The sequence below is a fragment of the Muntiacus reevesi genome, chromosome 8 (assembly GCF_963930625.1).
Source record: "Muntiacus reevesi chromosome 8, mMunRee1.1, whole genome shotgun sequence".
Classification (NCBI taxonomy): domain Eukaryota; kingdom Metazoa; phylum Chordata; class Mammalia; order Artiodactyla; family Cervidae; genus Muntiacus; species Muntiacus reevesi.
In genome coordinates, this window is record NC_089256.1 from 43,678,655 (window position 1) to 43,892,060 (window position 213,406).

Here is a 213,406-nt window from a genome sequence, read left to right on the forward strand (position 1 = left end):
AAGGAGATCAAACTAGTCAGTCCTAAAGGAAATCAACCCTGAATATTCATTGCAAGCACTGATGCTCAAGCTGAAGCTCCAATAATTTAGCCACCTGATGGGAAAAGCCGACTCACTGGAAAAGACCCTGATGTTGGGAAAGATTGAGGGCAGGGGGAGAAGTGGGTAACAGAGGGATGAGGTGGTTGGATGGTATCACCGACTCAATGGATGTAAGTTTGAGCAAACTCCAGGAGATAGTGAACACAGGGAAGCCTGGCATGCTGCAGTCTGTGGGATCGCAAAGAGGTGGACATAGCAGTGTTTGAACAGAAACTGGGCTCATATCTCGTGTTCTGTGTGGACTTCTCTGACTCTCAGCCTAGTTGAATCAATCCTTTGAATTCCAATAGCAAAACCCATCCACCTTTCCAGTTCTTAATGGTGACATTAGGTTTCGAATTGTATCTCCATTTGTGACCACTAAGAACTAAAGCAGGAGATTGCAAACTTTAATTGAAACAATTAATTAATTGAAACAATTTTAAGGTTCTTTGCTACTTTAACACCACCCTCTATCACTTGAGTTCTGATGGACTTGCTAGATGCGGAGCCATCTCTGCAGCACTGGTGATTACATACAACCATACACAGAAACCTGTATACAGGTCAGGAAGCAACAGGTAGAACTGGACATGGAACAACAGACTGGTTCCAAATAGGAAAAGGAGTATGTCAAGGCTGTATATTGTCACCCTGCTTATTTAACTTAAATGCAGAGTACATCATGAGAAATGCTGAGCTGGAGGAAGCACAAGCTGGAATCAAGATTGCCGGGAGAAATATCAAAAACCTCAGATATGCAGATGACACCACCCTTATGGCAGAGAGTGAAGAAGAACTAAAGAGCGTTTTTATGAAAGTAAAAGAGGAGAGTGAAAAAGTTGGCTAAAAGCTCAACATTCAGAAAACTAAGATCATGGTATTCAGTCCTATCACTTCATGGCAAATAGATGGGAAAAGAATGGAAACAGTGGCTGACTTTATTTTGGGGGGCTCCAAAATCACTGCAGATGGTGATTGCAGCCATGAAATTAAAAGACACTTACTCGTTGGAAGGAAAGTTATGACCATCCTAGACAGCATATTAAAAAGCAGAGACATTACTTTGTCCACAAAGGTCCATCTAATCAAGGCTATGGTTTTTCCAGTAGCCATGTATGGATGTGAGAATTGGACTATAAAGAAAGCTGAGCGTCGAAGAATTGATGCTTTTGAACTGTGGTTCTGGAGAAGACTCTTGAGAATCCCTTGGACTGCAAGGAGATCCAACCAATCCATCCTAAAGCAGATCAATCCTGGGTGTTCATTGGAAGGACTGATGTTGAAGCTGAAACTCCAATACTTTGGCCACCTGATGCGGAGAGCTGACTCATTTGAAAAGACCCTGATGCTGGGAAAGATGGAGGGCAGGAAGAGAAGAGGATGACGGAGGATGAGATGGTTGGATGGCATCACCGACTCAACAGACACAGGTTTGGGTGGACTCCGGCAGTTGGTGATAGACAGGGAGGCCTGGCGTGTTGTGGTTCATGGGGTCGCAAACAGTTGGACACAACTGAGTGAGTGAACTAAAAACTAAAATATGGGTCTACCCAGGCACTGGAGAAGGGTATGGCAACCCAGTGCAATATTCTTGCCTGAAAACTCCCGTGAACAGAGGAGCCTCGTGGGCTCCAGTCCCCAGGGCCAAAAAGAGTCAGACACGACTAAAGCAATTTAGCACACATGCATGGTCATGGGTCTGCCCAGGAGTGTATCTCACTGTGTGATTCCAAGTGCAGCATCCCATCATTCACTCAGTCTGCCTTTTCATCCAGTCCTCAGGGATCATGGTGGAGACCCCAAGGCTTGTAAGACATTGAGAGCCTTGTACAAAGATAAAGGCTGGGGGTGGGGGCACAGCTATCTTTGGAGTGCGGATATTAGGGAAGAAGTTACAGTTTGAGAGGCATGCAGGAGGTAACACCAAAACGTTCAGAACAGGAAGGGAGAGAGGGATGATAGTAAAGATCGCTTTGTAACTGAAAAAACCTTCTTTGGGAAAACATAAGAGACCTCCCCCACCCCACCCTTGGTTAGGAACTCCCAGAAATAGGTGGGTGGAATTTGAGAGCGGTCAGATTTCCCAGAATTGAAGATGACAGCAGAGCCAGAGAAATGCCAGTTTTACCATTACTGTGACTCTATTTTATTTCAGACAGGTGTGGCCTTGGACAACATGGGTTCTATTCAGCTGTGTTTATTTGTCATTCTAAGGCACACAGGAATGACTGAGAAAAATGGTTTTATTTAGGTGAAGGGGTTATGGGTAATTTTTGTGGTTTTATAACAAATATAAAGTTTAAATGAAGTATAAAAAATTTAATAACTATATATAGTTATTATTAAGTTGTTACCACAAAATTAAGAAATATTTTTAAATGAAAATATTAAAGTTACCATAAAATTTTATATATAAAATATATATATTATATATATGAGGCTTGATGCTAGCGGTAAAGAACCCACCTGCCAATGCAGAAGACATAAGAGCCACAGGTTCAATCCCTGATTCGGGAAGATCACCTGGAGGAGGGCATGGCAACCCATTCCAGTGTTCTTGCCTAGAGAATCCCATGGACAGAGGACCCTGGTGGGCTACAGTTCATAGGGTTGCACAGAGTTGGACATCACTGGAGTGACTTAGCATGCACACAGCACACACACACATATATATGAAATGTATAGTTAAAGACACACATTGTTCACACTGGTCCGGGAACAGTTTCTGACTAGATACTTCATGGGTCAGTGACAGCTTCCATACCAGAGGCTGTTGGCAAATTGTTAGGAAAGCCATTGTGGTTGAAAATAGAGGAATAAAGGGTTCTATTAGGACCTGAGTGGGAGCAAAGGGGCAAGGAGTCACTTCCTGCATACCAAGAGAAAGGCAAAAAGAAGAAACTAAATGATACAAGCTTTCTACACTCAAGGTCAACTCAGGGTAAAACTTGGGTTGTAACAGAACAGGTCTTCAGTTTCAATTCCATCTTGCTTTTTACCTCCTTGGACCTCATTTTTTCTATTTCTACTTTGAATCTTTATTAAAATCTATGAAAGTATGCTTCCTTTCTTTGCCTCAGTTTGTTCTGTTTCTTGGAACTGTCTTAGCACAACAGTTGAGTCTCTGCCTGTCTCCTGAGCACCAGTTCTGGCTTTATTGTCAAGTCTGCACAATGCCTTGCAGATCCTCAAGAGATTCCTCACATTAAGCGAGCCATGCACACGGGCTGCCTCACCCACAGGCTGCCACCTGCTGTCTGCCCTGTGGATGTTTCTCTACCAGGGATGCACCCTGGCAATCTGCACACTTATGTGAGTGGCACGGCCTCCTTTCCCAGGTGGGCTCAATTCCTATCATCCCTGAGAACATGTTCGGCTCTGACCCTTAACTCATCTGACCTCAGGAAGTCCTGGGAACAGTGTCCTGCTCCAATTACAGAAACCAGAGTGTGGCTGAGGTCAGTCCCAGGCCATCCTTGCTGGGCCTACTGCCCTGCCGAGGATTCCTGGGGTTGACCACAGTTTAGTTCAGGGGCCTCTTCAGATTTTGCGAGTATCACTGAAGTAAGTCCAGGCTGCAACACTCCACAGGTCATGTGACTCCCTCACTCCCACCCCGAGTGGCTTGCTAATTCTTAGATTTGTCTGATGCAGTTACTAAGAAAACCTCATTGGACTGCAATGGTTCTCCAATGCTTGTCAGAGAACCTTCATTTTGTCTTTACCTTGTCTATACACTTCCCCTTGGTGACCACGGTATTATGGCCTGGTTAATGTTGAAGAATATTTTGAGAGTCTGGCAAGAGACTATGGTCTGGAGTACAGGTTGCCACCAGCTGGGGATTTATGGTTAACTCCCAGTAAACTAAAAATGTGCCAGGGCTGTTTAACGCCCAAACATTGCCAAATAACAGGCCCTCTTAAACACCTAAAGTGTGCCAAAATTGACTTATTCCACTGTGACCCTGACTTTTTGCAGTGAGATAGAGCACCCCAGAGTTTACAGAGATACCACACCCACTATGAAATACTGTGGCCTCAAGGTACGCTGTAGATCAGTTCTCTTACAATTTATTGTGCATATGAATCACCTGGGGATTTTTGTAGAAATGTAGATTCTGATCAAGCATATCCGGATGGGGCCTGAGATTCTGCATTTCTAGCAAGTTCCCAAGTGATATTCATACTGTTGTTCTGAGGACCACACTTTGAGTAGCAAGACTCTGAAGGAAGCAGAGCAGGTGGAAAATATTCCAGAACATAATTCCGAATTGTGTCCTTCTATGGACAATTTTCTTGCAGCTGGAAAGGAAGTCAGCTTTGAGACAGGCGGAAATGGCCTTCATCCAGTTGGCCACTTTTCCCAGACAGATGATAGTTCTTTGTGAGCAAGCAGATATAAGGGAGCAGATTAGTGTCCAAAAGGAACCCAACCATGTGTCAGGCACTTCCACACCACCACACATGTACCTCCTCAAATCCAACCTAAACACACCCCATTCCTCACCTACCCACCTAGTGATTCAGCTCTTTAGGCCCTAGGACAGGGCAGAAGAGATGATGTGAAATTGCTCAGTGACTGGATAATGGTTAGTTCTGACAGCTGGCATTTTCAGAGAGGTAACAGACTTCTTTTCGATCTCCACCTGCTCTCCAGGTGGTGGATGGCAGCTTGCTAGGCTGGGGATCAGAAATAAATTAAGACTATCCCTTGCTGTCTAGACACTTGCCGTCGAGTGAGGAAGACACATTTGGGCAAATAACAGTGGACTGATGTGTTAATGCTTGAGAAGTCTCATGACAAATATCTGTTTTGATCATATTTGGTGAGAGGGTGGGGCTAAAGTTTGGGAAAGGACTCAAAAAAGGCTTCACAGAAGAGTGGCCGGGGAGCTAGGACTTTTCCAGGTGCAGGAAGAGGCATGGGAGGGTAGTCTAACCAGACTATCCTAACAGCCCGCCTTGAAAGGAAGGCTAGCATGGGATTGCATCTCCAAAGAGGAACCCCCAGGACCCAGGTTTTCCAAATCACACAACATAATGAAGGCTCTTGCTTGATATCATAGAAATATTTGGTCAGACAGAATTCCTACTGAGGTATGAAGGTTTTCTCTTTTCATTTAAAGGTTTCTCTGAGTGATTTTACAAGTATTTCCAGTGAAGTTAAAAGCAGATAAGAAAGAGTCGGTTGCTACAATGAAAGGGTATTTATGAGCTTCTCAGAGATCTTTGCCCCAGAAAGATACGCAAGTTAGACCTCGGTGCTCCAGGGACAGGCCGGTTGTCCAGGGCCAGCTGCAACACTGAAGGGGGTGTAATTGTCACCTAGTGGCCCACACCCACAAGTGGGAGCTCCATTGAGGTATCTGGAGTTGCTTCAGGTGTGGAATCATGTCCTCTACAAGTCATTTAGCCTAACCTCCTCTATCCTCTTTCAGGTCCTGAACCTTAGTTTGGTTACTGGAGAATATTGATCCAACTCTGAAAATGTCAAATGGGCCATATACACAAAAATTAATTCATGGTAAAGTGTAAAGAATCACTGAAAAAATGTTGGTAACGGATGCTACACCTGTATCTAATTTGATGGAGGAGAGGAATTGATGGCTGAACTGTGGAGAGTAGGAAAAGCAGAGGTGGGGGTGGGGGAGTGGGTCGTCCCTGAGAGAAGAAACAAATACAGGAAGAGGTTGCTGGAGCAGCAGCTGCCTTTGATTTTACTTGTTTACCTTCTCCTGGGACGGGGCAAACAGGAGCTGCTCATGATATTATTTTTAGAGCTATTTTCAGTGTGGCTAGAAAGGGTTGCACTGCTGTTTGGGTATGAAGAATGTTTAGCATGCCTAATCTTCCTACAGAAGGACTTTGTTCCCAGGTACACCAGCATGCTAAATTAAACATCCTGAAGAAAGGATCCTATATCAGTGCTCCAAAATGATGTTTGGTGACTCCTCTAGCACCATGAGGGGCCCTGCCATGGTCTTATTCTGGGGCCAGCTGGGGGCAGTCTAACTTGCTGTTTCCCCCAGACTCTACTTCTTGAGGGTCCCTTACTATTTGCCAAATTCTTACATTACTCAGAGAGAGCCCAAGGGCTCCTTTTAGCCTGGGAAAAGGAGGATAAGGGGGCTGTAGCAAGACAGAGCCATTACACAGTAGGTAAGAGCAAGGCCAGGGAGGCTGCGACAAGGAAGCAGAAGGGGCAAGGACTGGGAATTTGACAGCCAGGCAGAACCCATTCTCATCCTGGCTTCTTGTGACCTGTGTGACCACTTGGGCAAATTAGCTCATCTCTCTGACCTTAGTTTCCTCTTCTACAGACCAGAGATGAAAAACAGTGAGTGTTATTGTGAAGATTTAAAAGAGAAGAATGTAAAGCCTAGAATCTAGCACCTAGAGTGTACTGCATCATTTCCCTTCAATGCCTACCTTCAAATCTCCCTTCTCATTGCCCCATTTCCTTTACTGTTTGTCTCCACTTCTTATTAGAAGGGTTCCTCAGTCTCCAGCATTGCACCAAGATCCCTGTCTTCTAGGAGTTCTCATTTGGTGTGAAACAAAAAGATATGTTACAGCTGAAACTTCTGAGTGCCTCCAGGTGGAGGCCTTCTCCTTTCAGAATGCTCGGCTCCTCTCCGGAATCACTTCCTCCCTCCCAGGCTCTGGGGCTTTCAGGGGCCCCTCACCAAAAAGGGTGGGTGGCTCAGGCTAAGAACCAGATGCTCTTTCTCGGGGCCCTGATTCTTTGGTGCCATTTCCAAAGAAGATCTTTTCACCTTCTCAGTGTTCAAACCTCAAAGGTCCAGGTTAAGCATCTTGACTTGAGGGAAAGGTCCCAGAGAGATCCTCAGCTACTTTTAGATTGAGCTGGAATTTCTCATATTTAAGGAAGGTATAGTGCCCCACCTCCCCCGCCCTTTCTTGTTGTTGTTCAGTTGCTAAATGTGTCTGACACTTTGTGGCCTCATGGACTACAGCACGCCAGTCTTCCCTGTCCTTCAGGATCTCTCAGAGTTTGCTCAAACTCCTGTCCATTGAGTCAGTGACTCCATCCAAGCATCTCATTCTCTGTCACCCTCTTCTCACCCTGCCCTTAATCTTTCCCAGCATCAGGGTCTTTTCTGGTGAGTTGGCTGTTTGCATCAATCAGGTAGCCAAAGTGTTGGACTTCAGCTTCAGCATCAGTCTTTCCAATGAATATTCAAGACTGATTTCCTTTAGGATTGACTGGTTTTATCTCCTTGCAATCCAAGGGATTCTCAAGTCTTCTCTAGCACCACAGTTTGAAAGCATCAATTCTTCGTTGCTCAGCCTTCTTTATGATCTAACTCTCACATCTGTACATGATTACTAGGAAAAGCAGAGCTTTGACTATATTGACCTATGCTGGCAAAGTGATGTCTCTGCTTTTTAATACACTCTCTATGTTTGCAATAGCTTTCTTTCCAAGGAGCAAGCATCTTTTAATCATGTCTGCAGTCACCATCTGCAGTGATTTTGGAGCAGAAGAAAATAAAATCTGTCACTGTTTTCACTTTTTCTCCATTTGCCATGAAGTGATGGGACCAGATGCCAGGATCTTACTTTTCTGAATGTTGAGTTTTAAGCCAGCTTTTCCACTCTCCTTTTTCACCTTCATTAAGAAATTCTTTATTCATCTTCACTTTCTGCCATTAGAGTGGTATCATCTGTATATCTGAGGTTGTTGACATTTCTCCCTGCAATCTTGATTCCAGCTTGTGATTCATCCTGCCCAGCGTTTCTCATGATGTGCTCTGCATAGCAGTTAAATAAGCAGGTGACAATATACAGCCTTGATGTGCTTCTTTCCCAATTTTGAACCAGTCTGTTCCATGTCCAGTTCTAACTGTTGCTTCTTGACCTGCACACAGATTTCTAAGGAGATGGGTAAGGGGATCTGATATTCCCATCTCTTTCAGAATTTTCGTTTCTTGTGATCCACACAGTCAAAGGCTTTAGCATAGTCAATGAAGAAGATGTTTTTGGAACTCCTTTGCTTTTTCCATAATCCAATGGATGTTGGCAATTGGATCTCTGGTTCTTCTGTCTTTTCTAAATCCAATTTATACATCTGGGAGTTCTCGGTTCATATACTATTGAAGCCTAGCTTGAAGGATTTTGAGCATTACCTTGCTAGCATGTGAAATAAGTGCAACTATATGATAGTTTGAACATTCTTTGGCATTGCCCTTTTGGGAATAGAATGAAACGTGACCTTTTCCAGTCCTGTGGCCACTGCTGACTTTTCCAAATTTGCTGGCATATTGAGTGTAGCACTTTAACAGCATTATTTTCTAGGATTTGAAATAGTTCAGGTGATGGAATTCCATCACCTCTACCAGCTTTGTTTGTAAGAATGCTTCCCAAGGCCTACTTGATTTCACCCTCTAGGATGTCTGGCTCTAAGTGAGTGACCACACCATCATGGTTATCTGGGTCATTAAGACCTTTTTTGTATAGTTCTTCTGTGTATTCTTGCCAGGTCTTCTTAATCTCTTCTGTCTCTGTTAGGTCCTCGCTGTTTCTGTCCTTATTGTGCCCCTCTTTGCATGAAATGTTCCCTTACTCTCTTACTGTCTTTAATTTGGTAAAATAGAAATAACATAAAATCTACCATTTTAACCATGTTAAGTCTTAAATTCAGTAGCAGTAAATGTATTTATATTTTTGTGCAACCATCATCACATTCCTCTTCAGAACTTTCTCATCACCTCAAACTGAAATTTCCTACCCATTAAATAGTAGCTCCCCATTCCTTTTCTTACAATCCCTGCTAACACTATTCTACTTTCTGTCTCTATAAATTGGATTATTCTAGGGACCTCACATAAGCATGAAAGCATTAGTCGCTCAGTCATGTCCAACACTTTATGATGCCATGGACTGTAGTCCACTAGGTTCTTCTGACCATGGGATTCTCCAGGCAACAATATTGGAGTGGATAGCCATCTCTTCTCCAGGGGATCTTCCTGATCCAGGAATTGAATCTGGGTCTCCTGCATTACAGATGGATTCTTTACTGTCTACCATCTAAGCCACCATAAGGAGAATTATAAAATATTTGTCCTTTTGTGTATGTACAGGCCTCTTTTAAGGAAAAATGATACATTACAGATTTACTCTGTTGCCTGTTCTGATGTTTCAAACACACACATGCACATGAACACGTACATATTTGTATGTGTAAAAGTAGGTATAGAATTGTATGTGTACAGCTCTATTTACAGGTTAGACAATTAGAAAACCAAATCTAAAAATCCACAAAATTCTATATAATTAAATTTAATATGAGAGATGATATTCTGCTAAAACGAAACCCCAAAGTTGTTTAAAAATAGAAAAATTTTGGTTTTAGTTCTGTTTAGTTTTTGTCTGCATTTTGACTTTATCTTAATACAGAGAATAACTGCCTAAGTATGTTAAAGGGAATGTCACTAGTAACATCAAAGCTTGGTTTGATAGTTCAGAATAATCAGATCACACACTTCACAATAATGATGCCAGCAATCAAGGCTTTAAGACCAATTTTAATGAAGTTTTTCTGATAATAATGTAAAATTATCTTTCCATTAAGATAAGATTAACATTGTGATGTTATTGAAATCTGAATTAAAGGAGTCATCTAATCTAACTCTTAGAGTTGGGAACCAAAAAAAGGTCTTTATTGTAATTACCTACTATACTTGAAGCTAAAGAACAGTTGCAACTTGGTACATACAAAGATAAGCTCTGAGCAGTAGAATCTGAATATGAAATCATCTGCTCTGGCAAGGACCTCTTGAATCTAGTATGCTTTTAAAATTGTTTCAATCATCTATTGCTACAAAATAAGCTGCTTCCCTGGTGGCTCAGTGGTAAAGAATCTGTCTGCAAATGTAGGAGATACAGGTTCAGTCCCTGGCTTGGGAAGATCCCCTGCAGAAGGGAGTGGTAACCCACTCTAGTATTCTTGCCTGGAAAATTCCATGGACAGAGGAGCCTGGTGGGCTACAGTCCATGGGGTTGCAAAGAGTTGGACGTGACTGGGCACGTGTATAAGTCATCCTCAAATTAGTGACTTAAGACAGCAGCATTTATTTTGCTTAGACATCTTTGATTTGGGTTGAGGCTTGGGGAGAGCTTGTGTCTACACCCTATGACTTACCTGGATTGGCTCGAAGACCAGGGGCTGGAATCATCTAATGAAGAGAATGATAAACCTTTTCTGTAAAAGATCAGATAGTAAATTATTTTTACCTTTGCAGACCATAGAATTTCTGTTATAACTACTAAAGTCTGTTGCAGAGAAAGAAATAAGACATAGAAAGAAACCATTGACAAATAAGTGAGCGTGGTTGTGTTTCAATAAAATATAAAAACAGTAAGTCAGATTTGGCCTACAGGTCAAAAATCTGCCAATCCCTGATCTGAAAACTTGTTTACTCACATGCCTGGAACTTGACGCTGGCTTCTGACTCTTATCTGAGTCTTTCAGCCAGAATGCCAACATGTGGCCTCCCCATGGGGCCTGAACTGTGTTCCAAAGGCAAGTGTTCAGAGAGCAAGAGCCAGGAAGAATTTCTATTTTTTTTATGACCTAGCCTGGGAAGCCATGCAACATCACTTTGACCACATTCTATTTGTTGAAGTGGTCACAAAGGCCCACTGAGGTTAAAGGGGAGGAAATACAGACTCCACCTGAAGAGGGGAGAGAGACGAGATTCTGAAGGAGCATATGGGATCAGCATGTGGGATCTGCCATGTGATGATTCAATTCTCCCACTAGTTTTCTAGTGTTGTTTTTTTTTTTTTTACATTCAAACCATTTCAAAATCCTCACTTATACAATAAACCCTGATGTCATTTGGGCTTCATTTGTTATGAAAACATTCACTAGCACAACCTGTGGTACTGAAATTTCATGGAGCTTTCCAAAAGTCATCCAGATGATTCAGAACAAGTTAAAATTTATATTATCACTATAATAAAGAGCCAAATTAAAAAAAAAATCTCAAAGAGATCTTGTGGTTCTCTGAGAATATCTTCTCCATTTGAGAAACACTAATCCAAGACTCAGGCCACAGGGGAAAACAAATTCCTCCCAGCCTTTACAGGATCCAGTCCAACTTCCCGGAATGAAGGTTGAAAGTCCTGTAATCATAAGCTCTGTGCCTTTGCTGCAAAAGTCCTCTCCCGAGAACTCCCGGGGGAGGCTGCAGTCCAAGGATTTGGTGTTGTCCCCTCAGAGACACTGCTAACAAGCCCCTCATTGTTTTTAACCATTTTCACTAGTGCTGTGGCGTTTCAGCAGCCTCTTCACAGCAGCGTGGGGAAAAGGTTCTCTCCTTTAATATAAGTTGGAATCTGGATAGATATGCCTCAACTTTCTGGATCATCTTCCAGAAGTCTTTCTTCAGGTTTGTTTGGTGTCCAACCTGGAGGACTAGACACCTGCTGAGGGTAGAAGAGAAAGCATGGGAACTCTTTCCTGCTTAACCATCTGACTTCTCTTTCTTGAGGATCTGAACAAACAGATCTTAATAACACTGCCCATTCTGACAAAGACTTGCTGAGATCTTCATTCAACAATTTCAGTGGTGGAAGAAGACTTGGGAAGCATGTCTTCAGGTCTGGAAAACCCCCATTCAGGGAATCTGAGGTGGTTGGACTGAGATGCCATAGCTGAAGTCCATAATAGACCTCAGTGAGCATCAGGCAAGATGGCGGTAACAGCTCATACCTCTCCATGTATCTTCATTCTGGGTTGTTGGATGTTGAGCTTTTCACAGTTGGTCCAGGGACTGAGGATGAGAGGCCCAGTTGGTGTGGGGCTTTGGAGACCTTTACCAAGCAGTTGGAAGGGAAGTAGCAGCATATCCTGAAGGTGAGGAGATACTTGCTGCTGCTGCTAAGTCAACCTCAGTTGGGTTTGACTCTTTATGACCCTATGAACCATAGCCCACCAGGCTCCTCTGACCTTGGAATTCTCCAGGCAAGAATACTGGAGTGGGTTGCCATGTCCTCCTCCAGGGGATCTTTCTGACCCAGGGATCAAACTTGGATCTCTTAGGTCTCCTTCATTGGCAGGTGTGTTCTTTACCACTAGTGCCGCCTGGGAAGCCTGGGGAGACACTGGTTAAAACTAATTTGCTGTTTCTATTGCATTTGGTACCTGGGAGGCTTAGCTGTGGGCCCTCCCTTTCTCCTGTATGTCTCAGTAAGGGGTCTCTATCTGAAGACGCTTTCCCTCTATCCTGCTGCTCAATCCCCTACTGAGAGTCAGACCCTCTTTCTGTGACTCATGTAGTTGCTGTAGAGATAATTCTGATGTCAGAAGCAGAGGCCATTGATTTGAGAGGAGGAAAGCAAAGACTATTCAGAAACAAGTCTCCTCTCATCATGCAAATACCCCTAATTAAGAAAGCCAGACAGATTCTGTGTCATGGAAACATAATTTCCTTTGACTCAGTAAGTTCCAGGAATTGCTGCAGGCTATCAACCTTTCATGATTTTGGGGGCTAAATGTCCTCATCTTCATTTTGAGTTTTCTTGAACAAAAGTGAATTCAATCTGACATTTGTGAAATATCTCATATGTGCCAGGAGTGGTCCTAGTGACTTTAGAAGTAGGTATGAATAACAGAGTTCCTACTCTCAAGAAATTTACAATGGAACAAATTAATCTTTAAGTGGTAAACCCTGGATGCTCTGTGGATCCTGGTAGAAAGCTGAAAACTGTGGATGCTTTTATGGGTTGAGGCACTAGTGGTAAAGAACCCTCCTGCCAATGCAGGAGCCATTCTATGAATGTCTTTATGTTCTGAGACATAAGAGACATGAGTTTGATCCCTGGGTAGGGAAGATCCCCTGGAGGAGGACATGGCAACCCACTCCAGTATTCTTGCTGGAGAATCCCATGGACAGAGGAGCCTAGTCGGCTGCAGTTCATAGGGTCACAAAAAGTCAGACATGACTCCAGTGACTCAGCATGCACACATGCATATGTTGAACTGTGTTACTCCAAAATTTATATCTTGAAGTCCTAAACCCCCGGTACCTCATATGTGACCTCATCTCGAGATAGAATCTTTACAGAGGGAATTAAGTTACAGGGAGGTCATTGGGGTATACACCAGGAAGAGAGGCCTGGAATAGATCCATCACAACTCTCAGAAGGAATCAATCCTGCTGACATCCTGATTTTAGACTTCTAGTCTCCAGAACTGAGACAATAAATTTCTGTTTTTTAAGTCACCCAATCTGTGATACTTTGTTGTCACAGCCCTAGCAAAATAATATAGATACTCGGTGGCCCCCTTCTGCTTTTGTACAAGCTGGTGAGGAAAACCCTGGGTGGATGTGAATTAGATGTTTATAGAGATTGCATTTAATAGACATTTGATAAATTCATTCATTCATTTATTTATGCATCCATTTCTTATCTCTTTACCCCCCAGTGTATTTATTTTTTTATTGTATTTACCACTATATGAGAAATTTTACCTTTTGTTGACTTGTTTACTGTTTCTCCATCTGCTTCATGATAGAGGTGCAGAAAACATTTGTTGAATAAGAACTTGCCCTCTCTTGTTCCCTTTCCTTTTTCTTTCCATTAATACTAAAGCACCTCTTACATCTACTGGGTACACAGCATTCCATGCTCATCCCTGTCAAAACATAAAGACATTCAGAGAATGGCTCTTGTCTTTGAGGAGTTTGTGATTTCAGATTCTTCAGAGGTGAAGAATATCCACATGAGGGGCTGCACTCCTCACGTGGGTGAGTGTAAGCTGGGCGACTGTGAGATCACTGCTGGAGCAGAGAGCAGGTGCCATGAGCTGAGATGTACGGGAAAGGCTCCCAGAGGAGGGGGGACCCACCCACAGGAGATGAAGGGATAGAAAAGGAGAGAGTAGGGGAGAAGAGAATATCTATAATCTGTCTATCTTCCCTAACGCATATACTTATGAAGGAGTCGGATTACTCCAGGACAGGAGTTGGGCAGATCATAAGGATGCTTAGCTGGTAAAGAACCTGCCTGCAGTGCGGGAGACCTGGGTTAGATTCCTGGGTTGGGAAGATCCCCTGGAGAAGGGAAAGGCTACTCACTCCTGTATTCTGGCCTGGAGAATTCCACGGACTGTACACTCCATGGGGTCACACAGAGTCAGACATGACTGAGTGACTTTCACTTTCACTTTCTTTCAAAGATAGAGATGGTGGCAGGACCCAGAAGCTTCTTTCTGGTATGGAGATCAGAGTCAAAGCCCAGGTGCTCTCAACTCTGGCTGCACAAGAAAATCACTTTGGGAACTTAAATACTAGTGTCAGACCCTCCCTTGCTATGGGATATCCTGGAAGTTACAGGCAGGGCTTCAGAGGAAAGAAATCCTTTTAGAATGTAGATCGACAGCAGTGGCTTCTGCATGCAAGACCCAGGTCACTAGGCCCAGTCATGATACTCCTGTAGTCCCACAGTGACAGGGATAGCTGCTGGAAATACAACATCTGGCTGCATTCTCTGGTAGGGCCTCTTTTCCTGAGTGTAAAAGTACTTGCTTGTGACATCAGAAGACTGTTGATAGACCTGCATTCTGTTTCCAGTTCTCCACTATATTTTATGGTGGTAACAGTAGCAACAAGAGAAACATCTGACTTCCCTCTTTTTTTAGGACCCTCCAGATTTCTGTAGGTGTTCATAGATGGGAACTATCCAGAGGAGAGGTTTTTGCTGTTGCTGATTTTTGTTTGTTTGTTTTGAGGATGCTGGGGAAATTGCAACCAGAGTTTTCAGGGATCTTATTACTTGGGTCCTATTAGCTTAATTTCTTTCAGCATTATCTTCAAGGCTCTATCATAATGCTTGGAATATAGTGGACTCTCAACTAATGAGACAGCAGAGATCTTCTGAAATGCTAAACTTTCAAGTACAGTCTGAGGAAAAAAAAGCTGCCAAATTTCTTTTTGTTTGCTCAAGATCCACTTGATACAAACAGAAAGGTGAGAACAAACAGTGACTTGATCAGTCTTCAAAATAAACCTAAAAATGCTGATTGAGATCTCTGAGGCATTGGGCACTGTGCAAGATGTTGTGGGCATGCGATGATAAATCAGACATGGCTTTGATGTCTGATAATCTAGTTGGAGAGGCAAGAAATGAACATGTGAGAAGTTAACATGAAGGACTTATAGAACTGCCCAAGATAATAAATTCTGAGACCAGCTGGAACTGGTAAGGGGAACAAGAGGTCACTTCAGGCTGGGATGTGTAGAAGGAGGGAGAGAGGGGCTGGTATGACCAAAAGTGAGTGTTGAGGAGGGTGCTGGCAAGCTCTGCTTACCATATAGTAAACCCATTTGATGGGAGACAGGAGGAGAGATTTAGGCAAGTTGAGAATGGGGGAAGGTAGAACTCCATAAGGAAGGGCCTTGAATCCCAAACCAAGGTGAGAGCTCATCTTGCAGGAAGTGGGAGCAATGCAAGTTTTTCAGCAAAGTGGAGGCTGGGGTTGAAGAGATTCCGTGGCCCATTCCCAGTCTCCCCAGAAGCCCTGTGGTCTCATGCCTTCTAGTCATCATGGGGTTTTCTGCAACCCTTGTCCAGCATCATCTTTTTGTGTCACTTAGAGTGCGCAACTCTTAAGAAAAAACTTTCAGTCTGGAGGACTGGGTTTGGTCTTTTTAAACAAGGGACTTGCTTATTTTCAGTATCACGTGTGTTTGGCACTGAACTTCCTGAAGCGGGCAAAAGTGGCCGGGTAGCTTTAGAAAGTTCCCTTCCAGCCTTCAAGACCCTGTTCAATGACTCAGCAATGGAGGGTTTTGCAATAGGCTTACAGAACCAGACAAGCTTGCTTTCCCTAAGGAAACCTTGGTGTCCTAAGAAAGCCTCAGCCTAGGTCCCTGCCCTGCTGGGTTGAAATTCCTTCTGTCTTCTGGTAGCATACATGGAGCACATGCTCTGGGGCATCCAAAAAGGGCTCTGGAATCAAATCAGATTTCAGTTAAACTTTGGCTCCATCTCTAATCAGCTAAGTTACTTTGGGTAAGTTACCTAACCTCTCCCAGTTAGAGTTTTCTCACCTGTAAAACAGAAATCATTAACTATTCTGTGGGCTGCGGTATATGGGGTCACACAGAGTCAGACACGACTGAAGCGACTTAGCAGCAGCAGCAGCAGGGCTGTTTTAAGTCTTAATGAGAGAAGTGTTAGTGACACAAAGTTTTGTTGTTATTGTTCAGTCACCAAGTTGTGCGTGACTCTTTGCGACCCCGCAGACTGCAGCACATCAGCTTTCCCTGTCACATAGTAGCTCCCTTGACACATACTAGGCTCCCTACATATTTTTTTATATTATAAAGGACATACTATTCTGTAAACGAAAGTAGCTGTCTTTTGGCTCCACCCTAAAAAAAAATCAGACTTCCTGACTTTCAACTGAATCTTTCCCTAGGCCTGCTCTAATATTTGAGTCCTGCAGGTGAATGCGTTCCCCACACACAGTGAGTCTGACCTGGAAGGGGTTCAGGGAGAACTTTCTGTTGTCCTAGAAGTAGGCTGAACCAAAGGGCCATCCTTATGTTACCAGATCTTTTTAGAAGACCCTTCCATCAGGAACAAGCTGAACACAGGAATGGGGATTTTAGTATAAAGCAAGAAAACAATATAGAGGCTTTTAAAATATAAAGCTGTATTTCCCAAACAACATTCTAAGACAAACATTTATATAATGTTTACTAGGTTCCAGGCATAGTTCAAATAAATAATTAATATTAATTTATTTAACCCTCATATTTATGTGAGGTAGGTGTTTATCCTCACCTACCCAGGTTTTATCTAGGTATTTATAAACCTACCCAGGTATTATCCCAGTTTACAGTTGGGGAAACTGAGCCACAAAGAAGTTAACCAACTTGCTGAAAGTCACACAGTCCCACGGATGACTCTAAGCCCCAGTAGACCATGGGGAAATTTATTGTACCAAAATTAGTGGAGAGCACATTTAAAGGACTTCTTTTGAGAAAGGGTCCAGGCATCATCACAAAGCATTTAAACAGTGAATCAACAGCACTTTCGTTTACTCCAAGTGAAATATCTAAACCCTGCTTCCCAGGTGACCTCGGTTCTTATGCATGGCCTCCCTGGGGTCCCCCTTGAGACAGTTCTGGCGAGGCCACTCTTGTCTTGATTTCTTTTGACAAACGCCTGCTGAGCATCAACGCATGCAGCACAGTGCTGGGTGCTGGGGACGCCAAGATAGTTATAAGAAGTGGCAAGCAGGTGGCTCTCAATCTAGCACATAAATGAACCCACGGTTATGTATCCACTGAGGAAAGGGCTCTGCAAGGATTTCCTGGCCTTCTTCATAGAAGTGGGCCCCACTCTTGCTCAGTTCAGACCAGAGCAGCCCGTTCATCTACAAGGGAGGCAATGCCTACGGACAAACCTAAGCAGGTGCCTTTTGTTCTTTACTTTCTTCCCTCCTTCACCCACTCCAGTATTCTTCTCTGGAGAATCCCATGGATAGAAGAGCCTGGAAGTCACAGGCTGCCAGGGGTCAGTCACAAAGACTCAGACCTGACTGAAGTGACTTAGCACACACGCTTCTTCGCCGTATCGCCCTCATCTCTCTGTTTTCTGGACTTCTTGTCCTCCTACTCTCCTGCTCTTCTCTTAGTCAACAGCAGACCTTCTCAGGGCCTTTCCCAAGTACTTATTCTCTGAGCTTACATGTCTTGCTAGTATATTTGGACATCCAAAGGTAAGTCAAAGAATAAAAAGAATTGGAAAGTATTGACCCAGATCTTGTCAAGTGCATAACAGATTATTCTGAATCATGACACTGGCATTTCTTATCTCTTCATGACCTCCATGGTGAACTGAACATCCCAAGATGTTCCCTTAATCAAATGCAGTTTGGCGAGGGGATGCTAACATCAGAAATAATTCAAGGAGAAAGACAGAAGAGTGGGTATTGAAGGTGAAGAAGAGCCAAGTTTGAGGGCAATGAGTAACATCTCTCCTGCTTTCAGTCCCCAAGTTGTCACCTCTGCATTAGACTTTCCTTAACAAAGCCCAGATGGTGTTCCTGGGAAGAGTGCAGCAGCCAGAGAGAACAGAGACACTGTTTTGTTTGCGGCTCTGAGAAAGGGGGAGATGATGCTGAGAAAGATGAGCAGACTGTCTTCCTGCTAATACTGTGTGTAACTTAGTTACAAGCATGGAAGGAAAGCATCTTTAAGAGAACACCTTTATTACAACAACCTTGTTTCTCTGCCATTAACTCTTGTCACTTTACCTCCCCTACCCCTAAGAGACTTAAAAGTACTGTCATTTTCAGAATTCAGTCATCTCTGTGTCTTTCAGTGATGTTTCTTGCTCTTACCTCATTGAAAAGCAGTGAAGCCAGATGGCCCTGCTTCCCTTTCTGCTGCACTGCAAGATCCATTACAGGTTCTTTGCCTTCCTTTGTTTTCTTGCTTTCCTTTGTTTCATCCATTTATCTGCCCAGAAATCCATCCATCAAACATTTATCGGGTTCATAATTTGTGCAAAGCTCTCTAATGGTTCCTCTAGAGGATATGAAGATGCAGAAGACACACTTAGAGCTTTTAGGAACTTGTAGCCTGTGAAGGAGACACATCTAAATATAATAAATACAGACATAGAAGAGATTTTTGTGCAACCTGTGTTGACTTTTCTCTTTACCATTTTACAAGTGATACAGTTTGGTAAAAACATGTCTGACGTCTGATGCCACTGTTTTCCCATCTATTTGCCATGAAGTGATGGTACCAGATGCCATTATCTTAGTTTTCTGAATGTTGAGTTTAAGCCAACTTTTTCACTCTCCTCTTTCACTTTCATCAAAAGGTTCTTTAGTTCTTCTTCACTTTCTGCCGTAAGGGTGGTGTCATCTGCAATACTTTGGCCACCTGATGCAATGAGCTGACTCATTTGAAAAGACCCTGATGCTGGGAAAGATTGAGGGCAGGAGGAGAAGGGGATGACAGAGGATGAGTTGGTTGGATGGCATCACCGACTCAGTGGACATGAGTTTGGGTAAACTCTGGGAGTTGGTGATGGACAGGGAGCCCTGGCATGCTGTGGTCCATGGGGTCACAAAGAGTTGGACACGACTGAGCGACTGAACTGACATCTGATGCTCTATTTTCCTGAGCTCTGGGGAGGCCACACTGATCCTTTAAGGAAAGAGAGTTTGACCCGGGCTGGAGAAAGGGGCAGACTTTGGGACTGGGATGGACACATCCAGTCCCAAGATTTCAATCAGCAAAGCAATTGGGTAAAAAAGAGGCTGGCTCCATGCCAGACCTTGAGACCAATAGAGACAGGCATAGTCTCAAAGAGCAGCAGAGGCAAAGTTTCCTTCCCCAGGATTTCTCTGCACCAAGTTTCTGCCCTTTCTTCAGAACTGCAACAATCAAGAGTTGACCCAAAGTCATGGCACACACATCCCTTTAAGACCTTCATTGGGTTAGCTGGTCTTGAGTAAAAGATCCAGGGGAGGAGCTGGTGAGGAGTGGGGGCAGAGGAGGCACACAGAGGAAACAACAGATGTGCAGAGTATTTTGGGGCAGGCAGTTGTGGTGCTTGGCACACAGTTTTCCAGCCAAATGATAAATAAGGAAATTAAGATAGATTCTCCATCTTTTCAACAAAGTCTAGCAAGCGTTACAAAGTCAGTCTAGGTAAAATGTATGATAGAACCTTCTTTTCAACTAAGTTTGAAACATGGGCCCCAAAACACCTTTCTTCATTTAACTAGGGAATGTTGTTTTTACCTGAGGATGCTCAGGAAAGGCTGAGGAGAGAGTGAATGTTCTACCTGAGTCTTGAGGGATGAGTAATTCACAGGGTGCACAAAAAAAGGGAGAAATTCTAGACAGAAGAGGCATGGCGATATAGACGGGCTGGGATGGGGGAACTGAGGGTGTAGGAATGGAGCAAGTGAGAGGACTGCCGTATCACACACTCCTGAATAGTAGGCTGCTAATGGTGACTCGCTGGGGGGAAAGGAGCTGAAGGAGGTGAAGCCCAAGCACAGGACCCCCAGTGGGTGGGAAGAGTCAAGGGTCTCAAGTCTCCTCCATTCACAGGTGTTCCTTGGATAGGAAGCTGCAAATGGAGATGTCAGAGGAGTCTTACCAGTGGAAGTGTGGCGGGAAATGCACTTGGATCCCATGGTAAGCCAACAGCAACTCTAAATGCTGCTTTGTTTCCACTCCTTCGAGTGCTTCAGTCTTGCCTGTACCTCTCCTCCCCAGTCCCAAACTACAATTTCTGAAGAGACTTGCCTTGAGAGTCATTTCTTTTATTAAGGCATCACTTGGACAGCATACAAACAGCACAAGCAGAAACTTCAAGCCCAAACGCAGAATAAATTATGATATTTGTATTTAAAAGTGGACAACAGAAGAAGCTGTATTGCCAGGAGGGCCTCCTGGTCCAGTGTCTGGAGATTCACAAGGTGTCAGCAGCCAACAAGAGTCCATGATAACATCTTCTGCAAGACATTTAGAGCCAAATGCTCCCCTCCAGATGTATCTAATGAGGCCCATGCTCCTGCACACAAGCATGTATACACATGCAGATACACACACAGGTTAGGGGCAGGGAATAGCCTGTAAACAACTAGCTCAGCAACAAGTGAAGTGGACCCAGCTGTGTTTTCTCTGTGGCTCTGGCAGCTGACAAGACCCTGGTACTTATCTCTCACCAGCTCCCTGGTGCTGTGGGAGGTGTGGGTGGGCTCCCAAGGCAGTGAGGCAGTGGCGGGCTGCTTACTTAGGTGAGGAGCCCAGTTTTGTCATCCTGAACTGCAGGTTGAGCACACTGCAGTTTCCCACGCTACCTTTGCTGTCCAGCCTGCCACACTCTGACTGCCACTCCCAGAGGAACAAGTGAAGAGATGTGCCCCAGGGAAGTGTATGCACTTGCAATCCTGTGAGCTGTGGCCAACTCCCAGATGGGCCCCTCTCCAGCAGTGTGATGCTACGGAAGCCACCTCCATCCTCTCAAGCCTCATAATCCCCACCTGTAAAATGGGGATGAGAGTACCTACTTCACAGGGTTATCATAAGCAGTTACTGATATTTGATATTTCCAAGTACCATGCTAGTCTCAAGGTAAATCTGCAAAATCTGTTTTGTCTTTTTTTCTTATCTTCTCCCCCATTTCTTCCTTTCTATTTTCATGATTTCTATTTCCAGGTCAATGTAGCCATCAGTGGTCATGTTGGCCCAGCTGGCACCCTCTTGACCAACAGGGCCTCTCTAACCTCAACAGGGATTGCCAATGCACACTTCCCACTACTGCAAAACTGCACCACCGGCAGGGTCAAAGAAGAGGGGTGCCTCAGGTGCCACCTGAACCCAGGAGAGAGATCCAGGCTGCCTGACTGTCTCATCAACAATGGTGAGGTGCCACAATGGTATGAAGACATGAACGCAAAACAGAGATGTAGAGGTGGCTCTGAGACGAGTCTTACTGGAAGCTGGAACTGAGAGGTGGTGTTGTTCACAAACTTGAGCAGAAACAAACCACCCCCTGCCGAGAGTGGACCACCCAGTCCAGAGGAGATATTTTCCTAGCAGGTTGGCCACCAAAAAGCCAATTTGATGAATCACAGTTCACAACTCTGGTTCTGCAGAAATTTTCTTTCCACTTCTCCATCTGTCTGTCCATCCAGCCATCCCTCTGGTATATATGGAGTTTTATACATTGCAGGCTGACCAGAACTGAAGACCCTTTGTGCTCATTTAGCACCTTTTTATCTAAAGGGTATCTTTTATGGGCACTCAGCTGGAGTCTCTTACAGGAATGCTGTGAGGTAGTAACAAAACAGGCAATATCCCTCTTTGTGTAGATCAGGAAGTGCTCAAGGAACCATGGTGCTCAAATGAGCACACGAACGCGGTAAGGGCACGGGTCTGTTCCCTGAAGGCCACAGCGGACCATGCTATGGCTTATCCCGACAGAGCCCTAGGTCCAGACTTCCTCTGCTGTTCACACCAGTGTGGGTTTCAAGTCATCTTTGAAGTTCACAATAGGCTTAGAGTGAGCCCACAGCTTTTCCCAGGAAGCCAGCGCTCCCGCAGGCTCAGGGTCGGTATCTGACGAGCCACTGTCACTGGAGTCAGAGGAGCTCTGGAAGCAGATCTCGCAGTAGGGCCGGTGGCAGCGGCAGAAGAGCTCGTCTGAGCTGCTGGATTCGGTGTCAAGGTAGCTACTGGGAGAAGACAGGGAGGGGCAGCCTGGGGACCCTGGGGGCTGCCGCTGCCCAGGCAGGTCGGGGGAGGCCCTGGATGGGCGTGGGGCAGCGGGACACAGCTTCCGGCCAGAACCAGAAGACTTTTGGGGAAAGGATGCGAGGTTCTGTTCAGCTCGCCGGGGCTCTGCCTGGAGCTGTGTGCGGCCCTCTAGGGCACCTGGCTTGCCTCGAGGAGCAGGGAGTACTAAAGGATTCCCAGAAGAGGGTCTTGCTATCCTGGGATCAGCAGTTTGGGGGTCCAGGCAGGGGCTGTCCTTGTCCTGTACATTTTGCCCAGAAATGGCCCTGTTTACCCGATGCCCGACATAGGAGGGTACAGCGCCTAGAAAGTGTGAGCGAGCCCGCTGTGCCGCCCTCCTTCTCCTCACCATGGAGGGGCTGAAGCCTGGCTCCTTGGAGAGGGGGACCTTCTGGGGGCTGTGGGCAGTGTTGCTCTTCCAGGGCTGCTGGGGACAAGACAAGGAAGAGGGGAGGGGAGCCCCAGGGCCCAGGCCCAGATCTTGGAGGACTTCCTGAAGTTTCTCCCTAATCACTGAATTGACTCTTGACATTTGCTCTGGGGGCCCCTCTGAGTTCTCTACCTGCCCCTGTCTCTGGGGAACAGAGCCTTCTTCACTTTGCATGAGACACTGGTGGAGGGCCATGGGTACCTGGTCTCTTCTTTCTGCAGTCTGGCTTTGCTCAGCCCATGGCTTCTGGCTGCAGCCCAAATGTAAAGGATTAGAAAGGTCTTTCAAGTCAGAAATTTTCTGCTTCTGCCCTGTGGAGGGGCTGGTGTCCTTCACAGGCCCCCTGAGGCCTTGTACATTTGAGGCCAGCACTGAGGTGCCCTGGGAGTCCTGGGTGGCCGCACTGGTATCATTCAGAGAGTCAGAGAGACATTCTGAAGGCCCTTGAGGTGCCAGGCTATGGGCAGAGGCTGCGGCTAGGATGTCCTTGTGGTGGGAAGAGGCAGGTGGTACAGCCTCCTCTGGGAGGTCAGAGGAGCACCCTGCTGACATCAGTCTCACCAACTTCTCTCTGGCATTGTTTACTTGTTCTTGCAGGCTTTCAATCACAGCATTTTTCTATAAAACAAAAGCAAAACTATCAACAAAAGATGCTGCTGAGGGTTTTCATAGTGTCTCCCATGATGGAGAGATCTCAGTTTAAATTCATTTCTCCACATACTAACTGGTGATCTTAGGTCCTGAGGAGGCACCTTCTTGAAGTGAAATGAGATGATGCATATAAAGGGTTTAGCACAATAAACTGACATATGTGCTCAGTAAAGAGTAACTATCATTTACTGTTGTATGATCTTAATCCCCCCATATGTCCCCAAACTGTAGCACTGTCTGCAAGAAGAGAGATTGGGGGGGGGGGGGGCGGAGCACAGTCTAGCTGCCTGCTGCCTGCTGCAGATCCTCTCAGAACTGAGGAGAGGGTCAGGTCGCTCTGTAGAACTGCAGTCTGAACAGTGTTTGGGATGGCCCATCTCTGGGTATATCAATCAAACTTTTGCAAAATACAGATGACTTTGAGGCGCCTGTGAAGGGGATGAAGGACTGGGGAAACGAGCATCCTACCTCTTGCTAAATAGCCTGGAAAATGGGGAGAACATGGAAATGATAGATTCCTGGCCAGTGTGACAAGACTGGAGCCAGGGGTGGGGGTGGGGTTTAGGGTGGAGTGAGAATATCAGGTTGGTGTTATCACCTCCCTCTGCTGACACATGGGGGTGGGAGGCCAACACTATCATGTGACACTATCAGCTGTTGGTATCTCCCAAAGAAGTGCAGGCATCAGAATTACTGGAGAAGTGAGCTGCCTACCTGCTGCATGGCTGTTAGTTGATAAAACAGGCTGTGCCTAGGATGCTGGCAGGTGACAGCTACAGAGACATGCCCATTCTAACTGCAGGACCATGGGGCACGAAGTAGGAGGAAGAGTAACAGCAGTGTGTGTTCCCTGAGAACCCTCTGGTGCTACAGCAGCTGATTGCCTAGTTCAGATCTGATGTCTACCTTCTGAAATTTGTTTGAAGGCAGTGGAGCAGGAAAGAGATCATCATTGGGAACTGATGGTCTTGGGGCAGACGACATGGCTGAGGGTTTGGGGAAGGTAATAAGGAAATGCTCATCCAAATGCCGAAATGCTGCCCTCTGTTGCCATCCCCTTTAGTAGTTCAGGGTGAGTATTTAGATGTCCATTTGTGGCAAGCATGGGTTTCCCTGGTGGCTCAGCTGGTTAAGAATCTGCCTGCAATGCGGGAAACCTGGGGTTCAATCCCTGGGTTGGGAAGATCCTCTGGAGAAGGGAATGGCTACTCACTCCAGTATTGTGGCCGGGAGAACTCCATGGACCGTATAGTCCGTGGGGTTGGACACGACTGAGCAACTTTCACTCTATTGCAAGCATCTTCAGTTGCTCAGTCAAATCTGACTCTTTGCGACTCCATGGACTGTAGCCCACCATGCTCCTCTGTCCATGGGATTCTCAATGCAAGAATACTGGAATGGGTTACCATGCCCTTCTCCAGGGGATCTTCCCAACCCAGGGATCAAACCTGTGATTCCTGTGACTCCTGCATTGCAAGCAGATTCTCTACCCACTGAGCCACCTGGAAAGCCCATTCATTTATTATGCCCTTTGATGAAAGTGAAAGAGGAGAGTGAAAAAGTTGGCTTAAAGCTTAACATTCAGAAAACTAAGATCATGGCATCTGGTTCCATCACCTCATGGGAAATAGATGGGGAAACAGTGGAAACAGTGTCAGACTTTATTTTTTTGGGCTGCAAAATCACTGCAGATGGTGAATGCAGCCATGAAATTAAAAGATGCTTACTCCTTGGAAGGAAAGTTATGACCAACCTAGATAGCATGTTAAAAAGCAGAGACATTACTTTACCAACAAAGGTCCGTCTAGTCAAGGCTATGGTTTTTGCAGTGGTCATGTGTGGATGTGAGATTTGGACTGTGAGGAAAGTTGAGCGCCGAAAAATTGATGCTTTTGAACTGTGGTGTTGGAGAAGACTCTTGAGAGTCCCTTGGACTCCAAGGAGATCCAATCAGTCCATCCTGAAGGAGGTAAGTCCTGGGTGTTCACTGGAAGGACTGATGCTGAAGCTAAAACTCCAATACTTTGGCCACCTCATGTGAAGAGTTGAGTCGTTGGAAAAGACCCTGATGCTGGGAGGGATTGGGGGCAGGAGAAGGGGATGACAGAGGATGAGATGACTGGATGGCATCACCGACTCGATGGGCATGAGCTTGAGTAAATGCCAGGAGTTTGTAATGGACAGGGAGGCCTGGTGTGTTGCGATTCATGGGGTCGCAAAGAGTTGGACACGACTGAGTGACTGAACTGAACTGAACTGAACTGAGAAATAAAAGGGTGTTTCCCTTCTTTAGGATTCCGGACACAAGTCACCTATGGACAAACCTGTGGCTTCTTCTCGAGTAGATATAGAAGAGTTAACTACCATATAGCACAGGGAATGCTACTCAGTGCTCTGTAGTGACCTAAATGGGAAGGAAATCTAAAAAAGCAGGGATATATGTATATGTAGAGCAGATTCACTTTGCTGTATGGAAGGAACTAACACAACATTATATAGAAACTGTACTCCAAAAAAATTAATTAAGAAAGATATGGAAGAGTTGCCCAGAAGTGACTCTTTGAGGGAACGGTAAATTTAGTGAACTAGTCTGACAGTAGTCTTCTGGCAGCAACTCCAAGGTTGCTTGGACTTATAAGCCTGGAGGTGATTTTTCTGACTATGGTACTCCCAGTTTCATCCTGATTCAGTCTGCTTCTCTTATCCTTGGGAGACAGTCCCAGACCAGTGAGCAACTAGTGAATAAGCGGAAGGACTTGTAGCAGAGCGCCTGACTGCCTGTTCACCCTTCTCAGGCGCAGAGCAGTGAGGGCTGGGTGTTGTCGGGGAAACATAGGTGATTCAAGGACTTGCCAGGAGAAGAGTGAGTGAGTCATAGGAAGACATTCACTCAGGCTCTTCGTGATAACTGGGTGGTGCCAGGTATCTCTCTGAGGGGGTGGCTGTGCTGGTTGCACTGGAGGTACCCCAATTCTCTTTCTTTTCACCAGCCCTGACTTGTGAAGCCCACCTCCCACATTCTCAGGCTGGTTTCAGGAGGCCTCCGCCGCCTCTCAGAGTTGGGAGGAAGCCATCAGCTGATGACCACCGCCCCAGCAAGCAAACTGTGCTGCCTTCCTGTGCCTTATTTACAAATTCCTCAGTGTATGGAGTGGCATGTGCATGCTCAGTTGTGTCCGACTATTTGTGACCCCATGGATTATAGCCCACCAGGCTCCTCTGTCCACGGGATTTTCCAGGCAAGAAATACTGGAGTGGGTTGTCATTTCCTTCTCCAGAGGATCTTCCCACCTCAGAGATCGAACCCATGTCTGTTGTGTCTCCTGCACTGGCAGACGGATTCTTTACCACTTGTGCCACCTGGGAAGCCTGTCACAGTATAAGAAAACAGTATAAACATTTGATCGGGAGGAATACTCTTCTCCAGCAAACCAAACATCTGAAGCTGGCTGGTGACAGATTTAGAAACAGTCAAACTAATCAGTAAATCTCCCTTCTTACAGAAAAGGAAGTGGAACTTTGTTTTCACCGTGGCTGCATACTAATCAGAGGCGTGGTTTGCCATTGTGAGACCAAAATCTGACAGACCATGGCAGCTGCATTGAAATGAGCTTATTAACAATTACTTTTGGCACACCCAGGGAAGCAAAACATCTGTGGGGATGTTTCATAGGCTGCAGGCCACAGGGAGAAATGGAATCTCTTGTTTCTGTGCTTCAAGGAAGAAAAGTAATAGGTGAATTTCCTCTGCTGCAGAATGTAGAGGGAAGTCCCTCTGGCTCTGGGAGGGTTTTACCTGCTGGCCTCCACACAACCTGGGAACTGAGGGTGGATGCTGCCCCAAACAGCCTCTGGGGACCCCAGCCACAGGGAAGAGGGGGAAGAATGAGAAGATGAGCCACTCAGACCATGGGAAAGTAGGAGGACACCAGGGTGGCAGAGGGGCTGCAGAGGAGGGAAGTGCAGCCAAGAAACTGGAGTCAAGGAGGCAAGAGAGACTCCTGTGTTTATGTCCTGGGCAGTACTGAAGCTGGGGATGCAGATGCTGGAGCCTCTCGTGGCCTGCCACAGGGCCCTGGGATGCGCTGCTGGTTCTCAGGCCTGTTCTGGAAACATGTTCCAGGTGTGGAAAGTCAGGGGCAGGAGGCCAGCATTTTACTGCCTAAGCATCTGCTCCCTATTATGGCTCTTCCCCTGCAGACTCAAGGCATCTTTCTGGATACAGCAGATTCAGTCACTGCGTGGGAAACAGGGTAGGATGGCAGGAGTACAAAAAGCACGTCACAAATTACCATAAGGCTAAAGAGTCAGGCCACTTGGCTGTTCCAACATGAGCTGATTGTGAATGAAAACCATGCTGGGTGTTCTCGCCAAGTTTCTGGCCTTCTGTTTAGCTGGGGGAAAAAAAAAGCTTCTTTGAAGACTTCAGAGTATCAATGGCAATGCTACTCCTTGCCAGGTGGGAAGCAATCTGGCTTTGAAAAAAGGTCCTAACTGCTTCATAAATAGTAAAGACATGAAGTATACTCTGATGGATAAAAATGGTCCAGAACAGAGGGAATGGTGTGAAAGACTGAAAGGATCTGGGGAGTTGAATTCTTTCACAGGCTGCATTTTGTAGGTCCCATCACACCATTCTTTTGCACAGGGACTACTGATACCCAAGTGTCAGTCTAATACCAAAAAGTGTAGTTTCCCAAGTAGCATTACCCAGGTATGTTCTGTACTAAAAAAATTATATAGAATATAATTTAGTTAGTGTGAAAAAAACTACAAATTCCTCTGGGCCCCATGCCTCCTCTCTGAGGCACTGAAGCCTCAAGTTTTCCCATGTGCTTTCTTCAAGCCCACACCACTCTGCCCAGTTCTGGGAGAGGTGCCAACTTTGGCTCAAGAACAGAAGAAAGAAGGACTAGGGGCTGCCTTATTCCCCACTTAGCGCTACTACGATAGTCAAAGGCTCTATTCATTCTCTTCCCCATATTTAGATACTTCTTAATTTTCTGGGTTGGTGGGATGACAGAGATTTCTAGTTGGCACCTGGAAAAGATAGTAAAGGACCCCAGAGGATCTTGGAAACAAGGGCACCATACTATGTAAAGAAAGAATGTATCATACAGAAGAAGCCAGCACCCACTACTACTCAGGGACTTTACAGTGCTGTTCCCCACACTTGGAATGCTTTCCCCTGCACTCTTTGCCTGGCCAATCTATAGTTAACTTCAGCTCTCAGCTCAGTGAGTCTTTTCTGACCACTCTAAATTAGATTTTTCTATCCTCACCACTCACTACTCCTTCTTCTCACTCTGTTTCTTGCCTTCATAATTCTTATCACTATTTATAACTGTATGGCTACTTGATCAGTCTCTATTTCCTCCACTACACCGTGAGCTTCATGAAGGTAGGGACTGTTTTGTTCCTCAGCATTCAGCACAATGCCTGGCATACATCTGTCCAATGAATGAATGAAGTGGGTGAGGGTCAGCAACAGGAGCAGTGGCTGGGGAAATGCTGAGGTTTTGCTTGCTGCTAAGGGAAACCTTATTAAAAAGCAGAGACATTACTTTGCCAACAAAGATCCATCTAATCAAGGCCATGGTTTTTCCAGTAGTCATGTATGGATGTGAGGGTTGGACTATAAAGAAAGCTGAGTGCCAAAGAATTCATGCTTTTGAATTGTGCTGGAGAAGACTCTTGAGAGTCCCTTAGACTGCAAGGAGATCCAACCAGTCCATCCTAAAGGAAATCAGTCCTGAATGTTCATTGGAAGGACTGACGTTGAAGCTGAAACTCCAATACTTTGGCCATGTGATGTGAAGAGCTGACCCATTTGAAAAGACCCTGATGCTGAGAAAGATTGAGGGCAGGAGAATGGGATGACAGAGGATGAAATGGTTGGATGGCATCACCAACTCTATGGACATGAATTTAAGTAAATTCTAGGAGTTGGTGATGGACAGGGAGGCCTGGTGTGCTGTAGTCCATGGGGTCGCAAAGAGCTGGACATGACTGAATGATTGAACTGAACTGAAGGGAAAGCTTGTGTGCACCAGGAACCAGGAGAAAGGAGCAGTGACCCCACAAGAGACTAACCCAGACTTGCCTGTGAGTGTCCAGGAGTCTCTGGCAGAGGCATGGGTTGGCGGTGGTGGCCTGCTGCAGGGTCAGGAGCACTGAGTGAGGCAATGCATGCACAGGACCTTTTGAAGGAGGTCGCCATTATCATCATTACCTCCACCACAGTTTGGCCTCAGGTCAAACAACAGGGAGGGAACACAGCCCCACCATCAACAGAAAATTGGATTAAATTTTAGAGAGCATGGCCCTGCCCATCAGAACAAGACTCAGTTTCCCCCTCAGTCAGTCTCTCCCATCAGGAAGCTTCCATAAGCCTCTTATCCTAATGCATCAGAGGGCAGACAGAATGAAAACCACAATCACAGAAAACTAATCAAACTGACCACATAGACCACAGCCTTGTCTAACTCAATGAAACTATGAGCCATGCCTTGTAGGGCCATTTGAGATGGACGGGTCATGGTAAAGAGTTCTGACAAAATGTGGTCCACTGGAAAAGGAAATGGCAAACCACTTCAGTATTCTTGCCTTGCGAACCCCATGAAGAGTATAAAAAGGCAAAAAGATAGGACACTGAAAGATAAACTCCCCACGTCAGTAGATGCCCAATATGCTACTGGAGAACAGTGGAGAAATAACTCCAGAAAGAATGAAGAGACGGAGCCAAAGCAAAAACAATACCAAGTTGTGGATGTGACTGGTGATAGAAGTAAAATCCAATGCTGTAAAGAAAAATATGGCATAGGAACCTGGAATGTTAGGTCCATGAATCAAGGTAAATTGGAAGTGGTCAAACAAGAGATGGCAAGAGTGAACATCACATTTTAGGAATAAGTGAACTAAAGTGGACTGGAATTGGTGAATTTAACTGAGATGACCATTATATCTATTACTGTAGGCAAGAATCCCTTAGAAGAAATGGAGTAGCCTTCATAGTCAACAAAAGAGTTTGAAATACAGTACTTGGTTGCAATTTCAAAAATGACAGAATGATCTCTGTTCGTTTCCAAGGCAAATGATTCAGTATCACAGTAATCCAAGTCTATGCCCCAACCAGTAATGCAGAAGAAGTGAAGTGTGAAGTGAAGTCGCTCAGTCGTGTCCAACTCTTTGCGACTCCATGGACCGTAGCCTACCAGGTTCGTTGGTCCATGGGATTTTCCAGGCAAGAGTACTGGAGTGGGTTGCCATTTCCTTCTCCAGGGGATCTTGAATGCAGAAGAAGCTGAGTACAAAACGAAGCAGGTCAAAGGCTAACAGAGTTTTGCAAGAGAATGCACTGGTCATAGCAAACACCCTCTTCCAACAACACAAGAGAAGACTCTACATGTGGACATCACCAGATGGTCAATACCGAAATCAGATTGATTATATTCTTTGCAGCCAAAGATGGAGGAGCTCTATACAGTCAGCAAAAATAAGACTGGGAGCTGACTGTGGCTCAGATCATGAACTCCTTATTGCCAAATTCAGACTGAAACTGAAGAAAGTAGGGAAAACCACTAGACCATTTAGGCATGACCTAAATCAAATCTCTTATGATTATACAGTGGAAGTGACAAATAGATTCAAGGGATTAGATCTAATAGACAGAGTGCCTGAAGAACTATGGACAGAGGCTCGTGACATTATACAGGAGGCAGGGATCAAGACCATCCCCAAGAAAAAGAAATGCAAAAAGGCAAAATGGTTGTCTGACGAGGCCTTTTAAATAGCTGAGAAAAGAAGAGAAGCTAAAGGCAAAGGAGAAAAGGAAAGATACCCATTTGAATACAGAGTTCCAAAGGACAGCAAGGAGAGATAAGAAAGTCTTCCTCAGTAATCAATGCAAAGAAATAGAGGAGAATAATAGAATGAGAAAGACTAGAGATCTCTTCAAGAAAATCAGAGATACCAAGAGAATATTTCATGCAAAGATGGGCTCAATAAAGGACAGAAACGGTATGGACCTAACAGAAGCAGAAGAAATTAAGAAGAGGTGGCAAGAATACACAGAAGAACTATACAAAAAAGGTCCTCATGACCCAGATAACCACAATGGTGTGATCACTCACCTTGAGCCAGATATCCTGGAATGTGATGTCAACTGCATTAGGAAGTGGGCCTTAGGAAGCATCACTATGAACAAAGCTAGTGGAGGTGATGGAATTCCAGTTGAGCTATTTCAAATCCTAAAAGATGACGCTGTTAAAGTGTTGCACTCAATATGTCAGCAAGTTTGGCCACGGGACTGGAAAAGGTCAGCTTTTATTCCAATCCTAAAGAAAGGCAATGCCAAAGAATGTTCAAACTACCATGCAATTGCACTCATCTCACACGTTAGCAAAATAATGCTCGAAATTCTCCAAGCCAGGCTTCAACAGTAAGTAAACCGTGAACTTCCAGAAAGTTCAAGCTGGATTTAGAAAAGGCAGAGGAACCAGAGATCAAATTGCCAACATCCATTGGATCATAGAAAAAGGAAGAGAATTCCAGAAAAAATATACTTCTGCTTTATTGACTATGTTAAAGCCTTTGACTGTGTGGATCACAACAAACTGTGGAAAATTCTGAAAGAGATGGGAATACCAGACCACCTGACCTGCCTCCTTAGAAATCTGTATGCAGGTCAAGAAGCAACAGTTAGAACTAGACATGGAACAACAGATGATTCCAAATCAGGAAAGGAATACCTCAAGGCTGTACATTGTCACCCTGATTATTTAATTTATATGCAGTGTACATCATGTGAAATGCCAGGCTGGATGAAGCACAAACTGGAATCAAGACTGCCAGGAGAAATATTAACCTCAGATATGCCAGATATATAACCTCAGATGACACCACCCTTATGGCAGAAAGTAAAGAAGAACTAAAGAGCCTCTTGATGAAAATGAAAGAGAAGAGTGAAAAAGTTGGCTGAAAAGTCAACATTCAGAAAACTAAGATCATGGCATTTGGTCCCATCACTTCATGGCAAATAGATAGGGAAACAATGGAAACAGTGACAGACTTTATTTTGGGGGGCTCCAAAATCACTGCAGATGGTGACTGCAGCCACGAAATTAAAAGACACCTGCTCCTTGGAAGAAAAGCTATGACCAACCTAGACAGCATATTAAAAAGCAGAGACATTCCTTTGCCAACAAAGGTCCGTCTAGTCAAAGCTATGGTTTTTCCAGTAGTCATGTATGGTTATGAGAGTTGGACTATAAAGAAAGCTGAGCACCGAAGAATTGATGTTTTTGAATTGAAGTGTTGGAGAAGACTCTTGAGAGTCCTTTGGACCATAAGGAGATCTAACCAGTCCATCCGAAAGGAAATCAGTCCTGAATATTCATTGGAAGGACTGATGCTGAAGCTGAAACCCTAATACTTTGGCCACCTGATGTGAAGAACTGACTCATTTGAAAAGATGCTGATGCTGGGAAAGATTGGAGGTGGGAGGAGAAGGGGACAACAGAGGATGAGATGGTGGATAGCATCACCGATTCGATCGACATGAGTTTGAATAAGCTCTGGGATTTGGTGATGGACAGGGAAGCCTCGCGTGCTGCAGTCCATGGGGTCACAAAGACTGAGCAACTGAATTGATCTGAAGGGAGACCAGGATGGCCAGGAATTGGAGAAATGGAAAGACAAGGAATGTTAGCAATGAGGCAACTAGGGCCCACCAATGCATGACTGGAGTTCTTTCTAGAGAAGCCAGCAGGCAGGGGTCTGGCTTACTTCTGTGAGGAGTCTCTCCATGGAGTTTTTCTCTCCTTTAATGTGGCAATTCTGCTCCTCACCATACTGGGTGTGCAAGCTTTTGCTGGGAGTGCTGAAATATTTGGCCATGTGTCTGATTGTTTGGTTTTCCTCTTCAAATGCCTTCCATTGCTTCAGCTGTTAGAGAAAAGAACACATGTTATTTATTTAATTACACACCCAGAAACACATTCTCTCACTCTTTCTCAAAAACACCAAGGAATGACAGCGTCACAGACACACAAATGGACAAATTATTCTCTCCTGAGTGTACTTTACTCTGGCAAGTTCACAAACAGCAATAACAGAAGGTTTAGAGAATGTTAAGGTTATAGTGTTTAAAAAATGCCAAAGGAAGATGATGACAGGTTGATGAAAAAGAACAATCTCTGCTGCACCCATCAACTAACTGACCCACTGCTGGACTGTCAGAGAAAACCAGGGCTGAGGCATAGTTCTAGGGCCACATTCTTTTTTTTTTTTTTTTTTCATTTATTCACATTCTTAACCCAAAGTTCAGGAGCTATAACAGGATTAAGCAAGCTAAACACCATAGGTTTCAAATGAAGCTGGTTTTAGTTGTATGTAGCTGTTCTTCATTATTCTTATTTGTTGAGTGACTGTGCTTACTGCCACTGAAAGCCCAGTTCCATCTTGAGGACTTCTAACCCAAATCAGTATCAAAGCTCAGACAAAGAGAAAACCACAAATGTCAGCAAAAATCAATAAAAATGACAGAATATTAGGTCTGTGATCTGACCATCTTTTTTCCTTGACAAATGAAGAAAGACCCAGAAGGAGTTTGACTTGTTTAGGTCCCCATGACTACACTTAGTAGCAGAGTCACGGCTGTAACCAGGTTGCTGTGCCACATTGCACATTCTCAACGCAGCTGATGAAGACAGATGGTCAACTGTGAGGGTCCTGGGGAATGTTTTTCAGATCTGGTCTATGGATGCATAGGTTGGTTTAGTTTAACAGGCATGGGGCTGAACAGAGGACATTAGCTAAGAGGGCTATGCTTCTGAGCCTCTGAGACACTCCTGGTGAATGCCAGTGACTTGTTACCAGGGGAGCCCACAGGGCTGGAGGTATCTCCTTTTCCCCTAGGAATTCTCATAATGAAGGGCCCCAGTGACGGGCTCTGGACACTCTGGTACGTTAGCTCTAGAAATGATGCTGAGGGGTCTGCAGGGAGCCTCCCAGGGATCCTGGGATGTCTTTGCTTGCTCATCATTTACTGAGCTCTGACTGTGGAAGGTAAGTAAGTTTCATAAGTCTCAGATAGGATTCTAAATCCCACCATCAATTTCAATACCATGTTCTCCCTAAGTCCTCTTGGGTCCCCTGTTAACTCAGCATGAGTCCTTCATGGTATCAGGAGTCTATGTGACCTGTGCTGGGTCAGTCCAGGAACCTGCTCTGTCAGATGCCCTTCTTGAAGGCCCCATTCCTAGGGCACTGTCATCTCACCACTCAGCTCAGGAGTTACTGGAGCCCAGCACTGCAGGGTCACTCTATGGCTGTGGGCGGGTGGCACTGACCTTCAGCGCTGCTCTACTAGCACTGGCCCTGGCATTGTCACAGTATCTCTGTGGTCCCTCAGGGCCCCTCATCTGCCTAGCTTTTCCTTTCTCTCCCCCCAGCACTTCCAGCCCAAGCCTTCCCTGCAGAGCTGCTAGAGGAGCTGCTCAACATTTGTGTAAGGATACTTCCAAGACTTTTGATATGTCTCACCCTAAGCTGGCTGGGTGAAGTCAGGGTGCCCCTGACTAAAGGCCCCTGCCCCTCCAATCTCATCCCCCTTAATCCCCCATTTGTGAAGGTCCTAGTCCTTAAAACCTGAGGATTTCTGAAGTATGGCTATAAATGACCCTTAGGTCACAATTTCAGGATCTCTCCATGGCCCTTCCTTCAGGACAGGCAGTCTTGTTTTCTCAGCATCTGGGCTCTGTGGGTGTGGCAGGAAGAAAATGTCTCCTTAAAGATGTTTCCCTTCCATTCCCAGGCACTTGAGAATATGTTATCTTATACGGCAAAAGGAATTTTGCAAGTGTTATTGAGTTTAAAATTGTGAGATGGGGAGATTCCGGATCATCCAGGTGGGTCCAATGTAATTTAAAAAGTCCTTACAAGAGGGAGGCAGGAGGGGAGATGTGACAGAGAGATCCGAATTTGTTGTGCTGTGGCTCTGAAGATGGAGGGAGGAGCCGTGAGTTGAAGAACGCAGGAAAAGGCCTGGAAACAGATTCTCTCCCAAAGCCTCTAGAAGCAGACCCACTAGCACTTTGATTTCAGCCAAATAAGACCCATGTCAGAACTCTGACCACCAGAACTATCAGATATTAAATCTGTATTGCTTAAGGCCCTCAGTTTGTAGGAGTTTGTTATAACAGCAATAGGAAACCAAAACAGTAGGATTAAGCCTCAGGTCTTTAACTGGGTGCACCCAGGCCTTTGGACATTCACCCCATTTGCCTCTCTCACTTCCTGCCACTTTACCCTTGTTTGAATTTGTGCTTTGAAAAGAGCAAAGACTTGTGGTGTTCCAAACGCCTCTTCTCTCTTACACCTTGCTGCCTCTGTCACAGGGTTTCCCCCTTGGAAGTGCCACCCACTACCCTTCCCCAGTCTGCTCTGTGAACTCTGACTCCTCCTTCAAGAGAGGCCCAAGCACATCATCTTCTGAGGCAGTGTCACCAAATTCTCAAGACAGGCTGGGGCACCCCTTCCTTGGCATTGAGTAACATCCTTAAACACTTAACTCATGTGTTATTAATCATTTCACATCTGCTCCCAACTAGGCCTAGACTGAGGCCATGTTTAACTGCATGTTCCCAACAGTTAATACATGGATGGACAGATACGTGAACAAATGAAGGAGCTCTCCTTTAAAAAGCTCATCTGTCTGCTAAGGGTGCTGAGACATTTACAGAAGAATATAAGGCAGAGTAGAAAGTTGTAAGTAACTTCCTGGAGGAGCAGATGAAACACTTTGTGGGTCTAGAAGATAAAATAATGTCCTATCTCAGGACCCACTTGCCTCTCAAAAGGTGGAGGGAGGGGACAGCGGTGGTTGGAAGGATGGGTCACATTTAAGTCACAAAAGTAGAGGCTGGCTCACTGCTGGTGATGACCTCAGTGTTTGGCATAAACACTCAGGCATTTCCTGAGGGCCTGTGGAGAATGCTACTTGGTCCACTTGCCTCCTCAGTCACGTCATCCAGCTTTCTAGCACCACCTATCTGCCCTTGAGGAGTCTATGCCTCTGTCCTCATAAATCCTGATCTAGGGTGGCCTCGGCCTGCAATGGCTTGGAACAGAGCTTGGGCTCCCAGCCAGAGATTGAGGCTGGGCTGCAGCAGTGAAGCACCAGATCCTAGCCACTAGATCAGTGGTCAATGACAAGGGCCCTGGCCCTTCAGCTTTGCAGAAAAGAATTTCCACAAAGACAGAAAGTAGTGATGTAAGTAAAGTATTTATTAAGAGAAAAAGAGTATAGTATGTGTGGATAGAGACACAGGCAGACTCCGAGGGAGAGTCCCTGAGTGGCACCCTCATGACAGTTTGAGTTAGTTTTATGGGGTATTTCTTCCAGGTTCCCTCTGGCCAATCATTTTGATTTGCCTGGTTCACAGTCTACATCTGGTTTATCTCCCATCACAGTCCAGGCTCAAGGCTCAGGAGCAAGGAGGACACTTTCCTACTCCCTCCCTCTGCCTCCCATGTGGCTCTCCTTGAACACTTCTCCAAATTTGCTCAGCCGTCCTACAGTCCTGGGAATATCCAGTCTCAGGTCTCACAGGGAGAATCTTCAACCAAAGGCCACTAAGTCAGAAGTGAAGTGAAGTGAAAGTCACTCAGTTGTGTCCAACTCTTTGCGACCCTATGGACTATACAGTTCATGGACTATACAATTCTCCAGGCCAGAATACTGGAATGAGTAGCTTTTCCCCTCTCCAGGGGATCTTCCCAACACAGGGGTCAAACCCAGGTCTCCCTCATTGCAGGCGGATTCTTCAGCAGCTGAGCCACCAGGGAAGCCCAAGAATACTGGAGTGGGTAGCCCAAGAACACTGGAGTTGGAAGCCACCCTTCTCCAGTGAATCTTCCCAACCCAGGAATTGAACTGGGGTCTCCTGCATTGCAGGCAGATTCTTTACCAACTGAGCTGTAAGGAAGCCCCCACCAAGTCAGAGGGGAAGATCAATTCAGGGGCACACAAAAATCCTGAAAAACCTCATTACTTTTACATTTTGAGAAACAATTTACATCCTAAACCTAAAATACAATAGACTATAAAACGTACTTTTTAGTTTCAGACCATGCTCAGTTCAAGAGGAGGAAAAAGCATGAGAGAGAAAGTAGAAAAGATAGAGTATGAGAAAGGAAGCTCAAGACAGTGAGAAGGACTGAGATAGAGAAGGAAAGAGAAAGGCCAACATAGTCTATCTGCCAAATTCTGGTTCACCTGCCCCAATAATTCCATTTCCACTCCCACTTCAACAAATTAAGCGCTTGTTCTTAGTTTAAACCTGGAAGTCTGATTCCAAGCTGAACTTCATCCCGCATTTTTATGTCTGTGTATGAGATTGAAGTGCAGCTCTATTCCACTATGTTCCTAGGGGTTGAGGATTTAAACACATTATTGAAGGTGGAAATCTTATGTCTGAGGGTTAGGAAGCAAGAGGAGCAGAGGCTAGCGTGGAGAGAGAAACCTACATAGGGCCTCATCAGGGAGGTTACTGATTCACTCAGTTTTCAGATAGAGGTTTTGTTTTAGAACAGGAAGGCTTTTTTCTAATAGTTCCCTGGTGATTACTTCTGCTCTAAATTATCTTGTTCTCTTTCAGAGACTCCTGTTAGCTCTAAATCATATTTCTAGATCATCTCATAATCATATCATCAAATCATATCTGCTCTCCATATTTTCTTATCTACTCTCTCATTTTTTTCCTGTGTCCTTGTTTTCTGTTTCCTTAAGTTAAGCCACTAATTCATTATTTTGCCATGTCCTATTGCCTATTCAGTGCTTTTACACACAATCCTTTTCATCCTTATTCAATATTTCATGATCTGAGATTATGTCCTTTCCTGATGGTTTGCTTTAGTCAAAGACAGGCAATAACCTTTGAATCTTACTGACAAGACTAATCAGATACCCTCTGAAAACTTTCTATTTTACTTTGGAGGAAGGGAGCTTCTCTAAATCTTCAGAAATTTGTGGTCCTCTTTTTGTGAGCTGCAGAATCTCTTCATAGATTCTTTCCCCCTGAGTTTACAGTCTTACATGGGGAAAGCTATTATTTTCTGGTATACTAATACATTCTCTTGGCTTTTCCCTCATTATCACCAGATGGTTGCCATAGCACCAAGCATCACAAACATTCAAGGTTGGGAGAAGGCAGAAGAGAGGTGATGCTAACAACACCCATAGCTTTTTTAGGAAAGCAAAATCTTTCTCAGAAGCCTTCCAGGAAAACTTTAGTGTTCAAAACTGTGTTACATGGGCACACCTAGCTATAAGCGAGGCTGGCAAAGTAAGTGTTTAGCTCTTTCAGCCTATTGAGTAGAGGTGATCTAGGAAGAAAGGGTTTGGCAATGGATGGGTTACCCATCAACAATGTTGACCTGAGGGCCTAAGGGATAAGCTTTCCAAAAGTCTCCCCACTCTTTTACCCATGGCCCAAGGAAGAACAGACCTGACTTTTCATAGCCCTTTTCTGCTACATCCCAGACAAATAACACCCAGATCTCAATGGGTTCCTTTAGTCTAGTTCTGATAACATTAAGATTCAGCAAAAATTCCTCCAGTGTTTTGCTCAGAAGCAATGCCCATCCTTGATTTTTAGTGCTACGCCTACAGATTTTTCTGTATTTGTTTATTCTCTTGAGTATTTTAAGGAGAATTTATGAAAGGGAAGAAGAGCAAAGGGTCTCTGCCTGTTTCACACTATCATGTCTCAAAGTGCATGCTTCCCTTTTATAAATACACCGTAACCCTGCATCAGCCAACACTTTCATTACCGGTTAGCTCCCTCATGGAAAAGTCATTCATGGACAACTGGAAGCTGCAAAGGGTATCAGGATGGGATCCTGAGGGAATTGTGGGATGAGGGAGGCCTCAGGAGGAAGATAAAGAGAACCAGAAGGGAAAGAGGAAAAGTGCCTAATGCCAAGTTCATTAACGTGGATGACCATGGCTCAGTGGTACCCTGGGGCATAGCGTGAGTAATTTAACATCACTTTCCTTTCACAGTCTATGGATTCCTTCATTTGTCTCTCTCTGACTCCTTTTCTTTCTCTTTGCCCTCTGGATATTTCTCCTTCTATCTTCCTCCCTTGTTTGATTTTTTTCTTAATCCTCATAATAAGAAACACATTTTTAATTTAGTTTTTATTTTTCCTTACTGTAAAAAGGAATGTTCTGTATTTTCCTCTAATAAAAAGAAAGAAAAAGCATTTTAAATTGCATAAAGATCCAAACGTGCTTTTCTTGGTGAATGTGCAATTGCAAACAGAAAAGAAGGAAAGGTTCCTCATTTCCAGGCTAGTAAAAGAAATGACATCATCAAGATGAAGGGAGGGTGTCATTACCTTGGCTCAGTGGTAAAGATGAAAGGAGGACTGGGGCTGCATGAAGTGGCCTGGAGGGTGGGTAGAAAAGCAAGTCTGTGCGGCAACCCCTCACATGAAAATGGTGCCACTGCTTGGCTACCCTGGTCCGCCCTCCTTGCCTACTGGGGAGAGAAGAACAGAGGGAGCCAGCTCACTAGGATTCCCACCTTCCCTCTGACTCTCTAATCAAAAGCACCTAAAAACTCTCACTAGGAAACAAAGTGAACAATCTATCATGCCCAGAGAAGTCTCTGGAATGATGGGGTGAATTGGTCCTCCAAATTCTCTCTAAAGCATACCTGGGGAATGAAGATGAAGCAGTTGATTGTAGTTGTGCAAACAAAGATACCTCCAGACGTGAGTCCGAAGACCAGGTTGGGCCAGGAGTACAAGTATCTGGTGACCACAAAAAGCAGCCCAGCAGCCAGTACCACAAGGTTGACCCCAACCATGATGGTTAAAGACTGATTTACAGGAGGAGAGCTGACGTGGTCAGTCAGGCCAGCCAGGTAGGCCCCATATAGCAGCAGCAGGCCCTGGAGATGGACAGAAGAACCAGAGGTTCAGAGAAGTGAAATACCAGGCGTGGGGCCAAAGAGCAATAGAATTGGGACCTATTTCTCACCTGTAAAAAAGGAAATAATAATAACTACCTTAAAGCATTGCTATGAGGAGAACTGACTAAGATAGCACAAGGGACTACTCTCAGAGTGTCCCCCTTTCACCTCTTGGTGCTTAGTAAATTTCATTTTCCTCTCCTTCTCTGAGAATTAGTTTATTGGAGGTCAGCAAGTCAACTATCAGACAGGACTCTTCCAGGATGAGGTATAAGACAGGGTGGTACAGGTGGGTAGGAGCCCCACAGAGCCATCTGCCAGGCACTGGGCGGGCAGTGGGTGCACCATGCTGGATCCACTGCATGATTCTGCACTGCATGGAGCAGAGAGGCGTGCAGAGGCTGAACTAGCCCTGTGGTCCACTTGTCAAGCATGTGCCATGGCAGGGGCAGCGCCAAAGGAAGGGGCTCTTTTTTCTAATTTTCCCAAAGGCACCATCTGCTTGCCAAGCCCTGCACCTGCAAGACTGCATCTGCCCAGAGGGATGCCGTTTTCTGATTTACACAAAGGATCTCTATAGGCTACTAGCAGCTCTGTGCCAGTGGGTATTTATGGGAGATGGAGAGTGAAAAAAGAAGAGAACAAAGGCTGGCTGGGACCTGGACAGGACCGGGAGACAGGCACAGGCAGCAACAGCCTCATCTATACGCTTCACCCTCTTTGTGACGTTCCCTGCCCCGCCCCCAGGAGCCCAGGGCCCTACTCTTTCTTCTTTGTCATAAATGTAAACCTGCTCTCAGATTTCTCATTTGTACTACACAGAAAATGGCTCACATCTTCTTAAAGTGCTGCTTCTCCTATAAGGAGCTACATTTAAATAGAAATCAAAGCTTCAATCAATAATAAATGACATAAAGATTCAATAATATGTAATATATAGATTCAATATATAGATCTGCTTGATTAGGGGCAAAGCTCCATGCTAGGGGTAGCCGTAGGGAGGGAAATGGTGTTGCCAAGTGGAAGTCATGGTTCTAGCTTTTGAGAAGTTCAGTGTGGTTGGGAGATTTAAGGCAAGCATATAAATACCCATGTTTTTCTTGTCGTTGTATTATTTTTGTTTTTTGGCCATGCCATGAGGCATGCAGAATCTTACTTCCCTGACCAGGGATTGAATTCGTGCCCCCTACATTGGGAGCTGAGTCTTAACCACTGACTGTCAGGGAAGTTCCCAAATATCCATGTTTTATGATATATAATGTGAAGATGCCATGGGGGAGGAAGTGGGTGGGGATGATGGGGATTCAGAGGGAGAACTAATAATAAAAGTAAGGTCAGGTATCAGCAGGCTACCTGCTAGGGATCCTGAAATCACACAACCTGACCACCTCCATCTGTAAGGATGGCCCTAAGACAACTGCTTGCCTGCTGTGAAGGAGTCAGCTCAGTAGATATGTCATCTGGATGCCCAAAATGCTCAGTGTCCAAAGGGGGCCAAAGGCCCAATTGTGGCCACCCTGAGATCTTCAATGACTAGAGGACATACCAATCAGCTGGCCGGTAAGGCCTGACTTCTGGATAACTGACACGATCAGGTGACATTCGGCAGAGTTATATCATTAGCAATTTAATCAAAGGTGAGTAAAATTAACTCTATGGTTTTGAAATGTTCAAATCTGATTTTATTAAAATGTTTTAACTCTATTAAAATCCTTGACAAAAAATAATGAGGTATGAATAAAGCATCTATATGTGCGGGACTCATGTTTGAGTGACTCACATTCGCTCTCATTGCTGAGAAGTGTGGGATAGAGGGCAGTTGGCAGGCTTGGGTGGGGAGCTGGGGGACTTAATGTGCAGATTTGAGGTCCTCCACAGGAACTGCTTGTCGACCAGGGAGCCCATGGGGTCCTGGCTTAGTCAGCTTCCTGATGCTCAGCACTCTTTCTCCTTTCTTTCTTTGTCATATAGAAATATATTGCAGTAAAATAAAATGGAAATGGGATTACATAAAAGACACTGGAGAAATAAATCAAGTTGAGTTGCAGAGGGAGTTGCTATGGGGGAAGTGCTGAGTTTCTGTGCCAGGGAGGATGTGCTCTTCCACAGGGGCTTGAAGAACCAGAGAGGCACTGTGCTTTCAGAACTGTTGGGGGTTGCGGGGGGGGGGGGAGGGGAGGGCAGTGGAAGACTAATAATAAAACATCTACTCATTTATTAAGCTCTTACTATGGGCCAGGAGTGGTTGAAAACTCAACATGCATCAACCCTTTCAAAACTCACAACTGTTCTGAGATGATGGTACATCATCTTCGTTTTACATATGAGGGAACCGAGGTTCAAAGAGGTTAAATGAGGTTCAGGGTCAGCTAGGAAGGGACTGAGTCAGACTCTGCATGAATCCCCTCATTAACTCCTGTAATTCCTCTTCATATCCATTTATTGGTAACAGAGAGATAGCATCCCAAGGAGATAAGGTTACCAACCTTGCATCCCAAAATGAGAACAATCCAGATGTCGGAGTACCGGGAAGCACAGAAGTGTGTGCTGGTCAGAGAGCAGGACACGTCTCTCCCTGTCACCTAGGAGGGACATAGGGTCAGGACTGAGGGCACCCACAGTTACATAGCCGATCTTTGTACACATTCTGGAACACATATACACAGCTGATCTTTGTACACATTCTAGATTGTGAACTCCTCTACAGCTCCTTTAATATGTAAAAACTAACTTAGGTGACTCCATTAGAATCTAAATGAGAGTAACTGAATTAGAGGAAAAGAAAACCAAGTTGGGCTGACATGTGGATACTTGGGGCCAGGAGGGCTTACTCCTCTTATGTGCTTTACTACCACAGTGATTCAAATCAGTGCAGAAAAATCACAAATTATTTCATGTCCTGCTCCTGCTATTTGTTAATAGTTGAAACTTCAGTATTGAATCTGCACATCAGGATCCCACTATTCCTCAGCTCCTTTGTGAGGCTGGAGACATAATGCTTCCTATTAATTAAACACTATGTTCTGAGCACAGCTGAATTCTTTACCTGTACTGTTTCACTTAATCTTCATCACAGCCCTATGAAATAGGTAGTATTAGTATTATTATCTCCATTTTACTTATGAGGAAAGTAAGCAAATTCTTATGAATTACTTTACTTATGAAAAGTAAATTCTTTACTTATGAGACTTAGAGAGGTTAAATAACTTTCCCAAGGTCACATGGCTGGTAAGTGGTAAAGCTGGGATTTGAACCAGGGTTGACTGACTCCAAAGAACACTTCAGAATCGTTTACCTTTCAACAATTGGGTAAGGAAACTCTGTAAGTCTCATTATTGATAATGTGGAAGTGGAGTTAACTGCCAGGCAGATTCCTGTGTGCTGACATCTCAGCAGATGCCGCAGAACACTTGGGGTGGGAGGAGTAGTGGGAGTAGCAGCAGACCCTGCAGACAAGGGGCAGGTGTTCAGGGCAGCCACAGCTCCTGACTCGCCATCCTCTTGGGGTCATTTGTCTTCTTGTTGGGAGGATGTCCACACAGTAAATGATCCTGGGAGAATGACCTCTGTGTACTCACAGAAGCCAGTCCCTCCAGCTCAGGAACTAGATTCTCCAGGGGTTGGGTCTCTCACCGTCATACTGACACTGAGAATCTGGAGACACTGGATGGGATCAGTCAGCACCCAAGTCATGAGCAGGATCACATCAGCTATCACCAGGGCTGCCACCAACCCCAGAAGCTGCAGGTCTTTGATTATCTGCAAAAGAGTCAAGGTCATAACTTTCCTTTGCTCACTGGCTATACAACAAATGGAGTCTAGAGTGTTCTATGCACTCTGAGCTAAAGGCTATTGGGTTAATCTTCCAAATGGACTTCAAAGCCAGCCATCAAAAAAAAAAAAAAAGAAAGATGATACAGACATGAAACGTACTCAGTGATTCTATGTTCATATCATCGTTTTCATTTGTTTGCCCTTTGCATATACTGACTTTCCAGCGAAGGATTCAAGCAATATTATAAAAATAAATACACTATTATTTCTAAATATGTTTATACAAGCACATACAGAGATGTGGAAACTTTCATATAAAACTATGAACAACCATTAATCTGGAGGGTCAGACTGAAAGATGATGGTGGTGGAGGAGAGACTACTAGCATTTTCTTCAAACATATCTGAATCATTTGATTTAATACAAAGAGACTGTGTTATTTTTGTGGTTAGAAAAATAAAAATTTTAAAATGTATATAGCAATAGGATGAAAAACATTAGGGAAAATAGATAATAAGGAGAATTATGATGAATGCTCTGGTGAGGAGAGCACATAGCCTTCAAGAACTGGGGCAGAAATGCAATTCTGCACTTTTGACAACCAATGAAAAGAAGGAAGCACAACTAGTTACATGATTCATGGTGTTTATAAGAAAAACAAATCAGTTGCTGAATTAAAATGCTCCAAACTAGTGATAAGGAGAAAATTTTCAAATCAACCAGCAAAAAATGACACAGCAAGTATAGAAGAAAAAAAATAAGGAAGACATCAGATGTCTCCTCAGACACAAGGTCAAGTGAGAAAACAGTGGAAATCTTCAAAAGTACTCAAGGGAAAAAAAAAAAATTCAACCTAGAATCTTATACTCAGAAAAAGTATCTTTCAAAAACAAAGGTGAAATAAAGACTTTTTCAGATAAAAGCTGAAAGAATTCAGCATTAGCACACCTGCATGAGAATGCGAGATAAATTTGAAGCAAAAGGAAAAAATATCAGATGAATATAGGTGAATATACAAGGAAATCAAGAGCTCTGGAAATGTTAACTTCATAGAAAAATATATGACTGATATTTACTATTTAGATATCCTTAATATGTAACAGATTGTTTAAACAAAAATTAATAACAATTGTATGGGGCTTGTAACATATGTAAAAGCAACACAAAGATTGGAAGATGGGGAAATGGAAGCATACCACTGTAAAATACTTATGCTATAAGTAAATGCCAATTATATAATTATACACAAACTCTTCCAGAAATTGAATTGGAGGGAATACTTCCCAACTTATTCTACGAATACTCTGTTACCAAAACCAGGTGAAGATTTTATAAGAAAAGAAAGCTACAGAGCAACATACCTTAAGAAATGAATATAAATATTATGAACAGAATTTTATGAAACTGAATCTAACAATGTAAGAGGATAATACACAAAGACCAAGTGGAGCTTGTTTCAGGGATGCAAGATTGGTTTGAGATTCTAAAATTATTTAATATAATTCACCATATGAGCAAAGAAAAAACCATATGGTTAACAGATACAGAAAACACATTTGACAAAATCTAACATTAATTCTTTATAGAAACTCAATAAAATAGGAATTGAGGAGAACTTCCCCAATTAGATAAAGGGCATTACAATAAAACTACAGCTAACATCTAACATAAAGCTAACATTATGATAAAACAAAATTAACATTAGTTTTGACTAAGATGAATGTTTCCCTCATATGATCAAGAACAACTCAAGGAACTTCTATTAAACATTGTACTAGTGTTTCTAGTCAGTGCCATCATAGAGATTGGAAAGTAAATGTCTTTTATAGAAGGTATGGTCATCTATGCAGAAAATCTGATAGAATCTACACAAAAGCTACTAGAACTAATAAGTAATTTAGCAAGACTGCAGCAGGTAAGATCAGCTTAAAAAATCAATTGTATTAATATTATATATATATTAGCAACAAAAATTGTAAAGTGAAATAAAAAACAGTAACATGTATAATATCAGAAAAATATAAAATACTTAGACATAAATTTGATAAAAGATATGGAAGACCTTCACTGAAAGCTGCAAAAAAATTGCTGAGAGAAATTAGAAAAGACTTAAATAAATGAAGCAATATGCTGTGTTTATAGGTTAAAAGATACAACATTGTTAAGAAGTCAATTCTCCACAATTTTATCTACAAATTCAATACAATCTCAATCAAAATCTCTGCTGAAATTTGCAGAAATTGGCAAAGTGATTCAAAAATTTATATGGAAATTCAAAGAACCCAGATTAGCCAAGACAACATTGAGGGAGAACTAATACTCCCTAACTCAAGATTTAATATAAAGCTACAATAATATGGTATTGGTGTCAAACAATGACATCAATGAGATAGAGTCTAGTAGTAGTTATACACATCTATGGACAAATAGTTTTCAACAAAGGTGCAAAGGTAATTTGGTGAAGAAAGGAGTCTTTTCAACAAATGGTGCCAGAACAATTGGATATCCAAACATAAAAAATGGACTCCAATCTATATATCACATCATATTTCAAAATTAACTCAAAATGAATCATAGACCTGCATTTAAAAAAAAAAAACTCTTAAAACTTCTAGAAGTAAACATAAAAGAAAAACTTTTGAGGCCTTGGGTTAGGCAAGTTTCTTAAGTCTGATACCCAAAACACGATCCATGAAAGAATAAAGTAGGAAACCGAACTTCATCAAAATTAGAAATTTCTTCTGTTTAAGACATTCGTAAGTGAATGAAAAGCCATAAACTAGAAGCAAATGTTTGCAAATCATATATTTGATAAAAGACTATATCCAGAATGTAAAAAGAACCCTCAAAGCTTAATAATAAGAAAAAAAATCAACTAAATTAAAAAACAGGTGATTGATTTGAGCAGATACTTCACCAAAGAAGATATATGGATGGCAAATAAGCATATAAAAAGACACTCAACATTGCATCAGGGAAATGAAATTAAAATACAGTGAGATTCCACTGCACATACTTAATAGAATGACTGACACAAATACCAACCAAGTCTAATGTTGGGAAGGAAGTGGAGGAAAGGGACTCATATACTATTGGTGGGAACGTAAAATCATACAGCCACTTTGTAAAACAGTCATGCAATTTCTTTAAAAGTTAAACATATACTTACCATATGATCTAATCACTCTATGCTTGGTTTTTTTTAAAACCTTTTTATTTTATATTGGAGTACAGTTGATTAACAATATTGTGACAGCTTCAAGTGGACAGCAAAGGGACTCAGTCATACATGTATGTGCATCCGTTCTCCACCAAATTCCCCTCCCATCCAGGCTGCCACATTATGCTTAGGTTTTTAACGAAGAGAAATGAAAGTATGATATGTGTGCACAAAGATTCATACACAAATGTTCACAGAAGTTTTATTTTTAATAGCCCCAAACTGGAAACAAATCCAAACACCTACCAATAGGTAAATGGATAAACCAACTGCAGTTATATCTACACACTGAAAAATTACTCAACAATAATAAGGAAAGAACCACTGATGCAAGTAACAACACAGATGAATCTCAAAATAATTAGGCCAAGTAGAAGAAAGATAAAAATACACACTGTATAATTCCACTTATATAAAATTCTGGAAAATTCAAACTAATCTACAGTGACAGAAAGCAGGTCAATGGTTGCCTGGGTACAGGAATGGGGGATATAAGAATTCGACAATAGAGGAAGATGACAAGGGTGTATGAGGAGACTTGCGGATTATAACCCACATTTCATAGTGTATACACATGTCAAAATATATCAAATCATACACTTTAAATAATGCGGTTCATTGCATGTCAATTATCTCTAAATAGAGTTATTTATCACCTGATGCGAAGACCTGACTCATTGGAAAAGACCTTGATGCTGGGAAAGATTGAAGGCAGGAGGAGAAAGTGGTGATAGAGGATGAGATGGTTGGATGATATCGCCATCCAATGGACATGAGTTTAAGCAAACTCCAGGAGACAGTGGAGGACAGGGAAGCCTGGATACTATAGTCCATGATGTTGTAAAGAGTCGGATACGACTTAGCGACTGAATAAAAACAAAGCAATTTTTTAAAAAAAGGAATTAGTGTTCTAGAGGCATGGATGAGCTTACTGTCCTTTAGGCAATGTTTCTCATATGTATGGTTATTCACAGAGGAGTTTTTGATAAATATTCACCACAATTTAATAACATTTGCTAAAAGAAAACCTTGTCAGTCTAGAGAAGTAAACTCCAACTGTTGGAGTTTATGTTGGATTTGGAGTTAATATGTTGGATTTGGACAGGATCGATATAGAATAAGGGGTTTGATGATCAGCCTTTGAGGTTTGGGCAGCTCCATCAGGAAACATGATAAAATGAGGGAACGTGGTTAAGATGACACCTGATGTCAGAGACACATAGGTAATCTGGCTGCTGCATAGCTGCTAGGGTTGATTCTGTCTGAATGGATATGTTCTTCCTTGCTCACTGTTTCCGGCCCATCCTTCTTAGTACAGAGCATGGCCTTCTTGTATGGAAAAGAACTGGGCTCCAAAGAGAGGAATAATTGCTTACTTGCTATAGCTTCTCTGTAATCACTATCCCTCTGCCAACTTTTCAGCTCACACCTGTGCCAAGAAATAGCCCCTCTGTGCATCTTGCTCTCCCTCAGGCTGGTGCCAGATAAGGGTCAGTTCACACATCCTCCAGAGTAGTACCAGGGCCTGGGATGCATATGAAGCAGGACTTCTATTTAAAGACCTGTCTCCCAATAGCACTGACAAACAACTTTCCGGTCTTGGAATTTATGAGGCCACATGACTCCAAGATTTGAAGTAAGGGGCAGGAACTTCAGATCATCATAAAAGGGCCAGACCCAGTAATTTGGCACAAGTTTCTCTAGCTTTTAATCAATAATGCAGCTACTATCTATGATCAAGCATGTGTACTTGCTACCTACTTACCACTCTCTTGTCAGGAACCCTCTGGGTAAACACCTTGTAGAGTCGCCAGCTCTTCCCAAGAATGGGGCCAAACACCAGGGACGTTCCAATGCACAACATGGAGAGTCTTATCTACAGATGGAAAGGGACAGAAGAAAGAGGCATGAGAGAAACCTTTGTGGTTCTCCATACATTCCGATCTGCAAAGCTTCAGTCCACAGAGATCCTGGGGCAGAAAGTGGACCTCACTGACTTAGGGTTCCAGGGTTCGCCTCTGAAAGAGCCCACACCAGGGATAAAGGTAACCAACACCCACAGGAGCAGATGATTTCAAAAATTATCAAAACTTGCATGATATTCAAAATAAAATTGAAGATTTCACCTACCTGAATGAGAGTTTCCATTGAACTTCCCACTAAAGCACCTTGAGTGTGAATCCCAAAGAGGTAAGCACTACCGTAAGTCAGACAGCTGCCCAGTAAGGTCACAATGTTCAGATTGGGGCTGGACATCTTCACAATCCTATGGGGAACCAGGAAGAAAGACACCTACAGTCATGACATTTGTCCTGGGAGCGGACAAAGTTTCCCTGCCAGCAAAATCTCCAGTGCAGTCTCAGAGTAAAAGGTCATAGTGAAGACTACTTTACAATCCTGTGAAAAATTGCTATGATTCATTTAAATTTATTTTCAGAAAGAACTACATTCTGGCATTTCTTGCTTATACAACTCCAAGTCTTAAAAGAGGGCCAACTTCCCCCAAACAGGTGGTATCATAGAAGAGTTAGAATTTTTCCCTAAAGTTTATGGTTGCTAAGAGACTGCTCTATGCAGCCTAGTGAATAAATAACTAGCAGGTAGATACCTAAGGAGATAGAGTTTGGAACCTTTAAAAGTTAGCTGTAAGGTAAACTATTAGAAAAAAACAGGCAAAGATACCACAAAAAAGAGAAAATTACAGGCCAATATCACTGATAAACATAGGTGCAAAAATCCTTAACAAAATACTAGCAAATCAAATCCAACAATAAAAGGATCATACACCATGATCAAGTGGGACTTATCCCAGGGGTGCGAGGATTTTTCAATATCTGCAAATCCATACACATTAACAAACTGAAGAATAAAAACCATACGATCATCTTAATAGCTGCAGAAAAAGCTTTTGACAAAATTCAACATCCATTTATGAAAAAACGCTCCAAAAAGTGGGCATTGAGGGAACCTACCTCAACAAAATAAAGGTATGTATGACAAATCTACAGCTAACATTATACTCAGTGGTGAAAAGCTGAAAGCATTTTCTCTAAGATCAGACAAGGATGGCCACTCTTACTATTTTTATTCAACATTGCTTTGGCAGTCCTAGCCACAGCAATCAGAGAAGAAAAAGAAATAAATCCAAGCTGGAAAAGAAGTAAAACTGTCACTATTTGTACATGACATTATACTTTACACAGAAAATCCTAAAGATGCTACCAGAAAACTAGAGCTCATCAATGAATTTGGTAAAGTTACAGGATACAAAATTAATACAAAATTAATTAATACGTTTCTTTTTAAAAATTTGTATATATTTATTTTGTCTGTGCTGGGTCTTTGTTGCTTTGCATGGGTTTCCTCTAGTTGCAGTGAGCAGGGCTTACTCTTAGTTGCCCTGCTTGGGCTTCTCATTATGGTGGCTTCTCTTGTTGCAGAGCACAAGCTCAAAGGAAGCAAGAATATACAACAGAAAAAACACAGTCTCTTCAAAGTGTGGTACTGGGAAAATTGAACCGCTACATGCAAAAGGATGAAATTAGAACATTCTCTAACACCATACACAATATTAAACTCAAAATGAATTAAAGACTTAAATGTAAAACCAGATACCATAAAATTCCTAGAGGAAAACAGTCAGAATACTCTGATATAAATTGTAGCAATATCTTATGGGATTCATCTTCTAGAGTGATGAAAAGAAAAAGAAACAAATAGGATCTAATTAAACTAAAAAGATTTTTCACAACAAAGGAAACCATAAACAAAACAAAAAAGACAATCTACAGAATGGGAGAAAATATTTGCAAATGGTATAACTAACAAGAGATTAATCTCCAAAATATATAACAGTTCATAAAGCTCAATAACAAAAAAAAAAACACCCACTCAGAAAATGGGCAGAAGACCGAAATAGACATTTTTTCCAGAGAAGACATAGGGATGATCAAAAGGCACATGAAAAGATGCTCAACACTGCTAATTACTAGAGAGATGCAAATCAAAACTACAATGAATTATCACCTCAAACTAGTCAGAGTGTCCATCATCAAAAAGTCTACAAATAGTAAATTCTGGACAGGAAATGGGAGAAAAAGGAACCCTCCTACACTGTTGGTGGGAATGTAAACTGATGCAGAAATATGGAGAATAGTATTGAAGTTCCTTAAGGAACAAAAAAATAGAATTGTCATATGAGTCAGCAATCCAACTCCTGGGCATATACCTGGAGAAAACCATAATTTTAAAGGATACATACATCCTAATGCTCACTGCAGCACTGTTTATAATAGCCAAGACATGGAAACAACCTAAATGTCCATTGAGAGCTGAATGGATAAATAAGATGTGGTATGTATACACAGTGGAATATTAATCAGTCATAAAAAATGAAATAATGCCATTTGCAGCGACATGGCTGGACCTAGATTATCTCACTAAGTCGAATAAACCAGACAGAGAAAGACAAATATCAGAAGACATCACTTATATGTGGAATCTAATTAAAAATGATGCAAATGCACTTATAAAACAGAAATAGACCCATAGAAATATAAAACAATCTTATGGTTACCAAAAGGGAAAGGAGGGAGGGATAAATTAGGAGTTTGAGATTAATATATATACACCATTATATATAAAATGGGTTTCCTAGGTGGCTCAGTGGTAAAGAATTCACCTGCAATGAAGGAGACGCAGGAGACGAGGGATCAATCCCTGGATCGGGAAGATCCCCTGGAGGAGGGCATGGAAACCCACTCCAGCATTTTTGTCTGAGAATCCCATGGAGGGAGGAGCCTAGCAGGCTACAGTCCATAGGATTGCAAAGAGCTGGACAGGACTGAAGCGATTTGAGCACACACGCACGGATATATAAAATAAATAACCAACAAGGACCTACTGTATAGCATAGAGAACTACACTCAATATTTTACAATAACCTATAAGGGAAAAGAATTTGAGAACAAATATGTGTAATACATATATATGTGTATATGTGTGTGTGTGTATGTATATATATATATATATTTCAGTTCAGTTCAGTTCAGTCACTCAGTCATGTCCGATTCTTTGCAACCCCATGAACTGCAGTATGCCAGCCCTCCTTGTCCACCACCAACTGCTGGAGTCTACCCAAACCCATGTCCATTGAGTCAGTGATGCCATCCAACCATCTCATCCTCTGTTGTCCCCTTCTCCTCCTGCTCTCAATCTTTCCCAGCATCAGGGTCTTTTCAAATGAGTCAGCTCTTCGCATCATGTGGCCGAAGTACTGGAGTTTCAGCTTCAACATCAGTCTTCTCAATGAACACCCAGGACTGATCTCCTTTGGGATGGACTGGTTGGATCTCCTTGCAATTCAAGGGACTCTCAAGAGTCTTCTCTAATATCACAGTTCAAAAGCATCAATTTCTTTGGTGCTCAGATTTCTTTATAGTCCAACTCTCACATCCATACATGACCACTGGAAAAACCATAGCCTTGGCTAGATGGACCTTTGTGGACAAAGTAATGTCTCTGCTTTTTATTTATTTAGTTTTTCATTTATTTTTATTAGTTGAAAGCTAATTACTTTACAATATTGTAGTGGTTTTTGCCATACATTGACATGAATCAGCCATGAATTTACATGTGTTCCCCATCCAGATCCCCCCTCCCGCCTCCCTCCCCATCCCATCCCTCTGGGTCTTCCCAGTGCACCAGCCCTGAGCACTTGTCTCATGCATCCAACCTGGGCTGGTGATCTGTTTCACCCTTGATCGTATACCTGTTTCAATGCTGTTCTCTCAGAACATCCCACCCTCGCCTTCTCCCACAGAGTCCAAAAGTCTGTTCTGTACATCTGTGTCTCTTTTTCTGTTTTGCATATAGGGTTATCGTTACCATCTTTTTAAATTCCATATATATGCATTAGTAAACTGTATTGGTCTTTATCTTTCTGGCTTACTTCACTCTGTATAATGGGCTCCAGTTTCATCCATCTCATTAGAACTGATTCAAATGAATTCTTTATAATGGCTGAGTAATATTCCATTGTGTATATGTACCATAGCTTCCTTATCCATTCGTCCGCTGATGGGCATCTAGGTTGCTTCCATGTCCTGGCAATTATAAACAGTGCTGCGATGAACACTAGGGTGCACATGTCTCTTTCAGATCTAGTTTCCTCGGTGTGTATGCCCAGGAGTGGTATTGCTGGGTCATATGGCAGTTCTATTTCCAGTTTTTTAAGGAATCTCCACACTGTTCTCCATAGCGGCTGTACTAGTTTGCATTCCCACCAGCAGTGTAAGAGGATTCCCTTTTCTCCACACCCTCTCCAGCATTTATTGCTTGTAGACTTTTGGATAGCAGCCATCCTGACTGGCGTGTAATGGTACCTCATTGTGGTTTTAATTTGCATTTCTCTGATAATGAGTGATGTTGAGCATCTTTTCATGTGTTTGTTAGCCATCTGTATGTCTTCTTTGGAGAAATGTCTGTTTAGCTCTTTGGCGCATTTTTTGATTGGGTCATTTACTTTTCTGGAATTAAGCTGCAGGAGTTGCTTGTATATTTAAACAAATGGGACCTAATTAAACTTAAAAGCTTTTGCACAACAAAGGAAACTATAAGCCAGGTGAAAAGACAGCCCTCAGAATGGGAGAAAATAATAGCAAATGAAGCAACAGACAAAGGATTAATGTCTCTGCTTTTTAATATGCTGTCTAGGTTGGTCATAACTTTCCTTCCAAGGAGTAAGCGTCTTTTAATTTCATGGCTGCAATCACCATCTGCAGTGATTTTAGAACCCTCCAAAATAAAGCCAGCAACTGTTTCCACTGTTTCCCCATCTATTTGCCATGAAGTGATGGGACAAGATGCCATGATCTTAGTTTTCTGAATGTTGAGCTTTAAACCAAATTTTTCACTCTCATCAAGAGGCTCTTTAGTTCTTCACTTTCTGCCATAAGGATGGTGCATATCTGCATCTGCATATCTGAGGTTATTGATATTTCTCCCGGCAATCTTGATTCCAGCTTGGGATTCATCCAGCCCAGCGTTTCTCGTGATGTACTTTGCATATAAGATAAATAAGCAGGGTGACAATATACAGCCTTGACGTACTCCTTTTCCTGTTTGGAACCAGTCTGTTGTCCACATATATGTTTACATGTACGTATAACTGAATTACTTTGCTGTACACCTGAAACTAACACAACACTGTAAATCAATTATGAAAGTGAAGTGAAAGTGAAAGTTGCTCAGTCGTGTCTGACTCTTTGCAAGCCCATGGACTATTGCCTGCCAGGCTCCTCTCTCCATGGAATTCTCCAGGCCTGGATACTGAAGTGGGTAGCTATTCCCTTCTCCAGGGCATCTTCCTGACCCAGATATCAAACCCCAGGTCTCCCGCCTTGCAGGTGGATTCTTTACCGTCTGAGCCACCAAGGAAGCTCAATCAACTATACTTCAATAAAAAATTAAGTTAAAAATAAAATGAGCTTTACAGTAAAATATTATTTGAAAAAAGTCTGGAGAGTTTTTCATGCACTATTTACTTTATTTGACATGTAAACTGTTTTTCTCTCTCTGTCTGACCAAGAAGAGAAAGAAAAGAGAAAGAAAGACAAAGAAAGCAGGGACTGAAAGCAGGAAATTTGGGAAGGACTACTTCTCAAGTGATTTTTTAAAAAATAACCTTATTTATTTATTTATTTTTGGCTGTGTTGGATCTTAGTTACTGCAGGGCTTCCTCTAGTTGTGGAGTGGGGGTTTCTCTTCATTGCAATGTGCAGGCTTCTCACTGTGGTGACTTCTCTTGTCATGGTGTAGGGGTGCTAGGCTGCTCAGGCTTTAGGAGTTGCAGCATGTAAGCTCAGCAGTTAGGGCTCCCAGGCTCTAGAGCATAGGCTCAAAAATAGTGGCACATGGGCTTAGTTGCCCCATGGTACGTGGGATCTTCCCAGATCAGGGATTGAACCCTTGTCTCCTGTATTGGCAGGTGTATTCTTTACCACTGAGCCACTAGGGAAGACCCTTTAGAGATATTTGAGGTTTCAGAGCATTTTGAAGATTGTAGGGAAAGGTAGACAGAGTCTGAGACATACTCTCAGCACCAACAGAGGTTGTAGACAAGGTACAAATGAGTGAACTGGTTAACCTAAGGGAAAAACCAGACTTAAACTGGACTGTGATTGATAACAATTATGAAATAAAAATAACTAGTAACAAATTAAGAAGTAATGTAATACTTAAGGGTTTTAGCCTAAATAGTGTATTCCATTGTTCAGCTGTTCAGTTGTGTCTGACTCTTTGTGACTCCATGGACTGCAGCACGCCAAGCTTCCTGTCCTTGACCATCTTCCGGAGTTTGCTCAAACTCATTCCATTGAGTTGGTGATGCCATCAACCATCTCATCCTCTGCTGATTCCTTCTACTTGTGCCTTCAATCTTTTCCAGCATCAAGGTCTTTTCCAATGAGTCAGCTCTTCACATCAAGTGGCCAAAGTACTGGAGCTTCAGCTTCAGCATCAATCCTTCCAGTGAATATTGAGGGTTGATTTCCTTTAGGACTGACTGATTGAATCTCCTTGCAATCCAAAGGGACTCTCAAGAGTCTTCTCCAACATTATAGTCTGGAAGCATCAATTCTTCAGTGCTCAACCTTCTTTATGGCCCAACTCTCACACCCATACATGACTACTGGGAAAACCATAGCTTTGACTATATGGACCTTTGTTGGCAAAGTAATGTCTCTGTTTTTTAAAAATGGTGTCTATGTTTGTCATAGCTTTTCATAGTACATTCTCCATAAACACAATATTTATACTACTAGTCATTTGGTAATTATACTTATTATGTTCAGTTGTGTCCAATTCTTTGGGACCCCATGGACTGTAGCCTGCCAGGCTCTTCTATCCATAGAATTCTCCAGGCAAGAATACTGGAGGGGGTAGCCATTCCCTTCTTCAGGGGATCTTCCTGACAAAGGGATTGAACCTGGGTCTCCTGCATTGCAGGCAGATTCTTTACTGTCTGAGTACTTATACCTTTATTTCAAAATAATTACTGAGGGGGAAAGCATTCTTCTTTATGTACCTGGATTCCCTGACTGACCACCTTGAAGGCCAGAGCCAAGGCAAAACCAGCTACATACTATTTTAAAGACAGGCAAAGTATTTATCTGGGAGGCATTAAACAAACGGTTTGGCAGTGCAGGACTTAAAACCATCACAACTACCACCAGCCCAGCTTGATTATTTCATAGTCAGCAACATAATTACGTGCACACACACAAGAATACCAAACCTCTGCCTGTGACTCAAGCCCCAAGCATAGTCACCATAGGCCAATGACTCTAGTTGAGCTTTACCTAGTCTTAGAGTAAAAACCTTTTTTTTCTTTCCTCTAAAAGTGAAAACAACCTTCATGTATTCCCCTTGTAAATAGGGGATAATAATAATATACACTCTCCTCCTCCCAAACCAAAAAGTTGTGAGGGCTGAGGATTCAATGAGGCAATACAGCCAAGTGTGTGGTAGCATGCATAGGCCCCAGCAAGTAGCAAGCATGTTACAAATACAGCTGATGATGTTATTAATCTCATCATCTTTCAGGCTTTAGAAACCTGGGGATCACCTTTTGCTTCTTCCTTTTCCTTCTCCACTTCTTTCTTTATCACCTCTACTTAATCATGGCGTTTCTTTCAATTGTTATTTCAAAATCTCTCTGAGCCGTCCCTCACATTCTATTCCTACTGCTGTCACATTTATCCAGGTTACAGTCATGTTAGGAGAAATGGAACTTGAGTCAGGTGTGAGATGGGAATCCTGGCTCAGTCAGTCACAGTTGTGTGACTTTCATTGAGTCATTTAACTAGTCTAGGTTCCTGTTTCCTCATTTGTGAAATGAAGATAATATCTTCTTTCTTATGTACCTACAGCATATTGTGAGGATCAAATGAGGTTTGTGTTAAAACTCCTTGAATACTCTAAGGCAATGCAAAAACATTAATTTTTAGGTTTTTTGGTATAAGCTTCAGCTCTCTGTAACACCAGTTTTTCCCTGTCCTAATATATCTTGTACATTATTTTCACATTTACCTTCTTAAAATATCACCTTCATCACTTAGCAAGAGAGCTACATGTATAAAGAACAATTTTCTATTGTTCACCTTAAGTCTCCTGTATCCCCATTTAAGATTAAGCCTTATTCTACCTATCCTCGTACTAATAGGTCTACATCCTCAGTCGTCATGTCTTTAAACTGTGGGCTAAAAGACAGTAATTGTCCCTAGTTTCTTTGTCTTTTCCCAAAAGAAGGGGGAATATGTAGTGAATGTGCATGTGTGCTAAAGTTGCTTTAGTTGTGTCCGACTCTTTGCGACCCAATGAACTGTAGCCCTTCAGGCTCCTCTGGCCATGGGATTCTCTAGGCCAGAATACTGGAGTGGGCTGCCATACTCTCCTCCAGCAGACCTTATCCACCCAGGGACTGAACCCATGTCTCTTATGTTTCCTGCATTGGCAGCTGGGTTCTTTACCACCAGCGCCACCCAGGAAGCCCATGTGATGAATACTGACTACCAAAGTAACACTGATTATCAGCAGCTTCACAAAGCATTTGTTAAGAAAAGTAATATATCAGAGAGACCAGTTCTGACACTGACTTAGAAAACAGGGCACTGTTGGCTAGGACTGGCCACTCAGTGCAGCCAGTAGCTTGGGCAGTGGTACAACCAGTGGGTGGTCTCCTGAAAGACCAAGAAATGAGGCTGCTCTCCATAACCTCTCACAAGCTCCTAGGCATCAGCCATGAATATCTGATGAGGAGATTTTCACCAAGCAAGTATCCCGCTTTCACAGCCACGCTGTGTTTTCTAGATCACTGATTGGTAGGTTTCTTTCTTAACTCCCCTCTGGACCATTTTATGTGAACACCACTGTACAATCAGGTCTCTTTTGTGTAGTTCAGTACTGCAAGAATCCTGATTTAGAATTCCTCCCCCTCTTGATTTAGTTAGGAGGAACTCATTTTAGTGTTGTTTTTTTTTAATAAAAAAACCCAACAAAATATACATTATATAGTCTTCACATCTCAAAAGTTGATGCAAACTGATTTCCAAATGGACATGTTATGACTTGTATATTTATGTTTTGATAATTTTCCTAAATATTTTTACTGAAAACTTACCTCAGGAAAAAAAAAATGAATGGAAGACAATTTATCTGTTTTGTCTGGCCAAGTTAACACCTGTGAAGTCACTGAAAGGTGAATCATCTCCAATTCAGCAGGTGAATTATGTAAGTCTGGAGAATGTCTTTGATACTTTAATAGGAATTCAACCAATAATGTCATTTATATTTTTCTATTGAACTAAAAGATGAAGCCTGCATATGCTTAATATTTTAATCAACCACAAACATTAATTTCTACATGGCAAGAAGATTTAAATAATATCTACTTATAAAGTCTTTTATCTTTTTAAAGAGATAAAAAGCCCAGATGGGGTTACTGACAAACAATGTGGGAATTTTTATTTTGTAACTATCTCATTATCTTTTTTTCATTTATTAGTTGGCAGTACAAGGCAAGAGTTTTCTCAGTTCTCAAGTAAGGTCTCAGTACATAGAGGTAAATATCCATCTATATCTGTAGAACCTGTATAAACCTGGGTTACCATTTCAATAATCTTTAATGAATTTAGATGTATAAATAGCATCCACCAGCTCAGAGTATGATGTCTTAAAAATCCTAATCAAATATCAGTGTCTGACCTTGGAGTTTCATTATACTTGAATTTATGGAGACTGATTGGTCATCCTGAGGTTTCTTCTTACTGATGCTAAGGACAGAGTTTGGAAACATGGCCTGTGAAAGGAGCTTAGGTTACTTCTGAGCTTGCTGTGACAATCAGAAAACCTTCCTATAATGTCACAGGGCCATGCTTTCTAAAATGCTGCATGAATTTACATAAGTGGTATTGAGCTTTAAATATATCTAAAACTAAATATGGGTATCTTTCCAAAAAGCTTTTTAACAAAACAATTAAGATTAAATTGTGAAATTTATTGAATTTTTTTTAATCCACTGTTTTTGATCCATGCTACAATGGGATTATAAATCTAACTCATCTGGGTATGTTCCAAGTGACTTTATCATAATTTTATCTGTTGTGTTTCAGCAAATGTGATTGTTTATCTCTAATGTATTAGGCTTAAAATCTGAACCCAATTCTGGACATGTCAAACTAATATTTGTGTGACTTGTAGCTATTTGTAGTCAAACTGTATCATAAGGGTGAGAGCAGCCCGGCTCTTCTTCTTTCTCTCCTGCCTGGGCCACCATCCTAGGAGACCATTCTAAGAGATTTCATTAACCTTTCAATTTTAAGAATTTAAATTCTTTAATTATAACAACTGCACTTTATTCTACTTTCAGATACCCATCCCCAAGGGTCACACCCTGAGTCTTATGATCATTCAAAATGGTTCCATTTCAGAAAATTTAAACACTGATACTCCACTCTCTGATCTCAATGAGTCCAAAATTTAACTCCTAGTTTTCCTCTCAACCTGTTCTTACATTCTTCCCCATCCCATTCAGATAATGGCAACTTCTTCTTTATATCTGCTTAGACTAAAAATTCTGGAGTCATACTTAACTCTAGCTCACCTCCCACATCCAATCTGTCATGAAATCCTATTGGCTGTATCCCTAAAACATATCCAGAATCCAACTACTTCTCACCACCTCTGTTGCCATCACCCTGATCAAACTCTGATTTTGCAATTTGGATTACTGCACCAACCTCCTAACTGGACTCCCACTGCTTCTACTCTGGATCCTCCCAAAGTCTATTTTCAACACAGCAGCTATACCGATCATGTCACTTCTCTCCTCAAAACCCTGCAATGGCTTTCTATCTCACTCAGAGAAAAAGCCAAACTCGTTTCCAGTGTCTACAGTGCCTTCACATTTGGTCCCTACTCTCTCTCTACCTCATTTTCTACTTCTTCCCCTTTCCCATCCAATGCCACATACCTCCTTGATATTCTATGAAAACACCAGGCATTCTCACAGTTTAAGGCTTCAAAGTGATTGTTCTCCCTGCCTGGAATATTTTAATTAATGTATGTGTGTAGTTCATTCCCATTCTCCTTTCATGTCTTCATTTAAATGTCACCCTCTCAACCTGGGCTATGATGATAATCCCACTTAAAATCACACTCTTCCACTAGACTCCAAATCCTTCTTGTCCTACTCCATTCTCTCCAACCCCATCCCACCATAGTCCTTATCACCTTCTAACATGTTATGTAATATACATATTATAACTCTTCTTATTTAACGTCTTCTCTTGCCAATTAGGTCTTCCCTGTAGCTCAAACGGTAAAGAATCCATCTGCAATGCAGGAGACTCGGGTTCGATCTCTGGGTTGGGAAGATCTTCTGGAGAAGGGAATGGCAATCCACTCCAGTATTCTTGACTGGAGAATTCTATGGACAGAGGAGTCTGGAGGGCTACAGTTCATGGGGTCAGAAAGAGACACGACTGAGGGACTAACACTACCACTTGCCAATTAGAACAGCTTATGATGTACTCCCAGCACTGTAACACTACCTCACATATTGAAATTACTCAATAAATACTTGACAAATGAATGAATGAGTCTCTTGTCCCCGACCTTCTACTCTCATAAGCTTACATCTAATACATTTGCCCACTGAAGCCTCTGGGTTGCCAGTTCCTTGGTTCCTTAGCTTCCTCACAGTCTCTCTTCCTTTCTCTACTCAATTTCAGACCTCTGGTTAGCTATCTGAACTGACTCTCAACAACACTCAATTCTCTTTCCAAATAGGACCTTTTGGTGCAACCTGCTCAACAAAACTCGCATCAAGAGTACAATCCACTGATGTTACTCAGCCATAAAAAGAATGAAATACTGCCACTTGCAGCAACATGAGTTGACCAAGAGATTATCATACTAAGTGAAGTAAGTCATACAGAGAAAGACAAATACCATATATCGTGTATACGTGGAATCTAAAATATGATACAAATGAACCTATCAATGAAACAGAAACAGACTCACAGACATAGAAAACAAATATATGGTTACTAAACGGGAAAGTGGGGGAGGGATAAATTAGGAGTATGGGATTAACAGATACACACCACTATATACAAATCAAGATTTAACAAGGATTCAACAAGGATTTACTGTATAGCATAAGGAACTGTATTCAATGTCTTATAATGCAGAAGAAACTGAAGCTGTATGCTGGAAACTAACACAAATTGTAAATCAACTCTAGTTACATTAAAAAATTACAATCCATTGTTTTATATCTAGGCAGCTGACTGCTGGGGGAGAATATTGTATAACCTTGTAGACTGTTGGCAACAAAATCAATCAGCCAAGCTTATTGTACTACCAGTCAATCCTTTTATTTGTTCTGTGAGGTATTTCTTCATATTTCCTTTGTGAGTGACTCACTTCACTGGACTCAAAGAAATAAGAGCATGTGCCTGTCTGGATGATGCCCTTGGTCTAGGCTTGGTCCCCTCCTCTTTGTCCTTATATTACCCCAGGCTATACGTACACCAATACAACTGTCATGTGATATTACAACATTTTTGTTTGTTCCACTAGACAATTTCTACTCCTCAAAAGCCAGGCTGTTTCTTATTTGTCTGTATCTCAGTCCCTAGTACAGGTTTTGGAAAACAGCAAGTATTCCATAACCATTTGTTAGACAAATGAATGAATTCACTGATGGACATGGAAAGCCCATTGTTCTCTTCCTTCATCTTATTTTTCCCTGGCATTTCTCTCCTCTATTAGGTGGATGGATGAGGCTCTCATCTGTCTGAAAGTTAGTCAAATGGCCATAAAGCAGCAGAGATCCCTGATAGTCTGAGGGAGAGTCTAGAGCTGGTTCAATGTTTGTATGCTAAGAGGAGTACATTCTGGGTAAAGGCAGGAGTTTTAGGAGGATCCCCTTAGTCCCTCCTAGAATGGCTGAAAACTCTCTGGCATTACTGAACACAAAAGGGACAAGATATTTTAGGTGCTATGGACTTCCATAGACACAGGATTTTAACCACTTGGCAAATTCCAGATACCAAACCCTCACTGAAAAGCCTTGTCATCTGGGTAAGCCCCTCCTCAGTTTTGCCTCTCAGTATGATGCTGAGGGAGTCTAAAAATACATGAGAGAAAGGATCCTAACGGGGTGCTTGCTCTCCCATTCTTTGTTTCTAGGAAAGTGCGGCATCTTGGAGGTGTGTATACTCACACAGGCACACACATGTGTATTCACCTGTCTCCATTGAAATCAGGCCACCTGAAAGATTCCTTTCCATTGGTTGAATTCCCCCAGGAAATGCTATATCTTTTACATCATGTGTTGAGAGCCATGTAGGCCCAGTGATATAGTGACAGCCCTTGTCGAGAAATTGATGGATAAGACCTCATCTTCATGACCACACAGACTACAGGATCTCAGCTGACATCTGCTCAGAGGTTAACAACACGCATCCCATTCTGACTTCAGAAAATCTGCTGATCTTGATTTGCTGCTGCTTCTAGCTAGACTGCAATGCATGCCTTCTCTTTACATCCTCGCAAGCAGTCAAGGGTGTTTTGTCAAGAACTGAAACACTCAGCCCTGTTGTTTGTCCTGAGTAAGCCTGGCTTCCCTAAATCTGCCTGCTTTCCTGTAGCCGTTAAGTGCTTCCAAGCCTTGTTTCACACAGAGAGCAAACTCCCTTCCAACGAGTCTGTCAATTCAGGCCTGTATTCAGCACTGAAGCTAGAGAGGAACTGGATAAATAAGGACATCCTGCCTGCAGAAGAGCTAAATGGTTAGCAGTGCTTCGACTTGATGAAATCTAAGACCCTTTCCAGCTCTTCCTTCTCAACTTATTCCAGAAGCAAATTTCTTTTCCCTGCTTCTGGCTTATTAATATATCCAGTCATACTTTGCATTTCTGCTTCTCTACCTTAAGTAGGAACAATAGACTGACCTAGTTACCAAAGATGCATTAGAATTTACATCTCAATCAATCAATCAAAATATTTAGCTATTAAGTGCAAAAGAAAACAGTAAATATCCTGCCCCCAAATTTCCCTTTAACAGATGACCTTAGTGTCTCCATGTTTTATTCATTATTATCTTCTTAATGAACTTTCTGCATCAGACACTAATTCAACAATTCTTAAATATCTACTTGTCAAGGTATGAAGAAGAACTGGAGACAAGAAAGCAAATGAGATGTAATTTCTGTCCTCTGGCTCATTAGGACTCCACCTCCCTGGTTTCTAATGCCTTCACTGCAAAGATAATTTTCTTATTCTGTCATCTTTTAAAATAGAATAAGAACTTAACAGTACCAGTTATTTTCTCAGTATAGACTGGGACATTTACAAAATCTATGTATATGAATACATGCTTGTTATGGATATTTTTATGTACTATGAATATAAATTTCTAGAATACAAATTTCAGAATGCATAGCTCTCTGGGACTATAAACAGGCCTAAAGATTAATTTTAAAATGCAACCTTACAGACATTTTTAAAGCTGAAATGTGGATATTAGATATAAGACTCAATGTCTGTTAAGTACTTCATTATACCAGCTCAAGTTTAGGACAGTGGTGAAAATGCATACTGATAAATTCAAGATAAGTTGGTGATGAGAGGGAAAAAGGGTACCAAAAAGTATCCTTACTAGAAGGGAGCTTGAGTGGCTTTAATCAGGAGTATTATGGCCACATCCACATAGGTTTAAAAAAAATTAGTTTCCATGTCTTATGTAGTTATATTTTAAATGTATTTTTAAATGCCATGGAGGCAGGGAACACTAGAAACACAAAAAATTCTCTTCTGTCAAATACCTCAGACCTGAGAGGGTAGGCATGTGTTATAATTTATGAAGCAGGGATTTCAGCTTCCTATCTCCCCTTAGCTGTGGGAAAGGCCTTGAGCAATTCCTAGCAGGAGACTTGTAGCACTTCCCAAAGGACAGAGCAGATGCCCTGATTTTAAGTAGAGCAAAAAGCACAAGCACAGTTGGCCACATGAAACACCAATCAAAGGGCGTCTGCTGTCAACCAGAGTATTATCATTTACCAGGTGACATGTAAATTGATCTCTCTGAGGCACTCGCCTGCAGTGCTAGGGAGGTTTCCCTTCCCTCCTCCCCTTCTTTCTAATCCTCAGGTTTGTGGTATGAGAACTTTGGGCCTTAGTCAATCTGAGCAAAATCCCCACTACAACTGCTGAAATCAACCCTGCTGGGCCAAAATCTGGGAATTCATGATGCTGGGCTGGGGTTTTACTCAGCTTTGCCTCTAGCACTGTCTATAGAGCTCTGAACCTAGTAGAAACCTACTAAATGTCTGTACCCTGGATAAATCATGAGTCTTGTAAGGGTACTCCAAAAAGAAAAAAGGAGACTTCTAGAGGCAAGACTTACTGCTCCCCACCACTGCCCCCACCCCAAATTGCTTAGGACAGGTTTTGAGTCTTAGGGTTCTAAGGAACATGGCTTAAATTAGTGAGTGAACCCAACTCCTTCATTTTAAGATGAAGGGATCTATATGCAATTTTACAGCCAGATAGGGACCACACAGAGATGGCTAATCCAGAAGTCCTGATTCTTGGTTCCTTTCAGTGATCTTTCACTTACCCTCAGTCTATCCCAGCCACCTGGGCCCTGAGTCCCTCCTACTGATCAACAAACTTCTCCTAGGGCCTTCTTGACTCTGATTTCTAAGGTCATGCAGGAGCTCTGACTGGCCCAGGGTTTTCATCTGTCTTCTCACCTTCAGCTGGAATTTACCATACAGAGGAGACATAGTGGAAGTCTGAGCCCCCTAGAGTGCCTTCTGCTGGGGCACTGCCTGCATCTTCCAATTCTGATTGCTGGCTTGGACCTTGAACCTTGGCAGGGTTCCCTTATGACTCCTGGCTCGACCTACTGGCTGGAACCCCAGACTGAATTCTTGTGACAGCTGGCTTTGGACTCTTGGTTTCCATCATTGTCTAGTGTCTCCAAGTCTTGGCCCCAGCAATAGCCTGGAAGTGTTTGCCCTCGGCTGTGACAGGAGTTGCATTTTCTGTCCTGTAATCTGATGTGAAAGGAACGACTGTTAGGTAGGCTGTGTGTGTGTTTAAGCAGCTTTCATGGATTAACACTGAGGTTAATACCAAGGTAACATAATGTTGTGGAAAAGGCTTGGAAATCAGACTGAATAGATGGACTAGTTATGTGTGATGGGTGATCTGTTAACCAAGGTGGGGTGGCTTCTTCATGTCACCTGGGGAAAATAATGTTTATCCTTCTGAGTGCTATAAGGGTTAGAGATAATGTATCTAAAGTAAAAAGCAGATAAGAAACCAGTGATAGAAAGTAAAAAGTATTATTTTTATGTTAAATTATCTGACTAAATGCTGATTTCATGATGTTTGAAGTACTAAAGGATCATGAAGCACCTCTGAATCATCAAAAATTACATTATGGTCAGAATCATCTGAATACTTATTTTCTCTACTTCTTAGAACATTGATAATTATACAGAATAATATTAAAAAAGAGTAGGCAATATCAATTACATATTTAATATATGCTAGGCTGTGCTCTATCAGAGAAGGCAATGGCACCCCACTCCAGTATTCTTGCCTGGAAAATCCCATGGACAGAGGAGCCTGGTGGGCTGCAGTCCATGTGTCGGACACAGTCGCCATGAGTCAGACATGGTCGCTAAGAGTCGGACATGACTGAGCGACTTCACTTTCACTTTTCACTTTCATGCATTGGAGAAAGAAATGGCAACCCACTCCAGTGTTCTTGCCTGGAGAATCCCAGGGACGGCAGAGCCTGGTGGGCTGCTGTCTATGGGGTCATACAGAGTCAGACACGACTGAAGTGACTTAGCAGCAGCAGCAGCAGCAGCAGCAGGTTGTGCTCTATGCTACCTAATGTAATCTTCACAGCATTCTGAGATACATAGTATCATTACCCTATTTAAAATATTTTTAAAAACCTACTTTCATTTTTTGTCCATGTCACCCAACATGAGGGATCTTAGTTCCCTGACCAGGAATCAAACCTTCACCCCCTGCAGTGGAAGTGCATAATCTTAACCACTGGGCCACCAGGGAAGTTCTAGAGGTCAACATATCCTAATCCCACCCTCCATTTCCCCACCTAGGCCTATTGAGGAAAGGTTTTCCTCCCACTCTCCTTGGGTCGGAAACTGCTGAGGAATAAGCTTTCACCTCCCTCTCCACCCCAGTACTCACTCTTCCCCGAGCATGCAGGAGTCCATAGTCAGGCTGGAGAGAAGCGAACAGGCCCAGGCCATGTTCTATCAAATGGTCTGGAAGGCAATTTCCACTCCACATCCCTCCTTACCCATCTCTACTGGGCAGTGAACTTTCCTCCCTCCCTGGGTCACACTTTAGTGTTGTGTCAAGCAGTGCTTTCTCATTTAGCTTTCATGAGAAATCCCTGAATTTCTTTTTCTCAAAAGACTTTTTCTCATGAAATTATTTGACTCACAGGGAATTGCAAAACAGAACAGAATTTCTGTGTACTCTTCACCCAGCCTTCTCCAAAGATAACATACTATATTCAGCTCAGTTCAGTTCAGTCGCTCAGTTGTGTCCGACTCTTTGCGACCCCATGAATCGCAGCACACCAGGCCTCCCTGTCCATCACCAACTCCCGGAGTTTACACAAACTCATGTCCATCGAGTCGGTGATGCCATCCAGCCATCTCATCCTCTGTCGTCCCCTTCTCCTCCTGCCCCCAATCCCTCCCAGCATCAGGGTCTTTCCAAATGAGTCAACTCTTCACATGAAGTGGCCAAAGTATTGGAGTTTTAGCTTCAGCATCAGTCCTTCCAATGAACACCCAGGACTGATCTCCATTAGGATGGACTGGTTGGATCTCCTTGCAGTCCAAGGGACTCTCAAGAGTCTTCTCCAACACCACAGTTCAAAAGCATCACTTTTTCGGTGCTCAGCTTTCTTCACAGTCCAATTGTCACATCAATACATGACCACTGGAAAAACCATAGCCTTGACTAGACGGATCTTTGTTGGCAAAGTAATGTCTCTGCTTTTTAATATGCTATCTAGGTTGGTCATAACTTTCCTTCCAAGGAGTAAGTGTCTTTTAATTTCATGGCTGCACTCACCATCTGCAGCGATTTTGGAGCCCAAAAAATAAAGTCTGACACTGTTTCCCTATCTATTTCCCATGAGGTGATGGGACCAGATCTTAGTTTTCTGAATGTTAAGCTTTAAGTCAACTTTTTCACTCTCTTTCACTTTCATTAAGAGGCTTTTTAGTTCCTCTTGACTTTCTGCCATAAGGGTGGTGTCATCTGCATATCTGAGGTCATTGATATTTCTCCTGGCAATCTTGATTCCAGCTTGTGCTTCCTCCAGCCCAGCATTTCTCATGATGCACCCTGCATATAAGTTAAATAAGCAGGGTGACAATATACAGCCTTGACGTACTCCTTTTCCTATTTGGAACCAGTCTGTTGTTCCATGTCCAGTTCTAACTGCTGCTTCCTGATCTGCATATAGGTTTCTCAATAGGCAGGTCAGGTGGTCTGGTATGCCCATCTCTTTCAGAATTTTCCACAGTTTATTGTGATCCACACAGCCAAAGGCTTTGGCATAGTCAATAAAGCAGAAATAGATGTTTTTCTGGAACTCTCTTGCTTTTTCGATGATCCAGCAGATATTGGCAATTTGATCTCTGGTTCCTCTGCCTTTCCTAAAACCATCTTGAACATCTTGAAGTTCATGGTTCACATATTGATTAAGCCTGACTTGGAGAATTTTGAGCATTACTTTACTAGCGTGTGAGATGAGTGCAATTGTGTGGTAGTTTGAGTATTCTTTGGGATTGGAATGAAAATTGACCTTTTCCAGTCCTGTGGCCACTGCCGAGTTTTCCAAATTTGCTGGCATATTGAGTGCAGCACTTTCACAGCATTATATTACTAGAGTATATTATAAAAATTAGGAGATTGACACCAGTGCAATACCATCAACTAAACTATAGACCTTATTTGAATTTCACTAGTGTTTACATGCACTCTTTGTGTGTGTGTGTTTGTATCTATGAAATTGATAACATGTATAGATTAATGCAATTACCACCATAATTAGGATACTAAATTGTTCCATTATGCAAACAAAACCAAACCTCCTTCTAACTACCCTGTTTAGAGTCACACCCTTCCTCCAACCAGAACCCATGGCAACTTCTAATCTGTTCTTCACTACTATAAATTCATCTCTTGAGAATACAATATAAATAGATTCTTACAGTATGTAACATCTTGAGATTGGCTTTTTTTCTTTTGGCATAATGCCCTTGGGGTCCATCAACACAGTTGTTGCATATGTTAACAGCTTGTTCCCTTTTATTGTTGGGTAGTGATCTAGTATATGGGTGTATCACAGTTTGTTTATCCATTCACCTGTTGAAGGATGTCTGGGTTGTTTCAGGTTTTGATTATTACAAATAAAGGTGCTATAAACATCTGTGTACAGGTTTTTGTGTGAAGATAAGTTTTCATTACTCTAGTAAATACCCAGGAGTATGACTGCCGAATTACATAGTTAGTGTATGTTAGATTAAATAGTAGTGCCATTTTACCCACTAGCAATGTATGAGACATCCAGTGTCTTTGCATCCTTGCTGACTCTCGGTCTTGTCAGTATGTGTGCTTCTGGGTAGTGTGGCACATGTCAGCCTTTAGAGTAGAAACTTTGGACATCTTCTGAATATCAGTGCTGTGTGTCTGTAGGCACTCTTAACTGGGCTGAATCCTGGAGGGGAGTAGAATATATTTTAGGTTCTGAATTCTTATCAAGCATCTTCTGTATGCCAGACACTGTGGCAAGTTCTAGGAAATAAACAAAAATTTTGTATTTGAATTTGAGAACTCAGTATGAAGCAGAGGATACAGATAAATGAATAAGTAAATAAGATCATGAAACAATGTAGTTAAGTACTAAGAGTATAGGCAAAGTGCTGCAGGCACTGATAAAGGAATTGTGCCTTAGAACAGTGGTTCTGGAAATTTTAGAAATGATAAGAATCACTTAAAAGAGTGTTTAAAGTACAGTACCGGTCATCATCCTCCTGAGTGTCAGATTTAGTAGGGTCTACGGTAGGGCCCCAAGAATTTATATTTCTAACAAGTTCCCAGATGCTACTGATAATGCTGGTCCAGGCTCACATTTTGTTAGACTAGAGTTTGTCTTAAAGAATAAAAAGGAGTTTATTAGGTGAAAAATGAGAAGAGTCATGAAATAAGGAAGAGCATGAGCAAAGGCCAGGTGATGAAAATGCAACCTTATTTAAAAGGAATAAACAGAAATTGTAGATTAAAGCTGGATTACGAAAAAAATGCTTACGTTAGGAGTTAAGTAGGCAATAGAGTCTATGTTTGAAAAAAATGCTGGCAAGAGAGCAGAAGTTGAACTGGAAATGGACAAGACCAGTTAGAGGGCTACTGCAAGAATTTAGATAAAAAGTAGATCAGGACTACATGTGAGCAATGGAGATGGATAATAGGAGGTCAATTTGAGAAGACATTTCAGAGATTAAATGTCTAAGACCTGGAGACTAATTGGATGTGTAGGGAGACAAGGAAATCCAGAATGAGGAGTGGATGGATAGTAGTGCCATTAATTGAGATAAGACAGACATGGAGGTAGAGAAAGATTAGTGGTAAGGTGTGAATTTGGTTTTTGGTCACCGAATCTGAATTGACTGAGGAACATCCATCTGACAATATCAGCTATGAAGTTAGAATGAGGGTTTTGAAAAAAGCAAGGGTTAGGGATATGTCATAAGAGGGATTAAGGCCAAGTGAGGAGTAGAGCATAAGAAGTCAGACTGACACATAGGATGATGGGCTTCCCAGGTGGTGCAGTGGTAAATAAACTGCCCGCCAATGCAAGAGATGTGGGTTTGATCCCTGGGTTGGGAAGATCCCCTGGAATAGGAATTGGCAACCCATTCCAGGATTCTTGCCTGGAAAATTTCATGGACAGAGGAAACTGGCAGGCTACAGTCCATGGGATCGCAAAGAGTTGGACATGAATGAGTGCAGGCACACACACCCAGGATGATATCAATAGTGAATGGGTAGGTAGAATACAGGAGCCAGTGATAGCAACTGGTAAGAAGCAGAGAGGGAAAACCAGGACAGTTAGGTATGGTAAAGTTAAGAACAGAGAAAGTTTCAGAGGAACAGAGGAGATAGTTAAGTGTTATGTGGCTTGAGGCTAAACAGGATGGCGTCTAAAAAGAGACAAGTTGATATAACGAAATTGTCAAGGGTCATTTCAGTGGAATTAGGACATGGGTTGAAGAAAGAACTGGAGATGAGGAACTGGAAGCACCTACTGAAGACCACTCTTTTAAGAAGCTTGGTGGAAATAGGAGGGAGAGGGCTGGGGCAATAGCTTCAGAGAAAGGCATGACCAAGAGGAAAATTTCTTCTGGAGGCCTTTAAAAGTCTCAAAAGTTGTCAATTCCCTGTGGCTAATCAATATTTATTTGTCTGACTTGAAATACACAAAATACAAAAAACTATTTGATCAACTACTACTGGTCCATTTACAGGAGGCAATTTGAGTGTAGTAATAACTCTGGTATCTTATTCAATAAATTCAGAGGCACGTAATTAGTTTAGGCTTATTGTCTTTTGGTCTCTGAGCACTCTCTGTGCCCCATTAATAACAGCAAAAGATCTGACTGTTATTCAAGCTCTTTCCCTTTAATAGATTTAAATAATCCCTTTATGTGTTTTGGATTCTCTTCAAAGGTGCTTCTCAAAGTCTTTTTTCCTATTTTGTACCTAACCGGACACTCTGTGGGCTCCCTGATCTCCTCTGGGTAGCTTTTTACATTCTTTGAGAGATGTCTTTTTCCCTCCACAATAGCCACTATGACTGTCGCATTTTTTAAGTGCTTAGATTTTTTCTTCTTTTAATTCTCAGTTACTCTTTTCCTACACTTCTAATAAAATCTCTTAAAATAATTTCCAATCTTCTTACGACTTTTCAAAAGCCTACTTTTCAATTTTCTCCTAGCTAATACCTCAAATTTTGTCAGTTTCCCTTTGAACCCTGAATAATTGAGACTTTTTTTTGGCTTATGGATTGAATGTGTCATGATAACTCATAATAATTGGCTCACACATGATTACTTCCTAAAACCAACACCTAGTCACAAGACAAGAACCAGAGCCAGGACATTCTTCTAACTGTAGGTGGTTTGAAATCTTCTGTTATAGTAAAGTTCGTTCCAGCAAAAATCTTTGTTAAAAAGCTCTCTTGACCTGGTTAGGTTTTTATAATTCATATTTAGTTCAGTTTTTAATACCTGGCATAATTTCTAAGTTTCTAAATCTTTACCATTTCTATATTGGTATCAACGGCTTGGTTACCTAGTCCTAGGCACTGGTTTTCAAACACTGAAATCATCTGGAAAGTTGGAAAAAACTGCTGTTACTGTCCTACCCCCAGACATTCTCATTTAACTGGTCTAGGGTGAAGCCTGGGTATCAGGATTTTTAAAAGCTCCCTAGGAGATTCTAATATAATCCAAGTTTGACATATCACTGGTTTAAGTACATTCCTAAGACAAATAATCTAATTTTAAAAATAGTGAAAGGATTTGAATAGACCCCTCCCCAAAGAAGACGCACAGACGATCAATAAATACATGAAAGGATGCTCAACATTATTAGCCATCAGAGAAATGTAAACCAAAACCACTTTTTACACACTTGGATGGCTGGTGGTAAAGAAGACAGATAATAACAAGTGTCAGCAATGATGTGGAGGGAACTGGAACCCTCAAAAATTGCTAGTGAGACTGTAATAAGCTACTTTGGAAAACAGCTTAGCACTTAATGTAAACATGGAGCCACCATATGGCCCAGAAATTCTACTCCTAGATATACACCGAAGATAAAGGAAAACATAATTTCCACACAAAAACTTATCCATGAATGTTCATAGCAGCTTACTATTCATAATAGCCAAAAAGAGGAATAACCAAATATCTATCAACTGATGAATGGATAAACAAAATGTGGTATAGTCATACAACAGAACATTATTCAGCCATAGAAAGGAATGACGTGCTGCTTCATACTACAATATGGATGAACCTTGTAATCATTATGCTAAGATTATGCTAAGTGAAAGAAGCCAGATACAAAGTCTGGCTTCATGTTGTATGTTATCATGAAGTCATGACTTCATGAAGTCATGTTGTATGACTTCATGTATATGTATTGTTCAGATCAGGCAAAATTCATAGAGATAGAAGGTAGGCTAATAGTTGCTAGAGGCTGGGGCGGGGGGAAGAAATAAGGAAGAATTGCTAACAGGCATGAGGCTTCTTCTCAGGGTAATGAAATTATTCTGGAATTAGATAGTGATGATTACTCAACCTGTGAATGAACTACTGAACTGTACATTTTAAAAAGATGAATTTCATGGTATGTGAATTATATCTCAAAAGAATAAGTACAGTCTTATTGCTATGTGTTTGAGGAATTCTTACCCATGGAGATTTGAGGAAGCCTCTCCTTGCCGATAACATTTCCATATTACTATTGTTTGTTGTATATCTCACACCTTCCTTTCTGGTGAGAATCAAAAGCCAAGGTAAAGTCTCACAGGTTGCCAGAACAAAACATCTGGCATTGGTCACCATTACTAAAGAAGGATATGAGAAAAATAAAATCTGGGGAAGGAAAGCAAATGGCAGAGTCTCTACAGAATGAGGACAAGCCATTCTGCAGTCTGGAAAGGGGAAGACCAATGGTGATGTGATTGAAACCTATTTAACCACAAAGAGATCTTGTGTAAGGTGGAAAGAAATCCTGGAATACTTGAAAGACAGTACCATTTAAAGGTTCCGACCTGCAAAATTAGGACATGAAAATAAAGTGACAACTTCACAAAACAGGTAGTGATCTATGGAAGATACTTCTCATTATTCCCCTGAGAGATACTCTAGGCAATAAAATATAGTTTTAAAGAAACAGTCCCATAATAGCTTGTTTTATCACAATAAGTCACTACTAATAAGAGCTTTTACTTTTTGGCTTAAAATTTAGAAAGATTTTAATTATGTTAAAATGGAAATAAAATTACACACAATAAAACAACATAAAAGTTACCATCTTAACCATGTTTAAGTATTGACATTGTTGTATAAAAATCTCCAGAACTTTTTCATCTTGCAAAACTGAAACTCTATATCCATCAAACAATAATTTCCCATTTCTCCCTCCCTCCACTCAGCCCCTAGCAACAATCATTCTATTTTTTATTTCTATGAGTTTGATTACTCTCAATCTCTCGTATGAGTAGATGCACATAGCATGTGTCTTTTTTGAGTGGCTTGTTTCACTTAATGTCCTCAACATACATCTGTGTTGTAAATCAGGTCAATTTACTTCCTTTTTAAGCTGACTAATATTCGATTTACATGTATATCTCATGCTTTGTTTATCAATTCATCTGTCAATGGACACTTGGATGGCTTGTTTTTTTGGGTGAGGAGTTTGGGGTGTAAGATGGAGCCAAACACTAAAGTTGATATCCAGAGGATTAACCTGTCTTCTAATAAGGTGCTTAGTATCACTATCAGAGACAGAAAGATGGTCAGAACTGGGGCTCAAATGGTGGCCAAAAGTAAGACCAGAAGAATATGAATTCAGGAATCTAGGCAGACCTGTAAGCTTAAGACACATAAACCAGATACTGGGAACATGAAAGGAAAAACAAGCAATGAAAACTTAGGGGTTGAATATGCAAGAATGTCTAAAATCAGAACATTTTGAGGAAGATAAATACAGAAAAAGTCAACAAAACAGTGAGCTGATGTGAGACTCAAAGTCAGTCAAGCCAAGTCAGGAAGTTCAGAAAATTAGGAGAGGACCCAGTGAGTGAGGGGTGATACCAGAAAGGGAAGGTATACTGCAGGCTAGTGCAGGTACCTAAGGGAGAGGTCTGGGATTCTGGCTAGCAGTGCGCCACCAGAGAGGAATGAACAGATTAGGAACAGGAACAGGCTGCTCCCCCTTAGCCTCTGCCCTAGGGTATGCTGATTTGATAGATAGATGGGGAAAATGAAAATAGATAAGCCAGACCCAGGAAATTCTGGAACTGACTTCCAACATCCAAAATGGTGTGGCTACTTTGATTTCAATTCAGGCTAGTGCAAATATTGGGTTGGATTTGGTGAGGCTTTAGGGATATCTACACACTGGGGTTGCTTGGAGTTCAGATATCGTTAGCTATAATCTGAAAGCTATTAGTGAAAGCTGCTATAACACGAATTTGGTATTAATCTAGACCACTTATTTTCTTGTGCCTAGATCCAAAGATTGCCTAGATTCCAAGGGTAGGAACAAATTGAAAGTAAAGGGGAGGCGGGGGGGACAGTTACAAAAAGAAGGGTACAGAAGTTAGAAGACAATCAGTTCTTTGCAATCCTATGAGCTCTACGGTCATGTTACTGGTCCACTGTGAAATTTCTCAGGATGAGACATAATTGTTCAGATGTTACATAAACAATATTACTAGTTTGCTTTTCTTTTCTCTCTGTCTTCTTTTAAAGAGTTTAGTGAATATAAGTAAGATGTGCAGGAAAATACACGTTTCTATAAAATGATATTCAGAGATAAGCTTTTTAAATTTACCAGTTCTTCTCTGCTGAGGCATATTTTCCAGCAAACGAAATACATTAATAAATCTACCAGGGGCAGAGAAGCAGTGGGGGACAGCTGCAGCCGCAGCATCCAGGAGTGACAATGATTAATTCCTACATCTGCTCAGCCAGATAGAAACAAAGGTCACTGTGCATAGATTAGCATCCTGATCACCACCTCCTCCCAACACGTGCACACACACATGCGCGCTGGAGAGTGGCATCTTTTTTCATTGATCATGGCAAAATTCAAAATTCCTAAAAAATGCTTACTATCTGAAAACCTCCCTCCCCTCAGAAAGCAAGCTCTTTAGTAAGATAGAGTGGAATAGAATAGGATCAGCAACTGATTAACGTCAGATTACTGTCTAATCTTATTAACATTCAAATTAAGTGAAAATCTGATGCTCAGCTACATTTATGAAAGCAAAGGGAACAGGAAGTTTAAGAACAAATCCTGATGCAGTAATTTGATCAAAGTAAGAAAGGCTATTGTGGTGAAACAGTTGAACACATGTGGACATCTGGCCTTATGGAAGGAAGCTGACTCATTGTCCTCATGTTCAACATTCCCCTGAAGACACTGCTACTTCTTATTCGTGACTCCTAGACTTGTAGATCCCTGACAGGTTGATTTTTTTTAAAAAATAATCTTGGGCTAGGAAAGGTATTTTTTAAGTGCACATGTTATAAATGTTTAGCTTAGTGAATTATCACAAAAGACAACATCTATGTAACTAAAATCCAAGTCAAGAAGAACATTTTAATACCTCAAAACCTTCATTGATAATTATGACTCTTTCATTTCTCCCTAAAAGTAAACCACTATCCTGCCTTTTTTCTTCACTAGCTTGACTTTTAATACTATAGTTTTAAATACTATAGACTTTTTATAGACTTCTTAAATACTATAGACTTTTAGTACTATATATGCCTGCTTTTAAACTTTATTTAAGGGGAATCATAAAGGAATACATGTTCTTTTGTGGATGGCTTTGTTTGTGAGATTTGGCTATGTTTCTGGGTATTATTCATTTTGATTGCTGGATAGTATTTCACTGCAAGAAAATACCATAACTTATTTATTTCTTTTAATAGTAAAGGATGGTTAGGGTGACTATAAATAATGCTACTGTGAATTTCTTTATACAACCTTTTGCATAAATGTGCATACATTTCTCATGGGAATACTTTAGACTGGATTTTCTGGGTCACAAGGTATATGAATTGCTAATTTTAGAAGATATGCCATGTAAGAAAAGTTCTAGAGATATAATGTACAACATGATAAATATAATTAACACTGCTATGTTACATATGAAAGTTGTTAACAGAGTGACTCCTAGGAGTTCTCATCACAAGGAAAAAGTCTTTTTCTATTTCTTTAATTTTATATCTGTACAAGATGATGGAAAGTCACTAAACTTATTGTGATGATCATTTCACGATATACATAACACAAATCATAGTGCTATACAACTTATACAGTGCTGTATGTCAAATATATCTCAATAAAACTGGAAGAAAAAAACTTTTCATAGGAAAAAAAAAAGAAGACATGCCAAACTACTTTCCAAAGCGGTTGTACCAGTTTGCATTCTCATCATGATCAGGTAAGAATTTCATAGCTTCACATCTTTATCTTAACATTATCTTTAAAAATTTAAGGCATTTGATGTGTATCTCAATTTTAATTTTCTCTTCTCCATCCACAGGCAACCACTAATATACTTTCTGTCTCTATAGATTTGTCTGTTCTAAACATTTTATATAATGGAATCATAAAATTTATGTTCCTTTTCTCAAGAAGAGAAAGAAATCCAAACATAACATTAAAGGGAGTCTTCAAATCAAAAGGGAAGTGAACAAAAGAAAAAAGGAACAAACTGAACTAAAAACCCCCAAAACAGTTAACAAAATGGCAATAAGTGCATACCTATCAATAATTACTTTAAATGAAAATGGACAGATGATCCAATCAAAAGACAGACTGGCTGAATGGATACAGAAACAACACCTGTATATATACTGTCTGTAAGAGACTCACTTTAGATCTAAAGACATACACAACTGAAAATAGGGGTGGAGAAAAGGTATCCCATGCAAATATAAATCAAACAAAAGCTGGGACAGGAATACTTATATAAAAAAACAAAAACCAAAAAACAACAGACTTTAAAACAAAAACTGTAGCAAGAGACAAAGGAGGTCATTATATATTCAAGGGATTTATCTAAGAAGAAAGTATAACAATTATAAATACATATGTACCCAACATAGGAACACATATAAAAGATTATATATATATTTAATATATATACACAATAAGATATTATAAGATATATATATATATAATAAGACATTTCATTTCAAATCAGCACAATACATAATCTTTTCAAGTGCACATGGAATATCTCGAGGATAGATCACTTGCTAAGCCACAAAACAAGTCTCAGTAAACTTATTTGATAAGAAAACTGGTCATATCAAGCATATTTTCTGACCATAATACTATAAGAATAGGAATCAATTATAAGAAAATAACTGAAAAATACACAAACATGTAGACTCTACACAATATACTGCTAAACAACCAATGTATCACTGAAGAAATCAAAGAAGAAATTTTTAAAAACCTGAAAACAAAAGAAAATGAAAACATAACAATAAAAAAAAAACTATGGGTTGCAGAAAAAGCATTTCTAAGAGGAAAATTTATGGCAATGCAAGTTACTTTAGGAAACAAAAAAATCTTCAACAAACAATGTAACATTATACCTAAAAGAACTAGGAAAATGAAGAAGAAATAAAATCCATGTTAGTAGAAGGAAAGAAATCATAAAAGATCAGAGAAGAAATAAATGGAATAGAGATTGAAAAACAATAGATCAATGAAACTAACACCTCATTATTTGAAAAGATAAAATTGATAAACCTTCAGCTAGACTCATCAAGAAAAAAGGAGAGAGAGCCCAAATCAATAATATGAGAAATGAAAAATGAGAAATTCAGCTGACACCACAGAAATACAAAGGATAAGTGACTATTATAGGAAATTATTTTTATGCCAATAAACAGACAACCTAGAAGAAATGGACAAATTCTTAGAAATGTATACTCTCCCAACACTGAACCAGGAAGAAATAGAAAATAGGAACACAACAATTACCAGTTACCAGTAATAAAACTGAATCAGTAATTTTAAAACTCCCAACAAGCAAAAGTCCAGGACCAGATGGCTTCATAGGTGAATTCTTTGCATTCTGAGAAGAGTTGACACCCATCCTTCTGAAACTATTCCCCAAAATTGCAAAGGAAGAAACATGTCTGAACTCATCCTATGAGGCCAGCATCAGTCTGATACCAAAAACCAGACAGATACCACAAGAAAAGAAAATTACAGGCCAATATTAATGATGAACATAGATATAAAAATTCTCAACAAAATACTGTGCTTAGTTGTTCAGCCGTGTCCAACTCTTTGTGACCCCACGGACTGTAGCCTGTCAGACAAGAATATTGGAGTGGGTTGCCAAGTCCACTTCCAGGGGATCTTCCCAACCCAGGGATGGAACCCAGGTCTCTGGCACTACAGGTGGATTGAGCCACCAGGAAAGCCCCAACAAAATACTAGCACCAAATTCAATAGTACATTAAAACAAACATACATGATCAAATGGGATTTATAATACTTTTAAATGTAGTGAAATCCATAAAAATTTTGAGTCAGTATTTTGTACACCTGAAACTAATATTGTAAAAGAAAAGTGCATATAAGTATACAACTCAGAATTTGTGGAAACTTGACACACTTGTGTGAACAGTATCCAAGTCAAGAAATGAACACAACTAGTGTGCTAGAAGTCCTCTTGCTCCCTTCCTGTGACTATGCTCCCCTAACTCTCCCTTCAACCTCCAAAGCTATCACTATCCTGATTTCTAACATCATAAGGTTGTTTTTTTTAAAATAAAAAAGTAATATTTATATTCTATAACTAAGAGATTTTTTTTGTATTTAGCCATTTTTAATTGTGCTAATTACATTCACAATGTTATACAACCACTTCTACTATCTATTTCCAAAATGGTTTAACCCTTAAAATTTTTTTTATTGGAGGGGAGGCAGAAGGCAAAAAAAATTTTATTGGAGTATATTTCATTTACAATGTTGTGTTACTTTCTGCTGTAAAGCAAAGTATATCACTTAGACATGTATCTACTCTTTTTGAGATTTTTTTCTCATATAGGTCCAGAGATTGGTTTTGCCTGGTTTCATATTTCACATTAAGTGGAATCATATAGGTTATAATCTGAGTGCTTGGCTACTTTTGCTCAACATTATTTTTGTAAGAGTCATGCATATTGTTGCATGTAGCTATAGATTACTGATTCTCATGGTTGCTTATAGTCAAGCAGTGACTATACCTTTATGCATTTAGACAACTGTTGATGAACAGCTCAGTAGTTTGCAGTTTGGGCCTATTAGAAATAGTGCTGATAAGAACATTCTAGCATACGTATTTTGGTGAGTCAGTTTAGTTCAGTTCAGTCACTCATTTGTGTCTGACTCTTTGCGACTGCAAAGACTGCAGCACGCCAGGCTTCCCTGTCCATCACCAACTCATGGAGCTTGCTCAAACTCATGTCCATCGAGTCTGTAATGCCATTTAACCATCTCATCCTCTGTCATCCACTTCTCCTCCTGCCTTCAATCTTTCCCAGCATCAGGGTCTTTTCAAATGAGTCAGTTCTTTGTATCAGGTGGCCAAAGTATTGGAGTTTCAGCTTCAATATCAGTCCTTCCAATAAATATTCAGGACTGATCTCCTTTCGGATGGACTGGTTGGATCTCCTTGCAGTCCAAGGGACTCTCAAGAGTCTTCTCCTACACCATAATTCAAAAGCATCAATCCTTTGGTGCCCAGCTTTCTTTACAGTCCAACTCTCACATCCATACATGACTACTGGAAAAACCATAGCTTTGACTAGATGGACCTTTGTCGGCAAGTAATGTCTCTGCTTTTTAATATGCTATCTAGGTTGGTCATAACTTTGCTTCCAAGGAGCAAGTATCTTTTAATTTCATGTCTGCATTCACCATCTGCAGTGATTTTGGAGCCCAAAAAAGTAAAGTCTGTCACTGTTTCCATTGTTTTCCCATCTATCTGCCATGAAGTGATGGGACCAGATACCATGATCTTAGTTTTCTGAATGTTGAATTTTAAGCCAGCTTTTTCACTCTCCTCTTTCACTTTCATTAAGAGGCTCTTTAGTCTTCTTCACTTTCTGCCATAAGGGTGGTGTCATCTGCATATCTGAGGTTATTGATATTTCTCCCTGCAATCTTGATTCCAATTCGTACTTCATTCAGCCCAGCATTTTGCATGATGTACTCTGCATATAAGTTAAATAAACAGGGTGACAATATACAGTCTTGATGTACTCCTTTCCCCGTTTGAAACCAGTCCATTGTTGCATGTCTGGGTTCTAACTGTTGCTTCTCAACCTGCATACAGATTTCTCAGGAGGCAGATAAGGTGGTCTGGTATTCCCATCTCTTGAAGAATTCTTCACAGTTTGTTGTGATACACACAGTTAAAGGCTTTAGTGTAGTCAATGAAGCAGATGTTTTTCTGGAATATTCTTGCTTCATCTATGATCCAACAGATGTTGGCAATTTGATCTCTGGTTCCTCTGCCTTTTCTAAATCCAGCTTGAACATCTGGAACTTCTCGGTTCACGTACTGTTGAAGCCTAGTTTGGAGAATTTTGAGCATTACTTTGCTAGCATATGAGATAAGTGCAGTTATGCAGTAGTTTGAATATTCTTTGGCATTGCCTTTCTTTGGGATTGGAATGAAAACTGACCTTTTCCAGTCCTGTGGCCACTGCTGAGTTCTCCAAATTTGTTGGCATATTGAGTGCAGTACTTTAACAGCAACATCTTTTAGCATTTTGGTGAAAACATATATGTAATTTTTGCTGGAATTGATGTGACATAGGACATGATTATGTTCAGGTTTGGTAGATTCTGAAGAGCTTTCTAAAGTCATTATAACAATGTGCAAATTCTTACAACAATGCATGAGACTTACAGCTGCTCTCCACCCTTCCCAACACTCGGGTTTTCAGTCTTTTTAAAACTGTAGACATTCAAGTGAGTATACAGTGTTATCTCATTGTGCCTTTACTTTGCATTTCCCTAATGACTAAGGAGGTAGAGGACTTTTTCATTTGTACATTGGCTGCCTTGATATAAGCTATTTTGAAGTGACTATTTATATCTTTGCTCATTTAAAAGTTGTTTTCTCTGTGTTTTTCTTATTGATCATAGTTTTTTATTCTGGATAAAAATCTTCTGATGATATACACATTACGAATATATTCTCATTCTATGGCTTGCTTGTTTCCTTCTCAGGGGTGTCTCTTAGTGAATAGAAAATATTTTTGATACTTATATGAACCAATTTAATAGTCTTTCTTTTATGAGCAGTACATTTTGTGTTCTATTTAAGACATGTTTTCCTAAAAAAAAAAAAAAAAAAAAGACATGTTTTCCTGACCCAAGTTCATGAAAATATTCTCCTACATCATATTCCTGAAGCTTAGTTTATATTTATATCTATAGCCCGCCTGAAGATGATTTTGTTGAGGTAGGATTCAAGTTGCATATTTTCCCCATGTGGATAGCCAACTGACTTAGCATCATTTATTAAAAAGTGTCCATACATGCTTGGCTCTGTTTCTGAGTTCTCCCTGTTCTGTCCCACTGGTCTATCTGTCTACCCCTGCCCCCAAAGCAGACTGAGCCTGTTATTAATTTCTAGCTTTATAATAACCCTTAACATCCAAAAGAAGAAGTTTTCTCAAGTTTTTCTTGTTCATTATTTCCATGCTATTTTTGGCCTTTTGAATTTCCATATAAATTTCAGTTGATACGTTGAGTTTCACCAGAAAAGAAAAAAAGTTCAGAATTTTTATTGCAATTACATTGAAACCATGAACTAATCTGGAGGCAATTATATCTTGACAGTATTGGACCTTTTTATATCAAAGATAATATATCCTTTACTTATTTAGAACTTAAGTTCTCTCAAAATATTTTATGATTTTTCATGTAGAGATACTCCATATCTTTCCCTAGTGTATCAGTCAGGGTTCAGAGAAACAAAACTAGTAAGTGATATATGGATTTGTCAGACAGTTGGTTTATGCAATTTTGGGGGCTGATTCAGCTTAAACTCCATTTTTAGCTACTTCTGTTCCTAAATCAAGGTATCCCAAGGAGCATGCTTTTATTTATGGGAGTGCTATTGTTCAGTCGCCAAGTCATGTCAGACTCTTTGCGATCCCATGGACTGCAGCACACCAGGCCTCCCTGCCCCACACCATCTCCCAGAGTTTGCACAAGTTCACTCTATTGCATCAGTGATGCCATCCAACCATCTCATCCTCTGTTGCCCTCTTCTCCTTCTGCCTTCAATCTTTCCCAGCATCAGGGTCTTTTCCGATAAGTCAGTTGTTTGCCATCAGGTGGCCAAAGTACTGGAGCGTCAGCTTCAGCATCAGTCTTTACAATGAGTATTCAGGATCGATTTCCTTTAAGATTGACTGGTTTGATCTCCTTGCTGTCCAAGGGACTCTCAGGAGTCTTCTCCAGCACCACAGTTCAAAAGTATCAATTCTTTGGCACTTTGCCTTCTTTATGGTCCAACTCTCACAACCATATGTGACTACAGAAAAGACCATGACCTTGACTATACAGATCTTTGTCAGCAAAGTGATGTCTTTGATTTTTAACACACTGTCTAGGTTTGTCAAAGCTTTCCTGTCGAGAAGCAATCGTCTTCTAATTTCATGGCTGCAGTCACTATCCACAGTGATGTTAGAAACCAAGAAGAAGAAATCTGTCACTGCTTCCACCTTTCCCCCTTCTATTTGCCATGAAGTGATGCGGCCAGATGTCATGATCTTAGTTCTTTAATATTTAGTTTTAAGCCGGCTTTTTCACTCTCCTCCTTCACCCTCATCAAGAGGTTCTTTAGTTCCTCTTCGCTTTCTGCCACTAGAGAGGTATCATCTGCATATCTGAGGTTGTTGATAAGAGGATGCTATGGGTACTTTTAAATGTTAAAGGTCTATTCTCAATAGGGCTGCCAGTTTTCTTGTTAAATGTAAGTCAGGTCCTTTCACTCCTCAGTTCCAAACCCTACAATGACTCTCCATAACACTTGAAGTAAATGCCAAAGTCATTTGACCTACAAGACCCTACAGGATCTGGCCTCTACAACCTCTACAACCTCTCTGACTTCTCATTTACTCTGCTAGAGTCACACTGGCCTCCTTGCTTTCCTTGAACACTGGGTATGTTCCTATCTCAGGGCCCTTGCATATTCTGTTCCTTTTTCTTGGAAAAGTCTTTACCTTATAACTTGTTTTCTAAGTCTTTCAGCCCATATTTAAAGGGCTTCCCAGGTGGTACAGTGATAAAGAATCTGCCTGCCATTGCAGGAGAGTCAAGAGACATGGGTTCAATCTCTGGGTCAGGAAGATCCCCTGGAGGAGGAAATGGCAACCCACTCCAGAATTCTTGCCTGGAAATTTCCATGGACAGAAAAGAGCCTGGCAGGCTACAGTCCATGGAGTCTCTAAAGAGTCAGACATGATGTGGCGACTCAACCACAAAATAATTATGAGATGGCTTCTAAAAGTTCAGAACTCTGTGGCCAACAGGGCATCAAAAGCAGACAGATTTTAGTGGTAATGACAAGACAGAAAGAATAGTTCAGAATGAAGGGCCATGACCAGGAGAACTGGAAATCTGAGATTTTGGATGTTACTCCCTGGGCTCCTGGAGGGATCAACCACCAGGAGAGGGAGAGAACAATGGAAAGCACTTGCTTATCTATGGCACAATTTAATATAGATAATGTGCTGAAGTTAAAGAATGAAGATGTCTGTCTTCTAAGAAGTTAGCTTTATCATCATAGTCTATATCTAGGCCATTTAATTTGTTCATTAAGAAACATGGAGTATAATCCAGGCACAATGAAGATACAAAGATCAATAAGATATGGTCCTAAAGCCAAGTTCATTATCTGGTAGGAGAGACAAAGTCCCCTCCTTCATCCCAAACCAGTAAGTTGTGATGGGGTAACTGTGTACCTATCTATAATTATGGGTACACAAAGGAGGGTGTGTCTACTTCATCTGGAGATGATATTTTAGGTCTGACTGCGAGGAGGATAAACAGCATGAAAGGACTTTATAGAAACTGCTCCTATGCATTAATCTGGATTTTTCCTCATTATCTTCTGCTGACTCACCCATAGCTGGTACCCAAAGAAGATATCTCTGATCACAACCCTAGATTTTTTCACCTCATTTCAGCTTTGCACCTCTTTTCCAGCACTATTCCTGCAATCCAGCAGCTTCTTACATGATACACTACCTATTTTTGATTCTATGCTCAATCCTTTGGATGTGATGACTGACATAATATTTCCCAGCTACAAACTTTAACTCTCTTTTTGGTAAGGCTTCATAGGATCTGTCCCTGGTCACTCTGCCTCATTCATTCATGGCCCTGCCACACTATCCCCCAAATAAGCTATATGGATGGTATTTATTCTAGGCCTACCTGGCTCTCCTTCCTTCTTGGCCAATAACCATTAAATTGAGTATTATAGAGAAAATTCCAGAAATCGCTGTATGGCATAGTATGAAAGCAAACTTTGTTGAAGCCCACAAGATCAGTACAGGCTTCTTTTCTTGCCAGTCACTTCCCCTTCATCTCTAATTATTCAAACACTCAGAAAACAGACCTGAAACAATTGATATGAGAGGAGCACAGCTCCCATCTCTGCCACAAAGCATTACTTTTTGAAAAGCTATTTTTAAAAAACAGAATGTACTTTTTGGACTTGCTTGTGTTTTGCCACCCAGGTGATCCCTTTGATGTTCCCAGGAATCCTTAATCACATTTTACACAGTATCTTGAGCACAGTAGGTGTTCAGTAAACATTTACTATTGACGTTGATAGATAAAACTCACTAAGGTGATAATACAGAGAGCTCAGGGATGCAAAGGATAAAGAAAAGTTGAGGATGAGTCTAATCCTTCTCAAAAGTGTGGGGATACTGAGGCCTTTTCATGATAATGAAAAATAATGTGAAACCTGGGGAGTCAGAGAGATTCGTAGAAAGGTTCAGTAATAATATGCTTGAGAACCATGATTCATATGGTATACTGGACTTTCTGAAGGCAAAGAGAAAAAATAGAGCAGGGTACATGAAGTAACTCATGAATGAACTGCCTGAATTCATTGAATGTTGAATGTAATTCAACTCTGCCAGATTCTGCCAGAGGACCTGTATGAGGACACTACTCAGGGTGGAGATATGGTAGAGTGAGCAGGCCACAAGGATGAACATATTTCAGTCATTTACCAGCATCTGGGTTTCTGGCTGCCACTCCAGCCCGGGGTACAGGCAGAAGTAGCAGATGCCTCCATGCAGGGTTCCCAGTGTTGGGACAGGCAATCTGCCATGTGCATGAATAGCTCCACACATTCTTGCTGGGTATGCCCACAGGAAAGGCCCTGACTGGTCTTTACCCAGACGATTTTGCAGGGCTGTGTCTGCAGTGAGCAACCTTGAGGGATGAGTTAATATACCCTCCCTTCCAAAGAAAAGGCTTGTTATGACTCACTATAAAAGTGATGAATTCCCCAGGCTTAGGTTGCTTTCCTTTCATGGCAGCCCCCTGAGTGTGCAAGCCTCATCCATCATGGGCCCTGAATCATCCCCATGGGACCAGGGGCATGGGAACCAGCACGAAGTCAACATGAGGCTCTCCCTACTGCTTTTTACCATGAGTAATGAACTACTTTGTTTCTGACCCAAGAGTCTTGTGTCTTTTAACATAAAACAGTAACAGGTTAAGTTGTTAATTTATAAGTACAGAAAAATCTCACACGCATATTCATACTCAAAACCTCATACTCAATTCTCAAACTTCTTGATATCTCAGGAAGTCAAACTCCAGACACTAGGGATTATTATAGGAATGTTACTTTTGATTCGGAGGAGTAACAATATATAAATAACTGCCATCAACTATCATTATCACAAATGACAGTGAGGTAATGTTTTAGAATAAAAGATAGACTTGTAATTGAACAAGTTTAGCTTCATGCAGAATTTATGACATTGCCCTTATATTGTGCATTTCAGAAGAGGCACCAGGAGAGCCTTCCTTTGGAACTGAAAGATCTGTTTTGCTCCAAGAGTTAATTTGACCCTTATTAAACTACATGAGGAATCTAGAAAAAAAGAGTGAATTCTTCCATATCAGTCATTAATATCTAGCACAGTTATCAGCTGGGTTTTAGGTTACCTAGCAGGGCCCTTTGGAAAAGGACACCAAATATGGTATACTTTTCTCACTCATGAGAACCTTCCCAGATAAATAAGAATGCTTCTAAATAAGAGTTTTTAATAGCTTTATTGATCACAACAAATTGTGGAAAATTCTTTAAGAGATGGGAATACCAGACCACTTACCTGCCTCCTGAGAAATGTGTAGGCAGATCAAGAAACAACAGTTAAAACCAGACATGGAACAATGGACTGGTTCGAAATTGAGAAAGGAGTACGTCAAGGTTTTATATTGTCATCCTGCTTATTTAACTTATATGCAGAGTACATCATGCAAAATGCTGGGCTGGATAAAGTACAAGCTAAATCAAGATCGCAGGGAGAATTAACAATATCCTCAGATATGCATATGACACCACCCTTATGGCAGAAAGTAAAGAAGAACTAAAGAGTCTCTTGACGAAAGTGAAAGAGGAGAGTGAAAAAGTTGGCTGAAAACTCAACATTCAGAAAACTAAGATCATGGCGTATGGTCCCATCACTTCATGGGAAATAGATGGGGAGACGGTGGAAACAGTGACAGACTTTATTTTTTTGGGCTCCAAAATCACTGCAGATGATGAATGCAGACATGAAATTAAAAGATGCTTGCTCCTTAGAAGCAAAGTTATGACCAACCTAGACAGCTTATTAAAAAGCAGAGACATTACTTTGCCAACGAAGGTCTGTCTAGTCAAAGCTATGATTTTTCCAGTAGTCATGTATGAATGTGAGAGTTGGACTATAAAGAAAGCTGAGCACTGAAAAATTGATTTAGAACTGTAGTGTTGGAGAAGACTCTTTAGAGTCCCTTGGACTGCAAGGAGATCCAACCAGTCAATCCTAAAGAAAATCAGTCCTAAATATTCATTGGAAGGACTGATGTTGAAGCTGAAATTCCAATACTTTGGCCACCTGATGCAAAGAACTGACTCAATGGAAAAGACCCTGATGCTGGGAAAGATTGAAGGTGGGAGGAGAAGGGAATGACAGAGGATGAGATGGCTAAATGGTATCACTGACTTAATGGACATGAGTTTGAGTAAACTCCAGGAGTTGGTGATGGACAGGGAGGCTGGCATGCTGTAGTCCATGGGGTCGCAAAGAGTCGGATGTGACTGAGCGACTGAACTGAACTGAAATAGCTTTATTGAGTGTAACTGACATACAATAAACTATGATTTTTTTTAAAGTACATGACTTGTTAAGTTTTGATATATGCCTGTGAAACATTCACCACAATCAAAGTATGAAACATCACCCCAAAAGTTTCCACATGTCCACTGGTCATCCTTTCTACTCTTCTGTGCTACTCCCAACCTGCAAGGCAACCATTCACCTGATTTCTATCACTATAGATTAGGTAACAAGAGATTAGCTTTCTAGAATTTTGTATAACTGACTTTAAATACTATGTAAACTTTTTTGCCTTCTTTCACCCAGCATAATTATTCTGATACTCATCCATGCAGTTCCAAGTATTAATAATTGTTTTAAGGTTGAGTACTATTTCACTGTATGGATATACACACTTCGTTTATCCATTCACTTGTTGATGGATAATTGCATTAATTTGCATTACTTCCAGTTTGGGGCTATTACAAATAAAGTTGTTGTGAACACGGTACACAAGTCATTATACAGACATATAGTTTCATTTCTCTGGATAAAAACCCAAGAGCAGAATGACTGGATCATACAGTAGCCACATGATGAACTTTTAAAGAAACTTCCAGAGTGATTTTACCATACTACAGCCCCATCAGCAGTATTTCCAATATTTAATTTAGCTAGTCTTTTTTTTTTAATTTATTTTTTTATTGAAGGATAATTGCTTTATACAATTTTGTTGTTTTTTGTCAAACTTCAACATGAATCAGCAATTCAGTTCAGTTGCTCAGTTGTGACCGACTCTATGAGACGCCATGAATCACAGCATGCCAGGCATTCCTGTCCATCACAAACTCCCACCGATCGAGTCGGTGATGCCATCCAGCCATCTCATCCTCTGTCGTCCCCTTCTCCTCCTGCCCCCAATCCCTCCCAGAATCAGGGTCTTTTCCAACGAGTCAGCTCTTCACATGAGGTGGCCAAAGTATTGGAGTTTCAGCTTTAGCATCAGTCCTTCCAATGAACACCCAGGACTGATCTCCTTCAGGATGGACTGGCTGGATCTCCTTGCACTCCAAGGGACTCTCAAGAGTCTTCTCCAACACTACAGTTCAAAAGCATCAATTCTTTGGTGCTCAGCTTTCTTCACAGTCCAACTCTCACATCCATAATTGACCACTGGAAAAACCATAGCCTTGACTAGACGGACATTTGTTGGTAAAGTAATGTCTCTGCTTTTTAATATGCTATCTAGGTTGGTCATAACTTTCCTTCCAAGGAGTAAATGTGTTTAATTTCATGGCTGCAATCACCATCTGCAGTGATTCTGGAGCCCAAAAAAAGAAAGTCTGACACTGTTTCCACGGTCTCCCCATCTATTTCCCATGAAGTGATGGGACCAGATGCCATGATCTTAGTTTTCTGAATGTTAAGCTTTAAGTCAACTTTTTTACTCTCCTCTTTCACTTTCATCAAGAGGCTTTTTAGTTCCTCTTGACTTTCTGCCATAAGGGTGGTGTCATCTGCATATCTGAAGTCATTGATATTTCTCCTGGCAATCTTGATTCCCGCTTGTGCTTCTTCCAGCCCAGTGTTTCTCATGATGTACTCTGCATATAAGTTAAATAAGCAGGGTGACAATATACAGCCTTGACGTACTACTTTTCCTATTTGGAACCAGTCTGTTGTTCCATGTCCAGTTCTAACTGTTGCTTCCTGACCTGCATACAGGTTTCTCAAGAGGCAGGTCAGGTGATCTGGTATTCCCATCTCCTTCAGAATTTTCCACAGTTTATTGTGATCCACACAGTCGAAGGCTTTGGCGTAGTCAATAAAGCAGAATCAGCCATAGGTATACATATATCCCTCCCTTTTGAACCTCCCTCCCATCTCCCATCCCATCCCACCCCTCTAGATTGATACAGAACACCTGTTTGAGCTTCCTGAGCATACAGCAAATTCCCATTGGCTATCTATTTTACATATGGTAATGTAAGTTTCCATGTTACTCTTTCCATACATCTCACCCTCTCTTCCCTTCTCCCCATGTCCATAAGTCTATTCTCTATGTCTGTTTCTCCACTGCTGCCCTGTAAATAAGTTCTTCAGTACCACTTTTCTAGATTCCAGATATATGTTAGAATACAATATTTATCTTACTCATTCTGACTCACTTCACTCTGTAAAATAGGTACTAAGTTCATCCACCTCAACAGAACTGATTCAAATGCATTCCTTTTTATGGCTAATATTCCATTGTGTATATGTACCACAACTTCATTATCCATTCATCTGTTGATGGACATCTAGGTTGTTTTCATGTTCTAGCTATTGTAAATAGTGCTGCAGTGAACAATGGGATAATGTGTCTCTTTCAATTTTGGTTTCCTCAGGATATATGCCTAGGAGTGGAGTTGCTGGGTCATATAATGGTTTTATTCCTAGTTTTTCTTCTCACCTTGCTTATAGTTTCCTTTGCTGTGCAAAAGCTTCTAAGTTTAATCAGGTCCCACTTGTTTACTCTTGTTTTTATTTCCATTACTCTAGGAGGTGGGTCACAGAAGATCTTGTTTTGATTTATGTCATCTAGTGTTCTGCCTATAGTTTCCACTAAGAGTTTTATAGTTTCTGATCTTACATTTAGATTTTTAATCCATTTTGAGTTTATCTTTGTGTATGGTGTTAGGAAGTGTTCTAATTTCATTCTTTTACATGTAGCTGTCCAGTTCTCCCAGCACCATTTACTGAAGAGGCTGTCTTTGCCCCATTGTATATTCTTGCTCCTTTTTCAAAAATAAGGTACCCATAAGTGCATGGGTTTATTTCTGGGCTTTCTATCTTGTTCCATTGGTCTACATTTCTGTTTTTGTGCCAGTACCATACTGTCTTGACGAATGTAGCTTTGTAGTATAATCTGAATTCCTCCAGCTCCATTCTTCTTTGTCAAGACTGCTTTGGCTATTTGGGGCCTTTTGTGTTTCCATATGAACTGTGAAAGTTTTTGTTCTAGTTTTGTGAAAAATGCCATTGGTAATTTGATAGAGATCCAATTAAATCTGTAGATTGTGTTTGGTAGTATAGCCATTTTCACAATATTGATTCTCCCTACTCAGGAACATGAAATATCTCTCCATCTGTTTATGTTGTATTTGATTTCTTTCATTAGTGTCTTATGATTTTCTGTGTACAGTTCTTTTGTCTCCTTAGGTAAGTTTATTCCTAGATATTTAATTCTTTTTTTTTGCAATGGTGAATGGAACTGATTCCTTAATTTCTCTTTCTGACTTTTCATTGTTAGTATACAGAAATGCAAGTAATTTCTCTGTATTGATTTTGTATCCTGCAACTTTGCTAAATTCACTGATAAGCTTTAGTAATTTTCTGATACTATCTTTAGGGTTTTCTATGTACAGTATCATGTCATCTGCAAATAGTGAGAGCTTCACTTCTTTTCCGATATGGATTTATTTCTTTTTCTTCTCTAATTGCTGTAGCTAGGACTTCCAGAACTATGTTGTATAATAGTGGTGAAAGTGAACACCCTTGTCTTGTTCCTGATCTTAGGGTAAATTCTTTCAGTTTTTCACCATTGAGAATAATGCTTGCTATAAGCTTATCATATATGGCCTTTACTATGTTGAGATAGGTTCCTTCTAGGCCCATTTTTTTGAAGTTTTAATCATAAATGGGTGCTGAATTTTGTCAAAGGCTTTTTCTGCATCTGTTGAGATCATCATATGGTTTTTATCTTTCAGTTTGTTAATATGGTATATCACATTGATTGATTTGTATATATTGAAGAGTCCTTACATTCCTGGAATAAACCCAACTTGATCATGGTGTATGAGCTTTTTGATGTGATGCTGAATTCTCTTTACTAAAATTTTGTTGAGGATTTTTTGCATCTATGTTGATCAGTGATACTGGTCTGTAGTTTTCCTTTTTTGTGTTGTCTTTGTCTGGTTTTGGTATCAGGGTGATGGTGGCCTCATAGAGTGAATTTAGAAGTATTCCTTCCTCTGCAATTTTTTGAAAGAGTTTTAGAAGGACAGGCATTAGCTCTTCTCTAAATATTTGATAGAATTCTCCTGTGAAGCCATCTGGTCCTGGGGTTTTGTTTTTTGGGAGATTTTTGATCACAGCTTCAATTTCAGTGCTTGGAATTGGATTGTTCATAATTTCTAATTCTTCCTGGTTCAGTCTTGGAAGATTGAGCTTTTCTAAGAATCTGTCCATTTCTTCCAGGTAATCCATTTTATTGCCATATAGTTGTTCATAATAGTTTCTTATAATCCTTTGTATTTCTGCACTGCCTGTTGTAACCTCTCCTTTTTCATTTCTAATTTTGTTGATTTGATTCTTCTCTCTTTTTGTCTTGATGAGTCTGGCTAAAGGCTTGTCAATTTTGTTTATCTTCTCAAAGAAACAGTTTTTAGTTTTATTAATCTTTACTATTGTTTCTTTATTTTCTTTTTCATTTATTTCTGCTTGGATCTTTATGATTTCTTTCCTTCTACTAATTTTGGGGGGTTTTTGTTCATATTTTTCCAGTTGTTTTAGGTGTAAAGTTAGCTTGTCTATCCGATGTTTTTCTTGTTTCTTGAAGTAGGATTGTATTGGTATAAACTTCCCTCTTAGAACTGCTTTTGCTGCATCCCATAAGTTTTGAGTTGTCATGTTCTCATTGTCACTTGTTTCTAGAAATTTTATTTCCCTTTTGATTTCTTCAGTAACCCACTGGTTATTTAGAAATGTGTTGCCTAATCTCCATGTGTTTGTGTTTCTTATAGTTTTTTCTTGTAATTTACATCTAGTCTCATAGTGTTGTGGTTGGACAAGATGCTTTTACAGTTTCAATTTTCTTAAATTTACTGATGTTTGATTTGTGACCCAAGATGTGGTCTATCCTGGAGAATGTTCCATGAGCACTTAAGAAGGTATATTCTTCTGCATTTGGATGGAATGTCCTGAAGATATCAATGAGATACATCTCATCTAATGTATCATTTAAGACTTGTGTTTCCCTATTAATTTTCTGTCCATTGGATGATCTGTCCATTGGTGTGAGTGGGGTGTTAAAGTCTTCTACTATTATTGTGTTACTGTCAATTTCTCCTTTTATGTCTGTTAGTGTTTGTCTTATGTACTGAGGTGCTCCTGTGTTGGGTGCATAGATATTTACAATTGCTATGTCTTCCTCTTGGATTGATCCCTTGACCATTATGTAGTGTCCTTCCTTATCTCTTGTAATCTTCTTTATTTTAAGGCCTATTTTGTCTGATATGAGGATTGCTATTCCAGCTTTCTTTTGCTTCCCATTTGCATGGAATATATCTTTCCATCCTTTCACTTTCAGTCTATATGTGTCTTTAGGTCTGAAGTGGGTTTCTTGTATACAACATATATATGGATCTTGTTTTTGCATCCATTCAGCCAGTCTGTGGCTTTTGGTTGGGGCATTTAATCCACTTACATTTAAAGTAATTATTGATATATATGTTCCTATTGCCATTTTCTTAATTGTTTGGGGTTGATTTTGTAGATCTTTTTTCTTCTCTTGTATTTCTTGACTATATAAGTCCCTTTAACATTTGTTGTAAAGCTGGTTTGGTGGTACTGAATTCTCTTAACTTATGCTTGTCTGAAAAGCTTTTTATTTCGTCATTAATTCTGAATGAGATCCTTGCCTAATTTAGTTAGTCTTTTAAAATTTTAACCATTCAAATAGGTGTGTGACAGTATTTCATTTGGTTTTAATTTGCATTTCCCTTATGACTCTCTCTTCACATGTTTATTTGCTATCCATATATCTTCTTCAGTGAAGTGTCTATTCAAATCTTTCACTCATTTGTTGTTGTTGTATTTCTTTTATTATAAATTTTTGGCATTATTTTATATTCTGGATACAAGTTCTTTATCAGATACATGACTTGCAGGTATCTTCTTCCAGTATGTGGCATTCTTTTTAATTTTCTTAAGATTCTCTCTAGAACAGAAGATGCTTCTAATTTTGGTGAAGTCCAATTCATCAATGTTTTCTTTTATGGATTTTACCTTTATTGTTGTATCTAATAAATCTTTGATTATTCCAAGGTCACAAAATTATTTTCTTATGCTTTCTTTGAGAAGTTTTACAGTTTTAGATTTTATAGGTAGGTTTATGATCAATTTTGAGCTAATTTCTGAATAGGTGCAAGATGGAGATCAAAGTTCATTTCTGCATATGGGTATCCAATTGTTCCAGCACCATTTGTTGAAAAGATTGACTGTCCCTTTTCCACTGAATTTTCTTTACACCTTTGTTGAAAAGCAGTTTCCCATATATACCTAGGTTTATTTCTGGATTCTATCTGCTCTATTGATATATATATCTATCTTTCTGTAACAGTTAGTGATTCAGTAACTTACTGAATGCATGTGTGCATGGTCAGTGTTGTATGACTCTTTGCAATCCCTTGGACCCACCAGGCTCCACTGTCATGGGATTTCCCAGGCAAGAATACTGGAGTGAGTTGCCATTTCCTTCTCCAGGGGATCTTCTGAACCCAGGGATCAAATCATGTCTCCTTCATTGGCAGGTGGATTCTTCACCATTGAACCACCAGAGAAGCCCTCTTTTTTAAATTAGGTGGCTTTTATTTCTTTTTGCACCCCACCGTAGAAGAGAAGTGATGAGAGCAGACATTTTGTTTCTGGTCACAATGAAAAAGCATTCAGTCTTTTATCATTAAAAATGGTGTTAGCCAAACAGATGGAGAAATATACCGTGTTCACGAACTGGAAGAATCAATATTGTCAAAATGGCTATTCTACCCAAAGCAATCTATAGATTCAATGCAAACCCTATCAAGCTACCAAAGCTATTTTTCACAGAACTAGAACAAATAATTTCACAATTTGTATGGAAATACAAAAAACCTCGAATAGCCAAAGTAATCTTGAGAAGGAAGAATGGAACTGGAGGAATCAACCTGCCTGACTTCAGACTTTACTACAAAGCCACAGTATGGTACTGGCACAAAGACAGAAATAAAGATCAATGGAACAGAATAGAAAGCCCAGAGATAAATCCACGAACCTATGGACACCTTATCTTCGACAAAGGAGGTAAGGATATACAATGGAAAAAAGACAACCTCTTTAACAAGTGGTGCTGGGAAAACTGGTCAACCACTTGTAAAAGAATAAAACTAGAACACTTTCTAACACCATACACAAAAATAAGCTCAAAATGGATTAAAGATCTAAATGTAAGACCAGAAACTATAAAACTCCTAGAGGAGAACATAGGCAAAACACTCTCTGACATAAATCACAGCAGGATCCTCTATGACCCACCTCCCAGAATATTGGAAATAAAAGCAAAAATAAACAAATGGGACCTAATGAAACTTAAAAGCTTTTGCACAACAAAGGAAACTATAAGCAAGGTGAAAAGACAGCCCTCAGATTGGGAGAAAATAATAGCAAACAAAGCAACAGACAAAGAATTAATCTCAAAAATATACAAGCAACTCCTGCAGCTCAACTCCAGAAAAATAAATGACCCAATCAAAAAATGGGCCAAAGAACTAAACAGACATTTCTCCAAAGAAGACATACAGATGGCTAACAAACACGTGAAAAGATGCTCAACATCACTCATTATCAGAGAAATGCAAATCAAAACCACAATGAGGTACCATTACACGCCAGTCAGGATGGCTGCTATCCAAAAGTCTACAAGCAATAAATGCTGGAGAGGGTGTGGAGAAAAGGGAACCCTCTTACACTGTTGGTGGGAATGCAAACTAGTATAGCCGCTATGGAGAACAGTGTGGAGATTTCTTAAAAAACTGGAAATAGAACTGCCATATGACCCAGCAATCCCACTTCTGGGTATACACACTGAGGAAACCAGATCTGAAAGAGACACGTGCACCCCAATGTTCATCACAGCACTGTTTATAATAGCCAGGACATGGAAGCAACCTAGATGCCCATCAGCAGATGAATGGATAAGGAAGCTGTGGTACATATACACCATGGAATATTACTCAGCCATTAAAAAGAATTCATTTGAATCAGTTCTAATGAGATGGATGAAACTGGAGCCCATTATACAGAGTGAAGTAAGCCAGAAAGATAAAGACCATTACAGTATACTAACACATATATATGGAATTTAGAAAGATGGTAACGATAACCCTATATGCAAAACAGAAAAAGAGACACAGATGTACAGAACAGACTTTGGGACTCTGTTGGAGAAGGCGAGGGTGGGATGTTTCAAGAGAACAGCATCGAAACATGTATATTATCTAAGGTTAAACAGATCACCAGCCCAGGATGGATGCATGAGACAAGTGCTCGGGCCTAGTGCACTGGGAAGACCCAGAGGGATCGGGTAAAGAGGGAGGTGGGAGGGGGGATCAGGATGGGGAATACATGTAAATCCATGGCTAATTCAAGTCAATGTATGACAAAAACCACTACAATATTGTAAAGTAATTAGCCTCCAACTAATAAAAATAAATGAAAAAAAAAATTTTTTAATGATTTTAGCTATTGGTTTTCCATAGATTCATTAATTACGTTGAGGGCATCCTTTTCTATTTTAGATTGTTGAGACTTTATCAGGAATGTATGTTGAATCTTGTCAAATAATCTTTCTATGTCTATTGAGATGATCATATGGTTTTCTTTTTCAGTGGGTAAATATGGCGTATTATATTAGTTGTTCTTTGGATATTAAAACAACTTTGCATTCCTGGAATAAACTTCACTTTGTCATGATGAATTATTCTTTTGATATTGGTTGTACTCAATTTAGGCAGAGGAAAGAGAGATCAAATTGCCTTTTCTAAATCCAACTTGAATATCTGAAGTTCTTGGTTCAGTTTACTGTTGAAGACATGCTTGGAGAATTTCGAGCATTATTTTGCTAGTGTGTGAGATGAGTGCAACTGTGTGGTAGTCTGAACATTCTTTGGCATTCCTTTCTTTGGGATTGGAATGAAATGTGACCTCTTCCAGTCCTGTGGCCACTGCTGAGTTTTAGAAATTTGCTGGCATACTGAGTGCAGCACTTTAACAGCATCATCATTTAGGATTTGAAATAGTACACGTGGAATTGACTTACCTGGTGGTTCAGCTGGTAAAGAATCTGCCTGCAATGTGGGGTAGAGCCTCTGGAGAAGGGAACAGCTACCCACTCCAGTATTTTGGCCTGGAGAATTCCATGGACTGTATATGTATAGTCCATGGGGTTGTAAAGAGTCAGACATGATGGAGCAACTTTCACTTTCAACTGGAATTCCATCACCTCCACTAGCTTTGTTAGTAGTGATGCTTCCTAAGGCCCACATGACTTCACATTCCAGGAGGTCTGGCTCAAGGTGAGTGATCATACCATTGTGGTTATCTGGGTCATGAAGATCTTTTTTGTACAATTCTTCTGTGTATTCTTGTCACCTCTTCTTAATACCTTCTTCTCTTAGGTCCATAACATTTCTGTCCTTTATTGTGCCCACCTTTGCATAAAATATTCCCTTGGTATCTCTAATTTTCTTGAAGAGATCTCTAGCTGAATTTAGAAAAGGCAGAGGAACCAGAGATCAAATTGCCAACATCCACTGGATCATCAAAAAAGCAAGAGTTTCAGAAAAATATCCACTTCTGTTTTATTGATTACACCAAAGCCTCTGACTGTGTGAATCACAATAAACTGTGGAAAATTCTTCAGGAGATGGGAATACCAGATCACCTTACCTGCCTCCTGACAAATCTATAGGCAGGTCAAGAGGCAACAGTTAGAACTAGACATGGAACAACAGATAGCTTCCAAATTGGGAAGGAGTACGTCAAGGCTGTATATTGTCACCCTGTTTATTTAACTTATATGCAGAGTACGTCATGCAAAATGCCGGGCTGGATGAAGCACAAGCTGGAATCAAGATTGCAAGGAGAAATACCAATAACCTCATATATGCAGATGACACCACCGTTATGGCAGAAAGCAAAGAGGAACTAAAGAGCCTCTTGATGAAAGTGAAAGAGGAGAGTGAAAAAGTTGGCTTAAAGCTCAACATTCAGAAAACTAAGATCATGGTATCTGGTCCTATCACTTCATGGCAAATAGATGAGGAAACAGTGGAAACAGTGACAGACTTTACTTTTTTGGGCTCCAAAATCACTGCAGATGGTGACTGCAGCCATGAAATTAAAAGACCCTTGCTCCTTGGAAGAAAAGCTATGACAAATTTAGAGAGCATATTAAAAAGCAGAGACATTACTTTACCAACAACAGTCCACCTAGTTACATATGTAACTACACATACATATGTAGTCACATATGGATGTGAGAATTGGACTGTATAGAAGGCTGACCCGAAGAACTGATGCTTTTGACTGCGGTGCTGGAGAAGACTCTTGAAAGTCCCTTGGACTGCAAGGAGATTCAACCAGTCAATCTTAAAGGAAATCAGTCCTGAATATTCATTGGAAGGACTGATGTTGAAGCTGAAGCTCCAATACTTCGGCCACCTGGTGCAAAGAACTGACTCAATGGAAAAGACCCTGATGCTAGGAAAGAGTAAAGGCAGGAGGAAGAGAGGATGACAGAGGATGAGATGGTTGGATGGCATCATGGATTCGATGGACATGAGTCTGAGAAAGCTCTGCAAATTGGTGATGGACAGGGAAGTCTGGCGTGCTGCAGTCCATGGAGTCACAAAAGAGTCGGACAGGACTGAGCGACTGAATTGAACTGAACTGTACTCAGTTTGTTAAAATTGTGTTTAGAATTTTGGATCCGTGTTCATAAGCCTATGATATTTTCTCCTCTAATGTCTGTTAGATTTTGATATCAGGGTAATACTTTCTTCGTTAGAATGAATTAGGAAATGCTCCTTTATTTTCAGTTTCTTAGAAGAATTTTGCAGAACTGGTAATATTTTTGCAATACAGGCACAGTTTAGCGGGGTGCCTCTGGCTCAGAGTCTCTCACAAGTACCTCTTGGTGAGCCATGGTTATAGTCCTCCAAGGGGAAAATCTGCTCCCAAGCTTATTCACATTGTCCTTAGCAGACCTCAGATGATCTATTTTCAAGCTCACTGACATGCCTGTTAGTAATCCTCAAGTCCTTGCTGACTACAGACTAGAAACATTAGTTCCATTAGGCCATGTGGGCCTCTCCACAGGACAGCTCACAAAATGGAAGGTGTATTTCCTCAGAGTGTGTAAGAGAAAGAGTGAAAGGGATCCCATACCCTTTTTGTAACCTTATTCCACGTGATTAATAAGCAAATCAACAAGTCCAGTCCACACACAAGGAGAAGGGATTTCACAAGAGTATGACAACTAGGAGGTAGGTCATATCAGAGAACGTTTTAGAGTCTGCCTACCATAGTTGTTCACGACAGTAACTTATTATCCTTCTAATATGTATAGAATCTTTAGTGATGATAGCTCTCTCTTCCTTACTTAGGTAATTAATCTTTTTTTCCTGATCTAGAAGTTGGTCAATCTTATTGATCCTCATAAAGAGCTTTTGGTTTCACTGTTGTTTTCTTTGATCAATTTCCACTCTGATCTTTATTATTCCTTTCCTCTGCTTATTTTGGGACTCATTCGCCCTTTTTTTCTGTTCTGTAAGGTGGATCTTTCTTCTTATAACATGGAGTTTACTGCTCTAATTTCCCCTAAAGTATTGCTTTAATGGCATCCGACAAATTTTGACACGTTGTGTTTTCACTTTCATTCAGTTGAAAATACTTTCTAGTTTCCTTTCTGATTTTGTCTTTGATCATGGGGTATTTATTTATTTATTTTTTGATCATGGGTTATTTTAAAGTGCTAACAAAAGAGCTGGACATGACTTAGCATTTAAACAACAACATTTAGTTTCCAAATATTTCAGAATATTCCAGAGGTTTCTCTGTTATGGATTTCTAGTTTAATTCCATTGTGGGTCAGAGAACATACTCTTTGTGATCTGAATCTTTTTAAATTTAATAAGACCTTTTCTATGGCCCAGAAGATGATTTATCTTGGTAAATGTTCCATGCGTACTTGAAAAGAATGTGTATTCTGCTGCTGTTGGATGTAGGATTATACAAATGTCAATTAGGTCCAGTTGGTTAATGGGATTGTTCAAGTCTTCTATATCTTCACTGATTTTCTCTTGTAGACTACATTTAAAAATGTTATAAGAATGCAATATCAGTGACAGAATTTGAACATTACTAAACTATTTTTATTTTATTAAAATGTTTTTCTTAATCTGGCACACACAGAATCACAGGCAGAAATTTAGAGACCACAGAAATGGAATGAAATGAGACATCTAACTGTGATGCTGCACCTCTGAACAAATTTTGCTATTTAAGAAAGTGCTCTTGAAACTGGGTTATTTTATCTTTCCCTGTCTGACCTTGTAAGCTACTTAATTGCGAAATGTGTTTTTATTCACAGTGTCTCTTAATATTTTATTCTTTATGCCAAGTCATGCTCCCACTGCAAGCAAGACAGGCAACAAAACCTTCAACAGAATGAAAGAAATATAGGTGCTTCTAGCATAACACTGTTTATAAGTGTTCCTATTTTAACAGGACATATAAATGCTTCTAAAAAAAACCTTGCATTCCACAAAACTGTGTATAAAAACAATGGGTTATGGGAAAAATAGTATGGGACCATAACATTTGAAACACATTTAACTTTGTAACCAGAATACTAAAAAAATAATAATTATCTCAATTAAAATGTTAGTACTCAGTAGATGTCCACTACCACTTGTACCCAGGATCACAGTTGATTTTTATAGCCTTAAATCTGCAAGAGATAGGTTTTTAAGGGCATTTACCTCCAATAGATAACACTGTCATCAAAATCTATTTTGAATCTATGTTCTCTTCAACAGCACATTGTTTTAAAAACAAGAGAAATGTCTTTTCCATGTCTTATCTGCTCCCACGACTTCATCAGATAGGGTCACATTGTAAGGTAGAATACCACTTCTTGAATTCATTAAACCATCCACTTCTTGCACTGCCACAGTATTCTTAACTTAAGGCTTCCTTCTTTAACTTAAGAAAAATTGGCCCTCAATGCTTTAAACTATTGATTTTCTGGGGGAAAAATTACATATTGAACCAATGATGTTATTTTCTTATTTGCCAACTAGGCATTAATTTGCATTACAGAAATATGTTGCAGCTGAAAACAAAATACTCCATAGTTTTCTAACCTTGAAATGTGTGATTTTCCTAGTCATTTTCTTGGCAGCAGACACTGCTGGGATTTAAATCTCCTTCCTTCCAGGATGACTGAAAGCATATTTTGCTGTTGTTTAATCTCTCAGTTGTGTCTGACTCTTTTGCAACCCCATGAATTATATGCTGCTAGTTTCCTCTGTCCATGGAATATCCCAGGCAAGAAAACTGGAGTGGGTTGCCATTTCCTTCTTCAGGTGATCTTCTTGACCCAAGGATTGAACCCACGTCTCCTTTACTGGCAGACAGATTCTTAACCACTGAGCCATCAGGGAAGCAAAAGCATATATACTGAGCATTTCTTATGTTCGTGTCTGTTCTAAGTACTGGAGACAGTGGTGAACATGACAGAGAAGGTTCCTGTTTTCATAGATTTTACATTCTGGTGGGTGATACAGACAATAAACAGGTAAATCGACAAACATGGTAATGTCAGAGAGTGAGACTCGCTGTGAAGAAAATAAATGAGTGATAGGATATGGCATGAGGTGTAGAGGCTGGGTGACCAGCTCTCTGTAAAGAGGTAACCTTAGAAAGGATGATCAGGAAGTCTTCTCTGAAGAGATGATGTTTGAGCCAAGACCTATCAGATGAGAAGGAACTAGTCATGGGAAGATCTGGAGAAGACTCTTGGGCAGTGGGAACAGTAAAGGGACAGTAAGTCAAAGGCCTTAAGATGAGAGCAGGCTTAGTGTATCTAAGGAATAGAGTGAAAAGTGGCTGGGGAAATTTCAGGGGTATCCCCAGGGCTGAGTGCCATGCCTCATGGCCATGCTGAGGTTGACCCAGCAGATCAAGCCACTGCTGCCTAACAGTTTCACATCCTCCATGCCTCAGATAGCCAGAGGCACCCCAAATGCCTACAGACAAATCCGACTAAATGACCCTCATCTGAGTGCCAAGCTCAGGCAATGGAGCAAAACACACTGATTACCACAAAATGTCAGGCTGGTATGGAGCCAGATGAGTTTGGCATCTCTGAGGGAGTTGCTGAAATCTGACAACAGGATCCAACCAGAAATGGCCTGTGGGCCAGGGGGACAGGGCTGGAGCAAGGCTTCTCAGGAGGCAGCCTGGGACAGCTGGAGCAGAATGACGGTACAGAACAGGAGAGATGGGGTGGGTCCTGAGGGAACGACTGGATGGCAATGAAGGAAAGACTCTTCAAGTCCCTTTTGTCAGTCCTGGGTGCCATACACACTTACCTGGAGTAACCAGTGACTTCCCAACTAGTCACATTGTCTAGCAGAATAGCCAGGAGTAGGGCTTCACTATTTTTGCAGAATCTTAGCTTACCCAGACTGGTTCCAATTCTGCTGCCATAAACTTTAATGTTGCTTTGGAATACTTCTTTACATGATCTCTGTTTTTAACACAAATACATCTTTTCAGAAGGATCTCACCTTCCTTCATGAAGAGAAACCCTTCATTCGCTTTTTTGGATGTTGTTGTAGTTAGCACAATACTGGGAAGATCTTTCACCTTCTCAAGACGGATCTGTACTGCAAGGCTAGGGCTCTGTCAGGTGGAGAGCCTCACATAGCTTAATGCCGCAGTAGGACAGAAGATTTTCTGACACCACCCAGCAGTTCATGGTGCCAAAATGACACCAACACTCTGGGTTTTATGTTTCAGGTGATGAGAGATGAGAAACTAGGCATAGGCTGCTTACCTGTTCTTCCTGCAGCGAATTGTGAAGCCAAGAAAGAAGGCTATGAGGAGAAGTCCACAGCTTAGGAAAGTCCAAACAATACCCAAGAGGGCAGGAGATAATGAAGAAATGGTCTTACTGCTGTGGTGGGAAGAGGTCTGAGAACAGAATGAAGAGAAGCTGTTAGAAATGAAGCTCTTCTATAGATCAAACATGAACTACCCCCATCACCACCAGCGTAGGGACACAGGTGTCCTGCATAAACATTTACCCCTCCCCCCTCCACCACCATTATCATTAACAACAATAACAACAACAACACGTATATCTAAGCAGCAGCCCTGACACCCCATGGCTGCTCACTTACAATTGTAGTTCTGCAGAGATCATGAAGGGGTCTGCGTTCCAGCTCCTGACCAGGAAAACCGTCACACAATTCAGAGCAGTTTATTTCAGGCTCCATGTCATCGTACGCCCCTCTTGGTAGGTGCCTATTCACAGTCTCGGTCACCCACTGGTAGGTAACCAGCAGATCTTTGACTAAAACACAACAGCAACTCAGATCTTTTCTTCAGAGGCGCCATTTTGGAGCTGGATCCTGGCTCAGAATCTGGGATGAACAATCCACTCAGGTGGAAGCGGAGAGTTATTTCACTAGGCTCCTATATCAGACACCTTCCAGGCTCTCCTGGTCCCCTGCTGCCAGTGCAGACCACATGAGTCAAGAGTGGACATCTTAGTAACCATTAGGTCACACAAAGCGATGATTCTAGCTTGCCACCAGATGGCAGTCACTGCTCCAAGTACGCTCACACAGGTCCTGAAGGAAAGGAAAGCAATTAAACCTGTTAATAAATAAATGTTTTATTTATATACATATAATTTACTCAAACACAAAAACATACATATATGTAAATGGATTATTACAGAGGTTATAAAGTATTTTATACATTTAACTATAATAGCTATATTTTTATTAGATATAGTTATACATAATACATTCTTATATATAACAAAGGTTTAGGCGAGTGAGCGAGTGAAAGTCGCTCAGCTGTGTCCGACTCTACAACCCCATGGACTGTAGCCTACCAGGCTCCTCTGTCCATGGAATTTCCCAGGCAAGAATACTGGAGTGGGTGGCCATCCCCTTTTCCAGGGAATCTTTCTTATCCAGGGATTGAACCTGGGTCTCCTGCATTGCAGGCAGATTCTTTGCTCAGATCCCATCTGAGCCACCAGGGAAGCATATTTTTATTATACATAATTATACACAATACATTCTTATATATAATGAAAGTTTAAAATACAATATATATTTAAATGAATATATTTCAAAACCTCTTTAATAAACAATACTTTAAAAATAAAGATAAAGCACATCTAACGATTTATAGATATAAAGCTCTACAGTTCCTCTTCAGATCTTTTCATGGTCCAGCACTACAAAAATTTTAGTTTACATATGTGAGCACATCTTCCTTTTTTTCCTTACTAGGAACGCCCCCTGGCCTTCCAAGATCTTTCTATGCACCTCAGGGATTAAGCTCTGTCTGGTCCTGGCTGACAGTGGGCTCAGGTGCCCCATAGTGTCTGCACACATTGTCTGTTGGTTGGTCCTGTGATCTCCTATTCACTCAGCAAATGGAGGAACATTCTATGTCTAGTCAGATGAAATCTCAGAAGGATATGCAAACACTTTATCAAGAGTTTTTTACTCATTTGTTTTTAAAACTGTCAGACTACTAGAAAGGCTACTCGGGTAGTAGGCAGAGAAACTGAGGGTTCTAAAAATTCCCACAGAGTGAGAGAGTAACCATCTTTTCTCAGAAGATGACTACAATATGAACACTGTGATCTAAAAACAAGCTCTACTTTGCAGAACAAAAGTAGAAATGCAGAGAGGCTCAAATTAATCCCAGCAGAAAAGGCAGACATGTCCCCAATTCTTTAAAGCACTTATCTCTTAAGAAAAACAGATTTGAAACTTTACCAGTGGAAATTTTAAAGAGGATGCCACTTCTGGTTTGTGTTTCTGGGACAGCTTAGCACATTTTTCTTTTACTATGGAGGAAAATTGAAAGAGGAAAAAATCAATTATTTCAATAGCCACTGAATATAGGACTTGTGTTTAAGACAGAATAATAGTGACAGGTGTAGAATGCCATCTTTGGATTCTGCATACTTAGACATGAACAATATAGCACCAGGTGCTGCCCATATATTGGCCTCTCATATATTCCTGAATTATTTACCAGGCTCATTACAATGAAATCCCAAGAGAACTAAAAGCCACTACCGTCTGTCAAGACATTTAAATTCTTGTGCAGACTGGTCAGATTACTGAATGGAAAATTAAGAAGTATATATAAAAACATGACTATTTGCATGTTAATTTATATTTTAAATTGAAATATTATTTCAATTTATTTTAAATTTAAATATATTAAAGTATATTTTAATTGAAATTTTAACCACTAAAAAGACAATTTTCTTCTTTTTCTTAAAAGCTAGACATCCCCTACTATGTCTTCTAGCATAGAACAATATTAGAAGCCACAGGAAAGACTATACTGCATGATGGATTGAAAGAGACATTTCTCCTATATCACCCTTTTAATCATACTTGCAAATAAGTACACTTATATTTGAACCATTATTAAGTCCTTTTTTGTGTATCCTTATATTATATAGATGTGTGTTTATACATAAAACCTCATTTTGCTCTCACAACTGTGTCATGTGAAGTAAACAAGACCTTTCCTCATTTTCACAAAAGGAAACTTAAGAGCAGAAAAGTAGAGAAACTTACTCCAAATCTGCAGAGATAGGACTCAAATCCTGGTGTTTACATTGCAAGGTCAGTGTCTTCCTGGTATGCACCCTGGATGGGGCAGACACCCTGGACTGAGCTCACCCAAGAGGACACCAATGTCCTATTAAGTTTCTTCATGTTTAGTTCTTAGAGTTTCATATCTATGGGTTCTCTGGAGTGTGGCGCACGATAGCATGTGTATACCAGTGACTCTCAACTAGGGCAATTTTGCACCTCCAGAGGACATCTGGCAGATGTGGTTGTCAAAACAGAGGAGAGTGCTAGTGACATCTAGTAGGTAGAAGCCAAGGATGCTGCCAAACATCCTACAATTCACAGAATGGTCCAAATAACAAAAACTTATCTACTCCTAAATGTCAATAATGCTAAGATAGAGAAACCATGGTCAACACTGTGGATCTCAGGAGGAATAACAACCTTAAGCCCAAATCATCCTTGGGAGACTTTGTGAACATGATGGAACTGTCCATTTGAACAGATTTTTGAGTACATTCTAAAAGCGGACAGACTAACACAATGGAAATTTGAGTGCTAGGCCCCCTACAGTCAATGGCTATCCAGTGTAGGAGCTTTATAAACCATGATACTAGGCTCCGCCATGAGGCAGGCTTTCAATTTCAACATTAGCACACATTCACAAAGATTCACACATGAGGAGCTGGTGAAACAGTGAATGGCTTAGTCACTGAAAGAAGAGAGTTGAATGATTTCAAAAACGTATTGAGTGATTGGGAAAGTGGGTGGGAAGTAGTGTGTCAGAGGCGATAATAGTAAGGCATCTGACTACAAAACAGATAAAGAATCCAAGGCACAAACAGAAATGTGTGCCAGGCTCCTCCAAGAACAACCCCCTCTCCTGCCTCTCCCACTAAGTCTATTGAGGTAAACTGTCTCGTTCACAGATGGTAGCAGATATAAGACCATGGCAGGACTTTCAATTTATTTGACAGAATGTGGAATCCCGCCCAGTCATTAGGAAAATAGGCACTGCATCAGCTATGCTGCTCCCAAGAGCAAGACAGTCCTTTATAGGTTTACAACTCTCAACAGCCCCCACATGTGTGTGTATATTAGTCACTCAGTTGTGCCCAACTCTTTGAGACCCCATGGAGTGTAGCCCACCAGGTTCCTCTGTCCATGGGATTCTCCAGGCAGGAATACTGAAGTGGGTTGGCATTTCCTTCTCCACAACAGCCCCCATATCTTTCCACAAAAATCTGCCCTATCCTTTTACACATTATTTCTGGCTATTAAAAAACAGTCCTACAATTACTGTCCTTTAAAAAGTTGTTTTGCAATTGGTAGAACTTCTGCTTCTGTTCATGAAGAAGTAACTGCTATTGGAATTGCCTTCCTGCTACAACCAACTCAAAAACCAGACAAAATATCCAAAAGGCTCTTTTCAGATATTAGATAACAGATTTCACAGGACTTTGAAAAACAAATGAGGTGAACCTACAACTGACTGACAGAAAATGAAATATAAATAAACATTATCCCAATGATTATAACTGACCCCAAGTTACTGTCTAGAGGAAGTTTCCAGGCCATGGCACAAGAAGGGAAACTCAAAGAGAGCCTAGAAGTCTTGCTAAGGTAAGAAGAATAGACTGGAGTTAGGGACATCAAGGGAAACAAATTTATGAGGCAGAGTAATAAAGAAGAGGGAGATACCAAGAAAGAGAGTGCTTTGGAAATCTGCTGGGGACCCTCTCAGTCTTTTCTGAGTATTGATCTAGGCAAAAGTCAGAGGAAACTATTTGAAGTGAAAGAAAGAACCACTGATAGACAGTAGCTGAACAATTCCTGGAGTTCACACATGGCTGAAAATACTTTGTGTTCCCACCAACCAGAGTGGACAGATCTCATGATATACAGGATATTAGATACAATTCCCAGAAAAAAATGGAGTGAATAAACCCTAGACTAGAAACTACCTTAGACCTTCCCTCATAATGTTTAAAAGTAAGTATTAAAAAGAATCAAATTTACCTGCAAAACACTTAACTGCAATCTAGAACAAAACCCAATGCTCATTAAAGGACTACAACAAGATCCAGCACTCAATAGCATAAAATTCAAAATGTCCATCATCAGTAAAAAATTACCAGGCAAGCAAAGAAGCAAAAAAAAAAAAAAAGACACTACAACAATACATTTTAAAAAGTTTAATAAAAACATACAGGAATAATAGAAATGATATAATTGGCACACAAGGACCTTAAAGAAACTATTATAAATATGCTCAAAGACACAAAACAGAACATAAACAAAATGAAAAGAGAAATGGAGAATATTAAAAATAGCCAAATAGGATTCTAGAGATTAAAACACAGTTGTAAAATTGAAAATACAGTAGATTAAACACTGCAAAAATAAAATACTGGTTAGCTTAAAAACAAAAGAAATTATCCAAATGAAGTATATAATAGATAAATATGGATATAGCCTCAGTGACATAGTCAACAACAGCAAGTGGTCTAACATACATATAATTGGAGCTCTGGGGAAAAAAGAGGGGAAATATTTGAAAGTAATAATTACCACATTTTTAAACATTTAATGAAAAGAGTAAACCTACAGATTCAAGAAGCTCAACCAACCTCAGTCAGAAGAAACACTGAAACACCCAAACACACATACACCAAGATACATTACAATGAAATTACTGAAAACCAATGATAAAGATAAAAATCTTTGATGCAGACAGATTTTGTATAGAGGAACAATAGTAATGCTTACAACAGATTTCTAATTTGAAATTATGTAAACCAGAAGAGAATGGAATGACATCTTAAAAGTCAATCCAGAATATAATACCCAGTGAAAATGTCTTCAGGAAAAGAAGGTAAAATAAAGATAATTTCAGAAAAAGAAAATCTGAGTGACATGCACTACAAGAAGTGTTAGAGGAAGTCCTTAAGGCTGAAGGAAAATGATACCACATGCAAATTTGGAATAAAGGGTGCTGGAAATGGTGAGTGTGTGGGCAAATGAAAAAGAATTGCGTTTCTTAATTTTTTAAGTTATGCTAATAAGAATGTGCCTGTTAGAAAAACACACACATACTGAATTCTTTACATTTGTATCAATCACCTATATCCTTTCATTTTTCAAAAACAACTATCTTGGTTCATATTCTCATTGACAGTTCAGTTGATATCTGCATTACCAACAATGAAGCTGAACTATAAAGGTGTCCAGTGCCATATTAATGTATAAGGGGATGATGAATACATAAATGCTGAACTTCATGTTTACACATTCCCTTTTTCTCCAAAACTCCACTGCTTCCAATATCCATTCACTTAATAAATCTTTTAAGAGTACTAAGAACATGACTGGTACCATTCTAGGCTCCTGAATACACTGGTGAACAAAAAAAAAAAAAAAAGGATTCCTATCTTTAAAGAATTTATATTACAATAGAGGAATCAAACAGTAATCAGTGGACATGATACATATATACATAGAATTTAGAAGATATTAAAGACAATGGAGGAAAAGGCAGATCAGGGCAAGAGTTTGGGAATGCCAGAGGAGGAGTTAAGCAATTTTAAATGAGAATGTCAGGTTTGGCTACATAAACCTAAAAAAATTAAAGTCTAATTCTATTGTGAAAATTATGAGAACTTTCCACGTTAACCTCCCTCTTGTTATTGCAGGGGATGAGTGGTTTTGATGATAATAGAATGGCTCTATGCAGAGTCATCAATAATGATCAGTTAGGCAAACTAAATTTGGGGAGGATATGCATCTTCCATTCTCTTTTGCAATTTCTCATACTTTAGGTAACTGTCATAGAGTACTGAGAGTTCTCTGTTTAGGCCCATTTCTATCATCTATTTTTTTGAACATTGAATTTTAAGCCAGCTTTTTCGCTCTCCTCTTTCTGCCATTAGAGTGGTATCATCTACATAACAGGGGTTGTTGATATTTCTTTCCATAATCTTGATTCCAGCCTGTGATTCCTTGAAAGGAAAGCTATGATAAACCTAGACAGTGGATTAAAAAGCAGAGACGTCACTTTGCTAACAAAGGTCCATCTAGTCGAAACTATGGCTTTTCGAGTAGTTGTGTACAGATGTAAGAGTCCGACCATATAGAAGGCTGAGCACTAAACAATCAATGCTTTTGAATTGTGGTGTTGGAGAAGACTCTTCAGAATCCCTTGGACTGCAAGGAGATCAAAGCAGTCAATTCTAAAAGAATTTAACTCTAAATGTTCATTGGAAGGACTGATGCAGACTTGAAACTCCAGTACTTTTTGGCAACCTGATGCAAAGAGATGACTCATTGCAAAAGACCCTAATGCTCTGAAAGATTGAGGGCAGGAGGAAAAGGGGACAACAGTGAATGAGATGGTTGGATGGCATCACCAACTCAGCGGACAGGAGTTTTTGAGCAAACTCTGGGAAATAGTAAAGGACAGAGAAGCAAAGACTCAGACATGACTTAGTGACTCAACAAAAACAACAACTACCACCTATAGAAGCTTCCCATGTACATGCTCACCTAAACCTTCCCTCTTTGATCTAATTCCATTAAATGTTTATAGCTCAGTGATTCCTGAGTATTTTCCTTTGTTGCTCTGGTGTGAAGTTGCATTTAAAATTATTCTTTAATTGACAGTTTTGAAATTCAGAAAAGTACATGGAAGAAAATAACAAGCATCCAAAATTATGCATTAATACCTTGGCATATTCATTCCAATCTACCTGTCTCATTCTAGTACCCCCTCGCCTGAGAAAATCATCCTACTGCTTTTCTACAAATAATACTTGGTTTATAAAAATCAATAATAGCTCAATTCTTTATAAAAAGAATGAGTAAATTTCTATATACTATGATTTCCAAACCACATTGTTTTTAAAAAAAGAAGATGCAACAAAATGTATATAGTATACTGCTTTTTATGTAAGAAAGGAAATGAAACTCATTTAGGTCATTGGCTCATTTTCAAAAAGAAACAACGGAAAAAATAAAAGCATTACCAGCATTACCTATAAGAGAAGGAAAAGAACAAGAAGGAGGAGACAGAGGGGCAAAATAGATCTCCCAATATTTATAGCTTTGACTCTGAAACCATATAAATAGTTTACTTAATTTAAAAACAAAATTAAAAAAAGAAAATCGATGTCTAAACTTAGGAAACAAACTGAAACAAATTAACCTAACTATCAATAAGTTGATGATATAACCACATAAAGAAGAGTTAATTTGAAAGTGTTAAGTTGCTCAATCATGTCCTAACTCTTTGTGACATCATGGACTGTAGCTGCCATGCTCCTCTGTCCGTGGAATTCTTCAGGCAAGAATACTGTAGTGGGTAGACATTTCCTTCTGCAGAAGATCTTCCCAACCCAGCTATCGAACATAGGTCTCCTGTAGGCAGATTCTTTACCATCTGAGCCACCAGGGGAGCCCAGAATTAATTTAAAGAAGAGTATTTTGATTATATATCAAAGGACAAAAAATAACCACAAAGAAATCTTAAACAACATGAAGTGGGTATTGGATATTGTTCCTATTTTATAGAGATGGATATACATACATATACATACAGACACATCTATCTACTAGATAAAGCAAATAAGTAATTATGTTCATGTCACTGGAAACTAAGATTTTCAAAGTAAGAGAAAAAAGATAAGCACATAAAAAAAGTAAAATCTTTCCATCTATTATTTAAATGGGAAATATCACTGTGGAATCAAATTGTTCTTTTCCTAAAATATTCATATTTCCCAGTTTGCCAACCAAAGTTCAGAAATAAGTACAATCTGTAACAATAAGCCCTCCAAGTGCCCTGAGTGCAGTCTCTCAGAACACTTTCAGTAAAAAGGAATCGGTTTTCTTTAGTGAAATTGCTAGTTTAAAATACAGAATTGGAAATACCCAAGATGAAACTGGGATATTTTGTCATGCTAGAAAATAAAAAATTATCAGACTACAGAGACTACAGAATCATGTCAAATGGATGCAGGAGTCAACAGGCTTCCTGTTAATGACAAGATAATTTAAGTATCAAAAAGAAAAATCCATTGGATCTTTGGAAAAAAGAATTCCAGGAAAACATTTACTTCTGCTTTGTTGACTACACTAAAGCCTTTGACTGTGTGAATCACAACAAACTGTGGAAAATTCTTAAAGAGATGGGAATACCAGATCACCTTACCTGCCTCCTGACAAATCTGTCTGCAGGTCAAGAAGCAAGTTAGAATCGAACATGGAACAACAAACTGGTTCCAAATTGGGAAAGGAGTACGTCAAGGCTGCATGTTGTCACCCTGTTTATTTAATTTATATGCAGAGTACATCATGTGAAATGCAGGGCTGGATAAATCACAAGCTGGAATCAAGACTGCCAGGAGAATCACCAATAACATCAGATATGCAAACGACATCACCCTTATGGCAGAAAGCAAAGAGGAACTAAAGAGCCTCTTGATGAAGGTGAAAGAGAAGAGTGAAAAAGCTGGTTTAAAACAACATTCAAAAAAGTAAGATCATGGTATCTGGTCCCATCACTTCATGACATATAGATGGGGAAACAATGAAACCATGACAGACTATTTTCTTGGGCTGCAAAATCACTGCAGATGGTGACTGCAACCATGAAATTAAAAGACCCTTGCTCTTTGGGGGAAAAAAGCTATGACAAACCTAGACAGTGTATAAAAAAGCACAGACATTACCTTGCTAACAAAGGTCCATCTAGTCAAAGCTATGGTTTGTCCAGTGTCAGAGTTGGACCATAAAGAAGGCTGAGAGCCAAAGAATTGATGCTTTTAAACTGTTGTGTTGGAGAAGACTCTTGAGAGTCCCTTGGTCTGCAAGGAAATCAACCAGTCAATCCTAAAGGAAATCATCCCTGAATATTCATTGGAAGGACTGATGCTGCAGCTCTAATACGTTGGCCACCTGATGCGAAGAGCCGACTCATTTGAAAAGACCCTGATGCTGGGAAAGATTGAAGGCAGGAGAAGGTGATGACAGAGGACGAGATGGTTGGATGGTATCACTGACTCAATGGACATGAATTTGAGCAAGCTCCGGGAGATGGTGAAGGACAGGGGAGCCTGGCGTGCTGCAGTCCACGGGGTTGCAAAGAGCCAGACACGACTAAGCGACTGAACAGTAACAAAAAAATAACTGTAATACAGTAAAACATATATGGCACATAGAAGGCACACAATAAATGATTGTTGCATAAACAAATTTAGCATTATAGGTATTAGCAAAATATTATTAAAGGTGTGGTCAATGACATTGACTTGGTGGCTCCTCCATGAGGACAGATGGTTTAAATTTCTCTTTCTTTCAAATACCAGGAAAAGTTATCTTTTTCTGGAACATTTTAATGTCATGAATAGTATGTTTCTTTCTCTTTTGGCTGCCGGGATGCTTGGAATCAAATATGTGGTTCACTGACAGCAACTGTGCAATGTTAGGCATTTCTGGCTCATTTTTATTATCCTATGACTAATTTCCTTTTGTCCAGATTTCATTACCTCTTCATTTTCAACCCATTACATGCTTTATATTAAAAACAGGAGAAGGGACAACTGAAGTAATGATGCTTCCACCCAATGTGAACAATAGATATATTGTTTGAAGTACCTCAGCCTCAGATTACTCACTAAGAAGTAAGTCAGAATCACATGCAAATTAATAAAAAATGTATCTATTCAAATCACCACCAAGAGCACTGTTGTTGTTTAGTCATTATGTGGTTTACTCCCTAAGCAGTGACCTACTCTTTTGCAACTCCATGGACTATATAGCCCCGCTGGGCTCCTCTGTCCATGGGATTTCCCAGGCAAGAATACTGGGGTGGGTTGCCATTTCCTACTCCAGGGGATCTTCCTGAACCAGGAATCAAACCCGTGAACATGCACTGGCAGGTGGATCCTTTACCACTGAGCCTCCAAAGAAGCCCTAATAGTATTGTACTAGATATTTACTAACGTTCCTTCTGATACTAACCTTCTGACGCTAATATTGTCTGAAGTACCTCCCCATTAACTATGTTAATATAGGCAGCAGATACATGGATAACTATAAATGCAAAATGCATTTTAACTGCTTTTTATTGCACTGTATTGCGTTCTTCTAGCAGATTTACAAACATGCTGAATACAGGTCACTTACATTAACAGTAAAATTCATTTCTATTTCCTGAACATACACTGCTCTTCATGAGGACAATAGGCAGGTACAAGCAGGGCAGAAGTGATTAAAGCTCTCCTAAAGATCACACGCCACACAGATCTACAACATGGAAGATGGCTCACAGTTGTAAATTCTAAGAGAGCATGAACATGAGATCACCATGGGAAAATATTCCATGTATGTGAACAGATGGTTCAGTCAGGGAAAGAAGGCTGGAGCTGAAAGCAATCTTAGACATAATAAAGTCCAATCTTTTCATTTTATGGGCCAGAAAAGTGCTTCACAGAGGTTGGGAGGTTCAGGATCACCTTGTGAGTGTAGGAACAGAGCTCTGGTCTCCCAACTTCAGCGCTTTTTCTATATTACTTTGAAAGTGAAAGTGAAAGTTGCTCAGTCATGTCTGACTCTCTGAGACCCCATGGACTATACAGCCCACGGAATTCTCTAGACCAGAATACTGGAGTGGGTAGCCTTTCCATTCTCCAGGGGATCTTCCAAACCGCAGGCAGATTCTTTACCAACTGAGCCACAAGAGAAGCCCAAGAATACTGGGGTGGGTAGCCCATCCCTTTTCCAATGGATCTTCCCGACCTAGGAATCGAACCAGGGTCTCCTGCATTGCAGGCGGATTCTTTACCAACTGAGCTAAAGGACTTTAAAGGAAGGTACGGTTAGCCTTTCATGTATATGGAACATCTGAGCAAAGGCCTGGACTTGGGGAAGGGAAGATGGAAAGTGTGTGTGTATATGGGGAGTGCCAGATGGGAATGGTGACCAAAAGGAAGGCAGGTTTGATTTGAATACACAGAATGTGTGCAGGACCAGTGTAGGCAATTGGAGAGGCTGGGCCACAGGGATAACAGCTCTAGGACTGTAGACATTTGTGGAAGAAGTCTGAGAGAGAAAAGGAACAATGTGGAAGAGGAAAGACTATTCTCCTGGGACAGTATAAGTTTGGGAACATGCACATTTTCTCCCCCCAAATGTAAAATAACTGAATTAATCTGCTTCACAGATTTGCCTTATAAAAGAGGGTGAAATGATAAAAGTTCCCTTGTGAAGCCTTTGAAGTGTCTCCAATTAAGTTTTCCACATACTTGCATGGTTTCTGAGCAATCATCCCTAGGACCCTGAAGCAGGGCCGTGCAGGGAATCTTGATTCACCAGAGGGAAGAACAAAGGGAGAAGAGACGGCTGCTTCAAACACATCCCTCTTAGGGGGCTTTAGAAGCAGAAGGGAATCACTGGATGTCCTTGGCAGAGGTGGGAGGTAGACAGGATGGGAGGAAGAAGAGTGGACTTGATTCACCACTGTAATGTGAAACTTAGAGGAAACAAAGCTTTTGGATCATGGGGCTCTGTATGAATTCTTGGACTACACCACCATTCTTTCCTAATCCCTGTGTTCTAAAGCTTCTCCTCTCCAGGGCTTCCCAGCTCATAGTCAGTGATTTTTCCACAATCTGGAGAACATTTTTGCTCAGATTACAGAAGAACATATTCAACTTTTAAATTTGATATTAACTTGTAAATTTTCTTCTAGTAAACCTGATTTTTCCCTTTGCTTACAGTGTTTAAACATTTCTGGCTTCTTGGTAGAATTAAAATGAATCAGACTGGCTATTGGAGTAGGTCCCCCATAGGATCTGAAAAACACTGCTGTAAGTACCAGGTTTGCTGTAAACAGTAGGTCAACTGAATGCAGGGCACACCCCAGCGTCCCTGGGCCAACTGAGCCTCCATCTCAGTACATGGAGTTTGGCTTCATTTCACACATCCTTGGACTACTTGGTATAATGAGTGATACTGCAGTATCACTCATTAAATTCAGCCAAGGCTGAATTTAAATCTCAGCTCCATCATTTTCTATCTATGGTGCCTTAAGTTAGTCACTTCAATTCTTCAGCTGCCTCCTCGGTGGAATGAGGTAATATTATCTATACCTCATAGGTTTTGTTGATGATTAAGTCATATGATGTCCAAGATGTTTGTAAAGGTAACTAATATACTAGATTGTCAATAAGTACTGGCTTCTTTCATTTCCACAATAGAGAAAGGGTCATCTATACAGAAGACTTAGGTCACATAATCAAGGTTATTGATCTTTCTTGTTATAAAGTTTCTAACAGAATCTCGAGTTCTTAATCATTGTTTCTTCTAATAGGAAGAGTAACGATCTTTGCATTTTATGTAAAATCAGATTTTGTAAGATGAAATTATAGATCCCTGATAGTAGAGACATTATTATGATGTACTGAACATTACTGAACATTCTGAACATTACTGAACAGTACTGAACATTATTATGTTCAACAATTCAATAAATATTGACTGATCAACTATTGTGTCCTGGTCACTATGCTAAGAGCTAGGAATGCAACAGGGAACAAGACGAGGTTTTGCTCTAGCACCTAACACAGTGCCTAATACTTAGCAGGTGATCAGTACATATGCATTGATGTGAACCCAGAGATGTTTAGAAAAATCTAAACTCTATAGGAGTACTATACTCCTGGGAACAACCCTCAGGACATCTAGATACTACTATAACTATTCATATAGAAGGGCTGGAAAATCCCCCTGACTACTGTGGGAGCATCTCCTGCTTTCAGAGACCTGCCCTGATGTGGTTTGCTGACTCTTTTTGAACTCTTGGGTATAAACTGGCACAACCACATGAACTGGGCTGTGAGTCATTACTGTTTTACAGATGGATCTTAGAGACCTGTTAATATTCCACACTATTGCCAGGGACTGGAGCTGGGAATTAAAAAAAAAAAAAAAGCAACATACTAAAACCCTCACCAACTTCCCAGAGTTGCACTGTTACCTAGAAGCACTTAGGTACTATTATGCAAATTATACATGCATGATTTCCATAAAAACCAGTCACAAATGTCAATTAGTGCTCATTAATATGCAATAAAATTCTCATTTGAAAACTACTAAGAGCCAAGAATGAATTCCACTTGGCTGCCCTCCTTTAATGAGAAGTGCTGTGAAGTGCTCTGTGCTATTTCTCATCAGCGAAACAGTAAGGTGTCATACAAATCAAGCTTCAGGCAACAGAAGGACCAGACAGAATGATCATTTGAAGGTTTCAGAGGCTGGTTTTGGATGGCTCAAGTTTTATGCTGCTATAGCTGAAACCTCAGCCCTTTTGGGTATCCATAACATAAGTTGTGTGAATTCATAAATCTACCTTTCAAATAGAGCCATGATAATACTGAGCACTCCTTCAAAAGAAGTTTGTGAAGGTGCCACACAGCTGTGAAAAAAGTGAGGTTCAGTCTATTGAGAAAGCAATGTCCAACTCCTCAAAAGAAGCGGAGATCCAAGGCTCTTGGAATTAATGGGACTCATCCCTGAAAAGCCTTTTTGTTAGAATTTCTGAGTGAACATACATGCTGTGGGCTTCCCAGGTGGCTTAGCTGATAAAAAATCTGTCTGCAATGTAGGAGACGTGGGTTCAATCCCTGGGGAGGGAAGATCCCCTAGAAAAGGGAAAGGCTACCCACTCCAGTATTCTTATCTGGAGAATTCCGTGGACAGAGGAGTCAGGCAGGCAAAGGGGTCGCAAAGAGTCTGACAAAACTAAGCAACTAATACTTTCACTTTTCACTTTACATGCTGTGTCTCCAAATTCCACTTTCATCTGGACACTGGATTACTCTGAAATGTTGTTCAGTGTTGTTGTGCAACCCAAGACACTATGTGAGAGTGATACAGGCTCTCTGAGGATAAAAAGATGGAAAATACAAGCTATTAACAGTAGACTGTTCATTCTGCAGCCACTTCCTTATCAAAATGTCCTAAATTTGGCTTAGAAGCATGGGGTACAGAATAGACTTTTCTAAGGACAGTTTAACCCAGTGTTTATCAAACCTTAGTGCACATCAGAATCACCTAGAAAATGCCTTTAAAAACACTGATTGCAGGCCCTTACCACCAGAGTTTCTGATTCAGTAGGGCCTGAGAATCTGCATTTCTAGTGAGTTCCCAGGTGATGCTGCACCTGTTGATTTGGCATTCATATCATGAGAACCTGAGTCTACTTGAATTTGAATTATTCACTAAAAATTAATCTCAGAGACATACTACTGAGAAATTAGACACCTAGAATAGTACTCAATTTATTCATTCTTCAAACCATAATTCTTATGTAGTTTCTTGGACATAAAATAGTGAAGAAAACTATTGACTCTCTTCTGAAAAACATGTACAAATATATAATATTTTACATATAAAATCAGAAGGGGAAATCATAGCCCATATCAACCTCTCCTACAAACCCCATTCATGCCCAGTAAGGAGGCTCATTTCAAACCACAACTCAGGTGAAGCTAGGGATAAAACTTTTTTTTAATTAAGGTTTCTATTTATATTGTTCTCATAAATCAAATACTTGTGGCTACCCACAAGTAAAGCATGATGCATTAAAAGGATGAAGGCTATGAAAAACTCTGTCACCAATTAAAACATTTTAATAATCCTTTTTAATATGTCTACTCTTTATCTAGTACAATAATCTGTCTTTTAGTTGGAGTATTCTATTTACTCTTTGATAATTACTGACATAAATGAGTTAAAATCTATTATGTCACTATTTGTTTTATTTTCCCAATCTGTCCTATGTTCTTTTTTTGGTATTTTAAAATATTTTGCAATTGTATTTTATACCATTTTCCTGTTAGCTTTTAAACAGCTCTCTTGAGGTATTGTTGTTGTTGTTTAGTCACTAAGTCTTGTCTGACTCTTTTGCAGCCCCATCGACTATAGCCTGCCAGGCTCTTCTGTCCATGAGATTTCCCAGGCAAGAACACTGGAGTGGGCTGCCACTTCCTTCTCCACTACTGAGGTATACATTACATTAAACTGCAAATATTTAAAGTGTCAATTTGATAAATTTTTACACATCCATACACCTGTGAAAACACTCTTACATTCAAAAGAATAAACAAGGAGTGATAATCCTTCAACTTTGTTCCTTTTTTGAAAGTTGTTTTGGCTATTCTAGACACTGCACATTTTCCAGTGAATTTTAAAATGAGATTATCATTTCTTCAAGATGGTCATCTGGGATTCTGATTGAGATTATATTGAATCTATAGATCAATTAGAAGAGAATTAACATCTTAATAATAATGAATGTTCTAATCCATTGTCTTTCAGTTCACTTGCTATTTAAAAAATGCCATAGATTAAGTGGTTTATAAACAACAGAAATTTATTTCTCACAGTTCTGGAAGCTGGAAGTTCAAGATCATGGTGCCAGCATGACTGTGTTCTGGTAAGAGCCCCCTTCCAGTCTGCAGATAGCTGACTTCTTGTTATATCCTAACATGACGGAAAGAGAGCTATTCAGCTCTCGGGCCTCTTCTTATAAGGGCACTAATCATATTCATGAAGGTTTCCCCACCCTTCTGACCTAATCATCTCCCAAAGGCCCTGTCTCCAAATACATCACACTGGGGACCAGATTTCAACTATAAATTTTGGGGAGGACACAAACATTCAATCCATAGCACCTGTGAACAAGATATATCTCTCCGTCTATTTAGGTCTTCTTAAATTTCTCTCAATAAAGTTTTGTCACACATTGATGTGGGCCAACTGCTTTATTCAGTTCACTAATTCAACTGCTAATCTCTTCCAGAAACACTCTCACAGATATACCTCCAAAATAATGGGTGATACAAGTAGACACATAAAATTAACCATCAGTGTTTTTCAGCCCCTTCCACTTTGGTGGACCCAACACTCCCATTTTAATCTCCCCAGCACAGTAAGACTGCACTAGCTCTGATGAGTTTAGCTTTTTAGCACTGCTTTCTGTTTGGCTTTTTTTAATCCTTGGTCTGTGTTACTTGGGCTCCTCTGGTGGCTCAGAGGTAAAGAATTGGCCTGCCAATGCAGGAAATGTGGGTTCAATCCCTGGGTTGGGAAGGCCTCCTGGAGAAGGAAATGGCAACCCACTTCAGTATTCTTGCTTGGACAATCCCATGGACAGAGGAGCCTGGCAAGCTACATGGGATTAAAAAAAAAGTTGGTCATGACTTAGAGACTAAACAATAACAACTGGGCTACTTATACATTGGTGAATGACTTGTAAGGAAAATGGCTCAAATTTATTGCACTAATTCCTCTGAGTCTCTCTTCTTTCCATGATCATGACCTCTATGTCCCAGCTCATTTAGTATCCTTGATTTCCCCCTTTTTTCCCTCCCCAGCTCTATCAGGCTGCAGAATGTTCTGCTCAGCTTCTTTAACTCTCAGTAGCTTCTTTTTGCTTGGGTTCTTAGCTTTTCCTCACATGATACTTACCAAATGGCAAATGTCTCAAGGAAAAATGCAACCCAGAATGTGGGGCACTCAATGAATTTCTCTTCTTTCTGAGGTTTTAGATCTCAAGCACTGGCATTAGTAGGTCTTTTATGCCTTTAAACAGATTATGGAAATCCGGATTTTCTAGGTGTCCCCTCTGGGAGCAACAGTCTACTACCAGATGGTTCATTATGGCTAGAAGCAGGTGTTTAACGTCTTATAATATGTTTCACCTTAAGTTTTTTTGTTTGTTTTGTTTTTTACTGAGGAGACAAAACTGTTTAAAGATAATCTTTATAGACTCAAATCACAGTGACAACAGTATAAAATATAACTATCCTACTATTAACTATGAGACCAATTAAGATACATTATAGAATCCCTAAGTTATGAGACAAACCTATTATAGTGACTGACTATAACTAGTCAATTATTAACTATCATTTTTACTCCATCAGTACATATCTGAAAATTAAAAGTTGCTGAAAAAATATGTATTAATACAAAGAATAATGTTTATTCTTCAGGTTTATACATGTCCAAATGAAAGTTAAAATTTCTTCTTAGAAATTAATCACAATAGCTTCTATTCTGGTTTTCTTTCTTTAGTTTTCAATTAGGACATAAAAATCCATTTCAAAGCTATCAAGCAAAAATTGCAGCATGTACTATAGAAGCCAACAGCAAAATGTCTGTCACAGGGCTTCATAATTTTGAAGTCATCTAGGATGACTTTGCTAATGTTTGCATTCTGAACACAGAATCACAGTTGGGTTTCTAATACAAATTAGAGGATCACAGATCTCCATAGCATGTCCAAGAGCTCACAGGCCCACACAGCAGCCTGCAGCTGAGGATTAAAAAACCCCATATACTTCTTGCTACTTTGGCAGTTCATTGCTTACATTTCTCTTGTTCATACTCACCAGCTTCCCTTAATGCTTCTTTGATATTTTCTCTAGCCCTGGTGTGGTGAGGAATCCTGCTCCTCTCCAGTCTTGAGAGACAGACTGAATTTTTACATGCAAACAAGAGCAAGACTAAAAATGAAAACCACGTAGTCCTGGGAAGCTCACTACTTATACCAGGCTAAGTAAAATCACTTGTTTAAAAATGTTTACATCTGTTGAGTGGCATTGATCCTTAAGCTCTAAGACCCCTACCTTCTCAACTAATTATCATCATGTCAAGTAATCAGTTGTAGTTGATTGACTATATACTCATAAAAATCCCCAAATCCCTGAAAATAGAGGGAGAAGACCGGAATGGAATCAAAGAACTTTTCTCAATGCAACTACTAAGGAAAGGACATAAAAACATAGCAGATTTGGCATTGTGAGAAAGCATTGTAACGGCCTTTTCTCTCTGAAAGCGCCTCCCTCCCCACTGCTCCTGCCACAGATGAAGACCATGGATAATTCCTCAGCATGGAATAAATGAACAAGGGGAACTGTAAACAGTCTGGCCAACCAGAAGCAATAGACACACAATGCAACCAAGACACAGCAGACCCTGCTCCCCACCGAGCTGATATAATCCACACTTGGCAAGGATGAGTTCTCACTGCAGGGCTCTCCTGCCTACATACACAGGCTCCCCTGAAGAAAGGCGGTGGGAGGGTGGAGAGCAAGACAAAAGGAGGGAGGGAAACGGCTGCTGGAGGGGAGACCCACAGTGAGCAGGAAAATTGTGTGTGTTCCCTTTGACCCAGAAATGCCAATCTGGGGAATTTTCCTATGGAAATAAAAACCAAAGTGTAAGGATAAATGTAGAATATTTATTGTAGCATAATTTGTTTTGTTTAAAAGAAACAACACTGGAGGATAACCTAGAATATCTATCAATACAAAAATAATGGGAAAATTATGTCTGCAAAGGAATATATGTAGTTATTAAAAACTGGATCAATTATATGTATGTTCCTATAGTAATGTACTTAATATAATAAATAAAATGAAACATAGGAGTAACTGGTATTATATGACCCCATTTACATATGAAATAGAAAATAACTCTACTTAAGTTTGAATGCAGAAAAGGACAGAAGAAATGATTTTGTCAGGAAGACGGAGGGGAGAGTAGGTGGAGATTAGTAACGTTTTCTCTACTTACTATTATTTACTAGACTTGTTATAATGAGTATTACTTTTATAATTTAAAAATGCAGTAAATTTAAAATATAAAAATAATTTATTGAGACTATTATTTACAAGCAATGCTAGTGGATTGTATAGTTCTCCAGCATTTGCTTTAAATTGATCCTGGTACACAGAGGTAGACAGTAACTTCTGTTCCAGGAGAGAGGCCTTTCCACGTGTTCCTCAGAAGGAGCCAATTAAAGCACAGACTCAACAGTGCCTCTGGAAAAGGCCAGTGGTTGTGAAATGAAAACTACATCTACGTCTCCAGAAGCTCAGCCGCAGAGGTTCCCAGGAGGCTGGTCGAGTCAGTTAGCTCAATGAGAGTAGAACAGTGTTTTGTCTGGAAAAATCCCACTACTCCAGCTGCTGACAGCTTTTGTTGGCCCCAGTTCCATATTTCAGAGATGTGATCTATAAGGATGGCCTGGCAGCTTCAGGAATAAATATTAAACTCTGGGAAAGAAGCTGCTGTCCAGTTTCGAAGTGCTCTGTGTTAGCACCTTGGTGGACCACTGGAAGCCAATTATGGGACTTCCAGTTGTTGCCCAGAAAATGGCATTAAGGTCTTGGAGGTGTGACAGTTGGCTTAGTGTTGGCAATTTGGCTTCATGCTGATAAAAGCTTCCAGACGCTTGGCGGGGGTGGGGAAGGGGCAGCAAGAAATATATGATATTCAACAATGAACAAAAAATATGCAGAAGTTAGCAGCCTGAAAGTGACTATACACTCCACTGGCATTACTTGTAAATAATAGTCTAAATAAATTCTTTTTATATTTTAAATTTACTGCATTTTTAAATGATAAAAGTAATACACATTATAACAAGTCTAGTAAATAACAGTAAATAGAGAAAACATTACTAATCTCCACCTACTCTCCCTTCTGTCTTCTTGACAAAATCACTTCTGTGATTTTCATTCATCTTCCAACATCTTTTTTTCTATTCTGGTAAAATCCTACTGTCTTCCACGTATGCCTCTTCTTCTTTCTCCCTACTGAGCCCCTTGAAAGATTATTTTACTTAATGTTTTGCTGAGTATCATAGAAATCCATGCTTATAACAGCAATCATGGGAAATACAGATAAGTTAGAAAAAGAGAAAAATAATCACTCATAATCCCACTGCTCGTAATATTTTAGAATGCTTTCTTCTTTATGCTTACTTTTTAAAGTAGGTCTGCATTTGTATATCTTTACAAATATCTCACATACATAACTAATATTATAAACGAATATGAGAGAATATGATGGAAGTGCGAAGGGGTTTTGGACAGTATATTACTGCTGGGATCTGCATGGTTGTGGTGTGGCTATGTGTTCCGGCATGTCAACCCTGTATTAATATTCCTCTGACTGGCTGACAGCAGCCTCCTGTCTCAGCCCTTCTATTCTCTTCACAACTGACTTTGGCAGTCGGCAATATTTGCACATAAAGATTCCCGTGGGTGGTTATTTGATCTTCTTTCATCCCAGTCTTTCATTTGCAGACAATTGGGTACCTAGGACCCCAGCCAGTCACTACTCTCTTCCCTTTCCTGTCTCCTGCCATCATCTTTCCTGGTCCCTCTTTACTCCAGTCACCAAACAACATCCAAAAGCAGGCCAGGGAACAACATACAGTCACCGAAATGTCTATTAAGAAAAGGCACTCAATTAAGCATGAACCCTCTTCACCTGTTTGGAGGAAATATACAGCAAGCATGGCCCTTGGGAGATTTCACTTCATGCAGAAAACTAAGACTGTCCTAAACACTGAAGGACACTGTTAGTCTGAAGTCTTGTTATTTCCCTAGTTAAGACTTTCACTTCTGCCTCCTCTCTCAGGGTCTTCCCAGTTACCCCTGGAAAATCAGGATGGGAGCTGACAGTGCTGATTGAGAGGCTGACATTCCAGCCTAGGCAGATGGCAATGGGAAGGCCCAGTGCATTCTCTTCTGGGTGTTTCCAATGTCACTCTGGAACATGTACCCACCACTGCAAGAGAAAAGTTCCAAATAGCAAGGCCCTGGGCAGAATCATAATGTTTCTCTATGGGGTCCTCCATGCCTTTTTCTGTCCTCACACCAAGAAACCACTTTGCCCCATCAGAATTCCAGAGCTCTCCAGCTAATCTACACATATGCAAAGTTCCTCACTGCTGCACTGAGGACTGACTTCCCCAGGACCATCACTTCTACTTATCTCTTCCTTATCACAAACATCATAAAGTGGAGATGATGGAGAGATTTCACACCCCTTCCTCCCTCCCTATTTTTATTATGCATTAAAATAAACATCCTGAGGCACTTTTGAATAGGAATCTGAAGGGAAAACACATGTGGAAGGTGGCCGAGCAGTCCTATCCATGGGTTGTCAATCTGTATGGCCTCAATCCTCTATTGCCAGTTGCCTCTCCAGTCACTGCCTGGTAGCTGGGTCAAAGCAAGTCTGAATTCTGTAGCGATGGTCTGCCTGTCTCATCACTTGGTCCTCTGTTGCCTGGCAACCCAGCCTGAAGTATACTGACTCAGATTTAGGTTCAGGTGATAAAGGGGTACTTAGACCCTCCCAACTACCACCCACTGAGGCAAAGTGGCCACGAAAGAGGATGTATGCTGCCATCACAAGATGCAGCATACAGCCTATGAATTCAGTTTGACTTGGAGTATTTGTATGATGGATGAGACCTGTTTCTAGTTAATCCCAGGAGTATACTGAATGAATCTGACCTCCTCCTGTTTACATCCTTTAGAGTAGATTGTACAAAGGCTCTAGACTGGATTGGCCACAGCAGAATATTCTGAAAGTGTCTTGGACATAAGCAGACCTCAAGGCCTTGCTTGGGCTAGAGGCACCACCCAAGAATTGCTCAAAATCTGACCTAATCAAAAGTTACGTGATTCCCTACAACAAACAGATTAAAGTCCATGCTCCTGTGTCCTTTACAAGTTGGCCTTTAGCTCTCCTGCTTTATCTCTTACTGCAAACCTGCCCTAATCCTCCCTGACACCCCCTCTTCACCTTACTCAGGCCACACCAGCACTATAGCCCTGACTCGAATGTCTGCTCAAGTTACTCTGTCTGGAAATGCCCTTCCACACCACAACTGCCAGTCAGAGAGCCGTAACTCCTTCAGAACTCAATTCAAAAAGCACTTTTTCCTTGGAGAAGAAAATAACAATTTTCCTGAGATAGCTAGTTCTCTCCCCCAACCTGGAAACACTGGCTAGCCTCCATTCCTCCCATATTTTCATAGCAGTGATAACTTAATTATAGCACTCCGCATAGCTATCTTATACAGGCCTTTCTACATCAGTGTCAAAGGAACTGTGTCCTTTAAAGGCTTTTTCCTTTATTCTTCTATTGGGATGGATGCATTCCATCTTAAATAATCCCTCCTCATGCTGACAAGCTCTTTTCCACCATCCCCTCTGGACTCACACCCTCAGGGGTACTCCATTAACAGACTCTGCTTTTTCCAAGTCACAGATGTCAGCCTTTCTCCTGATCCAGATACTATTAATGTCCATTCTTCTGTATGCTCATTCTCCCCCACCCCTAGAAAGCAAGGAACTCTGCAAGGTGGGTTCAGTATTATTTCTCTGGCTGTATCATCTATCTCTGTCTGAGTAGCTCATGATTATGACAAGTGTCTCCGAAAAACACCTTGAGAAGCCTAGATGAAAACCAATGCCCTATGGAAACACATAAATATTTTATCAGGCTCTGAACAAGACTCTTACTCTTAAATATTTAAACCTCTTGAGAGCAGAATGCGCGGTGGCTGATTAGAGTCAATTTGTACTGGGATGGGGAGCTGAGAGGAGGAGAGGAATACAACAGCAATGGGCAGCAGCATTCTATAGTCTCTTTTAGGGACTGAGAAACACTGAAAGTATGCCTGAGGGCTCCCCTGGACACTCATTTTTCAAGTGCTCTCCCTCTGCAGTGGGAAAGAGATCAGCACCCAGTTGGGCTGTCTGGAGAAGGCACTTGCTGGGGTATAGGCAGGCTGCCATGTTGGTCATAGCCACCATAATCTTGCCCTATTTCTCTCAGCACTGGTGGCATGAAGATTTTCACATAAAGTACACAGGACTTAAAATGAGGTAGACTCTATAAAATGTTCATGGCAGCTTTGTTCAAAATAGCCCCAACCTGGAAACAACCCAAGTATCCATGAATAAGAGAATGGGTAAATAAAAAGTAGATATTCATACAGTTGAATACCATCTTGGAATTAAAAAGAAATGAACAATTAACTCTATGGCTGATTCATGTCAATGTATGACAAAACCCACTGAAATGTTGTGAAGTAATTAGCCTCCAACTAATAAAAAAAAATAAAATAAAATAAATAAAATAAAAAGAAATGAACAATTAATATACAACCACAAGTATGAATCTCAAGACACTGTGCTGAGAAAAAAGGCAGACATAAAAGTACATACTGCGTGAATGCATTTATATGATGTCCAGGAACCAGCAAAACTATGATAAAAGAAATTATAACAAAGGTTGCTTCTGGGGGTGGGTGGCGGGTAACTAGAAAGGGACATGAGGGAAATTTCTATGATTGAAACTTTTTATATCTTGTTTGGGATGAGGGTTTTTTAAAACTAGCCCAGCTTCTAACATAGGATTCAACTTCAAAGCACTGTGGGGATAAGAGTGGCTACTGATCTCCAGGATCATCATTTACCTATAAAATATTGATTAACCTGAATCACTTACAAGGACTTCTAGTATTTTACCAAGGGCTATGCCACCCTTATGGGAGACAATGTCTTATCTGTGTCATTTAATTATCTAATTAATTCAGCAATTATTTATTAATTGCTTACAATATGCTGTGAATAAGACAAAAAATTTCTTGTCCTTATGAAGCTTACATTTGAGGGGTGGAATATAGAGATGATTAATAAAGAAAGAGATATACTATTCAATGCCAGGTAATGGTAAATGCAGTGAAGAAAACTAAAGTAGGGCCAGAGGACAGGGAGTGACAAAGCATGCTTTTGGATTAGGTGGTCAAGGAAGACCTGATGGAGGAGGTCACATTTGAAAAGAGCCCTGAATGAACTGAGGAAAGAAACAGTTTAAGTATTTGAGGGAAGAGTGTTCAAGCAGAAAAGAGCAAGGAAGACAGTAAATTGAGGAGAAAGATATGAGGTCAAAGAGGCCAGATCACATAGAGCTTTGATAAGTACCGGTAGAGAGCTGGATTTTATTCCAAGTGTGAGGGATCTTATTTCACTGGAGAGTGTTAAGCAGGGGAGTGATATCATCCAACTTATGCTTCCCTGGTGGCTCAGATGGTAAAAAATCTGCCTGCAATAAGCGAGACCTGGGTTCAATCCCTGGATCGGGAAGATCCCCTGGAGGAGGGCATGGCAACCCACTCCAGTATTCTTGCCTGGAGAATCCCATGAACAGAGGAGCCTGGCAGGCTACAATCCATGGGGTCGCAAAGAGTCAGGCACAACTGAGCGACTAAGCACACACATGTTTTAAGAATGGGAAAAAGGAAGCAATGAAGAGATATGCCTAGAATTCTTAGGGAAAAGTCAGAAGAATAAGATCCTTTCCTCCCTCACTCAAAATGTTAATATCCTTCACACATCTATTTCTTGACCACTTTTCAATTTAAGTTCTGTATGTCTGAAGTTTTTCACAATAAAATGTTGGAAGGGAAAAAAAAGAGAAGTAGAATCCCTTGAATCCCTTATCAAGCAGAACTCATCAGTAAATGAGACTGTTATGGTTCTCAATGCCTTTCTGCAAAATAAAGGCTCTGATTTTTAACGAAACGTGGAACATTCTTTTCAACTTTCAAATCCAACTTCTGGGCCCAGTCAGTCCATGGTCCATTGTCTCTGTGGGAAGGCAGAGCCTCACTGCTTCTTTCTTCCCTATCCCCCTGCCCCCACTTACTCTCTAAAAACCTACAAGGGAGTAGAAAGAAATACAAATTTGGAAGAAGGAGGGACTTTTCAGAGAAGTTCTATACTCCCCCAACCCCATCTGGAAATGCCTTTTTGGTCAAACAACAAAAAAGGAAATATTAAAACTCTGAGCAGGAAACAAACTGTTAAGTACCTACTGTCCACCTGAGAAAATCTCTTTCCTTCTATCTTTATCACTCTGCCACTCTTTTGAGAATCTTCTAGGCTGGAAGTCTAGGCTGGAAGTTGCTTCACCCTACCCATCCCAAGTCTCCCCTGGGCCACAATTCTGCTTTCACTAGACTTGGAAGTTCTCTATCCCGAGGCCACCATAACTCGATGTCTGCCAGGCTCAACCCTAGACTTTACTGGGGAACAGGGAGAAGCTAAAATTCTGGAGTGAGAGAAGAGGAAACACAGGGAGTACTCTAGAGACAGTGATGTCCCTGAAGAGGAATTAGGTTGGCAAATTTGGGACCAGAGAACCACTTGCTTCCTAAAAGATCTCTAACTCAAGCAAAGCCTGCCAAGGCATTTTATTCTCCAGACTCAAACTGCCTTGCACTGTATACTACTACATCCTCAGCCATTTATCTCCATATCCATTCGCTCCAGCTGCAGCAAAGGAAGAAGCTACTTACTGTTCTGCAAGCCTGGCTGCTACCCAGCCTGCAGGGAGGCCTTCTATGCTGCATTTAGCCATTGGTAGAGAAAAATAAGTTTTCCTTTGCAGACCTCGCTGCCTCATACAATTACATCACAAATTTTCCAGCTTTTAATCCACACTTCATGTAGGGATGGAATAATTTGATATTACCCTCCATATCCTGGTTAAAGGACTACACCAGGAAAGATGTTTCATTATAGGCTAGGACATAATTTGTCTATTATTCATGCACGCACGTACCTAGGAAACCAACAAAGGGAAGAGTTAGAGCATGCCATGACGTCTCTCCCCACAGATTCCTATTCTAAAATGAAAACAACAAAACTCAATTTTAAAGAAAACTTCAAAGTTCATATTCCGCAGCGCCGCAAGTACACCAAGATATCCACCATTCAAATACCAATCTAACAAGTGGCCTCTAGTTTCAGATAGAGTTACAAGGATGCTGCAGCTCCCGGGCGACTCTGCCCAGAACAAGGCAGTTCGACAGAAAGCAGAGCAATAAAACGTTCTGTATTCGGGGCTTCACAGCCCTCGTAAGGGAGTCCACCCTACCCGCCACCTGGCACCCTTAGGGTGCATGTGCCCCCCCCCCCCACCAGGCAGGTTTGGGGACAAGCTCCGTAAGGAGCCTCTGGGGGGGTCTACAATGCTGTTCCCGGATCCCTCCGTTTCAGGAGGCTATCGCCTGTTTAACAAAACAGAACAGCCTCAGCCCCTCTTCCCGACAAATATCAGTACGCTGCTCTCCTCAGGAAACTGTCACCGGCATCCCTGGTCAGTGACCCCGGGCTCGCCTCCAGTTTCTAAGATAGTTTCTTCACCGTTTCCAAAGAAGCGACCCAGATTCTGCAAAGGAGAGAACGCCCTTCCCCCCTTTCCACCTTTTACTTCAGAATTTAAGTGTTTGACGTTCTGTGGACATATCTTGCCCACAGAGCGCTCCTACAAACTCCCGACTATGGGATCCTCCAGGGCGCGCTGCTCACCTCACCAGGTCCCGGACCGCCGAGGAGCGCCAGGCCCGCGGCTGGCGGCAGAAAGCCGGCGGTGCCCCGGCCTCTCGCGGGCTCGCGGGGCCGGAAGGGACGGGGAGGGGCGGGAGCAGTACCGCAGGGCGCCGCGCCCATCACCGCGCTGGGAGCCGGGAGGCGGGCGCGGAGGCGGCGGGACGGCGGCGCCCGGCTCAGCTGTGGGCGCGGGACGTCGGGTGCCTCAGGGGCCACCCGGCCTGGCTCTGGCGGGGCCGCGCCTCCCGCCCCTCCCCTGGCACCGCCCCGCGCCCTGCGCCGGACCCCGCACTCGGCCCGGAGGGCGGGTAGGGTGTGAAAGGCTCCCGGCCGTGCGGACCCGAACCCCGCGCCTCCTTCTCCCGAACCGGGCTGCCCCTGGGGTCTCGGCGGCGGAACGGGAAGAAAGACGCTCGGGCTCCAGTTCCCAAGAGCAGAAATTACGTCCGAGATTTTGCCCGGGACTTTCCCCGGATCTCTCATTCTCTACAACCAGACCCTTTCCTGTGGAACATACAGAAAGTGAGAGGGACCAATTTGATAATTTTATTTTACCTCAGAATTTCTCCTTTCTTTTATATACAGCCCCTGTATATTCTGCAAAATAGTGGAATTTTTCTCCCAGCGTGGTTCCCACTTTCAGTTCCAGTGTTCTCTTTCTCAAATTGGTGTATCCCCAAGCCCTCAGCTGCCAGGCACAGAAGGTTTAACATCTTCTACCAAGGCCTGCCCTATTTACCTCAGAAATGTTTGCGGAATCTTTCTCCTTTCTCTTCATTCCCATATTGCTGCTCTTGTTAAACTTGATTACCTTGGCCCGAATCATTTTAAGTTCCTAACTGGTGTTCTTGTCTCCTGCCTCTCCCCACTCCCAAAACAGAACTGAGAATGTTGCTTTCTTGAAAAAATAAACAAACCTCCGCGGGCCGCCTCACCCCCCGCCCAACAGTAAGCCCCCTCTGCAAGTGGAATACAGTCTAAACTACTTTCACAGTTGGAAACCAGCTTACCATTCTAACCTTCTGTCTGCTCAACACCTGTGTTCCAGTTATACTGTGTTGGGCTAATTGCCGTTCTTTGACTATAATATATCCTGGGTGTTTAATGCCCCTGTGTGATTTGTTCACTCTGTTCTCTTATTCTGGATTTATCTTCATCCCCATCTTTACCTGTTGAATTGTTCCCAAACCTTCAAGAGCCAATTGAGATGCCTTCTCCTTTAACAGTGTTCTTCCAGAAATTCCCAGTCAGATCTGAGAGATCAATTAACTTCTCTTTCCCAACACTCTGTGCTTCTGTTACAACACTTACTAAGTTGGTCTGTATGTTACAGCTGGCTGTGTTCTCTTGGCTCCCCACTGTCATAGCCTGCAAGGCAGAAGATGTTTCTGACTCAACTTCAATCCCATGGCAATTGGCAACATGCGTTTTAAAATAACCATTCTTTGGTTGTATATAAACTTTGCTTATTGTAAAAATTCAAATACATAAAAGTATAAGGAAGGAAATAAACCCCCAACACACTGAAATAATGACTGTTAATGTTTTGATGATCATATTTTCATGTATATATTTATGCACATGTTCATCCATCATTTATCAACAAATGGAATCATCTCATGTATGTTATGTTTAGGATACCCCCATTTTTAGTCTTCTCTTTTCTTACCTGACTCTTCCCTCACTATACCCCCTCTCAACTATTTAAAAAAGTTAAGCATGCTAATATAACCATATATATGTGTATTTTACAAAGTGAGGAATCATAGTGTAAACCTTTCTATGCTTCTTGCTTTCCTCATTAAACAATGTCATAAAAATCTTCCAGTTTAACTGGTATAGCGCTGATTCATTCTTTTATTTTAGAGGCTGCATAATGTTCCACAGTATGAATGTACCAAAATTAACTCGTTTCCCTATTTATCACATTCAAATTCTTTAAAAAAAAAATTGCCACTAGCACCAGGGTTTCAATAAACATCCTTTATGTATATCCAAATGCCCTGGTAATTTAATTTCTGAGGGACTGATTTCCAGGTATGAGATTGGTCTATTCAAAATGTTAATAGATTGCCTTCTAAAAGGCTGTAACAATTTACTTTGCTTATTTTTAGCCATTCTGCTAAGTGGATAGTGATAATTTGTTGTTCCTTAAATTTTTATTTCACTGTCTACTAGTGAAGTGGCTCCTTTTCCGTTTCCCCTTTTGGATATTCTGTTCTATGAATTGTTTATTCATACACTTAGTTCATTTTACTGTTTGAGTTATGGGTCTTTTTCTTTTCAAAGTGTAAGAATTTCCTGTATGTTACCCTGCTTAGCTTCTGAGGTCAGACAAGATTGGGAGCGTTCAGGGTGGTATGGCAGTAGACATAGATAGAAGGTATATATGTATGTCACAGGTTAACATGTCATGTGTTTTGCAAATACTTTTCCCAATTTTTCATTTACTTTTTATTTGCTTAGAATTTAAAAACCAACTGCAACTTATTCCAGTTTGTGGCAAGTTAATATCACATGCCTTAATTTCACAAGTCAACATAGTACTTGGAAAACTAAAATAGACTTTACAGTTTCAAACTTCTTAGGGAAATCAATCTTCCATTTCAGTATTTAAAAAATTTGACATACCATCCTACTCTCTTATCCTTATCCCATAATCAGTCACTATTAATCCAAATTGCCCTATTCACAAATATACTTCTGTTTATAGTATAATATAAATTTCTATGTATTATTATCTGGCAGTCACATTAAATAGACCATTTTGATTTATTAAAATTCTGGTTAACAAAATGTTAACCCATTTAGTGGTCATCACTTATTTATTTTTGCCCAAGCCCACTTATTTGGGAAAAAGCCTCCCATGCAATTCTAAAGATCTGCCAGGCTAGGAACCCCTCTTTTGACCATAATAGTGGGCATGACCCACACTAGAACAGACAGACTCTATGCTCCAGGAATTTGAATCCTTAATTTTAGACTGACACTGTCTTAAAATGACTATCCTTAATCCAAGTCACTAAAATCCTCAACTCTGCCTTGTTTCTTTTGATTGTAGATATTTTTGTTTGTTTAGAATTTAAAAACTAAAATTTATTCTCTTAGTGGGTGCCCTGGGCACTGTAATTAACATCCATACCTAAAATAATCTAATTTGGAGTAATACCAACTTAATTTCAATAGCATACAAAGTTTTGCTCCATTGTAACCTCATTCCCTCCTCCCTCTTTTGTGATATTTTCACACAAATATTATTTGTATCCTTCTTGTAGTATAAGCTAATCAACTCAGTTTTATAATTAATTACTTTTTCATGCAGTTTATTTGAAAATCAATTAGGAGAAGAGTTATAAACAAGAAATACATTTATACTGTCTTTTGTTTTTATCTGCATAGTATGTTTACCAGTGTTCTTTATTTCTCAATGTGGATTTGAGCTACTGTCTAGCTTCCTTGGTGGCTCAGACAGTAAAGAATCCACCTGCATGCAGGAGACACAGGTTTTATCCCTGAGTTGGGAAGATCCTCTGGAGGAAGGAATGGCTACCTGCTCCTGTATTTTTGCCTGGAAAATGCTATGGAAAGAGGAGCCTGGCAGGCTACAGTCCATGGGGTCGCAAAGAGTTGGACACGACTGAGTGACTAACACACACACTAGTGCCCTTTTATTTCAGCCTGAAGGACTTCCCTTAGCATGTATTGTGGGCAGGTCTGCTAGCCACAAACTCTTTCAGTTTTTGTTTCCTTGTAATGGTTGAATTTCTTCCTCATTTTTGACAGACAGCCTTGCTGGATATAGAATTTTTGGTTGACAGGTTTTTCCTTTTAGTACTTTGAATATATCATCCTACTTCCTTCTGGCCTCCATAGTTTCTGAGGAAAGTCAGTTACAAATTTTACTGATGATCCCTTGGATGTGAAGAGCTGTGTTTCTCTTTCTGCTTTAAAGGTTCTATCTTTGGTTTTCTAAAGTTTGACTCTAGTATGCCCAGTTATGGGTCTCTTTGTGGTAATCATACTTACATACATACGTATCCTCTTGGATATATAAGTCAATTCTTTTCATCAAATTTTGGGTTGATAGATTAAATATCATTTCTTCAAATATATTTTTGTCCTTTTCTCCCCCTCCTCTCCTTTTGGGACTCCCATTATGCTTATGTCAGGACACTTGATGATGTCACAGAAATCTCTGAGGTTTTCTTCATTTTTGTTTGTTCTTCTTGGTGTTCTTCAGATTGCATTATCTCAGTTGACTCATCATCAAGTGTGCTGATTCTTTCTTCTACCTGTTAAATCTGCTGTTAAGCCCCTCTAGTGAATTTGTTATTTCACTTATTGTAATTTTCAACTTCAGACTTTGAACTTCATTCTTTTATAAAATTATCTCTTTATTGATATTCTAGATTTTGTGAGAACTCATTCTCATTCTTTTTAAAAAGCTCTTTATGTGTGATTTCTTTTAATTCTGTGACTATGTAATACCTGACTTAAAAATCTTTAATAATAGATAAAAAATGGATTGACATTAGCACTGGAACTCTGACCAAGTTAAGCTCCTAAAGCGCCCCCGGTTCCTGTCACTCATGCTAATCCTTCTTAAAAAAATGATAGCCTCCATACTTCACCCTCTTGTCTCCTCATCTTGACTCCATTTTAATTTTGTTCCACTTGTAATTTTTTTTAAAATCCTGTTTCTTTTTGTTTGTTTATTTATTTTCCCATTTATTTTTATTAGTTGGAGGCTAATTACTTTACAATATTGTAGTGGTTTTTGCCATACATTGACATGAATCAGCCATGGATTTACATGTGTTCCCCTTTCCGATCCCCCCTCCCGTCTCCCTCCCCATCCCATCCCTCTGGGTCTTCCCAGTGCACCAGCCCTGAACACTTGTCTCATGCATCCAACCTGGGCTGGTGATCTGTTTCATCCTTGATAGTATACTTGTTTCAATGCTGTTCTCTCAGAACATCCCATCCTCACCTTCTCCCACAGAGTCCAAAAGTCTGTTCTGTACTTATGTGTCTCTTTTTCTGTTTTGCATATAGGGTTATTGTTACCATCTTTTAAAAGTCCATATATATATGCATTAGTATACTGTATTGGTCTTTATCTTTCTGGCTTACTTCACTCTGTATAATGGGCTCCAGTTTTATCCATCTCATTAGAACTAATTCAGATGAATTCTTTTTAATGGCTGAGTAATATTCCATGGTATATATGTACCACAGCTTTCTTATCCATTCATCTGCTGATGGGCATCTAGGTTGCTTCCATGTCCTGGCTGTTATAAACAGTGCTGCAATGAACATTGGAGTATACGTGTCTCTTTCAGATCTGGTTTCCTTGGTGTGTATGCCCAGGAATGGGATTGCTGGGTCATATGGCAGTTCTATTTCCAGTTTTTTAATGAATCTCCACACTGTTCTCCATAGTGGCTGTACTAGTTTGCATTCCCACCAGCAGTGTAAGAGGGTTCCCTTTTCTCCACACTCTTTCCAGCATTTATTGCTGTAGACTTTTGGATAGCAGTCATTCTGTCTGGCGTGTAATGGTACCTCATTGAGGTTTTGATTTGCATTTCTCTGAACACTTTCTAACACCATACACAAAAATAAGCTCAAAATGGATTAAAGATCTAAATGTAAGACCAGAAACTATAAAACTCCTAGAGGAGAACATAGGCAAAACACTCTCTGACATAAATCACAGCAAGATCCTCTATGATCCACCTCCCAGAATATTGGAAATAAAAGCAAAAATAAACAAATGGGACCTAATGAAACTTAAAAGCTTTTTCACAACAAAGGAAACTATAAGCAAGGTGAAAAGACAGCCTTCAGAATGGGAGAAAATAATAGCAAACGAAGAAACAGACAAAGGATTAATCTCAAAAATATACAAGCAACTCCTGCAGCTCAATTCCAGAAGAATAAATGACCCAATCAAAAAATGGGCCAAAGATCTAAACAGATATTTCTCCAAAGAAGACATACAGATGACTAACAAACACATGAAAAGATGCTCAACATCACTCCACTTGTAATTTAAAAGAAGGCCCTAGATTTTTCTGTTGACATTGACTTGAAAACCATTAGAATTCTCAGACTTCCGATTCTTTACCCAACTAGTAGCATCAGGAATTGAGACTTAGCATCTAGCTCAGTTTCTTAAGATGCTCCACGCCTAACCTCAAATTGACCTCCAAGCGTGGGCTTCAATTTGCATTACCAGGTAGAAGGTTGTGATAGGTTTGTGAATGGTACATTCTAGAATGGACCATTATCAGAATGACATACATTCTTTTGTTATCTATCAAGTGTAAGAGATAACGACCTCTCCCTTTCCATGATTTCTTGCCTTGGTTCAAAACATAGTACTGCTTTCTCAGAAGTGTTAAGGAGAAAGCATCAATCCTTTTTTTGTTCTTTCACTTCCCAGTGTTTCTTATGGGAAATACAATGATTTGTGTGATTGTTATTTTAGAAAAAGGTTCACTGCATACACATAGCCACGTTTTCCCTTCACTTTCTGTGGAATGATCCTACCCACAGGGGATATGCAGTCTTCTTGTCTTTATACAGTAAACTAGCTAGAACAGACTACATCTATGTTTCTATAAGTTCTGCCTGTGCTTGGGTGGTTTGGTTCAATTTGAGATGAAGGAGTGTGAAAGGTATATTTTGACTTCTGATCCAGGCTGTGTTCTGCAATCTAACATTACCATGAAAAACTGATACCTGGGGAATTCCCTGGTGGTCCAGTGGCTAGAGCTCTGTGATTTCACTGCTGAGCACCAGAGTTCAATTTGACAAGAAAAAACTAAGATCCCACAAGCTGAACAGTGCAGCCAAAAAAAGCTGATATTTGGATTATAGTCTGATTCCTGGATTTATATTTCTATTGTTCAGAACTCAGAGGAAAAAGGGATATGATTCTCCTAGAATTCCAATTATTGGTGTTCATTTTTGCAATATACTGCTAAGAGCTATGAGAAATTCAAAGGATTATGTACATGATCCTTGCCCTTTAAAAAAATTTGCAATTTTGTAGTAGAACTAAGACATTCAAACAATAACAATTCAAATGAGAATGTCATCATCAGATATTTTGGAATCATTTTCTGTTTTAGTTTTGCAATCAATACTAAAGATACAGATGTTATGGTTTCTGTTTTCAAAGACCATATAGAACAATCATCACAAAGAAAAGGGAACATGACTTCATTTAAGAAGGATAAGATTTCAAAGGGCAAATATGGGAAAAGATATTCCAGGTAGAGCAAATAACATGAGCGTGAACTTAGAGGCAAGGCTTTCCAGGTGGCTCAGTGGTAAAGAGTCCACCTGCTAATGCAGAAGACATGAGACACAGGTTTGATCCCTGTGTCAGGAAGAGCCTCTGGAGGAGGGCATGACAACTCACTCCAGTATTTTTGCCTGGAGAATTCCATGGACAGGGGAGCCTGGCAGGAGGGTCTCACAGAGCTGGACATGACTGAGCAACTGAGCACGTGTGCACACACAAACTCGAAGGCAAGAATCAAGGTAAGCAGTTTATTTTTGATAGAACTAGAGAGGTCTTTGAGGAAAGCAATGGAAGATAACTGGACAGATAGATTGGAACTAGACTGTGTGGTTTCTTGATTTCTGGCCTAATTTAGAGGCATTAGAGCCTAATGGCTAAGTGTCAGTGACTCTAGGTATAAAAGAAATCTCCCAACAGAAGATGAATACTTTAAGAGGGGGAAAATTGTCCCCCAAATAAATACTTGCCTTTGTAATTTACTTGTTATACAGTTACAGAATATCAAAACTGGCAAAGACTTTAGAAATATTCTAGTTCAAAATTCTCATTTTTAAAATGAAGAAGCTCAGAGAGATGAAATTAATATTCATACCTAAAAATCTTAAAGATGATGCTAATGTGAGAAATCTACTCCAAGAAATAAAAACAGCAACAGCATCATTTTTGAAAAAGAAGGGGAAATGCTCTTCAGAATTCCAATAACACAACAGGTAATTGCGGTGCTGGAGAAGACTCTTGAGAGTCCCTTGGACAGCAAGGAGATCAAACTAGTCAATTCTAAGAAAAATTAACCCTGAATATTCATTGGAAGGACTGATGCTAAAGTTGAAGCTCCAATACTTTGACAACCTGAGTGATGAGCCAACTGGATGAAGACCCTGAAGCTGGAAAAGATTGAAGCTGGAAAAGATTGAAGGCAAGAGGAGAAGGGGGCGACAGAGGATGAGATGGCTGAATGGCGTCACTGACTCAATGAACATGAGTTTGAGCAAATTCTAAGAGATAGTGAAGGACAGGGAAGCCTGGCATGCTGCAGTCTATGGGGTTGCAAAGAGTCATACACAACTTAGCAACTGAACAATGACAACAAGAACTATTTCAGGAACGCAAATTAAATAATTTCATATAAAGCAAGTGGGAAGATTTCTGGTCCTTACATGTATGGATACTGATCTTGAGTGAAACAGGAGGACTGAGTCACAGTAATTAGTAGATTATTTTTTCATGTTACAGTCATGTCCCTAAATGACTCTTAGATTAGCTTTTCAATCCCCAACAAGTCTTTAAATAGAGACATCTTTTGTTGGTGCTTGCTGAAATGATGGAGGCCATTGGAAAGGGCTGCCATTATGAGTCTTAGCAGGGAAACTGTATCCTAGACCTTACTTGTCAGACAGTCAGTCCCACGGGACAGGCAGAAACAAGATACAAAGGGGAACATCTGTGGGAAACAGAAGTAAACATCATATTAAGAATAATTAAATTAATAAAATGGACATTCTCCAAACCACTTTCGTCACCAAATGCTTAATGCACTGTGGCCCCACATAGCCAGAGGGAGAGTTTTAACATGCACGAGACTCCCTGAAACTAGATGTCCAGAATCCAAAAAAGTTGACGCAAGCTGATAATTCTTTGAGGTTGAGAAGCTTTCTCGTTGTCCAGCCTTTCTTGGGGATAGAATTTGAGAAGGGTTCAGCTTTAGTTATCTTAAGCAAATGTTTTTCTGTTTTGCTTTTTTAAGAGACAATTTTGTTTATTCATGTATGATACAATTCACCAATTTAAACTTTACAATTCAGTAGTTTTTAGTATATCCAGAGATATGTACAACCATCATCACAGTCAATTTTAAAATAATTTTATTACCTCAAAAAGAAACACTAATTGATGAGAATGAAATGTAGAATTACTATATAACAATTGCAATTCTTTGTATATACCCAAATGAATTGAAAGCAGGAACTCAAATGAATTGAAAGCAGGAACTCAAACAGATATTTGTATATTCATGTTCATGGCAGTATTATACATGATGCAAAAGGTGGAAGCAATCTAAATGTCCATGAGCAGATGAATGGATAAACAAAATATTGTATATACATACAACAGAATATTATTCAGCCTTAGAAAAGAATAAAAGTATGACACATGCTATAACATGGATGAAAATATTATACTAAGTGAAATAAGCCAGTTATAAAATGACAAATACTATATGATTTTATTTATGTGCAGGGTCTAGAATAGTCAAATTCATAGAGACAGAAGTAGAATGATGATAGATGCTGTGGAAATATTACTGAAACAGTACGGAAATAAAAAATTTAGAGTGTATTTCATAATTTCTCCATAGAGGTATAACTTCATTTAAGAATATATCATGACATTTTTTCAGTCCACTATATGAATGTGCCATTATTTGGTTTAGTATTCTCCATTGATAAAATTTGAGTAGTTTCTACTTTTCCACTGAAATGACACAATCAAGATATTTACGCTGTTTCTTTGTGCTAGTATTTCCTGGAAGTGGAATTTCTGAGTCAAAGGTTATGGACAATACAGTGTTGTGTAATCTGCTTTTTAAAAAAACCTTTTAATATATTATGAACCTCTTTTCAGTTCATTAAATATTTAATTTAGCTGCCTAATATAATTTATGGAGGTATTAAAATTTATTTTTCCAATCTCCTAACATAAGGAATTATTTCTAGATTTCCACTAGATTGTTTCATTATAAACAACTATTCTAGACCCTGCATTAAAGATTAGTTAAATCTTTGCAGGCACACTTAAAATTATACCCTTAAGATGAATTCCTGAACAGAGAATTTCTCTTTCAAGGAGCATGTATATTAAAAGTAATAGCTTTTATTGTTTTTTCTTATTACAGAAATAATATATAGTCACCCTAGATTAGAAAAATACAGGTAGGCAAATAAATCAAACATGAATAACCTCACTATCCAGAGGTAACCATTGGTAATGATGTGGAGGTGGTGGTGGTTGGTGGTTTAGTCACTATGTCGTGTCTAATTCTTCTGACTCTATGGATTATAGCCCACGAAGCCCCTCTGTCCATAGAATTTTCCAGGCAAGCGTACTGGAGGTGGTTGCCATTTCCTTCTCCAGGGGATCTTCTCAACCCAGGGATCAAACCCGGGTCTCCCCCATTGCAGGCAGTCTCTTTACCAACTGAGTCACCAGGGAAGCCCCACTGCTAACTAGTCTGTCTGCATACTTTTTCTTTACACAAATGCAAATACAGAGTATATGCTGCTTTGAATCATCTATGATAAGCATTGTTTCAGTTATCTCCATCACCACTTTTAACATCTGCACAGTATTGTGTCTTATAAATGTGCCAGAATTTATTTGCTAAGTCCTTATTGCTGGGCATTAAGGTTCTTAATGTACATATTTTGAAAACTTTTCAGGTGAATGCAGTATATGTGTCATGTTAGCTGCTCAGTTGTGTCCGACTCTTTGTGACACCATGAACTGTAGCCCACCAGGCTCCTCTGTCCATGGAATTCTCAAGACAAGAATACTGGAGTGGGTTGCTATTCTCTTCTCCAGAGAATCTTCCTCACCCAGGGATCAAACCCAGGTCTCCTTCATTGCAGGCAGATTGCTTACCATCTGAACCACCAGGGAAGAACATATGGGAGCAATCATCTCCCTGTCAAGAAGCCCTGAACAAAAGTTCCTGTGACTTTTGGCCCATGTTCGTGGACTATGGGCCAGTGGGAGGGAGAGAGAGAAAGAAGGGCTAAAAGTAAAAAGGTACTGAGTCAAAGCAGAGAAAAGTGCCCAAAGTTCAGTCAAGGCCCCCAACAAGGAGGACTGAGTGGAGACATCTGGGTTAGGAATGTAGCTATGTGTATGAGCATGGTTAGTTGGATTAGGGAGAAGGAAGACTGGGTCCTTAACTGCAATCCCCTCCAGAAACTTGCAATGGATTGGCGGTGTATAGTCTGGTGTGGGGAGAGCAACTTCTGTCCATGAGGCCTGCCAGGCAAAGCCCTGTAATTTTCAATGATCAGTTCTAAAACGTCACACAGGATTCTGGCCTGGAGCTGAACTCTTCAATAAATAATGACAAAACTTGTCCCCACCAGAGTATACAAGAGTTCCAGTAGAAATGGAAGTCTGTCAGGGACCTGGTAGAGAAGACTGAAATGATTTCTTTTGTGGTATATAAACTGACATCTGTGGGCAGGACAAAGAATTCCAGCATGACCAGACAAATGAATGAGCCTGAGACTCTTAAGTGGGCTGAGCCAGGATCTGATGTAATGGGTCCCCTCCTTTTGGGAGGTGAGCTTGAGTCATCTTCATTAACCACTCAGCTGAGGGCTCTACTTTTGGAGTGAATTCTAAGCACATGTTGTGTGAATGCTTGACTTTGTTCCAAGACCTCAGAAAGTTATAACAGCCTAAATTTATTTTTTCTTAAGAAATAATCTATTTTGGCTTGTCCCTCTTGAATTTCCTCTTTTTGGATATTTTTAGCTTTCACTATTTCACTGAGTAATGGATTCTCTCATTCCATTTCCCACTATATATACTGCATGTATTCAATTTTTCTGCTTCAAGATTCAAATATTTTGAAATGTAATGGAGAATAAGCATTCTCATCCTTATGATCCTTCATGATTTAAGAAAACTTTTATCTCATCTCCTTTCAGCCTTCATTGTTTTGACCTGGTTTATTCCCATTTTAAAAAAAAATGTGTTTATTTTTTAATCTGTTGGCCACAGAGCACTGCATGTGTTAGTTAGTTCCCTGACTAGGGATCAAACCCAGGCCTCCTGCATTAGAAACCCAATCTTAGCCACTGGACTGCCAGGGAAGACCCTAGTCTATTCCTTCTTAACCCATTAGATGGATGATTCTCAAGCCTTCTGACTACCAGAAGTGGACATTCCCATTTCACTAAACTATTATTGTGATTACTACTACCACTGTCATTATTTTAGTATCTTTCATAGTGAAGCATGATTATATGTTCTCAGAGAAGGACACATAGTTGAATAACTTATGGTCCCTGATGAACCTACTATTCTCTTCCCTTGACCTGTATAAGTAGCCCACTGGACCAAGTCTTTCCAGCAGAAATAAATGAAGACAGATGGACAATCTCTTCACTAGGCCACAGGGTTGTTTGATTCTTCAGTAAGGAACATAGATAGAAATTAATTTTCTTAACTCTTTTTGTCATGGAAATAGGTTCCCATAAGTGTGGTTAGACCTCATAGTTCTAACTTTTGCCTAGAGATTCTCCCTCAGTGTAAGAAGTCCTGACACCAACTGCTGAGAGTTAGGCCAAACTTCACAGGTTAAGGACACAGTCCTCTATAAGACTGTCCTTACTTCAAACACCAGCTGCAAGTTCAGTCGTCTCCAGCCCACCTTCTTACATGCTGGCTGCAAATTTAGGAGTTTCTACTGTCCTCTCAGGTTTGATGATATTCTGGAATGACTCACAGAATTCAAGAAAGTGACATACTTACAGTTATAATTTTATTATAGCAAGAGGATACAAATAACAATCAATGAAAGGAAGAGATATGTGAGCAAAGTTGGTGGTGGTAATGGTGGTTTAGTTGCTAAGTCGTGTCTGACTCTTTGAGACCCCATGGACTGTAGCCTGCCAGACTCCTCTGTCCATGGGATTCTCCAGGCAAGAATACTGGAGTGGGTTGCCATTTCCTTCTCCAGCAGATCTTCCCAACCCAAGAATCAAACCAGGGTCTCCTGCATTGCAGACAGATTCTTTACCAACTGAGCTACAAGGGAAGCCCCAGGGCAAAGTTGGGAGGTTTTCAAAAGCAAAACTTGCATCATCTTCAAGGATGCATTGCCTTTCTGGTCGGCACATCAGTGTGCAACAATATATAAAACAAAATAACTCACCTGAACTTTGGTTCCCAGAGTTTTTACTGGTGTTTCTTTATGTAGGTATGATTGACTGAAATATCACCCATGTGACTAAACTCAATCTCCAGACACTTCTCCTACCTGAAAGTTGAGCTGATATCATTTAAGACCCAAGCCTCTAATCATATGGTTAGTCTTTCTGGTATGTGTAGCCCACATCCTGAGCCACCTCATTAGCATAAAGCATCAGATATGATCTGAGGGGCCAACCACAAATAATAAAGACACTTATCACTGAAAATTTCAAGAAACTGGAGGCAATCACCCAGGACCTGCAGACAAAAGTCAGCTAAATATCTTATTATACACCCTCCTAAGCACCTTAACATTATCCTCAAAGGGTGCTAGCTTCTTCTCTACTCGCCAGCATTCACAACAGATCCACTGCCTTCTGATAGTACCTGTTCTCAGAGCTGACAGAGGCAAGACATACTCTGTAGCTAATCATTAGAAGTCAAGTATATACACATAAAATAGTACAACATCTACACAGCAAATACTCCTATGATAGCAGGGAGATTGGGGCTCTGTATTCCCAGTCTGATTTCTTTTTCTTCCTGCTCCTATAGAAGACAAAGTAAACTGAGAAGCTTGGTTCAACCAGGAGCTTTGGTCTTCAGAGATATTGAAGGGAGACTTCCGTGGTGGCCCAGTGGTTAAGAATCCGCCTGCCAATGCAGGGAACATGGGTTTGATCCCTAGTTCGGGAAGATTCCACATGCCATGAGGCAACTAAGCCCATGGGCCACAACTACTGAGCCTGTACCCTAGAGCCTGCGCTCTGCAACAAGAAAAGCCATCACAATGAGAAGCCCGCACACCCCAACTAGAGAAAGCCCAAGTGCAGCAATGAAGACCCAGCACAGCCAAAAATAAACAAATTAATAAACTTTTTTTTAAAAAAGAAGAAGAAATGTTAAAGGGAATGTTAGGGAAGTTTTGGCAAACAGGCATTCCCATTTGCTGTCAATGGTAGTGTACATCAATATAACCTTTTAGGAGAATAGTTTGTAAATAACTAAATGCATGTAACAAGAAATTGAGAGGGACTTTTTCCTCTTCTTAAATTTCATTTTAAACCCAAAGTTCATACTATTGGACACTAGATAAGAAAAGAGACGTATACGTTTTCAAGACAGCCATCAGTCACCTCGAGATGGGAGTCAAATACTTTCCTGGGGCTTCTGGAAGGAAGCAAAACTGGCACTCCTACCATCAACACCTCAACAACATGCTGAGTCAATTTAAGAAGACTCAGAAAGAGTGGGAGGAATGGTCACTGGAGGTCTTATGAGAAAAGACAACCATGATCACTGTGAGAAGCTTTTCACTCTTATTTTTGAGAGGGAAGAGAGGATGCTCCCTCCTCCCTGAGCTCAACTGAATGTAACTCCAAGGGTGGCAAGGACACTTGTTGGTCTATGGGTTGAGAGGACCCTACAGAAGGTTTCTGGGCTTGAATTGCCTTGCCAGTACTTCACCTAAGACGGTTACCCATTCAGGGAGCAACAGCTGTGAAGCGGACCCCCATAGTCCAGTGGTGGGTGCTCAGGAAGAGGCTGAACTACAGCCATGTTGCCCACACTGGGGAATCATGCAACAGAGGAATCCTCGTGAGGCACCTCCACCGAACGAAAGATCTTGATGCCTGCCACACAAATAGCATCAACCATCCACATGGTCAGCCAGAGAAACAGCACAGCCCACAAGAGATGTCTAAAGTCAAGAAGGGTTTGCTTTTTCCCCACCTCCATTCCTCTTCTGTTCTATCATTGAAGGAGTCCTTGCAAATATCTCAAGGGAAAAAGGAGAGCTTTGAATCAGCTTTGAAGTTTTAAATGGACTGGGAAGTTATGGAATCTGCTCAAGACGCCCTTAAAAGCCCGAAGGGTGTTCAGAATAACACAGTTGAAAATGATGGTTTGAGAAACAAAACCATTTCACGTTTAGACTCTACAAAGAAGAGTCTTTAAAATAAATGAGTTACATGCATATGCCCTTTGATCCTGGAATTCCACAGTTAGGAACTGAGACTAAAGATGTAGTAACTAACATATGACATATTATATATACAAGGATGGTTATGGCAGCATTATTTGTAATAGCAAAAACAGCAGTTACAAAAAGGAAAAAATAATAGCAACAAAATGTTAGAAACAATATGATACTGTCAATAGGATACTTGTTAAATCAATTATATTATAAACACACGTTTAAAAACAACAACAAAAAATTGAGGTGGAATTATATGTGTTGACACAGAAATAGTTTCAAGATATTTTTTTAAGTAAAAAAGCAAAGGCAGCACAATAGGCATAAATCTTTAAAATTAAAAAATCTGCTTGTATAAATATTTTTAAAATATACAGCACATACTGTATATTGTTGTTTTTTTAGTGGCTAAGTTGTGTCCAACTCATTTGTGACGCCAAGGAATGTAGCCTGCCAGACTCCTCTGTCCATGGGATTTCCCAGGCAAGAATACTAAGTGGGTTGCCATTTCCTTTTCCAGGGGATCTTCTCGGCACAGGGATTGAGCCCCTGTTTCCTGCACTGGCAGACAGATCATTTATCACTAAGCCACCAGGGAAGCCCCACATACTATATATACTGATGTATAAATTAAAAATAATTCTGGAAGGATCCACAAGAAACATGAATGATTTCCTTTGGCACAAATGACAGACTAATTTTTCATTTGATACCTTCAGGTGCTATTTGAATTTGTTACTAATTTTTTTCATGTGAAAATTAAATAAGTTGTACAAAAATGTGAATGTACTAATGCTATTGAACTGCACACTTAAAATGGTTAAGATGATGTTTTATGTCATGTCTATTTTCTGCAATAAAAATGTAAATAAATGAACATAAATTCATTTTAAATAAAAGAAATATCAAGAGAAGAATAAGGAGCTGCAAGAAGAGAGAGTATGTGAGAAAGCTCTGAGCTGGCAATGAAAATAAGTCCAGTGCCTTGTCTTGGGCTCTCACAGAAGGCTTCTGCACAGGAGGCCTCCTGGGGCGTCCATGGAAGGGGTTTCAGAAAGGAGCCAGGACATGAATATTTGTCTGGAGTAAGTTGGGGAGGGGAACCTAGTGATTTTTCATTTTCACAGGAGTTGTGGTTACACTCTGCACTGTTGTATGAAATTAAAGAGCAGGAGGCTTTATTGGGCAGTGTGACCAGTTTCCTACCTGAGCAACGCAGGGTTTGACTTACACAAAGTCCGGTATAAAAGCGAACTGGATTCATCATGAGCTAGACTCATGAGCTCCCAGAATATCAATGCTGGAAAGGGCTTCTGACAGACCCTTCTTTTACTTTAGGACACTGAAACCAGGGAGTGACACGTCCTGGTCCAAGTTACACAGAAGCTCAGTGACTGAGCTAGGATTAGAACTCAGATCTCTGGGCCCTTGGTCAAGTACTGTGTTTCTAAAAGTGATACCAGCACTGTTCTAGTCGTGACTTGACTCTCTTCACTCAATTTCTCTTCCTATTTATTATCACTGCTCCTCAGATTTGAAGGTCTGGTGTTTGGTCATTATTCCTTTGATGCATTGCAGGATTCTCATTGCTTATGTTCCAGAATGTTTACACTGTATTCCATATGTGAGATTATGTTTTGCACTATTTTTCTTCAAATTTATGATGCATATTGTTTCATGCTTTAGAATCTCTGAAATCAAGGTGCCACTGACAATTGCCATAGGCCAGGCCTAAGTTGTGACACAGCTGTTATTGCTGTTGCCTGTGTGAACTTGTCTGAAACCTTCCATTGACACCTGCAGCAAGAGTAAGAAAGATGTGGCATCAAAATTTGCCAATGTCAGCATTTTGGGGGGAAAAAATCCAGAGACAGCAATGGACCCTTCTCTGAAGAAAGGCGGTATCACCAATGCTTTGGTGGTACAATATTTTACAGGACAGTATTTTACGGAAAACACAAACATCATCAGCTTTGGATTGAAAAGTGATTCAGAAGAGCTAGACTCTGAATATGAAGACCTTCTTTTTTATGATGCACAAGAGTGACAGAAGATAATTTTTAAAAATAAGCCTGCTGCTGCTGCTGCTAAGTCGCTTCAGTCGTGTCCGACTCTGTGCGACCCCATAGACGGCAGCCCACCAGGCTTCTCTGTCCCCGGGATTCTCCAGACAAGAAACACTGGAGTGGGTTGCCATTTCCTTCTCCAATGCATGAAAGTGAAAAGTGAGTGTGAATTCGCTCAGTTGTGTCCGACTCTTCGCAACCCCATGGACTGCAGCCCACCAGATTCCTCCATGCATGGTATTTTCCAGGCAAAAGTATTTGAGTAAATTCAAAATAAAAATTCCAAATCCTAAGTATTTTTGTTATGATACATAAAATAATGTGAATTTTGCCATCATTGGCATATTAGATGAAATATGTCAACTATATCAAGCTTTGATATTAAATCTTAAAATGAATTGAAGAGTCCTATTTTTTGCTCTAGGTTTCGACCATTTAAAATAACATAGGATTTAATTAAAGGTCAACTAAGTCTCAACTATGAATTCCATGTAATCTGGGGTCTTTCCAATGCAAAGTTTTTAAGTACATTTCAAGATTTTCTGTGTGAGGTAGTCTATTTATATTTATCTTAGTTTAGGATCCATTTTGGTAATTTGTATTTTTACTAGAGAATTTCCCATTTTACCTGAGATTTGTTTGTTGCCATAGATTTCTCTTATACTTTAAATTTCTCCTCCTCTGTTTGTCATTTTCTACAGAATTCTTTTTTTTTTCCTGCAGAATTCTTAATTTTATCTACTTTTGCTCAGTTTCTTTTCTTAATCAGAGTGGATTTTTTTTTATAAAGTTTTATTAAAGTATAAAGGGGATAGAGAAAGCTTCTGACATATGCATCAGAAGGGGTACCCAGAGTGGATCTTACTCATCTTTTCAGAGGAAGGCTTTTATATTTATTTGTAGTATCTACTTTTTTTCTATTAGTTTAGCTTTAATCTTAATTCCCTCTTCCTAATTTCCTTTGGTTTACTTTGTCACTCTTTTCTGCCTCCAATTTCTTAAGATAGAAACTACCCTTATTTTTTACATTATTTTCTTTAATAATTAAAACATTTTAAGATATAGATTTTCTTCTAAGTACAGTTTCTACTGTGACATTTGGGTTTTGGTATAAAGTGTTCTCTTTTTCACTACTTTATAGATGCTTTCCAATTTTGTTTTGATTTCCTCTTTGTATGGTTTTGGTCATCCTTACATTATTTGTTTTCAACTTTATTAATATCAGAGAATGTGGCTTTAGAATCTGTTTTCTCTGCAGTCAAATGAGTGATTTTTGTAAATATTCTATGGGTACTCAAAAATGTTTTGTTGCTATTGTTCGAGGGATATTAGATTCTTAACATAGGTATTACATCAAATTTATTGATTGTACTATTCAACTCCTATGTTATCCCATATTTGTTATATACTAGATTTGCCTAATTCTGAAATAAAGTATTAAAGTTTCTGCTATAATTGTTTTTTGAAATTCCTCTTGTATATAACTTTTTATGATTTCATAAATCATGGCTAAGGTAACTAGATAGTACTTAACTCTGTTATATTTATATCTTATATAACAACTTTTTGCTATTACATTGTTTGGTATATACATTTATACATTCTCAGTCTACAATGATCTCTATTTTTTATATATATCTCTATCAGTTCAGTTCAGTTCAGTCACTCAGTCATGTCAGACTTTGCGACCCCATGGACTGCAGCACGCCAGGCCTCCCTGTCTATCACCAACTCCTGGAGCTTGCTCAAACTCATGTCTATCGAGTTGGTGATACCATCCAACCATCTCATCCTCTGTCGTCCCCTTCTCCTTCTGTCTTCAATCTTTCCCAGCATCAGGGTCTTTTCCAATGAGTCAGTTCTTCACATCAGGTGGCCAAAGTATTGGAGTTTCAGCTTCAGCATCAGTCCTTCAGGACTGATTTCCTTTAGGATGGACTGGTTGGATCTCTTTGCAGTCCAAGGGACTCTCAAGAGTCTCCTTCAACACCACAGTTCAAAAACATCTATTCTTCAGCACTCAGCTTTCTTTATAATCAAACGTTCACATCCATACATGACTATTGGAAAAACCACAGCTTTCACTAGACGGACCTTTGTCAGGAAAGTAACGTCTCTGCTTTTTTTTTTATATATATTATTATTATTTTTTCATTTATTTTTATTAGTTGGAGGCTAATTACTTTACAATATTGTATTGGGTTTTGTCATACATTGACATGAATCAGCCATGGATTTACATGTATTCCCCATCCCGATCCCCCCTCCCATCTCCCTCTCTACCCGATTCCTCTGGGTCTTCCCAGTGCACCAGGCCCCAGCACTTGTCTCATGCATCCAACCTGGGCTGGTGATCTGTTTCACTATAGATAATATACATGTTTCAATGCTGTTCTTTCGAAACATCCCACCCTCGCCTTCTCCCACAGAGTCCCAAAGTCTGTTCTGTACATCTGTGTCTCTTTTTCTGTTTTGCATATAGGGTTATCATTACCATCTTTCTAAATTCCATATATATGTGTTAGTATACTGTAATGTTCTTTATCTTTCTGGCTTACTTCACTCTGTATAATAGGCTCCAGTTTCATCCATCTCATTAGAACTGATTCAAATGAATTCTTTTTAATGGAGTAATATTCCATGGTGTGTATGTACCACAGCTTCCTTATCCATTCGTCTGCTGATAGGCATCTAGGTTGCTTCCATGTCTCTGCTTTTTAATATGCTGTCTAGGTTTGTCATAGCTTTTCTTTCAAGGAGCAAGAGTCTTTTAAAATTTCATGGCTGCAGTCACAATCTGCAGTGATTCTGGAGCCTCAAAAAATAAATCTCTGTTTCCATTGTTTCCCCATCTATTTGCCATGAAGTGATGGGACCAGATGCCATGATCTTAGTTTTCGGAATGTTGTTTTAAGCCAACTTTTTTCACTCTTTGTCTATACTGATCCATTATCCTAAGTTTTGCTGCTCACTACCATCTCCTTCCCTCTTTATCACTTCATGCTCGCTGTTATGGCTAATCTATTTTTTGGCTGGAGCCTTTTCTGAAATATTTTTGTTAGTGGGAAATGTAGGAGTTAGTTTTTGACTTCTTACATACCTGCAAAGATCATTCATTCGCCCTGACAACTGAATGTTGTCTTGGGTGGTAATGGAATTCTAGAGTTGCAGTCCTCTTTTGTCAGACATCTGTAGATGCTAATTCTCTAAATTCTAGCGGCTGGTAATAAGACAAAATGTCTGATTCTATTTTCATTATAATAAGGAGCCTATTTTTTCTATATGAAAGCTGGGAAACATTTCTTTTCTTTCTTAGATTTCAGGAATCTTATCAGGATATTTGTGTGTATGTATGTGTGTTTTCATCATTTCAGCTTGGAACTTAGAAAGACCATTCAATCTATAGACTGAGGCTATTTCTTGTTCCAAGGAAATTTTCTCCTTTTCTATATTTAATTATTGCCTTTCCTTCATATGTGACTTTTTCTTCAACCTGATGTCCTAGTATTATATGCTAAGCCTCTTAGAGCTATCCTCAAGAGCAGAGCTATTCTCAAGAACAGAGCTATCATTCTCGTCTGTTCTCTCATGATTTCAATTACATTTTATCTTTGCTTTGTGCTTTAAGATACTTTCTCCATACTTTCTCTTCTAGCCTACTAATTTAGTCTCAACAGTGACCATTCTTTCCTTTCATTCATGCACAAAATTAAATTGGAAACTCTTGTTTTCTTCCCTCTTTCTTCTACCCTCCTTCTCTCCCTCCCTCTGTCCTATTTTTTTCTTCCTCTTCCTCCCTCTCTCCCTTTCAGCTCCAGAGGCCTTTCTTTTTTCCAGCACTTCTATCTTTCTGATATATGCTTTGTCTGTTCTGACTGATTCTCTTTTCTGCTACTATTGTTATGCCCGTTTTTTACTCAGGGCTGGCAATGAGTTTCCTCAGAGGCTGAAGCCTTAGATATTGTGGAAGGCAAAGTGGTCTCTCTTTGAACTTCCTGTGTGGAGAGAAGCTGTCCACAAAACTGAAGCAGGGAGGGAGATGTACTGTTTCCTATTCTTCATAGAGTCTCTCAGCCTCAGAGGCAGGGAAGATACAGTTCGCTATTCAGTTCTTTCTTGCCTTCTTCAGACCAGAAAAATCAACCTTCATCCTTAAGATCCACAAGATCTCTCAGAGCCAAGTTTTCCCTAACTTTATGAGTTTATTCTACCCCTGGGCATTCCCAATGGTGGTCTCTCTTATTTATAGTCTTTGGTAAGGGGATCCTGGCACCCTATCTTCCCTCTGAGACTCATTCAAAGCCTCCCTTTCATTCATACACTCATAGACTTAGCTGCCACTCAACAAAAATATCGGAGTTGCTAGTTAAAGAGAAGGCAACTCTACTCAAATTACTATCTTCTCAGTGTTCTAAATGTTAATTACTTACTAAGCCCTTGGAAGGCATGACTGCCTCTTGTGTCCTCCATGTCTAATCCTGTGGCCTACACGTCACTACTCTAATCAAGATGGAGAAGGAGAAGGGAGAAGAAAAAGAGGGGGAGGAGAAAAAGAGAATGAGGAGGAAGGAAAGCAAGATACAAGTGCTAAAAATCTTCAGTGATACAACTATCTTTGGAGATTGGTTCTTAGTGCCAACGGATTTCCTTAAATCAGCATTTGCATCTTCATGACCTTCCCACTTTCCTAAGTGCCCAATTTTATGACAGCATACACCCACGGGGCCTTGTTTTCCTGGATCTGCTAGTATATGAGTGGTTGCCTAATCCTGACGTAGTGTTCAAGCATAAAGAAAAGAGATTAGGTGCTGACTGTTGCTGCTGATTTAGTCACTAAGTCATGTCAAACTCTTTGCAACCCCATGGACTGTAGCCTGCCAGACTCCTCTGTCCATGGAATTCTCCAGGGATGGAGTGGGTTGCCATTTCATTCTCCAGAGGATATTTCCAACCCAGGGATTGAACCCATGTCTCCTGCTTGGGAGGCAGATTCTTTACCACTGAGCCACCTGGGGAGCCCTAGGTGCTGGATACCCGGGACTAAAGGGCATATGAAGGAAAAGCACTCTCATCAGGGGAATAGGCTTATCAATGATAGGCAGATCCCTCCAAATCTTCATTTGAGAAGAAGGCTATCTGCTTTATGTTAGATCAAGTACTCAGCCTCTGCTCTAAGATGGCTTTGGCAGTGCATTTCTCAAAGGAGAAAAGAAGTCAACAGTACCACACAGTGAGCCCAGTGCTGTGTGTATTGTCACCCAGCAGCTCATTTCTCTCTCTTTGGTCCATGTGGTAAACTGAATATGGCAGGCACATTCTGCAATCTGTGCTCAATGACCAAACTTCAGTCTTTGGGTGTGCATGTGTATATTTGCATGAGTTATGTGTGTGTGTATGTGGGGTTGTATAAGGATTTGGACTTCCCTGAATGTAAATACTGATTTGATCCAAATCAAGTTTCTCTCCTTAATGGTATCTTAAGCATATTATATTTACCTGAGAGTACAAAAAACAAAGAAAAAATAAAGTAAAAGAGTAGATCTTCTCTTTGGGATAGTTTATAACAATTAATGTGTACATAGACACATATGATGATTTATAAGTATATGAATATACAATCTCACTTTGGTTCACACATCAGTCATGAACCTTCATCACAGGGAGATCCATGAAACACTCAGGCAAGTGTCCTTTCTTCCTTCTGTATACATCAACTCCTGTATCTATACTAGTCAGTCTGTTTCCTAGTCAAGAACACAAGTTATGGAGTTTCTTTCAAGGGTCACTGTCAAGAATTCTCTTTTCTCAACTCATCATAGCTTTATGTACAGTTCTTTTATTATTGGATTTATGTCTCATCTGCACAGAACTGTGATCTTGCTGTTCTCGCATTTTTCTCTAATAGATGTTGCGCAAAGACTTAAAAGGCAGGAACTGTTGGAAGTGTGACTCCTTTTATAGTGGTGGGAGTTTTGGACTGGGAGAAAGGATAGAGAGAAGGTACCGAGAGGAAGGGAGCAGCAGTATTTGGGAGCCAGGCAAAGGACAAAATAGTGCACACAGGCGTGTTCACAGACACACACACACACACCACACACACACTCTGGTCTCACTGGTGTCATTGTGCCTTTCTGCTGACACAGTTTAACGGTTGCCAAAGGGGTCCCTTCAGAGACTGCAGCTTCCAGTGCTCCTCTCCCCACAGCGAGCCACTGTTGACCTGCACGTCCGCAGGATACCCTCCAACACCAGCAGAGGAAAGGTCTAGTGAGGGCATAGTGAGAAGCTGCTGCCTGCAAGCTAAAGAGAGGAGCCTCATCAGAAACTAGCCCTGCTGGCAACCTGATCTTGGACTTCTAGTCTCCAGCACTGTGAGAAAGCAAGACTGCAGCCTCCCTGACCTTCCCTGAGTGCAAAGAGCAGATTCCAACAATTGCTAATCAAGGAAGGCACAGGCACAAAACCACTTGAGGCAAGAATGCGACGGACAGCTGCAAACGTGTGAGACACGAGAAAAGTTTAAAATAGTTTATAAAGCAGAAAAAGCAACCTCAAATCATCTGCAATTAAACTGTCAACAAAGGTGTATACTGGTGCGTGCACAGGGACAAAATAATAATAATAATAAAGGGACCGAGAAGCTCAAAATCAGACTACCACCTGAGACCCTGCAGGCACCTAATCTCAGTAACCCCACTTTTTTGAAACTGCAGAACAACGAAGAATGCAAGACTGTCACCGCCTTGATCCTTATCACACAGCCCTTTCTGACTAACCTCTCCCTGTTTACCAGGGAGGGCAGCACAGTTCTTGAGGCACTAGCCTACTGTGTTTCCCTTTTGCCTAGCAAAGGAATAAAGCCACTCTTTCCTCCCCTCCCCCAAACAGTTTGATAGATGCTTTCATATCAATCTGACTAGCACAGATCACAAGAACCTTAGGAAATACTTCCTCAAGTGACAATTGCTAAACTTCAGAATTGCTATATAAGTAAATTTTTCTCTAAGGTATTTAAAAATAGGATAGGTTCTTATCCTGATGGTTGAGCTATCCTCTGCGTAAAGTGGTCTGATGAAGACTTCTCAAACGGTCAAATCTTTGATTCTGTGATCACTTAGAACCACAGAGAAATTCATATAGCAGGCTACAGTTAAAAATATAATTATAGTCATGTCACAGCTTAAGTCATAGGGATCTAGCAACCATCTGATTCATTTTTATCCACTGGTCATTCACACACATGCCTTTCTTTTATGAGATGCTGCCCTCAGCAGAAATAAAAATGATTGTTTCAAAGCTGCCTATTGACTTGTCATCCAATACAACAAACCCTTAGAAGTGATATAAAGGGTAGAATTTTAATTGCAGAGTCAGGGGCAAAGTCCTCATTACTCCACTAACACTGCCGCTGGCTGCATGTACACTAGTTTAAGAGAAAAGATTAAAAGACCTAAATAGAGGTGACTAAAAAGGGTGTGGTAAGGGATGCAAGAACTTACAAATATTTGAGAGCTACAAAAGTAGAAATTTTGAACACAGATAATTGTAGACTCAAAGTTAGAAAGAACCTCAGAGATCACTGTTGAGCTTACAAACAGGTTAAAATTACAAGTGATGACAAATTTCAAAAACTAGTTTTCTAGCTGTAATTTGTTTAATTTCCAGGAAATTAAACTTATTTCACAAACCTTTATTTAGTTCAACTTAAAAAAAAAACCCAAAGCAACATTAAATCCAGTCTTTATTTACAGAAAATACCCACAGTAACATTTTAAGAATATTTTCTTTTCTTTGAGTTTCCATGGCATCATGAGCAAGTTTATTCTTCCATTTAAATCTTCCAAATAACTAGCTATTTTAAGATTGCATTATTTTTCAGATTTAAGTAATAAAATAATCATGTAATATCATAGCTAGATCTAAAAGAAACTAAGCGTAGAAATTATGCATAGTGTTTATAAAAGTGTGTAGTTGGGTTGAACATTTCTTACTGTTTCCTAGCGAGACAGTTTATACTTATGGAGGATCTATACTGTTTTTATGTAGGCGGATATCTACATTTTAAAAATCTTACTTAAAAAGAAAAAAACTTTCTTGGTATTGTCAACTTCATCCCTGCTGCTAAGGATATTAGTCACTTATCTGTGTGCATGCTAAGTTGCTTCAGTCATGTCAGATTCTTTGGGACCCCATAGACTGTAGCCCACCAGGCTCGTCTGTCCATGGGATTTCCCAGGGAAGAATACTGCAGTGGATTTCCATTCCCTTCTCCAGGGGATCTTCCTGATGCAGGGATTGAACCTGAGTCTCTCATATCTCCTGACTTGACAGGTGGATTCTTTACCACTAGCATCACCTGGGAAGCCCCAGCCATTTGTTTACCTGTGGTCAAAAGCAGCAGTGCATGACTCGACGAGGTTTTCCTTATCCATGGAAAGGCTCTCTTGCTTTGTGACTTTTAACTTGAAACATCTGACCAAGTCATCCTTTTATGAAGGTTTTTGGTCACACTGATCTGGTTTGCTGCTTTTGCATTCCACGATTCAGCAGATATTGTTAGTGGAGGCTGGCTTCAATCTGGCCAATCCACTTGATTATATCATCTTACAACCACAAAACGCTTTCAGTTCAGAAAAAAAGGTAACTTACAGGGAGAAGCAAAGAACATTGGATTAGTAATCACTGCTTGGTCTAAAGTAGGCATTCAATTAAAACAATTTTTTTCTAATAGATAAATGGATTCTAGCCACAGCTGTGTCACAATTTATCTTAAGAGAATCTGGGCAAGTCACTTCTTCACTCTCACCCATTTCTTCATCTGTAAAAATCCTAGTTCACTGATCTCATTACCACGAAGGGACTTTCACAGGAGAGTAAGCACCCTTGCCGTGTAACTGAGTCATGGAGAGCTTCTATAACTATTGATGCCCAGACCCCACCTCTAGAGATCAGGTTTCAATTGGTCTGGTGATGAGGCCCTGTACTTTTGCGTATTTTGAAACTTCCCATGGTGGTACTGTATAGTCCATGGGGTTGCAAAGAGTCGGACACGACTGAGTGACTTTCACTTTCATGGTGGTTTTAAAGCACAACCAGGGTTGAGAATAGCTGCCCAGAAATCTTTTTACATCTTTTCCTAATTGGGGAGCATTTGCCCTCCTTCAGATCTGTGGTGCTAAGTCAGTCTCATGAAATGCTATTGAAGGGTACAGGACCCATGCAGGGAAATCTGTGTTTAGTTTGTTATACTCATTAAGGAGAGGAGAAATTCAATTCTGATTTGATAGAGCTAAATACTCCTTTTTCAAGTCTATGTCAATTTCTTGACTTCAGACGCAGAGAGGGGAAAGGGTATGATAAACCCACACCAACAAACTACCAAACCTAGTCCTACTTCAGTGTCATGAAGATTAAACAAGGCAGACTTTTGAACGTGCTTTGTAAATATAATGAGCCATCCAAGTATTTATCGTACCAGTAAAAATGCAAAATTCTGAAGTGATAGTGTAAAATCTTATTTCCTGTCACACAACAGAGTACATATTAATTAAAGAAGGTACATATTAATTAAAGAAGGTAGCATAATGTAGTGGAGACAGCACTGACCTGGGAATCCAGAGGCTTAGATTTAAGATTCAGTCATGTGAAGTCTTGGACAAGTCTCTCTGGGCTTAAAACTTTCATCTCTCAAAAATGCGAGTCAATTTCAGACTTCTAAGATTTCGATACCTGATGTTCAGATGGGACACATCCAAATCTCACACAGCCTCTGGAATGTTCAGGCTCTCTCTTCGGTACAACAGAATTAGACGAGCCATTGAAGACATTTTTCTTTTAACACTTGCTCTAAGGAGAATATCCTCAACTGGGCAGGCTAGGGAGTTTTACCCTCAGGAAAGATCAGTTACAACTGACAATTTTTCTCTTGTGCCCTCAAATTTCTAAGCCCATCTTTATCAAGAAGTCTTCTTATATACCAACCAGGTAAAGAGTTCTAAGTCTTTTCCATTTCAGCAAATTTTAAACAATTTGTTTAAAATTTTTGCTGTTTTGCAAAGTGTGTGTCTTTCCTACCCAGTCTGTTTACCATAACTCACAACCAATCATGATATTCTTCCAAATTCCAGAATCCAGAAATGTCAGTTGTTCTAGAGTCAACCAAAATAATGGCACTGAATAAGTACTGTAATATCAATGTGCTCAGTTAATACTATACTACTTTGCATTAAGATTGCTTGGTTCTGGACTAAATGCAAGACTTTCCACTAGCAAAATGACCTCACCCATTTCATTTTAGACTATGCATCTCTAAGTCTGTTAAGGCTGTGGAAGGAGGAGGAAACGATCTGGTCTAGTTCATCTTTCATCCTTTGCATCTGGCACAGAGAATATAAATGCTTATATATGCTTAATGCATTATTCATGGATTGAAAAAATTCAATGACTAGATGAGCAACGGTACAGCAAGTAATCAGGCAAAAACCAACAGTATAAGATTTTTAAGTAAATGCTTGTCAATTAAAAGACTTTTACTTTTCCAGAATACAGAATTAGATTCCAACAAAACACTTTTAATAAAATAAGGCACAATGTTTGATAAGGCAAAATTCACACAGAGGGTTAATGTTAGATCACATTCTTGTGTGTGTCCTGGATGGGGGGAAAGGAGGTATAGAATTTAATTAGCTTAAATATTCTGATTAGAGCATTTACCATTACAGGTAATATATAAATCCGATGCAATAAACTGTCTCTTGTTCTGAAAATAAAATGTAATTATTGAGTCACATTGTTTAGTTACACTGTTACTACTTTAAACATCTATATACCTATAGATATATTAATTCACAAGATATCAAATACAGAAAATTAAGGACTCAGATAATAAGATGTAATTTAACTAAAGTAAAAGTACATTTATTTTCAATATACTTCATTGATACTTTAAAATTTCAAATTTTATAAAAAGTTAAAATACTGGTTATATAAAATATTTCTCCCATTATATTTTTGTTTCTCAGGAGTACAAAGTGGGCTCAGAAATGCAACAGATACCAATTACAGACACACAAGTCTTTCCATGACTGTTATAAAGTGATTGTTGAGGTTAATACTCCTTTTCAATAACATATCAATGCCAATCATTTAAGTTAGTGAAAGGATTCTCTTAAAACACTAGTTCCAGACAAAACTAACCAATTTAGTAATGTTTCTGTTGAATCAGCAATAGTGATGTCAGTCTTATCCCCGGTTTCTTCTGTAACTGGAATTGAAAATACAATAGTTTTACCTGATTTATTCATAGCCCAAGAAAGAAAGTAACTTCTGGTAAATGCAGATAGTCTCTCCAACCATGGCTTTCTGGTATAATGGTGTATAACCTTCATTATACTAACAAATTTAATATTAAGTAGATTGAATACTATCTCTTATAATAAACTGAGACTAATAAACAAGTTCTAGTTAAGTCTAGTTAAGTCTAGTTAAGTCAAGTCTAATAGCACCCAAATCAATATTACCCTGTGAAATGTTTGATAATGTGTCATGTTTGCTGTTAGTGAACTGTTATTTTCTACATCAATTTTTAGCAAATATGAACCAAGAAGAGACAGAAAAAGAACACGGATATCTACACGCAAAAATATTAAAACATACTCCCCCTTTAACCTGGTATTACAAAGAAAGCACAAAATATGCTAATAATATCTTTATATGATGCTATCAATATGCATTGGCTAGGAACTGGAAGCAGATGTATTTTCTTTATAAAGTAATATGAAAAGAGAATATACCTTTTCACTGATTTTATTTCAGGGACCCTAATCCTGTGATAGTATGCCTGATTAGGATTCCATCTCCAGAAGCCCTAAACTCATAGGCAATAGGCCTGCTTTTAGGGGAAGAAGCCCTTCAGGATCACAGTCATTCTCCCTTCATTCAAAAGCAAGCAGTCACAAGGCTGTCACATACAACCTGATGACACAGTTCCCCAAACTTTGGCTCTAGAAAGGGAGATTTAAGGCACACACCTCCTAAGCACGACTGAAGGCACTGCGACCTTTAAAAAGATCATGACTATAATAAAATACAAAGTTGGATGCTATCAAATCCATCAGATTAATGTTACACAGAGTGCTTAATACAGGAACAGTGAAGGTCAAATACCTTTCTAAACAATGGAAATAAGAACTATGCATTCCAGGTCATGTTGCCTAAAACCTACACAGCAGTCTTTACTGTTGTTAAATACTCAACACAACTTCAAAGCTATTTTGGACTAAATGGGAAGAAATATTTACACTGACATAATAAAATCTCTACTTTGGATGAGAAGACCATTTCTTCTCATTCAGGTAAAAATTAGGTATTTCTCAATAAATGCAGCTTTACTAATTTTATACATTACATATATACACTATGATAACAAGTTCTGCCTACAAAGGGTCTTATTTAGAATAACTTTTTATATAAACAGCTACTGCTAAGATGCTTTGTAAGATCAAACTTTATTTGCACTAATTATTTGCCTAGTATTTTTTTCTCTTTTATATAGTGAAAAGGTAAACATTAACCAAGTGTGTACCACAAATTTCAGGTTGATGAGGTATTACTTGCTCCCTTCGGAAAGACCAAGGTTAGCTGTAAGAAAATCCTATTATTTGCTGGCCCTGCATTATGGCGGAATGTAGACAATCTCCCACTAGCAGAAGCTGAAGAAATTTTGTGATAAAGGCTTCCAGATGGTAGTTAGTGGGCCACTTAACTTCAAAACAATTTAATCTTATTTTAAAAAACTTTCTTGGCTCAAGGATCTCCCTGAGTAATTCTCTTTCTCTGTCCTTTGTTGTTTTTAAAGATTTCTTTCACTTAACACTCCAGCAATCAGCCTTTTCCTTGTCTTCTGTTTAAAACTGGTATTTACAATGTACGGTAGACTTGGTCTACAGTGGTTCCCCGCACTAGTGTGGACTGCTTTCAACTCTACATTTAACACAAAAATTTCTCAAATTTGAGGTACAGTTCATGATGCAAGTCTTTACTTTTAAATTTGTTAAAGTTCCAAATATCAAGAATTTTAGAGTAAGAGACTCTTCCTAAATCAGCAAGCATTTAGAAGTAAAATATGAACAGTAACCCTTAGATCTACCTCTACTACGCAAATACAGGGAATGCTGAGAACCCTGACTGGCTTGTCCTTTGGTCAGCCAATCCCTGGCACCATGGAAGCAAAACATTCTATTACCTAATCTTCCTATTTCCTAAAATCCTAGGACTATTTCACCAGCTCAGTTTGGTGACACTTGAGAGAACTGGATTCTAGGAATAAAGATTACTAAGAATGTTCATTTCAATTCCAAACCCGCAATGAAGAATTCCATTCTAAACATACTTAATGTTCCTCCTACCCTCTTCCTTCCCCTGCTGTGAATGCTTTGGTTAAGTAGCTTTATCCACATTAAATTTTGGTCACTAAAATTGCCCAAGTGGAGCAATATCAAAAACTTACACAAAAACAAGTGACTTAGCACCTAGAGACACTATCAATTTAAATGTTCAGTTAGTTATACAACTCTGGAACTGTATCTCACTCCTGGTTAATTTTTATACCCATCAGTTACCAAAACAAGGAGGGCAGAGAAAAGAAACAGGGAAAAGTTTAGAAATTATTAGCAGCTCTTATAAAGATTAAGTCAAGATTAAAAAAAAAATAAAGAGATAAAACTGACAGCTAAAATGTAGATTTCAAGTAAAAGTAACCAAAGACAGTTGTATACTAATCAGAGATTTTCAAATGTACATACAAATATAACATTTTGCTGGAAGACATTTTGCTATATACAATGTATACATCTATATTGTGCAACAAAGACTAGACACTGTTTCTGGTTGGACTGAGTTAAGCCTGTAAAAAATCAATCAGAATATCTTCTTTCCTGGAAACTGGCAAGGTTAAGTACCATATCTACCTTAGAAAATCACCCAAGCTGTTACTTAAATCAAACTGGTAATGAATTAGGAAGTAAACCTAAAGCATTTCAGCCAGAAAAAATTTGTTCCTATCAATTTTAGTCTTTTACTATAAACACATTATTTACTTTCTATGAAAATATTTTATGAATCTTACCTAAATCACTTACTGACAGAACACTTTGGGCTTGCCACTTAGGCACTGCCTAAGTCACCTTTATCTTTCAGTTTTGTATTAATAGTATGTAGTTTCGTGCATGTTAAGTCGCTTCAGCCCTATCCGACTTTTTGCGACCTTGTGGACCATAGCCCACCAGGCCCCTCTGTTCATGGGATTCTCCAGGCAAGAATACTGAAGTGGGTTACCATGCCCTCCTCCAGGGATGGAACTTGTGTCTCTTTTGTCTCCTGCACTGGGAGGTGGGTTCTTTACCTCTAGCACCACCTGGGAAGCCCAGTTGTGTGGCTCAAATGGAAAAGTAAACAAAGACTTTTTATTACTTCCATTTAATGATATAATCACCTATGTACTACTTTGCTAGGCAGTAGAAATATACTACATAACTTCTATAAACATAGAAAATTTCTGGATCAAAAGGAAAAAAGAATCTTATTACAACAGAGTGAAGGGGTTCACTCCATAGCAGCGTTTCACAACTGCAGTCATGAAACTCTCATGATGTTTCATGAATTAACATATAATAAACAAACAAACTATCCTACAGTATATTCTCTTCTAAAATAAAATATATATATGACAAAAACCTAACATATGTACATATCATTATTATACAACAACCTGCTTCTAAGGAAAGGTGTGCCCAGTCATGAACGCCAGAAGTCAGAAGGGAGATCATCTGATGTTCCAATGTGTTTCAGGACTATGTCTTACTCTACAGGTAATATTCTCCAACAAACTATTATGTTATGACAAGTAAGTTATCTAATGATTGCTAGTGTGTGCTGTGTATTTTATATTACAATGTCAACTTGTAGTTGTACTATTAGTTTTTGCTGCATACTAGGTTAATAAAAATTTGGTCATTTCTACTGGCAATATGTGAAACCATTTCTCTGCTATATTTTAAGGCTGTATTAATACATTTAAAATATTTTATCAATAAATTATTTTCAAAAAGTACTCCATGGTTAAACTTGTTTTAAAAACTGTTCTACTGTGTAAAAACAATGACTGCTGTGCCCAATTTTGTTTCAATTGTTGTCGTTTCTCTAGTTTTTCTTTAAAATTGGAGGAAGTTACAATTCAGTACACACAAAGTCATATCCGACTCTTTGTGACCCCATGGACTGTAGCCCACCAGGATCCTCTGTCCATGGAATTCTCTAGGCAAGAATACTGGAGTGGGTTGCCATTCCCTTCTCCAGGGAATCTTCCCAATCTGGGGATCAAACCCAGGATCTCCTGCATTGCAGGCAGATTCTTTAGTACCTGAGCCACCAAGGAAGCCCTTTTACACAGAGGCAAAGGAGCTACAGTGGACTCCTGAAACCTTTAAAATCTTTCTCCTGTTCCTTTAATGCAAGATATAAAGAAGTTTCCTACCTAACATCTCTTTTTTGTTGAAAGAAATCTGATAGATTTTCCCATCAAAATCTATTATTCTTTCTTAAGTTCAAGCTGGTTGGTTCCCCATTAAGTATAAAAGTGATTTGTTTAGACAAAAATGAAGTTAAGGTGGCTATGAGCTCAGATGTCAGATATACATTTGTTTACCTAGCTCTGTTAAAGCATATTTTAAACCATTCTGCATAGTATGTCAGGTTATAGGCTGCTCTGGTATCATTTCTTGAATAAATTTCTAAATTCTTGTTATGATTAAGGCACTATTACAGTCACTGCTGGATTATACAAGGATAACAACAATCACATAGAACAAAGGAGCAGAACTGAAGAGTTTTAAAACCCCACATAAGAGTTATATCCCTTCCTTTGCCAATCAGTAGCTGAGAAAGGTTTAGGTCCTATGGAACCATCTGTGAGCTTATCTGAAAAACTCTCATCTAGACGTAGGGGCAATACAAGAAAAGAGGGTTAATCCTGTTATGGTATAGCGGTCAACCTAAACTCAGGGACAACACTGATAAAAATTACAGCTGTGATAATTTCTATCTTCATGTCAACTGTCACAAGCCAAAGCATTGGTGGTTTATTACAGTACTGCTCTGCAGAATGTTCCATTCTGTTGTATGATTCATGCAAAGCTTGAAAACTGCAAACAATCAGCTAAATTTGAAACTGCCATTCAGAGCGAATTATATTCCAAGAATCCAAACATGGAATTGGGCTTCTTCCTGCTGAATGGTGAGAAACACAAAATCTCCAACTACGCCATGGACATTTAAGATACAGTTTCTAGTGAACCTCGAAGTCTAGTCTCTTTTCTAACCACCGCTGCTCAGTCTTTTACTGTTTCACACCACCCTGCACCCTTTTCAACCAAGAAGAACTTTCTGCATTCTGTGTGCAGCCACACTAGCTTCATCTTCTGAGTCAGATTCACTCTGGGATGTGGAGCTATGAGAGGCAGAACTGCAAGGGGAAGAGCATTCTGGCGAACACAGGTAGTGCATCAGAGGGAGGCGGTATTTCCCACAGAAGTCCACAAATTTAATTTGTCTGACGCAGCAATCAAAGTAGACTCCTGGAGAGAAGGAAGAATAAGTACAAAGTAATCATTACAAAGCAAAGCAAAGAGCCACGGTTTCCTTTCTAATCCTATATTCATCACTCTGAAAAAAATCTTATAGTCTTCTTTTTTGAGAATCTTAAGCAGACGTAGTGGCTGTTTCCATAGTTGTTTATAGAAATACTGGAAGGTCTTAGAGATATCAATCTGACTACAAAGAAAAGGTCAGGAGATTTACTTTAAAGGGAGTTGGCATTAAAAGGACATTGTTGACTCAGCTTGTTGTCTCTGGTAACTTGGTGGACAGGGGCTGATAGAGAATATAGGATACCTAAAGTGCCCTTTCTCCATCCCCCAAGCCACTCCGTGGTACTACCCTACAGTCAAGGAACTTAAAAAAATAAAATAAAATAAAATAAACCTACACACAAGACTCCTTTGATAATGATCTTAAAGAATTAATTGTTATACCCAAAATTTGCAGAAAGGAGATGACTGCTGGTACCCCCGTCCTTATGTAATGAGAAGGAAAAATTAAAAGTTAACCAAACGCCATCATATTTCCACAGGGTCCAACGGTACAGCTTCAAAGTTGTCTCACTGCCGATCTCACCTGACTTTCATGCTGTTATATGCTGTGACACAGACTGAAACTAGTAATTAGCTTTCTTGATGCCTAATTTAGTGCTCCTGATCTGTGGCCCTTCAGCTAAGTAAATATACAGCTAGTGATGACAGGAAAAGCAGAGGCTGCTGTGTCGTGGGCTTCCGGCTACTTCTCCTCCTGTAGGTCTCGTAACTACGAAGGCTGTCCCAACAGCTGCAGTATAATTGGGATACCTAGAACCCTGGGGCCCATCGCCTCTCTGGAGAAGAATCTCAACCTTTACACTCTACCTAAGATTCCTCTATAACCAACTACTCTGTGTATATAACATATGGGACCAAAATAAAAAGACGTGGTCCAAGCAAAGGACAACTTTTCTCCTATTAATTTTTCTTCTGTTATTTCTCCACTGACTTTCTGATTTTGTGATCCTGTATTAAGTCAGTATAACTGATAGTTTTAAAAGGGAAATTCATAGTATGTTACTTTAAACAATGTAGGAAAGTGGACCAATTCAGTAAACTGATCAATCAATATTAACAATAAGTCCCCATAATGTGCTAGCTTCTAAAACAGATAGAAGTAATAAGGCATTTATAAAATTAAGCATTGTTGCTGTTGTTTAGTCACTAAGTTGCGTTTGACTCTGCAACCCCATGGGCTGTAGCCCACCATACATAGCTACTCTGTCCATGGGATTTCCCAGGCAAAAACATTGGAGTGGGTTGCCATTTCCTTCTCCAGGGGATCTTTTCCACCAGGGGATTGAACCTGCATCTCTTCCATCTCCAGCACTGGCAGGAGGATTCTTAACCACTGAACCACCAGGGAGCCTATTATAAAACAGCTGAAACAGTATAATACTATCTTGTCATTTATAAGATCTCCAGACTATACAAAGACAAATTAACTCACAAAATAAAACATTACTTTTGTCTACAGAGTTCAACAACTAAGGAATATGAGGGGGAAAATGTCAATGGTTCACTTCAGATTATTATCTCAAATTTTAAGCTAATAATGTAAAAAGTATTTTTGTTCCTAAGATAAATAACATAGCAGTATACTAAAGAACTCATTAAGAAGCCATTTAAGAGAGACAGGAGAATTCTTGTAGAGGTCCACTTCTAGAAAAGAAAGAAAGCGAAGTTGCTCAGTCGTGTCTAACTGTTTGCAACCCCACGGACTGTAGTCTACCAGGGCCCTCAGTCCATGGAATTTTCCAGGCAAAAGTACTGGAATGGGTTGCAATTTCCTTCTCCAGGGGATCTTCCCAACCCAGGGATTGAACCCGGGTCTCCTGCATTGCAGACAGACGCTTTACTATCTGAGTCACCAGGGAAGGACAGATTCAGAGATCAGATACAGACTATTAAGCCTGAGGGCCTGGTGAGTGCTGTCTCTTGCCACTGTTAAAGCCAACTTGGAAAGGAAAACCAGAGAAAACCAAAAGCACTTCTAACTTGGCACAGCAACCTCTACTTCTAAGAATAAGTGCCCAGAAATGGCCCAGAGTAGCGTCATTTTTCTTTTTTAAACTATTAGTATCCTTGACCTTTAATATTCTTTGATAAACTTAAATCACCTTCTCTTTTTAACCTTGTAACACTTTTCAAGGTATAATAAGACCTTGAGAGCTGGGGAAAACCTCAGCTCTGATCATATTTATGCAGCATTTTCCCGGCACCCACATTTATCCTACAATAATAAAAACCTTCCTGTACCCCTATTAAGTTGGATTAAAAAAAAAAATCTTTTATGAGGGAGACAAAATAAACTGACCTGTTATCATTTACTGATTCCGCTGCACACACCCTGGCGCTTCAGGCCCTTTATAACCTGGCCTCAATGTACCTTTTACTCTTCTCTCGTTACTCCTTTAACTGTACATTTCAGCAAATTGTTTCTCATTTGACATTTTTCTGCTTTTGTTCCCAATTTTACACTCTCCAGCTGAAAAGTTTTCTATCCTCAATCAAACCATATCAAAATTCAACTCACGTTTCAAGAACCGTCTTATTTTTTCTAGATCTAATAAACGTACTCTCTCCCTCCTATGATTTCCAATAGTATTTTGGATTCCTACTTTACTCTGAGTTACATCACATTATTCAATTCTCTCCAAATGCTCTAAACTCAAGAAATCTTGAACCACGAGTTTTAAAGAATATAGAATTCCAAGACATTCTGAAATTGGGACATGTTCACCCTATTCTCATACATTTTGAAGTATACTTTACAAAGGTACCTGATACTCAGAAAGCTGAGTCTAAAAAAATGTCCTTCAAATAAACATGAAAGGTAGCTAAACATTTTAGAGACTCTTCTAAAGCATTTAGAACTATTTATGCTTTGTGTTTCCCCTCATATTACCAATTTAGCTTATCCTATGATAGTTCCATGACAGGATAAGACTTTCTGGGTATTTTGCCTTGTGTATGAATTTGAAAGTACCATGAAAAGAAGAAATGAAAGAAGAGAGGGAGGAAAGAAAGGAGGGAGGGAGGAAGGAAGGAACACAGAGAGGGTGAGATGTCTTACTATCTGGTAAAAGGGTGAAAAGATAAAGCAAACAGAAACAGAGACAAATCACCTTTCTCTGAAAGAAGACAGCTAATTATAACATTTAGATCATTAATTTAAAAATAACTAAATGAATGGGTAACAGGACACAATTAACTTACCTCCACACTTTGGGTTTGGACAATTGCTGGCTAAACTCAAGTATCTAAGAAGATTCCCAGGAAGATCATAGGGAGTGTAGGAAATATTTCGAATTTTAATGGTCCGTGCAGCTAACTCCAGGAGAGTTGGAGGATCATAGGTTAAATCTCTAACGAAACGAACAACCAGTGGGTTCCCTCGCAAACTCAGTTCTTCCAAATGAATAAGGTTGAGGATCTCTCGAGGCAGGTATGTCAGCAAGTTATTGTGAAGACTAAGGGAACGAAGTGAATGCAACCTAGAATGAAGGCAGTACAAAAATCAACAGTCATAAGCAAGGTAACTACCCAGAAAGTTAAGTGAAGAACTCAATCTCCCCATGAGAATGAGCCATTAAGGTTAATATCAATGCAACTAAAATTAAAAGATGCTGAAACTAAATTAGAGCCCACATTTGTGTATGTCATAGAATCTTAGAGAGCTCCAAATACTTAGAAAGTATTCTGTGCTAGCTGATATAAATACTACATGTAAAGGCTTTTTTTTTTGGCATGCTTTATCATTCAGATATCTAAAAAAGGAAAGATTTCAAATGCAACAGGAATCAAGCTCCTTCACATTATCTCACTGGGTATGAATGCTACATAGCAAATATGAGTCACCAAAATTCCATAAAACCTTGGGGAACCTTTGATTACAGAAGAGAGGCTCAGCAACTAAGGAAAACAGCATGGAAGTTCCTCAAAACATTAAAAATAGACCTGTAATACGATCCAGCAACCCCACTCCTGAACATATATTCAGATAAAACTATTATTCAAAAAGATACATGTACTGTTATTTTCACAGAAGTACTATTTGCAACAGCCAATATGTGGAAACAATCTAAAGGTCCATCGACAGATGAATGGATAAAGAAGATGTACTCATACACACACACACACACACACAAAATGGAACACTACTCAGCCATAAAAAGAATGATATAATACCATTTGCAATTACACGAATGGACCTAGATTATCATACTAAGTGAAGTATGTCAGGAAGAGAAAGACAAATACCACATGATATCACTTACATGTGGAATCTAAAATATAACACAAATGAACATATCTATGAAACAGAATCAGACTCACAGACTCGAAAACACACTTCTGATTGCCAAGGGGAAGTGGGGTAGGGGAAAGAAGGATTAGGAGTTTAGGCTTAGAAGATGCAAACTGTTACATACAAGATAAACAATAATGTCCTACTGTATAGCACAAGGAACTACATTCAATATCCTTTGATATACCATAACAGAGTAAGAAAAAGAATACATACATATGTATAACTGAATCACTCTGCTGTATAGCAGAACTTAACATAACACTGTAAATCAACTGTATGTCAATAAAAGTTTTAAAAATAGTAAATTTTAAAAAAAGAAAAAGAGGCTCAGTAATATTGAAGAATATGTCAGAGCATTTAAAAGTAAAATTAAAAATAAGCAACCCAATTCACAGCATACCTCAGAGCTTTCTGTATCATTTACTTTGATAACACTTAATTCTTTTCCACATACAAACCATGTGGGTGAATGCTGGACAGTAATTCCTAAGCACGGATGTGTATCTACACATAAACTCCCGAAAATACTCACTGTGAAAGCTGAGGAGGCACACTCTGGATTTTGTTGTCACATAATACCAAGTAATTTAGAGAAGGCAGATTTCCTAATTCTGGTGGTATTTCTTTGATGAAGTTTCCTCCAAGATATAAACACTCTAAACTGCAAAAATAAATGAAAAAAAAGTTGGACAAGTACCTCATTGTCTTTATTAAAATGAACACATATCATTTATCCATTCAGCAAATGGATAAATTTTATTCAGGATTTCTTTGTCTATACAGTCTTTGAAGGAAGAATGCAATCTTCAGGGAGCTCGTATTATAGTAAACAGGCAAGACACTCCAGTGTGAGACAGTATTGTAATTAAATGCAAAATAAGGCATCAAATAAGCCCAACGTGATTAAATACCAAAATGAGAACAATCCATAAATGATGTAAGGGTTTAACAAGTAGAGAAATAATAAAAGGACATTAGTTCTGATTAGAAAGGCTCCCAGAAGTGTTGCGACTTCAGCTGGATTATGAATTTAGCCCATTTAGGATAACAGCACGAAAGAGGAACTTCAGGTTCCTCTTCAGCAAAGAGGGTTTTTACGGGATAATGAGTATACCTTTTGACACATGAAAGAATTCATTTTGAGGAACCCAGAGTACAGCTGGAGAAAGGCCAGATTATAGGAGCCCTGTATTCTATGCTGGTGGGTTTGGATTCAATACATTATCATTCCACTGAAGAACGGAAAAACATGCTTAAGTTTATATTTCTTCTTTGCTCTTATTATAGCAACTGTAAACTTCAGAGGCTAACTAAACAAATTATGCAAAACTGAACCAGTATTATGAAATTAAAGTTTCGGTTAATCATCTTATTTTCTAATAATGCTAACAATATTTTAGACACAGCATATATAGAACCAAAATGTACTGCTACTCCTTGTGGTGATGACTGGTAGACAGGCTCTCTCCAAAACTTTCTGGAGCAGCGGGAGTAGAGGTGGCACAATCAGTTCTTGCTGTATACCTAAAACATACACATACAGATCTTCTCCATTACTATGTTATTTTGTCTTCCTGCTATATCTGCTAACTCAGTAGACACTATCATTCTTTTAAGATAACTTTAAATGCAGGGAAAAATAAGTCTACTCAGTTCAGTTCAGTCACTCAGTCGTGTCCGATTCACCCAAACTCGTGTCCATTGAGTCAGTGATGCCATCCAACCATCTCATCCTCTGTCATCCCCTTCTCCTCCTGCCTTCAATCTTTCCCAGCACCAGGGTCTTTACAAATGAGTCAGCTCTTCACATCAGGTGGCCAAAGTATTAGAGTTTCAGCTTCAACATCAGTCCTACCAATGAACACCCAGGACTGATCTCCTTTAGGATGGACTGGTTGGATCTCCCTGCAGTTCAAGGGACTCTCAAGAGCCTTCTCCAGCATCACAATTAGAAAGCACCAATTCTTTGGGACTCAGCCTTCTTTATGGTCCAATTCTCACATGCATACATGACTACTGGAAAAAATCATAGGTTTGACTATATGCACCTTTGTTGGCAAAGTGATGTCTTTGCTTTTGCTTGCCATAGCTTTCTATCCAAGGAAGAAGAGTCTTTTTAATTTCATGACTGTAGTCACCATCTGCAGTGATTTGGGAACCCAAGAAAATAAAACCTGTCACTGGTTGCACTTTTCTCTCTTCTATTTGCCATGAAGTGACAGGACTGGGTATAATGATCCTGTTTTTTTTTTTAAATTTAATGTTGAGTTTCAAGCCAGCTTTTTCACTTTCATCTTTCGTCCTCATCAAGAGGCTCTTCAGTTCCTCTTCACTTTCTGCCATTAGAGTGGTTGCATATATAAGGCTGTTGATATTTCTCTTGGCAACCCTGATTCCAGCCTGTACCCTGCATATTAGTTAAATAAACAGGGCGACAATATACAGCCTTATTGCATCCCTTCCCAATTTTGAACCAGTCTGTTGCTCCATGTCCATTTCTAACTGTTGCTTCCTGACCCACGTACAGGTTTCTCAGGATATAGGTTACGTGTCTGGTACTCCCATTTCCTTAAGAACTTTTTACAATTTATTATGATCCACACAGGCTTTAGTATAGTCAATGAAGCAGAAGTAGATGCTTTTGTGGAATTCCCTTGCTCTCTCCACGGTCCAACAATTGTTGGCAATTTTATCTCTGGTTCCTCTGCCTCTTTGAAACCCAGCTTGTACATGTGGAAGTTCTCAATTCACATACTGCTGAAGCCTAGCTTGAAGGATATTGAGCATAACCTTGTGTAATGAGCACAACTGTATGATAGCTTGAACATTCTTCAACACTGCCCTTCTTTGGGACTGGAATAAAAACCAACCTTTTCCAATCCTGTGGCCATTGCTGAGCCTTCCAAATTTGTTGACATATTGAATGCAGCACTTTCACAGCATCATCAGCATCATCTTTTAGGATCTGAAATAGCTCAGCTGGAATACCATCACCTCCACTAGCTTTGTTCATAGTAATGCTTCCTGAGGACTGCTTGACTTCACACTCTAGGATGTCCGGCTGAAGGTGAGTGACCACACCATCATGGTTATCCAGGTCATTAGGACCTTTTTTGTGTAGTTCTTCTGTGTATTTTTGCCACGTCTTTTTAATCTCTTCTGCTTCTGTTAGGTCCTTACCATTTCTGTCCTTTATCATGCCCATCCTTGCATGAAAAGTTCCCCTGATATCTCCAATTTTCTCCAAGAGATCTCTAGTCTTTCCCATTCTATTGTTTTCCTCTATTTCTTTACATTGTTCATAAAAGAAGGCATTCTTGTCTCTACTTGCTATTCTCCAGAACTCTGCATTCAGTAGAGTACACTGGAAGGTCAAAAAAGGTTTATCTTAGGAGGTGACACTTGAATGGAGATCTGATTGAAATGACTGACGGAGTACAAATCTCTGAGGTGGAAAAAAGCTTGGTGTGCTGTGAAAGAGCAACACAGCCAGTGTGGGTACATCAGGTGACAAAAGGGGTTTAGTGGAGGGTGGCGAAGTTAGAAAGGTAGCCTGGGAAAGCCAGATCACAGAGGACCTTCAGGCCTTAGCAAGGATTTTGAATTTATCCTAGGTAGAAGGGGTGTGAACAAAGGCTAGTTGTGTAACTTGACTTACACTTTAGAAGGATCACTTCAGTTACTGTATGGAAAACAGTAGAAGTAGTGGCAGGGAGAGGTGAGTCCAATGGGAGGGGTGAGAGCAGGAAGACCAGATTGGAACCTATGGCAGTCAAGTTCAGGTGTAAAATGATAGAGAGATGCTTGGTACATCTTTTTCTACCCTTTAACTTTAAACCTACTGAGGTATTTCTACTTTAAGTAAAACTCTCATAAACAGTGCACAACTTGAATGCTGATGTGTTTGCCCTGGTGTTTTCTATTACCATGGTGTATCTTAATATCTTTCCCCTAACAGCCTGCTTTTGGTTGTGTCCATCAAGTTTCCTTTTGTCTCATTCCTCCTCTATTATTTTGAATTGTATGTGCTACATCTATTTTGTTAGTAGTTACCCCTTCAATTTCCTTTGCCCTTCTTCTAACTCCCAAACACACATCCATGCTCCCTTCTCTGTCATCTTCATATTATCATATTGAATTAATTCTACCTTGATTTGAAAATAAACTAAAATTTATTCCCAATCAATAATTACTCAGAATCATCAGTAAGTTTTATCAATTTCTCTGCTTACCACTGTTTTTGGCAGTTGCTATTTCTTTTAAAGTTCATTTTTCTTGGAGCACATTCTTTAGAAGTTCTTTCAGTACGAACTCAGTTGTTCATCTTTTAGTCCTTTATCTCAAATTTTTTTTTTTTTAATCTCTGATGTTTTTATATTTTCCCTTCACACCTGAATAATAGCTTGGCTGGGCATAAAATTCTAGGTTGACAAATACTTTTCCTTAGCACAAGGAAGATACTGTTTTACTATCTTATTACAGCCCATATTACTATTATTCTTTGAAGGTAATCTGTTTTACTTCTTATTAGTTTTCATGAGCTTTTTTCTTTATCCTTACTGTTCTAAAGGTTTTTTTTATGCTGTATCAAGATACCAGTTTAGAGTGCTCTCTTTCTTTAATTGTGGGAAATTCTCAACTACTATTACTTCTGGCACTGCCTTTCCTATATTCTTCTCTCTATTCTCTTTCTGGAATTCCTAGCAAATAGCACTTTGAACTTCAGGATCTATTTTCCACCTCTGTTAACATTTCTTTCATAGTTTATACTTCTTTATCTTTTTGTGTGGCATTTCAGAGTGTCTCAGTAATCTCTTTATGCTTACTGATTCATGGCTCACCAGCTGACTTCAGTCTGCCAATCACCCCACTGAGTTCCTAGTCAGATATTTTTATTTCTAGAAATTCCAATTGGGGTTTTCAAAGTTATCAGTTTTAAAAGTTCTGGTTTTTTTTGCACTGATGAAGTTCCCTCCTTTATCCTCTGAAGTTAGGAAATAAACTTAAAGTCCTTTACAGGCTGCCTTATACATATTTTCTCAGATAAAATTTCTTCTGTTGATTTTCTTATCTGTATTTCATAATCTCAGATTTCCTTGATGTATGGTGATTCAAAGCCAATTTGAATCTGAATCTCTGTCATTTAAAAAATATATTTATGATACCTCTTTTCTATTCTTATTGGGTGAATCTTTTCAAGACTGCATTTCTCTCTTTAGATTTACAATGTTCAGTAAAAGTAAACAGAAAACTTTAATCCTGACAGCCTATTTTATTTTTCTCTTTTAAGTATCATCTTGTGGCAAAAATCAATAGTCTGGATACAAAACTGAATTCTCCTACATGTAAGTGCTTAAGCACTGGTGAAAGAGGTTCCTAGGCAAGATGTTTTTTTTATCTTACACATTATGGTATAAGCTATTTCTCAGTTACTTAGAAATTTCTATTTTTCAAACATGACAGACAGCTACCAGAATAGAATGGAATGGAATAGAGTAGAGTAGAAAAGAATACTTGGAATCCAAAACAGAAACTTCTCTGGAAAAAACACTTTTTACTGAGACCACTAAGAAAAAAATTTTTTAACATACTGGGAAGTCCTTTTATAAAGGATCTGACAGTAAAATAACAACTTGCATTTTAGTCTAGTGGGGAAGAAAAGAAAAGAAAGTGATGAAAGGGACAAGTGAGTCTGACAGCAAATATAAATATGGTCCTTTCTATACATTTAAGTCAGGAACTAAGAGAAACTACCATCTGGTAGCCAGTTACTAGTGTTTTCTCTTTGTGTTTTGGAGTTGGTGGGGAAGTACACAGAAAGGATGCCAAACTTTTAATAGTTAACGTGACTTTGGCAGAAAAAGATATGATGTCCCAAAATACAACCAAATCCATGATTTCAAAACCATATGAATCTCTTGGCAACTGATGGGTATCATTAATTAGCATATACAATCAGCATATTAAATTTACATTTTTAGGTTTATGTACCACTTTCAAACTCAAATAATTTCCAAAATTCTTGAACTTAAAGCTTTTCAATGATTTGTGGGAATTACATTCCTAAAACACTCTACTATTTCCAAACATGCTTTTCTATAAGGATAAAGGAAACCACTGTAGAATTTAAAGCAAAACTGTAGTGTTTATGTTTAAAAGTTCTTGTTTTTGTCAACAATGCACTTCTGTCAATCAGCCTTGAAACAACTCTATTCTTTTGGTGTTTGACAAAAAACCAAAAATCAGGAAGGTCATTCACAAAATTTAGAGAATTCTTCCTTTCATTTTTGTTTAGGGTTAACAGGCCAACCTTAAATTTGTTTCCTGAAGAGTATCTCACCTCTCCAATCCTTAGGGATACTGGGTGCCTTTCTTCTAGGAAGCCCAGTGACCCACTAGAAAAATACACTAGGCTCCCCTCAATGCCAAACAACTTAAACACAGGTGTAAGTAGGACATGTTTTGTTTTTCCACCCAAACAAAAATCATGTTAAATATAACAAATATATACATGAGTCCTATATTATGGTTGGTAACACGGAGATGGATTTAAAGTAAGACAGACTGGTTCACAAAGATGCAGAAAACAGAAAATAAGAGAACAGAAAGCTAAGAATCATACACTTGTGGATCAAGAAGTTGTTTTCCTGAGGTAGCACGTTCAGACTAAATGATTTTCAAATACTCACCACAGGCTTTTAAAGTACATTATATGTTTAAAAGCAGAAGCACAAATGTAGGAATCATTTCATGGTATTTGCCCCAGACTAAGGCATTGAAAGAAAGAAGCCAGAAGGAAGAATTGAGAGTCAGAGAAAAACTCAGTATGTGACTCTAATGGGGTAAAGAGTTTTGATTTAAATTTTACTGCATTCTTTTATCATCTGGTTGAGTCAGCTCTTTTTGTAAGATATCAACCTATTGCAGCTAGCTTCAAAACATTCCAGGACATTAATATTTAGTTTTTATTTCTATCACAATTCTCATATTTTTAATTTCTAAAGCAACCTGGAAAAGGTCAGTTTTCATTCCAATCCCTAAGAAAGGCAATGCCAAAGAATGCTCAAACTACCTCACAACTGTACTCATCTCACACGCTAGTAAAGTAATGTTGAAAATTCTCCAAGCCAGGCTTCAGCAATACGTGAACCATTAGCTTCCAGATGTTCAAGCTCGTTTTAGAAAAGGCAGAGGAACCAGAGATCAAATTGCCAATATCTGCTGGATCATCGAAAAAGCAAGAGAGTTCCAGAAAAACATCTATTTCTGCTTTATTGACTATGCCAAAGCCTTTGACTGTGTGGATCACAATAAACTGTGGCAAATTCTGAAAGAGATGGGCATACCAGACCACCTGACCTGCCTCTAGAGAAACCCGCATGCAGGTAAGGAAGCAACAGTTAGAACTGGACATGGAACAACAGACTGGTTCCAAATCAGGAAAGGAGTCTGTCAAGGCTGTATATTGTCACCCTGCTTATTTAACTTATATGCAGAGGACATCATGAGAAATGCTGGACTGGATGAAGCACAAGCTGGAATCAAGATTGCAGGAGAAATATCAATAACCTCAGATATGCAGATGACACCACCCTTATGGCAGAAGGAGAAGAAGAACTAAAGAGCCTCTTGATGAAGGTGAAAGAGGAGACTGAAAAAGTTGGCTTAAAACTCAACATTCAGAAAACTAAGACCATGGCATCTGATCCCATCACCTCATGGCAAATAGATGGGGAAACAGTGTCAGACTTTATTTTTTTGGGCTCCAAAATCATTGCAGATGGTGACTGCAGCCATGAAATTAAGAGACACCTACTCCTTGAAAGGAAAGTTATGACCAACCTAGACAGCATATTAAAAAGCAGAGACATTGTCAACAAAGATCCGTCTAGTCAAGGCTATGGCTTTTCCAGTGGTCATGTATGGATGTGACAGTTGGATTGTGAAGAAAGCTGAGCGCTGAAGAATTGATGCTTTTGAACTGTGGTGTTGGAGAAGACTCTTTAGAGTCCCTTGGACTGCAAGGAGATCCAACCAGTCCATCCTAAAGGAAATCAGTTCTGAATATTCATTGGAAGGTCTGATGTCGAAGCTGAAACTCCAATACTTCGGCCACCTGATGCAAAGAACTGACTCATTTGAAAAGACCCTGATACTGTAAAAGATTGAAGGCGGGAGGAGAAGGGGACGACAGAGGATGAGATGGTTGGATGGCATCACCGACTCAATGGACATGAATTTGAGTAAACTCTGGGAGTTGGTGATGGACAGGGAGGCCTGGCCTGCTGCAGTCCAGGGGTTGCAAAGAGTCAGACACAACTGAGCAACCAAACTGACTGACTGAAAGCCACATCAGGCAGATAGTGAAACAGGTCATGGTCAAAACAAGAATTATACCTACTTATCCAACATTGTAAGAACATAACCAAGTTTCTCCATATATTAGCTGAACAGTTATTATACCTACTTGTTGAATAAGAACTTCATTTTTTGATGGAAAGAATCTACATCCACAACCTCATGATTCACACTGAGCCTGATTTACTCCAGGGGAATGAAGCTAATCATAAAAATAGGATTTTCACCTTCTACTTATTTGATATTCTTCAAAGTCATCTTTCAGAAACCACTTTTTAAAAATTTTATCACTAGGATCAACTGAGTACAGGAAACAAACATCAAGATAACCTGCTAAATCTGGAGGATCAACTCCACCAATTAAGCCAGGAGTATTTATTTGTTATTCCCTCCTGGAAGGATGGAAGGTGGGGAAAAAGGGAACCTTTACATGAATTATATACACTGCATTATTTTTTAAATTGTTAAAGAGGGCAGATATATTCCAAGTATCCAGAAACACCTCAATTGGTTTTAAAAGCAACTTAGCACAATACACAAAATACATCAAGGTTACCAATGAGGTCGAGGGAGCCCACGTATATTCTACAAAATACATCAAGGTTACCAATGAGGTCGAGGGAGCCCACGTATATTCTAAGAGAAAATGGTGTTCTTGGGCAGGTACCTTAGTTAGGGTTTGAGTAACCAAACTTTTGCCTCTCCTTTTTTGAAGCTTTAATGTATTATTTCAGTACTAAGTAGTAAGCAGCCTACAAGTATTGAACCACATGAATCACACTGTCACTATTTGGCCTCAAGCAAATCACTGATACTAAATCTCAGTTTCTTCATCTGTAAAAAGAGGGTGAATTAGGCCAAATGCCTAGGCTGTCTCTGCTTCTAAGAGTATAGCATTTCTACATGACCCTTTCAGCCTACATTCGACTAGTATCTATATTTGGAGCATATAATCTAAACATTTACTGATTCTTATCAGTAAAAAGAAATAGAGCATACAATTGAAAAGGGAAAACACTGACATAAAAGCGTCTACACACAATTGGAGACAAAGGGGCAATGATCAAAAACCACACATAGTGGTCCAGAAAATGAGATCAATCAGGAAAATGGCTTTAGCCACAGTCCTGATCTGACTCAAGAGAACAGCAGTCAGAAGAATTAGGTTCTAGCCCTACTCTGTCACTGTGAGAAATTCACGTGTTTGAAGTCAGAGATCCCAAAGGTCAAATCCAGTTCTACCACTTATAGGCTTTGTTATATGAAGATTTGACTTCTCAGGGCCTCAGTTTCTTCCTCTCCTCACAGAAACATTGTGAAAATTAAAAAGCATATTCAGAGGACCTACCACAAGGCCTGCGGCATTGTAAGTATTTTTAAAAAAATGGGACTTTTGCCTATGTTTTCCGCCATGTGATGGAAATAATATTTATCCTGAGTTTTCCTTAGTATGTTTAAAAAAAATTCAAATGAGAATGTTGTAACTACGTAACATCAAAATTAGAAAGAACAAGGTCTGACAATTTTACATTTAAATCCCTCTCCAACTCTATTTCTTACTATGTCTCCTAGCATTACCCTAGTATAAGCCACCATCATCTCTCATTCTAGTAGAAGAGACTCCTTCCAACCAGCCCTCAAAGTCTCTTCTCAGCTCTTTACTCCCTCACCACTCTATTCCTGCACAGCAATAAGACAGCCATGCTTTTATAAAACTCAGGTGTACTTCGAATAAAATCCAAGCTTTACCATGGCCTTCAAGTTATGACATGGCCTAGGATCTGGTTCAAATTTATATTTGCCACCTTTCCTGTTGCTTACTTTCTCACTATGCTCTAGTACAATGACCTCCTTTCAAAATTTTGGCCTTCATTCCTTCTCGCCTCTGGGTTTTCATGTGCACTGTTCCTTCAGCCTGGACTGATCCCATCCCATCCTCTCCTGGTTAACTCCCAACTCCACCTTTAAAAGCTCAGCTCAAACGTTACTTGCTCAAACCAAACTAAGTTACTTCATTTCAAGGCACTCCTACTTCTTCACAAAACTTATATAACAATTGTAATTAGACAATGAAGTTAACAGCTGTTTAACCTCTCCTCTGTTACAATGCTCCAGGAGGGTAGGATCCCTTTCATCACTGGATCCCCAGCACCTAGGACAGTGCCTGACACAGGGTAGGTACTCCATAAACATCTGCTGGGGAGTAAACAAAGGGACATCTTGTCCAAGCGCCTTCCTTTGCAGATTAGGAAACTGTAGTCAGGATATGGAAAGGGACTTGCCTAAGCCTGGGACACCAAGAGTTCTTACTCTCAGGTCAGTGTTTTTTCCACTACACTTAACTCTGAGGTCCCTTTCAGCTCTAATATCTGGTTATCTCAGAAAACTCAATAAAGGATGCAAAAACACTTTATAAATGGTAGTTACTTTTCTTTCACTTTGGACAAAACACTTGCTCTTGCTTTATTTCACACTTTACTGAAGGGACTTTTGTTATTTCTCTGCTTCCTTCTTCCATTTAATTCAACATATATTTACTGAATAATTCAGTCGATGAGGCAGATCTGTAAACACGGAGTTAAAATCAATAAGGTTAAATGCAATGGCAGGGTGCATGAGGTACAAAAGAAGTACAGTTTAGACAATAACTAATTGTTGTCCAGGAAGCAGTAAAGGAAGGAAACAAAGAAATGGCCTTCAAAACAAGTTTTGAAGGGTGAACAGGAGTTTGCCAAAGTGCAAGCAACATTCCAGACAAAGGTAACAGCAGCGCAGAGGCACTGAACCCATTCAACATATATTTAGTCAGTGCCTACAAGGTAAAGCGCACAGATTAGGGAACTCCACAAATACTGGAATACCACAAAACCACAAATTGCTGGTATCGCTACAAAGAGGACGGATGGGGCAGGAAATGTCGTGAAAAACAAGGATCAGCTCCGAGCACCTTGTATGTCACGCCACAAAGCATAAGCATTAGTTTATAGGCATGGAAAACCACCCAAGACTTCGGAGTGAAGTGACAACCGCGGACTTACATTTGTTAGAGTATGTGCTCGGTTCGGTCACTCCCCCAGACCCCAGAAAGACGACAGAAAAACTGTCTTGAAAATCTGCACAGGGCAAACACAACAAACCAAATGCTGCTGTCACACCCATGACCTTACTAGATCTTCACTCCAACTCGACGAGCTGGAAGGGCAGTACTCGCAGTTAAAGAGTTCAAAAAGAGCCTGGACTAAAGACGGGTACGTGATCCCACGGCGCCAAGACCAGATGAGGGGCTCCGGAGCTCCCGGACCCCGTCTCGGGCCTCCCTACTCTCAGGAAGGCACCCACTCACCTCCTCAAGTTCTCGATCTCGGCCGGGATGCTCTGAAGCTGGTTGCCGCCAAGGCTGAGGGTCTGCAGCGCGCGCAGCTCCAGCAGCGAGGCGGGCACCTCCTGGAAGCAGTTCCCGCTGAGGTTAAGCACCTGGAGGCTGCGGCAGAGCGGCGACTGGGCCAGGCCCTTGGGGAGGGCACCCGGCCCGCCGAGTCGGTTGTTCTTGGCCAGCAGCGTGCGCAGGCCGCGCAGCGCCAGCAGCTCCGGCCCTAGCGCGGTCAACGCGTTGCCGCTCACGTCCAACAGCTGGAGGTGCGGGAAGCCGCTGCCCAGCGCCCGCGGCAGCGACACCAGACGGTTGTGCGGTAGCAGCAGCCGCAGCAGCGCCTCCCGCGCGCCGCGCCGCTCCTCGCCCCTCGCCTCCAGCTCCGACTCCAGCGTCTCGAGAGACACGCTGAGGCGAGACAAGTTCAGTTCGGCCTCCCCGGCTGTGGCCACAGCCGCTCCAGCCTCCTCCATCCCGGCCGCCGCAGAGGGCCGCGCTCGACCCACAGGCCGGGAGCTCCGCGGCGCCCCGGAACCTGAACCTAGGGCTGCGTCGGAAGTGGCGCGGGCGGGCGCTAACCCCGCGCGCCCCCGCCGAGTCACGCGACGCGAGGCGGCGGGGTGCGCGCGCCGCTCTGGGGCCGGGCTCCGCCTCACGCGGCACACGGCGCGCGGTGCGGTCGGGGCGCTCCGGGCAGGGGCGGAGACCCGGCGTCCTTGGCGATACCAAGTTACCCTAGGAATCCGGCAGTGTGTGGGCAGCCGCGCTTTATAGTCTTTGGCGTCGGCTGACCTGCCTCGGGGGTCCAGGTCCGCCTCGGTAAACAGCCCGAGGACAGTTTAGTTGTTTGGCTTTGAGGGTTCGCGCGTCACGGTGCACCGCCTTCTTGGTTCCTACCCAGTTTAGGAGTGGGCCCCCTGGTCTGCGGGATTCAGCGAGCGCGCAGGAATGTAGTCGTGATTCAGCTCGGTGACTGCAAGGCCCAGGAATTTCAAGTCACGGGATTAACCAAGATGACTTTGAAGGGCGGAGGCAGCTGGACTAGAAATCAGAACTCTAGGTTCTTACCTGGGGTTGAGCTCTTAAATAGCCTTATTTTCTTGGACAAGGGATTTAATTTCAGTTTCACCACCCATAAAAGGTGGATAATCTTTGCCTTCCTTGCCCTACAGCATTTTTAAAAGGAATGTGTATCAAATAAGGGCCTTTGGCCATTTTAGCTGTAGAAGTACTTCTGTAGTTTTTTGGTTTAAGTTGAAGTGGCTGGAAATGAATCTGGGAGCCATGGAGGAGTTTTAGTCAATTCGAGACAGTTCGAAGTAATTGATCAGCTAACGAACGCGGAAGGCATTGTGGATTGCCATTTCCTTCTCCAGATTGATGTTTTACTTCAGGTCAAAAACCACAATTTAACTGAAAATCTACACTGTGGCTTTAAGTCAGTATTTCTGATTAACATTTTGTGCCTGGCCCTAAACTCAGTCTTTTCTGAAATTACTTTTTATAGTTTTGGAAAGTCATGAATAGAAATAATATTTAGTGTATTTTTTTACAAAGTTAATGCATAAAAGTGTTAAAAGATTGTGTATAATCAATTCCATTAAATTGCTTTCTTCCTGAAAAGGAGAATAAAGTAACTTTTTTCTTGCCAGTCATTTGTGTTTTTAAAACTTAGTGAATTTGAAACCTGTTTGGAAAGGGCCCTTTCAAAAATTAGACTGTCCTTACTTTGGATCAAGATTACATTACGGCAGAAACCTAATACGTGAAAATTGCAAATATTTAATACAGTTTTATGCTCTTAAAAATGTGAATGTGCCTGTGATAGAAATAAACTTACAGGAATGTAATATAAAATGAGAAAAAATAATTCAAATATGATTCAGAAATAGAGTTAAGATCACAGATCAGTGAAATTAAGGGGGGAAAGATGAAAATAGTCTCAGAGACTGAAGCTACCTGGTAGAAAGTTTTAAAGCTATGTTGAGAGTAATGGAAGGATCGCCCTATTGTTCATGATAAGAACCCTTTCTATCTCAGGTACTTTGTTGAAGCCAAATGGGTCTAAATAAAGCACCCTCGACATTCTAGATATTCTAGATTATCCCTCTGTAATCTAGTGGGCCTTGATACTGTCCTGTCAACTTGGAGAGTTCTGAAAACTCCCTGGAGGTGAAGGAGCTTTAGTGGTTTGTGAAACTTCACAGTGATGGAGGCAATGGGGACCCCAGGAAATGTGAAAGGAAAAGGAGACCACATGTTCAACATGGTGTGTTATCTAGGGAAAGAGAGATAGATTACAGGTAGCTGGGAAAAGCATGGCATACTCGCCCACTTAGCAAAACTTCCCCAGTGAGTCACTTTTGGGTCAAATTGACTGTTTCAGGATAAAAGTCTCCTGACTAGAATGTTACTGGGGGAAAAAAAAGGGGGGGGGGCGGTTACTAAATGAAGAGCTTTTTCTCCTTCAGCCACCTTGTCCAGGTTTCCTGAGGGCAGGAACTGTGTCTGTTTACCTTGGCCCCGCACCTGAGACATAGTAGGCACTGGGCAAGTGAGTGAAATAAATGCATGTATAGGTTTTGGCATACCTGATTAGGATGGCTGCAATTGCCTAACTGTAGAAGAAACAAAAAATCGGAGTGAAGAATGATTTTATAAACCACACTGGGAGACCATGTCCTAGAGTAAATAAAATGTGGACTTTGGCTTTTATCAGATATAGGTTTCAAGTCTCACCTCTGGAAGTCATATTTCTTTTAATCTTGATTTTGCTACTTAATCTACTTAAGCCTTGATCTCATTATCTGATCATTATGTTGTGTAGGTTTATTATAAGAGTTAAATCTAAAAGGTTTAGCTCAGTATCTAGCATAAAGTAAAAAATCTGTAAGCAGTGGCAATTTTTATTACTAGTAATAGCAATTATTGTTATACCTATTACTCTCTCCCACTTCTTAGTTTATGATCAGGGTAAAGAGAAATAAAGTTGAGGACAATCTTTACTCAATTTTCTGTATAAATGGTGGTTTTCTCTTCTGGACCGGGCAATGTTTTAGGGATTAGAATTTGAGAGATTTGTCTGAACTCTCCTTGCCCTTAATTTTGACACCCAAGATACATGCTTATTACCCTGTCTATCTCCAAATTATATCAAAACCTCATACCTCCTAACCTTCATTTCAGCTACCTCTGATAAAGCAGTACTTTCATTATTTCAAGCTATGTATCAATCTGTCTCCCTCCTTTCCTAACCCCATGTCTCTTCATTCCTTATCTGATGAAGGTCAGCTGCTTAGCTTGGCATGCAGCATTTTGGATTATTTCCATTGCTGAGTCACTCTGAGGTTGGCTTATCCAGTTTGGCCAGGGATAGTTTAAAGTTCTGACATCTTACCAACTGTAGTCCAAATCTCAAACAACAGTTACTTTCTATTTAAGGCAGCATAGAAGGCAGAGGGAGCTGTAATCTTTCAATCCATTCTGAGGAGGACTCTGACTCTATGTTTATTGGAGCCTAGAGTGAGTCTGCTGAAGCAACGCAGTAGCAGAAGCAGCAGAGTGAGTCTGCAGTCAGTTTTTTAACTTAAGGTCTGCAATTTGGTTACTAGCAGTTCCTTCCTCTGCCTCAGTGTATTCTTGCCATAGAGTGGATAGATCAATACTAATTGGTAGATTAAGATTTCCTCATTACCTTCCCCCAAATGAATCTTTACTGAAGTATGGGATGTCTTTACTCTGAAGATTCAAATAATGACATGACATTTTTGCATCTGGGTGACTTTGACTAAGAGCTGTGAAAGCATCCTCATGACTACTTCCATTGAATTCACTTCATATAGGGGTTTTCTCACATCTGGTGAGGTGTTTTTCTTGGTAATTGGGGATTTTGAGTGGCTATGCATATTTTAAATTTTATCCACTTGTGAAGCCTATGTTCCTATAATTGGGTTATTTTACCTTTTCATAGATAGCTATTCATAAACAACTATAAACAAGCTAAAATACTTTTAGTCCCCAACTTATTCATTCATAAATACTTACTGAACACCTTGTGTGTAAGAAACTGAAACATTGGAGATGTATAGAGATAAATAAAAAATAATGGCTAACATTTTTTTTTCCCAGTGCCAGATACTTGGGCCAGGTACCTAGGCTACTGAGTCCTAGGGGCTTTGTAGGCATTATTTTATTTAATGCTCATACTCATTCTGTAAGATATTATCTCCATTTTTTTACAGACAAAACTGAAGTGTGGGAAAGTTAAGTAACTCGCCATGTCACGATTATGAAGGAGTTGGATACCAACATAGTAAAATATGAGTCCAAAGTTTATGATTTTGTCCAAATGCAATCACTGGTATCAAGAGATTTATAGAAGTGTAACAGATTACAGGGAATCCAGGAAACCCGAAGTAATCCAATTTAAAATTGAGCAAAATATCTGATAGACATTTCTGCAAAGAAGACCTACAAATAGCCAGTAAGTACATGAAAAGATGTTCAACATCATTAGCAAATGCAAATCAAAACCACAAAGAGATACCACTCACACCCACTAGGATGACTAAAACCAAAAGATAGATACTCAACTCATGAAGATGTGGAGATATTGGAATCCTCATACACTGCTGGCAGGGATGTAAAATGGTGCAGTCTCATAGTTCCTCAAAAGGTTAAAGAGATAGACTTCCCATATGACCCAGCAATTCCACTCTTAGGTGTCTGTCCAAGAGACCTGAAAAAAATATATCCAATAAAACTTGTGCACAGATGTTCATAGCAGCATGATTCATCACAGCCAAAAAGTGGAAACAACCCAAATTTCTATCAACTGATGAACTGATTTTAAAAATGTGTTTGTTTATCCATATAGTGGAATATTATTTAGGAATAAAAATGAATTAAGTACTGATATGTGTTACAACATGTATAAATCTTGAAAACACTATGAGAACACAGGTGACTAGAAGAAACTAGTCACAAAAGACCACATGATGCAGGATTCCATTTACATGAAATGTCCAAAACAGGCAAATCTATAGAAATAAAAAGGGCTTCCCTGGTGGCTCAGACAGTGAAGAATACACCTGCATTGTAGGAGACCTGAGTTTGATCTCTGGATCAGGAAGTTTTCCTGGAGAAGGGAATGGCAACTTGCTCCAGTATTCTTGCCTGGAGAATTCCATGGTCAGAAGAGCCTGGTGGGCTACAGTCCATGGGGTCACAAAGAGTCGGACATGACTGAATGACTAACACTTTCACTTTCATAGAAACAGAAAATAGATTAATGCTTATCAGGGGCTGGAGAGAGTTGGGTATGGGGAGTGACTGTTAATGGCTACAGAGTTTCTTTTTGGGGTGATGAAGATGTTCTAAAGTTGATTGTGATGTACATATAACTGTGCATATACTAAAATCATTGAATTATACACCTTAACTAGATGAATTGTGTAATATGTGGATTTTATCTCAATAAAGCTGTTATAAACCCAAAGCAATTAAAATATTAAGTAGCCTTTGCTAACTGTTGTATAGCGGCATAAACAAATACTATGAAAATTCAGAGGAAAGAGACAATCTCAGGCTTCTGCAGTTAGGAAAGCCTTCATTAGGTGGTGGGGTTTTGGTAGAGATGGGATGAGGCATAAGAAATCGGAGAGGAAAAGAATGAGGAAGATATTTCTTGAGAAAAAATGGCAAAAACGAGAAGGAAAGCTTGTGTCTGGGAAATGGTGAAGGGTCTGATTTGGCTGATATGCTTTGTCCTGATGGTTGTGATAGCCCAGTATTGGTGCACTTTGGAGAATAATGGGAGAAAATATTTTAAATTGTAACATTGCCCCCAAATATAAGGTGTACTGTTACTGTATCATACAAAGGAGGGGTAACGCTTTTGTCTTTAAGGACCAACTTAAAGATAAGTTGGTCTAGATCATGAAGGGAGAGGTATGGATATCAGGTGAGGAGAGCGTCTCTGATTCGTTTCTTACCGGAAGCTCAAAAATCTCATTTCCTTATTAGCTCAAGTAGACATATGTGAAAAATTCCTAGGTTTGAGGGAGTCTGTGGGAGTGTGGCACCTATAGAAAGAGCTTTGTCTATGAGGACAAAATATTCTTCCTCATTTCTCAAGACTGTGGTGGTAACATCAGGATGTTTCTCCTCTGCCTCAGAGTGGAAGTCACATCTAGATGAAGTCTCAAGTCCTGTAGCAGAAATTAGAGAGAAGTGATATGAACTAATCACAATTATTTCATTCTATTATGTTCCATTCCACAGTTATTTTATTGAGCAACTGTGTAAAAGGTCTATGGTAGATGTCATAGGAGCTTTTAAAAAAAGACATTCCTCAACAGTTCATGTTTGTCATTTTAAGTTTACTTCGAAACTTCATAGGTCTTTCCTTCACTCAACCACTAAAGATGATTAGAGGAACTGAGAGGTTCTGGAGATGCAAGGGGAGGAACTAACTGCTTCATTCACAGTCAGAAAGGCTCAGGGATCCGAGGTAAAGATGCCTCTGGCACTGATCCCCAGCAGGAGGCCTGCTGTTTCTGTCTTTATCTTATTTGCCAAGAGTACCTTCAAACCCTTGTCTGTAATTCACCGGCATAATGTGCTGAGTATAAGGACTAGGGCAGCCCAGTTCAGGCTCAGTAATCCATTTGCTGTGGTGGTGGGAGAGGGAAAGGCACCCTAATAAAGAGCAGGCCACCACTGAACTTGAATTTAAAGGTTAATCAGAAAGACTTTAAACAGGAGACACAAGCTGTACTCATTCCTAGGAGGAAGAGAATGGAGAATAAATCTCATTTGCACTCTTTCCTGTACTCTCACTCTCTGTACCACATTATGTGTGTAAATTCTGTCTGTCCTTTTTGTTAGTCTTTCAGCTATATTTATTATAATGTAAATATAAAAGGTCATTACAGAAAATTCAGAGATGTGTAATAAAAAGCAAATAAAATCACACATAATCTTACCATCCAGAAGTAACCACCACTGACTTTTTAATGTATTCCCTTCCTTTTCTATATGCACACATTTTTTCCCTTACAAAATTGAAATAATACATGTGTATAAACATATGTTAAGTTTTATATTTTGATTTTTTTCACTAAAAATTGTATAGTGAGCATTTTCCATGTTATTTAGTTATTTTTCAAAAATGTGATTTTTATAAATTGGGTGCAGAATGATTCTCCAGTATTGGACATGATGGTGTTCTACTAGTTCCACTCTTCAGCCATAATGCCTCGCAAGCACTTTTTTTTTTAAGTCAACAAATTTAGCCATGAGAAATATTACATCTCACAGAGCTCTTTGCTGAGCTTTTGCTGCAACAGCTTGATAATAACAGTATCACCAAGCCCTCTCCCTGAGGACTGCCACACAACCATTCCTCTGAAGACATGCTAACTCCATCTCACTTGCTTCTCACCTAGCTGATCAGAGGGACCAGCTGTGATACAGATAAGCTCTTTCAATAAATAGACTCTTTGGGACAACTGTAGGCCTTGATTGTGAACTGGAGAGCCAAATGATGGATAACATGCCTGAATTATTTAGGTGTCTACTTCAACTGTATGTGGTCCCTTTACACATATGCCTGTACATCAAGCTAGTTCATAATCTTCTTATAGGTTTTCTGTAAATGAGAGGTGAAAGGGTACAAGTCCTAGAGGCAATACCGGCGTACACTGCTGGAACTTCTGCTTTGGCACAGTTGATGCTTATCTTCAGTAGTGTATGAATTTCTTTTCTATGTTTTTTCTACTTTTTCCCATTATAGAATGAAGATTTGTAAGAATATTACACCAAATTAAATTTAATTTAATTAAGGCAATAAATACATATTGGGTCTCTATGACATGTGGGACACAATGATGGAAATATGGAAGAGAGGACCTAGGCAGGCCCTTAGGAGGCTTACAGTCTAGTAGGGATGATAAGATATGCACACACATAACTATAAAAAAGAGTAGACCAGATTGTAGGAATTTTAATGATGAAGAAATGATCATAAAACAGTGTCATGAGGAAATTTAAACTGCACACTACATTGTATACAAATTTAGCTCTCTTAAAAAGTCGCAAAATGTTAGTATTGGTTGTCTGGATGATGGACTTAGAAATGGTTGTAATATTCTTCTTTATTCTTTTCCATTTTTCTAACATTTTAAAGCAATTAAAATGTGTTACTATTAGAATCATTAAAATATCCTCTATTAAATGTGTGAGAGCACTATATAGAAATACAAAGTATGTTGGAAGTATGAAAGAACCATTATGTCTGACTAGGGTGGGGAAATCAGGAAAGTTTTAGGATTTATATCTTTAATAATGATGAAAAACTTTTAATCTTGGAAATAGATAATGAAACTTCATTGAATTGAAATGGCATCATATATTCCTACAGCTTTTTATCTCTATGACATTTGACTAACAGTCTCTATTAACTATCTGTAGCTCTAGTAACTGCTATCTGACATATTATCTTTTATTACTTTAGATATATCTTAAAATTTTTTGCTACATACACCATGGGGAGATGTTTCTTAAATCAGTAGTTGTCACTAGTCATATTCCTAGTCAGAGTATATATTTTTAGCAAAGACTCTTTCCGCTTGTCCCACTGACCCCAGAAAAACTTTATTTAGACATTCACTGGGAAGGGCTGTTTCTTTATCCTCTTGTTCTTCTGAAGACTTCTGTATCTTTAATATTCAATGCACAGAGCACATATTCTCCAGGGTCCAATAGGCTTCTAGCAAAAAGACTCCACAAACCATCTGCTTCATCAGCCATGAGCTTCCTGTTCTTTTGGTGGACACCCTAGGTGATGAGGCTTCCCAAGGTTTTCAGTGAAAGTGCAGGGAGTATCAGGACAGAATTTAGGTGATGTGACAGGCTTCAACTAACCTGAAAGATGAGCATCTTGGTTGTGTAACCCTGATGGATTATTTACCCTCTCTATGGCTCAGTTTCCTCACTTATAAATGAAGATAATAAAGAAGAGGAAAAAATGGAGATAATAGCAATCATTTCATAGGCTTTTTTGAAAATTAAATTTGGCATTTGTTAATATTTGATATATGGTTGCCCTTATTATGATGTATCATAGACCTGGGGGGTTGTGGAGTTTTATTTTTCTCCTGAATAGATTATAGGAAGTGGTGGAATTTTGAATGACAAGTGAGTTGTGGAGGGCAGATGAGGGTGATGGTGATAGGGGATGTGCCAGGCAAGGACGGTTGGAATAGCACCATGACTTAGGGATGCTACTGGTGGAACTTCAAGTGTAGGGAAATAATGAGAAATGAGACCAGAGAGGGAGACTGGATCCAGGCCTTTACTTGCTGTAGGTGTACATTTATGTCAGAGCTTATTAAAGAGGCTGAGGATTCCCTGAGCCCTTTCTACCCCCGCTCCAAAGAGGTCCCAGGCTTGTTCATACCATTCCCAGTAAAGTGCAGCCCTGGCTGGGCAGATGTGTTTAGTACTGTTCTTGTTATTTTTCTGTTTGGGAAGCATCAATCCATAACTTTTCAGATGCACCTGGATATCTACTAGTTATACCTCCCCTGCTGCTGACTTCCCCCAAGCAACATCCAGAAAGACCAGTGACAATTGCTCAGGAAGCTGTCACTGACCTGTCAAACATCATCTTAGGGCTAACTCTGATCCATAATAATTCAATGTAACTCGCGTACAGAGACAGACTTGCATATTGCAGAAATAGAGTTCCAGGTTCATATAGTAAATCAAACAAACTGTCTACCATCAGCCTGGGTGAACTTGACTCAGTGGACAATCTCACACAGAATGCCGAAGTGCTGGAAGCCTCTGTCAGCTAAGAGTGCATTCGGTGGGCATGGAGCTTGACAGTGGTGTCTGTAGGGGGCTTTCTTGGACCCAGTGGGGTGGTGGCTGGGTTGTGCTGGTTCACATTCTCAGCTGAAGCAAATTTTCTGCTTTTCTTTCTGTTCCTTACAGAATGTCTTTGTTTTTGATGACTTTCAACATACTTCTACTTATTCATAATGTAGGTGAGTCACTTTTCAAAAAATCTTTATGGATATTTCTGAAACAGCTTTGGGATAGTGAGGGAAATACTGATTTGGAGGTTAAAAAAACAAACAAATGACTTAATCTCTCTGAACCTCAGTTTTCTCATTTTTTTAAGATGGTATTAACAATGCCCTATTTGTTTAACAGGAAATGGTGAAGGACAGATGGGAAAATCTAACAAACCCAAATAGTAAAGCATTATTGTTTATTCTGTTTTCATGTTTTTAAATGAGAAAAGCCTCCCCGCCTGCACCGCCAACTTGAATTGTTCATTTGAGGCCATATCTGGATAACTACACTTACTTACATCTATAATTCGAACTCCCTCAATTAAAAAAAAATCTGGACATTCCTCCCCACTTCAAGTGCCTGATAAATGTCGATTTAGAGTATAGCATCACAGAATATTTGACATCAGGTCTGTCCTAAAAATTCTGGATGGGCAGTCAACACAGAGTTTGTAAAAGTTTTTATATTCAATTCTTCAAAAATGTTGAGATAAATAGTATATAGATGTTGAAAAAGTTAATGTAATTCAGTTAACCAAAAATATATGTGCAAAAATTTCTTTAAAAAATCACATGTAAAAAAAAAATCACATGTATCCAAAACCTGCAATATAATTACTTGAAAAGTGATCAAACACATTTATAGGTTTCAGGTACATTCAGTCTCTCAGGAACCTTCAGCAGCTCTGCCAGTCCCTTAAAGCTGGCAGCAGTGGAAGGCATCCTTGGGAGATGCAGCCAGGGATCGAATCAGGAGTTAGTGCAAGGCTAGGTCCACCCAGATTACATTTACTGGTTCTTTTCTTTTGATGCTTGGCTACTCTGTGTGTGTGTGTGTGTGTGTGTGTGTGTGTGTGTGTGTGTGTGGCTACTGTGTGTGTGTGTGTTTGTGTAGAAGGGAGCAGTAAGGCAAAGTGAGATGGTAATCCATTCATAGTTAGGAACAACCCAACCAAATAAATTAAAGGAAAGGGTATATATGTAAGTGAAAAAGAGAAAGCTAATAATGTATTTTATAACAACAGTGACAGTTTAATACGAGGTGCTTTAGATATGGTGTCTTTCTGCTGAGCTTTTGACTCAGTGTCTTGGACCTTGGGAAGCTAAAGATACAAAGGCCTAGAAATAAAACAGATTGAAATAGACAAAAGAGTTACTCAGATTCAAGTAGGACCATCTGCAGACACATCAGTCAGAGCTTGGTTTTTATATTACCAATTACATCATCGACAGTTCCTGTTTCATGATTCTTTGACTACAGCCTTTGGATTCCTGAGTCTTAGACCTTTTCCCTTGGGGCTAGAAAGTGTACAGCTGTAGCAAGACCTCCTGGATATAACCTGAGAAGCTAGAATTAAGGACCTTTCATGAGTGAGCTGCACATTTTTATGAGAGAGACTGGGAAGAGCGGAAGCTTACTAAAGTATCCATCTGTCTGGTCCACTCCTTCTGTCCCTCTGGAAAATGACTGAACTTTGTCATATAAAAACAGTCCCTAAGATCCCAAGGCATTTCATGACAATGCTGGGACAGGTGTTCCTACCCTAATTATATGTAAGAAAACTATAGCATAAGAGAGATTGAGTTGCCTAATTACAAATGACTAGTAAAGAAAACTTAGAACTAAGTTTAAGTTTAGCAACTTAGTTCTTAAACTTAGAACTTGGATTTACAAATCTAAGAAGAGTTTTTACACCTGTAATTCACTGCTTCTTGATGATAACCATGTCAGACAAATTACAATCTGAGCAGGAAGGCATTTCGTTTTCTTATATGCAAATCCATCCTTCTAAAGGGCAGACAAATTATTTCTCCCTGACTCCTTTTTTCCATTGTCATCTGTCTTTCTTTATATTCATTTGATCATTTATTTCATTAGTCATTTTTTTATTCATTAAACTTAGAATGAGTGCCTACGGTCGGAAAGCAACAGTTAGACCTGGACATGGAACAACAGACTGGTTCCAAATAGGAAAAGGAATATATCAAGGCTGTATATTGTCACCCTGCTTATTTAACTTATATGCAGAGTACATCATGAGAAATGCTGGACTGGATGAAGCACAAGCTGGAATCAAGATTATAGGGAGAAATATCAATAACCTCAGATATGCAGATGACACCACCCTTATGGCAGAAAGAGAAGAAGAACTAAAGAGCCTCTTGATGAAAGTGAAAGAGGAGAGTGAAAAAGTTGGCTTAAAGCTCAGCATTCAGAAAACTAAGATCATGACATCCGGTCCCATCACTTCATGGCAAATAGGTGGGGAAACAGTGGAAACAGTGGCTGACTTTATTTTGGGGGGCTCCAAAGTCACTGCAGATGGTGACTGCAGCCATAAAATTAAGAGACACCTACTCCTTGGAAAGAAAGTTATGACCAACCTAGATAGCATGTTAAAAAGCAGAGACATTACTTTGCCGACAAAGGTCCGTCTAGTCAAGGCTATGGTTTTTCCAGTAGTCATGTATGGATGTGAGAGGGGCTATCAAGAAAGCTGAGTGCCGAAAGATTGATGCTTTTGAACTGTAGTATTGGAGAAGAGTCTTGAGAGTCCCTTGGCCTGCAAGGAGATCCAACCAGTCCATCCCAAAGGAAATCAGTCCTGAATATTCATTGGAAGGACTGATGTTGAAGCTGAAATTCCAATATTTTGGGCACCTGATGCGAAGAGCTGACTCATTTGAAAAGACCCTGATATTGGGAAAGATTGAGAGCAGGAGGAGAAGGGGATGACAGAGGATGAGATGGTTGGATGGCATCACCAACTCAATGGACACGAGTCTGGGTAAACTCAGGGAGTTGGTGATGGACAGGGAGGCCTGGCGTGCTGCAGTTCATGGGGTCGCAAACAGTCGGACACAACTGAGCGACTGAACTGAACTGATGTTCTCACTTTTTCTCTTCTACTCAAATAATTATACATATTTCTTATTCCCATGATGAGAGTTAGGTATTTAGAATGTCAGTTCATCTTATCTAAAAACATTACTCTGAACTACAGGTATTACATCCATACCTGGATACATCATTCATTCATTCAAATAAGCAAACAAAACATAACAAAAACATTGGTCCTATCCCAAACTCACCAAACAAACTGTAGCACTGAAAAGCCAAAATGTTTCGTAACACCTATGTGAAAACTCTGAGATATGATGTGTGGTTTGGGAAGAATAGCCCTGTGCTGGGAGTCGGGAGGCCTACGTGATAATTGCATGACTCTGGACATTTAGATTTTCCAGGCTTCATTTTCTCACTCTTCTCACTATTAAAACGTAAGATGGAACTGAACCAGTGGATCTCTATAGTGCCCTAAGGATCCTCACTCTTTGCAGGATTACACGAAGGTGGAGAGAGGCACGGCAGAATTCCTCAAGGTAAGAGTTGGAAGAGACGGGAAAGTGGTGCTGATAATCATTTGCTATCTTCTGTGATTCTCAGCAGGGTATCTGAGGGCAGTAGAGTCTGAAATGAATCCCCCCAAGTAGGGTAAGTTTCCAAAAATAAAGACAGCAGCGGTAGATGAGACCTGGAGGGCAGGAGCAGGTGTGTATCCTGATATCCACTCACTGTGCCTGGATCAAAATTTCAACTATAGTGAACCTCAAGATGTGTTGCCTATATAAAGGTTAATGTAAAAACTCAGGGCAAGATTTCTGCTAGCCTGATCCTCTTGTGGCTGAAATTATAAAAGGAACTAATTGTTTTGTTATTTTTTCAACCAGACTCTGAAATGCCCCAGGTGCAGTTTGATATGACTGATGATGAGGACATGGCCATATGCGTCTCCAAGGGCTGGTACCTCATGCCCAGTGTCAACTGGCAGAGAGGGACCTAAGCAACGGCAGTGCAGTGTGGGTCCTGGAGGAGCAGATGAATGGCTTCTACAGGGTGTTTTGTCCTGAAATACCCCATCAAGTTAAATGAGAAATATATCTGCGCACAACAGAGACAGATGTGAACAACAGCCCTTCAGAATCATCCGCAAGTACCCAAGTAAGTGAGTTCAAGCAGGATGTATTTCACCACAAAGAAGTCATCATTCAGTAATATCCACCAAATGCCAAATGTATCAGTCACTTCTGGGCACTTTGGAGATTTAAAGAAACTCAGGGACAGAAGCCTATAGCTTTGGGCAAGGGAGGGTGATGAGGTGGAATCTCTCTGGGTTTGAAAAAAGGCCACACTTCAGGGACTGACAGCTTTCATCCAGATCAGTGTGGCTGTTACTCTTGGTGAGGCTTCTCTCCCTCTGGTAAGGATGTCAGCTTTATGATGTGACAGTCTGAGTAAGCATGCTGCTGCTGCTGCTGAGTCACTTCAGTCGTGTCTGACTCTGTATGACCCCCATAGACAGAAGCCCACCAGGCTCCTCCATCCCTGGGATTCTCCGGCAAGAACACTGGAGTGGGTTTCCATTTCCTTCTCCAATGCATTAAAGTAAAAATTGAAAGGGAAGTCGCTTAGTCTTGTCCGACTCTTTGCAACCCCAAGGACTGCAGCCCACCAGGCTCCTCTGTCCATGGGATTTTCCAGGCAAGAGTACTGGAGTGGGGTGCCATTGCCTTCTCCGCTGAGTAGGCATAGCTGCCATTTATCAGTCTCTCACCCCGTGCCTGGCACTCTACTTATATCATTTTAAGTCGTTGCCCTGAACCTGCAAGGTAATTGTTAGTGCTGTCCCCCTCCTGTGTGAAGGAACCAAGATGGCAAATAGTTTGACCAAGGACATAGCTAATAAGCATATGAGTTAGAATCCAAATCCATTCTTTCTGAATCCAAAATTCATGTACTTTATTTTCATATGTGCTTAGTCTCTCAGTCATGTCCAACTCTTTGTGACCCATGGACTGTAGCCCACCAGGCTCCTCTGTCCATGGGGATTCTCCAGGCTAGAATACTGGCGTGGGTTGCCATGCCCTCCTCCAGGAGATCTTCCCAACCCAGGGATCGAACCCAGGTCTCTTGCATTGCAGGCAGATTCTTTACCATCTGAGCCACCAGGGAAGCCCAAGAATACTGGAGTGGGTAGCCTACCCCTTCTCCAGAGGATCTTCCTGACCCAGGAATCAAACCAGTGTCTTCTGCATTGCAGGTGGATTCTTTACCAGCTGAACTCCCAGGGAACCCCTCATTTTCTTATACCACCTAGCATTTGTGTATCCAAGATTATAGACTCTGTGAACAGATTTAAATCATCTAAGAAGGGGAACCCATGTGCGATAAGTAATAGGCTAGAAATGAAGTTGCTGCTCCACTCGTGAACCCTGGAAAGTCTTAACATTGCTATCTAACTGTGCTCTGCTGAATCCTGCAGCTCCTTGAGGGAAAATTTGATGGATAATTTTTTGTGTGTCAGTTCTATTTCTTCTAAACTGTGTCTGAACTCTTTAAGGAAGGGTTCAAAGTCTTTATAAAGCATATAAGAAAAGGAACATAGGGTGGACCCAGGTACCTTTCCATACCTCTGTTGTTGTTCAGTAGCTAAGTGGTGTTTGACGGTCTGCGACCCCATGGACTGCAGCATGCCAGGCTTCCCTGTCCTTCACTATCTCCCAGAGTTTGCTCAAACTCATGTCCATAGAGTCGGTGGTGCTATCTAACCATCTCATCCTCTGCTACCCACACCCTCTTCTCCTTTTGCCTTCAATCTTTCCCAGCATCAGGGTCTTTTCCAATGAGTTGGCTCTTCACATCAGGTGGCCAAAGTATCATACCTCTGAGGTAGATGCTAATGTTACCCCATTTGGCAGAGGAGGAAACAGGCTGAGAGAAGATAAATTACTGAGAGCTACACAACTGAAAGTGATAGAGCCTAGGATTTGAATCCAGACTTAACTGTTTCAAGGCTTGAGTACTTTCTACTCTACCATGGTTGACTCATGGGCATTAAGTTCCTTGTGTTGTAATATCCAGAGCCTCAGGCAGAGTGACTGATCTATGCTACCATTCGTGGCTCCATGGGCCTCTCCTTCCAGGAGGAAAGTGATGGTGATGAAGACACTTGCACATGAGCTAATTCCTTCTATTTTCCTTGGAGGATTAGATCTGGCAGGGACTTTTGCCATTCTCTTCTAGTAACCACAGCATGTGAGAGAGAGGAAACAGTAGTCCAAAAAGTTGGGGTATTTGTCCAAGTGTGCACAGCCTCTATATAGGAAGTAAAACATAGGCAGAAGAGTCCTCAGAGCTTTCTGAAGGATTGCTTCCTGGGTTATAATTCTCAGTTTGGCTTGAATAAAATTTTCCATTTCTTTTTTAAATTGAAGTATAGTTATCTACAATGTCATCTCTTTTTCTGGATTTTTTTCATTGACACTCTCATTGAATTGTCTTGACATCCTTGTCAAAGATGAATTGATGATAAATCAGGGCTTATTTCTGGATTCTCAATTTTGTTTTCTTGTATAAACTCCGGGAATTGGTGATGGACAGGGAGGCCTGGCGTGCTGCAGTCCATGGGGTCGCATACAGTTGGACACGACTGAGCGACTGAACTGAACTGAACTGATGTATCTATTCACATGCCAGTTCCACACTGTCTTGATAACTGTAGATTCTTAGTAAGTTTTGACACAGAGAAGTGTGAGTCCGCCAAGTTTGTTCTTTAATGAGATTGTTTATTTCTGTATGAATTTTCAGATCAATTTGTCAGTTTCTGCAAAAATGGCACCTGGGATTTTGATAGAGAATGTGTTGAGTCTATAAATCAGCTTTGGGAGTACTGCCATCTTAACAATATTGTCTTCCAATCTCTGAACATGGATGTCTTTCCATTTATTTGCTTTTTCTTTAATTTCTTTCAGTGATGTAGTTTTCAATGTATCAACCTTGTACTTTTGTTCAATTTATTCCTAAATATTCTATACCTTTTCATGCCTTGTAAATGCAATTTTCTTAATTTTATTTTTGGAATGTTCTTTGCTAGCAAAAGAAATATAACTGAGTCTTCTATATTGATTTTGTACCTTGCAACCTTGCTGAATCTGTTCATTAGTTATAATAGTGTTCTTTTTGTGGATTCCTTAGTATTTTCTAAGATCATATAATCTATGAATAGATATAGCTTTATTTTTCCTTTCCAATCTTGATTACTTATATTTTATTTTCTTGCCTAACTGTCCTAGAACCCCCAGTACATTGCTGACTAGTAGAAGTGATAGCAAACATTCTTGTTTTGTTCCTAATTATAAGGACAAAATTTTCCATCTTTCATTATTAAATATAGTTTTAGCTGGAGTTTATTATACATGGACTTTATCAGGTTGAGGATGTTGTCTTCTGTTGCTAATTTGCTGAATGCTTTTCAACAGAATGAATTTAGGATTTGTCAAATGTTTTTTGTGCATCTCTTGAGATCCTGTGGTTTTTGTCCTTCACTCTATTAATATGATATATTACACTGATTGATTTTTTATATATTGAACTGATCTTATATTCCTACACTTAGTCATGGTACATAATCATTTTTGGGCTTCCTGGGTATCTCAGCTGGTACAGAATCCACCTGCAATGCAGGAGACCCCGGTTCAATTCCTGGGACAGGAAGATCCCCTGGAGAAGGGATAGGCTACCCGCTCCAGTATTCTTGGGCTTTCCTGGTGGCTTGCACGGTAAAGAATCCTCCTGCAATGTGGGAGACCTGGGTTCGATCTGTGGGTTGGGAAGATCCCCTGAAGGAGGGCATGGCAACCCACTCCAGTATTCTAGCCTGGAGAATCCCCATGGACTGAGGTGCCTGGCGGGCTACAGTCAATGGGGTCACAAAAAGTTGGACATGACTGAGCAACTAAGTACACGGCACACACATGATCCTTTTTATACACTATTTATAGGTATCTTTGAGAGGATTTTTGAATATTCTTTTTCTTTTTTTTGACCATGTGGCACATGGCATGTGTGACCTTAGTTGCCCGACCAGGGATCTAACCTGTGCCTCCTGTAGTGGAAGCCAGGAGTCTTAACCATTGGACTGCCAGGGAAGTCCCTGCATCTATATTCTTTAGAGATATTAGCCTGTACTTTTCTCTTCTCATGATTTCTTTGCCTGATTTCAGTATCAGGGCAATACTGGACTCATAGAATAAACTGAATATGTTCCCTTATCGTCTGTTTTTTTGTGTGTGAAGATTTGTGAAGATTGGTATTAATTTTTCTTCAGTTCTTCAACTTTTAGTTTTATTTCTCTATTATTTTTCTATTCTGTAATTTCTCCTTCCATAAGTTAATTTCTCCTTCCATAAGGAGATAAATACTTTGACTTCAGTATTATTTCCCTTGTGCTTATTTTGGGTTTAGTCTGATTTTCTCTAAAAGCTAAAGGTAGAAGTTTAGATTATTGATTTGAGATCTTTCTTCCTTTTTATAAGTATTTTATAAGTATTTACAGCAGTAAATTTCCCTCTGAGCACTGGTTTATCTGCATCCTGTAAGTTTTGGTATTTTATGTTTAATTTTTATTCATGTCAAAATATTTTATAATTTCCTTTAAGATTTCTTTTCTGGCCATTTGGGTTATTTAGGATTGTGTTTAATTTCTATATATTTTTTTATTCTCTAAGTTTTATTCTGCTATTCTATTCTAATTCTATCCATTTAAATAAGCTTTGAAAATGTAAAGCGTGAGTTCTCCAACCTTTTCTTCTTTTTGGGTATCCTGTTTCTTTTGAGTTTCCATATAAATTTTATAATCAGTGTCTCAACTTCTGACCAAAACAGAAGCTGACTTTTTGATAGGGATAGTGTTGATAGGTGCTATCATGTTGATAGGTTGATAGGCAATAGATAACATTGTCATTTTAATGATACTAAGTCTTTTGACCCATGAATATGTGATATCTTTCCATTTATTTAAAGGCATACTTTAAAAATATATATAAAATAAAATGCAGAAGCCCTGAGGTTAAGTGAATTTGGAGGGGAAAAAGACTGGTGCATGGCACACTAAAGAAGTGAAATCAACTTTAATATTAATTTTGTTACTGTTGTATTGTTGAAGGGTGTAATGACTCATCCACCCTACCTCAAAAAAGATAAAGAGGAGAAAAATGAGGAAGAAAGAGAAAGGAAAGGAAGAAAGACAAAAGAGAGACAGAGAAATGGAGCGAGGGGGAGAATGCAACATGTGTTGGCAAGTTAGACAATAAAGACGGAAAAGGTTTACCTCATTTAGTGCCTAGCAGGTCTTTTGTGACATCGGCAAGAGGTGCTTAGTGGAGCAATTGTCCAGCAACCAGAGCAGAAAAGATTGAGGATTGAAACGATAGTAATTTTCTCATGGCATTACTGTAATAATGAAAAGATTTCGTGAAGCTAAAAGTTCCTAGCATAGTTTCTGGAACAACGTACACCTAACACTTCTTATTATTTTTATTATATCAACATATTAAAAGGACTTATCTTTAAGAGGGTAAGATTATAGATTGTGCCCTTTATGCATTGCTTCTGAGCCATAAAATCACTGACTAATAATGGGCAAAATTTAAAATAAAAATCATGCTCTAAATAAGCTAACCAGGCATAATTGTCTCAGTATAAAAAGACAAAAACAAGAAAAGGAAACTCCAAAAAAAACAAAAAAACAAAAGCAGATGCTTATTTTACTTTTTATATGTACAGATTATGAAACAATCAGGCAATATTGCAAGAAGAAAGAATAATCTTTTTTCCTCCCTATGAGTTTATTATAATAAACATATTTTTCTAGCTAAAGAAAAAATAAAATGTAGAGGAACCATACAGGCTTTAGAGAAAAGGGTCAGGTTCATACAGTAACAGTTCAAATAGTTAGAACCCAATCTTAAGAAGAAAAGATTAGAAGATTATGTCATTTTGGCCTTAAATATTTAAAGGACCTTTATAAAATCGCTGATTTGCTGTTCATGAGATTCTCTTAGGTTAATGATAGAACCTAAGGAGGAAATAATAAAATGGAAGTCATAAGTTAAGACATGAAGATTTCAAAATATCATTTAAAAATTTGTCAGAACTGGACTAGGCAACTGAAGAAGTGTTACTATATAGCCAGGTGCGTGTGTGTGTGTGTGTCCGTGTTGTATAGCTATAAAAAAATAATAGTAAATACATAGAGTCCTTACTTGTCTTCAGTGCTGTTCTAAGGCTTTTCAGGTTTTTTTATTCTACATTTTGATTAGTTATTTATCCTCATTGGAATCCTATTAGGTAAGAAATATTATTATCCACATATAAGTAGGTTTGCTAGATTTAGTAAATAAAAATAGAGGATGTTCAGTTAAATTTAAATTTGTGATAATAATTATTGCCACATACATATGCCAAAAAGAGATGAACTACTTACCTGAAATTTGAATTTAAATGGGTGTCCTATATTTTATCTGGCAACCCTACGTTTAATAGATGGGGAAGCTGAAACAGAGATGATGGGGAGGGAGCATGCAAACTTCACTGGAAGAAGAGAAAGAAAAAAACTACAGAACTGTCATTCTTGCACATTCTCTGTGCTTCTCTGTAGAAGATAGGGGACTGGAACCATGGTTTTTGGAGAGCCCATCCTCACTATGAGGTCACAATCCTCTCCATTGTTCTTTCTTTGGGAAGCCAATTGGAGTCATTCATCTATTAATTCAAATATCAGTAGAATGCTTAGTCAGGTCCAGACACTGGCACTGCACCATGAACCTCAACAAGATAGATGCAGCTCCTGCCCTTATTCAGTGTACAGGTTAATGGAGAAGACACAGGGTAAATAAGTGAACAGCGCAGAGTGAGGGCAGTTGTTTATGGAGGGAGCTGGGTGCAGCAGGGGCATGCAGGCCTTCTCACCTGGCTTAGGAGGCTAGTGTCGGCTAGAGTAGTGGTTCTCCAAGCAGCGTCCCAAACCAGCAACACTGGCACCACCTGGGAGCTTGCTGGAAATGCAGTTATTTAAGCCCCATTCATGACCTCATGATCAAAAACTCTGGGGTAGGTCTAATAATTTGTGTTTTAATAAGGCCTCCAGGTGATTTAAACTCACAGATGTAGAGACTGGCTGCTAGGGGAGGTGAGATGCTCAGAATATCCTCCACTTTGAGGATGGGATGCCATTCCCTCAAAGCCAGGTAAGGAGAGCAAGGCTCCTGGCTCCTTGCTCATTCCAGGAAAACAAGACTAACTAGACAGACACAGTGAATTAAATATCCTATTTTGAGTTTTTCTTTCCTTTAAAGGAAAGAAAAGAAGCAGTTGCTTATTCCCCATACTATTAAGCCTTGCCCACTCATTTAGGAGTAGAGGCCTTTGACCCATAATGGCCACAGACTCTCTTCTGAGACACTAGGATAAGTTATGAATGAGCTGACTTTCAGGGAGTCCTTGTATCACGTCTCCCTAAACTTCAACACTTAAAAAATTCCTGGAAATGCCTAAAAGGCCCCAAGAGTTTACTTTTCTTCATCTCCTTTCAGGAACTTGTTTGCGTACAGCCCTTTGAGATCAGGCATCTGCCTGTTTTTCTAGTCTCCTAGGTCTCTGTTTTTCAATACAACGGCTATTGCTCATTGCTCTCAGTTTACTGACTCCTTGTGGTTTCTAGATTCTGTTTGCTTTTTCATTCTGCCAAGCCTTTGTAGAGACTCTGCCTGAGCTTGGAATGCCTTTCTTGGACTGCCTCATGGACTCTGCTCATCCTTCAAGATTTCGTTCAGACTTCAAGTCTTTCTTAACTCTCCTACTCTCATTTCTGTTTGTCCACTATTTCATTCATTTATCAAATATGAGCAGGGTTACTGTTCTGTGTCAGATATTCTTTTAGGCTTTGGTGACGCAGCAATGAAGGAAATGAATCCCTACCCTTGTGGAGCTCATGCACTAGTAGTGGGGCAAAATAAGCAGGAAATAAACAGATTATTACAATACGTAGTCTGTCATGGTTTGAGTCCATTTATAAGAAATACAGAGGCAAGCAAAATTAACCCATGCTGTTAGAAGGCAGAATAATGGTTAGCCTTGGAGTGTGGAAGAGGGATCTAACTCTACAAGCTAGAATATGGGAGGATCTGGAGGTGTTAGTAATGCTGTTTTTCTTGATGTGGATGCTGGTTACATGGTTGTATTCAGTTGGTGAAAATTAATTGAGTTGAACACTTATATGCACTTTACTGTATGTACATTTCAATATAAAGTAAATATTTGTGTAGTATATCAGATGGTGAAGAGTCAAATAGAGGAAAGAAAGCAGGGAAGGAAGACTGGGAAGAGGGGAGTAAGGGGTGGGGAGGAGGGTCCCAATTTAAAATAGGCAATCCAAAGAATCAACCCTGAATACTTACTGGAAGGATAATGCTGAAACTGAAGCTCCAATATTTTGGCCACCTGATGCAAAGAGCTGACTCACTGGAAAAGACCTTTCCAGTGGAAAAGACCATGCTGGGAAGGATTGAAGGCAAAAGGAGAAGAGGGCAACAGAGGATGAGATGGTTGGATGGCATCACTGACTCAATGGATATGAGTTTGAGCAAACTCCAGGAGATAGTGAAGGACACAGAAGCCAGGTGTGCTTGTCCCTGGGGTTGCAAAGAATCAGATATAGCTTAGTGACTGAACAACAATAACAATCAAAAGAAAGCCTCACTAATAAGTTAAATTGTAACAAAGATTTGGAGGAGATGAGGGTGTTAGGCCTTGAGATGGGCGAAGGCTGGCGGTTTGAGGGGCAAAAAGGAGGCCAGTGGTTGAAATGGAGAGAATGCAAGGGAAAGTGTTGGAGAGAGTATCAGGTAGATAACAGGAGGCTGGACTGTGTGGCACTTTATAGATCATTGTAAGAGTTTTGACTTTGCTCATACTGTGGGAGGAGATGAAAAGCTACTGGAGGGTTTTGAACATAGGAATGAGATCATCTGTCTTATATTTTTAAAGTATCTTTCTGGCTGCTTTTGAGAAAAGACCCAAGAGAGGCAAGCATGGGAGCAGGGTGACAGTTGGGAAATCGTAATAATCCAGGAAAAGAAGAAGATGGCTTGGTCTAAGGTGATAGTAGTGGAAGTGCTAAGAAGAGAGTGAGTTAGGTATATATTTTTGAAGGTAAAGCAGATAGAATTTGTTGACAGGTTGGATGATAGGTGAGAAAGAAAGGGGGAAGTCAGTGATGACTAAGATTTTTGCCCTGAGCAACTGAAAGTGTGATATTACCATTTATAATAATCAGGAAGTCTGGAGTTTAGTTTGGGATGAATTAAGTTAGAGATGTCCATTTTAGACATTTGAGGGGCCAAGTTGAGTAGGTGGTTTGATATGAAATTTGGGCTTAGAAATCCAGGGTTGAAATGTAAACCTGGGTGTTGTCAACATACAGATGGTATTTCAAATTATGGGATTAGATGAACTCACCAAGGGGACAGTCATAGAGATGAGTAGAGGTCCAGGGACTGAATCCTGGAACTCTCCAGCATTTATAGGTCAGGAAGGTGAAGAGAAACCAACAAAGGAAGATTAGAAAAAGTGGGCAGTAAAGTAGAAGGGAACCTAGGGAAGTGTCATGGGTTGGAAGGCAAATGAAGAAAATGTTTCAGGGAGAAAGGAGTGATCAGCTGTGTCAAAGCTGCTGAAGTGGCTTCTCTGGCTTCTCTCTAGTGGTTGAGAATCCACCTGCAATGCAGGGGACACAGGTTCAGTCCCTGCTCTGGGAAGATCCCCCATGTCACACAGCAACTAAACCCATGCATCACAACTACTAAAGCCTGGGCACCTGGAGCTTGTGCTCTTCAGTGAGAGAAGCCACTCCAATGAGAAGCCGGTGCACCACAAGGAAGAGTGGCCCCTGCTCACTGCAACTAGAGAACACCCGTGCTCAGCAATGAAGACCCTGCACAGGCAAAAATAAATAAAGAAATTAAATAAAGCCTTTTTGAAAAGTTGCTGATGTGTCAAGTAAGATAAGGACTGAGAATAGATCCCTGGAGAGGGAACATGGAGGACAGTTTGCTTCAAAGGCGAGCAGCAGAAAAATGTGTATGACGCAGAAAGGTAGAGGGTCTCATTCTTCTTTTTTTAGATGACAGAAGTAACACTGTGTATGCTGATAATGAACAAATAGGGAGGGTAAAGTTGATGATGCAGAAGGGGAAGAACTACTGAGTAATGCCTCTGAGTAGGCAGGGGGGATGGGTCTAATGCACATACCTAAGGGTTTGCCTTAGGTAGGACTATGTAAAAGGGTCGACAGAGTATGGGGACAAGATGCAGGTAGCTAGATACTGTGGTAGTGGGAGCTTGTGGAAATTGTCCTCTGCTTGCTTCTAATTTTCTCAGTGAAACAGGGGACAAATCATCAGGTGACTGTGAGGCTGGAAATGGTGGTGTTGAAGGTGTGAGAAGAAAGGAAGAAATGGTCCACTAGGAGAGCAGGAGAGAATAACCCAAGGAAAGTAGCAGGCTTCCTGGGCAGTACTAAAAGCACTTTTGAGGTTGTGGCTGTCTAAGTTTGAAGTGAGAATGCTCAGCATGGTTGTGTGTTATTCTCTAGCCTCATTCAGTTGCTTGTGTGTAGACACAGAATGGGAGGAGAGTCAGGTTAACCAGATGTTGGGATCTGGCCATGCAAGTATGACAAAGGAAGACAGATGAGAGATAGAAAATGAAAATGATAATCAATTATGCTATCTAAGCTAGATTAGAGGATGACAGATGTGAAGCATGGGAAAGACAGTGAAAGAGTGGTAAGATAATTGGGTTTGGGGTCTTAATGGCTTCCAAAGTATTTTAGGCTTGGGAACAAGAGATAGTGAGTGAGCTGGAAGGATTGAGGTGGTGGTTGGAGAGTTTCAGTGCTTGAAATTGAGGTAATAAAGTGGTTTGGTTATTGCTAATGACAAAATCTAAGTCCCAACTATGGGGAGGGTGGTTAAAATAAGATGGAAAAAAGGGTCCTTGGAGGAAAGGAGGTTCTGGTCCAAGAAGGTCTATGAATGTCTTCAGGAGAGTCAAATTTCAGTTTGAGGCAGAAGGTGAGGGAAATGTTAACAGAAGTTGAGAACAAAAGGGGTGTGTTGATGATTGGTAGCAAGTTTCAGAGAGCACAGTAGCAGGGTTTCAGAAGTTGGGAATAGGTTGGAAATGGGGTCAATAAAGGGAGAAATCAATAACCTCAAATATGCAGATGACACCACCCCTATGGCAGAAAGTGAAGAGGAACTAAAAAGCCTCTTGATGAAGGTGAAGAGAGGAGAGTGAAAAAGTTGGCTTAAAGCTCAACATTCAGAAAACTAAGATCATGCCATCTGGTCCCATCACTTCATGGGAAATAGATGGGGAAACAGTGGAAACAGTGTCAGACTTTATTTTTGGGGGTTGCAAAATCACTGCAGATGGTGATTGCAGCTGTGAAATTAAAAGACGCTTACTACTTGGAAGGAAAGCTATGACCAACCTAGACAGCATATTAAAAGGCAGAGACATTACTTTGCCAACAAAGGTCCATCTAGTCAAGGCTATGGTTTTTCCAGTGGTCATGTATGGATGTGAGAGTTGGACTGTGAAGAAAGCTGAGTGCCAAAAAATTGATGCTTTTGAACTATGGAGTTGGAGAAGACTCTTGAGAGTTCCTTGGACTACAAGGAGATCCAACCAGTCCATCCTAAAGGAGATCAGTCCTGAGTGTTCATTGAAAGGACTGACGCTGAAGCTGAAACTCCAATACTTTGGCCACCTCATGTGAAGAGTTGACTCATTGGGAAAGACCCTGATGCTGGGAGGGATTGGGGGCAGGAGAAGAAGAGGACGACAGAGGATGAGATGGTTGGATGGCATCACTGACTCGATGGACATGAGTTTGAGTAAACTCTGGGAGTTGGTGATGGACAGGGAGGCCTGGTCTGCTGCGATTCGTGGGGTTGCAAAGAGTCAGACACGACTGAGTGACTGAACTGAACTGAACTGAACTGAACTGAAAGAGCAGTGTGGGGCTCAGATGCACTGAAGGTCATGGTGCATCTTGTACGTATGTGCTTAGTTGCTCAGTCATGTCTGACTCTGTGCAGCCCCATGGACTGTAGCCCACCAGACTCCTCTGCCCATGGGATTTTCCAGGCAAGAACACTGGTGTGGGTTGCCATTTCCTCCTCCTGGGGATTTTCCCAACTCAAGAATTAAACTTAAGTCTCTTGTGTTTCCTGCATTGCAGGCAGATTCTTTACCTGCTGAGCCATCAGGGAAGCCCAAAGTGTTAGTCGCTCAACACTAACTAAGTGTCCGACTCTTTACGACTCCATGGATTGCAGCCCTCCAGGCTCCTCTATCCACAGAGTTCTCCCGGCAAGAATACTGGAGCAGGTAGCCATTGCCTTCTCTAGTGGATCTTCCCAGCCCAGGGATCAAACCAGGGTCATCTGCGTTGCAGGCAGACTCTTTACCATCTGAGCCACCAAGGAGCCCAAAAGCACAGGCTCAGTAGCTGTGGTTCCTGGTCTGAGTTGCTCTGTGGCATGTGGGATCTTCCCAGATCAGGTATCGAACCCGTATCTCTTGCATTGGCTGGTGGATTTTTTTACCACCGAGCCACCAGGGAAGTGGTGGTAAACATAAATTGGGAATCAATCCTGATGAGATTAGATATGGTGGTCTCAAGGCAGACTCTGATGGCCTAGCTGTGATTGTTGTGGAGGGGAAAAGTGTGAGGGTGTTATGAGGAGCACAGAGAGTTCTGAGTTCTCCTCTTCATTCTGTGTGATGGAGGTGTGGAGGCCAGGGTGGAGCAGATTTACCTCCAGCACGTGGAACTGGGACTCCCTTTTGGTTCTTGTGGGTAACAACATGGAAGTTGGAGAAAGAAAAGCAAGATGGCTTAAACTGTGTATGTTACAACTCAAGAGTGCCCCACGGACATAGACTCTAATGTGCCTGGCACCCCTGGAGAAAGGCAGCATGACTGCCCTGGAGAAACACACTCTTTAAAGCACCTCAAACACACTGTATGTGCAAACTTACTGCATTGCTGGAATTCAGTATTATTCATCCTGTCATAAGACTTTGAAACCCTCCAACCAACAGGGCTGTTCCTTTTCTCAGGACACCCTGGGAACATCCTGCCCCCTTCTCCCCTTGTAAGCTCACAAGCTAATAAGTAGACTCCGCAGTCATTCCTTGGCCTGAGATGTGTTCCTTCCAACGTATATTGGAATGTAGTGGGATCTGGTGATGGATGATGTTGGTTCCTCTCAGATCTGTCTCTGTCCCACAAACCTAACAGACACAGGAGTACTGTTCCAAAACCCCGAGCCTATTTTGCTTCTGTTTCCCTTCACTTTCTGCAAGTTAGTGGGAAATATCCCATTCATTTTCCTTTTTCTTTTTGCTCCTCTCATTTTTCCACTAACGTTATTGTTGAATTCATGAATTAGTACATTATTAATGAATGAGTAGCATTATTATTGAATTAATGAATGAGTAAAGCAGAATTTTGCCTTACAAATGAAGGAGAGTTGCTGGTGGTGAATGAGTTCTTTGAGGGCTGCTGCTCTTAGGAGGAACAGAGACAACTCATTTTTCACAACTGTTCTTTCCTGTGTGACTTTCAGGAATGCATTGTAGCTGAATGCAGGTTTTGCTTCTAATACACAACTGCAGTCTACCATGTTTTCTTTCTTTTTCACAGGGAGGAAGTATTCCATACACATGACTACTATTAAGAGATTTGAAAACATCTGCCCAAGGACAAAGCTGTCTTGCCTTTGGCGATAGGAGCTCCTGGCTTTCTCTTGTGAACTATATTCTCTTTGTCCTAGGCACTTATCTGTCATAAATATAACAAATTAGGAGGTAGCAGGCCCAGTGTACTGGATGTTGACTAAAACTATAGGAGATCCCCTGTTTTAGTCTTGTTTCTTTATCTCTAATTATCTTATTTATATGATTTACTTTTATTTGACCTCATGCCTCTCACATGTCAAGTTCTCTGAATAAAATTTAACAATCTCTTCTGTGAGATGAAGGATGATTAAAAACCTCATGAACGTTCCGCTCTGCGTATGATTCACAGATGTGGTGCTGCAGTGACAGACGATTTGTTGGAGACTCCAGGGCAGAGCAGGTTTTCTCTAAGCCAGAATTTTTGGGTTTTGGTATTGATGTTATTATATGGGCACTCTACCGATACAAAGTTAAGAGAAAGACATCTTCCTAAAGGTGATTATGGACAGGAATTACTGTATTTGTAAAAGCCTTCTCTGGCATACCTGAACAAAGGCCATGAAAATCATAGAAAATCAAAGGTGAGGTCAACTCTTGAACTTTTCTGATTTGCCCAGTTGATTTCAGAGTCTCTATTATTCTTAAAACTCACTTTCCAAATCTCTCCTATCTCTATGCTTTTTGTACAAAATCTTCTCCTTTGTTCCTTTTGGAAGGAGATGGGGGTGATATCTTTCCTGGGTCTTGGAGGAATCAAGGTTAGGTTATGGGAAAGAGGAGAAAAACGCATGTAAGAGAAAAGGAAATTCAGAAAACCATCCAGGAACCAGAGATTTTAGTTGGCTTAATACCCAAATTTTTTGAATTACTGGATTCAGTGATAAAATAGCTTTGAAGGGGATAAGACATATGTCTGCTTCTAACACCTCCCCACAGAATGTCACAAAAAGGAGGCAGATCAGAGAGGTTTACCCGGCCAAACCTCTGAGGTGTACACTGGAGGCTGCTGGGGCCCCACGCTGGCTGGTGTGACTCCTCGATGCATCATCTCTGGGAAGACCAAGTTGGACTGGGGGTCATGCTTCAGGGAACTTCAGAACCACGTCTACTTAAAAGTGAGAAGATATGCAGACAATTATTAGAACTAAATGAAAAAATTTATTAATTACTAAATGTGCTCAGCAATTACATAGGGAACATTAATGATGAATTAGTGGTTTATACTGATGTAATAATTTTTAAAATAAAGGGAAGGATTATGGCAAGGTAAAACGAGTAAGAGAGGGATGCAGATTTGAATCCCAACTCTGTTCTTTGCTAATTGTGAGGTCTTACCTAAGTTCCTTAAACTTTACAAACTGTGTGTTCCTCATCTGTAAAATATCTTTTTCACAAAGTCATTGTGAAAATTTTAAGGCTGTATTGTAAAATAGATTAAAATAATTGGTGATAAAGATGGAATTTGCTACTTACACAGCACTTTTATGTACCAAAGACGATTTGAGAATATCACATACATTAGCTCATTGAATCCTTGAAAAAAAGAGAAAAAATGAGGTAGGTACTATTGTTATGCCACTTCAAGAGGAAACTGAGACACAGAGAGGTAAAGAGCAAGGGGAGGATCAGGATATAAACTCAGGATGCCTGGTATTAAACATTACATTATATTGTTTCTCAGTAAGTTATCAGTCAGGCTTCTCTGGTGGCTCAGTGGTAAGCAATACACCTGCCAATGTGGGAGATGTGGGTTTGATCCCTGGGTTGGCAACATCTCTTGGAGAAGGAAAATGGCAACCTACTCCAGTATTCTTTCTGGGTAATCGCATGAACAGAGGAGCCCGGTGGTCTACCCTTTGGCAGGGTCACAAAAGGGTTGGAAACAACTTAGTGACTAAACAACAACAAAGTTATCAGTCACAATGAGGACAATGTTATGATACAGGTCAGTTAGACCTGTAATCCCTGAAACATGGGATTAAAAATGGCATTTACAAAAGACAGAGAATATGTAAAATTATAAATATTACTGGCTACCTGGTTTAACTATGGAGTCTAGTGGAAGAATTTTTAAGCAGGCATTTTTTTTTTGAGTTGTCACTGCTCCTTGGAAAATCACAAATTCTGCTAATTTATATAATTTGAAAGAGGCTAGGCCTACGGATAAAGTCCCTTCTCTTCTGTAGGACAAAATTTTCTTTCAAATGTTTCATCCTGACAATTGTGTATGGGTTTCCTGGTTAAATATTTTATTTTTATCCATTAACAGTCTTGTCTCTTATTTTCCTGGCAATTCATTCTTTTTACAGGTCCTGACATTATCAAGTTCCCTAAGTTTCTTACCTGACCAATGCAAGTCAGTTAAGACCTATGCATTCCAGGGGTCATGATCTAGGTGCATTTCCTGTTCCTATTTCCTAAATCTACTTAACCTGTTTTCCAGCAAGTTGTGTTACTCCACTTCATACATTCATAGTGGTTCCTTCTCAGTTTTGACCTGTCTGTAGAATCCGTATCACCACTGCCCATCTGAACTCTCTATATGCTGTATTTTTGCTTATGAATTCAACCCATTGTACCATTCTTCTAACTGTGTACACTTTTTGTTAATGATGCCATAAGAAAGCAGGAGAAATACATATATCCAGAGTTTCTCAAAAAGATTCTCTGTCTTTATTATGGACTTTCCCAACTCAACATTGTCTTTTCTTTTTTTCCGCTCATTTGATACATTCTCCATAGACCATCTTGTCTATACAAAGGAATACTATCGCTATACTTTTCCAAAATCTTTATCTCTAGTCCAGGTCTCTTCCCAAACCTTCCTATTCAACTATTCACAAGATCTCTCCAAACTCAGACTCAACCTGTGCAAAACTGAATTCATGTCCCATTCCTTCCTCCCTTCCCCAGCCAGTGGGTTTCTCCTGCTCTCTTACCAACCCCAGGAAATGGCATTTTATCTACCAAGTCATTCGAGTTGGAACCTTAGGGTCATTCTTGACCATTGCCTCCTCAACTCCCATAGCCAGTCGTTAGCCAACTTTTGTCAATGTTACCTCCTTAACCTCCTATTAGACCCCCAATGCCATTATCTTAATTCAGGTCGTCATTATTTCTCACCTCATTCCTGAAGTAACCTTCTAATTGATCTACTACTGCCAGATCTTGCCACCCTAACAACAAACAGCTAATAATAATTTATGAAGAACTATTACAAACCAGTAAGAAAAAGGTCAACAATCAATAGAAAATGAATGAAGGGAATGAAACAAAAGAGCAAGGACCAATAATTCATGGAAAGATGCTCAATCTCACATAAGGAATAATACAATAAATTAATTAAAAATAAGGCAACAACACTGGTTATAACTGTGATTTCTTTTCCTTTAGAAAACAAAGGATTTTTTTTTGCAGATTTTACCATGCAAGAACTCCTGGAATTCTTGAGCTAAGGAGTAATATAATCAAAGAGGTGCTTTAGGAAGGTACAGGTTGAGGGCAATGGAATAGTAGAAAGGGAAGAACTAGGAACAGAGATGAGTTAAGAGGCTATTGCTGTCAGTCATTGAGAGGAAGGTCTGAATTAGAATAAAAACAGAAATAATAATGTGCTTAGTTTAAGGGATGTGTCTACTCACATCTTTAGTCATAGATATATGCATTTATATGCTTTCATGTAAATGTATATAGTTTTTGCAAGGAGAGAGAAATGTACATAAATAGATGTGCATTTCTCTGTGTTATCTTTGTTTTTCACTGTCTGACTGCATCATTTACTTTTTCATTTGTCGAATACTTACTGAGCCCTGATTTTGTGCAAAGCAGTGTTCCAGGTACCATGGTAGAACATGAACATGAATCAAACACAAATCCAATGTTTGAGGAGCTTACAGACTAGAAAGAGAGAAAACACATTTGTCAAATAGCTGAAATGCAAATTAGTGAAGTGATAAATATCAAGTTAGAAAGTTCAGAAAAGGAAGTAATTACCTTAGCTGGAGAGATAAGGGGGAAGATGGCATTTGAATTTGGTTTTAAGGAATTAAGAGGATGATAGAGTTACCATATGATCCAGCAATCCCACTTCTGAGCATATATCTGGAGAAAACTCTAACTTGGAAAGATGCATGCACCCCAGTGATTATAGCACCACTATTCACAATAGCCAAGACATGGAAGCAACCTAAATGTCCACTGACACATGAATGGATAAAGATGTGGCATATATACACCACAAATACACACACACATCCATATAATGGAATGTTGCTGCTGCTGCTAAGTCACTTCAGTTGCGTCCGACTCCATGTGATCCCGTAGACGGCAGCCCACCAGGCTACCCCATCCCTAGGATTCTCCAGGCAAGAACACTGGAGTGGGTTGCCATTTCCTTCTCCAATGTGTTAAAATGAAAAGTGAAAGTGAAGTTGCTCAGTTGTGTCAGACTCTTAGCGACCCCATGGACCGCAGCCTACCAGACTCCTCCATCCATGGGATTTTCCAGGCAAGAGTACTGGAGTGGGGTGCCATTGCCTTCTCTGATAATGGAAAGTTACTCAGCCATAAAAAAGAATGAAATAATGTCATTTGCAGTAACATGGATGGACCTAGAGATTATCATATGAAGTGAAGTAAGACAGAGAAAAACAAATATCATATGATATCACTTATATATGGAACCTAAAAAATGATACAAATAAATTTATTTACAAAACAGAAAAAAGAAAAATAAGGCAATGAGTTACCATTTTTCCTCTATTAGCAGCCCACAGGGCTTGCAAAAATTTTGGAAAATATATACGTTCAGTATATGTATTTTTGGTGCAATTTTTGTATGCAAAAGTAAATGCATACAAACTTCTTTGAAGGAACAACTGGCAATTATAAACAAATCTATAAGTGTACACACCCTCTAAGAGGATACATTTTTTCACTGTATTTTGACACAGTTTGAATTTTTTGTTTTACGATGTGCATATATTAGCTTTTCAATAAGAAATAATTGCTAAATAATTATAAAAAATGAAATTCCATTGACAGGAAGATCCTTCATTCAGACAGTAACATGGTACTTTCTAGTTACATCATGCATCAGCCTTCAGCAGCAATAGCCTAGGGTTTACTTTCTTCATGTCTTCCATCTACGCTACATTTACTCCAGGACTCTGAGGATATCTGCTTAGATTTACTCATTCAAATGATTTCTTTTTTTACTCCCTCCTTCCCCTATTTTAGAAATAATTTAAGAGGACCAATGGGAACTTGACATAGGCACTCTGAAACTAAAGTTAATCAAAGTAATTTGTTCTAATAAAAAAAACTCATATTTTGATTATAGGTTGCTTACTTTCTGAATTATGCTTTCAGACTATTTTAACTCATTTTCATTTCCAGAACACATGCAGCCTATAAAAGCAGGAAAAGTGTTTGCAGAGCACACATGTAGAAGATTGACAGAAACCAGCCAGTGTTTAAATGGTTGTGGACAAAGTATCCTTCATATTTGGCTTAAGAATTCTGAGAATGAAAGTTTAAAGAATCAAACTGTGACTAATAAGATCACTAATTTGTAGCAATAATACAACCAGAGATAATGTTTTAGTATCTTATTAGCATTTGAGTAATACCTCAAGTCCAATCAAGGTGACCTGCTTAGAGAAGCAAGACTTCTACACATTATGACTAAAATGCAGTTCAGTTCAGTTCAGTCACTCAGTCGTGTCCGACTCTTTGTGACCCCATGAGCTGCAGCACGCCAGACCTCGCTGTCCAACACCAACTCCCGGAGCCCACCCAAACTCATGTCCATTGAATCGGTGATGCCATCCAACTATCTCATCCTCTGTCATTCCCTTCTCCTCCTCCTTTCAATCTTTCCTAGCATCAGGGCCTT

The 213,406-nt window shown here is 40.1% G+C and overlaps 2 protein-coding genes across 4 annotated transcripts; both read right to left on the bottom strand.

The window, feature by feature from the left end:
* Nucleotides 1–20,476: 20,476 nt before the first annotated feature.
* GPR156 (G protein-coupled receptor 156) lies at nt 20,477–129,886 on the bottom strand. 3 transcript variants are annotated; one of them, XM_065943552.1, is made up of 11 exons: nt 129,713–129,886; nt 104,649–104,719; nt 103,026–103,478; nt 102,680–102,816; nt 49,583–49,718; nt 49,218–49,328; nt 44,091–44,216; nt 42,944–43,039; nt 40,200–40,436; nt 33,262–33,420; nt 20,477–23,442 (listed from the first exon to the last, which is right to left on the bottom strand). In XM_065943552.1, the coding sequence occupies exons 3-11, from the start codon at nt 103,119–103,121 to the stop codon at nt 22,111–22,113; spliced, it is 2,430 nt and encodes an 809-aa protein (XP_065799624.1). In that variant the 5' UTR covers nt 103,122–103,478; nt 104,649–104,719; nt 129,713–129,886; the 3' UTR covers nt 20,477–22,110. The 3 variants fall into 3 exon arrangements, with proteins under 3 accessions (XP_065799624.1, XP_065799625.1, XP_065799626.1); XM_065943553.1 differs by lacking the exon at nt 104,649–104,719; XM_065943554.1 differs by lacking the exons at nt 104,649–104,719; nt 129,713–129,886 and adding an exon at nt 128,964–129,029.
* A 24,944-nt stretch (nt 129,887–154,830) lies between these two features.
* On the bottom strand, nt 154,831–180,700 carry LRRC58 (leucine rich repeat containing 58). The gene is made up of 4 exons (XM_065942187.1): nt 179,752–180,700; nt 168,583–168,711; nt 166,958–167,235; nt 154,831–163,681 (listed from the first exon to the last, which is right to left on the bottom strand). The coding sequence occupies exons 1-4, from the start codon at nt 180,249–180,251 to the stop codon at nt 163,473–163,475; spliced, it is 1,116 nt and encodes a 371-aa protein (XP_065798259.1). The 5' UTR covers nt 180,252–180,700; the 3' UTR covers nt 154,831–163,472.
* Between the last annotated feature and the right edge of the window lie 32,706 nt (nt 180,701–213,406).

Coding starts and splice junctions, on each gene's coding strand:
- GPR156 (XM_065943553.1), bottom strand. CDS start 103,121: ATGGAGCCTGAAATAAACTGCTCTGAATTGTGTGACGGTTTTCCTGGT. Junction 49,719..102,679: donor ATTCGCTGCAGGAAGAACAG/GTAAGCAGCCTA, acceptor GGTTCCCCATAG/GATTGTGAAGATGTCCAGCC. Junction 33,421..40,199: donor GCTTCATCTTCATTCCCCAG/GTATGCTTTAGA, acceptor TTTCTCTAACAG/CTGAAGCAATGGAAGGCATT.
- LRRC58 (XM_065942187.1), bottom strand. CDS start 180,251: ATGGAGGAGGCTGGAGCGGCTGTGGCCACAGCCGGGGAGGCCGAACTG. Junction 168,712..179,751: donor GAGATCGAGAACTTGAGGAG/GTGAGTGGGTGC, acceptor TTATTTTTGCAG/TTTAGAGTGTTTATATCTTG. Junction 167,236..168,582: donor GTGCCTCCTCAGCTTTCACA/GTGAGTATTTTC, acceptor CCTTCATTCTAG/GTTGCATTCACTTCGTTCCC.